The sequence below is a fragment of the Rhinoraja longicauda genome, chromosome 6 (genome assembly GCF_053455715.1).
Source record: "Rhinoraja longicauda isolate Sanriku21f chromosome 6, sRhiLon1.1, whole genome shotgun sequence".
Lineage (NCBI taxonomy): Eukaryota > Metazoa > Chordata > Chondrichthyes > Rajiformes > Arhynchobatidae > Rhinoraja > Rhinoraja longicauda.
The window spans coordinates 41,941,223-42,191,441 of record NC_135958.1 but is presented as its reverse complement, the minus strand read 5'-3'; the positions used below and the strand labels follow the sequence as shown (position 1 = coordinate 42,191,441).

The window sequence follows — 250,219 nt, the reverse complement described above, 5'->3', positions numbered from 1 at the left end:
TTTACATTACAAAATGTTCCATCATGGTATATAATCTCCATTTTTTTCTGTCACCTCCTCTTTCTTTCTGCATGCCGTTTCTTCAGCACGCCTTCTGCCACTAAGAAGCCATGTCCTCACATATTCTTCGGGGTTGAAGTTTGACAGAGGAGGTCCCACCAACTTAATAAATAGAAGAGTTGAGAGAAGATCAGTCTTGCACGTTGTGGTGACATGCAAAAACTCATGCCACTGAAGCATCTTTCACATTCTGCTGTCGATACCGGAATTGTATTTACAGTCGTTACCAGCTGCTAAAAATCTGCAGAAACTATCTTCCCTTTAGATTCCTTGAATTCTCTGAAGGCTCTGACACAAAGTCGACCATTTAAGCCAAATTGTTCTGCCATTTCTTCTACATCATTATCCTCAAAGGTAAAAAGTGAATCTTCTGGAATATTGTTAATATCTAAATATTTCGACTTGTTAATTAACTTTTTACATTTATCATTGGAAGCTGTTGTAGATTCAAGCAGCCTGGATTTCATATTATTGACCAAACTCCTCAAAAACTGTTGTCTATGTATAGTAGGTACTTTACCAGCTCTCAAATTATTCCATTAAATATCATCTGGCTTGTTGCTTTCTCCACTTGAGTATAAAATTTTCCTGGGTTCTCTAATTGACATTCAAGAACCTTGATAGTTCGTTTAATTTCCTCATGTGCTTTACTAAGTGTACAATTTCGGTTCTGCAGTTCAAGTGACAGTACAGACAACTCTAGCAAACTGTCCATCAACAAGCCCAAATTATTTACGAAAGCTGATGACTCTAATACTTTTGCAGCCCCTCGTACTTTGCTCTCTCTGCACTAGATCTTGAAGCATCACAGCGTGCTTTTCCAAAATGCTCCCAAATAGCTTTATAAGACTGCCACATTGCCTTTACAGTTCGGTAAGACAAAGCAACCCATCTCACACTGAAAACACGACAAATTTTCAACAGTTGACAGTGAAGAGCCTCAGCACATGCAGTCAACTCATCCTGATTCTTAGGAGACCTATGATATAAGGAATACAATTTATCACAATATATCTGAAAATGATTCAAACCTGCAACTTCATTTATAGCATCACCTACACTGAGTTCAAGCCTGTGACTGGCACAGTGCCAAACAGTTGCATTAGGGAAATCATCAAGAAATAGTTTTGCAACCCCTGCATTTTGTCCTAACATTACTGATGCACCATCAGTTACAAATGATATCACATTTTCTTTTAAGTACTGTATTGAAAAACCACCTCTTTGTAAGCAACTTAGAAGCCCATCATATATAGATTTTGCATTTGCACCACGTTTCATATGTTCTAAGTCAAAATAGAATGATATAGGTTGGGAAGATTCACCAACTGCTACTGTCAAGCAGACAATACAATACAATACAATACAATACAATACAATACATCTTTATTGTCATTGTACAGGGGTACAACGAGATTGGGAATGCGCCTCCCATACGATGCAATAATTTAATTAGCTAGTCAGTATTAATTTAAACAACCCAATGAAACAAATTGTAACAGTTTTAAAACAGAATAAAGTGCAAGTAGATCTGTGCCGGTTCACTGTGCGATGTGACCATCCGGCTCAGCAGGACCGGTTCATAGCAGCTATGGCCCTGGGGATGAAGCTGTTCCTGAGTCTGGAGGTGCGGACGTAGAAGGCCTTGTATCGTCTGCCCAATGGTAGAAGTTCGAACAGACTGTTGCAGGGGTGTGAAGAGTCTTTGTGGATGCTGGTGGCTTTTCTGAGGCATTGTGTGTTGTAGATGCCCTCCAAGGCTGGTAGCTGTGTTCTGATGGTCCTCTCTCTATGAGCACTGAAGAGCTTTCCTCTCTGCCTCCGTGCAGCTGAGATACCACACAGGGATGCCATGTGTTAGGATGCTCTCTATGGTGCAGCGGTAGAAGGTCGTCAGCAGCTGTTGGGGTAGACCAGACTTCTTCAGTGTTCTCAGGTAGAACAGTCGTTGCTGTGCCTTCTTGACCAGCGCAGCAGTATTATTGGACCATGTTAGGTCCTCCAAAATGTGAGTGCCCAGGAACTTGAAGCTGGACACTCTCTCCACACTGTCCCCGTTGATAAAGATCGGGGCGTATTCCCCGTTGTGTGACCTACGGAAGTTGACTACTAGAACAGTTTTCCCATTAATAGTAGTAGATTCATCAATCATAATAGACATTTTAGATTGTTTTGAAATTATATTTTCCACCACTGTCTTTCGCATCTGATTCCCTATGTGGTGAGAAACATCTGTACATGACTTACGAGAGTGTAGCAGCCTATGCAGTTTCTTTCTTGCAGTTCAATATCAGAAGACATGTCTGTGTAGGGCCTACCTTTGTGTACAATATTATATACAGTTCTAAAAACTCGACCTGTTTTTGCTTCGTCCTTTTTCAGTGACATATACACTACATTTTCGATTGGGTTTTTTTCAGCTGTTTCATTGATTTTTTTGGCACCTGATATGAGCTTCACTATTTTTGTGCTTAAAAATCTTTTTTCTTAAACTCATTAACTGTTTTGCTTTGTCATCACTCACTCCTATTACATTAACACTGCACCACTCACGAGACAAATGAATTCTTTGTGTTCGTTCAAGTCCAAGATGACACTCGCTGCATACACTACATCCTAGTTTTCGGTTTTTAACAATTAGCCAGGGATATTCTTTCTTTTCGTTTAAGTACATTTCTTGTGTCCAACAGTTTGGAAGATCAAATTTTTCAATATCTTTTGAAATGTCTTCACATGCAGCATCAGGCGAAACAGCTGCATTATCATTTTCAAGTAATTTTGCCTTCTTTTCTGGCTGAGTGTTTTCATTATCATTTATTTCTTCATCGATCTGAAGACGCTGTCTTTCAAAGTATCTCAGTATGCTCATTTTCACAGGGGTACACAAATCTGAAATTTATAGATATTTGATAGTGATATATAATAAAATTTGATAGTGATATATAATAAAATATTTCCGCTTGCACTATTGTTTTGCTAAATAAAACCACCCACAATAAAATATTCACCACTCACGGCTGGAAAAAACTGTTGGTACTACTTATTTAATTTTCTCCCCATCCATTCTAATTTAGCTGAAACAACTGTGGCACAGCGGCAGAGCGGCAAATAAAATAACGTGGAATAATAAAATAATGTGACTTTACCTGAGCCCGTGCTTGCAGCCCTGACAGTGAGTTTAAGAAATTCTCCCTTGAATTTTATTCAAAGGAACGCGGTGAGATTAATACATGGTCAAAACACAATTACATTTACTGAAGAATGTGGATCGATGTATTGATGACACATTGTATAACTACTACCTGTTAACTACTGGCGGTTAACAAGTGCTAACAGTGGCAGTTTACAAATCATTTTCGTCTGAGTTGAATAAAGTGATAAACGACTCGAATCTTTCTGCAGTACTCAGTAAACCCGAGCTGGAAATTGAAAACCAGGGGAACGCCATCCCCCTGCGTACCCCCCCCCCCCCCCGGTTAGACTGGTTAGGGATAAGGGAAACAAGAGGCATAGACGTGACATAGATGTAGATGTGACATGTTGGCCAGTGTGGGCAAGTTGGGCTGAAGGGCCTGTTTCCAAGCTGTGTAACTATGATTCTATGTTTTAATATCTCGGATGTCCAACTAAGTGTCTCCGAATAAATGAAAAGAATGCATGACTTTCCTTTTTTTTGTATCTTTTACATTTTAAACATTATGCAACAGAGGTGGATTGGTGGATGTGGAGAGGGGAAAGAGGTGATGGGGAAGAGGGAAGGACATAATAAGGCAGTTCTAAGGGCATAGCTGGGTGAGCTGCTGCCTCATAACGCCAGAGATTCTGAACTTGTGCTGTCTGTGTGGAGTTTGCACGTTCTCTCTCTGACTGCCTGGATTTCTTCCGGGTTCTCCGGTTTTCTCCCACATCTCAAAAATATGTGTGGGTTTGCAGATTAATTGGCCTCCGTAAGCTGACCCTGCCTGGTGTATAGGGAGGGGGGGAGTGGACTCAGTGGGCCGAAGGTTGGCCTCCGTAAGCTGACCCTGCCTGGTGTATAGGGAGGGGGGGGGGTGGACTCGGTGGGCCGAAGGTTGGCCTCCTCCGTAAGCTGACCCTGCCTGGTGTGTAGGGAGGGGGGGAGGAGTGGACTCGGTGGGCCGAAGGTTGGCCTCCGTAAGCTGACCCTGCCTGGTGTATAGGGAGGGGGGGAATGGACTCGGTGGGCCGAAGGTTGGCCTCCTCCGTAAGCTGACCCTGCCTGGTGTATAGGGAGGGGGGAGGGAGTGGACTCGGTGGGCCGAAGGTTGGCCTCCGTAAGCTGACCCTGCCTGGTGTATAGGGAGGGGGGGGGAGTGGACTCGGTGGGCCGAAGGTTGGCCTCCGTAAGCTGACCCTGCCTGGTGTATAGGGAGGGGGGGGGAGTGGACTCGGTGGGCCGAAGGTTGGCCTCCTCCGTAAGCTGACCCTGCCTGGTGTATAGGGAGGGGGGGGGAGTGGACTCGGTGGGCCGAAGGTTGGCCTCCGTAAGCTGACCCTGCCTGGTGTATAGGGAGGGGGGGGGAGTGGACTCGGTGGGCCGAAGGTTGGCCTCCTCCGTAAGCTGACCCTGCCTGGTGTATAGGGAGGGGGGGGGAGTGGACTCGGTGGGCCGAAGGTTGGCCTCCTCCGTAAGCTGACCCTGCCTGGTGTGTAGGGAGGGGGGGGGAGTGGACTCGGTGGGCCGAAGGGCCTGTTTCCATCATGTATCTCTAAAAACAAAAATTAAAACTGATACGTGGGACTCAGGGATGGAAGATGAGCTTATGGTGGAAGATAAAGGAGCAAGGTGACTAATGTGGGAGAATTGTGTGCACAGGAGGGTGGGGAAACAGGGTTGGGGGACCTGGGTTTGAACCTACCTTCCAGAGTTGGCCAAGTGTAAATAGACCCTCAATGTATGATGGACTGAGAAGGATTGCTGATGTTGGTTTGCTTATCCAGCCAGTGGATTTAGATATTTATATGTGGTAACTCTCCAATGATTTGACCTGCATAGGCATGTGGTTACTAGTCCTATTTACTGATACCTGGTAACCATAAAGCTTGGGTTTACCTTGTGGGTAGTTCTATCTTGGTGTTCAAACACTCTTCACATGATCATAAATTGTGTTGGCACACCACAGGTTATGATAAATTTCAACAAAAATCTTTGCCTTCATTGAGGAATATTTCCTGCAATCTGACATGAAATTTTCCACAGGTGGGGATTTGTTACTGGATAAGAATGTTGTGGAGTGGAGCAGGTGGATAGGGTGTTGAGCAGGTAGATAGGGTGGTGGAGAAGGTTTTTGGCACATTGGCTGTCAACAATCAATAAATCGAGTTCAGAAATTGGGGCGTCATGTTGGAGTTGTACAAGGGGTTGGTGAGGTATAGACAGATGAGGTAACTTTAACTAGGTATCATGTTCACCATGGGCCTGTTCTTTTGCTGTACCATTCTACCTTCTATGTTATCACAGTCAATAGACAATAGACAATAGACAATAGACAATAGACAATAGGTGCAGGAGTAGGCCATTCAGCCCTTCGAGCCAGCACCGCCATTCAATGCGATCATGGCTGATCACTCTCAATCAGTACCCCGTTCCTGCCTTCTCCCCATACCCCCTCACTCCGCTATCCTTAAGAGCTCTATCCAGCTCTCTCTTGAAAGCATCCAACGAACTGGCCTCCACTGCCTTCTGAGGCAGAGAATTCCACACCTTCACCACCCTCTGACTGAAAAAGTTCTTCCTCATCTCCGTTCTAAATGGCCTACCCCTTATTCTCAAACTGTGGCCCCTTGTTCTGGACTCCCCCAACATTGGGAACATGTTATCTGCCTCTAATGTGTCCAATCCCCTAATTATCTTATATGTTTCAATAAGATCCCCCCTCATCCTTCTAAATTCCAGTGTATACAAGCCCAATCGCTCCAGCCTTTCAACATACGACAGTCCCGCCATTCCGGGAATTAACCTAGTGAACCTACGCTGCACGCCCTCCATAGCAAGAATATCCTTCCTCAAATTTGGAGACCAAAACTGCACACAGTACTCCAGGTGCGGTCTCACCAGGGCCCGGTACAACTGTAGAAGGACCTCTTTGCTCCTATACTCAACTCCTCTTGTTACGAAGGCCAACATTCCATTGGCTTTCTTCACTGCCTGCTGAACCTGCATGCTTCCTTTCATTGACTGATGCACTAGGACACCCAGATCTCGTTGAACTCCCCCTCCTCCTAACTTGACACCATTCAGATAATAATCTGCCTTTCTATTCTTACTTCCAAAGTGAATAACCTCACACTTACCTACATTAAACTGCATCTGCCATGTATCCGCCCACTCACACAACCTGTCCAAGTCACCCTGCAGCCTTATTGCATCTTCCTCACAATTCACACTACCCCCCAACTTAGTATCATCTGCAAATTTGCTAATGGTACTTTTAATCCCTTCGTCTAAGTCATTAATGTATATTGTAAATAGCTGGGGTCCCAGCACCGAACCTTGCGGTACCCCACTGGTCACTGCCTGCCATTCCGAAAGGGACCCATTTATCCCCACTCTTTGCTTTCTGTCTGTCAACCAATTTTCTATCCATGTCAGTACCCTACCCCCAATACCATGTGCCCTAATTTTGCCCACTAATCTCCTATGTGGGACCTTGTCGAAGGCTTTCTGAAAGTCGAGGTACACCACATCCACTGACTCTCCCTTGTCAATTTTCCTAGTTACATCCTCAAAAAATTCCAGTAGATTTGTCAAGCATGATTTCCCCTTCGTAAATCCATGCTGACTCGGAATGATCCCGTTACTGCTATCCAAATGCTCAGCAATTTCGTCTTTTATAATTGACTCCAGCATCTTCCCCACCACTGATGTCAGACTAACTGGTCTATAATTACCCGTTTTCTCTCTCCCTCCTTTCTTAAAAAGTGGGATAACATTTGCTATCCTCCAATCCACAGGAACTGATCCTGAATCTATAGAACATTGAAAAATGATCTCCAATGCTTCCACTATTTCTAGAGCCACCTCCTTAAGTACTCTGGGATGCAGACCATCAGGCCCTGGGGATTTATCAGCCTTCAGTCCCATCAGTCTACCCAAAACCATTTCCTGCCTAATGTGGATTTCCTTCAGTTCCTCCATCACCCTAGGTTCTCCGGCCCCTAGAACATTTGGGAGATTGTGTGTATCTTCCTCAGTGAAGACAGATCCAAAGTAACGGTTTAACTCGTCTGCCATTTCTTTGTTCCCCATAATAAATTCCCCTGCTTCTGTCTTCAAGGGACCCACATTTGCCTTGACTATTTTTTTCCTTAGTCGTTAGAAGTTGTTTTTGCTTAGGACTATATGACTGGCTTAGTGCATGGCTTTTGAATTTATTGAGACTCCTGCTGCTTCCAAATCTTTCTTTAGGACAACACTTAATAAGGGCGGCTCGGTGGTGCAGCGGTAGAGTTGCTGTCTTACAGCGAATGCAGCGCCGGAGACCCGGGTTCGATCCCGACTACGGCCGCTGTCTGTACGGAGTTTGTACGTTCTCCCCGTGACCTGCGTGGGTTTTCTCCGAGATCTTCGGTTTCCTCCCACACTCCAAAGACGTACAGGTTTGTAGGTTAATTGGCTTGGTAAATGTAAAAATTGTCCCTAGTGGGTATAGGATAGTGTTAATGTGCTGGGATCGCTGGTTGGCACGGACCCGGTGGGTCGAAGGGCCTGTTTCCGCGCTGTATCTCTAAACCAAAGATACTAGAGGAACAAGATGGACCACTCCTTTGAAATCGCCTATACTAAAGTGTACTACACAACGGAGCGGAACGTCCGCCATTTTAGTAAGCAAAACCCGCCGTTCGCTCTGCCTCTCGCAGTTTAATCAGTGTTTTCGGGGAACAGTATGTGCGATGATACCATTAAAATGCAGAATATATCTCATCTATCAATTCACAGATTGTTGTTATTTTTCTTTTTCAATGTTTCTGCAGGTTTCTGCTTACTAAAATGGCACCCTTACACACTATGGTTTTTAGGGTTGAGTGGTCAATCTTGCTCCTCTAGTACCTTTGCTCTAAACTAAGCTAAACTAAACACTTAACTTTCTCGATCCTTACTTTCCCAAATCATCAAGGCCTCATCCCTTGGGGTCATCTTTTGCAGCTGGTTACGGACCCTTGCTTAACAATCCTGGATACAGAAGCTTGGCTAACTCCTACCAACTTTACGATCTGCAGAAGGACTTGGGCAGATTGGGAGATCGGGCAAAGAGTGGCAGATGGAATACAGCGTGGCAAAGTGTGCGATCATGTACTTTGGTAGTAACATAGAAACATAGGCACCCGCATGTACGAATGGTCGTTTATCGTCGTGAAAGTCGGTCAGGCGATCCTGGGCGCAGATTTCCTCTGGGCCTTTTCGCTAGTAGCCGATGTCCGAGGTAAAGGCCTTCGACCCTCCGCTAGCAGCGATGAGCCCGCTGCTCCACCGCCTGCCACCCCGCCCAGCCCGACTGTCCAGGCCGTTGTCGCGGCCTCCGACCCGTATGCTGCGGTCCTGGCTGAGTTTCCGGAGCTGCTCGTTCAACGTTTCGACGCCCCTTCTGCAAAGCACGGCGTTGTCCATCACATTCCTGTTTTCGCTCGGGCCCGGAGGTTGCCGCCGGACAAACTGATGGTAGCGCGTGAAGAATTTCAGAAGATGGAACAAATGGGCATTGTCCGTCGGTCCGACAGCCCGTGGGCCTCTCCGTTGCATATGGTCTCCTAAGCATCTGGGGGGTTGAGACCATGTGGAGATTACCGGCGCCTTAACGCCATCACCACGGCAGACCGCTACCCCATACCGCACATCCAGGACTTCTCGTCTGGGCTGGAAGGTGTCATGGTATTCTCCAAAATTGATTTGGTGCGGGGCTACCACCAGATTCCTGTGCATCCGGAAGACGTGCCGAAGACGGCCACGATCACTCCGTTCGGGTTGTTCGAATGGTTGCGTATGCCTTTCGGTTTGAAAAACGCGGCACAGGCCTTCCAGCGGCTTATGGACCATGTTGGTCGGGAATTGTCTTTTGTCTTCATTTATTTGGATGATATCCTGGTCGCCAGTCGCTCGGAGCAGGAACACCTGGTCCATTTGCGGACTGTGTTCAAGCGGCTTCAAGACCACGGGCTCATCATCCACCCCTCCAAGTGTCAATTTGGCCTCCCCTCTATTGATTTCTTAGGACACCGGATCACCTCGGCCGGCGCCACTCCTTTGCCCGAAAAAGTGGAGGCTGTTCGTGCCTTCCCGCGACCCACCACAGTAAAGGCGTTGCAGGAGTTCGTGGGCATGGTGAATTTCTATCACAGGTTCGTGCCGGCAGCGGCACGGATCATGCGTCCGCTCTTCCAGTGTCTCGCAGGCAAACCTGTCGAGTTGGAGTGGTCCGCGGCCGCTGAGACGGCCTTTGAGGCAGCTAAAGTGGCTCTGGCAGACGCCACCATGCTCGTCCACCCAAGCACCGCCGCCCCCACGACCCTGACGGTCGATGCGTCGGACGTGGCGGTGGGAGGGGTTTTGGAACAGCATGTAGAGGGCAGTTGGCAGCCCTTGGCGTTTTTCAGCCGACAACTTAATCCGGCTGAGGTGGTAGAGCGCCTTTGACCGAGAGCTTCTGGCTCTCTATTTAGCTGTCCGCCACTTTAAGTATTTTCTAGAAGGCCGCCCGTTTGTGGCCTTTACTGACCACAAACCATTGACTTTTGCTTTTTCGAAAGTGGCCGACCCATGGTCGGCCCGCCAGCAGCGGCACCTGACTGCCATCTCAGAGTTTACCACCGATGTCCGTCACGTCGCGGGTAAGCTTAATGCCGTTGCTGATGCCCTGTCCAGGCCAGCCGTTCCCCCAATTTCAGCGGTGGAATGCGAGGTGGATTTCCAGGAGCTTGCGGAGGCACAGCGCCTGGCAGACACTGCCTCAGCATACCAGTCCACCACTTCGGGGTTGAAGTTGGCCCAAGTGGCTTGTGGGCTTGCGGGTACAAAAGTCTGGTGTGATGTTTCCCTTCCCCGCCCCAGGCCGGTGGTGCCGGCCGCCCGGGTGTTTGATGCCATTCAAGGGATGGAGCACCCGTCCATTCGCTCCACCTCTGCCTTAGTAGCCGCTAGGTTTGTGTGGCATGGCCTGCAGAAGCAAGTAGCCGCTTGGGCCCGATCCTGTGTTCCCTGCCAGACCACTAAAGTTCACCGACATGTCCAACCTCCAGTGCAGGAGTTTGCGGTCCCTGTGGTCCGTTTTTTCCATATTCACGTTGATTTAGTTGGTCCTTTACCTTCCTCCAGGGGCTACACTCACCTACTCACGGTGGTTGACCGATTTACCCGTTGGCCGGAGGCCTTCCCGTTGTCCGACACCTCCGCCGCCTCTTGTGCCCGGGCCGTGGCCCTCCATTGGGTGGCCCGTTTCGGTGTTCCATCCGTCATTACCACCGACCGGGGGTCCCAGTTCACCTCTACCCTTTGGGCTACGCTAGCGGAGCTGTACGGTTCCCGGTTGCAGCAGACCACAGCGTGCCACCCACAGGCTAATGGGCTCATGGAGAGGTTTCACCGGCAACTTAAGGCGGCCCTCAGTGCGCGGCTGGATGGCCCTGACTGGGTAGACCAGCTCCCCTGGGTCCTTTTGGGCATCCGGACTGCTCCTAAGCAGGATCTCGGAACTTCGTCCGCGGAACTGGTATATGGCTCGCCACTCAGAGTGCCCGGGGATTTCCTTCCGGAGTCCTCTGGTCAGCAGCCCTCGGTTCCGTCGGTTTTAGCATCACTCCGGGCGCGAGTGGGTTCCCTGGCTCCGGTTCCTACTTCGCGTCACAGGTGTTCCATGGTGCATGAACCGCCAGCCTTGAAGGACTGTGAATTTGTGTTTCTGCGTAGAGATGCCCATCGTTCCCCATTGCAGAGGGTCTATGAAGGACCGTTCCGCGTGTTGCGTAAAGGGACGGTCACTTCCACCTTAGATGTTGGGGGTAGGAGTGAGCTCGTCTCTATGTCCAGGCTCAAACCTGCACACTTGGATCAGGACCACCCTGTCCTGGTCGGTCAGCCGCCTCGGCGGGGCCGTCCTCCTGCAATTCCCCCCGATCCGGGACCCCCTGCTCCTGTGGTTCCTGCAGCCCCTCTCCTTACTCGTTCTGGTCGCGAAATCCGGCTCCCTGCTAGGTTCCGTACCTCGGGTTCTGGGGGGGGGTCATGTAGCGACCATAGGGATTGGTCCTGAGAGTCGAACCCTCGGATTGGCCAGCAAGGTCAGGTGGTGGTTTTGGCGCCCAAAACCAGTCAGTGGGAAGAGAACTTCGATGTGAACAGTTTGAGTTAATGGTTGTCTGTAATCTCGTTTGTTATCCTTTGTAATTGAATATTGCTGCCGCAATAAACTTATTTTACAAAGTACAAGCCTCCAGACTCGCCATAACGTGCAGGTATTTATGTAAATTGGCTTGGTAAATGTAAAATTTGTTTTCAGTGGGTGTAGGATAGTGTTAGTGTGCAGGGATCGCTGGTCGGCGCGGACCCGGTGGGCCAACAGGGCCTGTTTCCGTGCTGTATCTCTAAAATAAACAAAGCTAAAACAAATGGTGAATATTTGCATCGTCTATTTTACAATTGTATTACTTAGGCAATCAACATTTTATCAGCCATGATCGAATGGTGTAGTTAACTCAATGGCTTAATTCTGCTGCTATGATTTATGAACATATCTCTCAATGTGACTTCAAGCAATGTTGATGGAAGCTTACATTCACCTTCATGTCGTGACATCCATTTTGTGAATTGCTTGACAGGTTCTTCTCAAATAATGATAAACCAGACAATAGATGACACAATACCGATGCAATGCTAGTGTGGGGTTATTATTTTGCCTTTAATTTATTTTGTATGTTATTGGTTTTAAATTGGCTGACGTGTGGATGTTGTAAAGTGCAAGAGGATATCAATGGGCTTTCAGGGAAGTGCTCTGGAGTGTGAAGTAGGGACGGGTGCATAGACTTAGCCACTCACATGTAGAATGGTGTCTTTCTCTATTGTTAGCTGAACTTCTGAATTCGGATGAGAATGTAATGCTGCCATCTAGTGGTCGATGCTGAAAATTGCAGGGACTAGTTGAGAGCGGCTAAAATTACAAAACTAATTTGTGGCCATGGTGACAGCAGGGCCGTTTTTACAGCATTGTGGGCCCCCGGGCAAAGCAGTGTACTGGGGCCCCTACCGTTACTCTCCCCCACCCCCCCTTTCCCTACCAGCCCCCCCCTGTCGTGCCGGCGAAAAGCACTTACCGAAAAGCACTTAGCGATGGACTTAGGGTGCTACATTGTTGCGAAAAGCACTTACAGATCGCTGTGAGAAGCACTTAGGGACCGAAAATGTTGCGAAAAAAGCACTTATTGAACCTACATTTTTAAAGTAGTATTTATTTATTGCAAGTCACTTAACATACACAGATCAGCATGGGGCCCCTATGCTCGTGGGCCCCCGGGCAAGTGCCCATCAGGCCCATGCGTTAAGACGGCCCTGGGTGACAGAGCTCCAAGCTATCACCGATTTCATCACTGAGGCATACACAAAATTAGGTCTTAAACTAAACATCCATAAGACAATGTTTTTTCACCAATCTGTACCTGCAGTAAAACACTGCCCCTTAGCAGCCTGAGAATAGCAATGTTCAAAAAGCAAGGATCCAAACCCAGCATGAGCCTTTGGTCTGACTTGCAGGGTTATGTCATGTACTTGCCAAATATGCAGAGCATCAAGCACCTTCCAGCACTGGAGCAGTATCACCAATCCTGACTCTGCAAAGTTCTATAAATATCTGCACGGTGGCGCAGCGGTAGAGTTGCTGCCTTACAGCGAATGCAACGCCGGAGACTCAGGTTCGATCCCGACTACGGGCGCCGTCTGTACGGAGTTTGTACGTTCTCCCCGTGACCAGTGTGGGTTTTCTCCGAGATCTTCGGTTTCCTTCCACACTCCAAAGACGTACAGGTACGTAGGTTAATTGGCTGGGCAAATGTTAAAAAAATTGTCCCCAGTGTGTGTTGGATAGTGTTAATGTGCGGGGATCGCTGGGCGGCGCGGACCCGCTGGGCTGAAGGGCCTGTTTCCGTGCTGTATCTCTAAATCTAAATCTAAAAAGAAAATCTACATAAGGTGAATGCACAGAATATTTTTCTCAAGATAGGAGACTCAAAATCTAGGGTTAAGGTGGGGAGGCGGTGGAGGGGGAAGATTTAATAGGAACCCTGAAGGGCAACTTTTCACACGAGGTTTGTGGTAAACATGCAGGTATTTATGCAGAGCTGCCAGAGGAAGCAGTTGAGGCAGGTGCAGTAACAACAAAAAATATATATTTGGACAGCTACATGGATAGGAATGGTTTAGAGGGAGAGGGATCAAATGTGGGCAAATGGGACTAGATTCAATGGGGCATCTTGGATGAGTTGGGAAGAAGGGCCTGTTTCGGTACTGAATAACTCTCTCACTCACATAACTTAAAAAATTGGAAATGAGTGAATCTCATCTAGAAATTAGCCAGTAGCATCGAGAGTCCTTTGGAATTCTGCATCACATCTTTTATATGTCATACATGTTGGGAAACAAAAGCAATAAAGACCACAATATTTAAATATTGACAATATTTAAATCATGCTTGACTAATCTTCTGGAATTTTTTGAGGATGTGACAAGTAAAATGGATGAAGGAGAGCCAGTGGATGTAGTGTATCTAGACTTTCAGAAAGCCTTTGATAAGGTCCCACACGGGAGGTTGGTGAGCAAAATTAGAGCACATGGTATTGGGGGTAGGGTGTTTACATGGAATAAAGAATTGGTTGGCAGACAGGAAGCAAAGAGTAGGAATAAACTGGTCCTTTTCAGAATGGCAGGCAGTGGCGAGTGGAGTGCCGCAAGGCTCAGTGTTGGGGCCGCAACTATTTACAATATATATTAATGATTTGGATGATAGAATTAGAAGTAACCCCAGCAAATTTACAGATGACACAAAGCTGGGTGGCAGTGTGAACTGCGAAGTGGATGTTAGGAGTTTGCAGGGTGACTTGGACAGGTTGAGTGAGTGGGCAGATGCGTGGCAGATGCAGTATAGTGTAGATGAATGTGAGGTTATCCACTTTGGCGGCAAAAACAAGTAGGCAGATTATTATCTCAATGCTGTCAGATTAGGTAAAGGGGAAGTGTAACAAGACCTGGGTGTCCTTATACACCAGTCACTAAAAGTAAGCGTGCAGGTACAGCAGGCAGTGAAGAAAGCAAATGGCATGTTGGCCTTCATAACGAGAGGATTTGAGTATAGGAGCAAAGAGGTCCTCTGCAGTTGTACAGGGCCCTGGTGAGACCACATCTGGAGTATTGTATGCAGTTTTGGTCTCCTAATTTGAGGAAGGACGTCCTTGCTATTGAAGCAGTGCAGCGTAGGTTCACGAGGTTAATCCCACAGGTATCCTTGTTATCCAGGTGTTCCAGGGATGGGTATATGGCCAGGTAAACACCAATTCCGATGGACTGTAGCGGCAGTCGGCAAATTGCAGTGGATCAAGGCCATCTGGGATAAACACAAAATGCTGGCTCCCCTTCATCCATTGGAAAATGATCACCAATGCGTCTACTATTTCTAGAGCCTGAGGACCCTGGGATGCAGACCATCAGGCCCTGGGGATTTATCAACCTTCAGTCCCATCTATCTACCCAATACTATTTCTTGCCTATTGCAAATTTCTTTCAGTTCCTCTACCCCCCTCCTCTGTCCTCTAGTACATCTGGGAGATTGTTTGTGTCCTCTTTAGTGAAGACAGATCTCCGAAGTACCTGTTCAACTCTTCTGCCATTTCCTTTTCCCCCATAATAATTTCACCCGTGTCTGCCTTCAAAGGACCCACATTTGACTTTGCTACTCTTTTTATCTTAACATATCTAAAGAAGCTTTTACTGTCCTTCTTTATATTCTTGGCCAGCTTCCCCTCGTACTTCATCTTTTCAGCCCGTATTGCCCGTTTTGTTACCTTCTGTTGTCCTATGAAAGTTTCCCAATCCTCTGGCTTCCTGCTACTCTTTGCTGTGTTATACATCTTTTCTTTTAAAATTGAATTGAAATGAATTGAATTGAATAAATTTTATTAGTCAAGTATGTACACATACAAGGAATTTGTCTTGGTGCTTTGCTCGCAAGTAACAACACGACATGGCGATCTACAGTAAACAATTAAGAATAAAACATTATAATTTACACATTATAATTTACTTGGCCTACCGAGTCCGCGCCGACCAGTGATCCCCACACATTAACACAATCTTACATACACTGGGGACAATTTACAATTATACCAAGCCAATTAGCCTACAAACCTGTATATGTTTGGAGTGTGGGAGGAAACCGAAGATCTTGGAGAAAAACCACGCAGGTTATGAGGAGAAGGTAGTTGAGATTGAACCTGGGTCTCTGGCGCTGGAAGGCATCGACTCTACCGCTGTGCCACCGTGCCACGTACAGCTTGGATCACTCACCTCACAGGCCACAGACTAGGACTTCAGCTGCGGGTTTTCTCAGACCAGCACTGTAAAAGCAATGCCAGGTCAGACTGGTTTTCCAAAACGTGGCAGGGATGGTGCAGCAGGCATCTCAGTGGCTGTGTAGAAGTAGCAGAGGATGCCTGGACTTCTGGTTGGATGTGTTGATAGCATTTTGGTGATATTATCGAGGTCAGCCACGCTGGGGTCCCCTAATATGAAGAATAAGGCCTCGGGCTACTTTTCAAGGCTTGGAGTCATAGTCATAGATTGATATAGTGTGGAAATAGGCCCTTCGGCCCAACTCGCCCACACCGGCCAACAATGTCCCAGCTACACTAGTCCCACTTGCCTGCACTTGGTCCATAACCCTCCACACCTGTCCTATCCATGTACCTGTACAATTGTTTCTTAAACAATGGGATAGTCCCAGCCTCAACCACCTCCTCTGGCAACTTGTTCCATACACCCACCACCCTGTGTGAGAAAGTTACCCCTCGGATTCCTATTAAATCTTTTCCCCTTCACCTTGAACCTATGTCCTCTGGTCCTCGATTCCCCTAGTCTGGGTAAAAGACTCTGTGCATCTACCCGAACTATTCCTCTCACGATTTTGCATACATCGAAAAGATCTCCCCTCATCCTCCTACGTCCCATGGTATACCCAGCCTACTCAACCTCTCCCTGCAGCTCACACCCTCTAGTCCTGGCACCATCCTCCTAAATCTTTTCTGAACCCTTTCAAGCTTGTGGTAGCAGTGCGTAGTTCATCCAATGCAAGCTTCACATTCACAAGGAGCAGGGTGTAAACCTGAGGATAGCCAAAGTGAATCCCAGTGGCAGGCAGTGGTGACGACATCTCACTGCCAGACATTCCCCCAGAGGGAGCAGAAACCCGCCAAGACTGCTCCAGTCAAGCTCCGTGAGGTTAATTATGGAGCACCCGAGGTGGATTGACATGACCCTGAGGTTATATGACACAGTCAGGCAAGGCAGGTGTTGAGCAATGTCTCTGAAACAGAGCACACAGCAGCCTCTCAGTTCCCTTAGATAATTGAGCCCAGCCTTAAGTTCATCCAGTTTGTTTTCAACAGCTTAGACGTTGCTAGGAGTATGCTGGAGACGTGGGACCTGAAACCATGTTGCCCCCCATTTCCATAAATGTGGAGATACATTCCCAAGATTCAAGATTCAGTTTATTGTCACATTTACCAATTAAGGTGCAGTGACATTTGAGTTACCATACGGCCATATTAAGTAAAAAGCAACAAGACACACAACCACATTAGACATACAATGACAGCCTTTTGGCATTTCTTACTGCCAAGTCTAATTTTCTTCCACTAAAATTCTTGGGTGGCTCCTGTGGACTGTATAGTTTATAGAGCCACTGGAAGCAGGCCAGTGGAGTTTTGAAGGGCCGGATGAAACATATACTACTTCTGCTGCTCTACTCCGACTTACCTCTCAGAAAGTCTTGAAATGTTGGATACTTTGCCATATGCTTCTCTGCCCAGCTGAACAACGTTGGCTCAGAGATACCGATGTTCTATTAATTCTAGGCTACAACTGATTCAATTCAAGGTTATACACAGATTACACTACTCTAAGGTTAAGCTGCATAAAATCTTTCCTGATCTCTCACCTTTGTGTAATAGATGCAAGACCGCTGAGGGTACACTCGCTCACCACTTTTGGACTTGTCCAAAACTTCACAACTTTTGGTGTCTTTTATTTCAATGGTACTCTACTGTTTTAAACGTCACTTTAAATACGGACCCTGAAACTGCTCTATTCGGGTATTCCACAATGCTTGAGAAGCTAGACCATAATGCTTGCACAATCTTGGTTTATGGTATGGTCATTGCCAACAGATGTATTTTGAAACTGTGGAAATCAGACTCTGCTCCTCAGTTTGAGACTTGGTTAAGAGAATTAATGGGCATCTTATACGTAGAGAGGCTGAGATATGAATTGTCTGGCAACCCTCAAAAGTTCTTCAACATATGGAACCCAGTGCTGCAGCATATTAAGGACAAGTAAAACTATCCCCTTTGTACCTTCTTTGAATCCAGCAGTGAAAATACTGAAACATTTGACGTGAAAATTACCTTGCCTCATGTTTTTGTGCTTTTGTCTTTTTTGAAACATTGTAGTTATGTTTTTTAAAAATTTATTTTTATTTATTTATTTGTTTGTTTTTGTTTGTTTGTTTTCATAATTATGTAGGGAAGGGGAGGGATGGGGTTTACTGTTGTTGTTATATGCACTGTAATTCATTAAATTAAAAATCAAAAAAATAAACATTAAAAAAAAACCCACGCAGGTCACGGGGAGAACGTACAAACTCCATACAGACGGCGCCCGTAGTCAGGATCGAACCTGAGTTTCCGGCGCTGCATTCGCTGTAAGGCAGCAACTCTACCGCTGCGCCACCGTGCCCCTCATCACTTTATATGCTTCTATTAAATCAGGCCTATGCTTCCTGCTTGAAACATTCCAGATAGCTCAGGCACTTGATTCCTGGCAACGTCCTCATAAATGTACTCTGAACCTTTCCAGCTTAATGACAGCTTTACTGTAACAGGGTGACCAAAACTGAACATACTCCTCCAACTGCAGCTTCAACAATGTCTTGTACAAATGTAACGTAATATCTTAAACTCTAAACTCAGTTCTCCGATGATGAAGGCCAATGTACCAAAAGCCATTCACCAACCTTTCTACCTGCAACACGACTTTCAGGGAACAATGTGGAGTCGTAGAATCATCCATTGAGTCACTGAACATGGAAACAAACATTTTGGCCGACCTCGACCCTGCCGACCAAGATGCCCCATCTAAACTAGTCCCATTTGCTCACATTGGCCCATATCCCTCTAATGCTTTCCTATCCATGTACCTGTCCAAGTGTCTGTTAAATGCTGTTATAGTATCTTCCTCAACTAACTGCCCACTTCACTGAAAGTAAACATGCAGGTACATTCATTGTTGATTACAGAACATCTGTAATGGAAACAAATAATAGAATCGGCTCCTCATTTCTTATGGAAGATAGACACAAAATGCTGGAATAACTCAGCGGGATAGGCAGCATTTCTGGAGAAAGGAATGGGTGACATTTCAGGTCGAGACCCTTCTTCAGTATGAGTTATTTCAGCATTTCGTGTCTATCTTTGGTGTAAACTAGCATCTGTAATTTCTTCCTTCACACTCCTCCTCATTTCTTATAATTCCATTAAAGAAAGTACTGAGGTTAGAGAAGTCAATGTTCATACTGCTGGTGTGTAAGCTACCCAAGCTGGCTGATACCCCAGCGCTATGAACATTGACTTCTCTAACTTCAAATAGCCCCTGCTTTCCCTCTCTCTCCATCCCCTCCCCCTCCTTCCCAGTTCTCCCACCAGTCGTACTGTCTCCGACTACATTCTATCCCTGTCCCGCCCACTCCCCTGACATCAGTCTGAAGAAGGGTCTCGACTCGAAACGTCTTGCATTCCTTCTCTCCAGAGATGCTGCCTGTCCCGCTGAGTTACTCCAGCATTTTGTGTCTACCTTCGATTTAAACCAGCATCTGCAGTTCATTCCTACACAAAGAAAGTACTGAAATATATTGTGGGATGGTTGGGCCACATCAGCATAATTTAATATCTTGTTTCAGAGATAGAACTATTGAAGATGCGCCATAGAATAGCAGCTGTATATCATCAACCCCTACTCTTGTCCTCTTGAATCCTAATCATTTAGCACTGAAACAAAAACATTTCAGTTGTCTGTCTTATTCATTGGTACTCTGTTTGAATTTTGTGGCTCTGAACACTTGAAAAAAATAATTCATGTTGCAGCTGGCTATATCTTGTTTTTTAAATCAGAATGTGAATATCATGTGTAGGAGTTGCCTGTACTTTAATGTGAGCATCACCAGATTCAAGAAAAGTGCCTTCCTCATTGTTTCCAGTCTTTTGAATGGACCTTTTGCAAACTAAGAATTTATTCCGAATCTCTCAATCTACCTTGTAACGGCCCTTGCACTTTTTTTTATCTGCACTTTTTCTGTAGCTATTACACTATATTCTGCACTCCATTTTGCACTACCTGATGTATGGTATGATTAATCTGCAAAAGCACGCAAAACTAAGTTTCTACATCTCCTCATATAAAGCAATATACCAATAGTAAGTCCTTAGAGATTCCATGGCATACATATCCAGTGGCCACATGGAAATAAATACTTTGATATGGCTGTGTTACTTAGTCTGTGGTTTATTATCACATTAAATGCTTTTCACAGGTTCAACATTTAGATAAATACAAAATGTAAAGATATTTAGGCAGAAGCTTTTTTAACTTTTAAGCTTTCGTCATTGGCCTGGAATGTCCTGGTAAATGCTACTGGTTCCAAACTTAATGGAAGATATTTACCTGTACAAGTAAATACAAATCCTCTTCTGCAAATATAGAAATCGAAATTTACTTACAGATTGAGATTTGCCAGTCAATTAGTTCACTTTGCAATTGGGTTATAAATGAAACCCAGTGGCAAATCTGAAATCTGTTGAGGTTCCCCAGCTTATATTGAAAGTTTTGTTCACTGAAAGCCAAAACAGACCCAGTACAATGTCCTTAATTATTCCAAGCTCATCAGCAAACTCACAGGACTTGGAGTCAGCACTCACCCCTCTGCAACTGGATCCTCAACTTCCTCACCAACCGACCCCAATCAGTGAGGATAGGGGACAAATCATCCTCACCGATGATTCTCAACACAGGGATGCGTTCTCTGGAGAGGAGAGTTATAGATGTTGTCTATATCGATTTCAGCAAAGCATTGGACAAGCTTCTGCATTGTAGGCTGCTCTGACTGGATACAACGGAAGGAAGCAAGAAGGTGATAGTGGAAGGTTGTTTTTGCACTCGACGCTTGTGACTAGTCATGTGTCTCAAGGATCGGTGCTGGGCCCATTGCTTTATGTGGTTTATATCAGCAATTAGGAAGAGAACGTGCAAGGCATGATTAGTACGTTTGCAGATGACACTAAAGTGGGTGGTATTGTAGAGAGTGAAAATGGCTATCAAAGATTATAGCAGGATCTTGATCAGTTGAGCAAGTGGGCAGAGGAATGGTCAATGGAGTTTAATGCAGATAAATGTAAGGTGTTGCACTTTTGGAAGTCTAATCAGGGCAGGACCTACACAGTAAATGGCAGGGCTTTGGGGAATGTTGTAGAGGGATCTAGGAGTGCAGGTACATCATTCCTTGAAAGTGGTGTCACAAGTGGTCAAGGCAGTTTTCGGCATATTGGCCTTCATCAGTCAGGGTACTGATTTAATTTTCCACACACCTTGATTCCATCCTGTCCCCCCGGGTCCAATCCCTCCCGACTTATGTCCAAGACACCTCACACCCCTATCTCTTCAATGACTTCTGTTTTCGGGGCTCCCACTCCCTCGTCTTTACAATGGAGTGCCCATCAGGAAGGCCTTAAAGCCCTCCGTTTCTTCCTCGACCGCAGAACCAGCCAATTTCCCTCTACCAACACTCTCCTCCGCCAAGCAGAGCTGGTCATTACCCACAACAACCTTTTCTTCGACTACTCCCACTTCCTCCAAATCCAAGGCATAGCCATGGGCACTTGAACGGGCCCCAGCTATGCCTGCCTCTTTGTAGGGTACGTCGAACAATCCCTGTTCCAGGCGTACACTGGCCCTGTCTTGGAACTCCATCTCCGCTACATTGACGACTGCATCGGGCATATCTCCTAAACCCCTGCAGAACGCACGGACTTCATTAACTTCATAACTAATTTCCATCCTGCACTCAAATTCACTTGGACCATCTTGGACATCTCCCTACCGTTTCTTGATTTCACCGTCTCCATCACATCAGACTGACTATCGACTGAAATCTATTACAAACCCACTGACTCCCACAGCTATCTAGCCTACACTTCTTCCTACTCTGCTTCCTACCCCCAATTCCTCCATCTATGCCGCATCTGCGCCCAAGATGAGGGCCTCATCCGAGATGTCCTTATTCTTTAGGGAATGGGGGTTCCCTCTTCCATCATAGATGAGACCCTCACACGGGTCCTGGGTATCCCGCAGCTCTGCTCTTCCTCCCCTTCTGCCCAGTCGCAAAAGAGACAGAGTCCCCCCTCGTCCACACCTTTCACCCCATCATCTGTCGCATACAGCACATAATCCTCCGACATTTCCGCCACCTCCAACAAGATCCCACCACTAGCCACTTATTCCTATCTCTACCCATATCTGCTTTCCGCAGACTGTTCCCTCCACAACTCCCCGGTTAACTCATCCCTTCCCACCCAAACCTCCCCCTCCCCAGCTACCTTCCCCTGCAACTGCAGATGCAACACCTGTCCCTATACCTCCTCCCTCAACTTCGTCCAAAGATCCCGACAGTCCTTTCAGGTGAGGCAGAGGTTCACTTGCACCTCCTCCGACCTCATCTACTGTATCCGCTGTTCCAGGTGTGGACTCCAATATATCGGAGAGACCAAGAGCAGGTGAGGTGATCATTTCTCTGAACAGCGCTGCTCATTCTGCCTAGACCTATGCGATCTCCCGGTTGCTAAACACTAACTCCCCCTCCCATTCCCACTGACCTTTCTGTCCTGGGCCTCTTCCACTGTCAGAGTAGAGGCTCAATGCAAATTGGAAGAACAGCATCTCATATTTTGCTTGGGCAGCTTACAATCCAGTGGATGAATATTGATCTCTCCAACTTCAAGTAACCCTTGCTGTCCCTCTCTCTCCATCCCTCCCCCACCCTAGTGCTCTGACTGGTTTTACTGTTCTTCTGATTAATTTTACTGATGAAAGATACTCTTTGTCACCCTCCATTCTACATTTCCTTATCATCGTCTGCTCTGAACAGTTGTTTTCACATCTTACCCCTCCGTATCTCTGGACTCCCACTCCCCACTCTGTCTGAAGGGCCTCAGCCCAAAACATCACTCCTTCTGTCCAGAGATGCTGCCTGGCCCACTGAGTTACTCCAGCATTTTGTGTCGATGTAAATGGGGCACCTTGGTTATATGGGGAAGCTGCTGTGTGGCTCCTGACTAAATGAGAACTGGGGGGGGGGGGAGGAGAAACAATAAGTTCAGCATGCATTTTGGAAGGCAAAGATATGTTTACTTTTATTGTAGGAACATTTGAGTACAAGAGATCTTAAGTACAAGTGGGAGCCAAATGTTCTTAAACATACCTTGTGAGGCATTGTAATACGATTGCATTTGGAATACTGTATGTAGTCAAGATCTCCCCAAGACGGGTAGAACTGTGATGGAGGGAGTACAAAAAAGATTTGATTCATTGATTCCCGCGATGGTAGGATTGGCATACAAAGGGTGATTAAGCAAACTGAGCCTTTACTCTTAGTTTCGAAGACTGAGGAGTGATCTCATTAAAATGTATAAATGCCTTCTGGGCTTGAAAAGATATCTGTGATGATAAGGGATCACAATCTCAATGAGGGGTTGGCTTTTCAAGAGAGAGAAAATAATGCATTTCTTCACCACACAGGGTGGTGAATCCCTGAACCTCTCCACCCAAGAGTGTTGTGGAATCTCTGTTACTGAATATATTCAAGACAGATAAATATTAAGGGAATCAAGAGATATGAGGCAAGTACAGAGAGGCAGCATGGTGATAAATATCCAGCTATAATCCTATTGCATGCCAAATAGCCTGATATTGCTACTTACAGAAAAACAGAAGACATTATTTTCAGACAAATGCCAAGTGATCATCTACCATTCTAACATGCACCATTGGGTGCACTAAAATTTCTAGTCAACAAAATTTTCTGAGACCATCACTGTAATGCTGAGTTAAATCCTAAACACTATATTAGTATTAGATTGATAACAATGTTCAGCTTATAAGTATGAGACCAAGGTTGAGAGGTTTTATTTCGTGTTCTTTGCAAAACATTAACAATCTTTGTCATCTAAATTATACAAGTACCTTATTAGCTATTATTTCCATCTGCAACTAATGTAAAACATAAATTTTAATTATATCAAATGATTAAAAAGCACCCAAATATATATAAATGTTCTACACTGTGCTTGGTTATTGATATCTTATAGTAGATCTTACATGTAAACATCAAAGTTTAAGTAATTTATTTTTCCAGTTCACCCACCATAAAAGAATCTTTGAAGCCCTTATAATATAAGAAAAGCACATAGGTATATTGATTTGAACAGTTTTCGACATTCAGGTGTGTGTATTCTGTTGAGAGCCATTTTCATGGGAAGATGGGATTGTGGTATGCACAGTTCTTTTCAGTAAAGGCTGCAATGATCGATAGTTGTCCACCATATGTTTTTGCTGTTCCCCAGGAGATGTGCTGAACAAACTACGAAACACAGCCAGCTGTTAAAAAGAAAAAGAAAATAAATTAATTAAAAGGAACTATGAACTCCTCTCAGATTGATATTTAAAAAGGCAACCAGTTTGTTGTTTCCAAGGAAGTGGACAGAATACCACAAAATTAAAAATGGATTTTAATTTTCTATCATAAAGATGCAGGAGGCTGAAGGGTGGACTCAGAGGTGTATAAGATCATGAGGGGAACAGATAGGGTGAATGCACAGAGTCTTTTACCCAGAGTAGGGCAATCAAGAACCAGAGGACATCAGTTTAAGATGAGAGGGGAAAAAAATAATAGAAACCTGAATTGCAATTTTTTCCCACCCAGGGTGGTGGGCAGATGAAATGAATTGGCAGCGGAGGTAGTTGAGGAAGATACTTAAACATTTTAAAATGAAAGTTGGACAGGTAGATGGGTAGGAAAGGGGTTGGAGGGATATGGGCCAAACATAGGCAGGCAGGCAGAGGGGACTAGTATAGACTAGACCAAGTGGACCCGTTGGGCCCACAACTCATTGGGTTGCCATTGTGATGTGGGGAAAATCGCGCTTTTTCCTTTAAAATAAATGGCTTTTTAAAAAAAATAAACACAACTATTGTGTTGTAGCAGAACTACCTGCACTTAGGTCCCCAGTTCCCTCTCATCTATTGAGTTAGAATAATATACCAAACAAATAAAATCCAGTTCTTTTCTTATTTCAATCAAATTGCCTCAGACTTTATTTTTACGTTATCCTTGAATTAAAAGCTCCTGCCCTCTGTATCTCAAGGTAACCAAAGTCTTCAAACATTTAGTGCTGTGGTGTTCTGTGAATCCCTCCAATGACTGCTGGAATTGATTCTCGTGCAGATCACAACAAACAAAATGCACTCAACGTAAAATTAAGTAGTCAATCAGAAATCTTTGCATTTGGGTTGGCAGATTCAAATTAAATCATATTATAAACAAGTGCTGTGTGCATTTAAGATCAGTATTAAAATAAACTGCACAATCTTCTATCACCTTTCTCATTCGCAGAGATGCCACTTCAAGTATGCATGAGAAGAAGAAACAGTATGGATTTTAAGAGTTTAATATAAGCCTGATAAAATTTTGACAAATGTTTCATGAAATGGCTAAACTAAATTAAACCGCGGTAAAGTATTTACGGCTTGGATAGTGACTATTCTTTCCAACAGGTTCAAGTTAATATTTTTATCGCATCTCACCCGATTCTCCAAACAAACTCTTCTATTCCAGGTGACAAAATAGCTTGTCCTTGCAGAGCTGTGGGTCAAGGCATGTGAGAGGGATAAATTGCACTTTGCTTCTGCGGGTCCAGTTTATGCTCCATGAGTTGAATAAACCTTTTCTGTGCCCTAACCTGTCTTATCAATATTTTTCTTTACAACCCATCAGTGCTAGGAATATTCTAACTCTTGAATTAAAAATGTTAAAGCTCAGGAAAATTGGAAATCACAGAATTTTCTGAATGTATTATAGATAAAACAGTGAAAAGTAGACGCTAGATTTGTAAATCGTTCAAAAAGAGGGTGGCTCAGTCATGCAGCTGGTAAAGCTGCTGCCCACAGCGCCAGAGACCCAGGTACCATCCTGACCTCGGGTGCTGACTATGTGGTGTCTGCATGTTCTCCCTGTGACTACAGGGTGCTCCAGTTTCCTCCCACATCCCAAAGACATGCAGATTTCTAAGCTAATTTCTAGGCTAGCGTGCAGGGAGTGTGTAGAACCTCGCGGTGGCGGTCACGGTGGCGTGGCAGTAGAGTTGCTGCCTTACAGCGAATGCAGCGCCGGAGACCCGGGTTCCATCCCGACTACGGGTGCTGTCTGTACGGAGTTTGTACGTTCTCCCCGTGACCTGCGTGGGTTTTCTCCGAGATCTTCGGTTTCCTCCCACATTCCAAAGACGTACAGGTTTGTAGGTTAATTGGCTTGGTAAATGTAAAAATTGTCAATAGTGGGTGTCGGATGGTGTTAGTGTGTGGGGATTGCTGGTCGGCGCAGACCCGGTGGGCCGAAGGGCCTGTTTCCGCGCTGTATCTCTAAAACTAAACTAAACCTGGGTGTGAACAGGTGATCAATGGTCGTGGTGGACTCAGTTGGCCAAAGGGCTCATTTCCTTGTTGTATATTTAAACAACATGAATGAAAGGCACATTAAACTGCAAAGAAGGTAGTTTAAAATTTTGATTTTGCTCTCACTATAATTATTATATAACATAATTTCAAAATTTTCATCATTTTTAAATGTACTTACAGATTAAACATCTATATTTTATTGATATATTCTGTTAAAATCAAAGACAGACATGATAGAAGGCAGAGCAATTCTCCCAGCTTTGCCCCCTGAACAGAGCTTACATGACAAAAACCATCACCCACAACCAAGTGCTGCCCAGACTGTGCACTGGATTTGTGGAGACTAGTGGGAACGACCCTGTACATCTATTCCATCCAAGCACTCAAGGGCTGCAGGTGGTAATTATGAGTCCAATCTAACAATCAAGGCAATGTAACAAAATCATGGGAAATTGAAGAAGTCACAGAAGGTAGACACAAAAAGCTGGAGTTACTCAGCTGGTCAGGCAGCATCTCTGGAGAAAAAGAATAGATGACATTTTGGGTCGAGACCCTTCTTCAGTCTGAGAGTCAGGAGAAAGGGAAACGAGAGATATAGACATGGATGTAGAGAGATATTGAAAATACACCATCTTTAAGCTTGATGTAAAAGTAGATCACAGTAAAGAGCTACCAAATGCAGGAGGAAAGGGAAAATGAAAGCACGATTACATGAAATGGGAAAGGTCCTAGCCTTATTATACATTCAGGGGCCAAAATCTCCAAATCATATTTAAAAACAAGTAGTTTCTTCAGGCTTTCAAATATGGGAACAGATTGGCCAATGATTGCCACAGAACCAGAGTAATTAAAAATACCATTCTGTGGAGCTGCAAGATTTTTCCTTAGTTCTCAAGCCGCTGCCAACCACAATTACAATTGGTTTCATCAGGTCCTACACTACCCCATCCCCCCACCAGATATATTTCATCCAACTACCATAGAAACGTAAAGGCGGCCAAGCAATATTCTCTGCCAACAAGTATGTGGGCAAACTGCCAGTGACTCACCCTCCTGTTTGGTTTCCAATTTCCAGACTATAATATTTACACTTCCATGAGAGCCCCACACTGATCTAACTACAGACGGCCAACGTTATTTTTTTTAAACAAAGTGTTTGAATTACATGGATTTGAGAGATAGCTAAAAACATTACCTGTTCAAGGCTAATTTCAATGGGATCTTTCATAATGACCCAGGTAACAGATTCAGTCAATGGTGGTGTGGTCAGAGAACCAGGATATGTCCAATAATCAGAACGAGATGGAATCAAACTTATCGGATCAAAATTGAAGAAATCAATTGCTGAGTCCTGCAGGCACAGAATTAGTCACATTGGGTAAAGAAAATACATAATTTCATATGATTTCTTGACTTTAAGACATTTAATAGTTAGGCGATTTCTCTTATCCTGAAAAAAATATTTTAGAAGTGATTGGCAATTTTAAGGAAGATACAAATGTCGAAGTTTCTTCTTCATACATTTAATCAACGTGGTGCGGTAGACAAACATCCTTTGGTGTCTTTGCATACAATGCACAGACAGTGCACTTTCAACACATCGTCATTATAAAAGGATGTCGTGAAATGAAGATAAAACATATTTACATTGCAGGATAACTTCCACTGCAAATCTTTGCCCAAAATAAGTCACACTCATATTTTTTTCAGTGATGCTGCCTGACCCGCTGAGTTACTCCGGCACTTTGTTCCTTAGAGCTTTGCGGCACTAGTGATGTCATTAATCTACTCAATGTCTGCCTTGTCTTTACTAATTCTTCCTTCGCGAGTTGAGGTATAAAATACAAGCACAGGTTATGGTAGGACTGTACAGTAACTAGTTAGCTTGGGAAATATGTGTAGTTAGAACATAGAACAGTACACCACAATGTTTGTGCTGAACATGATGCCAAATTCAACTGATCTCATGTCTGTACATGATCCATAATCCTATTCCCAGTGAAGGTAAAACCTTTAGTTTCGCAAAACCCAATGGGATTCTTGACACAATATTGTGCAACCTAGGTGATTGTTGCAAATGAGGATGTAACTAGTAGAGTGGATAAGGGAGAACCAGTGGATGTGTTATATCTGGACCTCCAGAAGGCTTTCGACAAGGTCCCACATAAGAGATTAGTATGCAAACTTAAAGCACACGGTATTGTGGGTTCAGTATTGATGTGGATAGAGAACTGGCTGGCAGACAGGAAGCAAAGAGTAGGAATAAACGGGTTCTTTTCAGAATGGCAGGCAGTGGCTAGTGGGGTACCGCAAGGCTCAGTGCTGGGACTCCAGCTATTTACAATATATATTAATGATTTGGACGAGGGAATTGAATGCAACATCTCCAAGTTTGCGGATGACACGAAGCTGGGGGGCAGTGTTAGCTGTGAGGAGGATGCTAGGAGGCTGCAACGTGATTTGGATAGGTTAGGTGAGTGGGCAAAGGCATGGCAGATGCAGTATAATGTGGATAAATGTGAGGTTATCCACTTTGGTGGCAAGAACAGGAACTTTGGTCGCATCTCCCCTTCTCTGAATGGTGGCCGATTAGGAGAAGGGGAGATGCAACGAGTCCTGGGTGTCGTGGTACACCAGTCATTGAAAGTAGGCATGTAGGTGCAGCAGGCAGTGAAGAAAACGAATGGTATGTTGGCATTCATAGCGAGGGGATTTGAGTATAGGAGCAGGGAGGTTCTGCTGCAATCTGTGGAATTCTCTGCCACAGAAGGTAGTTGAGGCCAGTTCATTGGCTATATTTAAGAGGGAGTTAGATGTGGCCCTTGTGGCTAAAGGGATCAGGGGTATGGAGAGAAGGCAGGTACGGGATACTGAGTTGGATGATCAGTCATGATCATATTGAATGGCGGTGCAGGCTCGAAGGGCCGAATGGCCTACTCCTGCACCTATTTTCTATGTTCTATGTTTCTATGTTTCAGCAATGTGATTAACACATTGATCTACTTAATATCATCAAAATCGTCTCCTTTGTGTGTTATGCGCGGACCTGATGATTAACACATTGATCTACTTAACCTTTGTAGATCACCATTGAACCTATTAACCTATGTACATCACGTGAGACGTATTCTGTGTGTATAAATATCTTGTGCCAACAAACTTTGGAGATGAGATCACAGTCTTTGACTCAGACACATTTCCCCTTGCACAAGTAAAATAAACCAACTGCTGATGGTTAATGATGATGAATCAAGGCCTTGAGTTTTATTACGGATTGAGACTTTGACGTCTGCACTTCTGACAAGCTAAAAGCCTCTTAAACTGCACTATCGTATTGTCTTCACCGCCCTCTGGCAAAATGTTCCAGGCCCCCACTACTTTCTGTGCAAAACATTTGCCCTGCACATCTCCATCACACTTTGCCCCACTAACTGTACCCTATAGTGTTTGACAGTTTCACTTTGGGAAAACATTCTTGGAAAAAAGCCTGTAACTTTGAGACAGGAGATTTGCAAGGAACTTGCTAAGTCTGGAGAACAGCCATATGAACAGAGAAAAGGCAGACTAGTGAAAATATGACATGCAGGGACATTACATCACGATCAGAGAAATGAGACATGGCCAGATGCCTCATGTCCCACTGTTCAGGCCAACAAGGACAAATGCCACCTTCCATGCCATGTTTTGTTTACATTCTATTATTCAATACACGCTGTATCCAATTCAAATGCTTTTTTTTCTTGATGTGTTACAATGAAGCGTTCATTGTAAAATGTCACTGGATTGACACCTTTTTCATATTAGGTCTTCTACTGCAGATTTTTTTTGACAGAATATGCTACAACTTGGGGATGAATCTTCATACATGAACCACGCCAACCTCTAGCAGAAAGGCAGAAAGAATTTGGAAACAAGAGACTGAGGGTGGTTTTGAAAGGAGTGGTTGAGTGTACCTGGCCCAGCAATGGCTCTGGGTACCAAATCCTTAATGTGCTGCAGAACATTATTCCTACAGAAAAATCAGCACCTGTGGTGTAGGTGGTAGAGTGGTGTAGCAATAGAGCTACTGCCTTACAGCGCCGGAGACCCAGGTTTGATCCTGACTACGGGTGCTGTCTGTATGGAGTTTGTACGTTCTCCCGCGACTTCCCTGGGTTTTTCCCCGAGATTTTCAGTTTCATCCACACTCCAAAGACATATCAGGTTTATAGGTTAATTGGCGTGGTATAAATGTAAATTGTCCCGGGTGTGTGTGTGGGGATCGTTGGTCGGTGTGGGCCGAAGGACCTGTTTCCACACTGTATCTCCAAATCAAACTAAACCTCTAGCCAAGTAGTTACAGTGCAGCTACCACACTGGTTTGGCACAATGTGCAAAACTCACCAAGAACAAACACATCCTGGCAAATTATTTGTTTTGCACCTTCAGGGTAGCAGTCTCAACAGCACTGTCAAACAATAACTCACCAAGAACCCACTTATTAATACACAGTTTAGACTCCAATGGCATTACAATTTTGGTCAAAGTACAGAAGAGATGAATTCTGGAGTAAAGATGGGAATAATTGCTGATGTAGGAAATTCTGGAATGTACAAATTCTAGACAGCATGGGGTCAGGATAAAACCCAGGTCTCTGGCGCTGTAAGGCAACAGCTCTACCACTGTGCCACGGTGCCAGCCAGTACAGATGCCATTACTGAATTAATTAATAAAACAGCACAGGTTGAGCACTAATTTTCTGGCACTCTCGGTTCCAGAGCCTTTCTGGATTATCTGTTTTCCTGGATCAGAGAGATCACATGATAATGAAATGACAATATATGCCTGGCCTGCTAATTACTTCACTGGCGTGACACTAGAGCGCGATGGAGTGCCAGAAACGTAAATGAAATATAAAATGTAAACTGAATGTGAATGGAATGACCTGCCGACCCATCCCTGGCTCGCATCGTCTCCCCGGCTGTTTAGAACCCTAGCTTCCGACTGACAAAGTGAAACAGCGAGTCCATCTACACGCACCGGTTGTTCCAGTGATCCGGCTGTTGTTGCGACTAATGCTGCAGCACCTGGCGAGCACTTTCTTCGGATCGCTAATCCCCCCTCCCCCCCCCCCCCTCTCACCACCTCCTTCTCCCCTGGAGTCGCCGACACACTCCACCTTTGAAGTGACAGCAGGTGAGAGGGCAGGGAGCCCCATGGTGACTGAGCGTGTTCTTTCGGTGGGGGAGGGGGGGACGGGACAATGAAGAATACGCCATCCACAGGGGCTAAAAACTGAGCTGTAACAACAGCCGTTTGAACTGGTGAAGAAGGGCTCACTGGTACAGACTAGCGGCATCAGAGCCTAGTTTTAAAGTGAAACTACACTATATATATATATATATATATATGTATATATGTATGTATGTATATGTGTGCATACATATACACCGTTCAGCCAACACATTATGACCACCTGTCTAATATGCTGTTGGTCCTCCGTGTGCCACCAAAACAGCGCCGACCTGCCGAGGCATGGACACTATAAGATCCCTGAAGGTGTCCTGTGGTATCTGGCACCAAAGCATTAGCAGCAGATCCTGCAGGTCCTGTAAGTTGTGAGGTGGAGCCGCTGTGGATCGGACTTGTCGATCTAGCACATCCCACAGATGCTCAATCGGATTGAGATCTGGAAAACTTGGAGGCCGGAGAACACTGTGAACACTTCATCGTGTTCCTCAAACCATTCCTGAACAATGTGTGCAGTGTGGCAGGGCGCATTTCCTGTTGAAAGAGGCCACTGCCATCAGGGAATACCATTGGCATGAAGGGGTGTACCTGGTCTGCAATGATGTTTAGGTAGGTGGCATGTGTCAAACTGACGTCCACATGAATGGTCGGACCCAGGGTTTCCCAGCAGAACATTGCCCAGAGCATCACGCTCCCTCCACTGGCTTGTCGTCTTCCCACTGTCGGTTCGGACCAGACGGGATAGCCTTCGTTGCCCTAGGGCATTGATGAGCCTTGGGCATCCAACACCCTGCTTGTGGTTTGTCCCTCCTCGGATACTGTCGGTTGGTACTCACCACTGCTGACCGGGAGCACCCCACCAGCCTTGCCGTTTCAGAGATGCATTCAAGAGAGAGCTGGATAGCGCTCTCAAGGATAGCGGAGTCGGGGGGTATGGGGAGAAGGCAGGAACGGGGTACTGATTGAGAATGATCAGCCATGATCACATTGCATGGCGGTGCTGGCTCGAAGGGCCGAATGGCCTCCTCCTGCACCAATTGTCTATTGTCTATTGACCCAGTCATCTGGCCATAACAATTTGGCCCTTGTCAAGTCGCTCAGGTCTTTACTCCTGCCTATTTCTCCCGCATCCAACACATTAACTTCAAGAACTGACTGTTCACTTGCCGCCTAATATATGCCAGCCCTTGACAGGTGCCATTGTAGCAAGATCACCAATGTTATTCATCTCACCTGTCAGTGGTCATAATGTTTTGGCTAATCGATACACACACTGAACTTTTTTTTCTCGTTTATTATATTCTTTACAGTGTACTATGTTTACATATTCTGTTGTGCTGCTCCAAGTAAGAATTTCATTGTTCTCTCTGGGACAATGTAACAATAAAACACTCTTGACTCTCTTGATAAAGTGCTGGACTAACTCAGCCGACTCAGATGGAGCTCTAGGGGCGAGCGGAATCAAGGTATACGGGGAGAAGGCAGGCACAGGTTACTAATTGTGGATGATCAAACATGATCACAATGAATGGCGGTGCTGGCTCAAAGGGCCAAATGGCCTCCTCCTGCACCTATTTTCTCTGTTTTTCTGAGTGAATCAGTGTGAGCAAGGGTCCTGATGTCATCTGTCCCTGTTCTCCAGAGATCCTGAGCCGCTGAATTACTCAGCACTTTGTGTGCTTTTGGTGGGTGAAGGGCTCGCTGGTGCAGACCAGTGGCATCGGCACCTAGTTTTGAAGATGAGCTCGTTGGTGCACCTTGCGAGTCTGGAGTGGGGTCGGAGGCCGGGGCTCTAAATGGCCGGAGAGACAGTGTGAGCCGAGGATGGGTTAGCAGGTCTGTCTGCTATATCTGATATCTGTTATAAGGGGGGTCGTTAAAATGAGGGCTTACTGTATTGTCTTTGTGACAGAATTTGGAGGGAAGATTGAGAGCATTGTTGATTCTTTCTTGACAGACGGACACGACGGGAAAGAGCGCTCGCCATTCGCAATGCCACCTGTGGCCGCTCAGGGAATTTCAACTGAGCTCTCGTAATTTTGTCCGGATTATAATGGTGGGAGGACCATCATTTACCAGAAAATCAGTGTTCAAGCTGTCCGAATTTTTTTTGCAAAAACTTAATCAGTGTTAAGATTTGCAGCCTTGAACCACAGAAAACATTAAACTCAAGATTCTCAAAAAAAAACTTGCAATTGAACTGAATTGCTTAAGTATTGTCTAGATGTTCACCAAAGTCCAACACACGAAGCTTCACTTTGGAATAAAGGAGGTAAAATAGAGAAACCAAACTAATCACCCTACTTACCTTATATTTAATAGCCGGGAGAGCATCCACAAGTTTCTGCAGATTATCGTGCCTTCTTCCAAGCTTCCAATAAAACATAATATTAACAACATTTATACAAATCAATAATTAATCTACTGTCAACTTATTTTAAATGGTACTTTATGTACAACATGTACCTAGTTATGGTGAAAGTCTTTTTCAGTAACAATCCTACTATACCTTAGGCACAATCATACTTAAATACAAGAGTGTAGGAGTAACAGATTACACTAAGGCAGCATGCAAGAGTCACCACATTTCTGGCGCATCTTTTACCCTTCAAGTTCAGAGTTCTTGGAATGTTGATTACACTAAGTAGAACACAGTTTCCTTCATTGTTCAGATAATTTTAAGCAGGGAGAATTTCTTCCTTCCGACGTGTGGGGAATCTGACACAGTGTCTTGGGAAAGATGACAAAGGGAAGGAGGCTACTCGCATTCAGAGTCTGCTGACTTCATTGCACAAGGATTTCATGAGATTTCTACACAAAGAGAAAATCCAGTATAATTGATATGATTCTTCTCCAATTAATAGCCACAGAAACACTTGGCCTTGATTGGAAGATCTGTGAGTGGGGTTTTTGAAAGTTAGGCTTGGAGTCACTGGGGGCAATGTTTAAATCTTCCTTGCTCCTTTCCAGAAATTATAACTACTTGGGAGCCCTGGCTGTTGATGTCCCCGAGCTAGGGACATGACAGTCAAAACCACCCCCCAGATTTGTAGCTCTTCTTAGATTTTCCCTTCTGATTTCTCAACACTCAGGCTACCCACAGGGCAAGCCTGTGAGTGGAGTACAAATAGGCCATGCAACCAAGAATATCAGGGATACCTTTCAACAAAGCTGTTGAATGGTTAAGAGATCACAGAAAAAAAGCATTACTTGGAGATAAATAAAACACATTATTTCTAAATGTTCAGATGAATGTTATCTCAGTGTTTCTGTGCACATATGCTGCTTGGTCTACTGAGTATTTTCAACATTTTGGAATATATTTTACAAATATTTACTATCCAAGTATTTAGATTTTCTATCAGTAACTATTTTACTCACCTTTAAAAAAACTCCTATAACTGCAAGACCATTTTCAGATAGAACAGCTTCATCACTGTTCTTGTATTTCACTGGATTCCAGTGAACCAGATGAAGCTAAAACACAAACAATAAATGCGGTAGATCATGTTAGAACTTTGCATTTTAATACATTAATACCATCAAACAAAAGAAAGAATTACCTGGTGAAATCAGCATCTGTTAACATTTAATGCACTAACATTAATTTTTCACCCATTGAAAACCACATTGGAAGACTCAAATGATGGACAGGCAGGGAGAGGTTTGTGAATATGAGGATAATGAAGTGCTGAAGTGTGTTTACTTCAATACAAGGAGTATTGTGGGCAAAGCTGATGAGCTTACTGCGTGGATCAGTGTTTGCAATTATGATGTTGTGGCCATTATGGAAACTTACTTGCTTGGGGGATATGTCTGGCAGCTCAATGTGCCAGGATTTTGATGTTTCAGATGTGATAAAGAGGGAGGTAAAAGAAATGGAGGATTGGTTTTACTAATCAGGGAGAATGTCACGGCAGTATTCAGAGGACATGCTTGGCAGTAGACATCTACTGAGGCATTATGGGTTGATCTAAAAAAATAAAGGAGCAATCATTCCAACGGGATTATATTATAGGCCATTCAAGAGCCAGCAGGAGATAGAGGCTAGGTAGACAGATTACAGAAGGATTGAAAAGCAACAGGGTTGTTGCAGTGGGTGACTAAGTTCCCCAATATTGACTGGGAGTTAATAGGATTAGAATTTTTTGGGTGTATCCAAGGAGTTTCCTTAAACATGATGCGGATAGTTCGACTCGAGGAGGGACCATACTGGACCTTGTATTGGGAAATGGGGCTGGCCAGGTGACTGATGTTACAGTGGAAGAGCATTTTGCAAATAGTGATCAAAACTCCATAGATTTTATGATTGTTTTGAAAAGGGATTGGTCTGGATGTTGGGATAGGTATTTAATTGGGGCAAGGCAGATTACAATGTCATTAGGTGGGAGCAGTTGTATTGGGCATGTCCACAGCTGACATGTGGGAGTCGTTTAAAGGCTAGATGGTCAAAGTACAGGATCAGCATGTTCCAGTAAGGAGGAGGGGTAAGGATGCCAAGGCATGGGAACCATGGATGACCATGGAGAATGTAAAATTGGTCAGGAAAAAGGAAGTGTATATCAGCAATATGAAAGTGGCATCAGATGAGGAATATAAAACTGAGTAAGTAGGAACTCAAGCCGGCGATTATAAGGCCTATGAAATGTCTTTGGGGAGGCAGATTAAGGAAAATCCCAATGCTTTTTACACCTATGTTAAAAACAAGTGGGTGACCATGGAAAATATAGGACTGCACAAGGATAAAGGAGGGTATCTATTCTTGGAGTTGGCAGATGTAGGTGAAGTACTAAATGAGTACTTTGCATCTGTATTCACCAAGGACTTGGAGGACAGCAAAATCAGTGTGGAGCATAAAAAAGGCTAGGGCAGTTTGAGATGGAGAAGGTGCTGAGGCTCTTGAAGAACATTAAGGTGGATAAGTCCATTGGGCCTGATGGGATCTATCCCAGGTTACTGGGGAGATTGCAGGGGCCTTGACACACGCCTGTTTCTTCACTAGCCACAGGTGAGGTCCTGGAGGACTGGACAGTGGCCAATGGTGTTCCTTTGTTTAAGAAAATAAGTAAAGAGAATCCAGGGAACTATAGTCAGGTGAATCTCATGTCACTGGTAAGGAAACTATTGGAGAATTCTTTGAGATAGGATTTGCTCTAATTTGGAAGAGAATAGGGCTAATTAGGGATAGCCAGCATGGCTTCGTGCGGGGAAGCTCGTGTCTTACTAATTTGATTGAGTTTTTTGAGGAGGTGATGAAGGAGATTGATGAAGGTAGGGCAGTGGATGTTGTATACATGGATCTTAGTAAAGCTTTTGATAAGGCCCCTCATGGATGGCTGATGCAGAAGACTGAGGTGCATGGAATTCACAAAGACTTGGTCGTGTGGATTTGGAACTGATGTATTCATTGAAGAAAGAAGGTTGTGGTGGAAGGAAAATACTCTGGCTGTAGGTCTGTGGCCAGTGGAGTTCCACAGCGATCTGTGCTGGGATGTATGTATATATATCCATACATGTACACACACAAATATATATACACACACGCATATACACCAATGAGCCAAAACATTATGACCACTGATAGGTGAAATAAATAACATTGATTATCTTGTTACAGTGACACCTGTCAAGGGGTGGGATATATTAGGCAGCAAGTGAACAGTCAGTTCTTGAAGTTGATGTGTTGGATGCAGGAGAAATGGGCAGGAGTAAAGACCTGAGCGACTTTGACAAGGGCCAAATTGTTATGGTTAGACGACTGGGTCAGAGCATCTCTGAAACGGCAAGGCTTGTGGGGTGCTCCCGGTCAGCAGTGGCGAGTGCCTACTGACAGTGGTCCGAGGAGGGACAAACCACAAACCGGCGACAGGGTGTTGGGCACCCAAGGCTCATTGATGCGCGAGGGCAGTGATGGCACCAGGATGCACTATGGGAAGATGACAAGCCGGTGGAGGGAGTGTGATGCTCTGGGCAATGTTCTGCTGGGAAACCCTGGGTCCGGCCATTCATGTGGACGTCAATTTGACACATGTCATCTACCGAAACATCGTTGCAGACCAGGTACACCACTTCATGGTAATGGTATTCCCTGATGGCAGTGGCCTCTTTCAGCAGGATAATGTGCCCTGCCACACTGCACACATTGTTCAGGAATGGTTTGAGGAACAAGTGTTGAAGTGTTCACGGTGTTGCCCTGGCCTCCAAATTCTCCAGATCTCAATCCTATTGAGCATCTGTGGGATGTGCTGGATTGACAAGTCCGATCCACAGCGGCTCCACCTCACAACTTACAGGACTTGAAGGATCTGCTGCTAATGCTTTGGTGCCAGATACCACAGGACACCTTCAGGGGTCTTGTAGAGTCCATGCCTCGGCGGGTCGGCGCTGTTTTGGTGGCACACGGAGGACCAACAGCATATTAGGCAGGTGGTAATAATGTTTTGGCTGATCGGTGTATACATGTATGTGTGTGTGTGTATGTATATGTATACACACACACACACACATATATATATAGGCTCTCAGAAGATACAGCGGGATATGGAACAGCTGCGGAAATAAGCGGAGAAATAGCAGATGATGTTCAATCATAGACATAGATAGGTGAGACAGTCAGAACCATTTTGCACCAGGGTTGAAATGCCAAACACTGGAGGGCATAGCCATAAGGTGAGAGGGGGAAATGTTTAAGGGAGATGTGCGGGGCTAATTTGTTTTTTACACAGAGGGTGGTGGGATCTGGAATGCATTGTCAGGTGGAGGCAGATATGATAGTGACGTTTAAGAGTTGTTTCGATAGGCACATGGAAGTGCAGGGAATAGAGGGATATGGTTCATGCACAAGCAGACAAAATCAATTGAATTTGGCATTCTGTTTGGCGCAAACATTGTGGGTCGAAGAGCTTCTTCCCGTGCTGTACTGTTCTATGTTCTATCTACAAAACATTTTCACTGTAATGGAATAATTTGGCAAACAAATAAAACTCCAGTAATACAAAGGTTATTATTCCAATCAAGGAATCAACCTAAACCTTCATTCCCTTCCAATGGCACACCATGGCTGTAACCAACAGTATCGTTGTCAACATTTCCAAAATCCATAATGTTTACCACTTCTTCCCACCCTGCCTCCATAAAGACTATCCCCTACTCCGAATTCCTCTCTGTCTGCTACCTCCGTGCCCTCTACGAGGTGATCCATACTCGGACATCCGAGATGTCCTCTTTCTTTAGGGAACGGTGGTTCCCCTCTTCCATCATAGATGAGGCCCTCACACGGGTCTCCTCAGTATCCCATAGCTCTGCTCTGGCTCCCCCTCCCTCCAGTCACAACAGGGATAGAGTCCCCCTAGACCTCACCTTTCACCCCATCAGCCATCGCATACAACACATAATCCTCCGACATTTCCGCCACCTCCAATGGGATCTCACCACTAGCCACATTCCCATCTCCACCCCATTCTGCTTTCCCCAGAGACCGTTCCCTCCGCAACTCCCTGGTTAATTCATCACTTCCCACCCAAACCACTCCCTTCCCTGCAACTGCAGGAGATGCAATTCCCATTCCTCCTCCCATGACTCCGTCCAAAGACCCCAACAATCCTTTCATGTGAGGCAGAGGTTCACTTGCACCTCCTCCAACCTCATCTATTGTATCTGTTCCTCTTGGTGCGGAATCCTATATAATCAGCGAGACAAAGGCAGACTGGGCGATCGTTTCTCTGAACACCTACACTCAGCCCACCTTGGCCTACACGATCTCCCAGTTGCCAAATATTTTAGCTGGGTTCCCATTACCACAGTGACATTTCTGTCCTGGCCCTCCTCCAGTGTCAGAGTGAGGCCCAACTCAAATTGGAGGAAGAGCACCTCATATTTTGCTTGGGCAGCTTACAATCCAGCGGTATGAATATTGTTTTCTCTATTTTCAAGTAACCCTTGTATTCCCTCTCTCTCCATCCCTCCTCCACCCTACTTGTCCTGCTAGTTTCACTGTTCGTATCCCTACATTACCACATCTTCCACAGCCAACAATCAAACCAGTTAAACATACAAAATAAATGATCTCACCTTATTCCATTACATTCTACAGACAAGTCCTTGCACAGACAAAAGCACAACCCAAATACCTAATGTGCAAATGTTTTTATTGATAATTAATTCTGACTTCAATGTCATCCTATGATACTGGCCTTTCATGATTACCTCTTATGGTAGAATCTGCACCCACGCTTGCCCTGTTGTTTGCATCTTGAACAGCATAAAGGAGGAGAAAACAAATTCAAGATAATATTTTTCAGGCGAATTCTCTTTAACTTTTCTGAACCAAGTTTTTGAAATAAAATTTTAGGGAACAAATGTGGAAGAGTCAAAAACATACCTCAGCAGGATAGAACTGATTATTAATTGCGTGCTCTGATCCCCGATCATTTTCAGCACCCCAGTGAAAATGGAATTCCTTCAATCTGTAATGGTTTTTCAGTGGTCCATTACTAATAACTACAAAACAAAAATGAAAACATTCCAAAGACCATTTAGATAAATATTGTTGTAATTATTTCTTTAAAAATCATTCATTTCAGTGCAAATGCAAAATGAACCAAAACACTATATTTGGACCGCCAACATGGTGTTGCTGATGGATTATCTGGACCTGTACATAGAGAGTGGAAAAGAAGATAAATGGTACGGATCACCTTCTCATGAATTAAATGTAGCTCACAGGAATTGGCATGCTAAATGAATTACAACTTGCATTATTTCCCCTAACATTATTCGGCCAAGTTTGAAATAAAAAAAACTGTTGCCATTTCATTCCATTTGTTTAAATGTTGTATAGTATTCTGAGTAGTGAAATGCCTGGATAGAGTGGATGTGGAGAGGATGTTTCCACTGGTGGGACTAGAGGACATAGCCTCAGAATAAAAGGACGTACCTTTAGAAAGAAGACGAGAAGGAATTTCTTTAGTCAGAGGGTGGTGAATCTGTGGAATTCATTGCCACAGACGGCTGTGGAGGCCATGTCAATGAATGAAGATTGACAGATTCTTGATTAGTAGGAGTGTCAGGGGTTATGGGGTGAAGGCAGGAGAATGGGGTTGAGAGGGAAAGATAGATCAGCCATGATTGAAAGGCGGAGTAGGCATAATGGGCCGAATGGCCTTATTCTGCTCCTAGAACTTATGAATTTATTACAAACCACGTCAGAACAGAATTTTGTGATATGTATTGCAAGACAATGCATTCAAAAATAAACCATGAAGAATTACACCTGGATTTTCATTTAATTTTATCAGGTGATAAATTCTTAAGAAACCAGATTACTAAATCAAACACAAAATAGCTCCTGAATTGTCTTCCAAAATCCTTGAAACTTACATTAGGAACCAGAATGTGGCCATTCCACAACATATGTGAACTAAGGAACATGACCAACCTTAATTATAATTTCCCCATATTTTGTATTTAATGATCATTATGGAATGAGGACTGGTAAGAACTGCTACAAAGTATCCATAATTACTGTGTGAAAGATAATTACTGCACTATATGCCACATAAAGGGCATTAAAGTGGAGAAACTGATGGGATCTATCACGGGTTAAGAGAAGAGATTGTTTTAGTTTTAGAGATAAATCGACCTACCGAATTCCGTACCGACCAGCATACTTACACTATCCTACACACACTTACACTTATTCCAATTTACACTTATTCCAAGCCAATTACCCTACAAACCTGTACGTCTTTGGAGAGTAGGAGGAAACCGAAGATCTCGGAGAAAACCCATGCGGTCATGGGGAGAAGGTACAAACTCCAGAAGCTACAGACAGCACCCATAGTCGGGATCGAACCTGGGTCTACGGAGCTGCAAGACATCAACTCTACCGTTGTGCCGCCCATTGCATGGGCCGAAGATATTTGCAACTTCTCTAGCCACAAGCGAGGCCCGGGAAGACTGGAGAGTAGCCAATGCTGTTCCTTTGTTTAAGAAGGGAAGTATCATATCATATATATACAGCCGGAAACAGGCCTTTTCGGCCCTCCAAGTCCGTGCCGCCCAGTGATCCCCGTACATTAACACTATCCTACACCCACTAGGGACAATTTTTACATTTACCCAGCCAATTAACCTACATAGAGATAATCCAGTGAATTATAGGTCAGTGAGCTTCAGAGGATTCTTCGGGATAGTATTTACTGCCATTTGGAAGTGACTGGGCTAACTAGGAACAGTTAGCATGGTTTTGTAAACGGCAGATCATGTCTTACCAACTTGATCAAGTTTATTTGCAGGAGTTGACATAAGTGATTGATGATAATAAAATGGTGAATGTTTTCTACATGGATTTTAGTAAGGCATTTGATAAAGTCCCCCATGGTAGCATGATCCAAAAGATTAAGACGTACAAGATTCACGACGACCTGATTGTTTGGATTCAGAACCGGCTTATTCATATATGGTCGAGAGTTCTTACAAAAACAACTCGAGCCTAAGTCTGTTAATCATTGTACAAAATCAATTTCTCTACTGCTAATGTTCAAAAATTGAATCCAGCTGTGTTGAAAACATATGTGGATTTCTGCTCTTTGAAAATGATTTCCTTTGCAATGCACTGTGAAAAATAAGGAAAGTTGATTTGGTTTGAAAAGTTATGACATTTGTTCTTTAAAGACAGAAAATGATGTTCTACCTCCAGACTCTAACATCAAAAATTCAGAAATTACACACAATGGCCTTTCTGTCCTGGGCCTCCTCCATTGCCAGAGTAAGGCCACACACAAACTGAAGGAACAGCATCTCATATTTTGCTTGGATAGCTTACAATCCAATGGAAAGAACATTGAATTCTCTAGTTTTAGATATCCTCTAACTAACGCTCCCCACCACTATCCCGCCTCTCCCTTTTCCCAGCTTTCTTCTCCTCCTACCTCCCCAACATTCACACTGAAGGGTCTTGACCCGAAACGTCATCTGTCCATGTTCTGCCTGACCTGCAGAGTTATTCCAGCACTTTGTGTTCTTTAGAGTAAGAATTCATGTATTATATGTATTCATGTCTGATGTACAATAAAAACAGAAATATTTGGAATTACTCAGGAGGTCAAGCATCACCCGTGGAAAGAGAAACAAAATTATTGTTTCAGGTTGAAACATCTGGTTGTCACTTAGCCTATACGTATGCATTTTTTCCAAATGGCCTTCAACCTGCTAGGTTAACTTTCTTTCCAAGAGGCTACCGACTTACATTTTATATTCCAGATTTCCACCATCTACAGTTTTTGATAGTCAAAAATACTAAATTGCATGAATGTGAGAAAAGAGACAGTGCCGATGAGACCAATGCATACTGTTACAATTATCTTCAGGCAATCTTTGCCAGATTCTCATGTGGATTTAGGAGATACAAATCACAATAGTGTTAAATTAAACTTTGTTAAATGTCAAGGACACAATGTTAAAACTGCAAACTCACATGGTCTGATAACATCTATCATTTATTAACCAAGTACATACTAAGTTAATTCTACACATCACAAGTAGTTTCATAGTTTTGGAAATACAGATGGTTTCCAAGACTAATCATCAAAACTAACGGGACACAAATATTTTGCAGAATGCATAAATCCTTTGAAACCTAACCAACGCATGAATCTTTGAAAGATCCATGTTGACTGCACTTTGACATTGATATTAAACTCCATTAAGAGTGCCAACTTACTGAAATCCATGCGATAACAAAATATCCTAATGCTGGAAATGCCCAGTAAGAGAGTGAAAAATTGAGTTAATATTATTGGGCTGTTCTATATAAATTGGAAAAACCAGTAATCTGAAAATGCTCTCACTGTTGAATCCTGAACATTGATAGCATTTTGGGGCGGCACAGTGGCGCAGCGCTAGAGCTGCTGCCTTACAGGGCCAGAGACCTGGGTTCGATCCCGTCTGCAAGTGCTGTCTATATAGAGTTTGTATATTCTCCATGAGTTTTCTCCCGGTGCTTCAATTTCCTCCCACACTCCAAAGATGTACAGGCTTGTTGGTTAATTGGCTTTGGTAAAAATTGTAAATTGTCTAGTATTGCAAATAGTGCTCTTGATCGCTGGTCAATGTGGACACAGTGTGCTGAAGGGCCTGTTTCCCCGCTGTATCTCTAGAGTCTAAAGTCTAATGTCCAGTCAGAAAAAGTCCAGAGGCACTGTTCCGCAAGTTTGCATTGGATTTTGTTGTAACAGTGAGATAGATTAAAGACAGACGTTAGAATAGACAATAGAAAATAGGTGCAGGAGAAGGCCATTCGGCCCTTCGAGCCAGCACCACCATTCAATGTGATCATGGCTGATCATTCTCACCCTAACCCTAACCCTAACCCGTTCCTGCCTTCTCCCCATACCCCCTGACTCCGCTATCCTTAAGAGCTCTATCCAGCTCTCTCTTGAATGTATTCAGAGAATTGGCCTCTACTGCCCTCTGAGGCAGAGAATTCCACAGATTCACAACTCTCTGACTAAAAAAGTTTTTCCTCATCTCTGCACCGGCGACTGTGCAATCCTGCTCCTTCTCGACCTCAGCGCAGCGTTCGATACAGTGGACCACACCATCCTTATTGACCGTCTCCGGTACGCGGTTGGCATTGATGGCACTGCCCTGAGCTGGTTCGTTTCCTACCTCAAAGATAGGAGTTTCGCCATCAACATAGGCAGTTATTCCTCTTCTCCAGCTAGCCTCTCCTGCGGAGTTCCACAAGGCTCCATCCTAGGCCCCATTCTCTTCTCTCTATACATGCTCCCCCTTGGCCAAATCATTCAAAGGCACGGCATTTCTTTCCACTGCTATGCCGATGACACACAGCTTTACCTCCCCCTGAAACCCAACAACCAGTCAAATTTAAACAGCCTCTTACACTGCCTTGAGGACATAAAATGTTGGATGGCACAGAACTTCCTCCAATTAAACGAGAGCAAGTCTGAGGTCATCCTATTCGGCCCCCCCGACTCCATCAAATCGATAACAGGCAGTCTTGGAAGCCTATCCTGCCTAGTCAAACCGCATGTCAAAAACCTCGGCGTGATATTTGACTCTGCATTAAAGTTTGACAAGCAAATCAATGCTGTGGTAAAAGCCAGCTTCTTCCAACTTCGTACCATAGCTAAAATCAAATCTTTCCTCCAATTCGACGACACTGAAAAAATCAATCACGCTTTCATTTCCTCCCGCCTAGACTACTGCAACTCCCTATACACTGGGATCAGCCAATCATCCCTGTCCCGCCTGCAACCGGTCAAAACGCCGCAGCGAGACTCCTGACGGGTACCCGTAAAAGGGACCACATCACGCCGATTCTGGCCTCTCTCCACTGGCTCCCTGTACGGTACAGAATCAACTTCAAGCTCCTCCTATTCACATATAAAGCCCTAAATGGACATTCCCCCCCCTACATCAAAAATCTTCTAACCCACCTCTCTAACTCCAGGTCCCTCAGGTCGGCCGACTTGGGGCTACTCACTATCCCGCGATCTAGGCTTAAGCTCAGGGGTGACCGCGCTTTTGCGGTTGCAGCTCCTAGACTGTAGAATAGCATCCCTCTCCCCATCAGAACTGCCCCCTCCATCGACTCCTTTAAGTCCAGGCTCAAAACCTATTTCTACTCCCTAGCGTTTGAGGCCCATTGAGGAAGCACTGTGAACTGTTTTGTATGTCCTGTTATGTTTGTGTGCTACTGTATGTTTCATTTTTTCCTTAGTACCTAAACAGATGTACAGCACTTTGGTCAACGTGGGTTGTTTTTAAATGTGCTATACAAATAAAATTGACTTGACTTAAATGGCCTACCCCTTATTCTTAAACTGTGGCCCCTGGTTCTGACTCCCCCAACATTGGGAACATGTTTCCTGCCTCTAACGTGTCCAACCCCTTAATAATTTTATACGTTTCGATAAGATCCCCTCTCATCCTTCTAATAGGTGCAATGGAGAATAGGTGCAATGATGAATTAAAGTGACAACAAATAATACCAAAAGTTGGGAATTTGAGCAGTAATTATTTGGAAGAATGATCAAATCTTGAGGCATCAAATTGTGATCTGCAACTGGAAACCTGCCATTGTTAAAGTCACAACCAATTATGAATGGCCATTACAAAACAAGATAATTAAGGGCACAATATTATACCATGGACAAAAGACTGCCTTAAAATGGAGGGATTAGTGATTGAAAAAAAAAATCAACTTTATTTCATCTTACCGTTATTTTCAATAAACAGCAAATACTTGCTGTTTTGTAATAGAATCATGGTCTTAGTGTGGGAACAGGTCCTTCGGCCCCACTTGCCCACGCCGCCCAACATGCCCCATCTACCTACGTTTGTCCCATAATCCTCTAAACCTATCCAAATGTTTTAAACGTTGTGATGGTACCTGCTTCTGGCAGCTCGTTCCATGTACCTAGCACCCTTTGTGCCCCTTATTAAATCTTTCCCCCTCACCTTAACCTATGTCCTCTGGTTTTTGATTCTCCTACTATGGGTAAAAGACGGTATAAGATCGCCCCTTATCCTCCTGCGCTCCAAGGAATAAAGTCCTAGCCTGCTCAATCTTTCCCTCTGGCACAGGTCCTCAAGTCCTGGCAAAATCCTCATAAATCTTCTCTGCATCCTTTCCAGCTTAACAACATCTTTCCTATAGCAGGGTGACCAACTGAACACAATAGTTCTTTCATATTACATTCTAGAATCTGCCGTCTACATATTTTCTCTCTCGTGATGTTTTCAGGGTTAAGTTAGGAACCAAACACATTTCTGTCAGGAGCATTAAAGTCATTCCATACATTTTATCTCAGCTTGTTTAAAAATTAAATATCTGCATTTTCTGTAACTATATTCACAACACATTTTGCCAAAAGCTCCAAAAGTTACACAGAAGTGTTTTCTTAATTAATAAATTAATATGTTCCTACATTTTGGGTGATTATGGGAAAATCGGAGTTGAAATTGATAGCAATTTTCAATTTTGCAGCTGTATCTTACGGCAACAATTCCCCGGGCTGTGATCCAGTACATCTAACATTAAAGGCCTTTACTATGAAAATCAACCAACTCGAGCTGCAACATGAATTCAAGGTACTTACAGCCCCACTATAAAATATTTTGAACATTTATGCTAAATTACACAAAAATTAAAGTGAATTTTAATGGGCTGCTCAGCAATAAGTACTGTGCAAATGATCTAATGCTCCAAATCTAATACTTGGAATGTAACTTTCTTACAAGACGTGGTTAAAATGGTTCAAATCTATAAGTATGTACATTTGATGTTGCATAATACTTAAATTTGTTCCAGATTGCCTGCCAATTAAGTCCTTTAATGTGATTGGCTCCTTAACTGGCTTTGCAACACATCTGTTTGGCACAAAGGACTCCTTTTGATCCCGTCTCCATCAATACCCGTAGGCGAAAAAAGGAAAGCCAGGGAAGGCACACAGTCAAGGAAGGCACACATCCAAAAAAATGAATTTATCCTAAATGGAATCCAAAAATACTGAAAGTATACCTTTCAGTAGCGCAGCGGTAGAGTTGTTGCTTTACAGCGAATGCAGCGCCGGAGACTCAGGTTCGATCCTGACTACGGGTGCTGCACTGTAAGGAGTTTGTACGTTCTCCCCGTGACCTGCGTGGGTTTTCTCCGAGATTTTCGGTTTCCTCCCACACTCCAAAGACGTACAGGTATGTAGGTTAATTGGCTGGGTAAATGTAAAAATTGTCCCTAGTGGGTGTAGGATAGTGTTAATGTACGGGGATCGTTGGGCGGCACGGACTTGGTGGGCCGAAAAGGCCTGTTTCCGGCTGTATGTATATGATATGATTAAGCTAACCTTTGCTTTCTCCCCCAAATTTTCCCTGGCCACTAGCCATACAGCACAGAAACAGGCCCTTCAGCCCAACTTGCCTCTCCCAACCAAGAAGCCAGATCTACACTGGCCCCACTTGCCCAGTTTGGCCCATATCCTTCTAAACCTTTCCTATCCATCTACCTATCCAAATGTCTTTTAAATATTGTTATAGTTTTGCCTCAGCTACTTCCTCCGGCAGCTCCTTACATATACCCACCACCTTCTGTGTGGAAATGTTGCCCCTCAGATTCTCATTAATCTCCTCTCATCTTAAAACCATGTTCTCTGTTTCTTGACTCCCCTACTCTGGATAAAGAACTCTGTGCATCTACCCTATCTGTTTGTACTAATGATAATACAAAAGGAATTTCCATCGCCAGACTCATCTTCCCCATCCCTTAAGAATTCCATAGGGAACATCATTTCCACATGCACTCTTCCATCTCCATGAACCATTCTCACTAACTTTCTAAGGAACTGTGAAAGTTGCAACATCTACCTGTGATGGATGTTTCTTTTTTTTGTTTTGTGTTGGTTTGTGATTGTGTGTGTAATTGCTTATTTTTATTGCTCTTATTGTTGGACTGTGGGTTACGAAATCTCATCCAAAAGACTTGTTTTTTTTGGATGACAATAAAGGTTATTCTGATTCTGATTCTGAACCTCAGGCTGCCAGAAAGTGCTGAAAGATGAAGCAGTATTTATTTACAATCTAGAGTAACTCAGTGGGTCAGGCAGCATCTCGGGAGAGACGGAATGGGTGATTTTTCGGGTCGAGGGTCTCGACCTGAAACGTCACCCATTCCTTCTCTCCCAAGATGCTGCCTGACCCGCTGAGTTACTCCAGCAATTTGGGTCTACCTTCGATTTTAACCAGCATCTGCAGTTTTTTTCCTCCACTTTATTTACAATCAAATGTATTGTTTTCGTGCTCATGATTTCTTTCTTCTACATCGGAAAAGCAAATACTGATTGAATGATCTTTTTGCAGAACACCTTAATAAACTACCATTGTTCAGCCCATTTGCCCAGCTGATCAAGATCCCACTGTAATTCTTGATTTACCAAGCATTTTAGTATCATCTGAAAAGTTATTTATCATGCCTTGTATATTCTCATCCAAATCATTGATATAGATGGCAAACAGCACTGGGACCAGCAATGATCCCTGAGGCACACCTGCAGTCACAGGCCTGCAGTCCCAAAACAGGTTTACACCACCATTCTCTGCTTCCTACCATAAAGACAATTTTGTATCCAGTTAGCAAGCTCTCCCTGGATTCATGGCAACATTTTGCAAATGACTTAATGCTGTAAAAGACATACACTTAACAAAATGGGAAGCTTATGGAGAAAATACAGTTCAGCACAAGTGTAGCTAAAATTATGAGCTTGGATTTTCAGTTTTATCAAAAGGGGCAAAATTCAAAATTTACCTGTGAAAACATTTCATAAAGCAATAGTGAATTTATATCACATCAGGGCCAAACATAAACTATTGACAATAGCTTATATTTTATACTTGAACGATGGCAGCTCACTGTGATGTATACATGCAACAATATGGTAAAGCTGTGCCTGCGCAGTTGCTAAAATACACGGAGAGTTAAAATGGCGATCTTGTGTCCAGACCTGTGTTGTTTTGGTCTCCCACTCAATGCGTGCTTTAGAGAATGATACTGAGTAAAACGTATCATTAATTGGCGACGAGGATAAACTTGTTTTGAAGTTTCGCCTGGTGACTTGCTGTTGTGGCTACAATGGCTATTTTTGGCTCAATAGGAGAATTTGTTGCACAGGACGACTGGGTGCAGTACGCCGAGCGCTTTGAACATTACTTCCTAGCCAACGACAGTACAGATGCAGGAAAGAAGAGGGCCATCTTGCTTTCCGTGTGTGGAGGACCAACGTACAGACTCATCGAGTTTACTTGCTCCACAGAAACCTGGGCAAGTTGAATATTCTGAGATTGTGTCAACAGTCACGAATCACAAGGTCCCGAAACCGTCGGTCATCGTCCAGCGTTACAAATTCAACAATCGTCATCGTCAGCCGGGTGAGTCAGTTGCTGATTACGTGGCCGAGTTACGTCACCTCGCTGAACATTGTGCTTATGGTTCGAAGCTCAATGAAATGTTACGTGATCGTTTGGTGTGTGGGATTGATGATGACCGCATTCAGCGTCGATTATTGTCGGAAGCCACGCTGGATTTCGACAAGGCACTCGGTATCGCCACCGCTATGGAGACGGCAGACCGCAACACGGCTGATCTCCATGACGGGAAACAAAAGCCCAGCGAAGCGATAAATATAATCGCGAAATCAAGGGGGCCTCACAGTGGTCAGCCCAAGCGGGGAACCATAAGAGGATCTTTGTGTTATCGCTGTGGTGGCTCTCCCAACGCTGACCTGAACGACTGTCCAGCAAAACAGGTGGAGTGTTTCAACTGCGGTAAAAAAGGGCATTTCTCACGGGTGTGCAAGTCGAGTGGGAAAAATGCTCAGTGGAAGGAAAAAACGGCAGAAAATCAGTCAGCCGGAAAAACGGATAAAAGCCACCAACTGACTGAGGCAGGTGTATGGTCTTTATCATACTAAAAGTGAGAAGAAAGTTACTCCTTTCACTGTGGACATGTGTGTGGGGGGAAAGACTATCCCCATGCAAATCGACACTGGAGCTGGAGTTACGCTTATCAGTGAAGAGACGTGGAAGGACCAGTGGGGAAAAGGTGAAAGGTTACGCCTTCGTGATAGCACCGTAGTTCTCCGTACTTACACTGGAGAGAAAGTGGAATTGTTGGGAGAATATTCGGTGCCTGTCTCTCACAACCAGCAAACAGCGACGCTCAAGCTGCTGGTAGCGAAGGGGGCGGGACCAAGCCTACTTGGCGTGAGTAGTTGAAAGTTCTGCGACTCAACTGGCAGGAGGTGAACCAGGTCAACGTGAACGACCGCCTGCAGAGCCTCCTCTCTAAATACGGTAACCTCTTCAAAGCGGAACTCGGGACGCTCAAGGGCTTCGAAGTCGACATCTACATCGACCCGGCCGTACCACCGAAATTCATCAAGGCTCGACCAGTGCCGCTGGCCCGTCGCGATCGCGTTGATTGCGAATTAGATCGCCTACAGGAGGAGAAAATCATAGAACCCGTTCAACACTCGAAATGGGCGGCACCGATTGTCTCCATTGACAAGGCAGACGGTAGCGTGAGAATCTGCGGAAATTACAGGTTAACGGTGAATACAGCAGCTCGATCTGATACGTATCCGATACCTCGGATTGATGAGTTGTTTACGAAGCTGGTGAAGGGGAAGCAGTTCACCAAACTTGACCTGTCGCACGCTTACCAGCAGTTGGTTTTGTCGTCCAGATGCCGTGAACTGGTGACGATAAATACCCATCGCGGTTTATTCCAATACACCAGAATGCCGTTTGGCATTTCAACAGCACTGGCTGTATTTCCGCGTACGATGGACAATCTTCTGGCGGGGATTTCTGGGGTTGCGGTGTATCTGGACGATCTGCTCGTCACAGGTAGTTCCGAGGAAGAACACCTCTACAACCTCGAACAAGTCCTCCGCAGGCTCCAAGATGCAGGCCTACGACTGAAACGAGAAAAATGCGCCTTTCTCGTCAATGAAGTCCAATACCTGGGCCATAAGGTGAGCGCTGAAGGGCTGCAGCCAGTGGATGAACGAGTCAAAGCCATCGATGAGCTGGCTCAACCCAAGAACGTCAGAGAACTGAAGGCGTTCCTTGGGATGCTGAACTATTGCGGCAAATTTCTGCCTAATCTCTCAACCATGCTCGAACCGCTTCATCAACTGCTGCGTAAAACGGTTCGATGGCACTGGGGACCAGCTCAGCAGAAGGCGTTCACACAAGCTAAGCAAAGCCTGAAATCGTCCAAATTTCTGACGCACTACGACAGCAACAAGCCGCTCATTCTCTCCTGCGACGCCAGCCCTTACGGAGTAGTGGCAGTGCTGTCACACGTCATGGAAGATGGCACGGAAATGCCAATACGCTATGCTTCACGCAGTCTGAATAACGCCGAACGCAACTACTCGCAGCTGGATAAGGTGGGTCTAGCCATAGTCTTTGGCGTCAAGAAGTTCCACACATACTTGTACGGACGACGATTCGTAATCAACACCGACCATAAGCCGCTTCTTGGGTTGTTCAGTAACAACAAGGCCATTCCGCTAATGGCTTCGCCGTGAGTGATTCGCTGGTCGCTAAAACTGGCAGCATACGAGTACGACATCGCGTACAAACCGGGGTCAGCCAATGCCAATGCAGACGCGCTTAGCCGACTCCCACGACAAGCAACGGTATCGCAAGCGCCAATACCAGAAATCGTCTTTCTGATGAGCGAGTTGGAGAAATCGCCCATCACTCCGTCGCGTGTTCACACCATGACGCAGAGGGATCCGATTCTGTCTCGTGTTCGCGAATACATCATGAGCGGGTGGCCAGACAAACCACCAAATGATGATTTCAAGCCCTACTTCAGTCGCAAAGTGGAGCTGAGCGTTCACGAGGGTTGTCTTCTCTGGGGTAGTCGTGTTGTACTACCACCCCAATGTCGCTCGCAAATGATCGAGGAAGTGCATGATGCCCATCCGGGTATTGTGAAGATGAAAGCGATTGCTAGAAGTTGTGTGTGGTAGCCTGGAACCGATAAGGACTTGGAGCACAAAGTCCGAGCATGTTCAGAATGCCAAATGCATCAGCGGGATCCGCCCAAAGCACCATTGCATTCATGGGAGCATCCTAGTCAACCGTGGTCGCGAGTTCATGTTGATTATGCCGGCCCGGTACAAGGAAAGATGTTGCTTGTTCTCATCGACGCATATTCAAAGTGGATTGAAGTGCATATCACAAGTGAATCAACCAGTGACGTCACCATCGACAAGCTTCGCTTCGTGTTCGTGACACATGGCCTTCCGCATACACTGGTTTCTGACAATGGCCCATGTTTCACTAGTGAAAAGTTCGCAAAGTTCATGAAAGCGAATGGCATTCGTCATGTCAAACGTGTGCCATACCATCCAGCAACCAATGGTCTCGCAGAGCGCGCCTTGCAGACGGTGAAGGCAGCACTCCGCAAGATGTCGGGACCGCTGCAAACGCGTGTCGCTCGATTCCTCATCTCATATCGTTCAACGCCGCAAACTACTACAACGCAAACGCCGGCTGAAATGCTGATGAAAAGGAAAATTCGCACGCGTTTCAGCATCGCGGTGCCAGATGAAAGAGCGACCATTGGTGACAAACAACTCTCGCAAAAGTTGCACCACGATTCGCGCCCAGCTCAACAATTTGAGGAGGGAGAGAGCGTGCTAGTGCGCAACTACGCGAGAGGGGAGAAATGGGTACCAGGACACATCGTAAAGAAGCTACGTCCTGTCTCGTACCAGGTCGAGGTTCACGTCAACGGGGTAGAAATCTGGAAATGTCACGCAGACCAGATTCTGAAACGAGAAATCGACTCTCCCACAACCAACGAAACAGGAGATTCGATAGATTTCGACAGGGATACGCCCACAGTGCGCGATGAAGATGTCAGCGAAAGAAGCGTTGCACAGGAAAACACGAAAGAAGCATTGCACCTGAAAACGTCGACGAAAGCCATCACGATGACACCATCGAGGACGCGACATCAGAGCGCAACGAAGAAAGCAATTCAGGGCGTAAGCAGTACCCAAAGAGAAATAGAAAGCGACCGGATTATTACGGATTCTGAAAACGGACTTGACTATACGGACTTGATTATACGGACTCGGTTATATGGACAATGTAAACGCCACGAAAATTTGGTTATCATTAATAGATAGATACCAAAATGATGCATGTTTTTGGACTTACTTAAATGGGGTTTTGTATAGAAAAATACTTTGGAAACATAATGTATAAAGATCATTATGATAAAAAAAAGTATCACAATTCTCAGGGGGGAGATATGTGATGTATACATGCAACAATATGGTAAAGCTGCTATGCGATGTATACATGCAACAATATGGTAAAGCTGTGCCTGCGCAGCTGCTAAAATACACGGAGAGTTAAAATGGCGATCTTGTGTCCAGACCTGTGTTGTTTTGGTCTCCCACTCAATGCGTGCTTTAGAGAATGATACTGAGTAAAACGTATCACTCACTGCCTTCTATTGGAAAGTAGCAAGAAAACTCATTCAGCCAAACTCTGCATCTGTCACCTGATTGCACAAGTGAACTGTCTATTAGTATATCTGCTGTTGTTGTTGCTTGAAAGAATCTTGTTACACAACATTCCAAGAATAAAGGGGAGGCCATTTAAAAGAGGTGAGAAGGAACTTTTTCACTCAGAGTTGTGAATTTGTTGAATTCTCTGCCACAGGGCAGTGGAGGCCAAATCATCTCCAAATCACAATCCTGCACCTATTTTCGATGTTTCTATTTCCTTATGGAGCAAGCAATTCTAGCCATGGATCTTGACATCCAAGTATGGAAAAATGCATTATTTAGGTATGTGGAGCACATACTTACTGACACAATTTGAGTCACATGTTGAAGGGGTTGACTTTGGCTCTAAATTGTAAAAACTTCTAATTCTCCTTAAATCAAGGAGTTTTTCCATCAAAACAGTCAAATGGTGAGAAGCAGCCAGGGCTAATAGCACTATGGGGTTGCTGGCAGTTACAACAACTCTTTTTTTTTAGAGATACAGCGCGAAAACAGGCCCACGGGGTCCGCGCCGACCAGCGATCCCCGCATATTAACACGATCCTACACCCACTAGGGACATTTTTTTTACATTTACCAAGCCAATTAACCTGCAAACCCTGTACGTCTTTGGAGTGTGGGCGGAAACCGAAGATCTTGGAGATCACGGGGAGAATGTACAAACTCCGTACAGACAGCAGCTGTAGTCAGGATCGAACCCGGGTCTCCGGTGCTGCATTTGCTGCAAGGCAGACATCCTACCGCTGCGCCACCGTGACCGCCCAACTCTTGCAGTAAGTTGAATGCAAAACAAGGAAAACGCCTCCAAACAAGCTGCCAAAAGAATTCGATTACAAAATAATTTTCTGCAGCAAATTAACTGGGCATACATTCCCTTAACTGTTAGCATTGACAGATTATATAATGCATTTTGGTAAAAGAATCTCAACAGTCTGGATAAAAGATATGCTGCCCAGAAAACCCTGAAACATTTAAATCATCCACTTGTTACACAATCTGACAGCTCTGCAATTATTAAGAATTTCAATTAAACTTCAATAAAAAGATAATCTGCCTACTTGTGTGGTGTGAAAATGCACACCTCCAGATTCAGGGACAGTTTCTTCCCTGCTGTTATCAGGCAACTGAATCATCCTACCACAACCAGAGCAGTGCTGAACTACTATTTCCCTCATTGGTGATCCCCGGACGATCACCCGGACTTTGCTGGCGTTACCTTGCACTAAACGTTATTCCCTTATCATGCATCTATTCACTGTAAATGGCTTGATTGTAATCATGTTTTGTCTTTCTGCCGACTGATTAGCATGCAACAAAAGCTTTTCACAACACGTGACAATAAACTAAACTTCAAATAAAACAGCATCTTTGTGTCTGCTGAAATTGTCTGACATCTTTCAAATGGTGAACTCTGGCAATTAATGTTGTTAATGTAATTTCTTCTGATGTTTTATAATTCAGCAAATTAATACATATGTAGTACGTTTTGTTTCCAGGATCTGCCAGGAAATGGCATTTAAAGCAGAAGGTGCTGGAAACATTCAGCAGGTATGCCAGTAAAGGTGAAGGACATGCTTAAATGTTTAACTCAATATTTTATCAGAATGGTAAATAATAGTCTTTGTAACTTTGCCCCAAAGCTATGTGACCCTTGCTCTCAATGTAACTTTTTAGACATTAACAACTCAAGAGTATATAATTCCTCTTACCCGAGTTGTCTTTGGAGTCTTCAAATTCCACCTGGAAAAAATAGCCGGTGTTTCTGAGTCGAAGGCAACTATTTCGGTCATACGAGATTTGTAAAGGTTTCAGTTGTGCATCATACACACTCCTGACAGAGCTTAGGTCAATAGGCGATTGCCGGGCCCCGTTTGAGACTGATGTGCAAATCTGCCATTCGTCTGGGAAGATGAATAAAAACATTTAACCTGACGGTAACGGTCAGCAGATGACAGATGGTTGGTTCCTTGAATAAACGTATGAAAATTGCTGACAGTACGTACAGATGTCACGACAAAGGCAGATCAAATTAACTTAAAAATATATATATTTAATCCAAACTTGGGGCGAGACGCTAGTTTAATTGACTAAAAAGAGCATCACAGAATTAGAATACTCGAATAATATTGAAAACAATGTATCAATGTTTACTTATTTATCTATTTATTCACTTCCCTGTGTTCTCTAAATCCCTGTAAAGCGTCTTTGAGTATATGAAAAGCGCTATATAAATGTAATGCATTATTATTATTATCTATCTATTCAATCTATCTTTAAAAGACAATTAAGAGTAAACAGAAAATTGTTGGAATGCCAAGATGATTACTTACTTCTTGTCTCGGTGTGCGTGCAAGAGGCAAGATTGCAATTCCTAACCCGGATCCAGGCATGCCTTATTGGGAAACGTTTGGTAAAAGCGAGAACTGACGTGAAAGAAAATACCATTTTGGTTTTACAGCGGTAGGTGGGACAGCGATTCACTGCAAACTAGATCAACATCTGATCCGAAATGGTCGTCAAGGCTGAATTGTAACTGAAGCAACCAGTTTATGCAATAATCCATCTATTGCAAAAATGTTTTGCGCTTCTATTTGTTTTTGTCTTTCGCCTTCCGGCTGAATTGCTTTTGCTGCACGAACCCACCTATTCAATTGAACGAGTTACCATGACGCATGCGCTCCTCAGTCCGCGAATCCAGCTCCAGTCATGAAGCACTCATATTTCACCAGGAACAGCGTTCGTCGCAAGAAAAAGAGGGTGACATTTGTCGTCGGTGACTTTAGATCGCCTAGAAACAATTAATGACCAATGTCAATTTCATTATAATAAAGAAATAGACAAGAGCAATTAAAGTGAACAAATAATGTTTTAGCTATTCGCTGAGGGTACTTATTGACCACTCCACATCTAATCAGTTTTGTATTGTGCCAAAGAAACTTGAAGGATGATTCTAATCTATTGTACCAGGTGGGAGACTACCTCCTTTATACTATAAGAAAATAACTGCAGATGTCGGTACAAATCGATTTATTCACAAAATGCTGGAGTAACTCAGCAGGTCAGGCAGCATCTCGGGAGAGAAGGAATGGGTGACGTTTCGGGTCGAGACCCTTCTTCAGACTGATGTCGGGGGTGGGACAAAGGAAGGATATAGGTGGAGACAGGAAGATAGAGGGAGATCTGGGAAGGAGGAGGGGAAGGGAGGGACAGAGGAGCTATCTGAAGTTGGAGAAGTCGACGTTCATACCACCGGGCTGCAAACTGCCCAGGCGAAATATGAGGTGCTGCTCCTCCAATTTCCGGCGGGCCTCACTATGGCACTGGAGGAGGCCCATGACGGAGAGGTCAGACTGGGAATGGGAGTGGGAGTTAAAGTGCTGGGCCACCGGGAGATCAGTTTTGTTAATGCGGACCGAGCGCAGGTGTTCAGCGAAGCGATCGCCGAGCCTGCGCTTGGTTTCGCCGATATAAATAAGTTGACATCTAGAGCAGCGGATGCAATAGATGAGGTTGGAGGAGGTGCAGGTGAACCTCTGTCTCACCTTGAAAGACTGTTTGGGTCCTTTGATGGAGTTGAGGGGGGAGGTAAAGGGACAGGTGTTGCATCTCGTGCGGTTGCAAGGGAAAGTGCCCGGGGTTGGGGTGGTTTGGGTAGGAAGGGACGAGTGGACCAGGGAGTTACGGAGGGAACGGTCTCTGCGGAACGCAGAGAGGGGAGGGGATGGGAAGATATGGCCAGTGGTGGGGTCCCGTTGTAGGTGACGGAAATGTTGGTGGATGATATGTTGGATCCGCTGGCTGGTGGGGTGGAAGGTGAGAACGAGGGGGATCCTGTCCTTGTTGCGAGTGGGGGGAGGGGGAGCAAGGGCGGAGCTGCGGGATGTAGAAGAGACCCTAGTGAGAGCCTCATCTATAATGGAGGAGGGGAAGCCCCGTTTTCTGAAGAACGAGGACATCTCGGAAGCCCTAGTCTGAAACACCTCATCCCGGGTGCAGATGCGGCGTAGACGGAGGAATTGGGAGTAGGGGATAGACTTTTTGCAGGGGACCGGGTGGGAAGAAGTGTAGTCCAGATAGCTGTGCGAGTCGGTGGGCTTGTAGTAAATGTCCGTCACTAGTCTGTCTCCTGTGATGGAGATGGTGAGGTCCAGAAACGGGAGGGAGATGTGAGAGATAGTCCAGGTATATTTAAGGGCAGGATGGAAATTGAAGGTGAAGTGTATGAAGTCAGTGAGTTCTGCATGGGTGCAAGAGGTAGCACCAATGCAGTCGTCGATGTAGCGGAGGTAGAGTTCGGGGATGGGGCCAGTGTACGTCTGGAACAGGGATTGTTTGACGTACCCGACAAAGAGGAAGGCGTAGCTAGGGCCCATGCGAGTGCCCATAGCTACGCCTCTGGTTTGGAGGAAGTGGGAGGAGTCAAAGGAGAAGTTGTTGACGGTAAGAACCAGCTCTGCTAGGCGGAGGAGAGTGTTGGTCGATGGGGATTGGCTGGTTCTACGGTCGAGGAAGAAACGGAGGGCTTCGAGACCATCCTTGTGGGGGATGGAAGTGTAGAGTGACTGGACATCCATGGTGAAAATGAGGGAGTGTGGGCCTGGGAACCGGAAGTTATCCAGGAGATGGAGAGCGTGTGAGGTGTCTTGGACGTAGGTGGGGAGGGATTTAACCAGGGGGGATAGGATGGAGTCGAGGTAGGTAGAGATAAGTTCGGTGGGGCATGAGCAGGCAGAGACAATGGGTCTGCCGGGACAGTTGTGTTTGTGGATTTTGGGTAGGAGGTAGAATCGGGCCGTGCGGGGCTGGGGAACTATGAGATTGGAGGCACTGAGGGGTAGATCGCCGGAGGTGATGAGGTCGGTGATGGTGCTGCTGATAAAGGTCTGGTGTTTATCGGTGGGGTCATGGTCCAGGGATAGGTAGGAAGAGGTGTCTGATAATTGTCGTCTGGCCTCGGTCCGGTAGAGGTCAGCACGCCAGACTACCACAGCCCCTCCCTTGTCAGCGGGTTTAATTATTAAGTCCGGGTTGTTGCAGAGTGAGTGGAGGGCTGCACGTTCAGGAGGTGAGAGGTTGGAGTTGGACAGGGGAGTGGAAAATTTGAGGCGGCTGATGTCACGCCGGCAGTTTGAGATAAAAAGTTCTAGTGAGGGTAGTAGGCCACACTGGGGGGTAAAAGTGGAGGGGGTCCGTTGGAGACGGGAGAAGGGGTCATCAGTGGGGGGTCGGGACTCCTTACCATGGTAAAAGGCTCGGAGGCGGAGGAAGAAGAGCTCCACATCATGGCGGACGCGGAACTCGTTGATGTGGGGGCGGAGGGGAACAAAGGTAAGGCCTCTGCTGAGGACCGACCGTTCGGTGTCTGAAAGGGGGAGGTCAGGGGGGATGGTGAACACCCGGCAATGGTGGGGGTTGGGGTCGGATGGAGGCAGGGGGGCAGGTGGAGGGGATGTATGGTGGGGGGGGTGGTGGGTTAGCTGGGCAGAGGGGGGCATGAGGACCGATGTGGGGAGTACTGGGGGTCAACTGGCTGGAGGGGGAAGGGGGAGACCCAGTGGAACCCCTGCAGCAGTTACCTGTAGTAGAGGGTGGGCAGTAGGACCCAGCAGTGCTGAGGGGCTCTGCCTGGTGGGGGCTGTGGGCCCAGCGCGGTGTGTGTGGGCCAGGTGGAGCTACAGCCTGTTGTTGGTCCCGGGGGCCGGGTACAGCGACGGCAATGACCTGCTGCTGGGCAGTGGAGCGGCGCGGGTCGGCACGGTCGCTGGGGGAGGCCCGCGGGGACCTGGAGTCCAGGTAAGTGGCGGTCGGCTCGGTCAGCGGATGGCCGGGGAGGGCGTGGGCGGCGGTGAAGGGGTCGGGAAGGACGTGGGCGGCAGCGGCGGTGCAGAGGCCTCGCTCGTCGGCGGCAACGGCCCCGGGGAGGCGGTGGAGGTCGTCGGCGGCAGCCTCAGGTAAGCCTCGGCAATCGGTGGCCCCGGGGAGGCGGTGGAGGTCGGCGTCGGCGGCAGCGGCCCCGGGGAGGCAGTGGAGGTCGGCGGCAACGGCCCCGGGGAGGCGGTGGAGGTCGGCGGCAGCGGCCCCGGGGAGGCGGTGGAGGTCGGCGGCAGCGGCCCCGGGGAGGCGGTGGAGGTCGACGGCAGCGGCGGTGGAGGCTTCAGGGGGGCCTCGGACATCGGCGGCAACGACCCCGGGGAGGCGGTGGAGATCGGCGGTGGTCGCAGCGGACCCGGGAAGGCGGCGGAGGTCGGTGGTGACGGCCTCAGGTAGGCTACGGCAGTCAGCGGCCCTGGGGAGGTGGTGGAGGTAGGCGGCGGCGGCCCCGGGGAGGCGGTGGGTGGTGACGGCCTCAGGTAGGCCTCGGCCGTCGGCGGCCCGAGGCCAGACGACAACTATCAGACACCTCTTCCTACCTATCCCTGGACCATGACCCCACCGATAAACACCAGACCTTTATCAGCAGCACCATCACCAACCTCATCACCTCCGGCGATCTACCCCTCAGTGCCTCCAATCTCATAGTTCCCCAGCCCCGCACGGCCCGATTCTACCTCCTACCCAAAATCCACAAACACAACTGTCCCGGCAGACCCATTGTCTCTGCCTGCTCATGCCGCACCGAACTTATCTCTACCTACCTCGACTCCATCCTATCCCCCCTGGTTAAATCCCTCCCCACCTACGTCCAAGACACCTCACACGCTCTCCATCTCCTGGATAACTTCCGGTTCCCAGGCCCCCACTCCCTCATTTTCACCATGGATGTCCAGTCACTCTACACTTCCATCCCCCACAAGGATGGTCTCGAAGCCCTCCGTTTCTTCCTCGACCGTAGAACCAGCCAATCCCCATCGATCAACACTCTCCTCCGCCTAGCAGAGCTGGTTCTTACCCTCAACAACTTCTCCTTTGACTCCTCCCACTTCCTCCAAACCAGAGGAGTAGCTATGGGCACTCGCATGGGCCCTAGCTACGCCTGCCTCTTTGTCGGGTCCCTCACGTTTCTGGACCTCACCATCTCCATCACAGGAGACAGACTAGTGACGGACATTTACTACAAGCCCACCGACTCGCACAGCTATCTGGACTACACTTCTTCCCACCCGGTCCCCTGCAAAAAGTCTATCCCCTACTCCCAATTCCTCCGTCTACGCCGCATCTGCACCCGGGATGAGGTGTTTCAGACTAGGGCTTCCGAGATGTCCTCGTTCTTCAGAAAACAGGGCTTCCCCTCCTCCATTATAGATGAGGCTCTCACTAGGGTCTCTTCTACATCCCGCAGCTCCGCTCTTGCTCCCCCTCCCCCCACTCGCAACAAGGACAGGATCCCCCTCGTTCTCACCTTCCACCCCACCAGCCAGCGGATCCAACATATCATCCACCAACATTTCCGTCACCTACAACGGGACCCCACCACTGGCCAAATCTTCCCATCCCCTCCCCTCTCTGCGTTCCGCAGAGACCGTTCCCTCCGTAACTCCCTGGTCCACTCGTCCCTTCCTACCCAAACCACCCCAACCCCGGGCACTTTCCCTTGCAACCGCACGAGATGCAACACCTGTCCCTTTACCTCCCTCCTCAACTCCATCAAAGGACCCAAAGTCTTTCCAGGTGAGACAGAGGTTCACCTGCACCTCCTCCAACCTCATCTATTGCATCCGCTGCTCTTGATGTCAACTTATTTATATCGGCAAAACCAACCGCAGGCTCGGCGATCGCTTCGCTGAACACCTGCGCTCGGTCCGCATTAACAAAACTGATCTCCCGGTGGCCTAGCACTTTAACTCCCCCTCCCATTCCCAGTCTGACCTCTCCGTCATGGGCCTCCTCCAGTGCCATAGTGAGGCCCGCCGGAAATTGGAGGAGCAGCACCTCATATTTCGCCTGGGCAGTTTGCAGCCCGGTGGTATGAACGTCGACTTCTCCAACTTCAGATAGCTCCTCTGTCCCTCCCTTCCCCTCCTCCTTCCCAGATCTCCCTCTATCTTCCTGTCTCCACCTATATCCTTCCTTTGTCCCACCCCCGACATCAGTCTGAAGAAGGGTCTCGACCCGAAACGTCACCCATTCCTTCTCTCCCGAGATGCTGCCTGACCTGCTGAGTTACTCCAGCATTTTGTGAATACCTCCTTTATACTACTCTGTATGTCAACACACATTACACACTAAAGGGTTTTCAGGAACAGTTTCCAGCTGTTAACGCAACTGAACCATCCTGCCGACAACTAGAGGCAGTCCTGAACTACTACCTACTATTAGAGGCCTCAGACTTTCTCTGATCGGACTTTACTGGCTTTATCTTGCTCTAAATATTATTCCCATCATTGCATATATCTATACACTGTGGATGGCTCGATTGGAATCATGTATTGTCTTTCCACTAACTGGTTAGCACGCAACAAAAGCTTTTCACTGTATACGTGACAATAAACTAGACTTAAACATCTAGATTAGGTCTTTAATTTACAACATCAAAGCTTAGTGTGACTGGGATGTTGTAGCTTTTATGGAAACCTGGCTATGAGAGGGGCAGGACTGACAGCTACATGGTCCTACATGGGAGATGGCAAAGCTGGATCTACTCTTAGGATAAGAAAATAACTGCAGATGCTGGGACAAATCGATTTATTCACAAAATGCTGGAGTAACTCAGCAGGTCAGGCGGCATCTCGGGAGAGAAGGAATGGGTGACGTTTCGGGTCGAGACCCTTCTTCAGACTGATGTCAGGGGGCGGGACAAAGGAAGGATATAGGTGGAGACAGGACATCCTCTGTCCCTCCCTTCCCCTCCCTCCTTCCCAGATCTCCCTCTATCTTCCTGTCTCCACCTATATCCTTCCTTTGTCCCGCCCCCCTGACATCAGTCTGAAGAAGGGTCTCGACCCGAAACGTCACCCATTCCTTCTCTCCCGAGATGCTGCCTGACCTGCTGAGTTACTCCAGCATTTTGTGAATAAATCTACTCTTAGGAAATTGAGAAGGACAAATGACTGAACTGTTCATGGCGATCCTTTTGGGACTACAAACTACTGTTCTATTAAGGATAGTTTTAGATAGTTAAGGATAAAGACAGGGCAGACCCATAAGTTAAATTTCTGAATTGTAGCAAGGCCAACTTTGATAGTGTTAGACAGGGACTTGCTCAACTTGATTGGAGTAGGCTGTCTGTGACAAGAATTCAGGGCATGCATGTTCCTGTTAGAGTGAAGACAAGGCAGGCACATCAGCCTCGACCCGAAACGTCACTTATTCCTTTTCTCCAGAGATGCTGAGTTACTCCAGCTTTTTGTATCTATCTTCAGTGTAAAGAAGGTTGGATGACAAGAGAAATTGAGGCTCTGGTAAGGGGAAAGAGGAGGCATGGTACAGGTATTGGCAGCTGGGATAAAGTGCATGCTTGGAGTTTTGGGAACTGAGGAGCATACTTATGAAGGAAATCAGGAAGGCAAAAAGGGGGCAGATAATATTAAGGAAAATCCAAAGAGATTTTACATTAAGAGAACGAGGACAACAAGAGAGAGAATAGGGCTCCTCAGAAATACGGCACGGTGGCGCAGCGGTAGAGTTGCTGCCTTACAGCGAATGCAGCGCCGTCGACTCAGGTTCGATCCTGACTACGGGTGCTGTACTGTACGGAGTTTGTACGTTCTCCCCGTGACCAGCGTGGGTTTTCTCCGAGATCTTCGGTTTCCTCCCACACTCCAAAGACGTACAGGTTTGTAGGTTAATTGGCTGGGCAAATGTAAAATTATCCCTAGTAGGATCGTGTTAATGCGCGGGGATCGCTGGGCGGCGCAGACCTGGTGGGCCGAAGGGCCTGTTTCTGCGCTGTATCTCTAAATCTAAAAACCATAGCAGTCATCTCTGTGTGGAGCCACAGGAGATGGACAAAGTCCACAATGAGTATTTCTACCCCGTTTTTATTGTGGAGAAAGACATAAAGACTGGGGAATTTGGAACAGTTAATCAAAGTGTCTTGAGGAGTCAGTATTATGGTCCAGGTGGTGCTGGATGTCCTAAAGAGTATTAAATCTCCCAGGCCTGATCAGATATATCAGAGAATACTATGGAAAGATAGAGAAGAAATTCTAGGCACCATGGCTGAAATATATGAATCATTAGATATGGGCGAGATGGATTTCAGCAAGGATCAGCAACCTTTGTTAAGGTTCCACATGGCTGCTCTGGAAGGTTAGATTACATAAGATCCACGGAGAGTTAGTCGACTGGATAAAAAACTGGCTTTGTGGATGAAAGCAGTGGTGATGGTGGAAGGTTGTTTTTCAGACTGGAAGACTGTGACTAGTGGTACGCCTGAGGAATCGGTGCTGGGTGCATTGGTGTTTGTGGTTTCTATCAACGATTTGGATGAGAAAGTACAAGGCATGATTAGTACGTTTGAGATGGCATGGTGGCGCAGCAGTAGAATTGCTGCCTTACAGCGAATGCAGCGCCGGAGACCTGGGTTCGATCCCGACTACGTGTGCTGTCTGTACGGAGTTTGCATGTTCTCCCCGTGACCTGCTTGGGTTTTCTCCGAGATCTTCGGTTTCCTCCTCACACTCCAGACGTACAGGTTTGTAGGTTAAGTGGCTTGGTAAATGTAAAAATGGTCCCTAGTGCGTATAGGATAGTGTTAATGTGCAGGGATCGTTGGTCGGCATGGACCCAGTGGGCCGAAAGGGCCTGTTTCCACGCTGTATCTCTAAACTAAACTAAAGTGGGTGGTATTGTAGATAGCAAAGATCACTATCAAACATTACGGCAGGATCTTGATCAGTTGTGCAAGTGGCTGATGAATGGTTAATGACGTTTAATACAGATATATGCGAGGTGCTTCATTTTGGGATGTACAAGGTCATGAGGGGGATAGGGTTGATACACAGAATCTTTTACCCAGAGTCGGGAATCAAAAACTAGAAGACATAGGTTTAATGTGAGAGGGGAAAGATTTAATAGGACCCTGAGGGGCAAATTGTTCACACAGAGGGTGGTGGGTATATGGAACGAGCTGCCGGAGGAGGTAGTTGAGGCAGGTACTACAATATTTAAAAGACATTTGGACGGGTACCTGGAGAGGAAAGGTTTAGATTAAGAATATGAGCCAAATGAGGGCAGATGGGACTGGTGTAGATGAGACATCTTGGACAGCATGGGCAAGTTGGGCTGAAGGGCTCGTTACCATGCCCCATGACTATGTAAGAATGTAAATGTTCAATGGAGGTTGTTTTTACAGTGTTGCATTACAGAAAAAAAAATTAAATTTGTGGACCAGAATTGAAAACATTGCTAACAATCCACACAAGCTAATTAATCGGTTATGAAATGTAACCAATTCTGCCTCAACCAATTAAAAAATCACCTTGTTTATATTTTTACGCAAGAATCTCCAATTCCAAATGTTTAACTGGTTTTCTTTCCAGAGGTGCTGCTTGACTCCATATTTTTCCAGCATTTTCTGTTTTTGTTTCAGATGTTAGCAATTGCAGCTATATTTATTTTTCATAATTTGCTCAGATCTACTCGAGGCTATAATATTTTGTATAAAACTTTATTTAAGTAGTGGGCAGTGATATTTTCTTTGCCAGACATAGGCAACATTAAATAATCAGGAATGTTTCTGTGCCTCTGCGCACAAAAATAGCAGAGAAAAACTGATATCAAATGGCATACATAAGATAAATATAGTTTAAATATAACCTAACATAAATAAAACTCAAGTTCTTGAGTCTTGAGTCAAACTCAAACTCAAGAGATAAAATTATGATTGCCTAAGTAATACAATTGTAAAATAGATGAAATTTCTACCATTTGTTTTAGTTTAGTTTAGACATACAGCGCGGAAACAGGTCCTTCGGCTCACCGGGTCCGCGCCGACCAGTGATCCCCGCACATTAACACTATCCTACACGTACTAGGGACAATTTTTACATTTACCAAGCCAAATTTACCTACATACCTGTATGTCTTTGAAGTGTGGGACGAAACTGAACATCTTGGAGAAAACCCACACGGTCACGGGGAGAACATACAAACTCCGTACAGACAGCGCCCGTCATCGGGATTCCGGGTTTCCGGCGCTACAAGCGCTGTAAGACAGCAACTCTACTGCTGCGCCACCGTGCAAAGATTGTCATACCAGAAAAATCTTTGACGTGTTCACGATATGTTGAAATAATAAACGTCTAATTTGTTGAAATACTGGATTATGAAAATCTCCCACAAATGGTAAATTTGATTCGGACATTTTTGCAAATTTATCATAAAAGATGTTCACTTACTTTTCACAATTAGATGGTCATTAGTTATCTCAGTTGTACCATTAAGTGCTCTCAATGAAGAGATTTTGTGCTACCTTAAGGTGCAAACCAACTACAAATTGAAGGTATGAACTATGCTATTTAAACACAAGTTAAAGTTGATTGGAGTAAATTGTTTACTGGAAATAGAACATCTGGAAACTGGGATACTTTAAAAGTGCGACAGTGAGAGTTCAAGTTTAAAATCAAGTATGTTTCTGTTAGAGTGAAGGGCAAGGCAGGTGGGTTTGAGTTTAGTTTATTGTCACGTGTACCGAGGTACAGTGAAAAGATTTTGTTGCGTACTAAGTCATCGGAAAGACAATACATGATTACTTGAGTTATCCAGTGTACAGATACATGATAAAGAGAATAACATGAGTAACATTTAGTGCAAGATAAAGTCCAGTAATGTTCGATCAAAGATAGCCCAACGGTCTCCAATGAGGTGTGCAGTAGCTCAGGACAGCTCTCTAGTTGTTGGTAGGATGGTTCAGTTGCCCTATAACACCAGGGAAGAAGCTGTCCCTGAATCTGGAGGTGTGCTTTTTCACACTTCTACACCTTTTATCTGATGGGAGAAAGAAGGGGGAGTGGGGGATGGTGGCCTTGCCGATGGTGGCATTGCCGTAGTCTTGGATGGAGTCTTGGATGGAACTGTTCCCAAACCATGCTGTGATGCATCCTGCTAAAATACTTTTTTCGCCGCACCTATAGAAGTTGGTGAGAGTTGTTGGTGACATGCCTAACTTCCTAGGTTCTAAAGGAAGAACTGAAGACAGTTAATGGAAACATATCAAGGACAATCCATATTACAGTTGTAGTGGTGCTCAACATCCTGAAACGTATGAAGGTAGAATCATTTCCCAGGTATGATCTGATATATCCAAGGACACTGGGAAGCTCGAAAATAAATTGCAGAAGACCTGGCTGAGCTATATGAATCATTGCGAGACATAGGCGTGGCAGAAGACTGGAGTGTAGCTAATGTTGTTATACTGTTTAAGAAGGGGTTGCAAAGAAGAAACCTGGGAACTAGACCTGTAGGCTTAACATCTGCAGCAGGAAGATTTCTGGAGGATGCTGAGGAATAAAATATATATGCATTTGGATAGATAGGGGCTGATTTGGGAATAGTTAGTTTGGTTTTGTAAGTGGGAAGTCGTGTCTGATGAATTTGATTGAAGTATTGAAGGAGGGCTGAGGAATGGCACATGGAGCTTAATTCAGATATGTGTTAGATGTTGCATTTTGGGAAGTCATAGACAGTCACAGTGTGAAAACTGGCCCTTCGGCCTATCATGTCCACATTGACCAACATGCCCCATCTACACTAGTCCCACCTGCTTGTGTTTGGCTCATATCCTTCTAAACCTGTCCTATCCATGTTCCTGTCTAAATGTTTCTTGAACGATGTGATAATACCTGCCTCAACTACCTCCTCCGGCAGCTCGTCCCATAAAAAGGTTGCCTCTCAGATTCCTAGTAAATCTTTTCCCCTTCATCTTAAACCTATATCTCTGGCTCTCATTTACTGGACTCTGGATAAAAGACTTGGCATTTACCCTATCTGTTCCTTTCATGATCTTGTACACCTTTATAAGATCATCCCTCATCCTCCTGCGCTCCAAGATATAAAGTTCTAGCCTGCTCAACCTCTTCCGTTAGCTCAGGCCCTCAATTCCTGGCAACATCCTCGTGCACCTTTTCTGCACCTTTTCTGCGTAACAACATCTTTCCTATAACAGGGTGACCAAAACTGAACACAATGCTCTTAATGCGGCCTCACCAATCCCTTGTACATGCCCGCCGAACTTCTATACTCAGTCAAACCAGGGCAGGATCTTCACAGCAAATGTTGTAAAGCAGTCAAGTCAAGTCAAGTCAACTTTATTTAACAGAGCAGCGTTTGACGGCACTTGGCCTCTACTCACTGGAGTTTAGGACAAGGGGGACCTCATCGAAACTTACCGAACAGTGAAAGGCTTGGATAGAGTGCATTCTTTAGGAAGGAGTTGAGGCGGAATTTCTTTAGTCAGACAGTGGTGAATCTGTGGAATTCATTACCACAGTCGGCTGTGGAGGCAGTTAATAAATATTTTTAGATAGATAGATTCATGATTCAGCTGTCAGGGGTTATGGAGAGAAGGCAGGAGAACGGGGTTATGTGGGATAGATCAGCCATGATTGAATGGCGGGGTTGACTTGATGGGCCGAATGACCTAATTCTGCTCCTATCACTTATGAACTGTACATCAGGTTAAGACAGCGATTCTGACACTGTAACACTCCAGAATTGAACTGGAGCTTCATTTTCTTTTAACCACCAGCAATGAACTTGATCATGGAACCTGTTTACAAAGCTGGCATTAGAATATTTTAGAAACAAAGAACTGCAGATGCTGTTTATGCAAATACACAAAAGGACAAAAAGCCACAAATAACTTGACATTCACCATCATGGTGCCTCGAGAGGCTGGTTACGGCACACATTAAATCCAGGCTGCCAGCAGCCTTGATCCACGGCAGTTCGCCTACCACCACGACAGGTCCACTGCTGATGCATCTCCATGGCCCCACACATCCCTGGAACACCTGGATAAAGAGGACACCCTCATCAGACTCCTATTCATAGACTACAGTTCTGCTTTCAATACCATCATCCCAACCATACTCATTCCAAACTTGTAGAAATTGGAGTCAGAACCCCTCTGCAACTGGATCCTCGGTTTCCTGACCAACAAACCACAATCAGTGAGGATAGGTGAGAAATCATCCTCTACGATAATCCTCAATACGACAAAGATGCGTTCTCAGCTCCCTACACTACTCCTTTTCCACTCGTGACTGAGCAGCCAAATACCAATACTACTCAATTTACAAGTTAGCGAATGACACCATCGTATTGGGGGCAGATATCAAATGATGAGACAGAGTGCAGAAAGGAAATTGAGAACTTCGTGACCTGGTGCCATGACAACAACGTATCCCTCAATGTCAGCAAGACAAAGAAGAATGTGATCGGCTTCAGGAGGTGAAGCCTGGCATTGATAGTGCGGAAGTAGAGATGGTCAAGATCCTAGCAATAAATATTACCAGCAATCGAAGCTATGGCTGAGAACGCCCACCTTAAAAGGCTTAGGAAGTTCGACATGTGCCCAAAAACCCTCACTAACTTCTACAGAAGTGTCATAGGAAGCATTTTATCAGGATGCATCACAGCCTAGTTTGGGAACAGCTCCATCCAAGACCAACAAAATCTTTTCACTGTACCTCAGTACATGTGACAATAAAAAACTAAACTAAACCAAGTGATGGTATAACTCAGCATGTCAAGTAGCATCTCTAGCGAAAGTGGATAGATGATGTTTCGGGTCAAGACCTTTGTCCCTAATATCTGCCTATTTTAATTTCTCTTGTCATCCAGGGTTCCCACCTGCCTTGCCCTTCACTCTGACAGGAATATACTTAACTTAAACTCTTACTGTCACACTTTTAAAGTATCCTAATTTCCGTTCGTCCCTTTTTCTGTAATCTACCCCAATCAACTTTTGCTTGTGTTTATTTTATATCGCATAGTTCATGTCTCAATCTGTAGTTATTTTGCACCTTAATGTAGCATAAAGCATTCAAAAGTGAGAAGTAACAAAGGGTGGCACAAATCAATTTGGACATACAAAACAGAAGTTGTAAAGAGCATTTCCAGGGAAGAAAGAAAAAATGAATACGTTTTGAAGAGAATTCCAGAGATCTGGGGCCTGATATCTGAAGAATCTGAAGTGTTTGGGCAATTCAATTTGAGAATTTTCAATAGATCACAATCTATTTAACATTCAATGTTCAATAGATCAATAGGAGTCAAGGTGGATGGTGTGGTAGACTGTTGGGGAGGAGGAGGAGGAGAGTGCAGACTAAGCGATGGTCGACAGGAAGAAGTGGCAGCTGGCAAGAGGGGAGAGCCCCACGGTGACCAAGCGTGTTCTGTTGGTGGCGGTGGCCTGAAGAAAGTCCTGTTGGCCAGGGGCGACAATGTGAGCCGCAACAGCAGTATCAACCAGACAGTACAACAGCTGCTGAAGAAGGGCGTGCTGTTGCACCTTGTGGAAGATGTCGGTGACTTGGCCTGGAGTTGCTCTCAACCGTCTCCTTGTTCTCGCTCGCCTTCCCAGTGTCGCACCGACAGTGGCCAAAACTGGAAGAGCAGTGAGCCCAGGCGGCACATTTATATTTATGATGTTGACGAGAAACCTTCGCCATCCTCCTGTTGCAATAACACAGGAAACGAGACCATCTATTATGAAGAAGGGTCTCAACCCAAAACTTCACCCATTCCTTCTCTCCAGAGATGCTGCCTGTCCCACTGAGCTACTCCAGCATTTTGTGTCAACCTTTGATATAAACCAGCATCTGCAGTTCTTTCCTACACTACCTATTATGAATCGTTTACGTAACTCGCCCATTACGCAAGTTGGGGAGTGCCTGTATATCAATACAATTGAGCCAAATTTACATACAATAGGTAGGGAAAAAGGAAAAGATAGCAGCAGAATGCACTCAGCATTGTAGCGCACCAGGTCTAGAGAAAAGGTCCGATTTCACAAAGAGGTAGAGGCGCATTGGGCAGTACCTAAGTTTATGGAAGGATCATTCGGAAGTCTTCAGAAGATGACAGAAGGGAAGAAGCTGTAGCAGATTCTGGTGGTGTGCACTGTCAAGCTGCTGTCCCTTATAGTATAGGGGGCCGAAAAAACATTCTTGCAGGGCACTGGTATTGTGGTGGATGTGTTGCCACTATCCACAATGCCGGCAGTCTGTGGGTCACAAAGTTGAGGATCTAGTGGCAGAAGGATATGCTGACTTCTAGGTCCAGGAGTTTGCAGATGAATTTGGATTAGATTATGGTGTTGAAGGTGAAGCTATAGTCAATAAGTAGGAGTCTAACATAAGTGTCCTTGTTATCTAGGTGTTTCAGAGATGAGTTTAGGGCCAGGGAGATATGGACCTGTTTCAACAGTAGTGCAGTGGATCAATTATGTCTGGGAAGCTGGAGTTCATGTGCGCCATCAACAATCCCTTTCACAGTTCCTCATATCCCTTCATCTTTGGAACCAAGCAAAATATGAGATGCTGTTCCTCCAATATGCGTGGAGCTTCACTCTGACAAGGCAGAAAGGTTAGTGTGGGAATGGGAAGGAGAATTAAAATGTGTTCAGGCAGGTCCAGGCAGATTGAGCGAAGGTGCTAACTGAGAAATGATCCCTCAGTCTACATTTGGACTCGTCGATATACAAGGGTCCACATCTTGAACAACGGATACAATAGATGAGGTTGAAGGAGGTGCAAGGGAACCCCTGCCTAACCTGAAGCGACAGCCGGGGTCCCCGGACAGAGTCGTGGGAGGAGGTATAGCGACAGGTGTTGCATTTCCTGTGGTTGCATGGGAAGGTACCTGGAGAGGGGGTGGGAAGGGGCAAGTTAACCAGGGAGTTGTGGAGGGAAGGCGGAAAAGGGTGGAGATGGGAAGATGTGACTAGTGGTGGGATCCTGTTGGAGGTGGCAAAAATGTCGGAGGACTATGCATTATAAGGACCAGAGGGATTCAGTCTCTGTTGCGACTAGGGAGAGGGGGAGCAAGAGCAGAGCTGTGGGGTACTGTGGAGACACATGTGAGGGCCTCATCTATGATGGGAGAGGGGAACTTCTGTTCCCTAAAGAATGAGGACATCTTGGATGTCCTGGTATGGAACACTTCATCTTGGGCTTAGATGGAGGAATTGAGGGTAGGGGACAGTGTCTTTGCAGGAAGCAGGGTGGGAAGAAGTGTAGTCATGATAGTTGTGGGAGTCAGTGGTTTTGTAATAGACTTCAGTCGATAGTCTGTCTCCTGTGATATCAAGAAAGGGGAGGGATGTGTTGGTGAATTTGAGTGCCGGATGGAAATTGGTGGTGGTTAATGAAGTCCATGAGTTCTGCATGGGTGCAGGAGGTTGAACCGATGCAGTCGTCAATGTAACGGATATAGTGTTAGGGGATAGGGCCAGTATATGCCTGGAACAAGGATTGTTCAAAGTACCCTATAAAGAGGCAGGCATAGCTGGGGCCCATGCCAGTGCCCATCGCTACGCCTTTGATTTGGAGGAAGTGAGAGGAGTCGTAAGGTCATAAGTGATAGGAGTAGAATGAAGCCATTCGGCCCATCAAGTCTACTCCGCCATTCAATCAAGGCTGATCTATCTGCTCCCCTCCATTCTCCTGCCTTCTCCCCATAACCTCTGACACCTATACTAATCAAGAATCTATCTATCTCTGCCGTAAAAATATCCACCGACAGCCTGCACAGCCTTCTGTGGCAAAGAATTCCACAGATTCACCACCCTCTGACTAAAGAAATTTCTCATCTCCTTCCTAAAAGAACATCCTTTAATTCTATGACCTCCAGTCCTAGACTCTCCCACTGGTGGAAACATCCTCTCCACATCCACTCTATCCAGGCCTTTCACTATTCTGGAGGTTTCAATGAGGTCTTCCCTCATTCTTCTAAACTTGAGCGAGTACAGGCCCAGTTTTAACAAACGCTCATCATAAGTTAACTTAATCATTCCTGGGATCATTCTTGTAAACCCCCTCCAGAGCCAGCACATCCTTCCTCAGATATGGCGCCTAAAATTGCTCACAATATTCCAAATGCAGCCTTACCAGCACCTTATAGAGCCTCAGCATTACATCCCTGTTTTTGTATAGAAGTCCTCTTGAAATAAATGCTACCTTTGAGTCGAAAGAGAAAAGGGCGAGGACCAGCTCCGGAGTAGAGTGTTAGTAGAAGGAAATTGGATGGTTCTGCGGTTGTTACTTACTTCATTTCCCAAACTCTAAAACCCACAAGGTGTACCACGAAGTGCAAACTTGCAAGTACTTGGAAATACCAGAATCTGCAGATTCATCTCAAAATCCTTGCTATTCGTTGTTGATTTAAATTGTAGAAGCTACTATCAAGCTACAGTGGCTCATCATCAAATTCCCAAGGGCAATTATGAATGCATCCCTTGCCAATAATTCAAATTTTACATTATCAGCATGTAGAAGCTCAGTGTTTCTCTTCCCATTTTATAAGCAGGTGCATACCATTTATGATCCTTCAGTGCCTCTGCAACACATACATCAGGTTGTTGTTCATTGACTACAGCTCTGCGTTCAACAATATCAACACGTTCAAACTTGTTACGAAGCTCAGAGAACTGGGGTCTCTGCTCCTCCCTTTGGAAATGAATCCTCAACTTCCTCATCAACAGAACACAATCAGTACGAATTGACAACAGCACTTCCTCTTTGATAACCATCAATACAGGGGAACTCTCAAGGCTATGTGCTGTCAACTGCTTTACTCACTCTCTACCCATGATTGTGTTCCAACTCCATCTTTAAATTCACCAACGACACCACCATTGTTGGATGAATTACAGGTAATGAAGAGTAGGATGGATTATCGTCTGATTGAATGGTGCCAGAACAAGAATGCTGCTCTCAATGTCAGTAAAACCAAAGCGCTGATTGTTGACTTTGAAAAGGAAGGCCAAGGATCCGCAAAGATATCTTCCTCAACAGGTCGGTGGTGGATAGTCAACAACATCAAGTTCTTGGGCTTGCATATTTCTGAAGATCTGTCCTGGACCCAGCACTTTGATGCAATCATAATGCAAACTCATTAACTTCCTTAGGTAATGAAGATTCATTTGAGATGATCCGGTATGTTGACAAACACTCTCTTGAACATCTTCAGGCATATGGTAGAGACCATATTGACTGGTTGCATCATGGCCTAGCCGGCAACTCGAATGCCCAGGAATTAAGATTGCAAAAAATAATGAACATTCCTAGTCCATCAAGGGGGCTGACCTCCCCAGCATCAAAGGGATCTTTTGGAGGCATTGCCTCAAAAAGGCAGTCAGCATCTTCAGGGATCCACACCACCCTGGGCACACTCTCATTTCATTTCATTATCTGGCATTGGGAAGAAGGTACAGAAGCCTGTAAACTGTTACACACCAGTTCAGGATAACCTTCTTCCCAACAACCATCAAGCTATTGAACACTATGAACTCCAACTAAATTGTGTACTGCAAACTGTCTTGATTGCACAAGTGAGTTGTTTCTGTCTTTGCACAATATTGTTTGTATTCATATATTGAACTTCTTGTTGTTTTTATTTTGGTGTCTGAGTACTCTGTCTATAGGGTCTCGACCCGAAACGTCATCTATTCCTTTTCTCCAGAGATGCTGCCTGACCCGCTGAGTTACTTCAGCTTTTTGTGCCTACCTTCGGTTTAAACCAGCATCTGCAGTCCCATCCCCTCCCCTGTTTATATATCTGTTGTGCTGCTGTAAGAATTTCATTGTTCCATCAAGGCATTCTTGACTCCTCATTGCCAAATAAATAGTTTAAAAATCAACTATGCGTTCTCTTTTTAAACATGTTGATCAATACTGCTACCCGTATTATCCTGCCTATGTTTACTTTGATAGCGCTAGGAAAATAAGAGGATTTAGAGGACATTAGACAATAGACAATAGACAATAGGTGCAGGAGTAGGCCATTCAGCCCTTCGAGCCAGCACCGCCATTCAATGCGATCATGGCTGATCACTCTCAATCAGTACCCCGTTCCTGCCTTCTCCCCATACCCCCTCACTCCGCTATTCTTAAGAGCTCTATCCAGCTCTCTCTTGAAAGCATCCAACGAACTGGCCTCCACTGCCTTCTGAGGCAGAGAATTCCACACCTTCACCACCCTCTGACTGAAAAAGTTCTTCCTCATCTCCGTTCTAAATGGCCTACCCCTTATTCTCAAACTGTGGCCCCTTGTTCTGGACTCCCCCAACATTGGGAACATGTTATCTGCCTCTAATGTGTCCAATCCCCTAATTATCTTATATGTTTCAATAAGATCCCCCCTCATCCTTCTAAATTCCAGTGTATACAAGCCCAATCGCTCCAGCCTTTCAACATACGACAGTCCCGCCATTCCGGGAATTAACCTAGTGAACCTACGCTGCACGCCCTCCATAGCAAGAACATCCTTCCTCAAATTTGGAGACCAAAACTGCACACAGTACTCCAGGTGCGGTCTCACCAGGGCCCGGTACAACTGTAGAAGGACCTCTTTGCTCCTATACTCAACTCCTCTTGTTACGAAGGCCAACATTCCATTGGCTTTCTTCACTGCCTGCTGAACCTGCATGCTTCCTTTCATTGACTGATGCACTAGGACACCCAGATCTCGTTGAACTCCCCCTCCTCCTAACTTGACACCATTCAGATAATAATCTGCCTTTCTATTCTTACTTCCAAAGTGAATAACCTCACACTTATCTACATTAAACTGCATCTGCCATGTATCCGCCCACTCACACAACCTGTCCAAGTCACCCTGCAGCCTTATTGCATCTTCCTCACAATTCACACTACCCCCCAACTTAGTATCATCTGCAAATTTGCTAATGGTACTTTTAATCCCTTCGTCTAAGTCATTAATGTATATCGTAAATAGCTGGGGTCCCAGCACCGAACCTTGCGGTACCCCACTGGTCACTGCCTGCCATTCCAGAATACATTTTTTAAACTACAATAATACCAGTTCAACACATTAACAGATAATGATTAAAAGATAATAAACAACTTTTACCTAACTAATCTCACGAGAAACAGTCCCCCAAAATAAAAAGTTAACTTGGTACGTTTCAGAATCTAGACACATAAAGCTGGAGTAACTCAGCGGGACACGCAGCATCTCTGGAGAGAAGGAATGGATGATGTTTGAAGAAGTCAAACCCTAAACATCATCCATTCCTTCTGAGTCAGCTGAGTTACTCCAGCTTTTTGTGTCTATCTGAGGTTTAAACCAGCATCTGCAGTTCCTTTTTACCCGTTTTTAGAATCTGACGGAACCATATATTAAATTAACACCAGCACGAATATGTAAAAAATACACTCGGTTACATTTTCATTTCATTTTAAACGGCTCGGCATCGCCACGCCATCCATTCCGTTTATTTAAGTTTGTCGCAATAAAGCAAACCGGTAATAAAACTAACGCAATTGTTAAGATTCAATTGAAAATTTACTTAGTCAAGTAGAGATGCTGACAACTAAACAACAAAATCGAGATTTCTATTTTGCGAGGGTGTTGTTTGGAGAGTTGCCTTTAGATTCTTCGTGTTAGTTATTAAAAGAGAAACTTTTAGGATAGGGGTTGAGGTGATAAAATAAGTCTTACCATAAAAATACCAGGTAAGTTCAGCTCAATATTAAACGTGTAACGCTACCGAAGGAAGCAGCAATGGCGGAGTTCGCTCCGCTGTATGGTTGCTGATGGGCGTGCGGGACAATCCCCCTCTTCCCACACTGATTGCTTTTGCTGGAGGCAGACACAAAAAGCTGGAGTAACTCAGCGGGCCAGGAAGTATCTTGTTTGGAGAGAAGGAATGGGTGACATTTTGGGTCGAGACCCTTCTTCAGACCGAGGTTAGAGGGAGAAGGGCGACACAGAGATAAGGAAGTGGAAGGTGTGACAACGAGACATCAAATCCAGCAGGGATTGTTGAGGTTCAAGGAAAATGTAGAATAGATCGTTGTTAGCTGGGGGGAAGCCGACAACGAAACATACATACAGTTAGAGATAGAATGTAATCAGGGAGACAAGTCAGACTGCTCGGGAACCAGGGAGGGGAGGGAACAAGGGTTACTTGAAGTTAGACACAAAAAGCTGGAGTAACTCAGCGGGTCAGGAAGTATCTTGTTTGGAGAGAAGGAATGGGTGACGTTTCGGGTCGAGCCCGTTTTTCTTGAAGTTAGAGAAGTCGCTCTCATTCCGCTGCTGGAAGGGGTGGGGGGTGTGTGAGTGTGAGCCGCCCATCTGGGCCGCAGGGAGGGCGGGAGGGAGGGAGGGAGGGCGGGAGGGAGGGAGGGAGGGAGGGCGGGAGGGAGGGAGGGAGGGCGGGAGCTCGCGTGCGCGCGCGGTTTGGATTCAACGCCCCAACTGCCGTTCTCGCGCGCGCTGCCGCCACACAGCCATTGCGTCTCCCCCCCCCTCCCCGCGCGTGCGCGTGCCCGGGTCCGTGCACGGGTCGCGGGCGGGCCGCGCCGCCATCTTTGTTCCCCGCGGCCGCTGGTGGTGCCGGAGCGCTTCTCTCGCGAGGAAGGGACGCCATTATCGGCTTTTAACAACCAAGAAACGAGAAGTGAACGGTAATCACCACCGCGATAGTGCGGCTCTCGTTTGTAAACTCTGCCCGCTCGACGCGCCTGCTGTCTGCTGCTTGCCTTTGCTCCAGGCCGGGACATGACTGGAAGTGGCCACTTTGTCTCTCAATATACTAAATTACTAGAGTCGCATTTTTGAGGTGGAGCGGCCTACAAGAGATCCGCTTGACTTTCTTTTTTTAATTTTCGTAGTAGTCTTATTTTATGATTTCTATGACAAACAAGGTGATAATAACCGGTTGTGGTAAATATGGCCAGGCAGGGACAGGGTTAGTTTTGCAGATTTCGCATTCGTTTGTTTTCTCTGATCGTTTATTCGTTCTTTAGTGAAAACTTACCATGGTACATTATCCCCTAATTCCAGCGATGTAAAAAGAAAAAAAAACACTGAATTGAATTCAATTGAGTGTTTTTTTCTTTTTCCATCGCTGGCACTAGGCAGGGGATAATGAATGTTCCGGGTCATTGTAAAATCATGTCTTTGGAGTCGCACATATTTTTTTCTGAATGTTTACCTGTGTGAATGACTTTTCTCGTCTACCACAACGCAGATTTGTAAATAAATTTCGGAAAATATATTTTCGTACGCAGCTAACGAGGTTTGATCACGTGCTGAAATCAGATTTTAAAAAAAAAAAATACAAAGATTTGGCATGGATTTAAATACAATATCTAATTATTTAGATTTTGGACGAGTTCCATTGGTATCAGAGTTGGTCTTCATTAATTAACAAAAAAACGGCCACTTTTTCTTATTACGAATGATACATGTACACCTGATGCCTTTGTACAGTTGTATATTTTTATGTAGCTGCAACTACTTATGGTATTATTTTGTGACAGTAAAGTTCGGTACTCAAAGTACTAGCTGACACTGCTACATCATTCTCAATATCAATGCGAAACCAACCAGAATCTTGCTGAACGTTAGCTGTTTCTTCCTGTAGTGTAAAAATAAAGGCTGTTTGTTGTTGCTTGGGCCTTGAAAGTAGAGGGTGTTCTTCAAGCTTGCGATTGTAATGTATCTGAAGTGGATCATGCAATGCTTCTCCCGTTTGGTCGTGTAAAGAATAGCTTGAGCCATTGGATTGCTATTAGAAAGGCATGAAAAACAAGGGTCAGTTTAAAAAAAAAAAGCCAACGTATCTTTCACTTGGAAACACCAGCAAGTTGTTGACATGAGTTTGTTGAACAATCAGTTATCTTTCTTCCAACCTAACATTTCAAGTGTTGAAATTTGTAAAGGATGGTTTATGTTATATCAATAAATGATTTAACTCTTTTAAGCACTTTAGGGTTTTTTAATATCTTGCATTTCTGGGATTAGTTGCAACTGATCTATTTTAGTCTTTCCAGTTATGTGAGCTATTTTATTCTCACTATGTAATGAGAAAACACTTGTTTTTCTGTTCCATTGAGAACATTAATAAATAAGAATTTGCTGTGAAAAATGCCATTTATGTCATCTTAATGTCTAAATGACATTTTAAATATATGCATGCAAATATTAAATAGAAGATATGAATGAACAAATATGTTTATTGGCCAAGTGTGTGCATATACAAGGAATGTGCCTTGGTGCTCCGCTCACAAATGACAACACAAACATACAGTTAACAATTAAGAATAAAGCATAATAACCACATCAAAACAATAAGGATATAACATTATGGTCTAAACGTGGGTGAAAATAAATTTGGTTATTGAGCAGAACAACTACTCGTGGGAAAAAAAGCTGTTTTTATGTCTGGCTGTGGCTGCTTTGACAGTCTGGAGACGCCTTCCAGAGGGAGGTGCATCAAAGATGTTGTGGCCAGGGTGAGAGGGGTCAGAGATGATCTTGCCTGCTCGCTTTCTGGCCCTTGCAGTGTAGTTTGTCAGTGTGTGTGTGGGGGGTTGCAGCCTCCGGATGTCGTGCTTTGTGGCTGAGCCAAACCAGACCATGATGGAGAAGGTGAAGATGGCCTCAATGATAGCAGTATAGAATTGGACTATCATTGCCTGTGGCAGATTGTGTTTCCTCAGTTGCCACAGGAAGTACATCCTCTGTTGGGCCTCTTTGACTGTGGAGTCGATGGTGGTCCCCGATTTAAGGTCTCTGGAGATGATGGTTCCAAGGAACTTAAATGACTCCACAGATGTGACTGTGGTGTTGTTGATGGTGAGTGTGGGGAGGGGAGGGGAAGCTCTTCGAAAGTCCACAATTAGTTCCACTTTCTTGAGAGCATTGAGCTCCATGTTGTTGTGATGGCACCAGGACGCCAGCTGTGTCACTTCCCATCTGTAGGCAGATTCCTCCCCATCCTGGATCAGTCCAATCAGGGTAGTGTCAATAGACAATAGACAATAGGTGCAGGAGTAGGCCATTCGGCCCTTCGAGCCATCACCGCCATTCAATGTGATCATGGCTGATCATTCTTGAGGAGCTTGACAGAGGAGTCTGTGGAGGTGCAGTTGTTGGTGTAGAGAGAGTAGGGGAGAGGGGAGAGTACGCAGCCTTGCGGTGCTCCTATGCTGAGGGTCTGCGGGTCCGAGATGTGCTTTCCCAGCCGCACATGCTGCTTCCTGTTGTCAGAAATTTGATGATCCACTGACAGGGGTTCAGGCACAGTCAGCTGTGAGAGTTTGGCGTGTAGTAGCTCTGGCACAATGGTGTTAAATGCAGAGCTAAAGTCCACAAACAAAATCCTGGCATAGGTCCCCTGGCGATCTAGGTGCTGGAGGATGAAGTGCAGGCCTAGGTTGACTGCGTCACCCACTGATCTATTGGCCCTGTATGCAAACTAGGGGGTCCAGCAGGGGGTTTGTGATGTTTTTCAGCTGGGCCAGCACAAGTCTTTCAAAGGTCTGCATGACTACCGAGGTCAGTGCGACAGGCCTGTAGTCATTAAGACCAGTGATCCTGGGTGCAGGATCAACATTTGTGGAGGGAAATGGACATATTTATGGTTAAGACCTTTCATTTGTACTGCCAGAGTAGAGGCCCCTAGTATTCCCCTTTACTCTTTCCATCCAGATGAAGGATCTCAACCCAAATCATCGACTGACCTTTTCCTTCTTATGCTGCCTGATTTGGTGAGCTCCTCTAGCAGCTCTCTATTTTTTGCTGCTAAATTGACACTTTGAAGTTGATATATTTTAAATCCATTAACTCTGTTTTAGAAAAGATATTTATGAAGAAACAATTTTACATAAATGTCTGTTTTAGATAGCTTCCATGACATTAAAGAAAACCAAACTTTTGACTGCATTGTGATATTTTAATGTGCAGTAAAATATCCTGCAATAGAATGAGGGATTTTCATTGCTGGTGGAAGAAGATGGTGAAGAAAAGGATTCATCAGAAATATTTGGGTTTGAAAACTAAGAGTATTTCATTGCAGTGTTGAGGTCCCTCAAATCCACCAATGACTTAAAATTCATCTCAGTTTAGTTAGTTGCAGACTTGAAATTTCAAATGTCATATTGATCAACATTTCTTGTTATAATAATAATAATAATAATAAATTTTATTTGTCATATGTAGGTTGGCACAGGGTCAACGGTACAATGAAATGTATTTGACAAGACAACGGGTCACCTCAGCAGTAATCCAAGGATAAATAAAATAAAAAATGACATTAGTAAGGTAAAAAGACAATATTAAAAATAGGTAAAAAAGACAATATTAAAAATAATCAACATATACGATTTGAAATGTGTTTATGAGTTCAGAAGCCTGATGGCCTGATGGTAGAAACTGTTCTTAAATCTGGTGGTACGCGCAGCCATACTCCTGTATCGTCTGCCTGACGGTAACAAGGAGAAGGTAACAAGGCTGTGGTCCTTGATGCTGCGTGCCTTCCGCAGGCACCGCCGGCAGAAAATGTCCTGAATGGCCGGGAGACAGTTGCCAGTGATGTGCTGTGCCGTCTTCACCACTCTCTGGAGTGATTTGTGGCTGTGGGCCGAACAGTTTCCTGCAGCCCGTCAGCAGACTCTCGATGGTGCATCTGTAGAAGTTTGTGAGGATGCTGGCGTTCATGCCAAACTTCCTCAGTCTTCTCAGGAAAAAGAGCCGCTGGTGGGCCTTCTTTGTTATTGTGTCCGTGTGCAGTGTCCAGGCAAGGTCCTCAGTGATGTGCACACCGAGGAACTTAAAGCTGCTGACCCTTTCAACCTCGGCATCACCGATGTGGATGGGGAGGTGTCCACTCCCCCGCTGTCTCCTGTAGTCCACGATCATCTCTTTAGTTTTGCTGACATTGAGAGAGAGGTTATTTTCCTGGCACCAGCTGTTTAGTGCCTTTAATTCCTCTTTGTAGGCCGTCTCATTGTTGTCTGTGATGAGGCCCAAATGGTCGTGTCGTCAGCAAACTTTAGGATGCTGTTTGAGCGGTGCTTAGCAGTACAGTCGTGCGCGAACAGGGAGTACAGGAGAGGACTGAGCACACAGCCCTGTGGTGTGCCTGTGTTGGGGATCAGTGAGGAAGAGGTGTGGCTGCCAATTCTCTCCACCTGGGGCCTGCCCATCAGGAAATCGAATATCCATCTGCAGATGGAGGTCTCCAGTCCAAGATCAAGGAGCTTGGGGACGGGTTTTGAGGGAATAATAGTGTTGAATGCCGAGCTGTAGTCAATAAAGAGCATTCTCACATATGTATTTCCTTTGTCCTACTTTGTTCTACTTCGTTACCAAAGTTATGGTGGTCCACAGTGACTACGCCTTGAGCTATTAAATCCTTAAACTCTGGAAATTCTCACTCTCACCTTGCCTCTGGTGTTCCTCTTTTTTTCTGGTTTGGTCAAATGCATGAATGATATCTGGAGCTGAGTGCTATAGACAAAATCTAAACTGAATACCTGTCCATTGGCTAACTGCTGTTTGTTATCATCACTTACAACACCTTCCCCCTTTTTCCTGATGAATACAAGTAGATTTGGTTAACAAATTAAGAAATGTCCCCTCAGTCAATCTTTAAATTGGATTGGAAATTACAATTTCAGGTGCCGGAAATCTGATATAAAAACAGAGAATGCTGGAAATACTATTCAGGTTGGGGGGGGGGGGGGGGGGGGAACAGGTTATTGTTTTGGGGCAATGTTTCATCAGAACAAAAGAATCATAGATCTAAAATCTGAACAATAACTCACTCCACAGATGCTGTCTTATTTGAATACTTACTACATTTACTAATTTAAAATGGATCTCTACTGTTGGGATAAATTGGTTAGAGTCCAAATATAGATTGGAGAGGAAGGGGGATGTCAAGACTTAGACAGCTATTTCCAGTTGGAGCAGTAGGACATGTCAACATATATTTCTGATGGGACTTTTTGCACGTCACAGAAGTGCAAAAAAACTAGGCATAAACAGCAAAAAACGGCCTTCGGCCTAACCTGTCCATGTCAGCATAGAAACATAGAAAATAGTAAGATGCCCCATCCCATTTGCCTGTGGCTGGTCCGTATCCCTCTAAAACATTTCCTGCCCATGTATCTGTCCAATTTTCTTTTAAAACTGTTATTGTACTTGTCTTCCTCTGACAGCTTTTATTGTCGTATGTGCGAAGGGCAAACACACAATGAGATTCCCTTCTTACAAACCGTTCAGTAGAGTATTGTCATATTCCCCTGCAACTGCACGAGATGCAACACCTGTCCCTTTACCTCCCCCCTCAACTCCATCCAAGGACCCAAACAGTCTTTCCAGGTGAGACAAAGGTTCACCTGCACCTCCTCCAACCTCATCTATTGCATCCGCTGCTCTAGATGTCAACTTATTTACATCGGCGAAACCAAGCGCAGGCTCGGCGATCGCTTCGCTCAACACCTGTGCTTGGTCCGCATTGACCAAACTGATCTCCCGGTGGCCGAGCACTTCAACTCCCCCTCCCATTCCCAGTCTGACCTTTCTGTCATGGGCCTCCTCCAGTGCCATAGTGAGGCCCACCGGAAATTGGAGGAACAGCACCTCATATTTTGCCTGGGCAGCTTGCAGCCCAATGGTATGAACATCGACTTCTCCAACTTTAGATAGTTCCTCTGTCCCTCTCCTCCCCTCCTCCTTCCCAGATCTCCCTCTATCTTCCTGTCTCCACCTATATCCTTCCTTTGTCCCGCCCCCTGACATCAGTCTGAAGAAGGGTCTCGACCCGAAACGTCACCCATTCCTTCTCTCCCGAGATGCTGCCTGACCTGCTGAGTTACTCCAGCATTTTGTGAATAAATACCTTTGATTTGTACCAGCATCTGCAGTTATTTTCTTATACATATTGTCATACACAAGCACATCTCCAATTAGCAAATTGTACAGAAATAGTCTAATCTTGCGTGCAAGAGGTGCCGTGATTTGCTACCATTTTTCCAAGTCCAGTCTGCACTCCAGGTATTATAAGTGGTGTTTGATCCAGCAAGCCCCAGGCTACTACAGGCCTCCAGCCATCGCCTTCCCTTCGATGTACAGTTCGACCTGTGAACCGAAGTCCCTCTCAAGGCACATCCATGTTTGTTCCCGGGTAAGCCTGCTGTAGACGACCTTAAGAGCACGGTAGGCCAGATCCCAGTTTCCTCCTCTACTACCAGCCTTGCTCCTGGTCGTGTCTGCTGTCATCGTTGGCTCCATCTTCCTGGGGATCTGTGGTCTTCGGGGAATGAGCACAGGTCAGCTTGGTGGGCTCCCCCTTTTGAGCTACAGTTGGATTCTCCGAGCAGGGGCCGGCTCGGCAGCTCCCTCCTCTAGGTCACGGTCTGTCGGGTCTTCCGTTGGGCCGCGGGGGAACGTCTCGGCAGCTTCCCCCCCCATAGGCCGCGATGCTCTGCCATCCATGTGGTAAAGTTGCCCCTAAGGTTCCTATTAAATCTTTCCTTAAAAGATTTAAGGAAATCATAAATTTACCTTAAAAAATTAAGGTTAATTTAATTTTTACCTTGGTCCACAATCATCTCTTTAGTTTTGCTGACATTGAGAGAGATGTCAATGTCTCACACCTTAAATTTACGCCCTCTAATTCTTGATTCCCCATCTCAGGAAAATTCTAATTTTATCTATAATAATTTTATACACCTATAAGATCATCCCTCAGTCTCTTCTGCTCCAAGGAATGAACTCTGAATCTGCCCAGCCTCTTCCTGTATCTCTGGCTGTCAAGTCCTGGCAACATCATATGCAATCTTATCATGTGCAATATTTGTTTATTGCCACTTGCAGAAAACGTTGCTGTGCAAATGGGGCCCAGAGATCATGGAAGGAGGTCTTAACTAGGGTGTTGAGACTTACTTGTGTATTAGTTTAGTTTAGTATATTTTAGAGGTATAGCATGGAAAGAGGCCCTTCAGCCCAGTGAGTCCACACTGACCATCGATCACCTGTTCATGCAAGTTCTATGATATTTAACATCCACTCCCTTCACACTAAGGACAGTTTTACAGAGGCTAATAAACCTACAAACCTGCACGTCTATGGTATGTGGGAAGAAACTGGAGTATCTGGGGAAACCCTTGCGGTCAGAGGGATAACATGACAGCTCCCAAGGTCAGCATTGAATATGGGTCTGGCGCTGTGAGGTAGCATCTCTACCAGCTGCGCCATTGTGCAGCCGCATTTAAGGGACTTCACTCTAATTGGACAATGATTACAAGTCCAAAGTGATCAGTATTAATGTGCTCTCATCATCGCCTGCTGCTGATTTCCTCAACATACTCAATGTTTTCTGCCTAATGTGATCTCTCAATCACCTGACAGAGAGGAGGATGTTTAGCCCTGGCAGATTTTAAATTGCCTGCTCTAGTTTGGATATTGCTGCTATGGATAATTTGAACATCCTTTAGGTTTAGTTATTGCTGATTCCTGCATAGAATTATGTCAAAGAAACTTGCACGTATCACAGCTTTGAATGTAAGAGGGCATTAATTCAATTTTTGAAGATATCCAGAGGTACTTCGAGCAAAAATCGGGTCAGGCAGCATCTGTGGACGGAATGGACAGACAACATTTTGGATTGGGACCCTTCTTCAGATTAATGGAGTAGGGAGAGAAAGCAGGAAAAGGGAGGTGGAGTGTGGTAAAGCCTGGAAGCTGATAGTGAGAGGGGTTGAATGGCAGATGGGTGGCGATAGTGACAAAAGCTAGAGGTGAAAAGAAGATAAAAGTGTGTCACCTAAGGAAAGACGAAGAGGAATGAAATGTAAATGTAGGAAGGAACTGCAAACCCAAACGTAGACTGGGTGATCATTTCGCTGAACACCTTCGCTCAGTCCGCCTGGACTTACCTGATCTCCCAGTTGCCAAACACTTTAATTCCAATTCCCACACAGCTTTCTGTCCTAGGTCTCCTCCATTGTCAAAGTGAGGCCAATCGCAAATTGGAGGAACAGCATCTCATATTTCGCTTGGGTAGCTCACAACCTAGTGGTATGAGTATTGATTTCCTCTAACTTCAAGTAACCCCTGCACTCCCTCTCTCTCCACCCTTCCCCCACCCAAGTCGCACCAGCTCCCTGTTCTCACCAAGCATACACCTAACAATGGCCTGTTTCCTTTATCAGTGCTACTTTTTAGCATGTCATTCATTCGTTAGTTCTATTTCAATCTACATCACTGTCTATATCTCTTGTTTCCCTTTCCCCTGACTAGTCTGAAGAAGGGTCTTGACCCGAAACATCACCCATTCCTTCTCTCTAGAGATGCTGCCTGCCCCGCTGAGTTACTCCAGCATTTTGTGTTTATCTTCAGTTTAAACCAGCATCTGCAGTTCCCACAGAGATCAAAAGGATGTCAGATGAGTGAAATGCAAAGCCAGAGGGAGGGTTATAGATGGAAGGGAACAGGGGTGAAGGGAATGAGATAATTTTAACTCTTTTCGCATTCCCATACAGACCATTCTGTCCTTGGCCCCCTCCATTGCCACATGCAAACTGGAGGAACAGCACCTCGTATTCTGCTTAGCTAGCTTATAACCCAACGTTGAACATAGGAACATTGAATTTGCCCAGTTTACATGATAACCCCCAACTCCTTTTCTCTTTCAGGTGCCCCACCCCACTGCATGCACCAGTCACCCTGCTCCTTTCCCCTCCTACAGACACTCAGATCCTATCCCTCAAATCCCTCATTCCCTTTTTATCCATCCTTCAGCCTTCTTTATCCTCTCCTCTGTTACATAATCTGACACCCCTTTGTCTCCCTTTTCATCTCTAGCCTTTGTCACTTACTCCACCATCTGTCCATCACCCGTCTTCACCTGTATAAACCTACCACTTGCTAGGTGCTGCCCACTCCCACCTCTCTTTTGCAACTTTCCTACTACTCCATCAGCTTGAGAAGGGTCCTGACCTGCAACATTGTGTATCCATTCCCTCCACAGACGCTACCTGACCCAGGTTCAGTGCCTTTGTAATTGAATAGGGAGCTCGTGCAGGAATTTTTGAGTTTTGGTGAGACATAAGTGCCCTCCATTATGGTTTTTTGATGAATCTGTGTGTATGTGTCGATAGCTTTTTGTTTTAGATATGTGTTTTGGGTGGTTATTGAGTGGCTTGTGTCCCTTAATATGTCCATGCCTAGGTTGGGGCTTTCAGGTGATTTTAATGCACTTTGAACTGCAGTGTCTCTGGACCATCTGAGCTTGCTGATAGTTGTTGCCTGTTTCTGTGCAACAACATTTATATTGTACCTATTGTCTAACCCTTACTTTTACTTTGGTTCTTTGTGAGATGGAGGACTAGTGTTTGTTTCTTGACTTCAATGGTCCCGTGAATGCACAATGGGCATTTATTTAAACTATTTATGAATTGGAGCCATCGTGGAGGTGGGCATCCTCGATCTACAGTCTTGACGTCTGCTGGCAACTTGCTTTAATGCAGCCTGTCACATTTCCCTTGTCACAGGTCCGACAGGTGCATTACAGGCTGTCTTATTCATTAGTGGTTCATTGTGTGCTGTATCACCTTCTCTGCAACTGGAACAAACTATAATGCCACATGAATGAAGTGGAATGTTTGAACGGACGCTGACAAAATGGCAGGCATGGAAGTGGAGAGCTTTTTGACAATAGCTCTGATGAAAATTATACTGAAATAATATTTTGTCCTGGTTCTTGGAGCTTGCAGTAAACTGTTCCAACTGGTAGAAGAGACCATCCATGACAGAAAATTTATATTACAACTTGGAATTAATTGGACGTGACTGTGTTGTGGCATCGTAACCCAGCCTCCTGATGTTAACACATCAATTGAGGAGTACGAAGGTATAGGCAACCACCTTTATGTAAATTGTCAGCATGTTTTAAGAGTCCAGAGTCAAAAGTGTTAAATTTTCAAATGCACAGGGACCAGAACAATGAAATAATAATCTCTCTATTTTAGTCGCACCATGTAACTGCCAGTGCCCAGATTTAAAAAAAAATGATGATAATTTAATGAATGATAATTTAATGTCTCATCATTTACTATATGGAGAAAGTTATTCAGCTCAAATGCCCTTTTTAAACAGTGGCCATTATATTTCTCTCACCTATACAATCCATCTGTTGCGAAGTGCTGTTCAGTGCAACAGAATTTGGGGGGGCTTCATTTAGACAGCATTGGACTACAGAATGCGCATGATGACACCCAAAACTGCAGACGCTGGAATCATCATCAAAATGCAGGAGGAACTCGGTAGATCAGAGAGCATCTGTGGTGGGAATGGACAGTTGACTTTTTGGGTCAGGGCCCTTCTTCAGACTGATCGGAGAAAGGAGGCGAAAGCTGGAAAAGAGAGGTGGGGATGGGGCAAAGCCTGGCAAGTGATATGTGGGTACAGATGAGGAGATGGGAAGGCTATTGGCAGATGGGTGGGGTAAGCGACAAAGGGTAGAGGTGAAAGGAAGACAGGGGAAAAACGTGGGGAGTAAAAGGAAAGTGGGGATTCTGGGATGGAAGTTGAGTGCAGTAAGGCAGAGTAATGAGTAGAGTGACTGCACGGTGGGAAACGGTGGGAGGAATGTGCAGGTGGGAGGATGGAGGGAAGGGCTGTGAAAGAGAGCTGGGTATTACTTTGTGTCAGAAAGACTAGAGGGTGAACCCAAGATTTGGTGAACCAGGATTCATGTGAATTAGAGGGCGGGTGCATGTTAATGGTCAAGTTGATGGAATCAACAAGTTCTGCAGAGATGCTCGAGGCAGCCCAATGCAGTTGTCGATGTAGCAGAGAAAGAGTTGGGGAATGGGGCTGGGATATGCTGTGAACACGCAGTGATCAGCGTAACCAACAAAAAGACAGACGTGTCATGAAAAAAGTGAGAGGAGTCAAAAGAGAAGTTGTTTTGGATGAACACCAGGCAGAGGGATGTGTTAGTTGAGAGGAGCTGATTGGAACAAAGGAAGAGGAGATGGCCTTGAGGTCTTCGAGGTGTAAAGGGGCAGGACCTGAGAGAAACAATGTGTCTGCCTGGGCAATCCTGTTTTGGATTTTGGGGAAGGGATAGGGAAAGGGAGGATGTTATTAAAGTGGAGAAGATGCAGAGATATTTATGCGGATGTGTCCAGGACTCAACTGCTTCAGCTACAGGGAGAGGTTGGATGGACTTGGATTTTATTTCTTCAAACAAAGGAGACAGAGCGGTGACCTTGCAGAGGTGTATAACATCATGAGGGGAATAGATAGGAATAATGTACAGTCTTTTTCCCCAGAGTAGCAGAATCAAGAACGGAAGGACATCGTTTTAAGGTGGGAGGGGGAAGATTTAGTACGAATGCAGAAACGAAGAACAGTAGATGCTGGTTAATACACAAAAGGACACAAAGTGCTGGAATAACTGAGCAGATGAAGCAGCATCTCTGGAGAACGTGGATAGGTGACTTTATGGGTGGAGACCCTTCCTCAGACTGATAGTAGGGGGAGAGAAAAAAAACTGGAGATGGGGAGAGGCAGGCCAAAGCATGGCAGGTAATAGAGACACTGACGAGGGGGATTTTTTGACATGCAGATGGTTGGAACAGAGGCCAGAGGTAAGAATAGGAGGTGAGACACAGGTTTGAAGAGATGCGAATTGTGAAGCCAGGGGGAGGAATGGCAGTGGTGTGGGGGGGGGAAGATGGGAGTCCAGGCAGGGCACAGGGGAGGGAGATAGCGGAGGGGGTGAGAGGTTAGTTAGAGGTTAGCTAAAATTGGAGAATTCATTGTTCATGCTGTTGGGTTGCAAGCTACCCAAGCTGAATATGAGGTGCTGTTCATCCAGTTTGCGTGGATTCTCATTCTGGGAATGGTAGTTAAAATAGTTAGCAACGGAACCTCGGTGTCACCTGGAAGGACTTGTGGGGTCCCTGGATGGAGGTGTACAGTGTGAAAACAGGCCCTTCGGCCCAACTTACCCACGCTGACCAACATGCCCCGTCTAAATTATTCTCACCTGCCTGTTTTTGGCCCATATCTCTCTAAACCTTCCCTTTCCGTGGACTTCTCGAAAAGTTTCTTAAACGTTGCGATAGTACCTGCCTCAACTATGACCTCCGGCAGCTTGTTCCATACACTCACACCCCTATTGTGTGTAAAAAAGAAAGTGGGTTCCTATTAAATCTCCACCCCCCCCCCCAAAAAAAAATCAACGTCCACTGGTTCTCGATTCCCCTATTCTGGGCAAAAGATTCTGAACATTTACCTGATCAATTCCTCTCATGGTTTTGTACAGCTCTGTAAGATCACCCCTCATCCTCCTGCGCTACAAGGAAGAAAGCCCTAGCCTGTTCAACCTCTCCCAAAAGCTCAGTCACTCAAGCCCTGGCAACATTCTGGTATATCTTCACTGAACCGTTTCAAACTTGATAATATCTTTCCTATAACATGGTGACCAAAACTGAACACTAGACTCCAAATGTAACCTCACCAACATCTACTATAACTGTAACATGACCACCCAACTTCTATATTCAATACTCTGACTGATGAGGCCAATGTGCCGAAAGCCTTCTTGACCACCCTGTCCACCCTCAGGGAAACATGCATCTGCACTCCTAGTTCCCTCTTCTCTAAAACACTCCACAGAGCCCTACCATTCACTATATAGGTCCTGCCTATGTTAGACTTCCCAAAACGCAACACCTCACATTTCTCTGTATTAAATTCCATCAACCATTCCTCAGCCCATCTGGCCAATTGATCAAGATCCTGCTGTAATTTTTCACAACCATCTTCACTAACTGCAAAACCGCCCACTTTTATATCATCTGCAAACTTGTTCATCTTGCCATGTATGTTCTCATCCAAATAATTGATAAAGATGACAAACAGTAACGGGCCCAGCATCAAACCCTGAGGCACACCACTACTCACAGGCCTCCAGTCCGAGATGCAACCTTCCACCATCACCCTCTGCTTCCTTCCATAAAGCCAATTTTCAATCCATTCATCTATCTCACCTTGGATCTCATGCAATCTAACCTTCCAGTACAGCTTGCCATACGGAACCTTGTTGAATGCTTTGCTGAAGTCCATATTGTACAACATCTACAGCTCTGCCCTCATCAACCTTTATGGTCATGTCTTCAAAAAACTAAAATCAAATTTGTGAGACACGACCTCCCACGTACAAAACCATGCTGACTCTCCCTAGTCTGTCTAAATGCCTGTATATCCTATCCCTCAGAATACTCTTTAGTAACTTTCCAAATACAGATGTTAAGCACACTGACCTATAGTTCCTAGCATTTGCCCTGCAGTCCTTGAATAGAGGCACAATATTTGCCACCCTCCAGTCTTCCGGCACCTCCCCTGCATTAAAAGCCGACTCGTAAATTTCAATCAGGGTTCTGGTAATTTCCTCCCTAGTTTCCCACAATGTCCTTGGATATATCTGAGCAGGCCCTGGAGATTTGTCTACCTTCAAACACAATAGTCCCTTCAGCACCTCTTCAACCGTAACACTGACTGCTCTCAAGGCACTTCCATTGACTGCCCCAAGTTCCTCCGTCCTGTCTTTCTCCTCGATAAATACGGGGAGAAATACTCATTGAGGACCTTGCACATCCTTTGACCATGACCGCTGTGATTACTGGGGGGGCCCACTCCAGTTACCCTTTTCTCCCTTATGTATTTATAAAACCTCTTGGGATTGATCCTTAATGCTATCTGCCAGAGTATCTCCTGCACCAACCCCTCAACCACACATTCATCTCCCCTATTTTTCTGTTCTTACCCTCACTGGCACGAGGTACTGGAAGCAAACCAGAGATAACTGTCGTGGAGGTCCTGCCTTTCATCCTTTTACCTAATTCCCTATACTAATGTTGCAGAAACTTTAGTGTCATCTGCAAACTTGCTAATCATGCCATGTGCGTTCTCATCCAAATCATTGATATAGATAACAAACAGCAATGGGCCCAGCACCGAACCCTGAGGCACACCTGTAGATACAGGTCTCCAGTCCGAAAAGCATCCACCTTCACTCTCTGCTTCCTTCCATGAAGCCATTTTTCTATCTATTCAGCTATCGCTCCTTGAATTCCTTGCGATCTAACCTTCTGGAGCAGCCTCCCAGTGCCGTTGCAGGAGATGTTACACTGGGGAGGTGGTGGTTTGCGTGGGAAGGGATGAGTAAACTGAGTTGCTGCAGAGGGAGCGATCTGTGTGGAAGGCGGAAAGGGTGCACCTTACGTGCCGGTGTGGCATAGGCAGGTCCATCCACTAGAACCAAAATCCGTTATAAAGGAGTCCGTTAAAATGATGCTTTACTGTATTTTGCTTTTGCGAATGTTGCTGAACAATTTTGAGATACTATGAGGTATCAGTTTGCAACTTGAAAATTGAACATAATTCCATCCTCATTTTGAACAACCATGTTGAATGGGGTTATTAAAGGCGTTCTTTCGAAGAGTTTCCTTCCATTATAAGGATTGCAGTGGCGATGTTCATGGGTGATTGCACGATTGGGTGGTTGCATAATGTTCTGTTCCATTCATAACTTCACAGTCCATGCCTGAATATCCAAAACCTAGCCGTTCATATATGGCGTGAGAAGTACAAAGTAATAATGCCACAATAGTGCCAAGTAATGGTCATCTCCAACAAGAGAAGCGATCCATCCTCCCTTGAGGTTCAGTGTTATATTTAATGAGCAAAAATTTGGCAAATGGAGTTTAATGTAGGGAAGTGTAAGGTCATGCACATGGGTGAGCGGAATTACAAGACAGATTATTATCTAAATGAAGAGAGACCGCAAATCAGTGAGGTTCAGAGAGATCTACGTGTACTCGTGCCTGAATTGCCAAAAGTCACCACCTCTGCTCCCGACTCGCTGCTTCCCCAGGGCCACGGACGCTGCTGCCACCCACCTGCACTTTTACTCCAGCCCCCCCCCCCCCCCCCATGGGTCCACTAACACCTGGCTCTCCAATGCCCACCAGCAGGCCAGAGCCGTCGCCTCACCTTAGCTCCAGGCTCAGCACCAGGCCCACAGCCTCCACACTGCACACTCCCACACATAGGGTCTGACTCTCCTATGTCCCTCTGCTCCCCCCCCCTCCCTCCCCCTACAGAGGAACCTCCGTAATGATTCCTCTGGATCTTTCCCTTCCCCCTCTTTTAACCAGGTTACCGCAACTACTCCCACCCATACTCTAATCTTCACTCGCCTATCTTCTCGGAACACCCATCATCCCCACACCAGACCTCGCCTCAAACTCTGTCCTGCCCCCCTCTGACCTCAACCTGCACCCTAGTCGTGTCTTCACCATGCCCCCTAACATCCCTCTTTCCGATACGGATAAGTCTGTCCTCAACAGAGACCTCACCTTTGTTCCCTTCCGCCCTCAATGAGTTCCAGATACGCCACGATGCAGAGGTTTTCTTCCATCGCATCCGTGCCTTTTTCATTGGAAAGGAGTCCTCGCCATCCAGTGATGACGCCTTCTCCCGACTCCACCGGTCCCCCGCTTGCACTCCCCCGGAGGGCCTTCTATTTTATTTCTATTTAGACCATTTTATTTCTAACTGCCTGTTATAAGAGAAATTTCCCGAACAGTCTGTGACCCATAGTGCTGTGGTCATAGCGCTATGTTTAAAGCCCATAGCGCTGTAGCTCTTTGTTTAAATTCCCACACGCTAAGCCAACAGCGCTCTGTTTAAACCTGTGCTTGCCAAACCGGCGGGGCCGTGTGTATTATGCGCCAAGTCTGTAGCGCTGTGTGTATTGCCTTACGCGCCAGTCAGCGGCTGATATCGCTTTGTTCCCGGGGGGGGGGGGGGGGGGGGGGGTGGGGGTTGCTGGAATGTAGTCTGGTGCGGGCCCGTGACGTCACCTTGTCCTGTATTTGGGAGTGAGGAAGTTGGCAACCCTATCTCTACCCCAGGCAACATCCTCATGAATCTCTACTGCTGTCTTGTAGTGTGGTGACCTGAACAGTACAAAGTACTCTTGCTGTGGTTGAACAGAACATAGGAAGAATTGGAATACTTCATTGTCACATGTGACTAGGCACAGTGAGATTCTTTGCTTGCATACCCACTGTATACAAATAGCAGCCAACTACGGCACTGACAAAGTTACAAAGCACGCCGGCTCCCCCTTTTGTCCCCCACCCACCCCCAGAACAGTACAGCATGGGAACAGGCCCTTCGGCCCACAGTGTGCATGATGCCAAGTTAAATTGGTCTCATCTGCCTGTACATGATCCATTTTATTCTATTCCTTGCACTTCCATGTGCCTTTCTAAAATCTTCTTAAACGGCAATATCATGTATGCCTCCATCATCACCCCTGGCAATATGTTCCAAGCCCCCATCACTCTCTGTAAACAAAAATCTTGCCCCTCTCACCTTATAGCTATGCTTCTAGTGTTGAACACTTCCACCATGGGGAAAAAAGGTTCTGACTGTCTACTCTATCTATTCCTCACATAATTTTATATACGACTATCAAGTCTCCCCTCAACCTCTGACATTCCAGAGAAAACAATCCAAGTTTATCGAACCATTCCTTATAGCTGAAACCCTCTAATCCAGGCAGGTTTTTGGTACATCCACTGTACCCTCTCCAAAGCCTCCACATCCTTCCTTGTAAGGGGGCGACCAGAACTGCACGCTGTTCTCCAAATGCAGTCTCATCAGTCTTACAAAGCTACATCATGACTTCCTGACTCTTATACTCAAAGTTCTTATCAAAGAAGGCAAAAACAAACCATACACCATCATTACCACCGTTTGTACTTGTGCTTCCACATTCAGTGAGCTATGAACATGGACTACAAGATCCTTCTGCACAACAATGCTGTTAAGGGTCTTCCCTTATATTCAACCTCTCAGTGCAACACCTCACACTTGCTCGGATTAAACTCCATCTGCCATTTCTTGGCCCATTTCTGCAGCTGATATGTATCTTCTGAATGCCTTTCTCATTGTCTGCACCTCATCCAATTTTAGGTATTGTCTGCAGACATACTAATCCATCTACATTTACATGTCATTTATATGTATCACAACCAGCAGCGGTCCCAGCACAGATCCCGATGGAACTCTGAATATCTTTCTTCCACCACAAATATGAATAAACCAATTCTGGATCCATATATCACTGTGAATGTTTGCTAATGTTCTGTATAGTTGTCCAATAACTTTCCTATTCTTATATGCCTGCTCTACCCAGCGTAATAAAAGCCCGGAACCACCACTCTGACATTATCTCTTCAGTTTAAGAATTTACAATGAGATTTGGCATTAAGCAAAAACTACAAATTCACGGAATAAGTCAATGGCATTTATCTTCAAAGGCCATATACACCAAGCATTTAGCTTATTTTCTGGATTAATCTTATATCCAAGATACAATTTATGTCTACAAACCGGTCAGAATTTCAGCTTTGAACACGGACTCAAACTTTTTTTTCAAAAGGTAGACAGCAATGGTGCATGTCTGAAGTCAGACTCAAGTTCAACTAATTCTAAATGGAATATAAAAAAACATGTCAATGTTGCACGCTTCCGAATGACTCAGCCAACCAGATCAACATTAGACATCAATCAACAAGTGAGTGATGCTGCTTAACTACCGCACCTTATTATGATATTTTAAAGTAACTGTTTTGTCAATGTACTCTACAGTTCCACAAACTTGTAATTCAACTAAAGCAAAAGACTGGAGAAGCTCAGCGAGTCTCTCAACATCTGTGGAGGAAATGGACAGATCCCTCCACAGATTATGCCTAATCCACTGTTCCTCATTCCATTTATTTTTTGCTCAAGATTCCAGCATCTGCAGTTTTGGGTCTCCATCTGCAGCATCTCCATTCAACTAAAGGAAGGCATGGTAGAGTTGCTGCCTCACTAGAGACCTAGTTTCCATCCTGACTACAGATGCTGTCTGTATGGAGTTTGTACGTGCACCCTGTGACCACATGGGTTTTCTCTGCTTTTTTCCCCACACTCCAAAGACATACAGGTTTGTAGGTTAATTGGCTTCGGCAAGTTGTAAAATTGACCCTACTGTGTGTGGGTTATAATGTGATTGCTATTCGGCGCGGACTCGGTGGACCGAAGGGCCTGTTTCTGCACTATATCTCTAAGGAAAAGTAAAGCATGTGGAAGCACAAGGAGCTCCAGATGCCTTGAGTAAAACACAGTGCTGGAGTAACTCAGCGGATCAGGTCGTGTCTGTAGAGGGAATAGACAGGTGATATTTTGGGTTTGGATCCTCCAGACTGATTGAAGGATTTGGCAAGTGTTTGGATGCCTTTATCAACCACCTCATCTTCCTTGCTTTGCCTTTTAAAGGTTCTTGGGCACGTACACCAAGTTCCCTCTGGTCTTCTCCCTACTTGGGCAGGGAGTTTGAGGATTTAGATTTTGTGACCATGAAAGATGGTCAGGTTAATGTGAAGGTTAGGATAGTGTGTGACATGAACCTTTTGGTAGTGGTATTTCCATGTACTCGATGCCTTTGTCCTCCTTGGTGCTGGAGGTCACGGGTTTATCTGGTCTGGAGTAGCCTTGATGACTGAAGAGGACTTTTTCTCTAGCACGTGTGTAGGGCCCAGCTATCAGTGAAGATCGAGATAGGGTTGCCAACTATCTCACTCCCAAATACAGGACACGGTGACGTCACCGCCCCGCGCCCCACGTGACCTCACCCAGCCAGTGGCAACGAGCTCCCACTACACCAATGGCGGCCAACCAGGCCGGGAGGTGGATTGCTGTGTAACCTCCGTTAGGCGGCGCCCGGGCCTCTGGATCTACACTGTCCGGAGCTAAAATGTCAGAAATCTAGAGTATCGGGACCTAAACTGTCGGGACCTACAGCGTCAGGGCCACCAGTGTGGGGCCTACAGCGTCCGGGTCTACAGCGCCCCCCGGGCCTATTACGGGACAAGGGCAGTCCTGTACAGGACAAACCAATTTAGCCCAAAATACGGGATGTCCCGACTAATACGGGACAGTTGGCAATGCTTGATCGGGATATTCTTTGACCCTTCTCCAAATTGTTTAATTGTCAACAATTACTCATGACTAGATGTTGTCGTTCTGCAGAGCATTGATCCACTGGTTGTTATATAGCTTCGTTCTGTCTATTGCACAGAACTAGAGTACTGCTCTTGTTGTTTTGCACCTGAGAATTTCAGTACCGAGACCTCGATCATCTACCTGAAGGCACTGGAAGAATTCCACCAATTCTGTCTTGCAAAATCCTTCATTCATTGAAAAGATCAGTGAACCAATCTTTCTGCAGGCCCCACAAAATTAACCTACAAAACCTGCATGTCTTTGGAGTGTGGAAATGTGAACCTGGAGCACCTGAAGAAAACCCACGCGGTCATAGGGAGAACGTACAAACTCCATACAGACAGCACCCGTGGTCAGGATCGAACCCGGGTCTCTGGTGCTGTCAGGCAGCAACTCTACCGTTGTGCCACTGCGCCATCTCACCAAATGGATGCCTAGTTTTTGAACTGCCAGATCCGTTCTGAGAAGATCCCATTTAACATATTTGTCATGCTTGTATGACACGATAGAGAGAGAGAGTGTGATTGTCAGGCTAATCTGTGGAGTACCATGCCCAATTTAAAGACCGGAGATTTGTGTGGAGATCTTTGCAAGTTTGATCTAGGAGCAAACTAAATAGTCTATTTCTATGTCGTTGTTCCACATTTCTGTGTCGTTGTTCTACATTTCTATGTCGTTGTTCTCACTCCCTTAACTACTCACGTTCATTAGTTGACCAGATAATCTTGTTTATTGCTTATCTCCACGGTCACCTCAGTTTTACCCTATCAGAAACATCTCCATTCCCCACCCTCCCTGCAGCTTTAAGGGCCTGTCCCACTTTAGGCGATTTTAAGACGACTGCCGGTGACTAGGCTGTCGCCGACAGTTCGCCGAGGTGTCGCGGGCACGATCGTGAGGAATCTTCCAAGAATCGTAGTGGATCTCAGCGTGTCGCTGAGAAATCAACCGGTATGAAATCTCTCGGCGACAGCTGGCTTGTCGCCAGGTATCGTTGCTTATTGCGGGCGCTGTCGCATGCTGTCCCCAGGTTTGCTAAGTTCTCTTAGTTGCATTTAGAAGCACATTATATTAAAATAAGTAAAGTCATTTCAAAATACCATAAAATGCTTGTGTTTAACCAATTTATTTACCGTCAGGACATTTGACAGGTAGATTGGAGGCGACAGTTTGACGGTCAGGTAAGCGTGGGAATTTTCGCGATGTTTATGGCCATCAGCCATTACATTTAAAGTGGGCTCCCAACCCAGATATGCAACCCAGAAACCAGATATGCATCTCCCGTAAATTTTCAAATGCCCACACACTTTTCACAAAAATCCACTTAACCACTTTTTAAATTTTTTTTTTTTAATACAGCTATTAGTAAACTGGAAGTAAATCCAGTTTATGCCTTGTTACAGTGAAGCTTGGTTTTTAAGTAACCCATACAAGTGGTAATAGAGACAGAGACAGAATACAAAACTCTCAAGTACTTACCGACTTATCAGTGATTTCAGCGAAAATTAGGACGCCGGAGAAGCATTGACAGCGTGGGAATTTCGTGATGTTTCCGAAGACGGTGTAATCTCGCCCTGACTCGGCATTGTTGTGGTCATTGTCGTCGGGTAAAAGAAAAGTTCGGCGATCTGCTACGACTTTGACAGTCGCCGGCAGTCGCCTTAAAATCGCCTTAAAATCGCCTAAAGTGGGAAAGGCCCTTAACAAACCTCCTTCGTCTCCTTCCCAGTTCCGATGTTAACTCTATTTAGCTTTTCACAGATGCAGCCTAACCTGCTGAGCATTTTCAGCATTTTCTGTTTTAATTTAAAAATTCCAGCATCTGCAATATTTATGATTTTAATGGTGGCTGAATTTCCAGAGTAATCCAAAATAACTTGGAAATGATTGTTGTAAATCACTCTGACAGGTAAATTCAAAGGCAATTAACTATGAGCAATACATACTGGTCTTGTCAGTGATATATAGATCCCTGAAATAATTTCATTCTCTGCAGTGTTCTTTCGCCTGAGCTTTCAAGGCATTTTCTATAAATTAGGAAAGTCTTAGTTTGATTTGGCAGCCATCATAGAATCACAGAGTGACACAGTGTGGACATAGGCCCTTTTGCCCAACATGTCCCAGCTACACTAGTCCCACCTGCCCGCATTTGGTCCATATCCCTCCAAACCTGTCCTAACCAGGAGTGCTACTTTGGGGCATTGCATTTGTCTTCACGTGTTTTGGAGAATTAGGGGTCACTTAGATGCCATTTTATCATCTCTCTTCCCTTGAGCAATTGTAGGAGGGAGGGCAACGAGGAAGCTCCAGGTAGCTCAAATGAAGAACGTCTGCCGAGGATCAGTTGACTGGGGTAAAGTGAAGTCATTGCATTGTTGCAAGAAGTAAACTGTTTCTCCCGAATAGTTGTTCTTTCCCTTAAAAATGTGGCATGTGAAATATATTTCGGACACAGAACATGCAGATCATCCAAAAATGGAAAATGGTCAATTTACCCCACCACGTTATCCTTGCCTGTATCCCACCTCACCTGTATCCATCTATTACCTGCTAGAAGGTAGACACAAAATGCTGGAGTATCTCAGCGGGTCAGGCAGCATCTCAGGAGAGAAGGAATGGGCGACGTTTTTCGGGTCGAGACCCTTCTTCAGACCCAAAACTTTTATCCATTTCTTTTCTCCTGAGATGCTGCCTGACCCGCTGAGTTACTCCAGCATTTTGTGTCTACCTTCGATTTAAACCAGCATCTGCAGGTTTTTTTCCGATTACCTGCCAGACTTTGTCCCACCCCAACAATTTTCCCAGCTTTCTCTTCCATACCCGTCCAAAGAAGGATCCTGACCCAAAACAACGCCTATCTATTTCCTCAACAGATGCTGTCTGACCTGCTGAGTTACTCCTGCACTTTGTGTTTTACACAAAATTCCAGCATCTGTAGTTTCTTGTGTCTCCAATATGTCCTTGTAAGTGTCTTTGTACTGTAGCAGGAGAAAGAGTAGAAATTTCAGTTAAAAAAAATGAAAATCTAGAAAAGGGTGGAACTGGTGAAGGAAGGTGGCCGATTAGGAAAAGGGGAGATGCAACGAGACCTGGGTGTCGTGGTACACCAGTCATTAAAAGTAGGCATGCAGGTGCAGCAGGCAGTGAAGAAAGCGAATGGTATGTTGGCATTCATAGCGAGGGGATTTGAGTTTAGAAGATTGAAGGGGGATCTTATAGAAACGTACAAAATTCTTAAGGGGTTGGACAGGCTAGATGCAGGAAGATTGTTCCCGATGTTGGGGAAGTCCAGAACAAGGGGTCACAGTTTAAGGATAAGGGGGAAGTCTTTTAGGACCGAGACGAGAAAGTTTTTTTTCACACAGAGAGTGGCGAATCTGTGGAATTCTCTGCCACAGAAGGTAGTTGAGGCCAGTTCATTGGCTATATTTAAGAGGGAGTTAGATGTGGCCCTTGTGGCTAAAGGGATCAGGGGGTATGGAGAGAAGGCAGGTATAGGATACTGAGTTGGATGATCAGCCATGATCATATTGAATGGAGGTGCAGGCTCGAAGGGCCGAATGGCCTACTCCTGCACCTATTTTCTATGTTTCTAAAACAATATTTGCAAGATACTTAGTGTGGATAAGTAATTAAAATTGAAATACTAACACTTGTTTTTAGAAGCAACTCTGAGAAGGACATCCTAGCAGAACAGTTTTCCTTCTAATTTATTTGGGTGAGACAAATATTGGCACACTGCATCCACGGACACCCGGTTAAACTGACTGGTGAATTGCTTCAATTCTATTTAAACGAGACCCACAGAAACTTCCTTCTCAAATCATTTGTTTTTATATCACAAAATGTGATGCAAAGCAGTTTGGGGTTTTGAACTGATGGTGTTGGGTGTTTTTTGTTATGTATTAAGGACCAGAGGGATGTTGTCTTGATACCAACCATGGACATCACTATTGGAGATGGTCCATCGGTCAGCCTAGCCAAATAAAATGATTGGCCAGCAATTCATTTGAAAAGACCACTGTAAATTTGATGGTGTTACAATTATCTTTGTTTATACTTAATATATTTCAGATCACGGAGTCAGTAGAACCTGGATGACATCTAGATGATGTCAGAACATGATTTGACAGACGTGGTTCAAATTTCTGTTGTTGATTTGACACATGATCAAGCAGGTAAGAACAATTTAATAGATGGAATTATGAGGCATATAATTGACATGGACTGGCATTTTTTATTTCAATTCATTGTCAGGAACTAGGCATTGTTGGCAAGGGCAGCACTTATCACCCGTCCACAATTTATTGCACCATCCTTACCAAAGTCCACAATTTATTGCACCATCCTTAACAAAGTAGTGATGAGCCACCTTCTCGAATTGCTGCAATCCTTCTGCTGCTAATTAAGATGATATTCCAGGATGTCGGCCCAGCAATGATGAAGGACCAGTGACATATTTGCACGACAGGATAGTGTGATATGGAAAGGGATCTGCAGATAGTGGTGTCATCTGCTGCTCTTGTTCCTCTTGGTTGTGGCGTGTGCTGGTTAGGGAGCTGCTGTCAGGAGCCGTATGGATGAGTAATTGCAACGCATTTCACAAATGGTAGATACTACAGGCTCTATGGTTCATGTTCATAAGTCATAAGAGAAAAATTAGGCCATTCGGCCCATCGGGTCTATTCCACCATTCAATCGTGGCTGATCTATCATTCTCATCCCCATTCTCCTGCCTTCTTCCTATAACCCCTGGCACCCTTACTAATCAAGAATTTGTCAATCTGCACCGTAAAAATTCCCAATGACTTGGCCTCCACAACTGTCTGTGGCAATGAATTCCACAGATTCACCACCCTCTGACTAAAGAAATTCCTCCGCATCTCCTTTGCTGTTATTGTGAGGCTATGCGCTCTGGTCCTAGACTCTCCCACTAGTGGAAACATTCTCTCCACATCCCCTCTATCCAGGCCTTTCACGACTCGGTAAGTTTCAATGAGGTCTCCCCTCAACCTTCTAAACTCCACGAGTACAGGCCCAGTGCCATCAAATGCTCATCATATGTTAACCCAATCATCTCCGGGATCATTCTCTGGACCCTCTGAATGCCAACACATTCTTCCTCAGATATGGGGCCCCAAACTGCTCACAATACTGCAAATCTGGAGTGCCTTAAAAAGCCTCAGCATTATAATCCTATTTTTATATTTTGGTCCTCTCGAAATAAATGCTCACTTTGCATTTGCCTCCCTGACTATTGATTCAACTTGCAAATTAACTTTTTGGGAATCCTGTACCAGCACTCCCAAGTCGCTTTGCACTTCTGATTTTTGAATCCTCTCCCCATTTAGAAAATAGTCTGTGCCTTTATTCCCACTACCAAAATGCAGGACTCCAGATTTTGCTACACTGTATTCCATCTGCCACTTATTTGCCCACTCGCCAAGCTGTCCAAGTCCTTCTGCAGAGTCCCTGATATCTCCACACTACCTGCCCCTCCACCTATCTTCGTATCATCTGCCACACAGCCTCCAATCCCCTCATCCAAATCATAGACCTTCAACATGAAGAGTAGCGGCCCCAGCAATGACCCCTGTGGAACCGCTAGTCACTGGCATCCAACCAGATAAAGCCCCTTTATTCCACCTCTTTGCCTTCTGCCATTCACCCAAATTTCTATCCATATTGGTATCTTCTTTCTATAATACCATGGGTTGTCATCTTCTTTTGCAGTCTCAGGTGCAGCACTTTATCAAAGGCCTTCTGAAAATCCAGTTAAACAACATCCACTGACTCTCCTTTGCCTATCCTGCTATTCACATCCCCAAAGAATTCCAACAGATTCGTCAGGCAAGATCGCCCCTTCATAAAACCATGCTGACTTCCGCCTATTTTATCATGTGTTTCGAAGTACTCGGAAACCTCATCCTTTATAATGGACTCTAAAATGATACCAACCACTGAAGTCATGATAACCGGCCTATAGTTTCCCCACTGTTGCTTCGCTCCCTTCTCGAACAGTGAGTAGCATTTGCAAATTTCCAATTCTCTCGAACCACGCCTGACTCTAGTAATTCTCCAAAGATCACTACTGATGGCTCCACAGTCTCGAAAGCCACCTCTTCCAGACCACTGGGGTGTAGTCCATCCGGTCAAGGTGACATATCCACCTTTAGACCGTTCTGCTTCCCAAGCGTCTCCCCTTATAATAGCCACTCCACTAACTTCCACCCCTGACTCTCGTGAATTTCAGACTTTTTGCTGGTGTCTTCCACTGTGAACACTGACGCCAAAAAATTATTAAATTCAACTGCCATTTCTTTATTCCCCATTATCATTTCTCCAGTGTCATTTTCCAGCAGTCCAAAGTCCCCTCTTGTTTCTCTTACTCTTTGTGTCTGAAGAAACTTTTATTATCCTCTTTTATATTATTGACTAGCTTACCTTCATACTTCATCTTATCTCCCTGTATTGCTGTTTTAGCTACCTTCTGGATGGGGTACTTAATCAACAAAAGTGGCTGGGAGGCACCACCATATAGACCTCGTCAGCTGAGCCCAGCTCACTGCTGTTAGACTGGGTGTGCAGTAGGTATTGTGAGAAACATGACAAGGAAAAGATCTGTGACTTTGCCCACAGCAATTTATCAATGGCAGATTCATCTGTCCATTGATAGCATTGATAAAAGTTGCTACCACGTAGATTTTAGGGAGGCATAGTCCCGTCTTCACCGAGGACACCCTCAGTTATGTTGTATGGCATAATGAATCTGCTAAGGGGGAGAGAAGGATCTCGCAGCTCAAAACCAGACACCCAAGAGGGCCATCACCCGGAGCAGAAATGTACACAACCACAATCTGAATGCATGGCTTGGCGTATCCTTCACTGCACTGTCATTGGTGTTGGTTTCTTCTTGTAACGTGTACCAATATACATGAGAAGCATTTTTATTTTGCGTGGTATCCAGTCAAATCAGGAGCCAACAGTTTTATAGTCATAAATGCTGAAACGGAAGAACAAAATTATTACTTGCAGCAGCACAGCAGGTATGAAAACATAGTACTCAGTGGACACCACATTGATGGTAAGAAGGACAGTACCCATGATGGCCTGGGCAGTATTCTCCATTTTTTGCAGTCTAATTCGTTCATGAGTTTTTTGAGTAGCCGTGACGCAGCCAGTCAACATGTTCTCTACTGTACAGCTGTACGCTCAAGAGAGTATTTGTCAACATACTGAATCTCTTCAGTCTTTCAAGAGAGTAGAGGCATTAATGGGCTTTCTTTATGATTTCATCAATGTATTGGGTCTGGGACAGATCTTTAGGAATTTGAAGTTGTTGATGCAAACAGGTTTGTGGATCTTCAGCCTTCCTCTTGCGAGCAAGGCTGTTATTCTGGCACCATTCAATCAAGTGATTGATCTCCCACCTACACCCTGACTAATCATTATCTGTCATTTGTCCAACAATGATAGATTTGGAAATGTGTCCGGCTACACAGTCACAGGTGTAGAGTGGGTACTGCAGGGGGCTGAGCACGCAGCCTTGAGGTGCCCCAGTGCTGATGGTTATCGAGGAGGATATGTTGTTGCTAATTCATACCAATTGTGTTCCGTTGATGAGAAAGTTAAGGATCCAGTTGTAAAGAAATGCGCAGAGACCCTGTTTCCCTGAGCTTGGTAACAAGTTAGGAAGGGATGATGGTGTTGAACAGTGAGCTGTAATAAATGAACAACAGCCTGACTTATGTTAAAGAGGTTAATATATGGAGGCAAAATCTCCAGCTCGTTGGTCTGCGCATGTTTTCAGAATGTGTCGAGGTACAACATCAGGGTCCAGACACTTCCCGAGGGTTCACCTTCCTGAAGGATCTTCTGACATCGGTCTCAGTGATTGAGATTGCATTACCTTTGGGGTGTGAGAAGGCACATCAGTGTGCTCCCTGTCAAACATTGAGCTTGTAGGAAGTGATGCCTCGCGGTCACGCTGGTTTTGCCTTGTAGGAAGTGATGGCGTGAAAGCCTGCCACAGCTGCCGTGTCCATCTCATCCTCCAGTTTAGAGCAAATGCCCCTTTCAGGCTTTTTGATGGGCTTATCGAAGTCGTATTTGGACTTCCTATATGAATCTGCGTCGTCAGTCTTGAATGCCCGAGATCTGGTCCTCAGGAGACACCTCAAGCCCCACACACTTCAACACTTCAATAACTTCCAATGACTGAATCCCATTGCCTCATCTTCACCATGGACGTCCTTCCCTTTACACATCCATTCCCCACCAGGAAGGTCTCAAGGCCCTCTGGTTCTTCCTTGACCAGATACCCAATCAATTTCCACTCTCCTCTGCTTGATGGAACTTGTTATCACCCTCAACAACTTCTCCTTTGACTTGTCTCACTTTCTCCAAGTTAAAAGTGTAGTCATGGACACTGTTGTGGCTCTCAGCTATGCCTGCCTTTTTTCCAGTTACATTGAACAGTCCTTGTTCTAAACGTACACCGACCCATTCTCTATTATAGTGACGACTGCAATGGGGCTGCCTCCTGCATTTGTGCAGAATCCGTTGAGTTCATTAACTTTATCACTGACTTCCACCCTGCCCTCAAATTCACTTGGACGATCTCTGACATCTCTCTCCTCTTTCTTGATTTCTCTGTCTCCATCACAGGGGACAGACTATCGACTGATGTCTACGACAAACCTTCAGACTCCCACAGTTATCTGGGCGGCACTTTTACTACCCTGCCTCTTGCAAAGACACTGTCCCCTACTTGCATTTTCTCCATCTCTGCTGCATCTGCTCCCAAGATGAGGCTTTCCATTTGAGCGCATCCAGAATATCCTCTTTCTTCAGCAAATGTGGTTTCTCCCCAGTATCACAGATGGATCCCTCACCCTTGTCTTCTCTGTGTCCCATGGTTCTGCTCCAGCTCCCCCCCCGACAAAACATGGATAGTGTTCCTCTGGTCTTAACCGGTCACCTCACTAGCGTCCGCATCCAACACTTCATCCTCCGATATCTCCGTCACTTCCAATGTGATCCCACCACCGGCCACATCTTCCCATCTCCACTCCTTCCCACCCTCCACAACTCCTTGGTTCCATCATCCCTTCCCACTGAATCCAGCCCCTTCCCCTGTACATTCCCTTGCAAAGGCCGGAGATGTAATGTCTGTGCCTGTACCTTCTCCCTTACCTCCATGCAGGGACTCCAGTAGTCCTTTAAGGTGAGATGGAGGTTCATGTGCACTTCGTCTAACCTCATCTATTACATCCGATATTCCTGACGAGGCCTCCTGTACATAGGTGAGACCAAGCGGCAGATTCAGCAACATTGAATTTTCCAATTTTAAGTAACCAACCCTCAACAGCCTTCTTCCCCTCCCCTCCATCCTCCTCCACTTGTACCGTTTACATGAGTGCATAGTGTGATGAGTTCCATTTTATGTATGTATACTTAAAAATAACAGGTAAGCAATAGTTTTTTTAATCTGCCAGGCAGACTTGCATAGGTCTTGTGAGCAGGGGATAGGAGATGAGTCAATGGATGAGACCTAAGAGGGTGTATGTTTAGGGTAAGTGATAGGGTTTAATATATAATCCATAATATATTCCTTTATTTGTCCGACACCGGGGAAATTTCCAGTGTTACAGCAGCAAGAGACATTCATTATAAACAAAAATAAAGATAAGGATAATTGCCATAATTTACTGTGTTTTAAAAAAAACTTACTGTTAACTGGTCTGTTGACTGGTCTGCTGGGAGCAGTGCTGGTTGTGCAGTCTCACAGCAGCGGGAAGGAAGGACCTCCGACATCTCTCCTCCACACACTTGGGGTGAAGGAGTCTGTCACTGGTTAATTGGCGGGTAAAATGTAAAAATTGTCCCTAGTGGGTGTAGGATAGTGTTAATGTACGGGGATCACTGGGCAGCACGGACTTGGAGGGCCGAAAAGGCCTGTTTCCGGCTGTATATATATGATATGATATGAAGGAGCTACTCAGTGCAGTGACAGTGTCTTGCATGGGGTGGGAGTTGTTGTCCAGCAGCGATGTTATCTTTGTGATCTATGCATTCATGTAATCTTAAGGATAGCGTAGTCAGGGGGTATGGGGAGAAGGCAGGAACGGGGTACTGATTGAGAATGATCAGCCATGATCACATTGAATGGCAGTGCTGGCTCGAAGGGTCGAATGGCATCCTCCTGCACCTATTGTCTATTGTCTTATCTTATCTTTGTGATGTTATCTATGCGAGATCAATAAGAATTCTTCCACCTGGAGAGTGCGTGGAATCTGCCTGATGCAGATACTCCCACAACATTTAAGAATTATGTGGACAAGTATTTGAAATGCCAAGGCATTTACCAGTGAAATGTTGGTAAATGGCATTAGTACACTGTGGTTGAGATGGGTGTCATGTGGTATACAGAAGGGCAATGGACGTGGTGCAGTGTATATTCTCATTCTATGCCTCTAAGCTTTCCACATGGGCACTAAGGAACACTGCTGCATTAATATCTAAATTATTATATAAATTTGTGGAAGCAAATCATTTTGTTTATGATGCCCAAAGACTTCATATTATAACTGATGAAATGCACAGGATAAATATACTTGGATAACGTTATATGAAACATTGAACGTGTACAAAAATCCCATCCTTTTCAGCAGTTTTGGAGAATCATCAGCCTGAGGATGGAGCTGTACAACCACCTCTTAAACGTCCACATCTAGAAATTTCAAATGGACAGTCTGTCCAAGATGGCACCATAAAGGTATCTTTTTGTTAAATTAAGACTTTACAAGATTATGGTTTTAAAGTTATGGCTCAAACATATGAATCTGTGGAAGTTATTGTCATTTTCTGGATTTTGAAGTAGGTACAAAATAACAAATTACTCTCTGTAAGTTTCTTCAAAATTTAAATAGAACGAAGTTGTTATTTACCATGGTTAGAATAGAAAAGGCAATGCTTTATTGTTTTAAGCTACGTAGTGCATTATTATTATCCTTTTTGTCGAGAAGCATTCATTCAACATACGCAAATGCACTGATGTCTGATGAACTATGGATTAGCAGTCATAAGTGAATGGTTTAATTGCGCCATTCTTGTGAAAATGTGAAGGCGAGATACAAGGATGCCTGGTTTTAATTACTTCGACGTGCTAATTTCTGTAACTGATTACTCTATCAGATTTGTTTGCATCCAGCTATTTGAAGATGCAAATTGTTTTTTGAGGCAACCGGGAGTATATATAAGTTCAGACCAGTGGTTTCTGTTTAACCTATTAACATTTTGAATGGGAAGAGAAACAGAAACATGACAAACAAGGAAATGGGAAATAATAGCATGAGAGTGAAACAAGAACCATATACGAAATGTCAAACAAGATTAAGTTTAAGGAACATATAGGAGAAATTTACTAGTCATCGAAATAAGCCACTATAGTTCCATTTGTTCCTTTATTGAGCCAAGTTGTTTTACAAGAACATGAATCTAATTATTAAAATGATTGCTGCTTCATACGACACTACTCTTCTGCAGCTGGTTTGAGTCATATTTACCATAACAATCCAGCAGTTATTTGAAATGCACAGTAAAGTTGAGTGACATAAATTGGGCAGCAATTCGCATTGAATAGCAATTCACAATATATACATTTCCTGGGGATTTTGTAAAATTCTGTCAGCTTTTAGAAAGGATTACAGTGGGATATTGATCAGCTGGGCAAATGAGTCGAGGAATGACAAATGGAGTTTTATTCAGATATGTTTGGGACGTTAAACTGGGGCAGAACCTTCACAGTGATATTCTTGTAACATTTTCTATGTCGTGTTGTCGAGCAGAGGAATCTCGGAGAACCAGTACATAGTACATTGCTCCACTTTCAGGGAACAATGTAATATGTACCTCATATTTCGCCTGGGCAGCTTGCAGCCCAGTGGTATGAACATCGACTTCTCCAACTTTAGATAGTTCCTCTGTCCTTCACTTCCCCTCCTCCTTCCCAGATCTCCCACTGTCTTCCTGTCTCCACCTATATCCTTCCTTTGTCCCGCCCCCCTGACATCAGTCTGAAGAAGGGTCTCGACCCAAAACGTCGCCCATTCCTTCTCTCCTGAGATGGTGCCTGACCTGCTGAGTTACTCCAGCATTTTGTGAATAAATACCTTTGATTTGTACCAGCATCTGCAGTTATGTTCTTATACTATGTACATTGTACTATGTACCCGTGGACAGGGTGGTGAAGACAGCTTTTGGTATGCTGGTCTTCCTCAATCAGGGAATTGAGCATAGAAATTGGGATGCTATGTCACAGTTGTACAAGACATTGATTGGTAAGGCCTCATTGGAGTACAATCATTTACAAGGATGTTGCCAGGACCTGAGCTACATGTAGAGTTTAGTTTAGATTGTAGATATAGTGTGGAAATCGTCCCTTTGGCCCACTGAGCCCACGCTGTCCATCTTTACATCTATCCGAAACACAAGAGAGAATTTTACAGAGCCAATGAACCTATAAACCTGCACATCTTTGGAATGTGGGAGGAAACCGGAGCGCTCGGAGAAAACCCATGCGGTTACAGGGGGAATGTACAACTGTACAGACAACACTTGTATTCAGGCTTGAAACCATGTCTGGCACTGAGGCAGCAAATCTATCGCTGCACTGCTGTGCTGCCCAGAGGTTGGGCAGGCTAGGATTTTACTTTTTGGAGCACAGGAGACTGAAGGGTGGTTTTATAAAATCAGGCGGGGCATCGATAGGTTTAAAGCACATAGTTTCTTTCCCAGGGTAAGGGGAATGAAGAACAAAAGGACATAGGTTTAAGGTGAGAGGAGAAATATTTAATAGGAATCTGAGTGGCAATGTTTGTTTACAGAGGATGGTGGGTATATGCCAGAGGATGGTGGGTATATGCCAGAGGATGGTGGATATATGCCAGAGGATGGTGGGTATATGCCAGAGGATGGTGGGTGTATGCCAGAGGATGTCTTTGAGGCAATTACCATAACATTTAAACATCATTTGGATAGTTACATGGCAGGAAACACGGGCAAATGGAACGTGTTTAGATGGGACATCTTGGTCAGCATGAATGAGTTGGACCAAAAGGCATATTTCCATGCTGTATGACTTGACTTGGTGCCTTTTATTTTCCCAACAAATTCTAAACCCATAGCATTGTGATTGTAACATTGGTTGAATAGAGGATGCCATGTTAAATTTAAAACACCAGAGGGCGGCCTTGCCACATATCCAGACTTTTTTTGTTTAAAAACAAGACAAAATGCTGAAGTCGTGTCGATGTACTGGAGGCCACATTGGGAAATGTAGATGAGGTTGGAGGAAGTACATGTGAACGTCTGTCTCACCTGGAGGGACTGCTGGGGTCCCTGGATGGAGATGATGAATGTGGTATCGGGACAGATGTTACTTCTCCTACAGTTGCCGGGGAAAGTGTCAGTCTGAAGAAGGGTCCCGACCCAAAAAGTCACTTCTACATGTTCTCCAGAGATGATGTCTGACTCGTTGAGTTACTCGAGCATTTTATCTGTTTTTATAAACCAGCATCTGCAGGTCTTTTTTTTTTTGCACTGTTTTTGCAAATATAAGCTTTAAAATACTTTGCTTCCTAAATATCCTGTCTAACATCATATTTTATAGAAAGTAATTGCAAATTACTATGATTTTTGTTCCCATTAAAACAGCATCATATAATGGGGTGTCAATTTTACAAAAAAATTAAAAACCTGATAATTGTGCATTCTCTATTGCAAAAAATGCAGTGGTTTGCAAAATTTATCATCAGCACAGATATCTCCTTTCAATATTTTCTGCTGGAAAATTTGAGCATGTTTTATTAGTGTTTTACCCTTTATTGTGCATTCAACTCTTCTGTGTACTTCAATTTTCAAAAAACACAATCGTTCAAAATAGTGTTTTAATTTTGAGTACCAGCAGTTTTGATTTATACATTTTATTCCCACAGGTAATGAGAATTTCTTGATTCTTTTCACCAGTTTTGTTCTGGTTGTCAATGACTGCACAATTCTGAACATGTCTTGCAATGACAATAATGGTCACTTTCTATTTGTAGCAGCAATGTCATGAATGTTGAAATGCCTCCAAAGTAGCAAGGTGTTTCAAGGGAGTATTTAGAAACACAATTTGACATTGAAAAACTATAGATATATTAGATCATAAGAAGATGTAGTCTTTTAGAGGAAAGGAAGATGGAGCAGTACAGAAGTTCAGGGAGTAAATTCCAAAGCTTGGAACCTCAGCAACTAGAAGGATAGCAATCAATGGTGGAGGAGTTAACTCTGGAGATGAAAGAAAGTGAGAATTGGAAAAATACAGATAGAAGCTGAAATTGAAACCAAAAATAGCAGATGTATGCTATCTGAAACAAAAACACAGAATCATGGATTAGGGATAATCCGCAGGGCTGGCAGTATCTATGTGGAGTGAGAGACAGCCAATATTTCAGGTCCGTGACCCTTCATTGTGATTTTTTTTCAAAACAAGTCTGTATTAAGTTGCAGGGAAAGGAAGATATGGAGGGTGGATGTTTGTGATTGTATGCAGAGCAAGATTGCCAGGTAATATAATAGTTTTCAGTGTTTGGAGTTAAGAGAAAAAACAGAAACACAGGAGCACGCCCAAACGGAGATGCAGAATACAGCAGTTGCTGGAAATATGAAACACATGAGATTGCCTGGAATGCCCAGTGGAATGGCTGACATCTCTGAAGAAAGAAAAGAACGAGCTAATTTTGCAGGCCGCTGACCTTACATGACCTCAGGCCTGATACAAACAATAAAGGCTGGTTATCTGAAATAGTGTTATGGAGAATTAAAGTGATGGGTAACTGAAAATTCAGGATCACTCGTGTATGTATACTGAATGGAGGTTTATGCAAAGTGGTCTCCCAATCTATGTTTGATATTGCCAGGTCTTTGGCACTTTAATTCTCCATTTCACTCCAATTCTGTACTCTGTCTTGGAGTCTACACTTTCCCAGCAAAGGCCAATATTGCCTCATCTTCCATCTGGGCATATTGCAGACATCAGGACTCAAGTTCAGTTTAGTTTTTTGTCACGTGTACAGTGAAATAGACAATAGACAATAGACAGGAGGAGGCCATTCGGCCCTTCGAGCCAGCACCGCCATTCAATGTAATCATGGGTGATCATCCACAATCAGTACCCCGTTCCTGCCCTCTCCCCATACCCCCTGACTCCGCTATCCTTAAGAGCTCTATCTAACTCTCTTGAAAGCATCCAGAGTATTGGCCTCCACTGCCTTCTGAGGCAGAGAATTCCACAGATTCACAACTCTCTGAGTGAAAAGGTTTTTCCTGATCTCCGTCTTAAATGGCCCACCCCTTATTCTTAAACTGTGGCCCCTGGTTCTGGACTCCCCCAATATTGGGAACATGTTTCCAGCCTCTAGCGTGTCCATTCCCTTAATAATCTTATATGTTTCAATAAGATCCCCTCTCATCCTTCTAAATTCCAGTGTATAGCAGTGTATAACAAAAGCTTTTGTTGCGTGCTAACCAGTCAGCAGAAGGACAATACATGATTACAATCGATCCATTTACAGTGTATGGATTTTAGAGACGAGGGAGAGGCCAGGGTGCGACTGGACCTTGGTTATGCTGCTGGCCTTGCCGAGGCAGCATGAGGTGTAGATGGAGTCAATAGGAGGGAGGCTGGTTTGTGTGATGGTCTGGGCTGCGTCCACAATTTGCAGCAATGTCTTGCAGTCTTGGATGGAGCTGTTCCCAAACCAAGCTGTGATGTATCCTGATAAAATGCTTTCTTCGGTGCATCTGTGGAAGTTGGTGAGAGTTGTAGGAGACATGCCAAACTTCCTAAGCCTTCTAAGGATGTAGAGGCGTTGGTGTGCTTTCTTGGTCGTTGCTTCAATGTGGATGGTCCAGGAGAAGTTGTTGGTGATGTTGACTCCGAGGACAATAGACAATAGACAATAGGTGCAGGAGTAGGCCATTCAGCCCTTCGAGCCAGCACCTCCACTCAATGCGATCATGGCTGATCACTCTCAATCAGTACCCCGTTCCTGCCCTCTCCCCATACCCCCTCACTCCGCTATCCTTAAGAGCTCTATCCAGCTCTCTCTTGAAAGCATCCAACGAACTGGCCTCCACTGCCTTCTGAGGCAGAGAATTCCACACCTTCACCACTCTCTGACTGAAAAAGTTCTTCCTCATCTCCGTTCTAAATGGCCTACCCCTTATTCTTAAACTGTGGCCCCTTGTTCTGGACTCCCCCAACATTGGGAACATGTTTCCTGCCTCTAATGTGTCCAATCCCCTAATTATCTTATATGTTTCAATAAGATCCCCCCTCATCCTTCTAAATTCCAGTGTATACAAGCCTAATTGCTCCAGCCTTTCAACATACGACAGTCCCGCCATTCCGGGAATTAACCTAGTGAACCTACGCTGCACGCCCTCCATAGCAAGAATATCCTTCCTCAAATTTGGAGACCAAAACTGCACACAGTACTCCAGGTGCAGTCTCACCAGGGCCCGGTACAACTGTAGAAGGACCTCTTTGCTCCTATACTCAACTCCTCTTGTTATGAAGGCCAACATTCCATTGGCTTTCTTCACTGCCTGCTGTACCTGCATGCTTCCTTTCAGTGACTGATGCACTAGGACACCCAGATCTCGTTGAACATCCCCTCTTCCTAACTTGACACCATTCAGATAATAATCTGCCTTTCTATTCTTACTTCCAAAGTGAATAACCTCACACTTATCTACATTAAACTGCATCTGCCATGTATCCGCCCACTCACACAACCTGTCCAAGTCACCCTGCAGCCTTATTGCATCTTCCTCACAATTCACACTACCCCCCAGCTTAGTATCATCTGCAAATTTGCTAATGGTACTTTTAATCCCTTCATCTAAGTCATTAATGTATATCGTAAATAGCTGGGGTCCCAGCACCGAACCTTGCGGTACCCCACTGGTCACTGCCTGCCATTCCGAAAGGGACCCATTTATCCCCACTCTTTGCTTTCTGTCTGTTAACCAATTTTCTATCCATGTCAGTACCCTATCCATGTCAGTACCCATGTGCTCTAATTTTGCCCACTAATCTCCTATGTGGGACCTTGTCGAAGGCTTTCTGAAAGTCGAGGAGTTGGATAGCTCTACTTTTGGAGATGGTCTGGAGCACATCCTGCTCTCAAATTTGGCCAAATGTCAGTAAGTGGGAACTGATTGATAACTAGGATCAAAGGAAAAAAAATAAATCAAGATTTGTCCTATGTAAACAAAATGGGCTGATTCTCAACAATTATTTTAAGTGACCACATAATGTATGGGCCAATGAAATATTTCATTTTGCTTAATTATATCTTTGTTTTATTGAATTTAATGCTAAATTGTTGTTACAAATGACCATATTTTGTGGTGTAATTTTGAACTAATCTTGATTTTTGTGTCTCTTCTTTCGCAGTCTGTTCTCTTTGACATTAATCAGGCAATTTGTTTGCGGCTTGATAGCATTGAAGCCAAAATTCAGGCTGTTGAAGCAACTTGTAAAGCTATCGAAGAAAAGATAGATTTGGCTCTTAATAAACAAAGTAGTCCTATCCAGGTTCCAATGGTGGCAGGTTCGCCCCTGGGGGCCACACAGACATGGAACAAAGTGCGCAGGTAAGACGCATGTAATAAACATATGCTTTCATAAAGAATATAGTAAAACATGTGGAATACAACAATTACTCTTACAAAGCAATGACATTTAAATGGTTTTTGACTGTTCTCGTTAGAGTTAAAAAACAATGGGAGCTTTTGCTATGTAGAGGAGCGACTGTGTGTGGTGAGAAATGTTCTTTGGCACATGACAAAAAGAAATGTTGGTGCTGGAGTCTTGTGTAGAACACAAAGTGCTGGAGGAACTCGGTAGGTCACGAAGCATCTCTGGAAGACATGGATAGGTGACATTTAGGGTCGGGACCTTTCTTTTCATTTAAAAAAAAGAATGTTTTATGCAGAGTTCTGGTTGGAAAACAGTCTACTGGCAACAAAACACACACTTTGTATATGTGATTTATCTGATAAAGTAATCTTCCAAATTAAATAGACTGAAATCATCTGATTTTGTTCTCCACTGTTTCTTAGATATTTTGTGTTGTAAACTGAAAATCCAGTTCACCCTGTAAGTTGGACAAGATAAGTTTTGAATTTTGTGTTGAAATCTTAATTAAATACATGTATGCACAAATACATTCGATAGATAAACTTCAATAACATGGAACCCGTAGAGTATTGGTGTTGCTAAACTAGCAGATTTATCAGCCTAGACACAAAATGCTGGAGTAACTCAGCGGGACAGGCAGCATCTCTGGAGAGAAGGAATGGGTGACGTTTTGGGACGAGACCCTTCTTCAGCCCATTGGATATTACCCCTATTGGGGAGCGGCCTTGTTGAGGTGAAGTGCCTTGGGAGGGTCGTGGGACTTTCCATCGCCCGGCGCGGCTCGGCCGCGGGACTTTCCATCGCCCGGCATGGCACGGCTGCGGGACCTTCCATCTCCTTGCGGGGGATGCGCGAGTCGGGAGCCTCCGTCGCCTCGGCAGAAGTCGAACCATCTGTCTGTGGGAGAAGCATGGGGGAAGAGAGAATAAATTTTCTTGCCTTCCATCACAGTGAGGGGGTGTCTGGAGACGTCACTGTGATGGATGTTTGTGTTAAAATTGTGTCTTGTGTCTTTTACTCTGTACTGTTGTGGCTACGTGGCAAATGATTTTCGTTCAATTCCTTTTGAATGACAATAAAGGTAATTCAGATTCAGGTGACGTGTGAGTCTTTGGCTCAAGAGTCTTCGGCGAGGAGGATGAGGCAAGGAGACTACACTTGAATCAGTTCTGCGTGTGTCCGATATTTTAAAATTGGTAGCAGAGAAGGAAATAGGTTTCACTCAACTCTGGATGTGTCCCGTTTGTGATTTTGTCCACTGAAGTAATGGCAGGCAAGTTGTTATAGCGTCTCTCTTGCAGGATGTGGGCAGTCAGGGACACTGCTGGTGCTTCTGACAACTACACCTCTGGGAGCTGTGTCCAGGTGCAGCTCCTGAATGAACGTGTGGGGGAACTGGAGCAGCAGCTGGATGATCTCAGGACCATCCGGGAAAACAAGAGTTTCCTGGTCAGGACCTACAGTGAGGTTGTCACACCGAGGAAACAGGAAGAGCGAAGGTGGGTGACAACGAGGAAGAGAAGTAAACATGTAGTGCAGGACCTGTATTGAAAACAGGTAAACCCTCTTGGGAGCTGTTGGATCGGACATGACAAGATTGAGTGGCAGCCAGAGCTGTGACTCCAACCCTGGTGCTGAGGCTCAATGGTGAAGAGTGACGTCAGGCAGAGCCACTGTGGTGGGGGACTCGATAGTCAGAGGTGCGGACAGGAGATTCTGCGGCAGCGGGCGAGACTCCAGGATGGTGTAGTGCCTCCCTGGTTCCAGGGTCCAGGATGTCTCAGAGCGGCTGCACGGCATCCTCAACAGTGAGGGGGAGCAGCCGGAGGTCATTGTGCATGTTGGCATGAACGATATAGGTAGGAAGAGGAAGGAGGTTCTGCAACATGAGTTTACGCAATTGGGTAGGAGGCTGAAACGCAGGACCTGCAGGGTAGTGATCTCAGGACTGCTTCCAGTACCTCGTGCTAGAGAAGGTAAGAACAGGGGAAATGAATGTGTGGCTGAGGAGTCGGTGCAGGGGGCAGGGATTTAGATTTCTGGATGATTGTGATCTCTTCTGGGGCAGGATTGACCTGTGCAAAAGGGACAGGTTGCAACCAAACTGGAGGGGAACCAACATCCTGGCCGGCAGGTTTGCTAGTGCTACACGGGAGGGTTTAAACTAGATTGGCAGGGGGATGGGAGCTCGTACAGGACAGAGGCACGTGAGAGGCTGGAAGTTGGTGTGGAGGGCAGTGTGGGAAAGGTTAGTGGACAGAAGAGGCAGGTGAAAGGCAGAGAGCTAGCAAGAAGGGTTGGTTTAAACTGCACGTATTTTAATGCAAGGGGCCTGACAGGTAAGGCAGATGAGCTGAGGGCATGGATAGGTACGAGCAACTGGGACGTTGTACCTAAAACCTGATGATGGAGGGGCAGGACTGGCAGCTCAATGTTCCGGGGTACGGGAGCTTCAGGAGAGACGGGTAAGGGGAAAAAAGAGATGGGGTGGTTGCATTGTTCGTTAAGGAGGATGTCACGGCAGTGGTCAGGTGACATTACGGACGGTTCGTCTAGTGAGGCTATATAACCATATAACCATATAACAATTACAGCACGGAAACAGGCCCGTTCGGCCCTACCAGTCCACGCCGACTACTTTCTCTGACCTAGTCTCATCTACCTGCTCTCAGACCATAACCCTCCAATCCCCTCCCATCCATATACCTATCCAATTTACTCTTAAATAATAAAATCGAGCCTGCCTCCACCACTTCCACCGGAAGCTCATTCCACACAGCCACCACCCTCTGAGTAAAGAAGTTACCCCTCATGTTACCCCTAAACTTTTGTCCCTTAATTCTGAAGTTATGTCCACTTGTTGGAATCTTCCCTACTGTCAAAGGGAAAAGCCTACCCACGTCAACACTGTCCGTCCCTCTTAAAATTTTAAAAACCTCTATCAAGTCCCCCCTCAACCTTCTAGGCTCCAAAGAATAAAGACCCAACCTGTTCAACCTCTCTCTGTAGCTTAAGTGCTGAAACCCAGGCAACATTCTAGTAAATCTCCTTTGTACCCTCTCCATTTTGTCGACACCCTTCCTATAATTTGGCGACCAGAACTGCACACCATACTCCAGATTCGGCCTCACCAATCCCCTGTACAATTTTAACATTACATCCCAACTTCTATATTCGATGCTCTGATTTATAAAGGCAAGCATACCAAACGCCTTTTTCACCACCCTATCCACATGAGATTCCACCTTCAGGGAACAATGCACAGTTATTCCCAGATCCCTCTGTTCCACTGCATTCCTCAATTCCCTACCATTTACCCTGTACGTCCTATTTTGATTTGTCCTACCAAAATGCAGCACCTCACACTTATCAGCATTAAACTCCATCCGCCATCTTTCAGCCCACCCTTCCAAAAGGCCCAAGTCTCTCTGTAGACTTTGAAAATCTACTTCATTATTAACTACACCACCTATCTTAGTATCATCTGCATACTTACTAATCCAATTTGCCACACCATCATCCAGATCATTAATGTAAATGACAAACAACAGTGGACCCAACACAGATCCTTGGGGTACTCTGGCCTCCAACCTGACATACAGTTGTCAACCATTACCCTCTGGTATCTCCCATTCAGCCATTGTTGAATCCATCTTGCAACCTCACTATTAATACCCAACGATTTAACCTTCTTAATCAACCTTCCATGTGGAACCTTGTCAAATGCCTTACTGAAGTCCATATAGACAACATCCACAGCCTTGCCCTTATCAATTTCCCTGGTAACCTCTTCAAAAAATTCAAGAAGATTAGTCAAACATGACCTTCCAGGCACAAATCCATGTTGACTGTTTCTAATCAGGCCTTGTTTATCCATGTGATTATATATATTGTCCCTAAGTATCTTTTCCATTAATTTTCCCACCACAGACGTCAAACTAACAGGTCTATAATTGCTAGGTTTACTTTTAGAACCTTTTTTAAACAAAGGCACAACATGCACAATGCGCCAATCTTCCGGCACCATCCCCGTTTCTAATGATGTTTGAAATATTTCCGTCATAGCCCCTGCTATTTCTACACTAACTTCCCTCAATATCCTAGGGAATATCCTATCAGGACCTGGAGACTTATCCACTTTTATATTTTTCAAAAGTGTCCGTACCTCCTCTTCTTTGATCCTCATAATTTCCATCACTACTCTACTTGTTTCACTTACCTCACATAATTCAATATCCTTCTCCTTGGTGAATACCGAAGAAAATAAATTGTTTAATATCTCCCCCATTTCTTCCGGCTCAGCACATAGCTGTCCACTCTAACTCTCTAATGGACCAATTTTATCCCTCGCTATCCTTTTGCTATTGACATATCTGTAGAACCCCTTGGGGTTTACTTTTACAATACTTGCCAAAGCAACCTCATATCTTTTTTTCACTTTTCTAATTTCCTTCTTAAGATTCCTTTTACATTCTTTATATTCCTCAAGAACCTCATTTACTCCCTGCCGCTTATATTTATTGTATATCTCCCTCTTTTTCCGAACCAAGTGTCCAATTTCCCTGGAAAACCACGGCTCTTTCAAATTATTATTCTTTCCTTTCCACCGAACAGGGACATAAAGACTCTGTACTCTCAAAATTTCACCTTTAAATATTCTCCATTTCTCTATTATATCCTTTTCATAAAACAAAATGTCCCATTTCACTCCTTTTAAATCCTTTCTCATCTCCTCAAAATGAGCCTTTCTCCAATCCAAAATCTCAACCCTTGGTCCAGATTTGACCTTCTCCATAATTATATTGAAACTAATGGCATTGTGATCACTAGACCCAAAGTGCTCCTCAACACATACTTCCGTCACCTGACCCGTCTCATTTCCTAACAGGAGGTCCAACACTGCCCCTTCTCTGGTAGGTACCTCTACGTATTGCTGCAAAAAACTATCCTGCACACATTTTACAAACTCCAAACCATCCAGCCCTTTAACAGAATGTGATTCCCAGTCTATGTACGGAAAATTGAAATCACCCACAATCACTACTCTGTGCTTACTACTAATATCTGCTATCTCCTTACATATTTGCTCTTCCAATTCTCGTTCCCTATTTGGCGGTCTATAATACACCCCTATAAGTGTTGCTAAGCCTTTCTCATTTCTGAGTTCCACCCAAACAGCCTCCCTAATCGAGCCTTCTAGTCTATCCTGCCAAAGCACTGCTGTGATATCCTCCCTGACAAGCAATGCAACACCCCCACATATGGGTGGAACTGAGGAACAAGAAAGGGATGACCACCTTGTTGGGGGTGTACTACAGACCCCCGAATAGTCAACGGGAATTAGAAGAACAAATGTGCCGGGACATTGCCGATAGCTGCAGGTCAAATAAGGTTGTTGTGGTAGGGGATTTTAACTTTCCCAATATAGACTGGGAAAATCATAGTGTGAGGGCTTTAAATGGGTTGCAATTCCTCAAAAGTGTTCAGGAGAGTTTTCTCAAGCAGTATGTGGAGGCCCCCACAGGTGAGAGGGCAACACTGGATCTAGTATTGGGAAATTGGGAAGGGCCAGTTAATGAAGTGTGTGTGGAGGAGCCTTTTGGGACCAGTGACCACAGTTTGATTAGGTTTAAGATAGTTATGGATAGGGAACGGAGAGGGTCCACGTGTTCAAATGCTCAACTGGGGTAAGGCCAACTTTGAGGGAAAGTTGACAGGAACAGGTTATTTGACAGGAACAGGTTATTTGAGGAGAAAGAAACATCGGCCAAGTTGGATGTTTTTAAAAGTGTGCTGATGAAAGCTCAGGATACGTACTTCCCCATTGGAGTGAAGGGCAAAGCAGGCAAACGTGAGGAAGCTTGGCTGACGAGGGAAATTGAGGCATTGTTCAAAAACCAGAAGGATACATGGGACAGGTATAGACAGCTGGGATCAAGTGCATCTCTGGAGGAGTTTCGGGAACTAAGGAGTAAACTGAAAATGATCAGAAGGGCAAAAAGGGGCCAGGAGATGGCTCTGTCAGGTAGCATTAAGGACAATCCCAAAAGATTTTCTCAATACATAAGGGGGAAAAGGGTAACTAGAGAGAGAGTGGGACCTCTCAAGAATCAAAGCAGTCCCCTCTGTGTGGAGCCACAGGAGATGGGCAAGGTCCTCTATGAGTATTTCTCCTCTGTATTTACCGAGGAGAAAGACAGTAGGACGGAGGTACTTGGGGCAGTCAATGGAAGTGTCTTGAGAGCAGTCAGTGTTACCGTCGAAGAAGTACTGAAGGTACTGTCGTGTTTGAAGGTAGACAAATCTCCAGGGCCTGATCAGATATATCCGAGGACATTGCGGGAAACTAGAGAGGAAATTGCGGGAGCCCTGGTTGAAATTTACGAGTCATCCTTAAATACAGGAGGGGTGCTGGAAGACTGGAGGGTGACAAATGTTGTGCCTCTATTCAAAAAGGGCTGCAGGGAAAATGCTGGGAACTATAGGCCGGTGAGCTTAACATCTGTAGTTGGAAAGTTACTAGAGAGAATTCTGAGGGATAGGATATACACGCATTTGGATGGGCAAGGGCTGATTAGGGACAGTCAGTGTGGTTTTGTACATGGGAGGTCGTGTCTCACAAATCTGATTGATTTTTTTGAAGACGTGACCAAAAAGGTCGATAAGGATAGAGCTTTAGTTGTGTACATGGACTTAAGTAAGGCGTTCGACAAGGTTCCTCATGGTAGGCTGCTCTGGAAAGTTAGATCGCATGGGATCCAAGGAGAGATGAAAGGATAGCAAATTGACTCCATGGAAGGAAGCAGAGGGTGATGGTGGATGACTCGAAACCTGTGACTAGTGGTGTGCCTCACGGTTCGGTGCTGGGCCTGTTACTGCTTATCATCCACATCAATGATTTGGATGAGAACATATAGAGCAAGATTAGCAAGTTTGCTGATGATTCAAATGTGAGTGGTTTTGCAGATAGTGAAGATGGTTGTGAAAGATAGCAGCAGAATCTGGATTGATTGGCCAGGTGGGCAGAGGAATGGTTGATGGAATTTAATACAGAGAAGTGTGAGGTGTTGCATTTTGGGATATCGAAGAAGGGCAGGACCTACACAATAAATGGTAGGCCTCTGGGGAGTGTTGTAGAGCAGAGGGAACTAGGAGTACAGGTGCATGGTTCCTTGAAGGTCGAGTCGCAGCTAGATAGAGTGGCCAAAAAGGCTTTTGGTACTTTGGCCTTCATCAGTCAGAGTATTGAGTATAGAAGTTGGGAGGTCATGCTGCAGTTGTATAAGACGTTGGTGAGACCGCATTTAGAATATTGTGTTCAGTTCTGGGCACCATGTTATAGGAAAGATATTGTCAAGCTTGAAAGGGTTCAGAAAAGATTTACGAGGATGTTGCCCGGACTAGAGGGTGTGAGCTCTTGGGAGAGGTTGAGTAGGCTGGGTCTCTGTTCCATGGAGCGCAGGAGGATGAGGGAAGATCTTATAGAGGTGTATAAAATCACGAGAGGAATAGATCGGGTAGATGCACAGAGACTTTTGCCCAGAGTAGGGGAATCGAGGACCAGAGAACATAGGTTCAAGGTGAAGGGGAAAAGATTTAATAGGAATCCGAGGGTAACTTTTTCACACAGAGGGTGGTGGGTGTATGGAACAAGCTGCCAGTTAAGGCAGGGACTATCCCATCGTTTAAGAAACAGTTAGACAGGTACATGGATAGGACAGGTTTGGAGGGATATGGACCAAGCGCAAGTGGGACTAGTGTAGCTGGGACATTGTTGGCCAGTAGGGGCAAGTTGGGCTGAAGGGCCTGCTTCCGCACTGTATCACTCTATGACTCTGTGACTTTATTCATGCTCTTTTATTTATTTTATTCTTTTATTTCACCTTTTCTTTGCAGTTACCCAGTAGTATTATAATTTTTCCAGTGAACATGATGAATTTAAAGAAAGCGGGAAATATATAAGCACCTCGGATTCTGGCTCCTGCCACAATCCCATCCATGTTCCTGACCATTGGCATGACTGACAAATCTTGGCCCCAGCAGCTCTTTCTATCTCTAGTCATACTCTGTACTCTGGACCCCAGCCTCACAACCTGGACTGTTGAGTGAGTCCGGTGTTGAACTGTCAGGATTTCCAAACAACCTGATGTGGATTATCAGAGTTTTACTGTACTTGGAAATGATTTGTATTTCCTGTCATGGTTTATGTGGATATTGAAATGATTTATTGAATTTCCACAATATCAAGAACCTAAGAATTTGGTAATACAGCACAACCCCATATGTGATTCGCAACACAGTATGAATAACTTACCATGGAGTAAGTTGTAATAAACTGTTGCTCGAGGAATTGATCCTGCACTCAAGTGAGTAGTGTGTTGGTCAAAACATACTGGCAGTCTGGGTTATGTAAGAATTCAGTTCCTGGAAACCATCCATAGGCCAATTTATCCATAAGCCATAAATGTTCATTTTCTCTAGTAACCCATATTATGCTGCTATGTTTACATTTGCTATAACTTTTTCATTTAATTCAATAATCACCCTAACATTACTCATAATTAAACTAATTGCTACCAGCTTAAAAAATGCTTTCAAAATGCTTTGGAGAAATTGTATAAAGTTGGATGTCTGTAAGTCCACTCTAATCTGGCGACCACCAAGACTTTGGGTGGGATAGCACCATTGGAGTTACTCAAAGCAGCATCTCAGGTCTTGCAACAATAACTGCTTCATCACGGACATTATTTTCATTAGGAAGTCACACAATGGAATCTTCGATGAGTGGGCAATGGAGTAATTAACACCAAATACAGTATGACATAGGTGGCCTTATCAATTTGATATTTGGCAAGAAACATTTCTGCCACAAAGGTAGGTATTAAACATCTTCCCCACATTTAGCCACCTTCGTTTGAAAGTCATTTGTGCAGATGCTCCCCAACTCACGATGCTTCAACTTCCGATATTTCGACTCTACGATGGCGCAAAAGCTGGGCTCTCTGCACCAGCCCCTCGGCCATACATTCATATCCCCGATCTCTCTGTTCCTGCCCTCACTAGCACGAGGTACAGGTAGCAATCCAGAGACAACCACCTTCGACGTCCTACTTCTCAGTCTTCTTCCTAACTCTCTAAACTCACGTCGCAGTATCTCCTTCCTCTTCCGCCCGGCGTCGTTCGTGCCCACATGCAGAACTACTTCCGGTTGATCGCCTTCCCTCGCTAGGATGTTCTGAAGCCGGTCCGTGATGTCTTGAACCCTGGCACCAGGGAGGCAACAAACCATCCTCGAGTCCCGCCTGTCGCCACAGAATCTACTGTCTGTACCTCGGACAATGGAGTCACCCACTACTATGGCTCTTCCCGACTTCGGTCTCCCCGGTCGAGTTTCCTTGCCTGGGTTAGATCTGCCAACACGTCCGCCGCTCGGACTGGAAGCGTCTTCTGCCCCGACAGTTCCCAAGAAGGTGTACCTGTTTGCAATAAGCACAGCCACCGGGGTCTCCTGTAGTCCACGTTCACTCCCCCCTGAAACAGTCTCCCACCTTCGCTCGACCTGGACCCTTGGCGTGACAGCCTCACAGTAGGTCCTGTCCAGGAAACTCTCGCATTCCCATTTTGAGTAGTAGGGGTTGGTGTATATTGTTAAGGATTTGCACATTTTCAAAAATGTCATCCACTCTTGAGTGGTGTTTATCTCGGGAGTCTGGTCTCCCACGTGACAATGATACCATGATATCCCATTGGAGTTGGCTGAATAAATTAGGCATTCAATGTTGGGGATGTCAGCTTGGGAGATGTTGATTTATTTATCTTGCCATTGGCAGACATCCCAACCCTTCCGAATTTGGTGGAAAGTTTCCGCTTTCTTATTTCATTTCTGCCATTCTGATTTTGCCTCACATTTTTCGACAAAACACATGCCTCGCCGCTCGCCTCGCCTCGCTCCGCCGCTGACCCGGCCTGCCGCTGTACTTGCCTCACCTCGCCGCTGGCCCGGCCTGGCCTTGCCTCGCCTCGCCGCTGGTCCCGCCTCGCCGGTCGCCCGGCCTCTCCTCGCCGCTGGCCCGGCCTCGCCGCTGGCCGCTGACCCGACCTCATCTCGCCTCTCGTCTCTGGCCCGGCCTCACCTCGTCTCTGGCCCGGCCTCACCTCGTCTCTGGCCCGGCCACACCTCGTCTCTGGCCCGGCCTCGCCTCGCCTCTCACCGATTGCCCAGCCTCGCTGCTCACCTCGCCTCGCTGCGGAGCGTGAGGCCCGTTGGTGTTGAGAGGGGATGGGGGGGGGGGGGGGGGAGGGGCAGGGGCGTGGGAGGAGGGAGTGGGGGTCGGGGGGGTGGAGGGAGGGGAGGGAGGGGGAGAGTGGGATTGGGAGGGGAGTGGGGGAGGAGGGGTGGGGGAGTGGATTTGGGAGGAAAGGGAGGGGTGGGGGGAGTAGTGGGGAGGGGTGGGTGGGTGTAGGGGGGAGTAGTGGGTGGGTGTAGGGGGGAGTAGTGGGGGTGGGGAGTGGGGGGGAGTAGGGTTGGGGGGGACCGTTGTGATTTGCTGTTGAAGACCACTGGAGCAAGTATGTCTTCAATTAAATTAGGTATGTGCAGTTTTTTAAATGAAACTCTTTCTTCATAACTTAGTCATACATTTTATGACCATTGTTCTTTTATTCAATATCAAGAGTATTGGGATGTGTAAGGAAAAAGCAAAATAGAAAACACAAAACAAAACAGTTTTTTCTTTGTTGTAAAAAGTATTTCTGTTCACTAACCTTTCTATAATAGTAGAATATACTCATGATAGGCCTGACATTGCACATGTAGTCCAAGAACTACAGTCTGTTGGAAATAATAGTCGTTTTTCACACGTGAATGTAGCACAACGAATATGTGCATTTGGCGTGCATACTTTTATTTGCTGAAAAGTTGCATTACGTGCCATATTCTGAATTTTGATGTAAAATTCTGAATTTTGGACATCAAAATTGTGAATTTGTAAAATCAAATGTCGGCAGGTCTGCATTGGATTGTGAGAATTTGATGAGGACTGTATTTTGCCAATTGAAGCACAGTTTGTCAGCTATCCATCAGTCTGAGGCTGCCACAATCAACTATGTTCCAATAAAATACAGATTGTGGGTGGAAACTCCCTCAGGTTCTTGAACTAACCCTCATAATCCTCAGCACAGTAACTCAGCACAAGAACTGCAGAATCTGGTTTGCAAAAAAAGGGCACAAAGTGGTGCACTGACTCAGCGGGTCAGGCAGCAGCTCGGGAGAACATGGATAGGGAATGTTTCGGGACCCATTTTCAGATTGATTGTGGAGGAGGAGGGTGACAGGATAAAGTGTGGCAGGTAATCGAACGCTGGGGGGGGATGGGGGGGTTAATAGGCAGAGGTTGGACAAAAGCCAGAGATTAAACCAGAAGATGCGAGTCCAATTTTAGGTGACCTCTAATAACTACCCCCTCTCCCTCGCCACCCACATTCTTTACTCTGGCTTCACAATTCGCAACTCTTCAACCCTTTGTCTGACTTTTCACTTTACATACTTCTATCAGGGGTGATCAGAACTGCATGCAATACTCCAAGTGCAGCTTCACAAAGTCCTATAAAGCTGTATCATGACTTCTTATACTCAATGCTCTGACATATGAAATGACGCAAACTGCAGCTGAGCCTTCAACACCTTCATGCTGAATAAGCCCAGCTCCAGCTCCAGACCATGGCCTTGGGGCCTCTGTCGGCAACTGACCTGGACTTCCTGATTGGCACAGCTCAGTTTGTTAGCGTTGCTCATAACATTTTCCCCATCCTCACCCTCTCACTGGTGCTCCCGAGGGCTGTATCTCAGCCCCCTGCTCCATTCCCTGTATACTCACCACTGTCTGGTCAAGGACATCAATCTGTAAGTTCTCCAATAATGCCACTGTTGTTGGCGACATCAGCAATAATTCTGAGACGGGGTGTAGGAAAGACATTGACATGGTGTCAGAACAACAACCTAGTCCTGAACATCGGCAAGCATAAACAGTTGGTTGTTAAATGAAGGAAGAAACTGGAAAGTGGTGACTATGGTCTATTCTCTGTTGCCCAATTCTCATCATGAAGTTGCCCCGGACATGGTTGACCTCTTCAGGTTCCTAGGCCCCCATATCACCAGCAACCTAACCAGTTGCCACCACTCTGATGTGATGATCACAAATGCATCAGCATGGTTACTTTATTAAGCTTCTGAGAAGTTTCAGCATAACCAGGAGGGTTCTCCTGAACATCGACAGATGTGCTATATAAAATACTCTGATGGCTACATCGCAGCCTGATAGAAACGGCTGTGCTTTGACCACCGGAACTTGCAGAGAGTGCTGAACGCAACCCAATCATTCAAGACTTGTCACTTCCTTCAATTCAGTCTTTCTTCATAGTACGTGAGTCAGGACGGCTGGAAATATCATCAGCTGCCTGCCCCCCCTGGATCTTCCCCTTTGTCTCCTCTACAATCTGCCAGGAGATACAGGAGCTTGTCAGATCAGAGGTCCAGATTTAACAACGCTTCCCCAGTGCTATCATTCTCCTGAACCAACCACCTCTCACATGCCCTTCCCAGACGTGTTGCCACGTACTCATGCTCTTAACTCTCTCTCATTCACTTGTTCTGTTATTACACTTCGGTAGTCTTTTGCACTGCTTTGAATTACGCCACAATCTTTGCATCATTGTGCTGTTTTTCATTCATTGTTGTATTTACCATTATCACATATATAGTGTTTGCTCTGGAAGCAGGAATTTCATTGCACATAAGTGAATATAAGTTCATCTGAATATATGTTCAGACACGCTCAAGTTGGCTATGAGTTCTTAAAAAGTATTTCAAGTGTTGTACCATGCTAATAATTGTAAATAAGTGAAGTTTTATTACCTCAATGATATGCAGGCTGAACTGTTATTCTGGCACCCTAGGTTGCCGAACCTTTCTGGATGATCTGTTTTCCGGGCCAACAGGGGTCATGTGATAATGAATGGACAATACACCCCTGGCCCACTAATGACACCACTCCCGTGTATCTAAAGCACCACGGAGTGCCAGCAACCTCAATAAAACAAATATAAAATGGAAACTGAATGTGAATGGAATGACCTGTCAATCCATTCCCGGCTCTGTCTCCCCGGCATTTAGAGCCGCAGCTTCCAACCCCACTCCCGACTCTCAAGGTGCACCAGCGAGCCCCTCTCACCTGTTGCTGTTTCTTGCTGTCGGCTGTGGCTTTATCTGCTCCCCGCTATAAGATCACTCCTCATCGTCCTGAGCTCCAAGTAAATAAAGTCCTAGCCTGCTCAACCTCTCCCCATAGATCAGGCTCTCCAGTCCTGGCACCATCCTTCTCTGCACCCTTTCCAGCTTAAGAACATTAATAGACTGTGCATTTACCCAGTCTATTTCTCTCATGATCTTGTACACCTCTATAAGATCATCCCTCAGCTTCCTGTGCTCCAAGGAATAAAGCCCCAGCCTACTCATCCTCTCCCTGTGGCTCAGACCCTCTAGTCCTGGCAACATCCTCGTATATCTTCTCTGTAGCCTTTCCAGCTTGATAACATCTTTCCTATAACATGGTGCTCAGAACTGAACACAATGCTCTAAATGTGGTCTCACCAACGTCTAATACAACTGCAACATGACCTTCCAGCTTCTATACTCAATACTCTGACTGATGGTCCAATGTGCCAAAAGCCGCCTTGCTGCCCTCTCTACCTATGATGCCACTTTCAAGGAAATATGTACCTGCACCACACTAAATTATAGTTAAACTGTAAATCTAGACAATTATTGCATGAAAGAAAGAAAATAAAATGTGATCAGGTGCAAGAAACTGCTCTGGCTGACCAAACAACAGTTGAGTCCTGTATAGCTGCTGTGGATTAGTGGGGTTAAAGATCTGGAATCAAATTACAATTATTATGCATCGTTTCAATGCCCATCATATTTCTCAAAATATTATCTCCATGTATTTGGAGTCAGAGTCATACAGTGTGGAAACAGGCCCTTCGGCCCAACTTGCCCAGCATATCCATCTACACTAGTCCCACTTGCCTGCCTTTGGCCCATATCCCTCTAAACCTGTCCTATCCATGTACCTGTCTACTTGCTTCTTAAACATCACGGTAGTCCCTGCCACAACTACCTCCTCCGGGAGCTTGTTCCACACATCCACCACCCTTGGCGTGAAAAGTTATCCCTCGGATTCCTATAAAATCTTTACCCCTTCACCTTAAATGAAAGTGGAATGAAAACATAGTTAATAAATCAAATGTTTTATATTATGATCTCGATTTGTACGTACCATTCTATTCAAATGTCTTTTTTGATTACTTTTTTGCAGCACTGTTCCACAAACTACAGTAATATTAAACAGTGATCGTCAGAACCCACTTGTTTCCAAGGTTGCTGGTCAGGAAGAAAGTATACCCAGAGGAACAGATGCCCTGGATAATATTCTCAGCAAGTTAGTAAACCTTTTTTTGTTATTTGACTGATAATTTAGCTGAGATAAGTTACACTGTTCAAATTATTACACTCCAAATTGTTGTCTGACTTGTTACATTTAATATATTGGTTTTGGCTTATTGTAGTAGCATGTACCAAGATACTGTGGAATAACGTTGTTTTACACGCTATCCAGGAAAATCATACAATACCTGAGTGTATCAGGTAGTGCAAAAGAGAAAATGAACAGTGTTACACACACATAGAAAGTGTGGATTGACGAAAAAAGTGTAAAGGCTGAACGGGATAGGTTGGAAGATTAGGAATTAATTCTTCACATTTGAGAGGTCTGTTCAAGATAGGGTTGCCAACTATCTCACTCCCAAATATGGGACAAGGTGACGTCATCGTCCCGCGCCCCACGTGACCTCACCCAGCCAATGACCACGTGCTCCCGCTCCACCAATGGCAGCCGCCCGGGCCGGGAGGTGGGTTGCTAAGCAACCTCCGTTAGGCGGCGCCTGGGCTTCCGGACCTACAGCGGTCCCTGGGCCTACAGTGTCCAGACCTACACTGTGCGGACCTACACTGTGCGTACCTACAGTGTCTGGGCCTACAGCGTCCGGGCCTAGAGGCAGGTTGCTACGCAACCTCCGTTAGGCGAACACACTCAGCCCCGCTCCCCGAACACACTCCGTTAGCCTACACTGTCCCGGTCTACAGCGGGCCACGGGCCTAATACTGGACAAGGGCAGTCCCGTACGGGACAAACCAATTTAGCCCAAAATACGGGATGTCCCAGCTAATATGGACAGTTGGCAACCCTAGTTCAAGAGTCTGATAACAGCAGGGAAGAAGTTGTTGTGGAATCTGGCGGTATGTGCTTGAAAGCTTTTGTATTCTGTACTTAGTGGAAGATGGGAGTAGAAGGATTGACTGGGTGTGAGTGATCTTTAATTATGTTAACTGCTTTTCCAAAGCATCGTGAAATATAGATGGAGTGTTGGGAGTGTTCTCCCAGCCCCCAAAGAGTCAACAGGAATTAGAAGAACAATCGTGCCAGGAGATTGCAGGCAGCTGCAAGACGGTTGTCACAGGAGAGGATTTTAACTTTTCCAATACAGACTGGGACTGCCATGATGATAAGGGTTTAGACGGGGTGGAACTTTTCCTTGGGCAATATGTAGAGTGCCCTGCAAAGGGGAGGGCAAAGCTTGAATTTAGGAAGGGCAAGTGACTGAAGTCAGTGAGTGAGCCTCGTCCACAGTTTTGAGATTTAAAATAATTACGGCAAGGCCTTGGTTGGCCTACAAGTTAAAGTTCTGAATTCAGCGAGGCGTTTGATATGATTCTGCATGGTAGGCTGCTGTGGAAGATTAGATTGCATGGGATCCAGGGACAGCTAGCCAACTGGAAAGAGAATTGGCTTCATGGAAGGATGCAAAGGGTGACGATGGGAGGTTGTTTTTCGGACGAGGCCTGTGTTTAATGGTGTGTCTCAGGGATTGGTGCTGGGCCTATTGTCTTTTGTGGTTTATGAGTTCATAAGCGATAGGAACAGAATTAGGCCATTCGGCCCACCAAGTCTACTCCACCATTCAATCATGGCTGATCTATCTTTCCCTCAACCCCAATAACTTGCTGTCTTGATTGCACTGTACACTGCCTTGACCGTATTGTCATTGTTTTGTCTATATTGTATTAGAGGTCAGTTTGTTTAATTCAGTAGATTAGGTTTAGCTTGTTATGGATAAAGGTTTATCCTTTGTACTGTCTGCTGTGTGTGATTGCATCATCTGGACTGCTTTAATTTCTCTGTACTTTGTGTAGTGACAATAAAGATTTTTTACATTTACATTTTACATTTACATTCCCCTGCCTTCTCCCCATAACCCCTGACACCCATACTAATATTCTATCTATCTCTAGCTTAACAATATCCATTGATTGGCCTCCACAGCCTTCTGTAGCAATTAATTCCACAGATTCACCACCCTCTGACTAAAGAAATTCCTCCTCATTACTTCCTAATGGAACGTCCTTTTATTCTGAGGCTGTGACCTCTGGTCGGAGACTCTCCCACTAGTGGAAACATCCACCTCACGTCCACTCTATCCAGGCCTCCCTATAGCAATGATTTGGATCTTCTGTTGTATGTATTTCTGACCTGCAGCTCCGTTGAGGCGAGCCAGGCCAACGTGTCATCGTCCAGGTCAATCAGACCTCGTTCACCATTCGGTGGCGGGTATTTGGGGCAACTGGTGACTATGTGCTCCACTGTCTGTGTTGGGTCCCCACACTCACAGAAGGCACTGTCCACGAGACCCCACTCTTCATCGCTACGCCATAGCGTCCCACGCCTGTTCTCAAGCGGTTGAGGGTTATCCGCTGCTTTCGGGGCAGGTCCTGGCCAGGGATGTCCATGGGTTCACCGATGTAGCCACCCTCCAGCACCTCACACTGTGATTCGTGTATCTTAACTGAGCGCCCATAATTCTCTAGCTTCTCACAGTCCTCGGATTTATCTGATCAGGCTTGGGAGATTCATCAACCTTCATATTCCTTAAGATGTTCAGCACCTCATCAACTGTAATATTGACTGCCCTCAAGACACTTCCATTAACTGTCCCAAGTTCCCCAGTCTTCACATCTTTCTCCACAGTAAACACAGAGGAGAAATGCTCTTTAACAACCTTGCCCATCTCCTTCAGCGCCACACAGAGATGACCACTTTGGTTTCTACGGGGCACTATTCTCTCTCTAGTCACCCTCTTAGCCTACTTTGGATTTTCCTTAATATTATCTGCCAGAACTATCTCCTGCCCCATTTTGCTCCTCTGATTTCCTTAGAGTCAATTGCACTTTATTTCTCACATATTCAACCGCATATTTTACAAACAGTACGTCTAAGATGCAGTTAAGTGTGGGAAGGAACTGCAGATGCTGGTTTAAACCAAAGATAGACACAAAAAGCTGGAGTAACTCAGCGGGACAGGCAGTATCTCTGGAGAGAAGGAATGGGTGACGTTTTGGCTCGAGACTCTTCTTCAGGCCAAGATACAGTTCATTTTGTTTACATCAGGTTCTCTTCATACCCTGTTTGCAATAATTAACAATGCTTTGCAACACATCATCCCGGTGTTTAAAATGCTGCCCCAGAACCTCCTGTCTGCACCCCCAACTAACAAGTCTCATCACTATAGACAATAGGTGCAGAAGTAGGCCATTCGGCCCTTCGAACCAGCACCATCATTCAATGTGATCATGGCTGATCATTCTCAATCAGTATCCCGTTCCTGCCTTCTCCCCATACACCCTGACTCCGCTATACTTAAGAGCTCTATCTAGCTCTCTCTTGAATGCATTCAGAGAATTGGCCTCCACTGCCTTCTGAGGCAGAGAATTCCACAGATTCACAACTCTGACTGAAAAAGGTTTTCCTCATCTCCGTTCTAAATGGCCTACCCCTTATTCTTAAACTGTGACCCCTGGTTCTGGACTCCCCCAACATTGGGAACATGTTTCCTGCCTCTAACGTGTCCAACCCCTTAATAATCGTATACATTCCGATAAGATCCCCTCTTATCCTTCTAAATTCCAGTGTATACAAGCCTAGTCGCTCCAGTCTTTCAACATATGACAGTCCTGCCATTCTGGGAATTAACCTAGTAAACCTACGCTATAGCTCTGTCTGACATTTCCCTTCCCCACTGTGCCGCAGAGCCAGGCCTGACTACTACTGCTGCTCACTCTGACACTTTAGAATCCAAAAGGGTATGCCTGCTTCGAAGGAGAATGACCACCGGGGTCACCTGCAGTCCGTCTGCTCCCTGGCCTCGTGGTCACCCACCCGCCCTCTCCATGTACCATGGGCATGATCACCTCACTCTAACACCCATCTATGAAGCTCTCATGCTCCTGGATGATCCCGTGGCCATCCAGATACAGTTCCCTAATGCGGCCTGCAGGGAGCTACACCTGGCCACAGTTACAACCCATGTAGTCATTGGGGACATCGGCAGTTTCTCTGACTTCCCACACCCTGCAGGAGGAACATTGCACCATTCTACCTGCGACTACTACTTCACTAAAACCACGAGAGGAAAAAGCACAGTCACGCACAAGAAATAGCAGACTGTGCCCTGATCTCCTGGGCTCGGCCTCCTTGCCTTAATCTCTTGAGCCAAAGCCTCGCACTTCCCCTCAACACAGCCTCACTCCCAAAAGGCTGCATCTTGTCTTCCTTTTATTGGCTGCTCAATTAACCAATTTTTATTACTCAACCATTCCAACAGATGTCTTTTAAATCTCTCGCTGCGGCTCGGACACTGAAATAGTCTCACTCAATCTATCTAATTGCTGCCTTGTGAAATCTCTGGCTGCTGCACGGACACTGAAATACATTGAGTGAACAATCCAACGTGTTGGCGAGTTGTAATTTGGTTACAATTGATTAACTATACAGCTCCAAAAATATATTTTGATTCTTCTATAAGTCAGTAACTTGAAACCGAGCACGGTTTCCGTATTAATTTTGCATTCTTTCTTTGGGTGCAAAGTTCTCTGCCAGGGAGGAGACAGAACACAATAATTGTGAAGATTCCAGGCCACGAAGATAGCCATACGGAAGATGTAGAAAGCGGATCTGAAACTAGTGATACAGTCTCCAACAGTGGTCAATCAGGAGGCCAGAACCTCGCACCAAACGTCACACTTATCACACTGAACTCTGAAGGTAGGCAAAATAATGCAAACTTTCATAGTCAATAGAAATAATTTTGGAATTTACGTACAAATTTGCAATTTAATAATTTGGTAAGACTTATATAAGCTTTATAGTTCATTTGGAAAACTCTGATCAATGTCTGTGAGCAAGTCATAGAATATGATCAACTTCTAATCTGTCAATTATGTCTTCTAGTTGTTGATTCTGTTACTCCTTGTAGTTTCTTTCTCTTATGTTTTCGCCAAAGAAGCCACTGGTAGCATTAGTTGTGTTTCTTAATATTCTTGCCAATAAAATGGATATTTGTGCATTTTCCCATATTTTCCCACGCTTATTTCCCCAATATATATATTTATATATATATATATATACACACTAGACCAAGTGGACCCGTTGTGCCCAAACCTCTCCTGCATTGGCGTAGCACCCTCTCCTCCCTCCCCTTCCCCCCTCCCTCCCCTCCCCCTCCCCCATTCCCCCTCCCCCACTCCATCCCGCTCAACCCCCCTTATCCTCACTCCTCCCCCCTCCCTCCCTCCACCCCCTCCCTCCCTCCCTAGGAGATAGATTTAAACTTTAAAATGTGAATAACAAAAAATATAACACCGATTTCCATGAAACTTCTTCCATTAGCACCAAAGGGACGACGGTGGGTAAGGTGGCCTAAAATTGCCATGCTATCGTGTACTGTTTTGGCTGTAGTTCAGGAACAAACAAACAAACAAACAAACACGAGTTTTAGTATATAGAATATATATATATATATATATATATTTTAGGAAAGAGTGTGTAGGAAAGAACTGCAGATGCTGGTCTAAATTGAAGGTAGACACAAAATGCTGAAGTAACTCAGTGGGGCAGGCAGCATCTCTGGAGAGATGGAATGGGTCGATACCCTTCCTCAGACTATTGTAGGAAATATGTTGTCAAGCTGGAAAGAGTACTAAGAAGATTTATGAGGATGTTGCCAGGACTAGAGGCTGTGAGCTATAGGGAGAGGTGGAGTAGACTGGGACTCTATTCCTTGGAGTGCAGGAAGATGAGGGGTGATTTTCAGGAGGTGTATAAAATCATGAGAGAAATAGATTGGGTAGATGCACAGAGTCTTTTGCCCAGAGTAGGTGAATTGAGGACGAGGACATAGGTTTAAGGTGAAGGGGAAAAGATTTAATAGGAATCTGAGGGGTAACTTTTTCACACAAAGTGTGGTGGATGTATGGAACAAGCTGCTAGAAGAGGGAGTTGAAGCTGGGACTATCCCAACGTTTAAGAAACAGACAGGTGCATGGATAGGGCAGGTTTGGAGGGATATGGGCCCAATGCGGGCATGTGGGACTAGTGTAGCTGGGACATGTTGGCTGTTGTGGGCAAGCTGGTCCGAAGGGCCTGTTTCCACGCTATATTGCTCTATAATTCTATCACTGTATATCTTTACAGATTATTTTATTCATCTATCTTTGACACATATATAGGTTAATTGGCTGGGTAAATGTAAAAATTGTCCCTAGTGGGTGTAGGATAGTGTTAATGTGCGGGGATCGCTGGGCGGCACGGACTTGGTGGGCCGAAAAGGCCTGTTTCCGGCTGTATATATATGATATGATATGATATGATGATGATGATATCAATGTATTGCACGTAAAACTGGTTATAATACACTTGGTTTCTTTATCCAACTATAGATTGAAAATAGTTGCAGCTCCAGTAGAGATCCCCTTAGAATCCTTCCAGTTTCAGTTTGCCAAGCTAACATTGAGCCATGTTCAATTAGTTAACCATTCCATCCTCATTCATCTGCCTCTTATTTGGCTGTCCACATAATTTCATTATCATTCCACTTAAATGCATAATGACATGAAAGCTGTGACCTTAATGGTGTTACCAAAGATTTGATCCCAGTACTGACTGAGCTCAGGGAAAGCTGTCCAATCCAACCTTTTCAATTATTCTTGATGGAATACTACAACTGATCTCCAACAAATTCCCCTCGGGAGTTGATTTAATCTACAGGATGAGCAGAGACCTGTTTAACACTCACTTCCTTCATTTGAGAACCTGGATCTGTCCACTTTCAGATATCAATTTACAGAACACAGAAAATATGTGCAAATGTGCCTAATTAAAGACACGTTCCCTCATCATTGATTCCTTCACTGAAGTCTATAAGAGGATTAGCCTTCCAATAAAAAAAATCAGAAGGCAAAGGTGCTTTCCCAAGCTGCACTACTGCACATTACCACCCTATAACATCAAGACCATAGCGACTGTTTCCCACATCTTGGGATTCACCGCCCACCAAAGGCAGATGGGGGAACTTCACCACTTTCGTCAGAATGCCATCAATGTTCTTGGCTAGTTAAGGAAAAGCCATTCAAAGATACTCAGATCTAACAGTAAGTGTCTATTAAACCTAAGAATATTAGAAAAAGGAGCATGTGACCATGTCAGAAAACAGAAAATCCGGAAATCTCCAGGACCGGACAATGTTTCCCCCTCCACCCTTAAGCTCTGTGCCGAACAACTGGCACCGATCTACACAGACATTTTCCAGTCCCTGCAAACCTGCACTGTCAGAATGGCAGGCAGTGACTAGTGGGGTATCGCAAGACTCGGTGCTGGGACCGCAGCTATTTACAATATACATTAATGACTTGGATGAAGGGATTAAAAGTACCATTAGCAAATTTGCAGATGATACAAAGCTGGGTGGCAGTGTGAACTGTGAGGAAGATGCTATGAGGTTGCAGGGTGACTTGGACAGGTTGTGTGAGTGGGCGGATGCATGGCAGATGCAGTTTAATGCGGATAAGTGTGAGGTTATCCACTTTGGTGGTAAGAATAAGAAGGCAGATTATTATCTGAATGGTGTCAAGTTAGGAAAAAGGGACGTACAATGAGATCTGGGTGTCCTAGTGCATCAGTCACTGAAAGGAAGCATGCAGGTGCAGCAGGCAGTGAAGAAAGCCAATGGAATGTTGGCCTTCATAACAAGAGGAGTTGAGTATAGGAGCAAAGAGGTCCTTCTGCAGTTGTATAGGGCCTTAGTGAGACCGCACCTGGAGTACTGTGTGCAGTTTTGGTCTCCAAATTTGAGGAAGGATATTCTTGCTATTGAGGGCATGCAGCATAGATTTACTAGGTTAATTCCCGGAATGGCAGGACTGTCATATGTTGAAGGACAGGAGCGGCTAGGCTTGTATACACTGGAATTTAGAAGGATGAGAGGGGATCTTATCGAAACATATAAGATTATTAAGGGGTTGGACACATTAGAGGCAGGAAACATGTTCCCAATGTTGGGGGAGTCCAGAACCAGGGGCCACAGTTTAAGAATAAGGGGTAGGCCATTTAGAACGGAGATGAGGAAAAACGTTTTCAGTCAGAGGATAGTGGAGTCAGGGGGTATGGGGAGAAGGCAGGAACGGGGTACTGATTGAGAATGATCAGCCATGATCACATTGAATGCTGGGGCTGGCTCGAAGGGCCGAATGGCCTACTCCTGCACCTATTGTCTATTGGCTATTGTCTATTGCCTGCCTCAAGGTCTCCACTATTGTTCCTGTAGCCAAAAAGACAAGGATCACTGGTCTGAATGACTACAGGCCTGTCGCACTGACCTCGGTAGTCATGATGACCTTTGAAAGACTTGTGCTGGCCCAGCTGAAAAACATCACAAACCCCCTGCTGAACCCCCTGCAGTTTGCATACAGGGCCAATAGATCGGTGGATGTTGCAGTCAACCTAGGCCAGCACTTCATCCTCCAGCACCTAGACCACAAGGGGACCTATGCCAGGATTCTGTTTGTGGACTTTAGCTCTGCATTTAACACCATTGTGCCAGAGCTACTACATTCCAAACTCTCACAGCTGACTGTGCCTAAACCCCTCTGTCAGTGGATCATCAACTTCCTGACTGACAGGAAGCAGCATGTGAGGCTGGGAAAGCACATCTCAGACCCGCAGACCCTCAGCATAGGAGCACCGCAAGGCTGCGTACTCTCCCCTCTCCTTTACTCTATCTACACCAATGACTGCACCTCCACAGACTCCTCTGTCAAGCTCCTCAAGTTTGCGGATGACACTACCCTGATTGGACTGATCCAGGATGGGGAGGAATCTGCCTACAGAGGGGAAGTGACACAGCTGGCGTCCTGGTGACATCGCAACAACATGGAGCTCAATATTCTCAAGACAGTGGAACGAATTGTAGACTTTCGATGAGCTCCCCCTCCCCTCCCCCCACTCACCATCAACAACACCATCGAAGGTATTTATTCACAAAATGCTGGAGTAACTCAGCAGGTCAATCAGCATCTCAGGAGAGAAAGAATGGGTGACGTTTCTGGTCGAGACCTTTCAGACCCGAAACGTCGCCCATTCCTTCTCTCCTGAGATGCTGCCTGACCTGCTGAGTTACTCCAGCATTTTGTGAATAAATACCTTCGATTTGTACCAGCATCTGCAGTTATTCTCTTATATCAACAACACCACAGTCACATCTGCGGAGTCATTTAAGTTCCTTGGAACCATCATCTCCAGGGACCTTAAATGGGGGGCCACCATCGACTCCACAGTTAAAAAGGCCCACAGAGGATGTACTTCCTGCGGCAACGGAAGAAACACAATCTGCCACAGGCAATGATGGTCCAATTCTATACTGCTATCATTGAGTCCGTCCTCACCTTCTCCATCATGGTCTGGTTTGGCTCAGCCACCAAGCACCACATCCGGAGGCTGCAACGGATCGTTCGCACAGCTGAGAAGGTTGTTGGCTGCAACCTTCCCCCCATTGACGAACTGTACACTGCAAGGGCCAGGAAGCGAGCGGGCAAGATCATCTTTGACCCCTCTCACCCTGGCCACAAACTCTTTGAAGCACTTCCCTCTGGAAGGCGACTCCGGACTGTCAAAGCAGCCACAGCCAGACATAAAAATAGCTTTTTTTCCCACGAGTGATAGTTCTACTCAATAACCAAAGTCTGTAGTCTCCTTTTTGCTCTGGTTTATTTTCACCCACATGTTTAGACCGTAATGTTGTATCCTTATTGTTTTGATGTGGTTATACTTTATTCTTAATCGTTAACTGGATGTTTGTGTTGTCATTTGTGAGCGGAGCACCAAGGCACATTCCTTGTATATGCATACTTGGCCAATAAACTTATTCATTCATTCATCCATTCATTCTTCAGGTTTCCCATGTCTGGGGCGTCCATAACTGTAAGGTAGAGTTTCAAAATAATAATTAGTCGATCAGGAATTGTTTTACACGCAGAGTGGCATGCATCTTTGGGATTCTCTATTTAAGAGGACTGTGGTGGTTCATTTACTGGGAATATTGTTGACAAAGATTTTCTACCCCAGAACTGTGAAGGCTGAATTATTGAGTATATGAAAGGTCAAGATAGATAGATGTTTGCTGTGTAGTGGAGTCAAGATATATAAACTGTTAAAGTCACAAAAATAAACTGGACTCAAGATTAATCAAGATAAATAAATTAAACTTAGTTGGCAGGGGAAAAGGCCTTAAAGTAGTTGTTCAAATGGGGAGAAATAATCACCTTCAGGAGAAATAGTAAGCCCAGTAAGCAGAACAAGTAAGTGCGCATCAAGAGCATTCCAAGCTAAATTGCATTGACTTTTATGCAATAATGCAAAGATTATCATTGAAGTAGATGAACTCAATGTTGTAATGAACATGGGGGTAATGATATAATATAAGAGAATAACTGCAGATGCTGGTACAAATCAAAGGTATTTATTCACAAAATGCTGGAGTAACTCAGCAGGTCAGGCAACATCTCAGGAGAGAAGGAATGGGCGACGTTTCGGGTCGAGACCCTTCTTCAGACTGTTATGGGGTAATGATATTGTTGCTATCACTGGGATATGGCTGAAGGATGGGTGGGACTGGCGACTACGTATCCCACATTGGAGAATATCCAGGCAAGAGACGTCAGGTTGGTACGCTGGCCCCTGGCGTGAGGGTTCAGCATGGTGATGGGGGGCCGCAGCTTGGAGGTGAAAGGAGAGGAGGTATTGCACTTGCACAATCACAAATTGCACTACTTCATTATTTAGTGAGGATTTCCTAGAAGGCTCACCTAACAAGGCCCTTTGTGTTAAGGTTAGGCATAAAAAGGGTGTTGGCACTCTGTTCGGATTTATTACATACCTCCTCATGGTCATGAGGAGATAGAGGAACAGATCTGTAGGCCTTCATTAGAAAGCTGGAATTAAAAGACTTTTGTACTGGGCGAGTTTCAATTTCCAAATATTATCTGGGATTGCCACATCGTTAAATGCTTGGAGGGGAGCTACATTTTTAAGGGGATTGACGCAATATGTAGATTATGGGAAGAAGCATTACTCAAACTTGGGTAATGCAGTTGGTCAAGTTAAAGAAGTTTCAGTAGCGAAACATTTTTGAGGTAGTCTTTTTAACTGTACATTTTAAAGTGGTTATGGAAATTAGTGTGATCGAGTCTTACAGCATGGAAACAGGCCCTTCGACCCAACTTGCCCACATAGGCCGACATGTCCCAGCCTCGCTAGTCCCATCAGCCTGCGTTTGACCCATATTCCTCTAAACCTGTCCTATCCATGTACCTGTCAAAGTGTTTCTTGAATGTTGTGATAATACCTGCCTCAACTACCTCCTCCGGCAGCACGTTCCATACACCCACCACCATGTGTGGGGCCCCAGGCTCTGCTGCTTCCCAGCCTGGAATTTCCCCGTGGCTTAACCCCCCTCTTTACTGTTCGCTTTCTCTCTCCCCCTGCTGCCTTTCTGTTGCCAAACACTGCAATGCTCACCGCCCGCCATCCGCCACCACAAACGGACACCTTGATCCACGATAACCAAAATCTGTTATAATGTGGTCTAATAACGAGGGTAGACTGTCCTTGAACTCCTAAGTCTCTCTGTTCTTCAACACTCCCCAAGGCCTTACTGTACACTGTGGAAATTGTACTCTGGTTTGACTTGGCAAAATGTAACACTTTGGACTTAACAGAATTGAACACCATTTGCCATTCCTTGGCCCACTTACCTGGCTCATTCTCAACCTTCTCCAGTGTCCAATATACATCCAATATTAGTGCACGGTTTTCCCAATGTGGCTTCTTTTACTTTTGGTAGGACCAAGTGTAGACTAGGCAGCTGTTTCGCCGAACACTTGAGCTCGGTCTGTCAAGGCCCTCTGGATCTCCCAGTTGCTATCCATGGCCAGAGTGGGCCCACACACATACTGCACGTATAGTGCCTCTCATTCCACTTGGGTAGCTTACAAACGTATGGTCAGACCATTGAATTCTCCAATTCCAGGTAACTCCCTTACAAATACCTCTCCTACCTTTTTTGTCCCCTCTCTTCTCCATGACCCAGCTGGATGTGTCCCATTTCCCCCTTTCCTGTTCCCTCATCCCATTCCACCTATATTCCTTCCTAGAGCTTCACAATTCGCGCATCTACTTTTATCTCACACTTTTTATCTTTTCATCTCTGGCCTTTGTTCAAGTATCTGCCAAAAAAAAAAGCCCTCACCTGCACACACCTATCACTCGCTAGACTTTGTCTACCCCCACCTCGCTTCTAGCTTCTTCCAACCCCCCCGCCCCCCACCACCACCATTAGCCTGAAAAAGGGTCCTGACCCGATATGTCGTCTAACCATGTTCTCCAACAATGCTGCCATCCTGCTGATGTACTCCAGCACTTTGACCTTTTAAACAAATGCCACGTAGTCCAAGTCCTGGGAACTATCTTGTTATCAGGGTAAGGGGTAAGAGATTTACCTTCTTCACCCAAAATAGTAAGTTCCTCTAATGCCTGACTGAGTGGTTCAAACGGAATCACTGGCACCACTTAAGAAGTGCCCAACTGACCATGACTTACTTGAGCATCGCGTGCTGTGGATCAGGTAGACACAAAATGCTGGAGTAACTCAGCGGGACAGGCAGCATCTCCGGATAGAAGGAATGGGTGATGTTTCGGGTCGAGACCCTTCTTCAAACTGAGAGTCAGGGAAGAGGGAGACACAGAGATGAGGAAGGGTAAGGTGTGAAAACGAGATATCAAAGGGGATGAGGTTCAAGGAAATTGTAGAATAGATCATTGTTGGCTAGGAGAAGGTGACATCGAAGCATACAGGGATTAAATGTAATCGGGGACAGTCAGACTGGTCGGAGAACTAGGAAGGGGGAGGAATGGGGATCGAGGGAAAGCAAGGGTTACGAAGTTTCTAGAAGTCAATATTCATACCGCTGCCCAAGCGAAATATGAGGTGCTGTTCCTGCAATTTGCACTGGGCCGCACTCTGACAGTGGAGGAGGCTCAGGGCAGAAAGGTTGGTGTGGGAATGGGAGGAGGAGTTAAAGTGTTTAGCAAACGGGAGATCAGGTAGGTTCAGTCGGACTGAGCGGAGGTGTTGAGCGAAACGATCGCCGAGCCTGCGCTTGGTCCTGCCGGTATATAGGAGTCTGCACCTGGAACAGCAAATACAGTAGATGAGGTTGGAGGAGGTGCAAGTGAACCTCTGCCTCACCTGAAAAGGCTGTCGGGTTCCTTGGAAGGAGTCGAGGGGGGAGATATAGGGACAGGTGTTGCATCTTCTGTGGTTGCAGGGGAAGGTACCTGGAGAGGGGGTGGTTTGGGTGGGAAGGGACGAGTTGACCAAGGAGTTGCAGAGGGAACGGTCTCTGCGGAAGCAGAAAGGGGTAGAGATGGAAAGATGTGGCTAGTGGTGTGATCCCACTGGAGGTGGGGGAAATGTCGGAGGATTGTGCTGTATGCGACGGCTGATGGGATGAAAGGTGAGGACAAGGGGGACTCTCTGTTGTGACTGGGGGGGAAGGGGAGCAGGAGTGGAGCTGCGGGATATCGAGGAAACCCTTGTGAGGGCCTCATCTATGATGGAAGAGGGGAACCCCCGTTCCCTAAAGAATGAGGACATCTGGATAAATGTGAGGTTATCCACCTTGGTGGCAAGAACAAGAAGGCAGATTATTATCTGAATGGCGTCAGATTAGAAGAAGGGAAAGTGCAACGAGACCTGGGTTTCCTTGTACATCAATCACTGAAAGTAAGCATGCAGGTACAGCAGGCAGTGAAGAAAGCTAATGGCATGTTGGCCTTCATAACGAGAGGAGTTGAGTATAGGAGCAAAGAGGTCCTTCTGCAGTTGTACAGGGAGGGCCCTGGTGAGACCGCACCTGGAGTACTGTGTGCAGTTTTGCTCTCCTAATTTGAAGAAGGATATTCTTGCTATTGAGGGAGTGCAGCGTAGGTTTACTAGGTTAATTCCCGGGGTGGAGGGACTGTCATATGATGAAAGGCTGGAGCGACTGGGCTTGAGTTCATTGGAATTTAGAAGGACGAGAGAGGATCTTGTAGAAACATTAAAAAATATTAAGGGATTGGACACACTAGATGTAGGAAACATATTCCCGATGTTGGGGGATTCCAAAACCAGGGCCACGGCTTAAGAATAAGGGGGAGGCCATTTGGAACGGAGATGAGGAAAAACGTTTAAATCCAGAGAGTTGGGATGCTGTGGAATTCACTGCCTCAGAAGGCAGTGGAGGCCGATTCACTGAATGCATTCAAAAGAGAGTTAGATAGAGTTCTTAGGGCTAGCGGAATCAAGGGATATGGGGAGAAGGCAGGAACGGGGTATTGATTATGGATGATCAGCCATGATCACATTGAATGGCAGTGCTGGCTCAAAGGGCCGAATGGCCTACTTCTGCACCTATTTTTTATGTATCTATGTATGGAATACCTCATCTTAGGCTCAGATGCGGCATAGACAGAGGAATTGGGAGTAGTGGATAGTGTCTTAGTAGGAGGCAGGGTGGAAAGATGTTTATTCTAGATAGCTGTGGGAGTCAGTAGGTTTATAATAGATGTCATTCTATAGTCTTTCTCGTGTGATGGAGACGGTGAGATCAAGAAACGGTTGGGAGATGTCGGAGATGGTCCATGTGAACCTGTGGCCCAGATGCTGGGTACTGAGGTGGATGGATGGCCTGTTTCCATGTTGTACAATCCTATGCTTCTAAAAAGATGAAATTGCCTGGAAGTCGGCTTCACTCCACTCCACTCTTGATGACGTATGATGGTGTAAGTTAGATGCCTCTGCCAAGGAATAGGAATTGAGATCATAAAATCAGTTCAGGATTTATGTCTGAAAATTTTCCATTGAAGACCTTGCAAATTTACAGTCATTTCTGCTGTGAATGTTTGTTCAAAATATTAAAGGCAAACTACCTGGTTGCAACAATGGTAGGTTAGAATGGACATTTCAGCTGGAATATATGTCCAACCGAGCAGAAGTTTATCTCATTCGGTTTGCCAGGTGTTTTTTTTCATACAATTTTGTGATGTGTAGTATTGTCTGGGTGTCTCAGACTCCCACGTTATTTACACCCTCGAGTACTGGAATTGTTTGCCAGATGGAGGACTTGGATCTTGGCCTAGGTTTCATTTCCTGATTTCTGCCTCATTTGGATTGTAGAAAGAAAAATATTAACCCAATACTTTCCCTAATTTTCTCACCCCTGCTTGTGTGATGAGGTTTAACATGAGTCCCTTTCCCTTCACAAAAGTATCCACTGAAGAGTCTGTGGAGTAGAATTTCAGCTTTCTACCCAGACAGACGTAATACTGACGCTGTAGACCTCCGTAAAGGATGCACAGAATGGAAAAGGGAAAAGCATAAAGAAATGGTCAACTATCATGTTGATGAAGGACAAATATTTTGAAACCCAAAATATGTTGATACTAAAGGGCCTGTCCCAGTTACGCGATTTTTAAGGCGACTGCCGGCGACTGTCAAAGTCATAGCAGATCGCCAACATTTTCTTTTACCCCACGACAATGACCTCGACAATGCTGAGTCAGGTCGATACAAGTTACTTTTTTTGTGAAATTAGCACCTGGCTAAGAGATTACACCGTCTTCGGAAACATCTCAAAATTCCCACACTTACCTGACCGTCAAACTGTCGCCTCCAATCTACCTGTCAAATGTCCTGACGGTAAATAAATTGGTTAAACAAAACTATCTCCTGGTATCTTCAAACGCCTTTTCTTAATTTAATATCATGTGCTTCTAAATGCATCTGCGACAACCTAGCAAACCTGGGGACAGCATGCGACAGACAGCGCCCGCAATAAGCTACGATACCTGGCGACAAGCCAGCTGTCGCCGAGAAATTTCTAGCAGGTAAATTTTTCCGCGACGCACTGAGATCCGCTACGATTCATTGAAGACTCCTCACGATCATGCCCGCGACACCCTGGCAGACGTTCGGCGACAGCCTAGTCGCCGGCAGTCGCCTTAAAATCGCTTAAGTGGGACAGGACCTTTTAGAAGGAGATGGTGTTTGGTATTTTGCAAAAACAGTTAGTTGGGATTGCCCCAATGCCTGATGGAATCTATCCCATTATACTGAGGGAAGCAACAGAGGAAATTGCCGAGGCTTAAACGAAGATCTTTGTATCCTCTTTAGCTAGAACACTTGAGAATATCCAGTGTTATTCCATTGTTTAAGAAGGGCAATCCAAAAAATTATAGGATGGTGAACCCTCTGTCAGTGGGAGGGACTTTATTCGAGACGATCCTTAAGGATTGAATTTATTCTTCGGAAGAATATAGATTTATTAGAGATAGTCTTTGTGCAGAGGAGGTCTCATCTCACAAATTTGATTGAGAATTTTACGGATGTGATGGACATGATTGATGAGGGCAGGGCAGTGTTGTCGACAGAGACTTCAGTAAAGCATTTGACAAGATCCCTTGTGGTAGGCTGTTCAGAAAACGAAGTCACATGGAACTCAAGGTGAGTTGGTAAATTAGATCCAAAATTGGCTTGGTCATGGTGGTAGAGGGCTGTTTTCCAACTGGGTGACTGGGACCGGTGGAGTTCTGCAAATGATCAGTTCTGGGGCCTCCGTGTTTGTCATGTGTGTAAATGATTTGACTTGAAAGTGTAGGTGATCTGATTGGTATGTTTGCAGATAATACAAAAATGGGTGGAATTGTGGATAGTGAAGAAGGTTATCAAGGGATACAGCAGGATGTAGGTAAGTTGGAGATTTGGATAGAGAAAGATAGATGGAATTTAATCCTGCAGGTGATAAGTGTTGAATTTTGGGAGGTCAAATGTAAGTGAAAAGTATACAGTACATGGCAAAACACAGGAGTATGAATGCACTGAGGAATCTTAGAGTACAGATTCATAGTGCCATGAAAGTAGAAGCACGAGTGGATAGGGTGGTAAAGAAGGCTTGCGGTGTGCTTGCCTTCATTAGTCGGGGAATTTAGTTGGGACATCATGTTGCAAGTGTAGAAGACATTTGTTCGGCTATATTTTGAGTCTTGAGTGCATTCTTCAACCGGGAGATAGCGTAGGCCAAGACGCAATGAGCGTAAGTGTTCAGTGAAATGTTCGCCCAGTCTGCGCTTGGCCTCGCTGATATATTGCAACCCACACTAGAGAACAGCGGATACAGTAAATGAGATTTGAGGAGGTGCAAGTGAACCACCTGAATGGACTGGAGGGAGGAAGTATAAGGACAGGTGTTGCATCTCCTGCAGTTGCAGGGGCAAATTTTTGGGGAGGGGGTGGTTTGGGTGGGAAGGAATGAGCGAATCAGTGAGTTGAGTTTAGTTTAGATTAGAGATACTGCGGGGAAACAGGCCCGCTGAGTCTATCCCGGCCAGCGATCCCTGCACACTTACACTATCCTACACACACTAGGGGCAATTTACAATTTTTATCAAGCCATTTAACCTACAAACCTGTACGTCTTTGGAGTGTGGGAGAAAACCGGAGATTCTGGAGTAAGCCCACGCAGGGGAGAACATACCAACTCCGGACAGGCAAACACCCGTAATCAGGATTAAACCTGGGTCTCTGGTGCTGTAAGGCAGCAACTCTACCATGCTGCCCTAAGTTGTGATGCAACGGGTCTCTGCGGAAAACAGAAAGGGGCGGCGATGGGAAGGTGTGACTAGTGGTGGGATCCCGTTGCTGCCTGACCCGCCGAGTTACTCCAGCACTTTGTGTCTATCTGCGGTATAAACCAGCATCTGCAGTTTTTTCCTCACCAGTATGTTTCCTGGATTGGAGAGTATTAGCTCTCAGGAGAAATTCTTGCTATTGAGGGCGTGCAGCGTAGGTTTACTAGGTTAATTCCCGGAATGGCGGGACTGTCATATGTTAAAAGACTGGAGCGACTAGGCTTGTGTACACTGGAATTTAGAAGGATGAGAGGAGACCTTATCGAAACGTATAAGATTATTAAGGGGTTGGACACGTTAGAGGCAGGAAACATGTTCCCAATGTTGGGGGAGTCCAGAACAAGGGGCCACAGTTTAAGAATAAGGGGTACGCCATTTAGAACTGAGATGAGGAAAAACTTTTTCAGTCAGAGAGTTGTGAATCTGTGGAATTCTCTGCCTCAGAAGGCAGTGGAGGCTAATTCTCTGAATGCATTCAAGAGAGAGCTAGATAGAGCTCTTAAGGATAGCGGAGTCAGGGGGTATGGGGAGAAGGCAGGAATGGGGTACTGATTGAGAATGATCAGCCATGATCACATTGAATGGCGGTGCTGGCTCGAAGGGCCGAATGGCCTCCTCCTGCACCTATTGTCTATTGTCTTGAAATTTGACAAACTTGGAATGCTTCCTCTGGAATGGTGGAGGCTGAGGAACGACCTGATAGAAATATGTAAAATTATGAGAAGCATGTAGAAGATGTGCAGTCAGAGATTTTTTTCTGATCTCTGATTCTCATGGGAAAAAATGCAAGAGGCTCGCAAAAAAGGAATCCATCACAGGTTTCATTGTGATTCCAGTCATGGAGGGGAGTGACAGATTGCATAAAAGGATGTTAATCAGTATGTCCCGGATCTGCAGGGGATCTGCACAAATCCCCGACTAAGGTAGATGTGGCTGAAAACCAAAGGTACCTTTTGGAACCATAGGCTACAACCAATACTATTCATCTCTCTGTTTTATCCCCTCTGACTAATGCTCCTGTATAACACAGGAATCATGTTGCACGCTTAAAATATTTCTCATTCAGTTCCTGCAAGCCTGAAGTCACTTTTATTTGCCAAAGCAAAGACATTATATCTGCATGATTAGAATAGGATCACCCAAACACAACACTTGTAGGAAACAAAGTCAAAGGCATGCTCAAGGCAAAGGTCTGAGAGGGTGCTTCTGAATTAGATTTGTCAATCTAACGTCAGTGGCTTCCAGGATGTTTTAACAGTGCTTTCCCTACCAAAAGAAAAATTAAAACTGTCTGAATAAGTAGTACAGAAAATCGCATGAAAGTTATTACTGGAGAATTAAATTTTCAAGGTTCGTATTTTTCAGAGATAGATGCATAGAAAAGTACAGAACGGGAAGCGGCCCTTCAGCCCACTGTCTGTGATGACCATAATGCCAAGTTAAAGTTACCACTTCTGCCAATGCATGAGTCATGCCCCTCTGTTCCCTACCTGTTCATGTATTTGTCTCAATGTCTCTTAAGTGCTCTTTTGCTAGTTTAGTTTATAGATACAGCGCGGAAACAGGCCCTTTGGCCTACCGAGTCCGCACTGACCAGCGATCCCCGCTAATACGGGACAGTTGGCAACCCTAGTTGGAATTATTGCCTGCTGAGCTACGTGTTTATTGTGCCTTCCACTTTACTATTTGACGAGCAGCTCAGTGGCTGTTGGGAGGACACATTTGAGGATCTTGACATTGAATTTCCCAAAAGTATCCCAAATTTCATTGAGAGAGAAATTGCCCTGTAACAATTGTTTAGTTTGGTTTAGAGATACAGACGGAAACAGGCTCTTTCGGCCCACCGGGTCCGCGCCGACCAGCGATCCCCACATATTAACACTATCCTACACACACTAGGGACATGTTTTACATTTACCAAGCCAATTTACCTGCATACCTGTACGTCTTTGGAGTGTGGGAGGAAACCGAAGATCTCGGAGAAAACCCACGCGGTCACAGCGAGAATGTACAAACTCTGTACAGACAGCGCCCGTAGTCGGGTTTGAACCCGGGTCTCCGGCGCTGCAAGGCATCAACTCTACCGTTGCGTCACTGTGCCGCTCTTGATTTCAATTAGAAACATAGAAATCGATGTGGAATGGGAAGCAACAAGATTAATGACATTTATTTCAAGAAGGTTATATTAAATATTTCCAAGCAAATTTATTAACCTGTCGCTCTTTTTTTAAACTTAATTTTAATTATTTGCACCGTTTAGTTGGTTCAGTTAACCAAAATTATATTGGAAGCGGAGTACTAAATTATTGTATTCATTGCAAAGATTGTGCAGTTTTGTTAAAATGGAAGATATGATTGGGCATTTTGGATCTTTTCCTAGTTTGGATAAGTTAGGTATATATTTAGGATGCTGCCCACATAGAAGAAGATCTTTCATTTTCTATTGCAGTTCACAAAGTTTTATGACCTATTGAAAAGATGAAGATTTTCATCAGATTTTGTCATATGTTTTGATAATCCAGTTTTATCATTTTGCAAGTAGCTTAAGCTTTGGGGAAAGAGTCCCACTTACCTTTTACCTTCTCAGGCACTCCTGTAGATACTGTCCATTAATAAATTCATTCTGTTTGTGTTCAACGAGAGTTGTTTCACCTATGTAAGCCAAAAATGAAATTCCTCCTCAAAACCTGTAAATTCTGAAGTAGAAGCTTCAGATCGATGATGGCCTTTCATCTTGACAGAGTGATTTACAGATTTACCTTTTACAACCGAGAGCAGAGCCAGGGAAAAGGTGAAAGTTAAAGTGGGAGTTCATGCTGATCTGTTGATAAGATGGAAGGCAATGGGCAGATGCAGGATAGGAGTGATTAAAGGAGGCAAATGTGAAAGGCAAAGGGAAAAACGGGTCTGAAGGTGTGAACATGAAGAAATCCTGCGACTGCTGAAAATCTCAAATTGAAACAAAACATGATGGAAACACCAAGCAGATTAGGCAACATGTGTGGAAAGAGAAACAGAATTAACATTTCAGGCTAAGACACGATCAGAATGGTTCTAAAGGTGCACCAGGTAATGGAATTATTTGACCTATTACCATCACTAAAATTAAGAGCAGTGTTCATGTCCCATATTTAGACTGTTAGGTTTTCCATTAGATAAGATACATTCCTTAAACCATCCATGTAATTGTCATATGAAGCAGAACAATGCATCACCTTCTTGCTAGTAATGGATTTTTACCAGTTTACTCGTTTTAGTGTGTTTGAGGCCAATAGATACATGCCAGGTTTACAGGATCTTTGACTCTGCAATATTCTCTGGATACCAAAATTAATATCCGGAGCTGCTGAATACAGGGATTAGCCATAATGTGCGTTATGTTGCACCTTTTTAATCTATGGCGCCAACAGTAATTTCTCGGGGAGGAATGGAATTTGCAAAATATTTATTGTCTGCAACAATACTAGTCGTAACAATAATTTCTCTCGGGTCTTGTATCTTTGACACAGTAAAATGTGCCAGATTTGATGTGAAATAGTGCAGTTTCATAAATTCCATATTGTGATTGTGTGTTTTTTTTAAATGCAGTAATAACTTCAAAAATAATTATTTCAGTTCTTCAGTAGCTTGTCAATATTGCTTCATTGTTTAGTGCACAGCTGACCAATCTAGCTTGGCAATAGATATCAACACTATATCTATACCACAAGAGTAATTGACTATAATTAAGAACATGGTTATGATAGTTTTAAGTTGGAATGAAAAAACATTGTTTGATATGATAGATTGCTGTCAATGTTTCCCTTATAACAATAAGGGAAACATTAACACCAATCTATCATATCAAACAATGTTTTTTCTCTCCAATATACTATAGAACCTTCTGTTATACTAATGTTATTCGCATGTGTGCATTTAATTTTTATTTACTTACCCAATGAAAATAGAAACTATCGCTTAATGTATCTTTAAAAAATTGCCTTATTTAATAATTATTAATGTACATTAACTGAAAGCTTTTGATTACATTGATTTAATTTCTTTACCTTAAAGTAGTTTATTGTTTTATGTTGACTAAAAATCATAAAACCTTTATTGGGTGCTGAATCAAAATTAGTTTCTTACGGGGAGAATAAGATGTGTAAATTTGCCAGAAAGGCTTTGGTAAAAGTCTGGAAACATGTTCCTTCCTTCTGCCATAGTTTTAGAAAAAGCTACGCAGAAGGTGGCTATTGGTTTATTAATCTACATCAACTGTTTGAAAAAGTGACTCCCACTTTTCCCATTCGCATCACTATATTCCAATATCCCTGTAAATGTTTTCCCCTTTAAATATTTATCCACTTCTTTTTGAAGAGTGCTACTGAATTTGATTGCACCAAATTGTTAGCTAATGTTTTATAAATCGTTACCCGAGTGCGGGAGATGTGTCTGAAGATGGGGAGGGATGTTGCTTAGGTGGCTGTGGGAATCGGGGTTTGTGGTAGGTATCAGTGAATAGTTTGTCTCCTGAGATGGAGACATAGAGATCAAGAAAGAGGTGTCATAAATGGTCCAAGTTAATTTGAAGGCTAGTAGCAAAGTTGATGAGCTCCCTTCTCCCTTCTCCTACCTGAGTGTTATTAGCCCTCCCTCACCTGTATCCAGCTATTGCTACCTTTTGCCCTGCCTCTTTCTCCGGGCTACTTTCCCTCTGTGCAACATTGACCATCCATTTCCCTCCACAGATGTTGCTTGACCGTCTGATTTCCTCCTGCAGCTCTCCTTTTTTTGCTACAAATCCCACCAGCTGCAATCTTTATAATTCCTCTATATATAATTAACAGTTTGGCCATGAGGTTAATGTGGAATTAAATATTAAATAGTCATTGATTCGTACAGCACGGAAACAGGTTCTTCGACCAAGCTTGCCCATGCCGGCCGTAGTACATTTACCCTATCTATTACCCTCATGATCTTATACACCTCTATAAGATCACCCCATCCTCCTGCACTCCAAGGAATGCAGTCCGAGCCTGCTCAACCTCTCCCTATAACTCAGGCCCTCGTCCTGACACCATCCTAGTGAATCTTCTCTGTACTCTTTCCAACTTAACAACATCTTTCTCATAGCAGGGTGACCAAAACTGAACATAGTACATTAATTGTGGCTTCGCCAGCACCTTGTACATGTCATATTTGTGTTGTCTCTATTGCAGTGTTCTATTACCTCAGCATTATAGCCTATGACCAAAATTGGATCAGTTTCAGAAACATGCCAAGAATTTTCTAATGTGAGTTTTACTACAGCTTGCAGTGTTTGACCATAATATTATTAAATTCGGTATTCGATTTAGGAGAATGAGGAGTGGGGAAAGATAACAAGATTTCAAATTTAATTAAAGTAGCCTCTGAAAGGGTCAGGATGTAATTGATGGAACAATTCCTAGGCTGAATCGTTAATGGACAAATCAGCAAATGTAAGCATTTAACGTATATGTTGTGGTAGAAAAACAATACATGTTTAATTAATTTATTATCAGTAAAACATTGTAATCATCATAATCATAATTGTAATTTATGAGCCAAGTATGTTTTGCAACATACGAGGAATTTGGTTTGCCATGCAGTCATACCAAAAAAGCAACAAGGCACACAACTACATTAAAATTTGACATAAACATCCACCACAGTGGCTCCTCCACATTCCCCCACTGTGAAGGCAATAAAGTCTTTCCTCTTCTCCTCCTGCGGTTGGGGGAGTCGACAGCCGGCGATCGAACTCCCACATTGGGGCGGTCGAAACTCCTGCAGCTTGGAGTCCCCGAAATCGTCCGCTAGCCAGGGATGTTGAGCTCCACGATGTGAAAGTCCGCAGCTCCCGCAGGGTGGAACACCAAAGGCCGACCCCTGGCAAAGGGATCGCTCGCTCCAAGATGTTAAAGTCTGCAGGCTCTGCGGATTTGGAGCTTTAGAAGTCCCAAACAAGAGGCCGCCAGCTCCACGCTGTTAGGCCGCAGTGCAGACAGAGATACGACACGGAAAAAGTTGCATCTCCGTCGAGGAAAGAGAATAAAAAGAGTTCCCCCCACCAATATATAAACTAAAGATAAGCTAAAACATACATTTTACAACAGACTAAAAACACAAAGAATGAAAAGACGAAGACAGACCATTGGCGAGGCAGCCATCGTGCGGCGCCCCCTGGTGGAAAATTGTTAGATTTAAGATTGACAGATCCTCAAGATTTTATTGTTTTAAGGTTGGAGTGTTAAAGGAATAGGTTAAATAATTGCAGGTGTATTTGTTGTAATAACTGAATATAGGTCCTCCCATGCTCTTTAATATCTATCCCGCAGCTCTCCCAAACACAATCTTACGCAGTCTTACATCCAAATTGGGTGACATCACATTTGTTCATTGAAATTCCTTTGCCACAATTTTGCTAATTTACATCTATTAATCCCATTATAATTTAATATTTCCATCCATGCCACTGCGAGTGCTGCTTATTGTGTCAATAGGCCAGTGGTTGAAACCAAAACAGATACTTTTACGATGACAATCATCACATTTTGCCAGATGCTCGCTGCTTGCTGACTCTTTGCTTATTTTTTAACCAGGTCAATAATTTATCTAAATAAAATAAGTCTCAAACTTAGCTAAGTCTCGTGAGGATGGACTGCATCAAATTTTGGAATTTAAGTTAATTAACAAGTATAGAGACTTCCATATCCATTGCGTATAAGAAAATAACTGCAGATGCTGGTACAAATCGAAGGTATTTATTCACAAAATACTGGAGTAACTCAGCAGGTCAGGCAGCATCTCAGGAGAGAAGGAATGGGTGACGTTTTGGGTCGAGACCCTTCAGTCTGAAGAAGGGTATCGACCCGAAACGTCACCCATTCCTTCTCTCCTGAGATGCTGCCTGACCTGCTGAGTTACTCCAGCATTTTGTGAATGAATCCATATCCATTACTTTCTATTCCACACTTTACACGGGAGGCAGTGGAAGAAGCGGCCAGAGGGAGTAGTTAAGGCACTTAACATTTACAAGACATTTGGATAGGTACACGTATAGGAAAGGTTTAGGAAATGGGCCAAATGCGGGTAAATGAGGAAAAACTTTTTCAGTCAGAGAGTTGTAAATCTGTGGAATTCTCTGCCTCAGAAGGCAGTGGAGGCCAATTCTCTGAATGCATTCAAGAGAGAGCCAGATAGAGCTCTTAAGGATAGTGGAGTCAGGGGGTATGGGGAGAAGGCAGGAACCGGGTACTGATTGAGAATGATCAGCCATGATCACATTGAATGGTGGTGCTGGCTCGAAGGGCCGAATGGCCTACTCCTGCACCTATTGTCTATTGTCTATTGTAATAGCACTAGCTTAGATTGGACATCTTGGTTGGTATAGACCAGGGGTGGCCAAACTTGCTTAATGTAAGAGCCACATACGATAAAGTTCAGATGTTTGAGAGCCGCAAGACATGAACAAAATTTACACATACGTTTTTATTGTTATATACACATTTTGTTACAAAACTGGGCCTAGACTCATTAAGCCACCTGTGACCACTCTCACTCCCCGGCGCACCCAAATCTTTAACCCCCTTACCCATGACCTCAGTCTTCTGACATTCCTCTGTAACCCTTGCTGACCTGAAATTTCTTTAATCCCTCTGCCTCCCACCATTCCTTCCCCAGCACTAAAGAACAATGCCTCACTCAGATTTAGCATTAAAATCAGGATTTAAATTCTTAAATATTTTTACTAACCATGAACATTAAACTTACGTTTTATTCCAATGGGGTCTCAATTCATACCCAGTAAATAATTATAAAGCTTGAAATTTTTTCTTATTTACCTTTCATATTAACTGTGATGAAAAAAGGAGCTCAGCCAACATATTTCCACGAGCCGCATATTAAAGGTAAAAGAGCCGCATGTGGCTCGCGAGCCGCGGTTTGGCCACCCCTGGTATAGACTGTGTCTTTGATTGTACTATTGACTTTGGTTTTTGCACTATTATAGTTATCTAGTATTACAGTTATTAATTTATGGTATTTTTGATTGTTGTACATTATCTGGGTGTTGTTACGTGTATGGTTCTGTTAAACAGCAGCAAGTAAGAATTGTTTGTTGGCTTACATATTAAAGACTCTTGACTTTCATCACTTGTTCAATAATATTCACATTGGCACTTTCTGATCAGCTGGTAATTTTAAAGGTGTTAGGGCATTCTATAGTTAATGTTGACTACATTTCCAACAACAAAAATATTAAGCCAACCTATGTATGATTCCTGGTTTTTGCCCGTGTACCTTTTAGAAAGAGAAGTGATGTGAATACATTTTCAAATATGAGAGATTTTTACTGCATCAAGAAAACTTTGGGGAATTATAATTAGACATGAACATTGTTCTTACACACTTCCTTTTAAATTCTAGGAAATGATGCAGTCTTTAAGATTTGTCATTCATGATTGCCGCAACTTTCATCATTAATGTTTTGTTTATGCTAATTTTGGTGAATCTTGCTTCAGATTTGTATTAATTTCCTGAGGATGGTTGGCATACTTTTTTTTTCAATTTCCTATGCAGGGTAATCTTCCAACGTGTTTGCCAATTTTTAATTTCATTTTATAGTATCAAGTTTTCAAGAGACTTATTTTGATTTTGACTTTTTATAATATAACAGAATAATAGAAATGTAAAAAAAAAAACAATTCTACTTCATAATCTACTTTGTATCTCGCAACGTCTGATCATTTGACCATGGACACTGGAACGATAGTGGTCTTCTTTAAGCAGAATAGAGCAGGGAGAGGTTAAACATGTCCGCATATCTGCTAGCTGGTTTGCACAGGTACTGCCGACGTGGCTGGGATCTCCATATGGGCTGGTAGCTTTCTATGGGTTCACTCTCAGACTCTCATAGAAACATAGAAAATAGGTGCAGGAGTAGGCCATTCAATATGATCATGGCTGATCATCCAAAATCAGTACCCCGTTCCTGCTTTCTCCCCATATCCCTTGATTCCGTTAGACCTAAGAGGGCTAACTCTCTCTTGAAAACAACCAGTGAATCGGCCGCCATTGCCTTCTGTGGCAGAGAGTTCCACAGAGTCACAACTCTCTGGATGAAAATGTTTTTCCTCATCTCAGTCCTGAATGGCCTACCCCTTATTCTTGAACTGACCTCTGGTTCTGGACTCTCCCAACAGCGGGAACATTTTTCCTGCATCTAGCCTGTCCAATCCCTTAAGAATTTTATACGTTTCAAAAAAGATCCCCTCAGTAAAGGCGATCAGACATCCGCAGGTTGACATGGTAAGAGGCTGATAGGGCGGGTAACCTCAGCCTTGTCCATCATGGCTACTGACCTACTCATCTATAGGAGATGCTGTCTCAAAAAGGCAGCCAGTATCATCAAGGGCCCACACCACCCTGGCCCGGCTGTCATTTTACTCCTGCCATTGGGAAGATGATATAAAAGTCTTAAAACTGCAATGTCCGGTTTCAGGAACAGCTTCTTCCCAACAACCATCAGTCTATTGAACACTACAAACATCAACTAAGCTCCAAACTGCCTTGCTTACTTACACTAGGGACTTTGGGCTTATTGTTTTGCACTATATTGGGTGTTTTATTGAACTTTTTAATCGTTATTATATTATCTATTCAGTATTGTGTTTACAAACCTGTTGTGCTGCTGCAAGCAAGAACTTCATTGTTCCGTTTTGGTACATATGACAACAAAATACTCTTGAAGTTCATTTCTGATTATGCCCTGAGGTAGTGGTTGATTATCTTTGTAAATCATGAATATCAAATGTATATATCAAAGTGTAGACATATGTTTTGCCTGCAAGGAAGAAATTTCTCTGAGTCTTAGTTTTACTGATGATTGTGATTTTTGGCGAGTACTCAGAAAGGAATATTCTGGACTCTTGAAGAAAGCACTGGCCAAACGTTGCCCTGTGGGGTGTATGAGCAACACAATTGGACTGCTTTGATCAGTTTTGCAGTTACTTCATATTCATTTATCATAATTTTGTCATATCTCATCACGCTATGAAAGTATTTCCAAGAAAAGATATTGTTGAACAATCAGTGTAAGAAAATAACTGCAGATGCTGGTACAAATCGAAGGTATTTATTCACAAAATGCTGGAGTAACTCTGCAGGTAAGGCAGCATCTGAGGAGAAAAGGAATGGGTGACGTTTCGAGTCTGAAGAAGGGTCTCGACCTGAAACGTCGCCCATTCCTTTTCTCCTGAGATGCTGCCTGACCTGATGCGTTACTCCAGCATTTTGTGAATAAATACCTTGTTGAACAATCAGTTCAAGAGAATCATGGCTGTTTGTTTTACCCAGTGTTCCTCCAGCAACTTATGTTACATGATTTCCATTAAAAAATCAACGTTGATTTGATGAATACGAATAAGCCTTTATTAAAAGGATAGTACTGAAAAACAAATTAAGACCTAATCAAACTTTATGAAATAAGATTTTAGGAATTGTTTTAAAAATAGTTGAATTGTTGCTGTTGTGTATTGCTTCTGAATTCTGATTGTTTTAGTTTTTTTTCCACAGAGGATTTCCCAAGCGGAACGTGGTTAGGTGATGAGAACAACCCTGAGATGCGGGTCAGATGTCCTATTACCCCTGCTGATATGCTACATGTTGCCACAAATTGCAGGACGGCCGAAAAAGTGGCATTGACACTTTTGGATTATCTGTTCCATCGTGAGATACAGGCTGTCTCCAATCTGTCAGGGCAAGGAAAACATGGCAAAAAGCAGCTGGATCCTCTCATGATTTACGGAATTAGATGTATGCATCCATTTTTTTTCTACCTACCTGATAAAATGCTATTTTCTGCTTCTATTATAGTGTTCTTTTTACATTAACCTATTTATTAATTAGTATAAAATAAACTATCATCATAAGTATTAGCAAATATTTTTTTCTGCAGTAATAGGGATGGATTAATTGGTGTCAACATAATTTAAGTGTGTTACAAATACGAAGGATCATTTGCTGTGAAAAATATGCATCGTATCTTTGCCATTTAAATTTATTGTTCAAATTGGTAAAAACTGAGAAAGCAAGAAAGAGAAAAAGAAAGATTTTTGTTCTGGATAATTAAAAAAAATTCAGGCTGGTTTACATCTTAAATATGATCCTACCAATCAGTAATTCCAGATTTTTTGTTTAGTTATCTTCTGATTTTATTTAGTAATTGCATTCAACATATTTCATGTGGATGCTTAAACAAAAGGCATTCTTAAACAAAAAATAATTTCTTACTGTTTACCATTCAAACATCTAAACTAAGGATGACCCTGTTCACTTTTCACATTGCTGTATGCAGATTGGCTGCTATGTTTCCTATTTTGAAACAAATTGTTGCACTTTATTAACATCAAAGTGCTCTGGGATGCCTTGAACTTGTGAAAGGGAATATTCAGATGCAAATCTTTGAGTTTTTATTGCAATTTTATAACAAGGACCAAGTGTAGGCTGGTTATCCTATGTGACAATATGAGACCTTAACAACAACAATGAAAAATGACTGATTTTCTTTAATGAATTAGTATTGAGGAAATGGATTGGATTCAGAATTCTTGAGTCAAAGAGTCACACAGCGTGGCAGCAGGCCCTTTGGCTCAACTTGCCCACACCGCCCAACATGTCCCATCAACACCAATCGCACCTGCCTGCGTTTGGCCCAAAACATATCCAATCCATGTACCTGTCTAAATGTTTCTTAAACTTTGTGATAGTGCCTGCCTCAATTACCTCATGTGGCAGCTCATTCCAAATGCCCACCACCCTTTGTGTAAAAAAAAAAGATGCTCTTCAGGTTCCTGTTAAATCTTCCCCCCCTCTTCACAAACCTCTTGTCCTCTGGTTTTCGAGACCGGTACTTTGGGCAAGAGACTGTGCGTTTACCCGATCCATCCCTCTCATGATTATGTACACCTCTATAACGTCACCCCTCATACGCAGATGACTTGGCCCTACTGCACTCGGAAAAGAGCTGGTCAAATGTTGAGGATGTGCTCTCGGCGGATATGGAACTTGTTGCGGGCTACCTTAAGACCTGGAGACTAAAACTGAGTGTGGCAAAAACCACCACAACGGCCTTTCACCTGAACAACAAGGAAGCTCAACGCCAGCTAACCGTCACCCTCAATGGGTCGCCCCTACCCTACAACCCATTTCCTACATACCTCGGGGTGAAACTAGATCGGCAGCTGACCTACAAGCAACACCTTGAAGCTCTCCGTGCTAAAGTCTCGGCACGGAACAACCTCCTGCATTGCTTGGCCGGATCATCATGGGGCGCCAGGACATCTACTCTTCGAACCAATGCTCTTGCACTCGTGTACAGCGCCGCTGAGTACGCCGCCCCAGCATGGTGCCGCAGCGCTCATACCAGCAAGCTAGACGCCACCCTCAACGAAACCATGCGGATCATCACTGGCTGCCTATGCCCTACTCCCACGGATCTCCTGCTGGTGCTCGCAGATATCGCACCCGCCAAGCTTCGCAGAGAGTTCTTCACTCATAGGCTGGTGTGCAAGGCCCCATCGGACGCCAAACATCCTTTGGACCACCTCGCCCAGGATTCACAGCAACTGGGACCTCAACGCCTGTCAGCTCGTCACCCTTTCTACCGTCATGCAGCGACCCTCTGTGGCTCCGGTTTCAACATACTAGGAACATGGAGAACCAGCTGGGAACAGACATCGCCACCTCCTCAATTCACCATCGCACCGAACACCACAGTCCCACTCGGCTCGGACATGGCCTGCAAAGAGTGGGTCGCCCTGAACCGGCTCCGCACAGGGGTCGGCCGGTTCAACACTAACATGCATCGTTGGGGGTTGCGTCCATCAGCAGCCTGCGTGTGTGGAGCAGACCAGCAAACAGCGCAGCGCGGCATGTCCGACTGCACTGTCCTCCGTCCCCCTGGTGGAGGGGTAGACCTCATGGCCCTCGACAACAGCACATTGCACTGGCTACAGCGCCTGGAGGACGTTACATAATTTCTGCTGCTTCAAACGCAAGAAGAAGAAGACCCCCTCATCCTCCTGCGCTCCAAGGAATAAAGTCCTAGCCTGCTCAACCTCTTCCTATAGCTCAGCCCTCGAGTTCTGGCAACATCCTTCCTATAACATGGTGCCCAAAACTGAATGCAATACTCTAAATGTGACCTCACCAACGTCTTATATACTGCAACATGACCTCCCAACTTCTATACTCAATACTCTGACTGATGAACGCCAATGCGCAGAAAGCCTTTTTGACCACCCTATTTACCTGTTTACCACTTTCAAGGAACTGTGTACCTGCACCCTAGTTCCCCCTGCGCTCCAACACTCCCCAAAGCCCCACCATTTATGGTGTGAGGTATGAATAAATAACATTAAGCTTGCTTGTGCATGATCAAGGAAGTCTCAAACTTAACTGCGCACTAAGTTAGACTCTACACATAGTGGAAGTACGCAAGTGTGGAATCTTCAATGTGATCATTTATGCATCCAAATTTCTCGGGAATTGGATTTTTCTGAGAAATGAATGTACAGCAACAGCCATTCATTAAACTTCCCTTTGTCTTTTGGATTTCCACTAGTTTAAGCATGACAAATCTTTTATAACATTTTATTGACAGCTCAAGGCTGATGCTGTCAATTATCAAATTGAATTATCAGAATAGAATATATGTAATATTGAAGGAAAAGCACAGAATAAAGATACTGGCCCCAGTCACTGCATCTTACTGCTTATGTTCCACAGGTTTATCTTCCCACCCTTCTATCTAATCTTACCACATTTCTTATCTTTGCCTTGAGTGCCTGTGATTTGCTTCATTTCTGGGCTATCATGGGTTGTCATTAACAGAAGTAAAAGGGTTCGTAGATAGGGTGGGAGATGTGATTTGTCTGCTGTGCCTAGCACATTTCATCCTATCTTTTTTCAGAACTGGCTATATGTTTTCAGCATTCACTGTGAATTATACTGCATGACTTTAGGTCTGTGGCATGCGACTACACATGCTGGAATCCATAGCAGTAAAAGAGAGCAGTTGGAGGAACTCGGTGGGTCAGGTAGTATCTCTGTGGGAAATAGGCAGTCAATATTTTGGGTCTATACCTTCACCAGGATGTCCAGCAACTGTTCTCTTTTTGACTTTACATCGACCTTGGAATGGGATCTTTGGTAATAATTGTATTATTGGCAAATACGCAGGGTCTTGTCGGAATACTGGAGATAAACTGTTCCAGTTGGTGGGACGGTCAAAGTCTATAGGGCACAGATTCATGGTGATTAGCAAAAGAATAACCTGTTTACAGAACAAATAGTTAGCGTTTACAGTATATCAGCTGACAGGGTGGTGAAGGTAGATTCAAAAGAGAATTTGATCAATTGGAAAAAAAATTAGAACTCCAGTAAAAATACAGGGAAATGTGATGAGCTGCAATGTTCCTGAGGAGAACTGGCATGGACTAAGAGGATCAAATTGATGTCCCTTGTACTGTTATGGATGAAGTTCTCCAAGGAAGCTGGCTTACAATATTCTTTCACTCATAAGTAAGTCTTATCACTCTGTTACTTGATTGTCAGTCTGACTTCCAGGAGATATGTTGACTCGAGGCTCGCTGAGTTGAATTTCACTTGGCTGCCAATTTTAATGGAACTGGCTCGGAATGCTCCTTTGTATTTGACATTGGGACATCACCACAATATGAACAAATCCAGGACAATTTCAGATTTTGGACCTTTTTCAGGTTTCTCAGTAGAAAGATGCCTGAATTATTAAAAACGATTCCAGGAATCAAATATTTGACTGATGTCAATGTTGTCAGTCTGACAAAACAACACCAGGTCTGAAAGTGTTATTAACTGAAGTTGACTGGTATACATCCCCATATAATTTTGCAGCCAATATGAACTTGTGTTAAATGTATATTAAACTTCAAGTACATAACTATCACACACGATTGTCAGCATTTAAATATTTGTTTTTATTGTTTCTCATGGGGAGTGCTGACAGAGCAGCTAAGTTACTGCACTGTTACCCACAGTTCTGTGATGTTAATCCAAATGCCGAAAATCTAGTTTGCACAATGCTAATTGGAGACTTTAACTACGTTTCCCTTTAAAAGTGATGCTAGACTCAGTAATAGCAACCATGAAATGACTGGGATTGTTGTACAAACAATTTTTAGATTTTTTTCAGATTTTAGAGATACAGCGCAGAAACAGGCACTTCGGCCCACTGGGTCCGCGCCGACCAGCGATCCCCGCACATTAACACTATCCTACACCCACTAGGGCCAATTTTTACATTTGCCCAGCCAATTAACCTACAAACTTGTACGTCTTTGGAGTGTGGGAGGAAACCGAAGATCTCGGAGAAAACCCACGCAGGTCACGGGGAGAACGTACAAACTCCGTACAGTACAGCACCCATAGTCAGGATCGAACCTGAGTCTCCGGCGCTGCATTCGCTGTAAGGCAGCAACTCTATCGCTGCGCCACCGTGCCGAGGGAGATCTGGGAGATCTGCCCTCATTATCACATCTGGCATATTTGTGTTTCCAGATCCACTTAAGTGGTTGGCTGTAAAATGACTTTTCAGGTCAGTATCAATTAGGGATGGACTTTAAAAACCTAGGACTACAGGTGGAAAACAAAAATGAGCGGCAGAGTGATGCAGTGGTAGAGTTGCTGCCGTACAGTACTAGAGACCTGGATTCGATCCTGACGTTGGGTGCTGTCTGAACAGAGTTTGTATGTTCTCTCTGTGACCGCGTGGGTGTTTTCTAGATGTTCCGGTTTTCTCTTACATTCCAAAGACATGTAGGTTTGTGGGTTAATTGGCTTCTGTTAATTGTCCCTAGTGTGTAGGTTAGAACTAGTGTATGGGTGATCGCTACTTGGCCTGGACTCAGTGGGCCGAAGGGCCTGTTTCCATGCTGTATCTCTAAGCTAAACTACATTTTAAATATTTTTAAAAGTCGCACAAAAAATTTATGTCAAGGAAGTAAGTAACAAAAGCATCATGGAGTTGAGGGAATGTCGAGGTGTTGGATTGGGACCCTTCCTCAGACTGATAGTAGTGGGGGAGAGAAAGCAGGTATGGGCAAAGTCTGGCAAGTGATAGTTGGTGGTTGGTAGTGATAGTTGAGGCGGACTGAGCGGAGGTGTTGAAGTGGGGGGAGTCAAAGGAGAAGTTGTTGAGGGCCGCTCAGTCCGTCTCAACCAACCTGACCTCCCGGTGGTTCAGCACTTCAACTCCCCCTCCCATTCCCAATCTGACCTTTAGGTCCTGGGCCTCCTCCATTGTCAGAGTGAGGCCCCGCACAAATTGGAGGAACAGCAACTCATATTTCGCTTGGGTACTTTACACCCCAGCAGTATGAACATTGACTTCTCCCACTTCAGGTAGTCCCTGCTTCCCCTCTCTATCCCCTCCCCCTGTCCAGTTCTCCCACCAGTCTTCCTGTCTCCGACTACATCCTATCTTTGTCCCGCCCCCTCCCCTGACATCAGTCTGAAGAAGGGTCTCGACCCGAAACATCACCCGTTCCTTCTCTCCTGAGATTCTGCCTGACCCGCTGAATTACTCCAGCATTTTGTGTCTACCTTCGATTTAAACCAGCATCTGCAGTTTTTTTTCCTAAACATTTTCTAAGATTGTTTTCATTTAGACAGACTTGCGATCAGAGGTGCCTTGTTTGCTGCACTGATGTTGGATTTTTGGGCCAGGGCATATTGTAATACTTTGGGTATGTAGGATAGCCATAGGTGGATTCAGATTGAACTGCACCTGGGTGACATAGGATGTGCCAAAACTGACCTCCACGTCGCGGGGAACAAAGGGGACATGGGGGGTTGGGGGGCTGCCAAGAACTAGGGACCCAGTGGGGAGGTTGGGGGGGATGAAGAAGGGATGAGTACCTATTGTAGCGTCTCTTTTGTGTACTTTGTATGCGAAAACAAAGAATTTAACTGCACCTAGCTCGGTATAAGTGACAATAAAATATAACCATCGTCATCAAGTAGTGGTGATACTTTTCAACTGACCAGGTTTGCACTAATTTGCCTGTAATGGTGTATCTCGTACAGAGTTAAGTTTGCAACTGTTTGACACTTGTAGGTCATCTTTTTCATAAATTTGGAATCACTGAATCGGACTGGTACCGGATAAAACAGAGCATCGACTCCAAATGTCGAACTGCATGGCGCAGAAAACAGCGTGGACAAAGCTTGGCGGTAAAAGGTTTTGCCCGAAGGACGCCCTCATCTTCGGTGATGAGCGGATCAGGTACCAAAAAAAGATGAGGGAAATTCTCGTTACCTAATGAATTCATTCCATGATATATAACTTTAAGCAGGATTTTTCATGCAGAGGTTAAATACTTTTTCAACTGCTCTTTGGCTTCCATCTACCCGTATCACTGAGGCAGACTCGGTCTGTCATAATTGTTATTCCTCCTGTGCCCTCTCATGACAAAGTTGGGGCTTTACATCATCATGAAAAACCCAAAGTTTTAAGGATAGCGGAGTCTTAAGGATAACGGAGTCAGGGGGTATGGGGAGAAGGCATGAATGGGGTACTGATTGAGAATGATCAGCCATGATCACATTGAATGGCGGTGCTGGCTCGAAGGGCCGAATGGCCTCCTCCTGCACCTATTGTCTATTGTTTATTGTCTATAAAGTTGCTGTCAACTACAAAGGAAAATGTCAGTCCATGAAATATCTAAATCATTTAACTGCATAAGTGAGCAAAAAAAACAAACTGCTGGCATAACTCAACAAAGCAAGCAGGGGGCGAAGTTCAATAGTCAATAGTGTTTTATTTGTCAGATATGTAACTGCTTTTTGCGTATATTACTGATGCGGGCACCACCATTTTTGACGCCATTATTCAAAGTCCGGTCGGCCCGTCTGGCCATCTTTGTGTCCCGGGGGCACCTCCTGCAGCCGATCTTGAAGGCGCTGGTGACATTACCCCAGGTCACCCCCCTACCGGCCCAAGCTCCTCACATCCAATGTCTCCAGCTCCCTCCCGGTTGCGCCCTACAGCTAATGTTTTGAGTCAAGACCCTGCATCGGAACGATAAAAAGTGAACTTGTCCTCAAACCTTATAGATGAACTCCCAATGCAAGTGTATTCACATATCAGAATGCAGGAAGGTAATTAGGGTTGCCAACTGTCCCGTGTTAGATGGGACACTCCGTATTTTGGGCTAAATTGGTTTGACCCGTATGGGACCGCCTTTGTCCCATATTAGGTCCGGGGGGGGGCACTGTAGGCCCGGACAGTGTAGGTCTGGACAGTGTAGGTCTGGACAGTGCAGCTCCGGAAGCCCGGGCGCCGCCTAGCGGAGGTTGCTTAGCAACCTGCCTCCCGGTCCGGGTGGCCGCCATTGGTGGAGCGGGAGCACGTGGCCGCTGGCTGGGTGAGGTCACTTTGTCCCTTATTTGGGCGTGAGATAGTTGGCACCCCTAAAGGTAATGCCGCATCATAAATCCTCCATTGAATCCTGTAGGACTCTACCCCACTCATTGACAGTCCCAGGATTCTGCCAGCTCTGCTGCATCCATTGCTACATCATCAGGGAAGCCACAGGAATGATGTTCTCGTTAAGGCAAATACTGAACATCCATCATGCAGCACTGGCTCAGTGCTGAACTTCATCGGGTTATGACTGGGATCAGCCCCACTCCCAAACTAAAAGTCTGACTCATTGCCAGTCCTTCCTCTGGGATCAAACACCTTGTGTGCAGTTGGCTAAAAACCACGACTGTGTTGTAAAACGTTGGACGGTGATCAGGAGCCAATTAATGGTTCCCTTCTAAAGATTCCCAAGCATATGGAAGTTAATTCATTGGTTTGTAGCAACATTTCTAATGTATAAATCTCACTATATGGGATTCTGTGTACACTACCTAGAAAGGAATTTAGTAGCCTTTGTCACTTAAGGTACATGTATTAACGTTATTTCACTGAGTCTTTCATTTTAACATTAAATAAAAATTCTAAAATCAGGCACCATCTACTAAAAATAAGGTATGCAAACAGACTTTGTTAAAATATAGTGATGTCAATGTAAGTAATTATGAACAGTAAAACGTTTGGCTGTATGACCACCAGGTTTTTATTTTCATTTAACCACAAAATGGTTCTAGTATGGAAGGAGAATGTCCAGCCCATCATGGAATAGATAGGATGAATGCACAGGAATGGGGCCCTTTGGCCCACAATCTGTGAGCCGAACATGATGCTAAGTTAAACATTTAATTTCCTTGCACATGATCCATATCCCTCTATTCCTTGCTCTTCCATGTGCCTATTTAAAACCCTATTAAACTCCACTATCGTATCTGCCTCCACCACCACCCCTGGCATGTGTTCCAGGCCTCCACTACCTTGTGTATAAAACAAACTTGCCACACACATCTCCATTAAACGTTTCCCTTCTCACCTTATAGCTATGCCCTCTAGTGTTGGACATGCCCACCCTGGGAGAAAGGTTCTGACTGTCAACCATATCTATGCCTCTAATAGCCTGTATGCCCTATCTTTGTAGATATCAAGCTATCCCTGTCCATGTTGCTAGTTCTAGCCCTAATTATTATTTCTCGGACTTTCCCACCAGTGAAGCTAAAATGACTGGTTTGTAGATACTATACTCCTCCTATTCAATTCTCTACTCCTTAAAAATATGGCCAGGACCTCTGTGATTTCCTCCTTCAGTGTTTTCTCCACCAGATTTAAGTAGTTAGCCATCTTGTAGTTGCTTTTTTAAAAACAGTTTTCTGCCGAGACTTCACATATTCCTTTATATTGAGTCTCCAGCAACATCTTCTGGGGTAAAGAACTGATGTAGAATACTTAATTCCTACCTAATGAATTAGTTCTAAGCTAAATATAGTTGAAACAAGTATAAAATTCACAACGTTGATAATACTCAACATTATTTGGCTGGTCAAAGATTTTCTTTTATAATTAGTATAAGAAAATAACTGCAGATGCTAGTACAAATTGAAGGTATTTATTCACAAAATGCTGAGACCCAAAACGTCGCCCATTCCTTCTCCCCTGAGATGCTGCCTGACCTGCTGAATTACTCCAGCATTTTGTGAATAAATACCTTCTTTTATAATTAGATCACAGTGTCTAGCTTTCCAAATGCTGTGGAAGTGAACAGGATTTCACATGTCATGTGTTTAACAATGGGTGGCAGGTTATGAAAAGCCTTATTCCTATCAATATTAGAAGGATATAGGCCAAATGCAGGCAGGTGGGACTAGTGTAGATAGGGCATCTTGGATGGCGTGAGATGGGCCTGTTTCCATACAGTTTGACTCTTGAGTAGTTCTAATTTTATCCAACGTGAATTTGAAATTTGCTTTCCTTTGTTGAAGGGGGAGTACAAGGATCAGTGCCAGCATCAGGAGATTCACAGCAAAACCAGGCCCAAACACTGCACTATGCATTGGCAAATGCTCAGCAAGTTCACATCCATCGCATAGGAGAGGATGGACAAGTTCAACAAGTAGTAAGTATTGTCAAGATACACCACAGTAAAATGAATATAGTTTACCACTCCTTGTCAGGGCTTGGTCAGTCAGTGCTGTAGCGTTAGATTTGTTCCATGATCCCTAGACCTGTGCAGTCCACTGAGAAAGTGTCAAAGAAAATTAACAAATCCCCAGGATAAATTAGTTTCCATTTCTCAGTTTTAAAAAAATTGTTAAGAACATAACATTACGGGCACAGCGGTCGAGTTGCTGCCATACAGTGCTTACAGCAGACCCAGGTTTAATCCTGACTACGGGTGCTGTCTGTACAGAGCTTGCACGTTCTCCCCGTGACCGCGTGGGTTTTCTCCAAGAACTCCGGTTTCCTCCAAAGTCGTACAGGTTTGTAGGTTAATTGGCTTAGTACAAATGTAAAATGGTCCCTAGTGTGTGTAGGATAGTGTTAATGTGCGGGGATCGCTGGTTGATGTGGACTCGGTGTGCCAAAGGGCCTGTTTCTGCGCTGTATCTCTAAACTAAACTAAACTAAACATCACAGATGTCTTTGTTACAATCTTAAAAATTCTGTTCATTTTGGAATACTTCCTTTATATTGGGAAATTCATAACAGTTCGCTGTTCACTTTTTGTAAATGACATGATGAATGGGATTAAGAGTCAGGATAACACACGGACTGCTGGCATTGTAGGTAGAGTAGATGGGAGCATTTAAATTATAAAAATGTTAATAGATTGAGCAAAATTACCAAAACTGGCAGATGGATATTGATGTGGGGTCATCCAATACTATGGACCTTTTAAGGTTGGAACTAAATTCTTTCAAAATAAAAGTTCACAGCTGCATTTCAAACTTGCAACCTGTCTGGGTTCTGATCATTTCTCAGAAATGGAATCCTGCCCTGATATGGGGCAGATCATTCGAATGATAAGGGTGGGAAAGTCATCTGAATATTTAGAAAACTTGCAGACAAATAGATGGAAACTATGCTACAGGTATCCAAAGCCCTTCTTAGATCGCAAATGGAATAGATGAAGAGTTCTGGAGACTATACGCCCGTGGCAGAATACATTGGCTTTGGAGAGGAATGTAGATTTATCAGTGATACCTTGTCTGCAAAGGTTAGGTTACGAGGAGTTACACAAACCTGGGATATACTTTCTGAAATTTAAAAGATATCGGGATAATTGTGTTGATTATTTTTTTGTTAAGGGGAATTGATGGGATGAATACTTGTGGTACACTGCTTAGCATTATTCCACAGAGTGCTTATTTGTTCTAGCGCTTTTGATCTTTAGATCAATCACTTAGAGGTACATGACCTTGTTCTTTGTGCCAGATACCTGCTGTGTCCATACTGCTGCTGCTTGATGCTGGTCTGGTGTGCAGCTGTGAACCTAGTATTCTGCTAGTGCTCTTGTGGCACCTCTTTCACAAGTGATGGTCTAGATCCAAGGATCTAGGCAGTCTTTCAACACTTGGCGCTGCTGCTCCCCTTCCCCAATAATGGTCCACACACAACATGCTAGCTGAGATATAACCTTGAGCCCAACATTACAGCAATGTTGCCCCATGCGCCAAACTGTCTAACATCTCCACAGTGAGCCATGGGTGATTTATTGCTGGAGGAGAGCCATGTTCCTGGCACAGGAACCGACAACAAGGATGATGGCGGTTTGCTCCGTGATCTACCTTCTCGTTACCACACCACACAGTAAACGGAAGAGCAGGTCTGCCAGGTTCCCAGCAACACTGTGTGCATTGATGTAATGACTCCTTTTAACACTCAGTCCTCCAGTGCTATCATTCTTGGGAACACAGCCTGAGTGATGAGTGAGGTACAGTGTAGAAATTAAGTGCGGGGATCGCTGGGCGGCGCGGACTCGGTGGGCCGAAGGGCCTGTTTCCGCGCTGTATCTCTAAATCTAAATCTAAAAAATCTAAAGGAGATAATTCTTCAGTTTGGGTAGAGTAGAGGTAGGCACAGAATCTGAAAATTATTGTCAGGTCTTTCAAAGGTTAAAGTTATCTGTAGAAACTCTCATCAGGATTCCTAGTTCAACTATTACTTTTAATTCCAAGGTTGCTCCATTTTGTCTACATTAAGGATTATGTCTACATTAAGGATTGTCTACATTAAGGATCTGTTACAGGTTATACGTGGGAAGAAATCTTGGGTAGACACAAAATGCTGGAGTAACTCAGCAAGTCAGGCAGCATCTCGGGAGAGAAGGAATGGGCGACGTTTCGGGTCGAGACCCTTCTTCAGTCTGAAATGTTACCCATTCCTGTTACTCCAGCATTTTGTGTCTACCTTCGATTTTAACCAGCTTCTGCAGTTTTTTTCCTACCCAGGGATGAAATCTTCTTGCGTTCCTATGTTCCACATGGCCAAGGCAGCAGCAATGGACTGACTATTACTTACACTGACAATTATTGCTCTTTAAAATAAAGTTTTCTATTTTTGCATGTTTTCCTGTGTTTATTGCTTGCCTAGTGAGTGGCTTTTGATCAAATGGGCAGTATGTAAAGAGATGCTATGGGTTTTCAAAAAATGTGTTTTCTATAAAATGAGGCTTCCAATATGGGAAGTAATTTTGTGCAGGTGTAACATGTGCACTTAATTTTACATCATCCATGTCACGTGAAATATTTTAGTTTTTGTGTGAAAATTAATGGAATATTTGCAATATCTCATTGTTTTAAAGTGGTCTTGTTTTCTGATCGCCATTTATGATATTTTCCATCTGTATTGTTAAATCATCATTAAATACCATTTTTGTTGAATTTGTTCTTTTCGCCTTTCTCCTCTGGTGAAGTTTGTGATCCTTGTGATCTATTTTCAGTCAGTAATACTTTTTCCTCTTCCTTCTCCATGCCTTTTCCGTCTACTGGCTGTACAGGGGCACCTGCACATCGCCCAGGTACCACAGGGAGAACAAGTACAAATCACTCAAGACAGTGAGGTAAGCTTTCAAAGATTCTCTGTTTTGCTTTCTTAGATCACTTTAGGTTCAGGTTCAATATTGTCACATGTACTGAGGTACAGTGAAAAGCTTTGTTTTGCATGTTCCAATCAGATCAGATAATACTACACATAAATACAATCAAATCAAGCTTTTTATCGCTAACTTTATACCATTGCGAAACCACAAAATTTGCATAATGAATATTGTTTATAATAACGTCCATCAGGATTACCTGCAGATGTTTTTGTCAGATTGTTACATATTGTATTCTTAGTATTGATGTTAGAGTGGTGTTGGCTTACATGAGAATGTAACCTTAATACCAGCTTTATTAACTTGTGTCGGTGTAGATATTGTCACTATGATTCACAATGAAGTGATTTTTGCACACTTTCTCCAAAGTTATCCTGTTCAGTTTTAAATTGCTGTAATTCTTTAATTCGTCAATGGGTGGGGTGGGCATGATTACGCTATATAATATTATTGTGTTGTTTGAGGCATAGGTTTCATAGGCTTTGTACAGAATCTATACAGTGCCCTCCATAATGTTTGGGACAAAGACTAATCATTTATTTATTTGCCTCTGTACTCCACAATTTGAAGATTTGTGATTGAAAAATATCACATGTGGTTAAAATGCACATTGTCAGATTTTAATAAAGGCCATTTTTATACATTTTGGTTTCACCATGTAGAAATTACAGCTGTGTTTATACATAGTCCCCCCCCATTTCAGGGCACCATAATGTTTGGGACACATGGCTTCACAGGTGTTGGTAATTGCTCAGGTATGTTTAAATGCTTCCTTAATGCAGGTATAAGAGAGCTCTCAGCACCTAATCTTTCCTCCAGTCTTTTCATTACCTTTTGAAACTTTTATTGCTGTTTACCAACATGAGGACCAAAGTTGTGCCAATGAAAGTCAAAGAAGCCATTATGAGACTGAGAAACAAGAATAAAACTGTTAGAGACATCAGCCAAACCTTAGGCTTACCCAAATCAACTGTTTGGAACGTTATTAAGAAGAAAGAGAACACTGGTGAGCTTACTAATCGCAAAGGGACTGGCAGGCCAAGGAAGACTTCCACAGCTGATGACAGAAGAATTCTCTCTATAATAAAGAAAAATCCCCAAACACCTGTCCGACAGATCAGAAACACTCTTCAGGAGTCAGGTGTGGATTTGTCAATGACCACTGTCCGCAGAAGACTTAATTAACAGAAATACAGAGGCTACACTGCAAGATGCAAACCACTGGTTAGCCGCAAAAATAGGATGGCCAGGTTACAGTTTGCCAAGAAGTACTTAAAAGAGCAACCTCAGTTCTGGAAAAAAGATCTTGTGGACAGATGAGACGAAGATTAACTTATATCAGAGTGATGGCAAGAGCAAAGTATGGAGGAGAGAAGGAACTGCCCAAGATCCAAAGTATACCACCTCATCTGTGAAACTCGGTGGTGGGGGTGTTATGGCCTGGGCATGTATGGCTGCTGAAGGTACTGCTCACTTATCTTCATTGATGATACAACTGCTAATGGTAGTAGCATAATGAATTCTGTAGTGTATAGACACATCCTATCTGCTCAAGTTCAAACAAATGCCTCAAAACTCATTGGCCGGCAGTTCATTCTACAGCAAGATAATGATCCCAAACATACTGCTAAAGCAACAAAGGAGATTTTCAAAGCTAAAAAATGGTCAATTCTTGAGTGGCCAAGTCAATCACCCGATCGGAACCTATTTGAGCATGCCTTTTATATGCTGAAGAGAAAACTGAAGGGGACTAACCCCCAAAACAAGCATAAGCTAAAGATGGCTGCATTACAGGCCTGGCAGAGCATCACCAGAGAAGACACCCAGCAACTGGTGATGTCCATGAATCGCAGACTTCAAGCAGTCATTGCATGCAAAGGATATGCAACAAAATACTAAACATGACTACTTTCATTTACATGACATTGCTGTGTCCCAAACATTATGGGGGGGGGGGGGGGACTATGTATAAACACAGCTGTAATTTCTACATGGTGAAACCAAAATGTATAAAAATGGCCTTTATTAAAATCTGACAATGTGCACTTTAACCACATGTGATTTCTTTCTATGACAAATCACAACTTGTGTAGTACAGAGACAAATAAATAAATAAATAAATTATGGGTCTTTGTCCCAAGCATTATGGAGGGCACTGGATGTGCAGGTCGATAAGCGATGGTATTGGTTTCATGTTCGGCATGGACTTTGTGGGTTGGAGGGTGTATTTTTGTGCTGCGTTTTTCTATGTTCATACCTACCCCATGACCATTGACAAATACCAGGCCACCATCACCCAGACGGTTACTGATCTCATCACCTCTGGCAATCTTCCAACCTTGACGTTCCCCAACCCCATGGTGCCCTGTTTCTATCTCCTTCCCACAATCCACAAACTGGACTGCACTGGTAGACCCATTGATTCTGCCTGCTTATGCCCCATAGAACTCATATCCAAGTACTTCGATTCCATCTTGCCCCCCCTACTGACCTAAAATCTGGGACACTTTGCACGCTCCTCACCACCTCAATAACTTTCAATTCCAGGGTCCTCATTGCCTCATCTTTACAATTGACGTCTTTTCCCTTTACACCTCTATTTCCCACCAGGAAGGTCTCAAGGCTCTCCAGTTCTTCCTATAACAGAGACCCAACCAGTTCCCCTCTGCTGATACTCTCCTCTGCCAGACCTTTTGTTGGGTATGTCAAACAGTCCTTGTTGTAAATGTACACTAGCACCATCCCCCAACTCTTCCTTTGCCACATCAGCAAATGCTTCAGGGCTGCCTCCTGCACCCATGCAGAACTCATTGACTTCATTGACTTACCTGTTCCGCCTGCAACTGGTCCAAAACGCCGCAGCGAGACTCCTTTCTTTCTTTCTTTCTTTCTTTCTTTCTTTCTTTCTTTCTTTCTTTCTTTCTTTCTTTCTTTCTTTCTTTCTTTCTTTCTTTCTTTCTTTCTTTCTTTCTTTCTTCCTTTCTTCCTTTCTTCCTTTCTTCCTTTCTTCCTTTCTTCCTTTCTTCCTTTCTTCCTTTCCTCCTTTCCTCCTTTCCTCCTTTCCTCCTTTCCTCCTTTCCTCCTTTCCTCCTTTCCTCCTTTCCTCCTTTCCTCCTTTCCTCCTTTCCTCCTTTCCTCCTTTCCTCCTTCCCTCCTTCCCTCCTTCCCTCCTTCCCTCCTTTCTTTAAATTTTCATAATCATCATAATCCTAATCATACTTTATTAGCCAAGTATGTTTTGCTACATACGAGTAATTTGTTTTGCCATACAGTCACATCAATTAAAAGCAACAGAACACACAAAATACATTTTAACATGAACATCCACCACAGTGACTCCTCCACATTCCTCACTTTAATGGAAGGCGGAAAAAAAGTTAAATCTCTTCCCTTCTTTGTTCTCCCGCAGTCGGGGGCCTCGGGACGATTTTGATTCCCATAGCTGGCGGTGTTTGGGCCCTCCTCATCGGGGCGATCAACCTCCAGCATCTGGGGGGGGGGGTTCAGGGCTGATCGAAACCCTCTGCGGATGGAACTTCCCGACATCAGTCTCAACTTGAGACTGTGAGTTCCTCAAAGGTAAAATCTGCAGGCCGCAGTTGGAGCGTCGATCCCAGGCAAGGGATCGCATGCTCTGATGGTAAGTCCGCGGCCCCGCGGTGGGGCTCAAAGTCAGTCCCGAGCAAGGCCGCCAGCTCCATGAGGTTAGGCCGCAGAGCGACCGGAGATATGATCCGGAAAACAATCGCATCTCCGGCAAGGTAAGAGATTGAAAAAAGTTTCCCCCGACCCCCCACCCCCCACATAAAACAAATCAGAGAACATTAACACAAACTTTTAAAACACACTAAAAATACCAAAAAGGACGAAAAAACAGACAGACCGTTGGCGAGGCTGCCATCTCGGCGCCACCTGGTGGTAACAATTTTGAACCAATTTATGAACTTAGTCAATAAATTAAAATATCTCGGCATATTGAAGTTCTCTGTTAGTCAGTAAATGAGTTCATGGAATATTTAAACTTATTTCATGTGGTTCTGGCAAGCTTAATGCTTTGTTGCAGAAAGACGGCTGATATTTTAATCTATTTTTGAGATTGAATAGCAGGTATGTCGCTCTGCAATATTTTTAATTACCAATGCAATGTGAATTTGTGGAATTCTCTGCCTCAGAAGGCAGTGGAGGCCGATTCACTGGATGCATTCAAAAGAGAGTTAGATAGATCTCTTAGGGCTAGCGGAATCAGGGGGTATGGGGAGAAGGCAGGAACGGGGTACTGATTGTGAATGATCAGCCATGATTACATTGAATGGCGGTATTGGCTCGAAGGGCCGAATGGCCTACTCCTGCACCTATTAGCTATCTATGCAATTTTATTTAATTCTTTTCTTTATTATCATTTTGCAGTTCAGTGTCATATTTCAGCCTTGCATATTCTCCTTTTCAAGTCTGCACGCCATTTGAAATGTGCAGCAAGTTACCTCTTCAATAATTTTGGTGAAGCTCATAATCTTTTGAATGTTCAAATTATTTTATTCTTGTATCTTGTCACTGTTGGCAAATTCATTTAGAAAACATCATAATTTGTACATTTGTCAAATAGTTTCTATGTTATTCACTACGATTCTTTCCCCTTCATACAGGACTTCTGTTCCACAGCTGGAGGTTGCTCTCTCCAGTATGATACCTGAGTAACATAGTACCTTTTATGGTTTAGCTAACAAATAATGGCTGCTGTTTTGTTTGGGCTTGTTATGGAATTCAAAATACAACTTCAATGAAGGAAGCACATTTGATCCAGGCTTGGATTTTCTCCTCAGATATCCTGATTGACCTGCTGTGTTTTTCAATGTTTTCTAGTTTTTATTTAATTCCAGAAGTTGTGAGCCACAGCTAAGTTGTCAGGACTACATCATAATTGATTCACCATTGTAGAGTGCTGTTGTATTTTTGGTGAAGCTCCCTGAAACATGGAAAAATTGGTCAAAATTTCAGACTTGGCCTCTTGAATCCTTTGATAGGGGGTGAGGTTGGGGATAGAGCATTGTCCCCTGTCAAAATCTGGAGGGCTTATTTAAAATATTTAAATTATTGACAAAGATCTCTGATATATCAGGTCACGGCGACATGCCGCACAGAAACAGGCTCTTTGCCTGCCAAAAGAATATAAAAGACATGAAAATTGCTGTAAATTATTAAAAGCATTTTAATTCCTGAAAAATAAGTTAAACAGCTAGTTAAAATGCTATTAAAGCATTTGTAAATCAATAAAATCATTACTGTAAAGAAGCATTAACCTCTTTCATTTTCCAAGCTCAGAGATGCAGATGCTGAGAATCCCTGCTGAACCACTGCTCTCTAAGTGGAAACCGGTAACAGGGCAGAGAGAGATGCTCTAACATGCGTGATTAGGGTTGCCAACTTCCTCACTCCCAAAGAAGGGACAAAGGGTGACGTCACCGCCCAGCGCCCCACGTGACCTCACCCAGCCACGTGCTCCCGCTCCACCAATGGCGGCCGCTGGCTGGGTGATGTCACGTGGGGCGCGGGGCGGTGACGTCACCCTTTGTCCCTTCTTTGGGCGTGAGGAAGTTGGCAACCCTACTAATATGGGACAAGGGTGGTCCCGTACAGGACAAACCAATTTAGCCCAAAACACGGGATGTCCTGGCTAATACAGGATAGTTGGCAACTCAATGCATGATTCATGTATTTTAGGCCTACAGAATGAGAGTAGAAGAACGCCAGCTTTTATCTTCAGAACCACCAAGCCCCACCAAGCCCCACCAGCATGATTCAGCCCATTGATTCGGCAGTGAACATAGGCCACATGCTTTCCCTCATTCTGAAATAAATCCCTTAGTTTCTTAAATTTACCAAATGTTTTAATGGATTATCAAATAGATCACATAGAAGGTGATTAAAGGGGTAATTAATATCAATGTTAAAATAAGTTGTTTTTTTTCATTTCTTTGCATCTAGGGCAATCTTCAAATACATCAAGTCCATGTTAGTCAAGATGGCCAGGTAAGATCTTTTACATATTTGAACAAATATTCCACAGTAAACAGTTCCCATTTTCAAAACATATTTTACCAATTGATGTAAATTTTCTAGTAGAATTTGTAGGAAAAAAACTTCATATTTATGGAATAAAGTCAAAGTGTTGTTTCTTTAAAATGGCTTCTTTAAAAGGCTGTAGTCAAATAAAGGAAAAATAATAGCAAACTGTTTATTGTGTTGATTAATACCCTATTGTTAATCTTGTTGATCTCTTATAACATTGTGCTGTCTTACAATGTCTCAGTAAATAACCTAACAAAACATAAGTGAATAAAAACTAAGGAGGCAGTAGTTTTATTGGGTTGACTAAGTAGAATTTTCAGTGCATGTAAACAGGAGCTCCCTAGGTATTAGATGTCCTGACTTAAGAAAATCTGACTTTACGCAGTTTCTCTGATATATTTTTTAAAGCATCTTTCAAGCTATTAATCATAATAATATTAAAATGTTTCATGGTAATCATTAATAGCAGGGTATGGAGTTCATTCCATTTTTAATTATGGGTAGCATTCGGGTGTTTATTCAATGAAATGAAAGCATTATGGAAAGTATATGTCTAGTGATATGATATGGGTAACTATAGAAAATGGACATTTCTAATTTATGGAAAAATTGCTTATGGACATTTTTCAGGAAAAGAACCCTTAGGAAACCTAGGGACTGCCTGTATACCTAAATATCTTTTGTACTTGAATTATTTGGTCTCTCAAATTCAAGCCTCGTTTTAATCGGCAAAGTAATGTAAATTGTTGATATCAAATGGCTCCTTCTAATAACTTGCTCGTCAATTGTGTGAGAAATCCTTGGATTACAATCCATCAAAAGTGCTCAGTTCAAACTTCATTTCTGCCTTGATCGAAACAAGGACAAAAGAGCAGAATTGTCCTTCCAATATTGGGCCAGAAGTAGGTATTGGTGTTGGTTTATTAGCGTCAAGTGTACTAAGATATAGTAAACAGGTTTTGTTTGATTACGATAAAATTAAATCAGAAAATACTGTTTAAATACAATCGTCATATATAAGTACAGCAGGTAAAATAAAGAGGAAAATATAAGAATGCAAAATATGTTTTTTCAAAATTGTAGCAGAACGGTTCCAAACCAAGCTGTGATGCAACTGACAGGATGCTTTCTCTGGTGCATCTGTAGAAGTTGGTAAGAGTCATTGGAGACATGCTGAATTTTGCTAGTGTTCTGAGGAAGTTGAGGCTATGGTGTGTGTTTTTGGCTGTGGTTTCAACGTGGTTGCTCCAGGACAGATTGTTGCCTTCGAACTAAAAGCTGTCAACATTTTCCACTTTGGCACCATTGATGCTGATTGGGATATGTACTCCACCTCGTTTCCAGGAGTCAATATTTGCCTCCTTCGTCTTGCAAACAATGTGGGTGATGTTGTTGTCCTGACACCATGATGCTATGCTCTCCATCACCTTCCCAAACTCCTACTCTTCACAGTTTGAGATCCATCCCACTACAGTGGTGTCATCTGTAGTTGGAGTCAGAGCAGGATTTGGCTGCACAGTTGTGGCAGTGTAGGGAGGAGCTGAGAATTCATCCTTGTGGGATACTGGTGTTGAAAATTATTGTGGAGGATGTATTGTTACCCTATCCACATGATTGTCGAGGTTCCAGTGGCAAAGTGGGTTGCTGACAGCTCGGACCAGGTATATTGTATTCGTTTTAGTTTATTATGTGCACGAAGATACAGTGAAAAGCTTTTGCTTCCACTTGCCTTACCTAGATTTGTACATTAGTTTAGTTTAGTTTAGAGATACAGCACGGAAACAGACCCTTTGGCCCACCGAGTCCGCGCCGACCAGCGATCCCCGCACATTAACATTGTCTTACACACACTAGGGAGAAATTACACTGATACCAAGCCAATTAACCTACAAACCTGTACATCTTTGGAGTGTGGGAGGAAACCGTAGATCTCGGAGAAAACCCACGCAGTTCACTGGGAGAACATACAAACTCCGTACAGACAGCGCCCGTGGTCAGGATCGAACCCTGGTCTCCGGCGCTGCAAGTGCTGTGAGGCAGCAACTCTACCGCTGCGCCACCGTGCCGCCCTTACATCTTCAACAACACAAAAGTTTAATACCATCCAAGACAAAGCAGCAGCCTTGACAAATGACACATGGCACAATTGTGAGAGCAGCTTCCAAATTTGCACATTCATCATTTTAAACAAGGATGACAAGGAAACGCAGACTCTGCAAGTTCCTCTCCATCACAGACCATTCAGATATAGATATATTCGGTGTAAAAATGAACTATCAGTTCAAAACTGTAAAGCCTGTGGGAGTATCTCTCCAGTCTGCCACCGTGACCTTTCCAGATATATTTTGGGAGAGAAACATAAAGTTGGCCCCATAACAGTGAAAACACATTCCATGAAAAAATGTGGCCACTCAATATAGCAACAATATTGGTAAAAATAACTCCTTCCATTTGCTGAACGATTGCCTCGGCTAAAAATCGATCTCATGTATTCTGTTTATTGTGGAAATTGATATTCTAGCTCTGTGTGGTTTGTTTTTGTTTCTATTTTCTGCACGTTTTATTTCCTCTTGGAAAACTTTTCGGCTGTGAACCAAGGGATTTGCAGCTTAATTATGTTTTTTTTAACAAATTCCATTGGTACATTCATACTACCTGTCGATATTTCAAATATTGACAATATTTTGAGAATCAATTAACCATGTCAGCACAGGTTGATACCTTGCATTCTTCTGTTATGACCCCTTGCTGTTCCTCTCAATCCTTTACTGCTCTCTCATGTCCAGAGTAGGGGAATCAAGGACCAGAGGACATAGGTTTAAGGTGAAGGGGAAAAGATTTAACAGGAATCTGAGGGGTAACTTTTTCACACAAAGGGTGGTGGGTGTGTGGAACAAGCTGCTAGAAGAAGAGATAGCTGAGGCAGGGAGTCTCCATATGTTTAAGAAACAGTTAGACAGGTAGTTAAAGTCAAGTCAAGTCAATTTTATTTGTATAGCACATTTAAAAACAACCCACGTTGACCAAAGTGCTGTACATCAGTGCAGGTACTAAGAACGAACATACAATGGCACACAAACATAACAGCACATACATAAACAGTTCACAGCGCCCCCACAAATGCTAGGGAGTAGAAATAGGTTTTGAGCCTGGACTTAAAGGAGTCGATGGAGGGGGCAGTGCTGATGGGGAGAGGGATGCTGTTCCACAGTCTAGGAGCTGCAACCGCAAAAGCACGGTCACCCCTGAGCTTAAGCCTAGACCGCGGGGTAGTGAGTAGCCCCAAGTCGGCCGACCTGAGGGACCTGGAGATAGAGTGGTGGGTTAGAAGATTTTTGATATGAGGGGCAAGCCCGTTTAGGGCTTTGTATGTGAATAGGAGGAGCTTGAAGTTGATTTTGTACCGTACTGGGAGCCAGTGGAGAGAGGCCAGAATCGGGGTGATGTGGTCCCTTTTACGGGTACCCGACAGGAGTCTCGCTGCAGCGTTTTGGACCAATTGCAGGCGGGACAGGGATGATTGGCTGATCCCAGTGTATAGGGAGTTGCAGTAGTCTAGGTGGGAGGAAATGAATGCGTGGATGATTTTTTCTATGTCGTCAAATTGGAGGAATGGTTTGATTTTAGCTATGGGACGAAGCTGGAAGAAGCTGGCTTTTACCACAGCATTGACTTGCTTGTCAAACTTTAATCCAGAGTCAAATATCACACCAAGGTTTTTGACATGCGGTTTGACTAGGGAGGATAGGCTTCCAAGGCTGCCTGTTATCGTTTTGATGGAGTCGGGGAGAGGGGGCGAATAGGATGACTTCAGACTTACTCTCGTTTAGTTGAAGGAAGTTCTGTGCCATCCAACATTTTATGTCCTCAAGGCAGTGCATGAGGCTGATTAAATTTGACCGGTTGTTGGGTTTCAGGGGGAGATAAAGCTGTGTGTTATCCGCATAACAGTGGAAAGAAATGCCGTGTCTTTGAATGATTTGGCCGAGGGGGAGCATGTATAGAGAGAAGAGAATGGGGCCTAGGATGGAGCCTTGTGGAGCCTTGTGGAACCCCGCAGGAGAGGCTAGCTGGGGAAGAGGAATAATTGCCTATGTTGTTGGAGAAACTCCTATAGGTACATGGATAGGACAGGTTTGGAGGGATATGGACCAAACGCGGGAAGGTGGGGCTAGTGTAGCTGGAACATGTTGGCCGGTGTGGGCAAGTTGGGCCGAAGGGCATGTTTCCACGCTGCATGACTATGCCTTGCTTCTCCGGAGGGCAATGGTTTATGTACCAGCTTCACATAATTCCTAATTATCATTGTCACTGTATACTGAAGATTTTTTATTTTACAAAAGTGGCAATCTGAGGAGCACAAAAATGGAAACCACCATGAAATATAAAACAAAGCATAATTCAGCATTTTTTTCTGTGTATGATTAATCTTTTGGCAATATGGGCCTTGCCTTGCTTGATAATGAACAGTACAAGGATATCTAATGGTGGCAGTCATGCATCACAAAGAGCCTGAAATAGAACATGTTTCTTTCATATTTCATGTCTTAATCTTATTTAGCTTTTAGCTATCTTGTGCAACACAGATGTTTTCAAGTACAGAACTATAAAATATAGTTTAAGAGGCAGCCCAAGAATTTATAGAGTGAGACTCTATTCAAATGCTAAAGTACTAATAGTGTAAGATGATGCAAAACAAAGGGAATCTTAGGTAAAATGGCAACTGGTCAATACTGCCGGAAGCCAGAGGAATACAGAACATCTAGCAAGGAAATTCAAACTAAAATGGGAGACACCAGAAGGTACACGAAAATTGCAAGTAAAATCAAGGAAAACTCGTATTTTAGAAATACATATAGACCAGAGGAATAATAAATGAACAAGTTGGTAAGCAGTGTGTGAAGACCTGGGTAGACACAAAATGCTGGAGTAACTCAGTGGGACAAGCAGCATCTCTGGATGCCGAATTTGCGTTTAACAGCTTCTCATATTTCACTTGGGCAGCTTACTGCCCAGTGGTATTAATATCGATTTCTCTAACTTCAGGTTGTCCAGGCATTCCCTCTCGATCTATCCCTCCCCCACCCAAGTTGCACTAGCTTCTTGTTTTCTCTGTATTAAATGCCATCAACCATTCCTCAGCCGACCTGGCCAACCGATATATTCTCTCCTTGCATTCAATCTCCCAAATTGCGAAACCCTGCACTTGCTTCGGTTAAACTCCATCGGCCATTTCTTTGCCCATGTCTGCAGCTGATCTATATCCTGCTGTATCGTCTGACAGCCTTCCTCACTGTCTGCAACTCCTCCAATGTTGGTGTCGTCAGCAAACCTACTCACCAACCCATCTGCATTTACTTCACTAAGGCCCTCTCCTTTGTACCCAGAATAACCACCAAATAGATATAAATATGCTCATTAGTCTTCTTAAAAATAATTAACACATATTAATAAATACATTAAAATGCTTAAATACAACAGACATTGATATTGATCAACAAACTACTTCCATTGAATGTACTGATACAAACAGTGATCAATTTTCCAATCACAAGGTACGCAAGGAGCCATTTAACACAAGTGGTTTGGAATCTGTTCGCTGTATTTAAAAAAAAAAGAAAAATACCCCTCCATTGATCTATTCAAACAAGTGTGAAATGAGGCTGACCACAGAGAATTGTTTCATGGATTATGATATTATCTAAGCACATGTACAATGGCGGGTTTCCACCTACTACGGAATAAATCAATACCTGACTTGATTTTGGGCCATCTTTCAATAGATACGTGGAAAAGAAACACATAACATGAATTGAGTTTATGTGCATTCCACAAAGTGCTCCCCCATATCAGTGGTTGAATGGCAGCTGTCTCTCCGGAATATACCTGTCTTTTCATAGAATATTTCTAGCTTTTTGCTTTCTTCAGATGTACTAGCAGAGCGATTGGTGTGATCAGCATTCATGATGCCCCGCTCATGGACTCAGTGCATTCTTGATGTTGCAAGCAACTGTACCGAGAAAGTCCCTACATTTTGTTATTCAATATCAATAGTCAATAGTCGTTTATTTGTCACATACACATAAATGTGTAGTGAAATGAAACATTACCCGCAGTTGAACAATAAGACCAATGAGAATAATCAATAAAAATGCAATAACACACACAATCACAAACTAACACCAAACAAAAAGAAACATCCATCACAGTGAGTCTCCTCCAGTCACCTCCTCACTGTACAAAGATGAGAAGCAGAAAATGAGCTTTCAATCTTCTGGTGTAGAAAGGAACTACAGATCCTGGTTTAAATCGAAGTTGGACACAAAAAGCTGGAGTAACTCAGCGGGTCAGGCAGCATCTCAGGAGAAAAGGAATAGATGACGTTTAGGGTCGAGGCCTTTCTTCAGACTGAGAGTCAGGGGTTTCATCCATTTGTCCTATATCTCTCTATAATCACCATCGATATCTCTCGTTTCCCCTTCCCCTTAGTCTGAAGAAGGGTCTCGATCCAAAATGTCACCTATTTCATTTCTCCAGAAGATGCTGCCTGACCCGCTGAGTTACTCCAGCTTTTTGTGTCTGTCTTTAGTCCTCTGGGATGTGCTTGACATATTTTGAGGCCAACCCAAACATCAATTATTTGCTGTAACTGCTGTAGCCCGAGACTGTGCTCCTCCCACTAAAAATTACACTTACAATCGTCTCATTAGGACACCATTAGAATGTCTTCATTTATATGAAGAGTGGGCAGATCAAGATCACCCAAGCTTACACTGGAATTGTAATGTTCGTAGATTTAAAAAAAGCTAACTAAGCATGTTTTTGCAGCTGATAAGTGGAGATAGAGATGGATTTGGGTAATGGTATGGACGTCTTCCTGGTACCTCGGGTAAGACTTCTGTTTTTCACAGACTGCTGTCAGGATAGTTTGTCTGTTTGTCTGTTTGTTTCTATGTTAATTGTATTTGTAAAGCGCTTTGTGCATGTGTTAAGGCGCTATATAAAATAAATATATTATTATTATTATTATTATAAAGTTCGGAACGCGCTCCATAATATGAAATATAATCAAGTGTATGACTTCTCTTAAGCCAGTTATTTGCAGTCACAATGTAATCAGAACCAGAAAACTTTCTTTTGCAATAAAGCTGTTTAACACCAGAAACATTCCATGGCATCAATAATTATGATACATTTTATAGGCTGCAGCACGTTCTACATTTCAAAAACTGGGATGGACTTCCTTCCACATGAACATTTTGAAATCGATCTTGTGTTCATCAAATATAGAGCATGGCTTTAATGAAATAAATATAGACAAAATAATTAAATGCACGCCATGGGCACAAACAAGAGAATGTTGGTGAATGGTGCTCTGGAAATGTAGAAAGATGCAAAACAGATTTACAAGGTCTGGAGGGTTTGAGTTATAAGAAGAGGCTGAATATACTGGGTCATTTTACCCTGGAGTTTAGAAGTCTGAAGGGTGAACTTATATCGACTGTATATCGAATCATGAGGTGCATAGTATGGTGAACAGTCACCTTGTTTTCCCCAGGGTAGGGAGTGTACAACTGGAGGGCATAGGTTTACGGTGAGAATAGAAACGCTGAAGGTGGTGCACTCATGGAATAAGCTGCCAGGGTAAGTGGTAGAGGAGGCTACAATTATGACATTTAAAGGATACTTAAACAGTTGGGTTGCCAACTGTCTCACTCTCAAATAAGGGACAAGGTAACGTCACCGCCCCATGTCCCACGTGACCTCACCCAGCCAGTGGCCACGTGCTCCCGCTCCACCAATGGCTGCCGCCTGGGCTGGGAGGCGGGTTGCTACGCAACCTCCGTTAGGTGGTGCTCGGGCCTCTGGACCGACTGTGGCCCCCGGACCTACACTGTCCGGACCTACAGCGTACAGACCTACACTGTCCGGACCTACAGCGTCCGGGCCTACAGCACCCCCCTGGGCCTAATACAGGACAAGGGCGGTCCCATACGGGACAAACTAATTTAGCCCAACATACGGGATGTCCTGGCTAATACGGGACAGTTGGCAACCCTATTAAACAGGTACATGGATGGTAAAGGTTTTTTAGGGTTATGAGCCAGTCATAGGATTAACTTGGTGAGGCAACTAGGTCAACGTGGCAAGTTGTGCCAAAGGACCTGTTTATGACTCTTGGCAGCACAGTATGATAGGGCATGATATAGGAAATGTTATAATGGGAATAACATTAAGTGGTGAGGGCTGGATTGGTTGTGGTTATGGGGATCCTTTCCTCCTCTGGCTCCATCCAAGAGGTGAGCCAACTGGCTCAATGCCTATTGCATCATGTGTGTCTGTATCTTGTGGTGATTGCAGTATTAACATTGTGCAAGTTATTACAAAAAAAGAGGCAATGTGAATATATATTGTCTAAACATTTCAGTGATGGAATGAAGAGGTCGACGAACTTTAAGAAATTGGAGACTTTTTTTACAACTAGAGTGAAAAAAATGCTAAAGTATTTAATGAAGTGTGGAGTATGTGATCCGTAAAGAATGTAACTTCATCACAAGAAATGCCTCATTTTAGACATTGAGGAAAAAAATAGCTTTAGTTTAGAGATACAGCGCAGAAACAGGCCCTTCGGCCCACCAGGTCCACGCCGACCAGCGATCCCCGCACATTAACACTATCCTACACCCACGAGGGACAATTTTTATATTTACCAAACCAATTAACCTCTAAACCTGTACGTCTTTGGAGTGTGGGAGGAAACCGAAGATCTCGGGCAAAACCTACGCAGGTCACGGGGAGAACGTACAAACTCCGTACAGACAGCACCCGTAGTCAGGATCGAACCTGGGTGTCCGGCGCTGCATTCACTGTAAGGCAGCAACTCTACCGCTGCGCCACCGTGACCGCCCTAGCATTGAAAGAATGCAGGTAGCACAGTGAAGCTGCAGCCTCATTGTGTGGAGTCAGAGAGTATGGAAACAGGCCTTTCAGCCCACCATGTCCACACTATCGAATACCTATGTGTACTAATCCTACACAAATTCCAAGTGACGAGGCCAAAGTATTTACGTGCATTATTTTCTTCTGAAAGTGGATGTCCCTTTTTTTGTACCTTTTTTTGATCATAGAGGAGGGGATGTAGAAAGTGCAAATTGTAGACCAGAGAGACATGCCCAGCAGATCAGCCTGTGCTTATCCTCCACTATCAGAAATAAAGAAACGGGGGAAAAAACAAGAAACTAGCAGAACCAATATTTCCGATGGAAGACTGATACAAACATAAATCAAGTTACCCGAAGTTCCTGAATTCAATATTAAGTCCACAAGGCTACAAAGTACCCAGACGGAAGACGAGGCGTTGAGTTGTGATGGTAGAGGATGCCATTGACTGATAGGTCAGAGTGGGGGTGGTGTGGAGTTCACAACGGCTGCTGCATTAAGACCTTTAATGCAATATCAGAAAATATTACAGAGAACATAGAAGTGGTCAGCACAAAAACAGGGCACTGTTCGTTCTATTCGCCAATATCATGAAGGCTGGAATGAATTGAAGAGTGCAGCCCAGCTCATTCTGCGGGATCAAAATATTTCCAATGTTATAAGTAGCGTAGCTTTAAGTTACACTACTAAACTACTGAGATGTCCAGTCACCCGATCTTGTAGTTAGCATTCACTGCTCAAAGCCATCATGGAAATTAGCAGGCAGCACAAACCATGTCGATATTGGAAGTTATTTTCTCACTAGATCTACGTCCACAAGCTAACTAATGTTGTCTCCCATGTTGGAATGGCATTTTCTCATCATTTTTCGAGTTACGCAGAAACTTAAACTGCCAGTGAAACATTCTGATAGGGGCGGAGGTGGAGGATGGGGCCTGTGGGGACAGGAAACAAGGGGGTGTGATATGAGTGAGGGGAAGAGATCCAAAAAACAGATGGGTCCTTTTCTAGCTAATCCACATCTGAGATCTGAAATCTGTTTATTCCTTATATGGAATGACATGTTCTTAGTATTGTCGAGACAGAGAGTTCAATTAACACTATCCTACACCCACTAGGGACAATTTTTACATTTACCCAGTCAATTAACCTACATGCCTGTACGTCTTTGGAGTGTGGGAGGAAACCGAAGATCTCGGAGAAAACCCACGCAGGTCACGGGGAGAACGTACAAACTCCGTACAGATGGCGCCCGTAGTCAGGGTCGAACCTGAGTCCCCAGCGCTGCATTCGCTGTAAGGCAGCAACTCTACCGCTGTGCCACCGTGCTGCCCTTTCTTGTTTCAATACAGTGGTATCGTGATATCAAAGAGGGGTGGAATTGCAGGCTCCCTATTGAGTCACATCTGTCAGGATCAGACAAGGTGCAAGCTTTCAAATCTTTGTGCAGCATGAGGGACATAAATACTCTTCCTGGCCCAATATCCTGGCTCCACCACTGCCAAGTGGTTGCGTCCAGCACCCTATCACTTACTCAATTAGCAGGGATCAGTCGTGTAGCAGCTGCAGTTCCTTCCTGTTAGCCAAGTACTGTGTTTATGCTTGTTTGGGAATGAATGCATGTGAAATTGAGATTTGACTATTCAGGCTAGCAAAACTTGGGATACACACATATATGTTCCATAAGCTTCCATGCGTGTGCACATGGTTTAAAATCTGGCCAAGTATAATACTGTTTGGTTAAAATAAACAAATACTTTAGTAGCATATATTATTGCAGTATCATATACCTGAATGTCCATTATTAAGGTATTGAAATTGTAACATTGTCCGATGAATAAAGCTTGTTGCAATTAAAATATTCTTGACTTAATAAGTTTAGTGATAGTGCAGGCTTTTTGAAACATCGTGGCTTTTAGTAGATAAAGTACAAAAATTAATGAGGGGAGCTAACAGAAAGAAACTATATTAATAGAAGAGAATGCAAAAGTAAGAAGGTTATAATAATAATAATAATGCATTTTATTTATATAGCGCTTTTCATATACTCAAAGACGCTTTACAGAGCTTGAGAGAACATAGGGAAATGAATAAATCGATAAATAAGTAAATAAGTAAACGAACAGAGAAAGGAGACAGAAGGTGAGGTGACCTTCAGTGGTTGAAGGCAGTACTGAACAGGTGAGACTTCAGCGATGTTTTGAATGTGGTGAGTGTGGAGGAGTCTCTAACGGTTTGGGGTAGTGAGTTCCATAGGGTGGGAGCAGCGATGGAGAAAGCCCTGTCCCCCCAGGATCTGAGTTTGGTCCGGATGTGGGGGGATAGGAGATTGGCAGCGGCAGAGCGGAGGGTGCAGGTGGGAGTGTGCCTGTGGAGGAGGTCGGTCAGGTAGGATGGGGCCAGGTTATGGAGGGCTTTGTAGGTTATGAGGAGGATTTTGTACTGGATTCTCTGGGGGATGGGGAGCCAGTGGAGTTTGTAAAGGATGGGGGTGATATGGTCACGGATCGGGGTGTGGGTGAGTAGACGGGCAGCGGAGTTTTGAATGTATTGAAGTTTACTGTTGATTTTTGAGGGTGCGCCATAGAGGAGGCTGTTGCAGTAGTCCAGACGGGAGGTGATGAAGGCGTGGATGAGGGTTATACTTCAGACATATTAATAGAGTAATGGGATAACATCTGGAGTAGAAACTCTTTATCTCCCCATCCCATTCCCAAACTGACCTTTCTGTCCTGGGCTTCCTCCACTGTCAGAGTGAGGCCAAATGCAAATTGGAGGAATAGCACCTCATATTTTGCTTGGGCAGCTTGCACCCCAGCGGTATGAATATTGATTTCTCTAACTTCAAGTAACCCTTACTTTCCCTCTCTCTCCTTCTCTCCCCCACCCTTCTTCTCGGACTAGTTTCATTGTCCTGATTAACTTTAATGTTTGTATGCCTCATTGTCACCTTCCCCAGCCATTTTATATTTCCTTGATCACCGTCTGCCTTGATCTGTCGTTTTCACACCCTATCGTTCCGTATCTCAGGTTTCCCTTTCCCCTGACTCCCACTCTGAAGAAGGGTCTCGACCCAAAACATCACCCATTCCTTTTCTCCAGAGACGCTGCCTGTCCTGCTGAGTTACTCCAGCATGTTGTGTCTATTTTCTGGAGTATTGTCTTGGTCTCCATTGTCTTGGTCTTGGTCTCCATATTTAAGGATGTTGATTTACTGGAAGCTGTTCAGAGGAGGCTTTCTCGACTAGGAATGGGTAAGTGTTCTGATGAAAGGTTGGACTGGCAGCATGTATCCCTTCATATTTGACCTACTCCTGCTCCTTGTGTGGATGATTTCTTCTCTCATCACCAGGTCTCAGGCAGTGCCTTCATCTGTGTCTCACACTCATATTTTCTTTAGCTTCTTTTTGAAATTGGGAATCAGAAATGTCCTTAAAAAGCAGAAGGTCATGATGAACATTCAGCATGTGCATCTGCTTTCTTACCCCAGATAAGGAACAACCTCCCAGCAGCCAAGCGGCACACTTGGAGAGATCCCTGTGATATAGTGTGGAACTGTTCCAAGCTTAGGTGGAAAGCTAGCACTATGAGGTGGCACCAGAGTTTATAAATACTGAACACTGCAATATTGAAAGCTGCTGCAGCATGAGGATCTTAGTGGAGACCACTATTGGCTTCCGCAAAATGACAATTCAATTCAGTTTGGTTCAGTTCAGTTCAGAGATACAGCGTGAAAACAGGCCCTTCGGCCCACAGGGTCCACATTGACCAGCGATCCTTGCACACTAACGCTATCCTACACATTAGGGACAATTTACATTTATACCAAGCCAATTAACCTTCAAAACTGTACGTCTTTGGAGTGTGGGAGGAAACTGAAGCTCTTAGAGAAAACCCACGTGGTCATGGGAAGAACGTACAAACTCCGTACAGACAAGCACCCGTAGCCAGGATCGAACCAGGGTCTTTGGCGCTGTAAGGCAGCAACTCTACTACTGTAACTCTCCAGTACTGACCAGTAAGGGTCTCCTATTTCTTAAAGCAAAAAGAAACTACAGATCTAAAAGAAAACCAGAAAATGCTGGAAACACCCAGCAGGTCAGAAAGCATTTGTGGTGGTAGAAGTAGAGGTAATATTTCAGGTTTATAATCCTTCATCAGAACTGAAAACATTGGACAACAACTGTGTATTAACTTGCAGAGAGGAAGAAGGGGAAGTTCATGGTAGAAATAAAGATTATGGAGGAAACATTATTTTCAGTTTAATTCTTTTTAAAATTTACTGTAACTTTAACAAGTAAACTATGTAGTTATAGGAAAATTATAGAACATTCTTTTGTTACAAATTTGTAACAACTTCTTTGTTAATCTTAGTAAAAGTACTCTGCTTCAAGTGCGCTGTCTTCAATTAATCAAAATCATTGCTCGATTTTGTAACTGGCTCCCAGCGCTTCCAAGATGTATCTTCTCCAACCTAACAAATAATGTGAACTATCGTTTTATACAGTCAATCGAAATCGCCATCTTAAATTACAGATTTAATTCTTTTTAATTCATTTTTGGGATTTGGCCGTCCCTGTTTGCCCTTGCAAAGGTGGTGATGAGCAGTCTTTTTAAAGTATTGCATCCTTCTGCTGAAGCTTCTTCAGTATGCTGATGGATAGGAAGCTCCTAGATATGGACCCAGTGATCATGGCGGGCTGGAGATATCTTTCCAAGGCAGGATGGTGCATGAGCTGACCTTGTTCTTCTTGGCATCAGGGTGGGATGCGCCATTTTGTGTTGCCTGTGTGAACAGGCATTTTGTAGAGGGCCCATGCTCCTTTGTGGAGGAAGTGAATGTTTCGGGTGGTTGATATGATGTCAAGCAAGCAGGCTGCTTTATCCTGAATGTTGATGTGTGTTTTGACTTGTTCACACTGTACCCATCCAGCTCTTGTTAACATAGTGATCATGTTAAATGTTTAGTTTCATTTGGTTCATTGTTCTCACGTGTATATTTCTATGTTTCTCTGTACCAAGTTACGGTGAAAATCTTTTTGTTGTGTACTATCCATTCAGTGAAAAGACTATACATGATTATAATCATAGAGTACAATTATAGGATAGAGGGTATAACATTTAGTGCAAGATAAAATCCGATAAGTCCATTAAATATAGTTCAAAGGTCTCCAATGAGGTAGATGGGAGGTCAGGATTGCACTCTAGCTGGTGATAGGACCGTTAGTTTGTCTGATACCAGCTGGGAAGAAACCCCTCACAAATCTGGAGGTATTTACCAAGTCATTTAACGTGATTAACATGTTGAATTGAATTTGAATTAAATTTAAGTGAATACATTTTATTAGCCATGTATGCATACACACAAGGAATTTGCCTTGGTGCTTTGCACTCAAGCTGTTTTTATGTCTGGCTGTGGCTGCTTTGACAGTCCGGAGTCGCCTTCCAGAGGGAAGTGCTTCAAAGAGTTTGGGGCCAGGGTGAGAGGGGTCAGAGATGATCTTGCCCGCTCGCTTCCTGGCCCTTGCAGTGTACAGTTCGTCAATGGGAGGAAGGTTGCAGCTAACAACCTTCTCGGCTGATCGAACGATGCGCTGCAGCCTCCGGATGTCGTGCTTGGTGGCTGAGCCAAACCAGACCATGATGGAGAAGGTGAGGACACACTCTATGATGGCAGTATAAAACTGGACCATCATTGCCTGTGGCAGATTGTGTTTCCTCAGCTGCCGCAGGAAGTACATCCTCTGTTGGGCCTTTGTGACTGTGGAGTCGATGGTGGCCTCCCATTTAAGGTCCCATCAGAACTACCACATGGACTGTGAAGATGGTGTCAACAAGCAGATTCACATGGAGCTCTATTCCTCCTATGTTTACCTTGCCATGTCTTCTTACTTTGATCGGGATGATGCTGCTCAGCATCATTTTGCTGAGTTCAGGAAGCAGTCCCGTGATGAACAGAAACAGGCTGAGAAACAGATGGTTCCAAGGAACTTAAATGACTCCACAGATGTGACTGTGGTGTTGTTGATGGTGAGTGGGGGGAGGGGAGGGGGAGCTCTCTTAAAGTCCACAATTAGTTCCACTGTCTTAAGAGCATTGAGCTCCAGGTTGTTGCGATGGCACCAGGACGCCAGCTGTGTCACTACCCATCTGTAGGTAGATTCCTCCCCATCCTAGATCAGTCTAATCAGGGTAGTGTCATCCGCAAACTTGAGGAGCTTGACAGAGGAGTCTGTGGAGGTGCAGTTGTTGGTGTAGAGAGAGTAAAGGAGAGGGGAGAGTACACAGCCCTGTGGTGCTCCTATGCTGATGGTCTGCAGGTCTGAGATGTGCTTTCCCAGCCTCACATGCTGCTTCCTGTCTGTCAGGAAGTTGATGATCCACTGACAGTAGGGTTGCCAACTGTCCCGTATTAGCCAGGACATCCTGTATTTTGGGCAATATTGATTTGTCCTGTACGGGACCGCCCTTGTCCCGTATTAGGCCCGGACGACACTGTAGGCCCAGACTCTAGGCCCGGACACTGTAGCCCGGTGGCCGCTATAGTCCCGGACAGTGTAGGCCCGGGTGCCACCTAACGGAGGTAGCGTATCAACCTGCCTCCCTGCCCGGACGGTCGCCATTGGTGGAATGGGAGCACATGGCCGCTGGCTGGGTGAGGTCACGTGGGGTGCGGGGTGGTGACGTCACCTTTTGTCCCTTATTTGCGAGTAAGGAAGTTGGCAACCCTAACTGACAGAGGGGTTCAGGTGCAGTCAACTGTGAGAGTTTGGAGTGTAGTAGCTCTGGCACAATGGTGTTAAATGCATTGCTAAAGTCCACATACAAAATCCTTGCTTAGGTCCCCTTGCGGTCTAGGTGCTGGAGGATGAAGTGCAGGCCTAGGTTGACTGCATCATCCAGTGATCTATTGGGCCCGGTATGCAAACTGCAGGGGGTCCAGCAGGGGGTTTGTGATGTTTTTCAGCTGGGCCAGCACAAGTCTTTCAAAGGTCTTCATGATTACAGAGGTCAGTGCGACAGGCCTGTAGTCATTAAGACCAGTGATCCTTGTTTTTTTTGGTACAGGAACAATAGTGGAGACTAGTGGTTCATTGTGTTAAACTGAGTTTCTGCTTTATGGTGACGCCTGGAATATTGATTGTGTGAACTCTGCAATGCCAATGCCTTCAATTGCCAAGGACCGATGATTCCACTCTCTTTTGTTGGGGGAACCACGACCTGGTTCACAACCTGGTTCTTGAATGTTATCTTGGTGTTGTTACTGTGGGCAGCAGCAGCTTCATTTAGTGAGGAGTTGCAAATAGAAATGAGCACTGCATCATCATTTCCTACTTGACTTGATTTGATGAAGCAGCAGATGTTGGTTGGGTGTAAAACAGTGTGCTGAGGAACTCCTGTGCCGATGAGGATGAAATTATTGAACTTCAGCTGGTTTTCCTGGTTTTCCAAACGCTGGAATATTTTCCATTTGGATGGACGTTGACTTTCACTTTTATTGGTAACATTCAAAAAAAATTTTTTCTTTCATTCTGTTGATCGACCATTTTAACAAGAATCTGGAGATGAACCTAAAAATGTATTCAGCTACGTATGCTGATGGACGATGTTTATAAGCACTATCTGTATTTTGTAGGTGCTGCAAGGTGCACAGTTAATTGCAGTGGCTTCTGCAGAACATCCAACCAGTGGAGTTGATGGATCGCCACTGCAGGGGAGTGACATTCAGGTGCAATATGTACAGCTTGCACCAGTAACAGACCCTACCACAACAGCTCAAGTGAGTAAGATTACAAATTAAGTCAGTTCCATTCTTCATTATTTGCCATAATGCAGAGACAATGATTTAACTTTAGTTTCAATTACAGCCCATGATGAAAGGGTGATTGGAACTGATACATAGGTAAAGATGCATCATTCTATTTCATCTTCTGGTTGGAATTTTGATAAAAATTATGACAGTAAATCCTTGTTATAATGTACCATGGGGTGGTGTCCATTATTGCCGATTGTCCACTATAACCGAGTACGGTATTATTGTATGTCGTTGAAGCAAAGAGCAGTAGATGATGGTTAATACACAAAAGGACGCAAAGTAAAATAAGAACTGTAGATCAGTTTGAAAAGGATCAGTCTGAAGAAGGGTCTCGATCCGAAACGTCTCCCCTTCCTTCTCTCCAGAGATGCTGCCTGTCCCGCTGAGTTACTCCAACATTTTGTGTCTAACTTCGGAAGAACTGTTGATGATGGTTAATACACAAAAGGACACAAAGTGCTGGAGTAACTCAACGGGTCAGGCAATATTTCTGGGGAAACTGATTCAGCCGGCTGAATTACTCCAGCACGTTGTATTGTTTCACCATAAAATTAGTCTGTGCCAGCGACCCCCTCTTTGATGTGGCTGTTGTTGTGGCTCACATTGTAGCCCCTGGCAAGATGTGCTTTCTTCAGGCCGCCGCCACCGACAGGACACGCTCGGTAACCATGGGGCATTCTCCCCGTCACCCTTCGCTTTGTCCACTCCCCCACCGCCTCTCCCTCCTTGTCCCCTGAAGTCACCAACATCTTCCGAGGTGGAGTATGTCAGCGACTCTGAGGGAGAAGGTGCAGGAGGTGGTGGTGGAGGGGGGTAGAGGCCGAGTGGAGAAAGCAACAGGGGAAGGAGGAGGAGACGGCGGTGGAGCAGGGAGCGGCGGAGTGGACAAAGCGACGGGAGAAGAAGGAGGAGGAGGAGGAAGCAACGAAGGTAGGGGGTGGCCATGTGGGCAACTGGTGAGAGGGGAGGTAGCCCCATGGTGACAGAGCGCGTCCTATCAGCAGCACCGTCTGAAGAAAGCACGTCCTGTCGGGGGCTACACTCAAGTCAAGTCAATTTTTTTTGTATAGCACATTTAAAAACAACCCACGTTGACCAAAGTGCTGTACATCAGTTCAGGTACTAAGAACAAACATACAATGGCACACAAACATAACATCACATACATAAACAGTTCACAGCACCCCCTCAGAGAGCCTCAAACTCTAGGGAGTAGAAATAGGTTTTGAACCTGGACTTAAAGGAGTGGATGGAGGGGGCAGTTCTGATGGGGAGAGGGATGCTGTTCCACAGTCTAGGAGCTGCAACCGCAAAAGCGCGGTCACCCCTGAGATTAAGCCTAGACCGCGGGATAGTGAGTAGCCCCAAGTCGGCCGACCTGAGGGACCTGGAGATAGAGTGGTGGGTTAGAAGATTTTTGATATGGGGGGGGGGGGGGGCAAGCCCGTTTAGGGCTTTGTATGCGAATAGGAGGAGCTTGAAGTTGATTCTGTACCGTACTGGGAGCCAGTGGAGAGAGGCCAGAATCGGGGTGATGTGGTCCCTTTTGTGGGTACCCGTCAGGAGTCTCGCTGCGGCGTTTTAGACCAATTGCAGGCGGGACAGGGATGATTGGCTGATCCCAGTGTATAGGGAGTTGCAGTAGTCTAGGCGGGAGGAAATGAATGCTTGGATGATTTTTTCAATGTCGTCAAATTGGAGGAATGGTTTGATTTTAGCTATGGGACGAAGCTGGAAGAAGCTGGCTTTTACCACACTGGGGGGGGGGGGGGAGTGGGGGTGGCACAGTGGCGCAGTGGTAGGGTTGCTGCCTTACAGCGCCAGAGACCCGGGTTTGATCCTGACAATGGGTGATGTCCATACAGGGTACTACATTCTCCCTGTGACCACATGGGTTTTCTCCTGGTGCTCTGATTTTCTCCCACACTTCAATCATGTGCAGATTTGCAGGTTAATTGGCTTTGGTTTCATTGTAAATGGTCCCTAGTGCGTAGGATAGTGTTAGTGTACGAGGTGATCGCTGGTCGGCATGGACTCGACGAGCCGAAGCCCTGTTCCCACTCGGTGTCTCAAAAGTGAGCGGCAGCAACAGCCGCCCGCGTCAGCCGGTGAGGAAAGGCTTGCCGGTGCAGACCAGCAACGGTGCCTAGGCTTAAGGTGGTCGTACTGACCGTGCACGTCCTGTTTGCCTGAAGAATGAGCTGTTCCCAGGGACTACAACGTCAGCCACAACAACAGCCGCGTCGGTGGGTAAAGAAGGGCTGGTGCACCTTGTGAGGCAGGGTGGCATCGGCAGCTCCGTCCACTAGAACCTAAATCTGTCATGAAGGGGTCCGCTTGGCGGGAAACGGAGGGAAGGAAGTTGGCTCAAAGCCACACAGACGGAATCGCCACTATCACGAAGAAAGTGTACAACAAGAGGGAGACCCTTCAAGGGGAGCTGGACAACAGGGAGGTATACATCTGTATACATCTAGGAGGTGGTGACAATCTCCAGCAATGTGCAGGAAGGAACTTCCTACTGCAGGTGCTGGTTCACACCGAACATAGACACAAAATGCTGGCGTAACTCAGCGGGACAGGCAGCATCTCTGGAGAGAAGGAATGGGTATGGAGACGGTATGGCTCGAGACCCTTCTTCAGTCTTGACCCGAAATGTCACCCAATCTTTAGCAATGTCCTGCCAATAAATGGAGCAAAACAGGGAAAAAAAAACGACCTGAAAAATTGTGAAAGGGAAATCTGTACAGCATACATTTGCTGTCTTGTCTTTAGCGCTATATTTTGAAAATCAGATGCTCGGTTTCTAGTCCGACAACTCACTCCTGACTCTTTTCATCCCACCAGCATCGACACAGTCAGGCAGACACACACCCACCCCCCTCCTTTCCTCACACACACATGTTGAGAGACACATTTGAGTATGAGAACTATGTTTTAAAAATGTATGTCTAACTTACAGTCTCAGGTGACAAGAAAAACTAGTGTTTATCACTCCAGACAGAATGTGGACTCTTCTTGGGGTCTGCAGTGAACATTGTCAAAATAGATTTAGGAACATGTTTTAAAAAGCTTGTAACTAAAATGAGGCTTGTGAAATTTGAGATATTCTGACAGCTTAGATTTTGGAATCCTTACACATCTTCTGTTGGGTTAAATATTCAGTTATCAAAACGATCACCCCACCATTCCATTTTTGTATGGTGTCATTAATGTTTGTGTTTTTTAAATTAACTCTCAGTCTTTGAGGCGGCCAATTACATAACGTTAGACGCCATCTTCTATATACTAAAACTCCTGTTTGTTTGTTTGTTTGTTCGTGAACTACAGCCAAAACGGTACATGATAATGCGACAATTTTAGGCCCACCTTACTCACCGTCGTCCCTTTGGTGCTAATGGAAGAAGTTTCATTGAAATCGTGTTTTTTAAAAAAGTTATTCACATTTTAAAGTTTAAATCTATCTCCGAGGGGGGAGGGAGGGGGAGGGAGGGAGGCGGGAGGGGGAGGGGAGGGAGGAGGGTAAGGGGGGTTGAGGGGGATGGAGTGGGGGTGAGGGGAAGGAGGTGAGGTGAGGGAGTGGGTGGAGGGAGGGGGGAGAGGAGGAGGGAGGGGACGAGGGGGAAGGAGGGAGAGGGGAGTAGGGGAGGAGAGGATGCTGCACCAATGCAGGAGAGGTTTGGGCCCAACGGGTCCACTTGGTCTAGTTAGATTTAAAAGCCATAACTCTCGCCCCTTTCAAAGCAGTTACCCACAGCATCACCAAGAGCCAGGCATGAGTAGGTGGTTCTTGCTTCTCTCTTTTCTATGAGTCACTTCACGTAAAATGTATAGGATGAATACAGGTTTTTGTCTACCATGCATTCTTGTTTGAAATATCAAAATATTAAGAAGGTGGCAAATTGAATTAGAAAATCAAGATTATTGTTTGCAATCTATTCTTTGGGTAATTAAACTAATTCATGAACAGTTTTAATATCACTCATGATTAGGAAAAACATCATGTATAAATGTGGGCATCCATGGTAGGCCAGCATTTATTGTCCATCTCAAATCAGCCTAATGATGTTACGGATTCCTGGATTATTTGCTGATGGTACACCCACACGCCTCCCGCTATCTACGTTTAGACAGTCTAGGTCATGTGTTTGGGGGGGGAGTGTGGCTAATTTTTGAGCACAGCTTTGACTCTTTGATAACTTGCATCATTCCTTCAGTTATCTATCTTATCCAATCTGATCATTAGATTTAGATTTAGAGATACAGCGCGGAAGCAGGCCCTTCGGCCCACCAGGTCCGCGCTGCCCAGCGATCCCCGCACATTAATACTATCCTACACACATTAGGGACAATTTAAAAAAAAACATTTACCCAGTCAATTAACCTACATGCCTGTACGTCTTTGGAGTGTGGGAGGAAACCGAATATCTCGGAGAAAACCCACGCAGGTCACGGGGAGAACGTACAAACTCCGTACAGACGGCGCCCGTAGTCAGGATCGAACCTGAGTCTCCGGCGCTGCATTCGCTATTAGGCAGCAACTCTACTGCTGCGCCACCGTGCAGCCCTGATTCCCTCTGCTGTCATCCTGTGATTTTCACTCCAATGTAATTCCATCGTGATACTCATTCTCCCTAATGGGTCGAGGTTGGGAGAGGAAGGATGTTTTGGACAGTGGTATAGTGAAAACTCAATTTTCCTTCTGTGGGCCAAGCCAAGAATTGTCCTGGGCCAGCTAGTGCATCCCGGTATAATCCCTGAAAATTGGATGAACCAATTGGATGAGAGATTTTAGCAACACTGATAGGTTCATCGAATAAACAAGCAATGGGTCTGTGATACAAAATTAAAGGTGAAAATATAATTTACCTATCCAATGCACGTTTAAATTACTTGAAAGAAATTTATTGACAGCGATGCATGTAATGAGTAATGATTGTGGTTTCTAATAATCACATCGGATGATAATGTAGCCGTGTATTTTTACAATTGAGCTTCGCGTTGTTCACTAACTGGATTATTTTTTAGGCTCTGGCTTTTGGCATGATTTTATCAATAAAGAACAAAACAGTACATATTCTTGGCAGATGCAGCATACGCTGTGCAGTGTTCCAATGTCTGCGTTGGTGATAATAAGCCCTCGCCAAAGTACCGAGCCATACAACATCGGCTAGTTTGATTGTTCTGGTGGATAGTCAACTTAGCTTGGTGTAAGATTTGGATTTACTTTTCAAACGAATGTATTCAGTCTTTTCTGCCAGGGAGTTTTTTGGTATTGACATCTTTCAGGAATAGCATCATAAGTACAACTATCTGAGAGAGTTTCTTATGTATATTACGTTTTCTATGTGGAGTGTAAAGATGAGGGAATAGAGTCTCTATCTGCTGCTTTTGTAACTTTTGTGTCTTTCAATGTGTAAAATGAAAGTTGGGCATTACTAATCAGCAATGGTCGAGTATATTGCTCTCTGGGTGATGTTTGCAGTGTTCCCTTTCCTCCTCTTTAAACTGCTCGTGTTAATGACTTGGAAATCACTGCCTGTGAGGCTTACAGTCGTGGAAATATTTCATGATTGTATAAGGAAACTGCATATACACGAGGGCTTTAAGGATAAGGGGAGAGAATCGAACCAAAGGGCATGAGAAGAGGGTAGATTTATAGAGTTATACAGTATGGAAACAGGTCCTGTGGTGAGAGTGGTGAGCCTATGGAATTCTCCGCCACAGAAGGTAGTTGAGGCCAGTTCATTGGCTATATTTAAGAGGGAGTTAGATGTTGCCCTTGTGGTTAAAGGGATCAGGGGGTATGGAGAGTAGGCAGGTACAGGTTACAGAGCTGGATGATCAGCCATGATCATATTGAATGGCGGTGCAGGCTCGAAGGGCCGAATGGCCTACTCCTGCACCTATTTTCTATGTTTCTATGTCCTTTGGCTCCACTCATCTATGTTGACTAAAATACCGAATTGAGCTAGTTGCACTTGCCTGTGCTGGGCTTTTAGAGTCAACTTACCTGACCTTTTTTTACACGGAGAGTTGTGGGGGCCAGGAACGCATTGCCAGAGATGGTGGTGGTGACAGATACAATTGTGGCATTTCAGAAGCTTTTAGGTAAGAATGCAGGGAATAGAGGGATATAGTTCATGTACAGGCAGATGAGATCATTTGAGGACATTTAACTTGGCATCATGTTCAGCACAAACATTGTGGGTCAGAATGCCCTTTCCTGTTCTGTACTGTTCTGTGTTTTATGTTCTAAAGGCAACATATGAAACTGAATTGTACATTAGGCATGGTTTTCCAGCATGTGTCAGCTGAAATAGTGGCATAAATGTCACGACAGTCATTGACAGATATCACATTTCCGTGACAACTTTTGAAGGACATTGTGCTAGAACATTCCAGCATGTTGGGAGCCAACATCACAGAATATTACCCCAAAACCCCTCCCTTGAAGAAGCAGCAATGTCCAAAGATAAGCAACTGGCAGTCTCAGGCAGCAGGAATTTTCCCCCTTAGATGAGTGTGCGTGTTAAAGCCCGTTTGGATATAGCAAGCGGCTGCAAGGCATTTGTACATCTTAAAATTGGGGTAAAATCAGTCTGAAGAAGGGTCTCGACCCGAAACGTCACCCATTCCTTCTCTCCCGAGATGCTGAGTTACTCCAGCATTTTGTGAATAAATTAAAATGGGGGAACTTGGGACGGTCGATGAGGTGCTGAACGTCCTAAGGTGTACGAAGCTAGAAAAATCTCCCGGGCCTGATCAGATATATCCATGAGCACTGTGGGAAGGAATTGCAGGTGCCCTGGCTGTGATATATGAATCAGCATTACACACAGGTGAGGTGCCAGAAGACAGGGTGGCTAATGCTGTGCCTCTATTTAAGAAGGGCTGCAAGGAAAAGCCTGGGAAATACAGACCCATGAACCTAACATCTATGGTCGGGATGTTATGAGAGGATTCTGGGGAATAAAGGGCCTGTCCCACTTAGGCGATTTTAAGGCGACTGCTGGTGACTAAGCTGTCGCCAACAGTTTGCCGGGGTGTCGCGGGCGTGATCGTGAGGAGTCTTCAATGAATCGCAGCGGATCTCGGTGCGTCGCGGAAAAAAATTCCAGATATAAATTTCTCTCCGACAGCTGGCTTATAGCTCATTGCGGGCGCTGTCTGTCGCATGCTGTCCCCAGGTTTGCTAGGTTGTCGCAGATGCATTTAGAAGCACGTAATATTAAATTAAGAAAAGGCATTTGAATATACCAGAAGATCGTTTTGTTTAACCAATTTATTTACCGTTAGGACATTTGACAGGAAGATTTACAAGGATGTTGCCAGGACTTGAGGGCCTGAGGCATAGGGAGAAGTTGGGTCAGCTAGGACTATATTCATTGGAGTGCAGAATGATGAGAGATGATCTTATAGAGGTGTATAAAATCATAAGGGGAATAAATAGCATGAAGGCACAAAAGTCTTTTACGAAGAGTAGGGTAATACAATACAATACAATACAATATATCTTTATTGTCATTGTACAGGGGTACAGCGAGATTGGGAATGCGCCTCCCATATGATGCAATAAATTAATTAGCTAGTCAGTATTAATTTAAACAACCCAATGAAACAAATTGTAACAGTTTTAAAACAGAATAAAGTGCAAGTAGATCTGTGCCGGTTCACTGTGCGATGTGACCATCTGGCTCAGCAGGACCGGTTCATAGCAGCTATGGCCCTGGGGATGAAGCTGTTCCTGAGTCTGGAGGTGCGGGCGTAGAAGGCCTTGTAGCGTCTGCCCGATGGTAGAAGTTCGAACAGAATGTTGCAGGGGTGTGAAGAGTTTTTGTGGATGCTGGTGGCTTTTCTGAGACATCGTGTGTTGTAGATGCCTCCAAGGCTGGTAGCTTTGAGCTCTATGGTCCTCTGAGCTCTATGGACTACCCGCTGAAGAGCTTTCCTTTCTGCCTCCATGCAGCTGAGATACCACACAGGGATGCCATGTGTTAGGATGCTCTCTATGGTGCAGCGGTAGAAGGTCGTCAGCAGCTGTTGGGGTAGACCAGACTTTTTCAGTGTTCTTAGGTAGAACAGTCGTTGCTGTGCCTTCTTGACCAGCGCAGCAGTGTTATTGGACCATGTTAGCTCCTCCGAAATGTGAGTGCCCAGAAACTTGAAGCTGGACACTCTCTCCACACTGTCCCCGTTGATAAAGATCGGGGCGTATTCCCCGTTGTGTGACCTACGGAAGTTGATGATCAGCTCCTTGGTCTTGGTGGTATTTAGGGACAGGTTGTTATCTGAGCACCAGTCCGCCAGGTTCTGCACCTCCACTCTGTATTTTGTTTCATCACCGTTGGTGATCAGCCCGATCACCGTTGTGTCGTCTGCAAACTTGACAATGGTGTTGGTGTCGAATGCAGGAACACAGTCGTGTGTGAAGAGGGAATAGAGCATGGGTCTCAGAACACAGGCCTGTGGTGTGCCGGTACTCAGGGTGATAGTGGAGGACAGGTGCGGGCCCATTCTCACTGCCTGCGGTCGCTCCAGCAGGAAGTCCAGGATCCAGTCGCATAATGATGAGCTGAGGCCTAGCTGGTGGAGTTTGGTGATGAGCTTGGTGGGGTTTATGGTGAGAGGGAAAAAATGAATAGGAACCAGAGGGGCAACATTTTCACATAGGTGGGTATATGGAATGAACAGTGGTGCAGCGGTAGTATTGCTGCCTTACAGCGCTGGAAACGGGTGCTGTCTGTTCAGAGTTTGTACATTCTCCGCGTGACTTCATGGGTTTTCTCCAAGATCTTCGGTTTCCTCCCACACTCCAAAGACATACAGGTTTGTGGGCGAATTGGCTTGGTATAAATGTAAATTGTCCCTAGTGTGTGTAGGATAGTTTTAATGTGCGAGGATTGCTGGTCGGTACAGGCATGGTGGGCAGATGTGCCTGTTTCCGTGCTGTATCTCTAAACTAAACTAAACTGACAGAGGAGGTAGGTACTACAACAACATTTAAAAAATATTTGGACAGATATAACATAGATAGGAAAGGTTTAAAGGGATATGGGCAAATGCAGATAAGTGGAACTCATATTGATGGGGTATTTTTGGTCAGCATGGGCAGGTTGGGCCGAAGGGCCTGCTTCTGTGCTGTATGACTCTACTTCATAATTTAACCCTTGAACTCCTGGTAACCTTCTGAAACTGCACTCCTCCAATGTCAAAATATTCTTCTGAAGGTCCTCATAGATAGAATCAAGGTACATGTTAATTTGGCACATTTTTTAATCTAAAAATGTTTATGTTTCTAAATAGGACTGCATAAATAATCATGAAATTATTTATTAGACATAAAAACAGCTATTTTTCCACGAGTGATAGTTCTACTCAATAACCAAAGTCTGTAGTCTCTTTTTTACTCTGGTTTATTTTCACCCACGTGTTTAGACCATAATGTTGTATCCTTATTGTTTTGATGTGTTTGTGCTTTATTCTTAATTGTTAACTGTTTGTGTTGTCATTTGTGAGCAGAGCACCAAGGCACATTCCTTGTATCTGCATACAATAAACGTATCCATTCATTCATTCATTCATTCATGAACAGGCTTCACTTCTCATTATTGATATAGTAATTTGAATATGTCTCCATAATTTTGATTCTGTCTTGAATCAGCAACATTCAATCTTGATCCCTTGGGAACTGAATGTGATATATTATAAAACTGTACATAAATAATGCTTCTGTGCAGGAACTCATGTAAGCGGCATTTTATAAATATTATTGCAGGATTCTTCAGATATTGTGTGGCACATTGAAGATCAAACATGTTCTGTTAATATTTCTCATTAATTTGTAATTAGCTTCACAAATTTACCATTATAAAGTGGATCCCTTAGTTTCCTGATTATTTATTAATAATGGAGCAAAATGGAAATGTAAATTATATAAACCACAAAGTAAAATGTGCATATGGTACATGTAAGTCACATAAAATAAAAGTTTTTATGGAGAGTTTGACATAATTTGTACTTTCTACCCTTTTTCAGGAAACAGAAGCTCTTGCAACCACAATTCAGCCTGAAATGCAAATTGACCATGGAGCAATCCAGATTCAACAAGGAGAGGCTGGAGAAGTTGTTCAAATCCAGATCTGAGTTAACGCCGTCCGTAGTTAACAATAGACAATCGGAACTCTAAAGGAGAGAATAAAGACAGTCTGTATAACAATACAAGCAGCCAAGCCTGAAGCCCCTCACATTACAAAAGAATAAAGTATTTTGTGCCCTATTGAGAAGCATAGACAGATTTCGAATCATTTGACGAATTTGTTTTCTGTAATGAAATACATCTAACTGTTTTGGATATTGGGATCAACTATTAACCATGTACAAAACAAGAAAGATTCTTGTAACTGGACAATGTCATGCTAGCTTTTAATACTCATTGTATTTTCAAGGGGTTGGTACAGCTATAGTTTTGTCATTACTGCTACGGAACTTTTCAGTCTGAAATACTGCATTACACTGATACTTTGAACTTTTGAAGAGATATTTATGAATTGTATACATTATATCCAGAATTCAGGGAAATTATTTTGTTGTTATCATTTGCAGTTGCAGGCACTTAAGGCAGAACCAGATAGATTTTTTTTGTAACTTCTTTTGATCAGAAAATATGGCAGATAATTAGGCACATTAATTTCAATTAAAGTGTAAGCAGTTCTTTTTACCTTAAGTGAAAAACATGTTACTGCTTATTTTCAGTGTCTCAGCTCGGTATTACTTCCAGCCTATTTTGTTAGGAACACGGCAAATGCTGTGTTTGCAATATTCTGCAATCTGACTAAATGACAGTTGTGCTTTAGAAACATTTGTGTAAATTAAATAAAATAAACATTGTGTCAATTAAATTAATCAAAGCCCAGGCCAATGCTCCTGACTTTTTAACATGGATGGCATTGAGCAGCAACGTGACCTAAAAAGTAATTGCTGAAGCATTGCTAGTTTCTGTTACAATCATTTTTTTGCTTTATGTCTGGTTTACCATACGGAGAAGAACATACTGACTTTGTTAAAAAAAGACACAAAGTGCTGGAGTAACTCAATGTATCAAGCAGCATCTCTGGAGAACATGGATAGGTGACGATTTGGTTCGGGACCCTTCATTTTAAGAACTTCTTCAAAGTAGGCATATGTTTATAATTTACTGATATTGTTTATTGTTGGTACCAAAGATAAAATTATTTAATTTTTCTTGAATATTTCGAATGTATAATTTTCGGTATCTGCAATGTGGAACTAGTAGTCACTTAGTATTGCACTTAAATTAGAGTTCTTTAAACAGTTGGTATTAGATCCTTGTTTAAATTAGCATTCATCATTGGTTGGTTTGTTGGCTCTTAACTTCCCTGATGTTAAAGAATGGGATAGAGAAGAGGAGTCAGAGTTTAGAAAATCAAGAAGTAGAATCGATTTGGGTAAGGAACACCAAGTGGGGCGGAACGGTGGCGCAGCGGTAGAGTTGCTGCCTTACAGCGAATGCAGCGCCGGAGACTCAGGTTCGATCCTGACTACGGGCGCCGTCTGTACGGAGTTTGTACGTTCTCCCCGTGACCTGCGTGGGTTTTCTCCGAGATCTTCGGTTTCCTCCCACACTCCAAAGACGTGCAGGGTTGTAGGTTAATTGACAGGGTAAATGTAAAAATGTCCCTAGTGTGTGTAGGATAGTGTTAGTGTGCGGGGATCGCTGAGCGGCGCGGACCCGGTGGGCCGAAGGGCCTGTATCTCTAAATCTCTTTTTAAAAAATCTCTAAAATTGCTGAAAGTTATGAATAGACTTCTAAATGATATTGGTGATAGAGGACATAATTGTTGATCTAACTAATGAAGCAGTTGGGCAGGCACATGGATAGGATGGGTTTAGGAGGATATGGGCAGGGGTGTAGTGCTGCCGACACTCCTCTCCGGCACCTCTGTAAAAGAAAAAAGCCAAAATAAACAGCGGGGAATTTTAACGAGCGGGGAATTTAACGAGCGGCCGTCCCGGCACCAGTGACAGCTCCGGCACCTAAACAATTAGCACTGCAACACTGGGTATGGGCCAAACGAAGGCAGGTGGGACTAGTACAGAAGCAGCATGATAACAAGTTGGGTTGCTGTATGACTCTAATATTCTGGAATGAAAAAGTCTGAGGGATTCTGGCTTTATGAATGAGTGAACAAGATATGGCCAACTTTTAAAGAATCACCATGTGCTCCACAGGATAATAGATATCCTTTTTTAACAACAAAAAAAATCAGGAAATGTAGACCTGCAGCATTGAATGTTTAGTATTATCTCAAAGCAAGAATAATGTAATGATGCCAGAAAAGCAGCTGGCTGGACAGTTGTGGAAATGTCAGAATTCAGTAAAGGAGGGACAAGACATTGATAAAGAAGTTACGAGAGTCAAATTCTAAAAGCCCAAAGTCCCTAGTTCAACGAAGGCCGTTCGTAGTTTGAAACTTAGTTGGTGTTTATAGTGTTGAAGAAGCTGTTCCTAAACCTGGATGCCACTGTTTTCAGACTCTTCCTTCTTCCCGATGGCAGGAATGAAGTGAGAGCGGGGCCAGGGTGGTGCAGGTCCTGGATAATGGCAGCACTTCCTATAGATACCCTTGATGGTGGGGAGGTCGGTACCCGTGATAGACCAGGCAGTACATACCAATTTTTACAATCTCCTTCATTCTAGGGCATTCAAGTTGCCGAAACAGGACATGATGCAACCAGTCAATGTGCTCTCTACTATACACCTGCAGAAGTTCACAAGAGTGTTCGATGACATACCAACTCTCCTCAATCTTCCAAGGAAGTGGACGCATTGATGGGCTTTCTTTACGATTGCATCATAGAACACAGAAAAATAGATGCAGGCGTACGCCATTCGGCCATTTGAGCCAGCACCGCCATTCAAAATGATCATGGCTGATCATCTAAAATCAGTACACGGTTCCTGCTTTTTCTCCATACCCCTTGATTCCTTTAGCCCTTATTGCTAAATCTAACTTTCTCTTGAAAACATCCAGTGAATTGGCCTCCACTGCCTTCTGTGGCAGAGTATTCCACAGATTCACAACTCTGGGTGAAGAGGTTTTCCTCATCTCAGTCCTAAATGGCCTACCCCTTATTCTTAAACTGTGACCCCCCCTGGTTCTGGACTTCCCCAACATCGGAGACATTTTTCCTGCATCTAGCCTGTCCAATTCTTTATGAATTTTATGTGTTTCTATAAGATTCCCTCCCATCCTTCTAAATTCCAGTGAATACAAACCCAGTCGACCCATTTTTTCATCATATGTTAGTCCCGTCATCCCGGGAATTAACCTCGTGAACCTACGTTGCACTCCCTCAATAGCAATAATGTCCTTCCTCAAATTATGAGATCAAAATTGCATACAATACCCCAGGTGTGATCTCACCAGGGCCCTGTACAACTGCAGTAGGACCTCCTTGCTCTTAAACTCAAATCCTCTCGCAATGAAGACCAACATGCCATTAGCTTTCTTCACTGCCTGATGTTGCTGCATGCTTACTTTCAGTGACTGATGTACAAACACACCCAGGTCTCGTTGCACCTCCGCTTTTCCTAATCTGACACCATTCAGGTAATATAAGAAGATAACTGCAGATGCTGGTACAAATCGAAGGTATTTATTCACAAAATGCTGGAGTAACTCAGCAGGTCAGGCAGCATCTCGGGAGAGAAGGAATGGGTGACGTTTCGGGTCGAGACCCTTCTTCAGACTGATGTCAGGGGGGCGGGACAAAGGAAGGATATAGGTGGAGACAGGAAGATAGAGGGAGATCTGGGAAGGAGGAGGGAACGGGAGGGACAGAGGAACTATCTAAAGTTGAATTCAGGTAATAATCTGCCTTCCTGTTCTTGCCACCAAAGCGGATAAGAACAGGAAGGCAGATTATTATCTGAATGGTCAGATCAGGAAAAGGGGAGGTGCAACAGGACCTGGGTGTGCTTGTTTGTATCAAAGTGCTGGGACCAGGACAGATCTTCAGAGATATGTAAGCCCTGGAATTTGAAGATGTTGACTCTCTCTACATCATCCACCTGTTGACAAAGACAAGTTTATGGATTCTCCGCCTTACTCTTTTAAAGTCAACTGTCAGCTCCTTGGTCTTAACTGACGTTGAGAGAAATTGATGTTCTGGCACTGTTCAATCAGACGATTGATCTCCGTTTGCTCTGACTCATCATTACCTATTATTCCTCCAACAACAGTGGTGTCATCAGTGTATTTAAAGATAGAGTTGGAACTCTACACAGCCATTGGTATATAGTGAGCATAGCAGGGGGCTGAGCACACAGACTTGAGGTGCCCCAGTGCTGATGGTTATTGAGATGTAAGTGTTGCTGCCATCGTACCAATTGTGTTGAGTTGAAGAAGAAGTCGAGGATCCAGTTTCAAAGGGGTGTGCAGAGACGTAGTTCCCTGAGCAGGTAAGTTTGGACACCGAGCTGCATCAATGAACAACAGCCTGATGTATGTGTTTTTATTGTCCAAGTGGTGGGGTGCAGAGTGGAAAGCCAGCGAGATTGCGTCCCCTGTTGATCTACTGTGGCGGCAGCGGCAAATAGTAATGGGTTCTTGCTAAGGTATGAGTTGATATGCACCGTGACAGGCCTCTCAAAGCACTCCATCACCACGGATAATAGACCACCGGTCAATAGTCATTGAAGCACATTATCTTACTCCTCTTGGGCTCTTCGTATACTCTTCGTATTATTGATGCCCTTTACTGCTCTTCGTATTATTGATACTAATACTCTTCGTACTATTGATGCCCTTTTAGAGCAGGTGGGAACCTCAGTCCACGGTGGTGAGAGATTGAAGATGTCTACAAAAAAAACTAGGTTTTGCCTAGATTTTGAGAACGCAACCGGGTTTTGAGACCAGCAAAAAATTACTGTAAGAATGCTTGATATGTGAAAAAAAAAAAGGTTAGCACGCTAATGTGGTTCCTTCAGAGACTGAGACCAAAATAATAATATTGTCAAATAAGAAAAAGTCAGAAATAAATAAATTGTGTCTACACAGAAACTCCCACAGATCATAGAATACTGCAGGTCTGCAATGAATGAGGAGCTCAAAGAAATCAGCATTGATCAAAAACTAGTGATGGGGAAATTAATGGGACTAAAGGGATTGTCTGGATACTGATAATTACATTTAAGCAAGTGGTACTCAGGTAAAGGATCAACTATTATTTTACTGAATGGCAAAGCAGCACAAGGGACTGAATTCTATTGGTTTAATTTTGTTACGTTCTCACTGCGGCTCACCTGTAGTCCGTCTGTCTTTGTGTTTTATGTTGTTTCTTGGTCTTGATTGTAGTGTTTAGATGTGATGTCGTTTTTTGTGGTTGTCTACTATGTAGGGGAGGGGCGGGGGACTGTAAAATTGTTCTTTTCCGAACGGAGACGCAACCTTTTTTCTGGGTCGCAGCCCCGGCCCTGGGTGGGGTCCGACATCGGGAGCTCCGGCAGCGGCAGTGGCAGTGGCAGCGTCTTCGCCCGCCTCAGATCGCGGTGTTTGAGGCGGCCCGACGCGGACCTTTCACCGTCCGGCGCGGCCTGAAATAGGCCGCGGGATTTTCTCTGCCCGGCGGGGGCTTCAATGTCGGAAGCCCCGACCGCCCCGACGTGCAGCGGCAGCGTCTTCGACGCCCCGGATCGCGGGGCTTGCGTCGGCCCGCTGCAGACCTTCACCGTCCGGCGCGGCCTGGAACGTGGCAACTTCAACAGCCTGACCGCGGGAGAAGACGGCAGGGGAAGAGAAAAGACATTGTGGCCTTCCATCACAGTGAGGAGGGGACTGGAGGAGACTCACTGTGATGGATGTTTCTTTTTTTTGGTTTGTGTTGGTTGTGATTATGTGTGAAATTGTTTATTTTTATTGCTCTATTGCTGGACTGTGGGTGACCTTTCATTTCACTGCACATCTTGTATGTATAGGTGACAAATAAACTTGACTTGACTTGGCAAAGATTTCCATTGAAAGACACACAAAATGCTGGAGTAACTGGGCAGGCCAGGAACATTCCTGGAGAACGTGGATAGATGACGTTTCGGGTCAGGACTCTTCTTCAGACTCCATTCCCATGTCTTGTGTGCACAATGCACCATGAAGTCAGTGGTAAACTTAAATGTATTGCAGAAAATTTCGAGTGTAGAATCTTTGTATATGCCTATTCGAAGATTTCAGGAGTAATTCACCAACTGTTGTTTCTGTTGTTTGGGATACATAACACAGAAACAGTTAAATCAGCCATATTAGTCTATGATGGTGTTTGTGTTCCACACAAGCCTCCTCCTATCTAAATCAGCAGAACCCGAGGTGTTTGTCTTCCACACTTGTTCCCTCTCCTCGTAAATTGAGTTATTCAATTTATTCACAAAATGCTGGAGTAACTCAGCAGGTCAGGCAGCATCTCAGTAGAGAAAGACTGAAGAAGGGTCTCGACCCGAAACGTCGCCCATTCCTTCTCTCCTGAGATGCTGCCTGACCCGCTGAGTTACTCCAGCATTTTGTGAATAAACACCTTCGATTTGTACCAGCATCTGCAGTTATTTTCTTACACACGTTATTCAATTTGCTTCATTCTCTCACTGCGATAACGATTTCCAGATATGAATGTGGAAATTGGGAGCAGGCTTAAGGAACACCCATCTAACCCCAGTACTTTCTCAACAATGTATTTTCCTCCGTCTTAAAAAATATTCATAGACTCAACCTTCGCAAACATTTGCAGAAAATAATTCCAAATGCACATGAGCCTTTGACAGAGTAAACATTTTCTTCAACTCTATCTTAAAAGCCTTAGCCGTTTTCTCAAACCAGTGTCCCCTTATTCTAGATTCTCCAAGAGGAAAAATATTGACATTCACCCAATCAAGACCTCTGAGGATATTTAGATAAAGAACGTTTTTTTCAGAATTCCCGGTCGGATGTCTGGGTGATGATCTTTGTTATGCTGTCCTCTCTCTCCCAGAGACAAGTATCCCTAGATCAATATATTTCATCATTTTTAAGATTTCTGTTTGGTCACCTCTCTCCTTTCTTACAACAAACCTCGACGGGTCTTTTCTTCTTGATAAGCTCACCCTTGCATTTCTTGTGTTATCTTTGTAAATCCCCCTGGCACTCTTTTCACTACTACCAGATCATTTTTAAAACAAAGTTCCCAATGTTGGGGGAGTCCAGAACAAGGTGCCACAGTTTAAGAATAAGAGGTAGGCCATTTAGAACGGAGATGAGGAAAAACTTTTTCAGTCAGAGAGTTGTGAATCTGTGGAATTCTCTGCCTCAGAAGGCAGTGGAGGCCAATTCTCTGAATGCATTCAAGAGAGAGCTAGATAGAGCTCTTAATGATAGCAGAGTCAGGGGGTATGGGGAGAAGGCAGGAACGGGGTACTGATTGAGAATGATCAGCCATGATCACATTGAATGGCGGTGCTGGCTCGAAGGGCCGAATGGCCTACTCCTGCACCTATTGTCTATTGTCTAGAAAGTTGCAACCGGAAATGTGCTCAATGCCCTAAATGTGGCATCTTCCCTAATTTTCAACTCTGTTCTCCTAGAAATAAATCCAATGTTTGATTTGCTTTTCATTGTCTTGGCTTTGAAGCACCTTTCAGGAATTGGTGTTTTTGAGCATCTATACTTGCAACTTCCAAGTTGTGCGTGACCTCCCCAATCTTTGGACCACAATGTAATATCAAATGTCTATCTGTACCGAGCTTTAGCCTCCATTTATTTAGTGATTCTTTAACTTTATTAATATCTTTGTGTTTTTTTAGAACTGACTATCCAGTAAAATGTGGACAGCAAAATGTGAACAGCAATGGTTGCAGTCCTGATACCAGCATTGATCTTTGTGGAATACCATTGTGCCTTTTTCTACCTTTTGCTCTCAGTGTCTGCTTTCTTTTTTGAAGTTTTCTAGCACTCCATTTTACTAAAATTGAGTCTTTGGGTTTTGATTAGAATAACAGGGCTGATATTTTACCAGGTGAATATAACTACGTTTCTGCACATCTGGAACAGTATTAGCATGACAAAGAGAAGCTGCTTATTCAGTATCATCATTATCCTTCAACACAATTAGTGAGGCCAATATCTTTTGCTCATATGATGGATGTGGTTACCTCCATTGGCAACTTCGTGAAATTGTATTATCTCAAACGCCATTAGTTACAGACAAAGAACTGATGCTGAGAAAATGATGTAATTCATTTCAGTCACTGAAAGTTGGCGTGCAGGTACAGCAGGCAGTGATGAAGGCTAATAGAATGTTGGCCTTCATAACAAGAGGATTTCAGTATATGAGTAAAGAGGTCCTTATGCAGTTGTATAGGGCCCTGGTAAGACCACATCTGTAGTATTGTGTACAGTTTTGGTCTCCTAATTTGAGGAAGGACATCCTTGTAATTGAGGCAGTGCAGCGTAGGTTCACAAGATTGATCCCTGGGATGGCGGGACTGACATAAGAGGAAAGATTGAAAAGACTGGGCTTGTATTCACTGGAGTTTAGAAGGATGAGAGGGGATCTTATAGAAACATAAAATTATAAAAGGACTGGACAAGTTAGATACAGGAAAAATGTTCCCAATGTTGGGCGAGTCCAGAACCAGAGGCCACAGTTTTAGAATAAAGGGGAGGCCATTTAAAACTGAGGTGAGAAGGAACTTTTTCACCCAGAGAGTTGTGAATTTGTGGAATTCTCTGCCACAGAGGGCAGTGGAGGCCAAATCACTGGATGGATTTAAGAGAGAGTTCGATAGAGCTCTAGGGGCTAGTGGAATCAAAGGATATGGGGAGAAGGCAGGCACTGGGGACGATCAGCCATGATCACAATGAATGGCGGTGCTGGCTTGAAGGGCCGAATGGCCTCCTGCACCTATTTTCTATGTATCATGCAGAAATGAAGTGGCTGAGCAGGCTAAAATGCCGAAAAGGTTGGTGGCATTGCTGAAATCAAGGCTTTCTTGATGGTGAAAGCAAAACCTATGATAGGTGCTAAGAGGATGCTCATGGACTGTAAGATCTTGCTTTCCTTTTTGACCTTACTGCCTAATATAATGATCCAAATCATCGAGGTGGCACAGTGGTAGAGCTGATGCCTTACAACGCCAGAAACCCAGGTTCGATCCTGACTATGAGTGCCGCCGTACGGAGATTGGACGTTCTCCCTGAGACCGGGTGGGTTTTCTCTGGGTGCTCCGGTTTTCTCCCACATTCCAAAGATGTGCTGGTTTGTAGGTTAATTGGCTTCTGTAATTTGCCCGTAGTGTGCAGAATAGAACTAGTGAACAGGTGATTGTGGACTGGGTGGGCATAAGGGCCTGTAAACAAACCACTACAATGATTGACTGCAGGGTAGGGGAAATGCGGATCTAATCTCGTCTGCCAAATTGCAGGCTCATATTCAGAAGTTGAGAAGAAGCTTTTTCAAAGCTTTGTTGAGTTGAAGGAAAACTGAAGTTATTTGCTGATGCATTTTCAGCTTAGTCAGAGGCGGTGGAAGCAAGTTTGTACTTTGAATCTATTGACCTGTAATGTCTGCTTATTTTGCAAAAAAACACCAGAAAGGAAATCTGCTTAATTTCTACGGTTGAGAATCAGAACAGCTTCCAAAAGTATGACATTGAGTCATGAAATTGGCTTGTTTTCTTTGGCAGTACATTCATTTGTGAGCAAGGCTTCCCTTTACTGAAGTTCAACAAATCCAGCACGTGTATTGGGATTACAGATAATAATCTTGAAGCAGCATTACATCCAGCAACATCAAAACTAACACCTGCTCAACCCAAAATTAACACTGTGATCACATTCATCTGAAGAAAGCATCAGCAAATTTGTAATATTTTAATAAATTAAATTCAAGTTAATTTATTAATTTTAACAAATCAAAGTGAAGGCCTTAGTGCGAAAAAGGTGAATTAGTTTAGTTTAGTGAAACAGGGCGGAAACAGGCCCTTCGGCCCATGGAGCCCATACTGACCAGTGATCCCCGCACACTAACACTATCCCACACACCCTAGGGACAATTTACATTTATACCAAGTCAATTAACCTACAAACCTGTACGTCTGAAGTGTGGGGGGAAACTGAAGATCTCGGAGAAAACCTACACAGGTCACGGGGAGAACGTACAAACTCTGTTCAGACAAGCACCCGTAGTCAGTTTTGAACCGGGAACCAGGAACTCTGGCGCTGTAAGGCAGCAACTCTATTGCAGCGCCCTCTTACAATCTCTAAAACTATCAGTAATGTCTAGTTTAAAGTCGCATGTCACTTTAAAGTCAAAGTTAATTTAAAGATACAATTAAGTTTTAACTTGTTTTCCAATGGTCTTAAGAGTGACATTCTACCCCACCATTTTGGAGCCTGGTACTATTGAATTCAAATCAATTGAAGTCATGCGATTTAGCTTAGATGTTTAAAAATAGGATTCCTGATGCACAGTACAAGGCCGGCATAGTGGTACTCAAGAATTTTGATGTTCAGGGTGTGGTTTTTGGTGAGGTTTGGGCAGTGATGAGTGGGGTTGCTCGGTAGTAATATGTGAAAAGGAAAGCAATGAGTTGTATAAATGAAGTGGTTAATTCATATGTACACATTACAGATGGTACTGCAGGTGTTTTTGTGGATGCCATTGCAATATAACACTAAATGCAGTGGGAGGTGGTAGACCCATTGATTGGAGGCACCAGCAATGGAGGCAGGAACATGATGTTGTGACTATATGGGGTCACGAGCTGGGCACCAAATTAAGCAGTGGACCGACCTTCAAAGAAAGTATTCTCAGAACAATTACCACATGAAAGTGGGATTAAGGCAAATGTAGACACAAAATGCTGGAGTAACTCAGCGGGTCAGGCAGCATCTCTGGAGAGAAGGAATGGGTGACGTTTTGGGTCGAGACCCTTCTTCAGACTGAAGAAGAGTCTCGACCCAAAACGACACCCATTCCTTCTCTCCAGAGACGCTGCCAGACCCGCTGAGTTACTCCAGCATTTTGTGTCTATCTTCGATTTAAACCAGCATCTGCAGTTTTCTTTCCTACACATCTTAAGGCAAATGTGATTAGTGAGCATAGCTGAAAAGACTGATGTGCTAGATACAGATTTTAGTAATGGGGAAAACAAGAGCTATACCATGAAAACCTCTAAGCCTGAAACCAGTGTTCTAGTAAGCTGCATAATTGGAAAATAGGAAGGATTCGTGGGGACATGGAGTTGAAATTGTGCAGATGTGATCATTCAAAAATGATTATCAAGACTAGAGAGCAGTGTATATGAGAAATGATAAATAAACTGTGACAGGAAGGAGAGGCAAGTACCTTCCCAGCAACAGCTGTACATTGGGAATCGCAAGGAACTGAGGAGCAATATAACCATCGGAACACTGATTCTGGGCAAACTGCAGGCTGACAAATTTCTGGGTCTTGCTGGACTACATCCTAAAGTAAAGAAATGCCTAGTGAGATAGTTGATGTATTTTAGTTTAGTTTTGAGATACAGCGCGGAAACAGGCCCTTCATCCCACCGGGTCTGCGCCGACCAGCGATCCCTGCACATTAACACTATCCTACACACACACTTGGGACAAGTTTTTACACATACACCAAGCTAATTAACCTACAGTACATTGCTTTAACTTTTACAAAAGTCCCTAGGAAAGTTACATTGTTTGCAAAATAATAAATGTAACATCTTTCTTCAAGAGGGATTGAGAGCAGAAAATGTCAGGCTGGTTCATTTTACATATGTCATGATAACAATATTTCAAATTGTTATTAAGGATTTGCAGACCGTTTAAAATTATTCTAGGTAACTGGGCAAAGCCAAGTTAGTCTAGTGAAGGAGAAGTCTTATTTGACCAGTTTATTGGAGTTCTTTGGGAAGGTGGCAATACTGTAGATTCTGGAAGTTTCTATGGATTGGTGTGGAGTAAATTATTTAAGATAGGAAGGAGAGGGAGAGCATGGAACTACTGAACGATTAGACTGGTATTAGAGGTCCTTCTGCTGTTGTACAGGTCCCTAGTGAGACCACACCTGGAATACTGTGCAGTTTTGGTCTCCAAATTTGAGGAAGGACATTCTTGCTATTGAGGGAGTGCAGCGTAGGTTCACGAGGTTAATTCCTGGGGTGGCGTGACTGTCATATGTTGAAAGACTGGAGCGACTAGGCTTGTATACATTGGAATTTAGAAGGATGAGAAGGGATCTTATTGAAACATATAAGATTATCAAGGGATTGGACACGCTAGAGGCAGGAAACATGTTCCAGATGTTGGGGGAGTCCAGAACCAGGGGCCATTGTTTAAGAATAAGGGGTAGGCCATTTAGAACAGAGATGAGGAAAAACTTTTTCAGACTAGTGAAAAAAGGAGTTGTGAATCTGTGGAATTCTCTGCCTCAGAAGGCAGTGGAGGCTGATTCTCTGGATGCTTTCAAGAGAGAGTTAGATAGAGCTCTTAAAGATAGTGGAGTCAAGGGATATGGGGAGAAGGCAGGAACGTGGTACTGATTGTGGATAATCAGCCATGATCACAGTGAATGGCGGTGCTAGCTCGAAGGGCCGAATACCTACTTCTGCACCTATTGTCTATTAGTTACATATAAACATAGAAAATAGGTGCAGGAGGAGGCAATTTGGCCCTTCGAGCCAGCACTGCCATTCATTGTGATCATGGCTGACCATCCACAATCAGTAACCCATGCCTGCCTTCTCCCCACATCCCCTAATTCTGCTAGCCCCTGGAGCTCTATCTAACTCTCTTTTAAATTCATCCAATGAATTGGCCTCCACTGCCCTCTGTGGCAGAGAATTCCACAAATTCACAACTCTCTGGGTAAAAAAGTTTTTTCTCACCTCAGTTTTAAATGGCCTCCCCTTTATTCTTAGACTGTGATAGGCTTTATTCTTAGTTGTTGGTGAAATGCTTATATCCATAATTTGGACTAAGCGTGCATGCATTTAAGAATGGAAAATTGTATTTGATGAGCATGTGACTATAAGAATAGTTATGGGGGAACAATGGATGCATTGTATCTGCGATTTTATGAAGATGGTTGATAAGGTCCCACACAGGAGTTGATCAATAATGATAAGGCGCAGAGAATTGGAGGGAATATACAGATGATGCGCATTGAAAATTGAGTGTCAGGCACAAAGCAAAACGCAGGACTGAAAAAAATGTTTTCAGGTTGGCCGGCTGTGACTATTGGGACATTGCATAGATTGTGCTTTGGCCACAGCTTTTCACACGTTGTATTAACAATCGCACGGTGGCGCAGCAGTATAGTTGCTGCCTTAAAGACCCGGTTCGATCCTGACTTTGGGTGCTGTTCGTATGGCGTTTCTACGTTCTCCCCATGACCGCGTAGATTTTCTTCAGGTGCTCCGATTTTCTCCCACATTCCAAACACTAACAGGTTTGTAGTTTAATTGGCTTCGGTAAAAATGGCAAATTGACCCTAGTGTGTAGGATAGTGCTAGTGTGTACCAGGATTGCTGGTTGGTGCGGGCCGAAGGGCCTGTTTCCGCACTATATCTCTAAACTAAACTAAACCAAATATGACTGAGGGGACCAAATGTTATATCTACAAGATTTCTGATCGTACTAATTTGGCTGGGATTGAGGAGAATTCTGCAGAAGCTTCACGAGCAAATGGGCAAACTAGGCATGTGGGCAAGAATATGGCAGATTTTAAAAAAATGTATCTACTTTGATGCACATGACAGAAAATCAGTACTTGGTAAATGGTGAGAGATTGGGTCATGTTAATGTTAAAATGTACCCTGGGGATGCTTGTATACAAAGCCCTAATTTAACAGTGCAGCATCCAAATTAGGAGAACAATTGGTATATTCGCCTTTTTTCTCAATACAGGAATAATGAAGACTAGTTGTAATCATGTTGGGGTTTGTGATATTGCATTAGGGGTACTGTGTACAGTTTTAAGGGCCTGTCCCACTTGAGGCGATTTTAAGGCGACTGCCGGTGACTGGGCTGTCGCCGACAGTTCGCCAGGTGTCGCGGGCATGATCATGAGGAGTCTTCAAAGAATCGTAGTGGATCTCGGCGCGTTCCTGAGAAATCATCCGGTTTGAAATTTCTCTGCGACAGCTGACTTGTCGGCAGGTATCGTTGCTTATTGTGGTCGCTGTCGCATGCTGTCCATAAAGGACAGTGCCGTGTGAAATGGTCTGGCCGGACCTTGCTGTCCTTATGGTCAGGTGTGCATACCCCCTACAAACAGCATAGCAGTAAAACTCAGTTTAGCTTTGTGTTAGTAGTGTCTGTCTATGTGTGAACTTTGGCCTTTAATAAACGCAGTTAAATGCCTGTGTATGTGCTTGCCTCATTGATCTAAATAAATGAATGAAAAGAGTTCTCATAGCGCAGCGCGTGTGTCAGCGTTTGATTTTAATGGTCAAAATGAATGCGACTAGAATCTTTGAATGAGATGTCATGATAAAGCACATAGAAATTCAATAAATTCCGACACCTATTTTTTTTAAAAATCACCAAAATCAACTTTATTCAAAAACAATATATTCCTATGAAAGATGGATAACTGCATGCCAAAATCTTTTTTTCTTAAACGGACACTTCACACGAATGCAAAATATACCTAGAAATGTCACTGGACAATTCGTCCAGTGAATTGGACCTTGCTGTGGGTTTGTTCACGTGTGAGTTGTGCTTGTGACACCTCCACATAAGTGCAGGTTTTTGTCAGCTGCCTTGCTTGCCGTGGTCCCTGTTGTAGTGGAAGTCCAAGGTAGCGAAGACTTGAGTCGCCGGTTGTCGTCAGCTTGCCGTTGCCCGTGTGATAGGTTGTCTTAGTTTGTCGTGGTCATTGTCGTAGGGTTAATTTTTTTCGCCGATCTGCTACGACTTTGACAGTCACCGGCAGTCGCCTAAAAAAAATCGCCTAAGTGGGACAGGCCCTTTAGTCTCCTGACCAAAAAAAGAATGTACCAGCCAGAGAAGAAAGATAGGGAAGATACATTGAATGTCTATTGTCACATATTTGGCGTTTGAACAGAAGCTATTCAAATCTGAACTCCCAAGTTTAGAAGAATGAAAGCAAATGTTATAGAAACATACAAAATTCTTATTGTGCTTGACAGGTTAGGAAGAGGAAGGATGTTTTCCAGCTGTGGCACCCCAGACCAGGGCCAGGGAGCACCATTTTAAAAGCATTTAGGTCTGAGATGAGGAGAAATTTCTGAATTTAAAGAGTGTTTTGTCTTTGGAATTATCTAGACTGGATCGCTATTGAGGCTGAGTAATTTTAAACATTCAGAGCACAGATCAATAGATTTGTGAACTGTAAGGGAATCGATGTTTATGGGCAGTTGCTGGAAAATGACACTGCGATAAAAGATCAGCAATGATCAGAATGAACAACGAGCTCAAAGTGCTAAATGGCGTACCCCTGCTCTTATTTCTTATTGCTATGTATGAAGGGAGATCCATGGATGCACTTAGCGTATTGGATCTCCAGAAGCCATTGAAAATGTGATAATCAAATATCATTGCAGGAAATATAAACCCATGCCAACTCATTTGCTGACGACATCAACATAAGCTGTAAAGTAAGTTATGAAGAGATCACAAGGTGTCTACAAAGAACATGGAAGGGTGAAATGAGTTGGGAAAGAGAGTTTAATGCAGAAAAATGTCCAATGAACTATTTTCAGGGCAGCATGGTGGCGCAGCGGTAGAGTTGCTGCCCTACAGTGCCAGAAACCCGGGTCTGATCCTGATTAAGGGGTGTTGTCTGTACGGAGTTTGTATGTTCTCCCTGTGACCGACCGCATAGGCTTTCTCTGGGTGCTCCAGTTTCCTCCCACATTCAAAGGACGTACAGATTTGTAGGTTAATTGGCTTTGGTAAAATTTGTCCCTGATGTATAGGATGGTGCTACTGTACGAGGATCGCTGGTCAGCACAGACTCAGTGGGCCGAAGGGCCTGTTTCCACGTTGTACCACTAAACTAAACTACTGACAGGAGCTGATGGGAGGACAATATTCAGGCTAGAGGGCTGTGACCAATGGAGTTTGTAGAGGTGTCAGGGGCTATGGGGAGAAGGCAGGAGAATGGGGTTAGGAGGGAGAGATAGATCAGCCATGATTGAATGGCGGAATGGACTTGATGGGCCAAATTGCCTAATTCTACTCCTATCACTTATGACCTTGTGGATTCCGCAGGGATTAGTGCTGGGACCTCTGCTCTTTGTGATATATATAAATGACTTAGAAGTAAACGTAGATGGGTTGGTTAGTAAGTTTGCAGGTGACTTCAAGACTGCTGAGATTGCGGACTGAGGAAGTGGAATTCACTGTTTCAGAAGGCAGTGGAGGCCAATTCTCTGAATGCATTCAAGAGAGAGCTAGATAGAGCTCTTGAGGATAGTGGAGTCAGGGGGTATGGGGAGAAGGCAGGAATGGGGTACTGATTGAGAATGATCAGCCATGATCACATTGAATGGTGGTGCTGGCTCGAAGGGCTGAATGGCCTACTCTTGCACCTATTGCCTATTGAAGGCTGTCAAAGTATACAGTGGGATATTGATCAGCCACGGAAATGGGCGGAGAAATGGCAGATGGAGTTTCATCCAAGCAAGTAAGAGATGTTACACATTGGGAGGTCAAACGTAAGGGAAACATATACAATTATTGACATGACCTTAACAGCATTGATATGTAGAGGGATCGTGGGGTTCACGTCCATCGCTCCCTGAAAGTGGCAACTCATGTAGATAGAGTGGTAAAGAGGACTTATGGTATGCTTGCCTTCATAGGTCAGGGCATTGTATATAAGAGTCAGGAGGTCATGACTTTGGTTTATAAGACTTTGGTTCGGCCACGTTTGGAATATTATGTGCACTTCTGATCACATTACAGGAAAGATGTGTCGGCTTGGGAAAGGCTGCAGAAGAGGTTTACCGGAACGGATCAGCGGGAATCAGCTACAGGGGGAGGTTGGAAAGATTTGGATCATTTGTTCTGGAAGACCTGATAGAAGTATATAAAATTATGAGTGGCATAAATAGACAGTCAGAATCTTTTTCACAGGATAGAAAATTCTTTGAGTGAAGGGCGCAAAGCGGTAGAGTTGCTGCCTTACAGCGAATGCAGCGCCGGAGACCCTGGTTCCATCCCGACTACGGGTGCTGCCTGAACGGAGTTTGTACGTTTTCCCCGTGACCTACGATTTCTCCGAGATCTTCGGTTTCCTCCCACACTCCAAAGACGTACAGGTTTGTAGGTTAATTGGCTTGGTAAATGTAAAAATTGTCCCTAGTGGGTGTAGGATACTGTTAGTGTGTGTGGGTCGCTGGTCGGCGTGGACCCGGTGGGCCGAAGGGCCTGTTTCCACACTGTACTAAACAAATACTAAAGGGCATAGCGTTAAGGTGAGAGGGACAAAGTTTAAAGGAGATGCTTGGGGCAATTTTGTTACACAGAGGGTGGTGAATGCCCGGAACGTGCTGGTGGTTGTGATAGTGACATTCAAGATAGTTTTGGATAGGCATATGGAAATGGAGGGATATGGATTTTGCACTTCCTGTCAAAACTTCTTATCAAAGCACTTGCAGTAAAGACCAACCTGGTACTCGCTGTTTGTATCTGCATGATCATTTTTTGCCATTCATATAGTCATAGAGTTATAAGCACAGAAACAGGCCCTTCCGCCCAACTCGTCTACGCTGACTAAAATGTTGAGCTAGTCCCACCTGTCTGCATTTGGCCCACTAACCCCTCTCAACCTTTCCTGTTGTTTTTTAAATGATGCCTCAACCACCTCTGGAAGCTCATTCCATATATGCATCATCTTTTGAGTGAAAAAGTTGCCAGGTCACTTCCTATTAAATCGCTCCCCTATGTCGTCTGGTTCTTGTGTCGGGAAAAAACTGCAGATGCTGGTCTACATTGAAGGTAGACACTAAATGCTGGAGTAACCCAGCGGGTCAGGCAGCATCTCGGGAGGGAAGGAATGGGTGACCCTTCTTCTCGGGGTCTCGACCCGAAACCTCTCTCCCGAGATGCTGCCTGACCTGCTGAGTTACTCCAGCATTGTGTGTCTGGTTCTTGATTCCCCTACCCAGGGTAAAACGATTCTGTGCATTCACCCTATCTATTTCTCCTCATGATTTTGTACACCTCTATAAAATCACCCCTCTGCCTCCTGCGCTCCAAGGAACAAAGTCTCAGCCAGCCCAGCCTTTCCCGATGGCTCACACCCTCAGGACCTGGCAACATTCATGGAAATTTGCTCCTTCCACTTCAATTACATCTTTCCTATTGCAGGGTGACCAAAATTGAACACAGTACTGTCAAGAGGCCATAACCAATGTTTTGTACAACTGTAACGTAGTGTCCTGTGTAAATGTAACCTTACGTAACTGTAACTTCTATACTCAATACTCTGATTGACAATGGACAATAGGTGCAGGAGTAGGCCATTCGGCCCTTCGAGATTGATGAACACCAATGTACCAAAAGTCTTCTTTACCACCCTACCATCTATGAGGACAGCAAAACTCTCAAGGTACTACTGATAATTATTTTCCATTTTAAATATATATATATATATATATTTTTTTTCTCTCTCTATTCTTCCCAGCACAGGAAAAAACATGCATTTGCCCATTTCACTTGCATTTTACTCCATCTGTGATTTTTTTTGCCAAATTGCTTGAATTACATATCCTTTGGACCAAGGAGCTTGCTGATGCCAAAATTAGTAATTCAATTACAGACCACCTTTTCAGGAATGTAAACAGATTTCAGAGAAGCAACTAAATCTATCTCAACAGTATAAGCCAATAGTGTATAAGTACATATTTGAAAAAGAAGATACTATAAGTTTAGGAACAGAAGTAGGCCATTTGGACCATCATGTCTACTCCGCCATTCAATCATGGCTGATATATCTCTCCCTCTCAACCCCATTCTCCTGCCTTCTCCCCATAATGGTGCACCAGTCATTGAAAGCAAGCGTGCAGGTGCAGCAGGCAGTGAAGAAAGCGAATGGTATGTTAGCATTCATAGCAAGAGGATTTGAGTATAGGAGCAGGGAGGTTCTGATGCAGTTGTACAAGGCCTTGGTGAGACCGCACCTGGAGTATTGTGTACAGTTATGGTCTCCTAATCTGAGGAAAGACATTCTAGCCTTCGAGGGAGTACAGAGAAGGTTCACCAGATTGATCCCTGGGATGGCAGGACTTTCATATGAAGAAAGACTGGATAGACTCGGCTTGGACTCGCTGGAATTTAGAAGACTGAGGGGGGATCTTATAGAAACATATAAAATTCTTAAGGGGTTGGAGAGGCTAGATGCGGGAAGATTGTTCCCGATGTTGGGGAAGTCCAGAACCAGGGGTCACAGCTTAAGGATAAGGGGGAAGTCTTTTAGGACCGAGATGAGAAAACATTTCTTCACACAGAGAGAGGTGAGTCTGTGGAATTCTCTGCCACAGAAGGTAGCTGAGGCCAGTTCATTGGCTATATTTAAGAGGTAGTTAGATGTGGCCCTTGTGGCTAAAGGGATCAGGGGGTATGGAGAGAAGGCAGGTAGGTACAGGTTACTGAGCTGGATGATCAGCCATGATCATATTGAATGGCTGTGCAGGCTCGAAGGGCCGAATAGCCTACTCCTGCACCTATTTTCTATGTTTCTATAACCCCTGACACCCGTACTAATCAAGAAACTGCAAAACTCCGCCTTAAATATATCCATTGACTTGGCCTCCATAGCCATCTGTGGCAATTAATTCAACAGATTCACCACCCTCTGACTAAAGAAATCCTCATCATCTCCGTTCTAAAGGTACATTGTTTTATTCTGAGGCTATAACTTCTGGTCCTAGACTCTCGCACTAGTGGAAACATCCTCTCCACATCCACACTATCCAAGCCTTTCACTATTCGGTATGTCTCAATGAAGTTCCCTCTCATCCTTCTAAACTCCAGCGAGTACAGGCCCAGTGCCGACAAACACTCATCATGTGTTACCCCAATTGATCAAGTTTCGTTACATTTTAAAAGTTATTAACTTAATAAACTTTAACAAATGCGCTCGCACCCTCCCCCCCCGTGCAGCAACACCAGGAGGACCGGCACCCGTCCTGGCATGCCCCACGCCTGACCTTCCTCCCATGGTGCAACACGGCAGCAGAAGGTCAAAGAAGATGGCCGCCGGCAGGATGAACATGCGGCAGCGTCTTGCAGACGCTCTCCTGCTGCTGGCCACCACGATGGCCGCTGGGGGCCGAGGTGAGTGGCTCCCTCTCCGCTTTCCTCTCCCCCCTCGCCCGCCCCCCGGCCCCGGGTGAACCTCCCCGGCCAGCAATGGGTCCACGAGTGGTCAGTTAGGGGAGGGTTGCCGGGCCCACAGGAGTGGTTTGGACCCAATGGGTTCACGGGTCGTCGAGTGGACTCTAAAATCTTACCAACCGCTGAAATCAGGCTAAACAGCCGGTAATTTTCATTCAGCTGCCTCGCTACCTTCTTGAACAGCAGAGTGATATTTACAATTTTTCAATCTTTTGGAACCACCCCTGACTCTCATGATTCTTGAAAGATCACTACTATTGCCTCCGCAATCTCTAAAGCCACCTCTTTCACAATCCTGGGGTGCAGTCCATCCGGTCCAGGTGACTTATCCAACTTCAGACCTTTCAGTTTCCCAAGCAGGTTCTCCTTAGTGATAGCCATACCACTAACATCCACCCCCTGACTCTCTTGAATTTCAGGCATGTTGTTGGTATCTTCCACTGTGAAAAATGATGCAAAAAACGTATTAAATTCTTCTGCTATTTCTTAATTCTCCATTATCACTTCTCCAGCATCATTTTCCAGTGGTTGCTTAGTAATCTTAATATGTTATCAAATCCTTGACAACCAATTATTTTAACATCATTAAGTTTTGAAATCAACTAATGTTGATACTCTAAGTCCTTGGGTTGTTGGCACCTCAGGCAGCTGCGAAGATTTCTAAGCTTTCTTAGTTTTAATGAAAAGTAATCAATCTGATACGTTTAACGGGAGATGTGTGCTTCTGTGACTAATCTCAGCAAGTAACAATCAAACAACATCAGTAAAAAGATAATACTGAACATGAAATGAGGGAAAGGGAAACAAATTGAAGTCGTGTTGAAGAGGAGGGCATGAAATTGGCATTCCTGGAGGTGGAAGTGAAGCCGTTGTCACTGTCATTGCCTTGTGAGTTGATGATATTGAGTTTTTTTCTGCATCTGTGTTTATGTTTGTAGCATTTATTGTAATTTTCTTCCGCAGCTTGCTCTGATTATTTTTGTTAGGTGAGCCAAGAAAATGTCAGGCATTTAGTGATCCTTTAGTGGACTGTGAAAATCACTTCTACATCTTAGAGAATTATTTAAAACATTTGAACAAATTGCCCCAAAATGTGAAGTCTCTTCAAAGCCAAACCATGTGCTGCAGTCAACTGCTGTTTCCTGCATTTGTTTTTTTTAGTCAGAGTACATAAGAAATCAATCTGGAAACCTTAAAATGAAGTTTTAACTGACTGACAAACTTATACATACATTTACGGATTACAAAAGCATAAATAAAATGAGTCAGGAGAGCAATTAGGTTTCATCCTATCAGCAGTAATGGTTTTCCATGGTAATTTAATACTTATCTTAAAGAATAATTATAGACACAAAATGCTGGAGGAACTTAGCGGGTCAGGCAGCATTTCTGGAGAAAAGGAATAGGTGACGTTTTGGGTCAAGACCCTTCTTCAGACAGATTAGATGCTGCAATTCATTATCATGGTATTTATGCCCTGTAGTACAACAACATGAAAGCTAAATAAACATGCATAATTGGATGTTGGCACAAAAAACTGCAGATAGAATAGAGCCTTTGGCCCAACTTGCCCACACTGATCAACATGTCCCACCCACATTTGGCCCATATCCCTCCAAAACTGTTCTATCCATGTACCTGTCGAACTGTTTCTCAAATGTTGGGATAGTCCCTGCCTCAACTACCTCCTTTGGCAGCTTGTTCCATACACCCACCACCCTTTGTGTGAAAAAGTTACCCCCTCAGATTCCTATTAAATCTTTTCCCCTTCACCTTAAACCTATGCCCTCTAATCCTCGATTCACCTACTCTGGGCAAGAGACTCTGTGCATCTACCCAATCTATTCCTCTCATGATTTTATAAACCTCTACAAGATCATCGCTCATCCTCCTGCGCTCCATGGAATAGAGACCCAGCCTACTCAACCTCTCCCAATAGCTCAGCCCCTCGAGTCCTGGCAACATCCTTGTAAAATGCAGATGCTGCAATTTTCATCGCAAACATACCAAGTGCTGGAGGTCAGGCAGCTTCTCCAGAGGGCAAGGATAGGCGACGTTTTGGGTCGGGTTCCTTCTTCACACTGATTCTAATTGGGGAAAAAAATCGCTGGATGAGAGGTGGGGGCAAGACCTTGCCAGGCAACTGATTGGTGTAATACAGGAATGAAAAAACAAACAAAAGACTGAAAATAAAGAGTGGGCGGCAGCAAAGATTGTGGCGCAGCGGTAGAGTTGCTGCCTTACAGCGAATGCAGCGCCGGAGACCCGGGTTCAATCCCGACTACGGGTGCTGTCTGTTATGGAGTTTGTACGTTCTCTCCGTGACCTGCGTGGGTTTCTCCGATATCTTTGGTTTCCTCCCACACTCCAAAAGTAAATTGGCTTGGTAAATGTAAAAATTGTCCCTAGTGGGTATAGGATAGTGTTAATGTGCGGGGATCGCTGGTCGGCGCGGACCCGGTGGGCCGAAGGGCCTGTTTCCGCGCTGCATCTCTAAACTAAACTAAAAAAAATAGGTGTAAAATGTCAGGGGAAAGGTGGGGGGGGGGGGGGGAGGGGGGGAATAATGGGAGAAATAGGTGCACTAGAGTGCAAGTGTTTGGCAAAATGGTTTCCTAGTCCATGCTTGGTCTCGCTGATGTTAAGGAGGCCGCACTGGGAGCACCGAATGCAGTGGATGGGGTTAAAGGAGGTGCACGTGATCTCTGTCTGTGTCAGTGCTGCTGGGGTCACCACATGGATGTGAGGGAGGAGGGTTGACTATGGTTACACCTGTCACAAATGGCGAGGTGTGTGCACTTTGTGATTTGATCGTGGTTTCAAGGAGTTTGCTAAACAGAGTTACTTCCACATTGAAGTAGACTACAAGACTAAACAGTTCAGTGACATGGTTGTACTTGCTTTCTGATATAGAATTGCATTTGCACAGTGTGACATAGTTACCTGAATGGCAAACCAGAGGCCTAAAAAAAACCAGGAGAACACTAACCGAACATTTCTTGGAAATACATAAATTGATTCCTGGACATATTTTTGGTTTTGAGGTGCACTGGGATTCCACTGGTTCCAAGTCAGAACATGGCAGATGCCAAAATGATTACCATTTAGTAAAGGGTTGCCAACTGTCCCATATTAGCTGGGACATCCCGTATTTTGGGCTAAGTTGGTTTTTCCCGTACGGGACCGCGCTTGCCCCGTATTAGTAGGGTTGCCAACTTCCTCACTCCCAAATACGGGACAAAGGGTGACATCACCGCCTCACGCTCCACGTGACCTCACCCAGCCAGCGGACACGTGCTCCCGCTCCACCAATGGCAGCCGCCTGGGCCGGGAAGCGGGTTGCTACGCAACCTCCGTTAGGCGGCGCCCGGGCCTCCCTAGACTGTGTGGAGCTAAAATGGTGGAAACCTAGAGTGTCGGGACTTAAACTTTCGGGACTTAAACTGTCGGGACCTACTGCGTCCGGGCATACAGCACCCCCTGGGATTAATATGGTATTAGGCCCGGGGGGGCGCTGTAGGCCCGGCTGCTGTAGGCCCCAACACTGTAGGCCCCGACACTGTAGGCCCCGACACTGTAGGCCCCGACACTGTAGGTCCCGACACTGTAGGCCCCGACACTGTAGGCCCCGACACTGTAGGCCCCGACGCTGTAGGCCCCGACAGTTTAGGTCCCGACACTGTAGGCCCCGACACTGTAGGCCCCGACACTCTAGGTTTCCGACATTTTATCTCCGGACAGTCTAGGTTCGGAGGCCCGGGCGCCGCCTAACAGAGGTTGCGTAGCAACCTGTCTCCCGGCCCGGGCGGACGCCATTGGTGGAGCGGGCTGGGTGAGGTCACGTGTGGCATGGGGCGATGACGTCACCTGTCCCGTATTTGGGAGCGAGGAAGTCGGTAACCCTAATTCAGAAACAACCGCTGGAAAAAATGGCAGATGTCACTATACTGTTTAAGAAAAGTGATTGAAATAAACTGGGGAACTATGAACATGTTTAGTCAAACATCTGTGGATGGAAAATTGCTGGTCTATAATTAGTTATAGTTCAGGACTGAATGTGTTAGTTGATTCAGGAGGCTGTTAAGTTAAAGTTTGTGACAAAGGAGGAATTATTAACCTGGGCAAAATATTCCGACAGATTAGGGATAGTGGTAAGGTCTGCTCATTTTTAGGATGCAACAAATGTTTCACAAATAAAATCTCTCTGGACCTGCAACTGTCCGTGGGATTTAATATGCAAAGTATATGATTGAATAGAAAATCATGTATCTAATTATGTACAAGATACCAAGGCAGTTGCAATGGCCAATTCACTGGATGTTTTCATGAGAAGTTAGATTTAGCTCTTAGGGCTAACGGAATCAAGGGATATGGGGAGAAAGCAGGAACAGGGCACTGATTTTGGATGATCAGCCATGATCATATTGAATGGCAGTGCTGGCTCGAAGGGCCGAATGGCCTACTCCTGCACCAATTTTCTATGTTTCTATGATGGGTATATTGAGTTATTGGTAAGTTGCAGAATAGGCAAAGCTGTGGAAAATAAATTACAATTTGGGGAAATGTGCAACCAAGGAAAATGGACAAGAAGCGTAGGAATTCAACAGTGCTTTAGTTCAGAGATACAGCACGGGAACAGGCCCCTTCGGCCCACCGGGTCCGCGCCGACCAGCGATCCCCACACATTAACACTATCCTACACCCACTAGGGACAATTTTACATTTACCAAGCCAATTAACCTACAAACCTGTACGTCTTTGGAGTGTGGGAGGAAACCAAAGATCTCGGAGAAAACCCACGCAGGTCACGGGGAGAACATACAAACTCGTAGCACCCGTAGTCGGGAAGGAACCCGGGTCTCCGGCGCTACATTCGCTGTAAGGCAGCAACTCTACCGCTGCGCCACCGTGACCGCCCGTGCTCTGAGGAGTGTGCAAGAAGCAGAGTGACCACATGCCAATGACCAGCTAATCATGGGCCTCATGGCTGCCCATCGATCGTTAGGACCAAGGCTGGGTCCAGAGTGGTGAGACGAGGGCTGGTGATGCCAGTCAAGCATTGGGCAAGTGGTGGCAGGGTCCGTGTTGAACTGAGTGGATGATCACGTGAGTGGTCAGGGGGATTGGTCATGAGGATGAGCTATGGTGGTGGGTTGGCAGCAGAGGGCCAGTGATTACAGCCTCTCTCTGTTGGTGGGTGACCAGGGTTGTGCTTTCTGTGTTGGGAGCCAGAACTGCTTTCTATGAAATAGGGATGGGTATTTTCCAGCCACAGGGGCCACAGTTTAAGAATAAATGGGAGGCCATTTAGGACTGAGATGAGGAAAACCCTTTTCACCCAGAGAATTGTGAATCTGTGGAATTCTCTGCCACAGAAGGCAGTGGAGGCCGATTCACTGGGTATTTTCAAGAGAGAGTTAGATTTAGCTCTTAGGAATCAAGGTATATGGGGAAAAAGCAGGAACGGGGTACTGATTTTCGATGATCAGCCATGATCATATTGAATGGCGGTGCTGGCTCGAAGGGCCGAATGGCCTACTCCTGCATCTATGTTTCTATGGGGAAATTAGTTAAGGTATGAATGGTGAAGCCAAAGCCACCACCTCTTGATGGATTTGTCAGTTTTGTACACAGTGTACACACCCAGAATAGAGATTCACAGAAAACAGATTCACCAGCAATTCCTTCAGCTAGTAATTTGGTATAAAAAATCAGTACATGGGTCCCTTGGTAGCGCATGTTATATTGGTGTGTGAATATTGGTCAGTTTCATTATATGTTCGAACCCCATAGAATGGCCTTGACAACTTAACTGTAAAGACCCTTGAATCTTGGTTTTGTTTGAGTTAAATCTTGCACGTTTGGCTGCAAAATCCAAGCCACGTACATCTCTCAACTTTAATCCTCGAAATTAATTTCACCAATTCGACACTTTCAGTCTGACGCAGTCTTTTAAGAATGCATCAGGGCTTGCAGACTTTGATTGTCGGGGCCAGTGAATTGTAATATTGCCAGTTTTTTTAATGCTGCTGATTGCAAACATATGGCATAGCATGCTTCAAATGTAACTCCACATTCACATGATCTGCATCATCTTTCAAGCTCAAGTTGTGAAGCTCATTTCTGAAATGCAGTTTTCTTTTGCATTTGCAATCAGGAAACATGGGAGCTACAATGGTGCCTTAAACTATTGCAGGTCCAATGTTTCAACTGTTTTAGAACCGAGGTTTCTGAGAAGCCATGAACGATGCTGACTGTGATGAAATCTACCACCACCTTCAAAGGCTCACATCTTTCATTACACATTCCCAAATTCTCTCAACTATCAATGTCAAGTTAGTAGTTTCCTATTTCTCCCCCCACCCCCAGTGAACTAACATTTTCTACCCTTCAATCTGCAGTAATCTATCCAGTATTAAAGAATCCATACAGTTTTGGAAGATGAAAATCAGAGCAGCTACAATTTCCATCAATACCTCTTTGGGGATTTATCACACTCCAGGGTCACTAGTATTTATCACACTCCAGGGTCACTAGTATTTCAAGCAGTTCTTTTAACTGATGCTGTCTTGTATTCCCTTCTTTGACTGGGCAGCTTTGTCCTCCAGTATTTCCGGCAGGTTATTAGTATTTTTGTTGCGGGCGTAAAGTATTGATGCAATTTCTCTCCCATTTCCGTTCTTCTGCTTCCCGTCTGTAACATACCCACCTTTCCCCTTGCTTGCCTTTTCCTTTACCTTTACATGCCTGTTGTAGCTCCGACTATTTGGTTTTATATGTCTTGTTTATTCTTATTCTACTTTTCTACTTAGAGAGTGAGGGGAGAGAGAGAGGGGAGAGGGAGAGGGGGAGAGGGAGGAGAGGGGGAGAGGGAGAGAGGGAGGGAGGGGAGGGGGAGAGGGAGAGAGGGGGGGGAGAGAGAGAGAGAGAGAGAGAGAGAGAGAGAGAGAGAGAGAGAGAGAGAGAGAGAGAGAGAGAGAGAGAGAGAGAGAGAGAGAGAGAGAGAGAGAGAAAGAGAAAGAGAGAGAGAGAGAGAAAAAGAGAAAGAGAGAGAGAGAGAGAGAAAAAGAGAAAGAGAGAGAGAGAGAGAGAAAGAGAAAGAGAGAGAGAGAGAGAGAAAAAAAGAGAAAGAGAGAAAGACAAAGCGGGCCATCTCCCTGTCAGCTGTGTTTCCTTGTTGTTGATTTGAGGAAGACTGAGCCACCAGGACAAACCTGAGACCACCATCACCACTGTGTGGCCAAGACCGGGCTGCCAGCAAGAAACCTTCGACACCCAACGACTCTACTGAATCTGACCAATTCATCCGTGCAGGAAATATCTGATCCAAGACTTGAGTTTTGAGATTTAGTTTAAGAAGTGATACGTTGAAATTGCAAAGTAAATGAGAAGTTATCAATTGTTTGCATGCATGTTTAAGTAGGTCCAGTGTTAACAAAGATTAAGTTGTACTAAACCTTGGCGTAGAGTCTTTTGACTGACACGTCGGTTGATACCCTATAGAGGTCATAGTGTCAACATTTAGGCGTCCCTGGGTGGGCTCGGTTGAGAGGTCAATTTTGTGGGTTCATCGTGCCCGAGTCACACACCTGCCGAACAAAACAGTGGTGACAGAGGTCGTAAAGTGGTTAAAGAGGAAAAAATATGCCTTGAGGGGTGTTCAGCAAATAGGGGTGCCAACTATCTCACTCCCAAATAAGGGCCAAGGTGACGTCACGTGACCTCACCCAGCCAGCGGCCACGTGCTCCCGCTCCACCAATGGTGGCCGCCCGAGCTGGGTGAGGTCACGTGGGGCGTGGGGCGGTGACGTCACCTTGTCCCGTATTTGGGAGTGAGGAAGTGGGCAACCCTAGTTGCTACGCTACCTCCGTTAGACGGTGCCCGGGCCTCCGGACTTACAATGTCCGGATCTACAACGTCCAGACCTACAGCTTCCGGGCCTACAGTGTCCGGGCCTACTGAGCCCCCCCGGGCCTAATACAGGACAAAGGCGGTCCCGTACGGGACAAACCAATTTAGCCCAAAATACAGTTGGCAACCCTGTCATGTGGATTGACTCGGAAGGACTGGGAGAGAATAAGCATGGATTATATGCGAGTTTTAAACTGTTACAGGAGGTGTCGCAACTTGAGGTGATTGTGATTTGCATGAGAGGGAGAGAAAATGCATGAAGTCAGCGAGTTCAAAAACTGGTGTGTGTTTGTTAAACCTGTCTCGGGAGAATGTTGGATCAATCCGATGTTCTAGACCAGGGGCCTCCAAACTGTTCAGCATGAGGGCCACATTATATATTTGGCACATTTTTGCAGGCTGTAGGAAAAAATAAAGAAATGTCAGTTTTATAAATTTAATGAGCTTTATATGGCAACAAATATTCAACTTTTAAAAAGCGCTTGGAATATTGGAATATATATATATACCGTAGGTATACAATTATTTATAAACCAGAAACAATACAGTGCCCACCAGTGGACATGCAGACGGTGTAGAAATATCACCTGCTATAATGGCGGACTGACCACGTGTGTGTGACCGTCGCAGTGACTCACGGTGGGATCTCCGCTAAGAAATCATTCAAATGTTAAATTATTATTAAGTCGGCAGCTGCAGACATGCCCTCAATGTGACCGCCTACCTGACGTGCAAGATCGCAAACTGCCGACGAGACTGGCCCTGAAGGCCGGAGAACTGAGGAGGAGGGAGCTGCTGGTGACGACGGACAGGATGAGTGGGCCGGTAGGAGTGGGGTAACGCCTCCAGCGCCTGCAAGGCGTTTCCCCCGGGACACGGAGGCGGTCGGTCGGGCGAGGAGAGGGACGCTGATCGACGGGCCGAGCCAGTCGAGGGCGATGGAGGAGGCCCTGCAGCAGCCTGGGGCTCGCCTGGATCGGCAGCCGCTCCAGTACATCTAGCGCGCGGACCCGACTTTGGACTTTTTGTAAACGGCGCCAAAATATGGGGGTGACTCGTGCACGTGTGATCTACGCTAAAATAATTCCACTGTGCAGTGCACACGTGACAATAAACCACCATTCATATAGGCCCCTAAAAAAAAGTTCCCACGCTACCACAGAACCCACAGCACGGGACATGCTTGCTGCGGGCCAGATAACATCTCATGGCGGGCCAGATATGGCCCACGGGCCACAGTTTGGAGACCCCTGTTCTAGACGAAATAGCATGTGACTGAAAGATTCTGCTTTTGTGTTTTAAGAGGTAATGTTGCTTTAAGAAATTGTGTGGGTGCCAAATCCATCTTTTCGTTTTCCTTTATTCTTGGATTATGTGTTCGAAGTTTTCCCTGTGGAAATTAACTGTTTATTCTAAGTTTTTCAGTTATTTTTTAAGATTCTAGAGTAGTTCAAGCATGGAGTTTTGCTTGTCCCATCTGTTTTTTTTTAAGATTGTTTCTTTCCTTTGAAATTAATTTGATTTCCTCATCTTACTTTCCTTTCCTGGCTTCATGCCACGGGCGCGTGTCTTTAACATCGTGGAGCTTGCGATCCTTTGCTGAGGATCGACTGTGGAGAACTCCTACCGTGGGGCCTGCGGACTTATGTTGAAAGACTGGAGCGACTAGGCTTGTATACACTGGAATTTAGAAGGATGAGAGGGGATCTTATCGAAACGTATGAGATTATTAAGGGGTTGGACACGTTAGAGGCAAGAAACATGTTCCCAATGTTGGGGGAGTCCAGAACCAGGGGCCACAGTTTAAGAATAAGGGGTCGGCCATTTAGAACGGAGATGAGGAAAAACTTTTTCAGTCAGAGAGTTGTGAATCTGTGGAATTCTCTGCCTCAGAAGGCAGTGGAGGCCAATTCTCTGAATGCATTCAAGGGAGAGCTAGATAGAGCTCTTAAGGATAGCGGAGTCAGGGGGTATGGGGAGAAGGCAGGAACGGGGTACTGATTGAGAATGATCAGCCATGATCACATTGAATGACGGTGCTGGCTCGAGGGTTGAATGGCCTCCTGCACCTATTGTGTACTGTTTATTGTCTATTGACTTTAACACCGTGAAGCCCGCAGTCTCTGGTAAGAAGAGGCCGACTCGGGAGCTCCGTGCCGCAGAGAGAGTTTGTCAACCGTCCCGACGCGGGAGTTTCGATCGTCCCGACGCGAGGCCCTCGGACAGTCGGCAGCAGCGACTGCGATTAGTTCACCAGGTGAACAAAGAGGAAGGTGATTGAACTTTATTACCTTCCATCACAGTGAGGAATGTGGAATCCGCTGTGGTGGATGTTTATGTTAAATTTTATTTTATGCGGCTGTGTGTCTTGTTGCTTTTCACTTAGTATGGCTGTGTGGCAACTCAAATTTCACTGGACCTTAATTGGTACATGTGACTATAAATTGATCTTGATCTTCCAATCTTGAATTTGAGAGATACCAGGATTCCACATTGGCCATGTGCAATTCAGGTTAAGGTGGTGGAAATATGAGTCTCTCTATTCCGGATATGAGATCAACTCATTTCAGAAAGAATTGGCATTTGGGGTAATTGGTTATTACACTATATTTAAATTGGGAATTTCAAAATGGTATTTTGAATAATTGGAATGTTTGGGGAGCAATCTTAAAAATTGCTTTTGCTAACAAGAACGTTCCAGAAGCTTAAAAGATTTTGCACAAGGTTTTTGACATGCTGATATCGAGTTCTAGTGTTTCTTTGAAAAAATTGTTTTGACATAATCATATTTTCTTTGCAGATGTTCTGAATTACACTGGGGAACAGTGATGGTGTCAAGTGTGGACAGCAAATGATCCTGTCGCCATTCGTGCCAAAACAAAAGGGGGAAAATATTGCAGGGCGACCAATTCCATAATCCAAGGAATAGTGTGGACAGCAGACAAACTGCTAATGAAAACCACAGATACTACATTAACATTTTAGTATAGTTTAGAGACACAGTGCAGAAACAGGTCCTTCAGCGACCCCTGCACATTCGCACTATCCTACACACACGAGGGACAATTTTACACTTATAGCAAGTCAATTAACCTACAAACCTGTACGTCTTTGGAGTGTGGGAAGAAACCGAAGATCTCGGAGATAACCCACGTGGTCAAGGGGAGAACGTACAAACTCCGTACAGACAGCGCCTGTAGTCGGGATTGAACCCGGGTCTCCGGCGCTGCAAGTGTTGTAAGGCAGCAACTCTACCACTGCACCACCGTGCCGCCTATCTTGTGTTGTATGACAAGTTCCCCAAGTGGAACAAACCGGGGAGAATGGTCAGCCAACCCCATCACGTGACCTACTCCAAAGAAGCAAGCAAAAAATGAAGTCAAGTTATTAAAATACTGGCTTATTAGCCTGTACCAAGAACTGTAAACAAGAGCAGATATTACTTGTGTTTTACATATAATTGATGTTCTGCAAAGTGAAGTCGTTGATTGTGGAGGTAACAGAGGGGATACCGATCAGTGTTGGAACAGCTCAATATGTCACACTGACATGTAAACGTACTGAGGCATCGTGCCTCAGAGATGGGACAATACCAGCATATTCTGTTATAGATACACTTTGGTAAATGCACTAATAAAGATAGAATCCAATGAATGAAAAATGCAAAGTTAGGTTGGTGATGGTGGATGGAGGAAGGTTGGCACCAGAATGGGTTCATCTTAAAGGGACCAGGTAAAATCCTGTATGCCCACATACATCACATAATGCTACCCTCTGTGTTGGATGTCCCAGGCAGACAGTTACCAGACCAATCTGAGACATTGACATGATATTGATCCAAACATTGCTTGAGCAAGGTGTAGGGGACAACAGAAAGTGGGGGAGCTACTGGTAAAGGTTTTTGAATGATACCGGGACTTCTAATAATCCCTCAGGATAAATGTGGGCTGGTTTACCAGGTAGAAAATATAGGCATTATTAGAGAAGAGATATGGCTAGGACATGAAGACGTTCTGCCTCACGCCATAGAAAGACAGAGGGATTGGTAGATACAGCCTTGACTAAATGCCAACACACTGAGGGGATTGTTGTCTGTCCACACCCTATAAACACCAATGAACAAGCTCAGTGTGGATTTGGGGCAAAAGCAAATTTAAATTGTACAATGGAAGCTACTGAATGTCGACATTGCATATATATATATATATATGTCAAGGTTGCATATAGAGGGAAGGGGGAATACTGGAACATTTCATTAAAGGAATATCAGTATGGTGTTCAGACATGTCTCATTGCCAATACGACCTTCTGTATTAACCCGCAAATACACACCGGAATTAGTAAAATCGACTTGATTGATGTACAGAAACATAATGAAATCACAATGGAAGCTACTGTGGGAATAAGGAAGATGTAGGCAAATACTTGCATTAGTACATTACATCACCTACTGGAGAATTTACAATGGATTAAGAAACGGCTAATTAATGCCCACAGTACATTCATTAATGTCATCCAGCACACTGGAGAAATTGAGATGAATGTTAAAGAAATGAAGGAAACCATCTGGTGAGATGATATTTGAAACTGGAGTACAAATGTACAAATTCACCCGTGGGTAAGGATTGCCTCCCACATTGCTATTATTGTGATGGTTTTAATTTTAATATTATGGCGAGTCTGGAGGCTCGTTCTTTGTTGAAGAAGTTTATTGCGACAGCAATATTCGATCACAAAGTATAACGAACGAGATTACAGACAACCATTAATTCTAACTGTTCACTTCGTAGAAGTCTCCTAACTGACTGGTTTTGGGCGCCAAAACCACACGTGACGACGCTGTCCAATCAGCGGGCTCAACTCCCTGGACCAATCCCTACGGTCGCACCCACACGTGACCTTGCTGGCCAATCTGAGGGTTCGACTCCCAGGACCAATCCCTATGGGCGCTACATGACCCCCCCCCCAGAACCCGAGGTACGGAACCTAGCAGGGAGCCGGATTTCACGACCAGAACGAGTAAGGAGAGGGGCAGCTGGAACCACAGGAGCGGGGGTTCCTGGACCGGGTGGAACTGCAGGAGGACGGCCTCGCCAAGGCGGTTGGCCGACCAGGACAGGGCGGTCCTGATCCAAGTGTGCAGGTTTGAGCCTGGACACAGAGACGAGCTCACTCCTGCCGCCCACATCCAAGGTGAAGGTGACCGTCCCTTTACGCAACACGCGGAACGGTCCTTCATAGACCCTCTGCAATGGGGAACGATGGGCATCTCTACGCAGAAACACAAACTCACAGTCCTTCAAGGCAGGCGGTTCATGCACCATGGAACACCCGTGACGTGAAGTAGGAACCGGAGCCAGGGAACCCACGCGTGCCGGAGTGATGCCAAAACCGACGGAACCGAGGGCTGCTGACCAGACGACTCCGGCAGGAAATCCCCGGGCACTCTGAGTGGCGAGCCATATACCAGTTCCGCGGACGAAGCACCGAGATCCTGCTTAGGAGCAGTCCGGATGCCCAAAAGGACCCAGGGAAGTTGGTCTACCCAGTCCGGGCCTTCCAGCCGTGCACTGAGGGCCGCCTTAAGTTGCCGGTGAAACCTCTCCACGAGCCCATTAGCCTGTGGGTGATAATCCGTGGTCTGCTGCAACCTGGAGCCGTGCAGCTCCGCCAGCGTGGCCCAAAGGGCAGAGGTGAACTGGGATCCCCTGTCTGTGGTAATGACGGACGGAACACCAAAACGGGCCCGGGCACAAGAGGCAGCGGAGGTATCGGACAACGGGAAAGCCTCCGGCCACCAGGTGAATCGATCCACCACCGTGAGCAGATGAGTGTAGCTCTGGGAGGAAGGTAAAGGCCCAACCAAATCAACATGAATATGGAAAAAACGGGCCGCAGGGACCGCAAACTCCTGCACCGGAGGTTGGACATGGCGGTGAACTTTAGCGGTCTGGCAGGGAACACAGGAACGGGCCCAAGCGGCTACTTGCTTCCGCAGGCCATGCCACACAAACCTAGCGGCTACTAAGGCGGAGGTGGAGCGAATGGACGGGTGCGCCAGCCCGTGAATGGCATCAAACACCCGGCGCTGGAGGGAGGCCGGCACCACCGGCCTAGGGCGGGGAAGGGAAACATCACACCAGTCTTTTGTACCCGCAGGCCCGCAGGCCACTTGGGCCAACTTCAACCCTGAAGTGGTGGACTGGTATGCTGAGGCGGTGTCTGCCTGGGGATCCACCTTGCAGTCTACCGCTGAAATGGGGGAAACAGCATGCCGGGGCAGGGCGCCAGCAACGGCATTAAGCTTACCCGCGACATGACGGACATCGGTGGTAAACTCAGAGATGGCAGTCAGGTGCCGCTGCTGGCGGGCCGACCATGGGTCGGACAATTTGGAAAAAACAAAAGTTAACGGTTTGTGGTCCGTAAAGGCCACAAACGGGCGGCCTTCTAGAAAATACCTAAAGTGACGGACAGCTAAGTAGAGAGCCAGAAACTCTCGGTCAAAGGCGCTATACTTCAGCTCAGCCGAACTCAGCTGTCGGTTGAAAAACGCCAAGGGCTGCCAAAGGCCGCCCACCTGCTGTTCCAAAACCCCTCCCACCGCCACGTCCGACGCATCGACCGTCAGGGCCGTGGGGGCGGAGGCGCTCGGGTGGACAAGCATGGTGGCGTCTGCCAGAACCGCTTTAGCTGCTGCAAAGGCCGACTCAGCGGCCGCGGACCATTCTAACTCCACAGGTTTGCCTGCGAGACACTGGAAGAGTGGACGCATGACCCGTGCTGCTGCCGGGACGAACCTATGGTAGAAGTTCACCATGCCCACGAACTCCTGCAACCCCTTCACTGTGGTGGGCCGCGGGAATGCACGGATAGCCTCCACCTTCTCGGGCAAAGGGGTGGCGCCGGCAGGGGTGATGCGGTGCCCTAAGAAATCAAGGGAATGGAGGCCGAATTGACACTTGGACGGTTGGATGATGAGCCCGTGGTCTTGGAGCCGCCAGAATACGGTCCGCAAGTGGGCCAGGTGTTCCTGCTCCGAGGGGCTGGCGATCAGAATATCATCTAAATAAATGAAAACGAAAGGCAAATCTCGACCAACACGTTCCATGAGTCGCTGAAAAGCCTGTGCCGCGTTCTTTAAACCGAAAGGCATACGCAACCATTCGAACAACCCGAACGGAGTGATCGTGGCTGTTTTTGGTATGTCCTCCAGGCGCACAGAGATCTGGTGGTAGCCCCGCACCAAATCGATCTTGGAGAACACTACGGCACCTTCCAGCCCAGACGAGAAGTCCTGGATGTGCGGTATGTGGTAGCGGTCAGCCGTGGTGACGGCATTGAGGCGCCGGTAATCGCCGCATGGTCTCCACCCCCCAGATGCTTTGGAGACCATATGCAACGGTGAGGCCCACGGGCTGTCGGACTGACGGACAATGCCCATTTCTTCCATCTTCCGGAATTCTGCCCGCGCCACCACCAGTTTGTCGGGTGGTAACCTCCTGGCCCGAGCGAAAACAGGGGGCCCCTCGGTGCGGATGTGGTGGACTACGCCGTGCCGGGCAGAAGGGGCGTCGAACCGCTGGACGAGCAGCTCTGGAAACTCCGCCCGGACCTCAGCATATGGGTCGGGGGCCGCGACGACGGCCTGGACAGTCGGGCTGGGCGGGGTGGCGGCCGGTGGAGCGGCGGGCTCATCGCTGTTGGTGGAGGGTCGAAGGCCGTTACCGCGGACATTGGGGACTAGTGAAAAGGCCTAGAGGAAATCTACGCCCAGGATCGCCTGACCGACGTCCGCGATGATGAATGGCCATTCGTACGTGCGGATGCTTAAAGCCAGGGACATTGTCCGCGTACCATACGTGCGGATGGGGCTGCCGTTAACCACGATGAGGGTAGGCCCTCTCTTACCCGATCGGGTTTTGAGGTTGGTCGGCGGCACGATGCTGACTATGGCTCCCGTGTCAACCAAAAATTCTGTGTCTGTGAATCGATTTCGGACGTAGAGGCGTCGGTTCTGGCCAATCGCAACCGCCTCTATGTATGATCGGCCGAGGCATTTCCCGAGAAGGTGCAAGGTGAGCGGCAGTTGCGGGATTCTCCACCCCATCGTAGATAGTAGTAGCACCAGCTGCGCTTGTGCGGATCCTTTTGGCGGGCTTTTGGAGAAATGGCGGGAGACGCGGCGCCATCTTAATGCCGCTGTGGCGCGGCCGCTGATGCCGAGACCTTGTTGATCGAACTGCTTCTTTTTGATTTGGATGCCATGAGCGCATCAGCTTTCTCCGCATATGCCACGGGGTCCTTAAAAGAACAATCCGTGAGCATGAGTTTGACATCTTCGGGAAGCTGCTCTCGGAATGCCTGCTCGAACATGAGGCAATCCGTGTGTTCACCTGCTAGCGCCAATATTTCGGCCATGAGAACGGATGGCAGCCGATCTCCGAGATCCGGTAGGTGCATAAGCCTCTTAGCTCGGTCATGCCTACTGAATCCGAAGGTTCGTAACAAGAGTACCTTCAGTGCCTCGTACTTGTCGTCTGCAGGAAGGGCGATGATGAACCGCATCACCCACGCGGACGTCTCCGGCAGTAGAGCGCTGACGAGGTAATAGTACTTTGTCGCGTACGTTGAGACGTTTCTTAGGTGAAACTGAGCTTCGGCATGGACAAACCAAGGTTGTGGTTGATGTGCCCAAAACGACGGAAGGTGAACGCTGACCGCGCTTAGCTGCGGTGTGCCGGGCGTAGGAACCAAAGACGAGGCGTCCTGTTCACTCATGGTAGGTGATCGGCTGGATCACGTCGGGGTCACCAATATGGCGAGTCTGGAGGCTCGTTCTTTGTTGAAGAAGTTTATTGCGACAGCAATATTCGATCACAAAGTATAACGAACGAGATTACAGACAACCATTAATTCTAACTGTTCACTTCGAAGAAGTCTCCTAACTGACTGATTTTGGGCGGCAAAACCACACGTGACGACGCTGTCTAATCAGCGGGCTCACTCCCTGAACCAATCCCTACGGTCGCACCCACACGTGACCTTGCTGGCCAATCTGAGGGTTCGACTCCCAGGACCAATCTCTATGGTCGCTACAATATATCATATGTGTGCATTTTGCATAGGGAATGATAAACCAAGCACTCAGATGAAATCCGAACAGTCACAGGGAGAATAGGCAAACCTTCATGACAACTGCAGAGGTCAGGATCGAACACACCACAATTGCCTGCTCCTGTATCCCCCTAGCCTCAGTTTTTCATAGAAACATAGAAAATAGGTGCAGGAGGAGGCAATTCGGCCCTTCGAGCCAGCACCATTGTGATCGTGGCTGATCATCCACAATCAGTAACCTTTTCAGTTTACATTGTAGAGATACAGCGTGGAAACAAGCCATTCGGCCCACCAAGTCCAGGCCGAGCACCAATCACCCGTTCACTAGTTCTGCCCTACACACTAGGGACAATTTACATAAGCCAATTAACCCACAAGCCTGCATATCTTTGGAATGTGGGAGGAAACTGGATCACCTGGAGAAAACCCACACGGTCACAGGGAGAACGTACAAACTCTACAGCCAGAGATCAAACCCGGGTCTCTGACGCTGTAAGGCAGCAGCTCTACTGCATAGATCTCTGGGACAAGATCTTTGTTTAAAATTGAGCAATACCCATTCAGTTGGATGCAAAACTGAAATCTCCACACAATTTGAAAACCAAAGCGTATCAGTAATTTATTTTGATGCTACATATTTTCCCTATATTTGCTATCAGATACTTACAAAACTTTGATGGCACTGGGCCTGTACTCGCTGGAGTTTAGAAGGATGAGGGGGGACCTCATTGAAACATACAGAATAGTGAAAGGCCTGGATAGAGTGGATGTGGAGAGGATGTTTCCACTAGTGGGAGAGTCTAGGACCAGAGTTCATAGCCTCAGAATTAAACAGTAAGGTAAACAGTAAACATCAACAGTAAGGTCACTTTTAGACACCTAAACGCACTTTAAATATAAAGGAAGTAATGTATATATATAAACTGCTCCCACCTTTAATAACCCAACCAGACAATAATCACAATGAAAATAAAGACAGTCAGCAGTTCACTACAAGGCCTCAGTAAAATCTTTTCCCTCTAGAAATTTCATAAACGAGCCCCAAATCTTTTCAAAAGTGTCGTATTTCCCCTTAACCATATATGTAAGTTTCTCCAAAGCAAGACACTGCAGTAATCCATCTACCCAACTTTGCTTGTTTGGTCTTTAAACTGATTTCCATGACAAAGCAATTTTATGTTTAGTTTCAAGCAGATAAAATATAACCATCTTCTTATTTGTATTGTTATGTTTTCAGCTTGCTGGAAAACACCCGAAAATACTAAGTTTAGGACAGAGTGGAAGCTTCTCTTTTGTGGTAATAGATAAAGTTGTTATTATCTCCTTCCAGTACTCTTGGATGGTGGGGTATTCCCAAAGGCAATGAAACAAGCTACCCTCATGTACACCACATTTGATACACAGATCAGGTATATTAGGGTTAAAACAGGAGTAGTATATCATATATCATATATATACAGCCGGAAACAGGCCTTTTCGGCCCTCCAAGTCCGTGCCGCCCAGTGATCCCCGTACATTAACACTATCCTACACCCACTAGGGACAATTTTTTACATTTACCCAGCCAATTAACCTACATACCTGTACGTCTTTGGAGTGTGGGAGGAAACCGAAGATCTCGGAGTAAACCCACGCAGGTCACGGGGAGAACGTACAAACTCCTTACAGTGCAGCACCCGTAGTCAGGATCGAACCTGAGTCTCCGACGCTGCATTCGCTGTAAAGCAGCAACTCTACCGCTGCGCTACCGTGCCGCCATATAGTATATAGTCTCATTATCCATTTGTACTGGAGTAATTTGAACCATGTATTTATTGTTTGGACTTGAGAATGTAAACATACATCCTGCCATTCTTCTACAGTAATTTCTTCATGAAGATCTGAACACCACGCAAACCTTTTATCTGCTGAAGATTCCTTTGCTGTAGCTATAATAATTTGGTAAAACTGTGAGATTTGGCCACCTGCCTCATGATGGTTTAAAGCCGCCTTTTCTAAAGAGTTTTGAGTTGGCAGACCTAGTGAGCTTTGCGCCTTTGTAATGAAGTTTCTCATCTGGAGATACTTAAAAAAATGTTTTGAATCAAGTCCAAATTTTTGTTTTACTTCATTGAAACTTAAAAGAATATCATTATTATATAAATCTGAGATTTTACTGATACCCTTGTACGCCCATATCTTAAAACCCGAGTCATTAGTGCCTGGCGCAAAGTTTCTATTTCCCAGATTGGTGAAAATTGGGATGTAGGAGGATTTTCCCCCAGATAATTTAACACTTCATGCCACACTGTCAGTGTGTTTTTTACGAAGGGAATTAAAGTGTATTTTTTCAGTGTGGATATATTTGCTGAATATAGATAAAGATTTAAAGGAATTTTAGAAGTTGTGGCCTCCTCCATCCTTATCCAATGTAGGGGTGACTCAAGCTCAAACCAAAGAGAGTCTGCCCTCAGCTGGGCCACCCAATAGTATCCCTGGAGGTTAGGGAGTTTTAACCCACCTCTGTCATGCAGTAAGGACAACAGGGTTAAGCAAAGCCTTGAACGTCTACTGGTCCAAATATAGTTACGATAAAGGTTTCTCATTCTAGTACAAAAATTAAAAGGGGGAGCCAGCAGGATGGTCTGAAAGAGGTAAAGGAACTAATGAAGGATGTTCATTTTGAGAACATTAATACGTCCAATCATGGATAATGGTACGGATTTCCATCTGTTAATAGATTCTACCACTGAGTCAACCACCAGATTATAGTTAGTGGGCACAATGGATTCTATTGTTGGAGTGATCTTTACTCCAAGATATGTAAAACCTTCCAAAACATTTCTGAAAGGAGTATGTTGCGGATGGGTTAGTCTTTCAGATCTTTTAAGAAATAGGATCGTAGATTTAGATGTATTAACTTTATAACCTGAAAAACTTCCGTATATGTCAATTAAATCTAGTAAATTGGGTATAGATTGTTTCAGATCTGTTAAAAAAAGTACAATGTCATCCGGTACATTCCTATTTTATTCTCAATATCATTCATTTTAATACCAGCTATCCCGTTGTTGCTTCTAATTCCAATAGCTAAAGGCTCAATGGCCAGAACAAAAAGTAGAGGTGACAGGGGCGGCACGGTAGCGCAGCGGTAGAGTTGCTGCTTTACAGCGAATGCAGCGCCGGAGGCTCAGGTTCGATCCTGACTACGGGTGCTGTACTGTAAGGAGTTTGTACGTTCTCCCCGTGACCTGCGTGGGTTTTCTCCGAGATCTTCGGTTTCCTCCCACAATCCAAAGACGTACAGGTATGTAGGTTAATTGAATGGGTAAATGTAAAAATTGTCCCTAGTGTGTAGGATAGTGTTAATGTGCTGGGATCGCTGGGCGGCGCGGACTTGGTGGGCCGAAGGGCCTGTTTCCGCGCTGTATCTGAAATATGAAAAAATATGAAATAGGGGGCACCCTTGCCGTGTGCCTCTGAAGAGAGAAAACTGTTCTGATACTTGGTCATTGGTCATTACTGAAGCCCTTGACTCATAATATGATTTTGATCCAATTGAGGAAGTAACTGCCAATTCCAAAACGATTAAGCACTTCAAATAGGTATTCATGTTCAACCCTATCAAAGGCCTTTTCAGCATCAAGTCCTACCACAGCCGCAGTTGGTGCCTCTTTCTTTGCATGTATAATATTCAACACTCTACGTATCTTCCTTTAATAAAACCATTTTGATCTGGAGCAACAATAGATGGCAGGTGTTTCTCAAGCCTCCGTGCAAGAACTTTTGCTATTATTTTCACATCGGAGTTGATCAAAGAGATAGGGCGAAAGGATTGACACTTTGTGGAGGGCTTTCCTAGCTTTAATATTAAAGTTATAAGTGCATTCCATAGTGAAGGTGGCAACTCACCCTCTACAACCGATTCTTCAAACATGTTTAATAATGGGATGAGTAGCTTGTCCTTAAGCTTTTTATAAATATCAATAGGTATACCGTCTGGCCCTGATGGCTTTCCTCCTTTCATACTGACAATGGCCTCCGACAGTTCTGATAGTACAACTGGAGAATTAAGCTCATCTATAGCTCCTTCTTCTAGAACAGGTATCTCTAACTGGTCTAGGAGGTTGTGGAGGGTCTGTGAGATGGCTGGACCATCTGGTGTATAGAGTTTTGAGTAGTATGATTGAAAAATATTGTGAATTTCTTGTGGATTTATTATTGTTGTCCCTTCCTCAGATTAAATTTCCAAAATTGCTCTTTCATTTTGCAATGATTTTATACGCCAGGCCAATAGCTTCCCTGCCTTCTCTCCTTGATTATAAAATGTCTGTTTCAGTTTCATTAGGCTGGATGCTGCTTTATTTGTGGACAATTTGTTTTACTGTGCTCTGAGAATTGCCAATTTCTGTCTGGTCTCTTTTATATCGTAAAGATTCATTTCTATCTCAAGTTCTTTAATCTTTTTCTAACTCTATCAATTTCAGATGTTGTTTATTTGAACTGCTACTTGTATAACTGATCATTTGCCCTTGAATATAGGCTTTAAATGCCTCCCATCTAGGTGATGCTGAAGTTTGAGTTGTATTCAGTTGGAAATAAGTACCTGTAGCGACCATAGAGAATGGTCCTGGTCGTCGAACCCTCAGATTGGCCAGCAAGGTCACGTGTGAGCGCGACCGTAGGGATTGGTCCAGAGAGCGACATCGCTGATTGGACAGCGTTGTCATGTGCGCTTTTGGCGCCCGAAAAGAGTTAGTTCGGAGACGTCTTCAAGGAAGACAGTGAGTTTTGATGGTTGTCCGTTATCTTGTTGTTAAACCTTTGTATTCGAATATTGCTGTCGCAATAAACTTCTTCTACAATATAACAAGTTTCCGGACTCGCCATATTGGTGACCCCGACGTGATCTGGGCGATCACCGACCATGGACGAACACGACGCCCCGTTGTTGGATGCTGCGCATGGCACACCGGAGTTAAGCGCAGTAAGCGTTCACCTTCCGTCATTTTGGACACATCAACCACAATCTTGGTTTGTCCACACCGAAGCCCAGTTTCATTTGAGAAACATATCCACAGACGCGACGAAGTATTACTACCTCGTCAGCGCTCTATCGCCGGAGACGACCACACGAGTGATGCGGTTCATCGTAAATCCTCCTGCGGAAAACAAGTACGAGGCCATGAAGGCACTGTTACTAAGAACCTTCGGGTTCCATAGGCATGATCGCGCCAAAAAACTTCTGCACCTACCGGATCTCGGAGATCGACTGCCATCCGTTCTCATGGCCGAGATGATGATGCTGGCCGGTGAACATACGGATTGCCTCATGTTCGAGCAGGCATTCCGAGAGAAGCTTCCCGAGGATGTCCGACTGCTGCTCACGGATTGTTCTTTTAAGGACCCAGAAGCATATGCAGAAAAAGCTGATGCGCTCATAGCGGCCAAATCGAAGGGGAGTGGTTCGATCAACAAGGTCTCGACATCAGTTACCACGCCACAGCGACATCAAGATGGCGCCGCGTCTCCCGCCAGTCCTCCAAAAGCCCTCCAAAAAGATCCACACAAGCGCGGCTGGTGCTATTATCATCTACGATGGGGTAGAGAATCCCGCAACTGCCGATCACCTTGTACTTTCGCGGGAAATGCCTCGGCCGTTCGTACATAGGGGCAGTTGCGATTGGCCAGAACCGACGCCTCTACGTCCGAGATCGATTCACGGACACAGAATTTTTAGTGGACACGGGAGCCATTGTCAGTATAGTGCCGCCGACCGACCTTGAAACCAGATCGGGTAAGACAGGTCCTACCCTTATCGCGGTTAATGGCAGCCCCATCCGCACGTTCGGTACGCGGAAGATGTCCCTTGTGTTAGGCCTCCGCACGTATGAATGGCCATTCATTATAGCAGACGTCAGACAAGCGATCCTAGGCGCAGATTTTCTCTGGGCCTTTTCACTGGTCCCCGATGTCCGCGGTAATGACCTCCGACCCTCCGCCAGCGAGGAGCCAGTCGCTCTGACAATCGCCTCCCCGCCCAGCCCTACTGTCCAGGCCGTCGTCGCGGCCCCTGACTCGTATGCTGAGGTCCTGGCGGAGTTTCCAGAGCTGCTCATCCAGCGTTTTGACACCCCTTCGGCCAAGCACGGCGTGGTCCACCACATTCGAACCGAGGGCCCTCCCGTTTTCGCTCGGGCCAGGAGACTACCGCCAGACAAACTGGTGGTGGCACGGGCGGAATTTAGGAAGATGGAGGAAATGGGCATTGTCCGTCAGTCCGACAGCCCATGGGCCTCGCCATTGCATATGGTCTCCAAGGCATCTGGGGGGTGGAGACCATGTGGCGATTATCGGCGTCTAAATGCTGTCACCACGGCTGATCGCTACCCCATACCGCACCTGCAGGACTTTTCGTCTGGGCTGGAAGGGGCAATAGACAATAGACAATAGGTGCAGGAGTAGGCCATTCAGCCCTTCGAGCCAGCACCGCCATTCAATGCGATCATGGCTGATCACTCTCAATCAGTACCCCATTCCTGCCTTCTCCCCATACCCCCTAACTCCGCTATCCTTAAGAGCTCTATCCAGCTCTCTCTTGAAAGCATCCAACGAACTGGCCTCCACTGCCTTCTGAGGCAGAGAATTCCACACCTTCACCACCCTCTGACTGAAAAAGTTCTTCCTCATCTCCGTTCTAAATGGCCTACCCCTTATTCTTAAACTGTGGCCCCTTGTTCTGGACTCCCCCAACATTGGGAACATGTTATCTGCCTCTAATGTGTCCAATCCCCTAATTATCTTATATGTTTCAATAAGATCCCCCCTCATCCTTCTAAATTCCAGTGTATACAAGCCCAATCGCTCCAGCCTTTCAACATACGACAGTCCCGCCATTCCGGGAATTAACCTAGTGAACCTACGCTGCACGCCCTCCGGTGGTGTTCTCCAAAATCGATTTGGTGCGAGGATACCACCAGATTCCGGTGCGGCAGGAGGACATACAGAAAACTGCCACGATTACTCCGTTCGGGTTGTTCGAATGGTTGCGCATGCCTTTCGGTTTAAAGAACGCGGCACAGGCTTTCCAACGACTGATGGACCGTGTGGGTCGGGGTTTACCCTTTTTGTTTATTTATTTGGACGACATCCTGGTCGCCAGCCCCTCAGTGCAGGAACACCAGGTCCACTTGCGGACTGTGTTCCAGCGGCTCCAAGACCATGGGCTAATTATCCAACCCTCCAAGTGTCAATTCGGCCTCCCTTCTCTTGATTTTTTAGGGCACAGAATCACTCCTGCCGGCGCCACCCCTTTGCCCGAGAAGGTGGAGGCTATCCGGGCATTTCCCAGGCCCACCACAGTGAAAGGGCTGCAGGAGTTTGTAGGTATGGTTAACTTCTACCATAGGTTCGTCCCGGCAGCTGCGCGGGTCATGCGCCCGCTCTTCCAGTGCCTTGCGGGTAAACCGGTAGAGTTGATATGGTCCCCGGCCGCAGAGTCGGCTTTTACAGCAGCTAAGGCAGTCTTGGCAGACGCCACCATGTTGGTCCACCCGAGTCCCTCCGCCCCCACGGCCCTGACGGTTGACGCGTCTGACGTGGCGGTGGGTGGGGTTTTGGAGCAGCAGGTCGGTGGCCGTTGGCAGCCCTTGGCGTTTTTCAGCCGGCAACTAAATTCGGCTGAGCTGAAGTATAGCGCTTTTGACCGAGAGCTTCTGGCCCTCTATTTAGCTGTTCGGCATTTCAGGTATTTCCTTGAGGGCCGCCCATTTGTGGCCTTTACGGACCACAAACCATTAACATTTGCATTTTTCAAATTGTCTGACCCATGGTCGGCCCGCCAGCAGCGGCACCTGACTGCCATCTCCGAATTTACCACCGATGTCCGTCATGTCGCGGGTAAGCTTAATGCCGTTGCTGACGCCCTGTCTAGACCTGCTTGTTCCCCCATTTCGGCGGTGGACTGCGAGGTGGATCCCCAGGAGCTTGCGGAGGCACAGCTTCTGGCGGATACCGCTTCGGCATACCAGTCCACCACTTCGGGGTTGAAGTTGGCTCAGGTAGCCTGCGGGTCGGAAGGCACAAAAGTCTAGTGTGATGTTTCCCTTCCCCGTCCCAGGCCGGTAGTGCCGCCATCCCTTCAGCGCCGGGTTTCCAATGCCATTCACGGGCTGGCGCACCCGTCCATCCGCTCCACCTCTGCTTTAGTAGCAGCTCGGTTTGTCTGCATGGCCTACGTAAACAGGTAGCGGGTTGGGCACGTTCCTGCGTTCCCTGCCAGACGGCTAAAGTCCAGCGCCATGTCCAGCCCCCCGTACAGGAGTTTGAGGTCCCAGCAGTTAGTTTTTTCCACATTCACTTGGATTTAGTCGGGCCCTTGCCTTCCTCCCGGGGCTACACCCATCTCCTCACGGTGGTGGATCGGTTCACCCGGTGGCCAGAGGCTTTCCCATTGTCCGATATCTCGGCAGCCTCTTGTGCCAGAACTTTGGCCCTCCATTGGGTAGCACATTTCGGGGTTCCGGCAGTTATTACCACCGACAGGGGGCCACAGTTCACTTCGTCCCTCTGGACCACGCTAGCCGAGCTGTACGGTTCCCGGTTACAACACACTACAGCATACCACCCCCAGGCAAATGGGCTTGTGGAGAGGTTCCACCGTCAACTCAAGGCATCCCTCAGTGCAAGGCTTGAAGGCCCGGACTGGGTAGACCAACTCCCCTGGGTCCTTCTGTGCATCCGGACTGCTCCTAAGCAAGATCTCGGTGCTTCGTCCGCGGAGCTAGTGTATGGCTCGACGCTTCGAGTACCCGGGGATTTGTTTCCGGACCCCTCAGACCAGCTGCCTCCAGTCCCATCAGTCTTAGCATCGCTCCGGGCACGGGTGGGTTCCCTGGCCCCAGTTCCGACTTCACGTCATGGGTGTCCCATGGTACATGAACCGCCTTCCCTGAAGGACTGTGAGTTTGTGTTTTTGCGAAAGGATTCCCATCATGCCCCGTTGCAGAGGGTCTATCAAGGGCCGTTCCGGGTTTTGCGTAAGGGGACGGCTACCTTCACCTTAGACGTGGGCGGCAGGAGTGAGCTCGTCTCGGTGTCCCGGCTTAAACCTGCTCACTTGGATCCGGATCAACCAGTCCTGGTCGGCCAACCCCCTAGGAGAGGCCGGCCTCCGTCAGTTCTGCTCAGTCCAGGACCCCCCGCTCCGGCTGTTCCTCCAAGTCCGGAATCTCCGGCTCCTGTGATTCAGGCGGCCCCTCTCCTTACTCGTTATGGTCGCGAAATCCGGCTCCCTGCTAGGTTCCGTACCTCGGGTTCTGGGGGGGGTCATGTAGCGACCATAGAGAATGGTCCTGGTCGTCGAACCCTCAGATTGGCCAGCAAGGTCACATGTGAGCGCGACCGTAGGGATTGGTCCAGAGAGCGACATCGCTGATTGGACAGCGTTTTCATGTGCGCTTTTGGCGCCCGAAAAGAGTTAGTTCGGAGACGTCTTCAAGGAAGACAGTGAGTTTTGATGGTTGTCCGTTATCTTGTTGTTAAACCTTTGTATTCGAATATTGCTGTCGCAATAAACTTCTTCTACAATATAACAAGTTTCCGGACTCGCCATATACCAATATTTTTTCCAACAAATTCGAGGATTTTTTTTATCATGTAACCATCGTGGGCTTAATCGCCACACAGCACGACCTCTACTAGCTGTCCTAACGGTATAAATACCTAGTAGTAAAGCATGATCTGAAATGACAATACTTTTATACACAGGTTATCATTGGTTTAGAAATGAGGAAATAATCTATGCGTGAATAGGAATTATGCGTAGCAGAGTGACATAAATATTCCCGCCTTGAAGGATTTTTATATCTCCAAATATCACAAAGGTTCAACTCACACATAAACTGTTGTATTATTTTCCCACATTGCATATGAGAAGTATCCACGCCTGAGGATTTATCCAGTTTTGGATTAAGAGTACAGTTAAAGTCTCTTGCTATACAG

The 250,219-nt window shown here is 44.8% G+C and overlaps 2 protein-coding genes across 7 annotated transcripts; one reads left to right on the top strand and one right to left on the bottom strand.

Moving 5' to 3' along the window:
• Window positions 1-22,020: 22,020 nt before the first annotated feature.
• Window positions 22,021-76,618, bottom strand: ca5a (carbonic anhydrase Va). Its single transcript, XM_078400888.1, has 9 exons — window positions 76,015-76,618; window positions 68,201-68,339; window positions 55,779-56,236; window positions 55,158-55,349; window positions 39,714-39,832; window positions 34,715-34,810; window positions 33,642-33,704; window positions 27,300-27,455; window positions 22,021-24,028 (listed from the first exon to the last, which is right to left on the bottom strand). The coding sequence occupies exons 3-9, from the start codon at window positions 55,891-55,893 to the stop codon at window positions 23,870-23,872; spliced, it is 900 nt and encodes a 299-aa protein (XP_078257014.1). The 5' UTR covers window positions 55,894-56,236; window positions 68,201-68,339; window positions 76,015-76,618; the 3' UTR covers window positions 22,021-23,869.
• A 231-nt stretch (window positions 76,619-76,849) lies between these two features.
• Window positions 76,850-203,996, top strand: banp (BTG3 associated nuclear protein). 6 transcript variants are annotated; one of them, XM_078400878.1, is made up of 14 exons: window positions 76,850-76,985; window positions 100,522-100,625; window positions 107,118-107,224; window positions 113,954-114,153; window positions 128,575-128,697; window positions 133,238-133,413; window positions 157,003-157,242; window positions 163,583-163,750; window positions 166,861-166,995; window positions 169,870-169,940; window positions 175,959-176,003; window positions 192,619-192,762; window positions 192,851-192,885; window positions 202,837-202,962. In XM_078400878.1, exons 2-13 carry the CDS (start codon window positions 100,556-100,558, stop codon window positions 192,866-192,868), a joined length of 1,497 nt encoding a protein of 498 aa, XP_078257004.1. In that variant the 5' UTR covers window positions 76,850-76,985; window positions 100,522-100,555; the 3' UTR covers window positions 192,869-192,885; window positions 202,837-202,962. The 6 variants fall into 6 exon arrangements, with proteins under 6 accessions (XP_078257004.1, XP_078257002.1, XP_078256999.1 ...); XM_078400876.1 differs by having other exon boundaries at window positions 192,839-192,885; XM_078400874.1 differs by lacking the exon at window positions 192,851-192,885 and adding an exon at window positions 94,844-94,978 and having other exon boundaries at window positions 76,868-76,985; window positions 202,837-203,996.
• The last annotated feature ends 46,223 nt before the right edge of the window (window positions 203,997-250,219 follow it).

Excerpts from the sequence above, each read along its gene's own strand:
- banp (XM_078400873.1), top strand. The coding sequence starts at position 100,556 with ATGATGTCAGAACATGATTTGACAGACGTGGTTCAAATTTCTGTTGTT. Across the intron at positions 107,225-113,953 it reads TCCAAGATGGCACCATAAAG|TCTGTTCTCTTTGACATTAA; the intron begins GTATCTTTTTGT and ends CTTCTTTCGCAG. Across the intron at positions 133,414-157,002 it reads TATCACACTGAACTCTGAAG|AGGATTTCCCAAGCGGAACG; the intron begins GTAGGCAAAATA and ends TTTTTTCCACAG.
- ca5a (XM_078400888.1), bottom strand. The coding sequence starts at position 55,893 with ATGGTATTTTCTTTCACGTCAGTTCTCGCTTTTACCAAACGTTTCCCA. Across the intron at positions 33,705-34,714 it reads TTATAGGAGTTTTTTTAAAG|CTTGGAAGAAGGCACGATAA; the intron begins GTGAGTAAAATA and ends TTTTATTGGAAG. Across the intron at positions 27,456-33,641 it reads TCCCGGCTATTAAATATAAG|GACTCAGCAATTGATTTCTT; the intron begins GTAAGTAGGGTG and ends CTGTGCCTGCAG.